Source organism: Centruroides vittatus, unplaced genomic scaffold, assembly GCF_030686945.1.
Source record: "Centruroides vittatus isolate TY-2023 unplaced genomic scaffold, ASM3068694v2 contig_1824, whole genome shotgun sequence".
Lineage (NCBI taxonomy): Eukaryota > Metazoa > Arthropoda > Arachnida > Scorpiones > Buthidae > Centruroides > Centruroides vittatus.
Window position 1 is genome coordinate 111947 of NW_027121123.1, and position 230011 is coordinate 341957.

At 25.6% G+C, this 230011-nt stretch overlaps 1 protein-coding gene across 2 annotated transcripts; it reads left to right on the forward strand.

The window, feature by feature from the left end:
• Positions 1–96619: 96619 nt before the first annotated feature.
• Positions 96620–218459, forward strand: LOC136969842 (zwei Ig domain protein zig-8-like). Of its 2 annotated transcripts, XM_067264124.1 has the most exons (6): positions 96620–96942; positions 165332–165537; positions 213743–213953; positions 214928–215221; positions 216078–216158; positions 217440–218459. In XM_067264124.1, the coding sequence occupies exons 1-6, from the start codon at positions 96846–96848 to the stop codon at positions 217565–217567; spliced, it is 1017 nt and encodes a 338-aa protein (XP_067120225.1). In that variant the 5' UTR covers positions 96620–96845; the 3' UTR covers positions 217568–218459. The 2 variants fall into 2 exon arrangements, with proteins under 2 accessions (XP_067120225.1, XP_067120226.1); XM_067264125.1 differs by lacking the exon at positions 216078–216158.
• The last annotated feature ends 11552 nt before the right edge of the window (positions 218460–230011 follow it).

The following is a 230011-nucleotide window of genomic DNA, read 5'->3' on the forward strand; positions in this document are numbered from 1 at the left end:
ATAATTTATTTATTGTCTCTCTATATATTACACGAACCTTTTTAAAATTTTATTCATGTGAATATGAAAAATTTACACCTGGTAGATTTGTTATGATCCTTTCATTCGAAAACTTAATAAGATTTTTTTTAAATCTTGGATAAATTTCCATTAATATTTGAAAAGAAAATATTGTTAAGAAAGATTAATATTTCTAATAGATTTTTATTTATTTTTTTAATTTTATTTTTCTAGAAAATAAAAATAATTTCTTTTAAAAGATTTAAAATCGAATACAATAGAATTTAAAATTGAGATAATTTACTTTATAATCATTTCTATTACATTTTTGAACAGAAGATTTCGCTTGTAAAACACCGAAAGAACATTTATAAAATGTTCCTTCTTTGCTAGAAGATTAAAAGATTTGTAGTTCGTTATCATAAATAATGAAGTCCATTGTTCTTTTTATTTTTTGAAATAGAATAAATTCATTGTGTAATTTATTATTTCAATTGTTCAGCGATGGACAATATAACAAGCAAATTAAGTTTTAATGTTAGTGCATTGTATTCATTTTAAAGCACAGAGATTTTATCCTGATATGCCCGCCATGTGGGTTCTGGCCTCACCAACGAGCTTGGCACGTGAATTTTTCCGTGGTTTCTTTAAGTTTGTAACAACTAAATAGGGGCCGGTTTTATATAAAACACCTTCGGAAGGCATTCCTGCTAAGGATTAGCAAATCGCCCAGTGTCGGAGTTGCCGAATAAATCTATCTTGATATGAGGAAGCATCTTCAAAAAAGGTTACGAGAGATTTGCAACATGAATGCTAAATCCTCCAGAAGTAAGCAGTATTAACTGTAAGACACCATTTTGGAAATACATCTATTATTTTTTCATCAAGATTTGGCTCACTACCATACTGAATAGAGGTTTGTGTTGTGATAGTTTAGTAATAAAAAGCGCGCCCCTTTCCTGAAATTGCGTAGTAACAAGGATTTATATTTTACAGATCACAAACATTTTCTGAACTGGGTTTTAATGTGTTGTTATCTTAGCCCCGAAACTCTTCGGATATTAATACATAAAGATTGTCTCTAGAATTATTTGTCGCCAACAAACAAAACAGAACTAATACAGATGATAATCCACGTCTTGCACTGTGAACTTGATCAAATAATGGTTTCTTCACTAATTGATTCCATGCAACGGAGATGCGCTGCGCTAGTGAAAGCTAAAAGAAAACCAAGTATAAAATGAAGAAATTTACATATAACATTTTTATTAAAATGTTTGATAACTGCATTGTAATTTAATTTTTTTAATAAGAAAGTAAACCACGGCTATTTGACGAGCGGAGTTAAGGTGTAAAGCTAATTAGCAGTAACGTCATTATGTTACGATGAAACGTGGTAGTATCATTGAGCCATGCGACTGCTAGCGAGCGCTACTTTTCTATTAAGATAGAAATATAGAAGAAAATCAAGGAAAATAATTAAGAATATGGTATAAAAAACAGTGCAAGAAAAATACTTTTAATATTAGTATCAATAAATACGTAAGCCTATATCAGATAATTGTAATAAACAATTCTTTAACGTTTGTATATTTGAACGGTTTGAATTGATTGAGACATTCAAAATATACATGATAAATGTAAATACATTGTCTACAATGAGCACACTTCATAAAGTGTGAGTTTTATAATAATAACGTGTTTAGAAAATAGAAATACAGTAGAGAGTCGTAAATCGGCACCCCGGTAATCAGAATCGCCGGTATTCGGCACGATTTTCAGTCGGACTGTATCGTGCTGAATCGAACGTTTTTGATACTAAATTTACTTCTAAAGTATAATTTTCATGTTTTTATATTCTTCAATATATTTATTTTGTTTGTACAAAATGCAGAAATAATTTTTAACGATACGATAGCCTCGATTATTATTATAAAAATTTTCGTTAGGCTTAAAATCGACGAAAATTCAACACGAAGCGACACGCAACGGAGAAAAATTCAACACGAAGCGACATGCAACGGAGAAAAATTCAACACGAAGCGACACGGAACGGAGAAGAATTTGAACATCGGACAGGTTAATATATTTTTTCGTACATAATGGGTAATCGGAACAAATGACTAATCTGAACAACCCCAGTCCCCAATTGATTCCGATTTTCGGTTCTCTACTGTATCCTCTTAGGTAGGTAAATAGCATGTGTTTAACAACCAAATAAATGTTAGTACTAAGTATTACATGGCTTGCATGTAGCGACACCCTCCTTGTGAGACCCGAATTGTCTGGAATTTTCTTTCTCAATGTGCCGAAAGGATATTTGAATAAAATGAGATTTACAAGTCTTTTTTTTTTTTTTTTTCTTTAACTCTTTCCGCCCTGTGGGCACTAAGAGGGCCTCTTTTAGTAGGCCCATTATGGGTTCGGCCAGGCCCACAATGGGGCAACCGGGTGGTGAGGGACGGGGCCCGACATATCCGAACGGACCACCCCCCGAAAAATTCCTGGGGATTATTCGACCCGTTCGGATTCGATCCCGGGTCCCCCAGAGCGGTAGGCTGCCACCTTTACCGCTCGGCCATCCGGCCGCTAGATTTACAAGTCTAGAATTTGTTTAATGAAATTGTAATGCAGTTATCAGGAATTTTAATAAAAATTAAACAGTATGATTCTAATCAGAAAATAGCATTTTATTGTACTACTGAACTGCTAATATTTCTTTGAATACAAGTTTCCTTTTCGAACCCCGGGGTAGTCACGGGTTCGGCCTGGCCAACGGACTGCCCGCGTGGAGTTTACCGGGTTTTTTTCAAATAAAACCTGAATAGAGGCCAGTTTTATATAGAAAGTCCTCCCGGGTGGGATCTCTTTGGCAGATTGCCCATGTGTCGTGTTGCTTTATCCCCTCAATCCACCTCCAATCCATCACTTTTTGAAACGGTAAAAGTAAAAATACCTTAATCTTATTTACGGTAAAGAAAGAGTAATGTTAACTGTATTTCATTATATTGATAAAAATCAAAGTAAGCGTAAAACTTTTGTGTAGTGTTTCGTGATTATTTTATTCATAAAGTAAAATCTCCACTACGGAATGTAAATTTCATGTTATTAATAAATAACTTTTGGCCAGGAATATATTATATATTCATTTCTCTATTCATTTGGAAAAAAAATAAATATTATGTTAAGTTGTATTATATTAGAATACTTACCATGTCCGAAGAAAAAAGCTACGTGGCTCTGGCATCTGATACAAAGGAATTCTCAAAATGCGTATATCTTATATATAAACGTAATGTGAAACCTATATAAATTACAGCTTTTTAACTACAGAAAAAGCTATTTTATTTGATTTTATTCATATATTTTTATAGCTAACCGAAAGATATACAGTATTCGTGACTGGTCCCTGATATTTTACAATATATATTAGCATGGGCATCCGCAGAGGAAGGCAAATGGGGCATTTGTTTGCCCTCCCCTGGAATTGAGTAAATTATAATCGTAACGAAACGTATTCAAACGAAACAAAAGCGCTACGCATTAACAAAGAACATCAAAACATTGATAAGTTGGTATAGTTAATTAACAGTAAAAAGCAAATTAGTTTGAAAACATTGTTATTAATGGCATGTTATAGTGGGAAAAAATCTTCACAGTTATAGTTACAGTATATCATTTACTGCTTGTGTTTTCTTCACTTATGAAAGCTCGAAAAAGACTATTTCACAATAAATATATCTTTATGCATGAAATTTTCTTCAATTTTGAAATTAATTTCGATTATTTCACATTTCTACAGATTTGTACAAAGCCATAATCATGGAACTCGTTTACAAGTATTTCACTAGTTAAGTAACGCTGTATCAGCGTGTAGTCGGAATGAAGCTGCTCGCACCTTTATTTTCTAGATTATGAGGGAAAAAAGAAAGAAAGAATCATTCGTTCTCAACAATATATTTGATTTCTATTGGATCATTTAAAGGTACGAAATATAAGGTCAGAATAAGCCATTAATTAATTGCTATGCCAACGTCTCATGAAATTCTGTCTATCACTATGGGCCTTGGACTTACAGATTGACTCGTAGCGATCTTTATTGTAACTCTTTAAAAATACTGAATCAGTTATTTTTTCACTCGACTCAATGTAACATAGGTAACGTGACCAGACGTCCCGTTTTGAACGGGACTGTTCCTTTTTAGAGTTACGAGTCTCGGTGTCTTCGAAATGAACTCTGGGACGCAAAATTGTCCCGTTTTCTGAAACCGCGGAAAATTTGAGTAGTCGAGCCGGCCGGACGGCCGTCGCGCCGGCGGCCGGACGCGATCAGTGTGCGAGAGCAAACCGCGTCGTCGGTTGACGCGACGATAGCCGAGAGTGGCGAAGACGTCATCGCTCGCGCTTTGTTGACTAATTGTTTGGCAGATTTTTCGTTCGCCCACTTCTCGATATTTGTTTTGTTGTTGTTTGATGCTCGTGTACCTAGTAAATAACTTAAACTTCTTTTGTTTTGGAATCATAAGTTAAAATGCCGAAACGCAAGTGTACGTTCAATGTTAACTTACAAGCAAAATATCCGTTTATCAAGCAAATAAATACTCCCTCAGATGTCAGATGTGAAAAGTGTCGTACAGAATTTAGCGTTTCCCATGGTGGTGCCAGTGATATTGAACAGCATTTAAAGTCTGAAAAACATAAAAATGCCGATCGTACCGCCGCTTCGAGTTCTTCGATGTTAACCTTTTTCAAGAAATCGGACGCACCAACTTTAAAGGATTTGGATATCGCCGCGGCAGAAGGCGTCTGGGCTTATCACACGATACAAGAAAACCACAGTTTTCGCTCTAATGATTGTGCGTCGAAATTAATTCAATCATGTTTTGATCCCAAATTTACATGCGCGCGTACGAAATCAGAAGCTATTGTAGTAAATGTTTTGACGCCTACAGCAGTGAAAGAATTAAAAGATGATCTTGATAAGTCCAATTGTATTACAATACTAAACGACGCTTCAAACCACGGTAACAAGAAAATATACCCTATTCTAGTGCGCTTTTTTCAACCTTATGTAGGTGTGCAAGTAAAAATTTTAGATCTCCAAGACCAACCAGGTGAGACTTCTGACATCATTGTCGATTATTTAAACCAAGTGTTGACAGATAATAATTTGACAGCAAAAGTCGTGGCATTTTGCGGAGACAATGCCAACGTCAATTCCGGAGGTGCGTCTAGGCGAGGAACTAACAATGTGTTAACGAAATTGCAATCATCACTGAAAAAGCCATTGATAGGTATTGGATGTGGAGCCCACGTAATTCACAATGCAATAAAATCTGCTGCAGACAGGCTACCCTTAGATTACGAAAGCATTATTGTGAAGATATATTCATTTTTTTATGTTTACACGATTCGAGTTGAAGCTCTAAAGGAGTTTTGCGCCGAAACTGAAACGGAATATCAACAAATGCTCGGCTATAGCAAAACGAGATGGCTTGCTCTTATGCCTGCCTTGGAAAGGGTTTTAAAAATGTATCGGCCATTAAAAAACTATTTTGAGTATTGAAAAATGTCCCCTGTTGCTAAAAAACTTTTTTGAAGATCCCACATCCGAATTGTGGCTTTATTTTTTACGCGCTCTGTCAGCAAGTTTTCATCAAGCTGTATTGAAACTGGAAGGTCAGACTGTATCGGCAATTGAAGCTGCAAAAGAAATCAATCAACTAGAAGACAATTTGACTCAGAAACAGACTAATCAGTTTCTTCCATTTATGGTCCGTCAATTAATAGTGAAATCGAAAGATAATGTTACTGACATAGATGAAGAGTTTGTGAAAAGGGCGGTTACAGAATTTTATCAAACAAGCCGTGGATATCTGGAGCAGTGGACTTGCTTTCTTACCAAAGAAATGGAGATATTTTATTGGGCAGATTTAAAAAAGGTCCCCGCATGGGAAGACGTTCAAAAATCTCTGGATGTATTAATTGAAAAGGAATATATTGACTGAAATGAAGATGCAGAAGTTTTTGACGAATTTTCGTTAATTTGTAACTACATTACATCGCAGAAAGTAACCGAATGGAATAATCTAAATGTTTCCACGGAAACTCGTTGGGTGGAAGTATTCAAACACTTTCGAGCCAACAATCTTCAGCATGAAAACTTTTCTATTTTAATTGAATATATTTTATGTTTGCCTGCTACAAATGCTCCAGTAGAAAGAGTATTTTCTATGATGAACAAATTGTGGCCATCTGAGAAGACCCAGTTACAAATTTCAGTTCTAAAGGCGATGTTGATAATTAAGGTGAATATAAAAAAAACGTGCCAAGAGTTTCATTCTTACTTAAAATCATCACCAGCTATATTAAAGCAAATTTGTTCCTCTGATAAATATAAATATAACTAAACGTTTCGGTTATATATATTTTTTAATTCGTAACTTTTAAGCTAACTGACTTTTTCTGAATAAATAACTTTATAACTTTAAAAGAGTGTTTTTATTATTGACTACCTGTTAATTAATCTAAATAAACCAATGTCCCGTTTTGAGTCAAAAAATAAATGGTCACGTTAAACATAGGTAAGACAGATAGCTGTCTCTTTTTTCCCTATATCTATTTTGATTTTTGGAAGAGTTGTTTGGAAGACCCTGTGATTTATGTATAGTCATCGAGTATGCTAAGGGGAAACTGTTTACGAGATCGCAATATACTGCCATCGTTCGAAGAGCGTGTTATGGGGATTATTGGAAACAAATTACCGTAGATGAAAGGTCCCCGACAGCTATCGAAGACATTTTTAAAGCTAAATCTGGGGACGCACAAGCATGTAGAGTATGTCCATTAAAAAGTACTGTACAGTACTGTACGTCGATACTTGCTAACGGGATGTCTATGAACGTATTTTTCGACAGCTCAGTGTTCCGCAACCGGCGTGTCATCACAAAGTGAAAGGTGTGAAGTGAACTTTCACATATTCTATTAATTTCAAGTTTTATTTATATATTTTTATCACAGTTGCTGTGTTTCTTATGCCTGTATTTCATTCTCTGCCGCAGCACTGATGAAATAAGATGATGTTAAAGCTATAAACACATATGTCGTGAGTAATGTTCCAAATAACCACTCAGTCGGTTTAACGAAACACAAAGTTTATATTTATAATACAAATGTACTGTACAAAATGATACAAAGTAGCGTTACAATTAATTATGCACAAACACTAGTCCAATCAACAACCGACTATACCCGTACAAGTTCGTCGAAAGAACTCCTTACGATCAAACAGACTTATAATTAACAACACCTCAGAGTCAGGAACAAGTTCGTACTAAACCACTAGAGTTTACTTTCCCCTGATTTCCGTAGCGTCCAACGAGAGAGACAGTTAGAACTTCGGTAACAACGATCCTAATCCGATACGAACCGATACGAACCTCTGTTCCCGCTGAAACTACTGCTTACATAGCGGTCGGCGTTTAAATCCTCCACCAATCAAATTCGAATGCTTCCACAACGTCTGGTCAACGGTCACTTTCCGCCAGCCAATCGTCCGTCTATCGTCGATTTGAAACTCAACGGTTCTTCTAACGGATCTTTCTAACGGTCCTCCTAACGGTTCTTTCGTTACGAAAGTTCGTTATAGTAAAACAGGGCGGAAACCGCTCGCCTAGGCGATTCCATACCCTACACCTCCGCAGCCAAGTATCAAACTGAGCTTAGATCAAGCCTGTTTGATCCAACAACACTCAGCAATTTTACAAACGTCTGTTAGTGCGGACTGACCCTTTTCCTCCGGTACAATCGGGAATGTTCACTAGCACCTACGCACAGAGATGCTTGCGGAACCTGATACGACACGATCAGTTCGATGTCCACGCGCATTTTTACTATGATCTTATGCGTATCTTGATGCGATTTCCCTAGTCCGATCCATGACAAGTATCCTTTAAAACTACTAGCCTGGGCGTCCCATGCCGAGGGTGGGGAACGTGGGGGAAAATCCCCGATTTGTTTGAGTTTCCGGCCGCGATCGTACACCTGACGCGTAGGCAGAGCCATTGCTGTTTTTCTGACGCTCCTGCCCAAGCCAAATTCTATTCTGACCGTACTAGTCTGTATTAGGCAGACTTCTAGTCTGTCCCCATGGCCCAACTGCTTTCTGCCGTTCCCTAACCTTCTTCGGCGGCCACCCTCACATTCTCCCCTTTCCAGCGCGTCGATTTTGTTGACCCGGTACGCTTTCTTGACCAAAATCGTACCACCAAAACTCAGTTCCTCAGCCCCCGCGAGCGTCGTAATGTAAGCTGTCATAATGCGAACCAACGCACTGTTTAGGTACTCGTGCCAACTGTGGCAGTACCACCAGACACCCGTCGCCGTTTCCCAACGGTACGAACCCCGGTGAATGTGACTCGTCACCTTCTGACCGCCTAATTGTTCTTCCTGTGGGGCCTTGTAGGCTAGCCCCAACATCCTTTCCCTCCTTTCCGGGAGTTTTACAGCCTGTTTAAAGGGTTTGCTGCTACCACTATCCTGATCTATGTTGTCTTTGGGGACCGCCGCGTCTTTCTTGCTCCCGGCGTCTTCCGACGGTCGGGGGAGTGACCTATCTTGGACTTGGGTGTCCCGTGGACCCGACTCGTTTTCCTCACTGTCGCTAATCCCGCTGTCTGCCGTCTCCGAAAGACGTTCCGGTTCCTTCTCCTTTTCCTGGGTATCGCTATTCCAGTCCGGCACCTTTCGGTGATCCTCCTCCGAAATCGGTACGTCCGAGGTCTGATTTAACATGTCCGCTACCGCACCGCGACACCAGCCCCGACTCCCGTGATTCTGTGGGACCTTTCTTCCCCAATTCTATCGGGATCGTTACCTTATCAACCCGGTGACCGAAAGGCTCCAACCAGTTGGCTTTTTTCCTTTGTTCCTATCACCGCTTTAGGGACCCATGACTCCCTTAAACCCGACGCTTTCGTTCCCGAAACGTCCTTAGCTGGAGGACCACTTTTGCCGCCTACTATCTCAGTTCCCTTCAGCGACCTCCCGACTTCGGGTTGGATATTGTGAACTGCCTCCTCTCGTCTTGCCGCGACTCCACTAGACTCCCTAATGTCCCGGTCTACCTGTGAGTTGCGCCTACTTTCTACTATTAGCATGGGAACTTTTGCCACACTGACCCCGGAGGTTCCCCTCCTCTATCCGGCTACAGGCATGGGTCTTCCTTCTCCCCGCATTGCCTCGACCCGATCCTTTGCTTCCCTGCTCCCCGGTGTGGCAAGAGAGTTTGGATGTTTTCACCTCCTCCACCACGCGGTCCGCTGCTTTGGGTCGCATGCGTTCAGCCTCGCCGTCTACCAGCCTATTAGGACACCCCCTTTTCTGCCGGTCAGTTTCCCTTGGCCTATCTCATTCCACCCGCGGCTTGTTTCCCAACGAGCTTGTTCTATCCCCAAAGTCGCGGTTCTCCTCGACTTTAAGTCCTTCGAGTCGTGTTTGCCGTTCCTGCCGCCTCGTATCATCTAATTTTCCGGTGATCCCCAGCCGTAACTTACGCCATTCTAACTCTATCTCTGCCCTCCTCATCTCGGACTTGATTTCCACTCTTCTTGTCGCTTCTGCCTCTGCTTTTGCTTTGATTTTCGCGATCTCGAGCTGTATCTTAAGTGCTTCGAGGTCGTTTCCTGGCCCGCTTGTCCTACGCGATGTTCCCTGCTCTTCATCCTCCCAGTCCCTAGCCTCTAGCTGCCACGATTTCGCGCGTCTAGGCATCTCTGTGTGCTAGCGAGAAACCAATAATTTACCTGGGTCTAATTGCTGGTGATGCTCTGTACGTCTGCTTCTCTGTCGTAGCTCAGTTCTTCCGATTCCTTGGAGTGTAATCCAGGATAATTCGACGTAATCCAACGTATCCAAAGTATCCTGTCGACTGCGCCAGTAATGTTCCAAATAACCACTCAGTCGGTTTAACGAAACACAAAGTTTATATTTATAATACAAATGTACAAAATGATACAAAGTAGCGTTACAATTAATTATGCACAAACACTAGTCCAAACAACAACCGACTATACCCGTACAAGTTCGTCGAAAGAACTCCTTACGATCAACAGACTTTAATTCAACACCTCAGAGTCAGGAACAAGTTCGTACTAAACCACTGGAGTTTACTTTCTCCTGATTTCCGTAGCGTCCAACGAGAGAGACAGTTAGAACTTCGGTAACAACGATCCTAATCCGATACGAACCGATACGAACCTCTGTTCCCACTGAAACTACTGCTTACATAGCGGTCGGCGTTTAAATCCTCCACCAATCAAATTCGAATGCTTCCACAACGTCTGGCCAACGGTCACTTTCCGCCAGCCAATCGTCCGTCTATCGTCGATTTGAAACTTAACGGTTCTTCTAACGGATCTTTCTAATGGTCCTCCTAACGGTTTTTCCGTTATGAAAGTTCGTTATAGTAAAACAGGGCGGAAACCGCTCGCCTAGGCGATTCCATACCCTACTCGTGTCAGTATTCACTTATTCTTTTGAAGTTACACATTGGACTCACACAGATCTTGAGCAACTCCTAATGAAAACAAGAAAAACACTTACTAAGCATAAACAACATCATCCTAAATCCGCCACAGAAAGATTAAGCCTTCTACGTAAAGATGGCAGACGTGGCCTGATCGACATACCGTAGTTAACCTCCGCTACAAACAAATACAGACACTGCGAGAGTTTTTCTACAAAAAGCAAGAAACATCACAGTTACATAAAACAGTAACTCTAGCAGACTCAAATAATACACCATTAAATTTACATTTATAACGTATAAATAGCATAGACACCATTAAGCAATCATGGATGCAAAAGACACTCCATGGCAGATATTCCTATAACCTGGCCCAGGAGTTTATTGACAAAACTGCGTCAAACAGCTGGTTAACTCAGGGATGCCTCTTTGGGGAGACGGAAGGATTCATAATTGCCATACAGGATCAGGTCATAAATACTAAAAACTACAGAAAACTATACTCAAAGATACAACAATCACGAACGGCACATGCAGAAAATGTCACATTATGCCAGACCAGAAACCATATACACATCACTTCTGGTTGCAAGCTCTTGGCACAAACAGATAATTTACATAGACACAATCAAGTAGCAAATACATCAAGAGCTTGCAAAGAAACACAAATTATTAAACATCCACAAACCATACTACAAATACATTCAACAAACAGTATTGGAAAACAACACACACAAAATTTACTACGACAGAGCCATAATCGCAGATAAAACAATTTACCACGACAGACCAGGCATCACACTCATTGACAAAGACAATAAAATCACATTCATTATAGACATATCCATTCCAAACACTTAGGCCGCGACTCCACTAGCCGTAAAAGGGCCGTAAAACCCCTCACCGTAAAAGCTTTTAATCACGTGACCATGATATTTTACGCCTGAGCAGGTCGTAAAACCAACGTAAAAGCGAGTTGAGCAGTGTTCAACTCGCTTTTACGTTGGTTTTACGACCTGCTCGGGCGTAAAAGCTTTTACGGTGAGGGGTTTTACGGCCCTTTTACGGCTAGTGGAGTCGCGGCCTTACAATGTACAAAACACATGCACTGAAAAAATCAGCAAGTACACAGAACTCGCCCAGGAAATAAGGCATTTATGGAGAATGGATAGGCCACTATAGAAGGCCACTATATTGAATACATGCCATATTTTTAGGAAATTCCTAAATACAGACAGACACTGACACATTTAATTTTTGTCTTGTTTTGAAGTTACTCTGGTCCGGCATAGTATACAGCCATCGGTGTCAACCGAGTATAACTCACAAAACCCAATATAATAATAGGTTTATGACATTACGAAATTCTATCAATAGTATCATATCATACGTTTTTGAGGGGAATAACATTTTGATGTGCCCTATTGAGTCATGTCGAGTCAGGTGTGCCGCGAGTAGAAAAAGTTTGCGGAACACTGTATTAGCACGCAATACGGAATCTTAGCCAATGATATTGTTATTTTGCACGTGGCCAGTCCGTCCTGGCAAGGAGCAAACCCACGACCGAACTCCCAGTGTTCAGGGAATGAATCCGCTTAGCTACTGGTGGGCTCGGTAGCTAGTGTATGAGGGGCATTGATGCTATTAAATTTTGGTGGTTAAAAGTCGAGTAGGGGATAGAGGGGTCATATGTCATATATCTCGGGTGAGGTCGGACTTAATGACGAATTTATTATCAGAATTTATAATTTCTTATAAAACTTATCTTTACTTTCAAACTTAAGCTTTTTGTTATTTTATAATAATTAATAATATTAAAAATTTTAAAAATAAAATATTATAACAGATGGCGTGACATACAATTAAAATTTTAGAGGAAACTATTTTTCGCGGTAGCTTTCCCAAAGTTAGAATAAACAGACTACACACATAAGAGATATTCGTGACACGAAACTGACCAGGGACCACGTGGCATTAGACTTCATAACAATTGCTGAGGTGATATCTTCTGCAGTTTAACACGAAATCTATGGATCAGCAGGATTGCTGTTATCTGTCTCAATGGAAGGTTCTCCAGACCAGATTTTATACTAATGCTTATCTGTGAACCAATAAATTCCTAAAAAAATATAGTAGATAACAAAAGTTATATCTCTAGTGGAAAATGTGAACGATCGAAAAATACTAAAAGTTGTAAAAAAAGTAGACCAATAACGTGGACAAAAATCTTTAAAATCATAAATTACTTTCAGGATAAATTTAATGTCATATTAAATCCAATACACTCTAATATATTATCTACGCTATTTATTACAGTGAAAAAGTTATTCTGTGATCTGTTATTAATGGCTACGAAAAGGTATCCACAAAAATTAAAATATTTTAATAGACGACTACAAAAATTGTATGAGATACATCTTTTTTAAAATTTCCGTAGATTTGCCAAACACTTACGAAATATCCCTTTTCCTTTTGGCAATTAAAATTCCGTAGATTTAGGAACAAAATCCTAGACTAGGGGACCTGTTTGTTAAATCTTATAGCCTAATACTACGAATTTATTCTGTTAAATATTAGATTATAATATTCTGTAGCATTAAAAATATAAATTTTGGCCAATGTTATTGGTTTGTTGACTGTAATACTATTAGTAAAATCATTTATTAGTTGACAATGGATTTGAAAAATGGTTGATTCAGAACAATAAAATTGGAGCTTTTGTACAACGAACAAGAATTTATACGCATAGATTTTCATATTCTTACATGGAAAACACACATGAATTTAACATTTAAAAAGTTCAGCTTACAACTAAACCCAATACAATGACGCCTTTCTCATGCTTCCAAAAGAAATTATCTACTAACACCACAGCAAAAATTAATAAACAAACTAAAGCAAATAATAAAGTAATGGTCCCTAAAGAATCTTTTAATCTACTAAACACACGTAAATTTTCGATAATAATAGATGAATCAACTGATAAGGAAATGATTTAATAGGTAGATCATTTAATAACGCTGTTGTGAACATTTTTAGAATTATTGCCTGTACCTAGTGGTACAACAGAAGTACTTTTTTATGTCACAATAACAGAGTATTTTCTAAAATATAAAATTGATTATGATAATAATTTAATTGGTTTTGCATCAGATGGTGCAAATGTAATGTCGAGAAAACTTTTGTGTATTTTCTGGGGTGGTAGATCTTGGTATACCTTTTCTTTAAGATGTCCCAGTAAAAAAGTGGTGTTAAATCGAGTAATCTAGTAGGCCAAGAAAATGCATCACCACGTCCTATCCAACGACCATTGTAACGTATAACGTATATGTAATACTTGTCGAGCAGTATGCGAATAATGTGCCTATGCCTAAAAATATAGGTTTTTATTTGAAAAGTTGACCTTTGACACATCGAACACCATTGTCAAAATAAAAAAATACTCGACATTTTGTTTTCGAGGTATGACGAGTGAAAAAGTCACAACTGACTATATGTACAGGAATCAGAATCGTCGATTTTTGGAGATTAATTTCTCCGCCCCAAAATTGGCTCGAAAGATACTTGTTTTCTTAGGTAATGTGCAAAGTTTCGGGTTTTTCTATAAAGGGGTTGCCGAAATAGAAGCAATTGAAAAATGCAAAACTCGCCGAAAAGGCTGCAGTTTTTTCTTTTCTTCATCCGGCACTACAGACGCTCTTACAGAAAAAACTACTGAGTCTAGAAAGTTCAAATTTTAAATTTAAGCCTTTCTCGTTATCAGCGAGGTGTTCACGAAATTTCCAGGTCGATAAGTCAAAGTTCACGGGGTACCCAATAAAGCTATTTTATTTTATAGCTTAATTTAAGGATAAAGTTGCATTAAAATTGAGAACATTGTGACGAAAAATTGCAACGAGATGTCACAGTAAATAATTGCTCGTTTTCCGTTATTTTATTTAATTAATACAGAGATTAATGACTTTTTTCAGATGTCAAACTTGATTAGAATTTAATTTGATGCTAATATCACGAGAAAGCAATCATTATAAGTAATAATTTATTATTGTGTACATGATCTTTTTAATTCTCATTTTAATAGGCTTTAACTTGTTTAATTTAATAAAATTTTAATGTTGCTTAAAGTTGTAGTTGTAAATGTTCTTTAGTCTAATAAGCCTAAATGATTTAAGGCGTTTTTAATGATTGTTTATAACACCTGTAAACGACTAACAGAAAATTAAAACTAACGTGAAATAGAATGTTAAAATGTATTTCATTTTCTTAAGTTGACTTATCATACCGCTTGTTACATTTCTTTATAAGATTTGACATCCTCACATACTTTTCTTTGCATCATTTTTATGATTAAATTACGTTATTAGTCATGTTATAATGTTAATCAATGAAGCTAAACTAGAATGGTAATTGGTCCAGAAAGTGGCACAAATGCGACATAAATTGCTCCGAATTCCAAGAAAATTGTGTTTGCTTCTTTTATACATTGAATAACACTTGGAAACTATTGTATTAGATACTGTTTTACTGTGTTTTACTACTCTTTAGAAAATTAATTGAATTACAACTTTACGTCAACTCTTTTACGATTACATTTTGTTTCCATTTAGGTGAGGCAACAACTTCAAATGAATGTATGAAAATGCATCAGAAAGGTAAGTAAAGATATTTCATTCACAAACCATTGTTAAACAATTAGCATTTTTTTTTATTTTTTGCATTAACCCGATAAACTGCTTTGGTTTCTTAACAACTGGTGAGCAAATTTTTAAAAAAATATTCAACAGGTATTTCAGGTGTAAAGCTAATATCATTTTATCACCATTAAAACTCATTAAATTAAATTTTCTTTGTTTTCCTTTAAAAGGATAAATGAAATATTGTTATAAAAATAATATTAATTGATCAGTTGATGAAATTATTATTTATAAGAATTAGTAAAATCGTTGTAAGCATACATATTATCATTTAATGCTAATTGCTTTATAGTATCAAGTAATATCAATTGATATCAAGTTTTACATGATATAATACATGCATTTATCTGTAAATTGCGTAGTTGCAGTCTTTAATATTGCAGCGAAAACAATAGAAGCAAAATACCTCCGGTAAGATGGCATACAAGTTGCATCAGAGAGAATAGGCGCCTAACACGGAACCGCCGTCTTAATCTAACAAACTACTTTTTACTTTGTTTTGTCTGTTTTGTCACATTTATATGCATCATTGCACATATTTAATCATATTTTAAACGTTTTACTATACTGTATTTATGTTAATGTTTGATGCGTAGATTTTATCCATTTCTGGTATTTCAGATTAGCCATGGGTGAGATGAGAAATGAAAAATGGCATTCCAATTCGGTTAAATTTTGTAGGAAAGAAAACCTAGAATGCAAACATCCAACTATTATATGAGTATTATAATAATTTTTGTCCTTTGTTCCATATCTCTATAAAGGTGTGTTTCCGAAACATATGAAGTTTTACTATTGCAGTGTCCATATTTTTATCCCATATTTTGATGGTTTACTAGAAATATATTGCTTGAAAGGACAAATATTCCTAAAACCAACTAATTGCTCATCGATAGTAACATTTAGTCTATTATATAATTCGGGACAGATTTCTATCCTCTTTTCCCAAATATCTTGAACAGGAGCAAGTTTATTGGTTCGTCTTCTTTCCACTCTTGTAGCTTTATCATCAAGGCGAAGAACACGCAAAGTCATAAAGTTTCAAGTGACATTGTTGCTCTAAATATATTTCGACTAGTTTATCCCACAGGCTTTTCGTAAATTTATTGTGTGAGCGATAAACTCCATCTAGCAGCAGAAAACCAATGTACAGTGTGTTTGAAAAACGACACGAGATTAATCCACTTTTTACTAAAAGTACGTTGATCTTCAATATTTGTCTTTTCAAAATGTGGGTTTAAAAGAAAATTTTATGCCACTGATTTTGGTACAGGTGTATCTTGTTATTTCGAATGATGCTGACTGCTAATAAGTGATAATTTGGCTAGGATAGCTCCAATTTCCACACTATTTTCTGATTTTTTAAAGAAAATAAACTCTGTCAAAAATCAACGCATCCTAATGTGTTCTAACGCTATGGAACTTGACAGATGCAATAGATATGTAACGATAAAGAAACGATTAGATTTTTATTGTAAAAAAACATTCAATTAGAGCTCAGTGGCAACATAACAGTCGCATATTATTACGTAGTAAAACCTCTTCTAGTACAATTGCTTATGTTGGGTATTCAGTGGTAGACATCTTAGAAGACTGGAAATGAAGTCCCGTCTCTTCCAGGCGTTGCCAAATGGTGCCTCAATGTTACAAGCTGCGTAGTAAAAGGTATGTCCCTTGGGATTAAGGATAGGAACACCATCAATATTGTAATGACTTCTCTCCTAATATTGCACGATCTTTTGTGATGGTTTTTTCAAGATCCACCGCTGCCAACATCTTACTGCCGTGTCGCTTCGACCGAGACGGTGACCGATACATAAGCTATACTTGACCTCCTTGCTTTTTTTAATACTGTGATACAACGTCTGTCAAATTCGTTTAGTTGCACATACTTACAGACTACTTAGCGTGATCAAGCAGTAAATCCTGTCAAATCTGTTGGTCAGTATGAACGGTTCTTCTTATATGAATCCAAGAATGTGCTAGTCTGTAGTTCTCTGAATACGCCCATTGCATTTATTGGAAAAGAAATTTTAATCATTTACCTATCTAACCAAATAGCATTTGCACACTAAATTTCGTGGCTGTCCCTCTATTTTCAGAGATGCATCGATTTTTTCAACATCGTGTATTTTGAGCATTCTGATTAGATTCTATGACTATATTACTAGAATTTTCATCTTCAAACGCTTCACTGGTATGATGATCATACCAAGAAACTTTCTCGTCACCATTATAACCTATAAGCTCATCTATTCTGCGCCATTCAAAATAAGGCTTGAGGGAATAATAATGCATTCTTTTTTAAATACTGGAGACGATAGATACGATTAAACCTTGAAATGGAAATCTGCGTAAGTGGAATATCTAATAGCTATAAAACAGGCAAAAACATGTTTTTACAAATAACTAAAACATTAAAACTAGTATCTACTACTTCACGGCATCGAAAATTACTTACAAAAATTCACTTCTCAATTTTAATGGTAAAAATGTCCAAGGAGTCATAATGACCTCAATAGTATTTGCATAATAATTATAAATTTGATAAAATCCAACAAAAAAGTACTTTTAAAATTTGAAAATTTAGAAAATAAAGTAGTGGACAATGATATTCTTGTACTTCTCAAATAATTTTTCTAAAGGAAAATAATAATCTTTTAGGGTTATATCGATTTTTGAACAACAAATTTAGATGTCTGCAGCCCTCATAAAATGCAATATGAAACTCTATCACGAAAGAATCGCGTATGCCAATTTGTGCCACGTCGTGCCAATTCAACTGTCAACAAAATTTTGAGAATCCTATCTTTAAATATTCGATAAATGTATATCTTTTGCAGTTTTGTAATTGAATTCAAGAGCCTTATCTGGCATTTGTCTGAAGTATCAATAGACAGGGTCTTTAATCTCTTTCCTTTACCAGAAAAGTTAAAAAAAAAGGAATTCGCTTCAGCCAGAATCGAACTATTATCCTCCTGAGGATAGTTTAACAGCGCATGTTGACACACTCATTCCAATAAATTATATTTAGTTTAATTAGTTATTGAACAGATATTTTCCAGTAAAACATCATTAAAATTATCTAATCCCGCTGTCAAAATCGGAAACTAATTATAACTTAAAGACTTTTATGAATTTCAACTAGATTGCAACCGGCTAATCGAATCACTCGTAAAGACGATGCCGGTTGATTTGCTAAATATATTTCTTTTTTATTATATTTTAAAATAAATTCTTAGTTGCGAGCCAAGTAATAAATTTGCAATACCTTGAAGGCTTTATGGGAATTTTGAAAAATTCTTGAAAATTGGTATACCAAAAACAATTGATTTCATTTAAGGCATTTACTAGTATCAGTGCTGATTTTTGTATGCATTTATATATAGAAAAATACATTGGTTTACTTAGAAAGATAGTTATATGATTATCTATCAGATATTGGAAATGTATCATACTGGAGACAAGACAGCACCTGTTCAGATTAACTTCCTTCAGTTCACATATAGATGGAACGACATCTTGTTCTTTTCTTTATTAGAGAGTCTTCGATCGTCTGAGTACTCACTAAATAAAAGAACATTATCTACTTTATTTCGTCAAACTATTGCATTACTTTCTGGTATTTCTGGATAATAATTTGAGATGTTTCCTATCCTAAAGCTATTACTAAAGAAAAAAAAAATAATAATAATAAGATAGTTTTCTAAAACTTTTATTTTATTAGTATTAAAATGGATTTTATTAAATGTTAAAATTAATTATTTTTTATTGTAAATTGCTGATATTTATAAAACAAATATTTCTTTAATTTGTAAAATTGACAATAGATAGCGCCACTACGTTTTTGAATTTTACAAAAAAAATTTTAATTTTATTTACTTTATTTACTTATTTTATCTTTATTTAATTATTAGTATTATTGATAAGCTTGAAAATATATGTATTAATATAAGTAATTTTAAACAATTACTGAAAGGTTACATTTTAAATAATTATAAAAATAGACATATAATTTCTTTTTAAGTCTATTATTTTACAATTTATAATCAATATTACTATTTTGAAATTCATATAGAAGCGTAATAAAAGTGTAAAATTTTAATTTAATAAAATATTTTAAAGAAAACTATTTTATATTTTATTCAAAATTTAAAATTATTTTTATTAACTACCGTAAGATGGCAGGATAAGAAAAAAAAAACTTAAAAAATTTTATTTTTTAGATTTATTTCAGTTAAGTTTACTTTTATTAATGTAGTATTTTTTAAAATAATAATTATTATTAATTATTAATTTAAAATATGTTTTTAAGAAAAATATTAAAAACTCTATACCATCGCCATCTAGGGATCGAAAACGTCGTTAATTCTGTAAATTGTAGTAATGATGTGTAACCTATTAAAACCCCCAGATGGCGATAGTTTCAGCGTGAAGGAAAACATGGAGAAGTTAATTAAATTAGAAGCTAATTCATTAATGGAATTAATGGTCACGCAGCTTATCCTAAGCTTAATATTCTTATTCTAAGTAACGGCAAGCGATTAAGCTTAGAAAGGGGTTGATTAACATTATTAAAAATATCAATTTGATGAAGAATTTTGTTTTTGTTTTTTCTTTTTCCTTTTTAAATTCTCTTCTCTCTCTTCCATCTGCTAATTTGCACTTGTTTAAATTTTAATTTGATTAACATCATAAACATTTATTACAGAAATGTGTAATTCGCTTAATTGCTTACTACAGATAATTAATTTTATAATAGAATTTAATAAAGAAATTTAAAAAATAATAATAATAATAATCAAACATTAATTGGTTGGCGTATGTTAAAGGTTGTGTTAAGTTTGTTTATCTGTTAATATTTATATACAATTAAATAATATAAAGGAGTACATTTTAAAATTTATAAAGGGGGAAGAGATGTTTTCATTACACAGCATCCATGAAAGGTTAGATACATTTATCACTGGTTAAAAATTACTCTGAAGCTGTCATTGTTCAGATGCCATTGATCATTGTTTGATTTTTGCTTCGTTATATCCGTTTTGAGATGCCAACTCATGGAAATATAGGGATTGCTGACTTAGTAGTAATGATATTGTGAAGAAAGAATATACAGTATATATATATATATATATATAATGCTTCTCATATCCTCTGTGCATTTTTTTCTTTTATTTTTGCTTTTCTTTTTGGATAAAGAAAGTAAGAAAAAGTTTTATTCTGATTTTCTTATGAATAAAAACCTAGATAAACTGTTTTGAAATAGAAGGCTATTTTGAATTGCAGACATCTACTGGGTGACAAAACATCCATCTGTCTGAATATAAATTTTGAATTTGCTTCAACTTTTTAATCTATCAAACTTTATACTACTTTTCTTGGAAGAATTATCGTTCACCTTAAAGAATTTATTACGAAATTAAAGGGTTAATTTTTAAAAATACAGTATTTTTAATAGTGCAATTTATGTTTTATACTATATTTTAGACTAGGGTATTTTGAAACGTCGAGAAATGCAAAAAAGTTGGGTTTTTTTCTTCTGTATGTATGAATGTATATATGGGATTCAAAGCTTAATAACTCCTGTGCCTTTTGTCGAAAATTTCGAAAATTTTGCAAGGAGGTTTGTGTATTAAGGGCATTGATTCTGTTAAAGTTTGGTCCGTAAAGGTCGAGGAGGTGGAGAGATATAGGAGATCATGTGTCATATCTCGAGTGAGATCGGACTTAATGAAGATTTTACTCGTTTATAATTTTTTATGAAACTCATTTCTACTCTCCAAATTAAAGTTTTTGCCTCTTTTTAGTAATTAATGATATAAAAAATTTTAAAATAAAATCTCATAACAGATGGTGCCACACACAATTTTATCGTTTTTGCCGGGAAAGTTACGCAACTCATTGCTGGATTTTTTTTTTTGTTTTTTTTAGTATAGAGGGTAAATTAATTTTTATAAATTATATATATCCATACCTATACAGTATATATGTTGGAAAACATGTTTGCTTATATAGTCTATATTTAATTTACAGTAAATATATATAAACCAACATGTTTTCTAATATATATATAACTTATAAGCATGGTTATAAGTTATAGAAAACATGACTGTACTTACTCTCTTTTTTTATAAAACACGCTTTTAAACATACCATAAAAATAACTAATAGCATTATATATAATTTAATATAACTTCCTAATTTGATACATTCATAAATATTTTTATACAGATTTTTTATATACAGAGGTATTTTGCAGTTTGTTTGAATGTTTGATATAAAAATTTAATAATTAAACAAAGAAAGAGTTTCAAAATTAATTATTTTACACTTAAATAATTCAAATTTCATGAGAAAAATTATGTAATAAATAATAAAAATTTAATAGTAAAAGTAACAAAAATGATCCATAGTCAAGACGGTGTCTCAGAGGGCACATCACTTACCCTTTTGAGGCCCATTCTATATAAATAAAGTGTTAAGTCTGTATTTTAATTTTTTAAATAATAAAATTTGACGTTTTGTTTCTTAACACATAAATACAATGGAAATGACTAATTTATACCACACGTTTTAAGGGCTTGGCCACTTGGTCCTGCTTCACTCATAGAATTATACATAAAGCAAGATTACGTGGCAAAGCCCTCATATTTTTATAGGCCTCATATTAATATACAGCATTATAAATTAGCATTGTAAACATAGTTTAAAGCATTTATATTTAATTTTTAAAAAAACGTTTAATTTATTGTTTAAATTATGATAAATATTGAAAAGCAATTAATTTGTAATTTCTTATATATATATATATATTTTTTTTATACAAAAAATTTTTCGGGGAAGTAAAATAAAAATAATCGAATTCTTTTTACTTCACGACTATTTTCGAATCACCGGAATTCCAAAACAAAATGGCGATCGTTTGAAAAGATACATGATGCGCGCATACGAAATCAATACAAAAAAAACACGTTGAATGGTTTAAATTATCGAAAAAATAAAAAATAAAATAAAATAAAAATAAAAAATATATATTTTTATCTATAAAATTTATATTTCTTGAAAGAATATTTCTCAGAAAAATCCTGCAAAATATTCTTTTAGAAAATTCGCCATTTTAAAAATAATTTCACAGATAAGATTTAATGTTTTGTAAAAAGAATACGATAGTACATGATAAAAATGTGAGATAATGTATGAAAATAATAAAAATATCAGTTTTAATGTCCTTGAAATCAGAAATTTTCAATCTTTTTTTCTAAAGCTGACAACCTCTTTTAACGTTGAAATTATCCAGCAACGTGTTTAGCAGCACACCATTTTGGCAAACGTTTATTTAAATTGATTATGTTATTTTGTTTATCACAAATAAATTCTTATACAATTATATTATAAAATTACAAAATATAATGACGATAATAATAATACTTTTGTAAAATTTATTCTATAATTAATACAGTATTTTTAATTCTAAAATTCTGTATTTATTAATTATAATTTAAAGTATAATTATTAAAATATTTTTAAAAAAATTGATAAATTATCTATAATAAATTTTCTTTAAATATTTAATAATTAAATTTGTAAGATTTAATTTACATGAATAAATTTTATGATAATAAATATTAATACGAGAATTTTATGTGTTTATAATAAATTTTATAACATTTATTTTAAAAATTAATGATTTTAAATGAAAAGTGTTTCAGATTTTCTCTTTAAAAGAATCCCATATTTATTGTTAAAATTTTAACAATACTTTTAATTTATAAGCTGTTGAATAAACTTACGTTTAAGTACTTACACATATTTTAATTCATGTTCTGTACTTAATTAATTGTATAAGAGCCGTTGATTCGTTATCTTACGGCTCTAGTGTACCCTTAATCGAATCCGGGGGACGAAAAATCATGAAAATTATCGGGGTTTGTCCCGCATACCTTTGGCACCATCCTTCATTACCCGTGTGCCCACTAGTATCTGAGTGATAAAACCATTAAACAATGGTCGCGGGTTCGCACCTAACAAATAGGTCTTAAAGAAAACGTCGGTTTTATAGGAGGACGTGGAATTTTCCATGTTTTCTTCACGTTCTAGGAACCAGTTTCCCATAGGGAAAACCCACTCTATACTTGGCAGATCACATGTCTTGCATTTTAGGATTATACCATTAATCCTAAAAAATCCTTACTACCTGGCAGTCCCATTGTGGGCCTGGCTGAACCCACGATAAGCCTGATTTAAAAAAAAAAAAAAATTCTCTTAGGGCCCACAGGATGGAAGAGGGGGGAAAAAGTATAAGATTCTTTATTATATTCTCATAATCAAAGCTTTTATAATATAATATCGAATTTTTTAATACGATATTTACTAATAAAACGCGTAACAAGATCGATTTCTGTTAATTTTTAAAGAAATAAATTAACGTTTAATGAAAGAAGCGAAAGAAAATAGAAAAAAAGAAAAGAAAGAAGCATTAAGCTGTTTTGATTAAGCTTGAAATTTATCAACCAATTTTTATTGTTATAAAATAGATTTTTTGTGTATTTAATTTTTTATAAATATAAAATTCAATGTCGTGAACCATATGTTATCAAAGAAAGAAAAAAAAGGGAAAAAATTGTTGAAGAATTTCAAAATTTCCTAACTTCAGTTAAAAATCGATAATATATATATATATATATATATATAAATTTCTTTTTAGTTTGAAATTAATCTGTCAAATAGAATGAAAGAAAAATTCAAAATTTTTAAAGATTACAAGGAAAAAATACGAACACACATACACACGCACGCATATATATATATAAGAATTTCATAACTAGAAAATACTTTAAAGGATTTAACAATTTTTAAATTTGTAAGATTAAATATTAATATATATAAGAAAAATTAATTTTTAATAATAAACAGACTACACATTTTCAAAATTACTTTTTAAAATATATATATATATATATATAATCATTTTTAAATTATTTTCTTCGAGTTATTAAAAATTCATTTTTTACTCTTTATTACACTCGTCAATTTTTTATTTTTCTCATTTTAAAACAAAATAATTAATTTTATATAAAAGCGTAAGTATAATTTGAAGATAATTTCATCAATATTTTCAAGTAATTAATATATATACAGTATATTATATATATATAGGCCTATGTATGTGTGTGTTGTTTTATTTTTTAATGATAGTTTTAAGATTTAAAATAATTAACTCTGCCAAAAGACTTATCGGTAATATATCAACATTTTAATTTAAATTTTGCCTTGAACTATGTCATTAATTTTGATGAGTATTTATTAGAAATGTTGGTCTCTCAAGGCAAGACAATGGTGACAGCCATAACAAAGAGGCTCTGACTTTCTGAAATGGTATTAAAATATATTTTATTAATAGATTTATATACATTTTTTTTCGTTCTGTACAACATAAATGCATTGTTAAGGAGTACTGCATAATAAAATTTTATCAATGATTATAAAAATGAAAAGTATGGACGAAGAAGATTTTAAAATTGTTTTTTAATGTTATTAAAATAATAATAATATAATAATAATAATAAAATTTAATAAAATGAACAGAAGTTTTTTAAAGTAAAATCTTATTTAAAAACGGGTTGCATAGATTTCTCGGCAAAAAAGTTAAAACTGTGTGCTGGCGCCATCTGTTATGAGACTTTTTATATTATTAATTATTATAAAATGGCAAAAAGCTTAATTTTGAAGGTAGAGATTAGTTTTATAAAAAGAATTATAAATACTAATAACAAGTAAAATCATCATTAAGTCCGATCCTACACGAGATATGACACATGATCCTTTCTATCTCTCCACCTCCTACGACCTTTAACCTCCAAAATTTAATAGTATCAATACTTCAATACACAAATCTCCTTAAAAAATTTCAGACGTTTATGACAAAAAATACATGAGTTATTAAGCTTCAAATGGGTCAACAAATCTAGAAAAGCATGTTATAAAATCCAGCGACGAGTTGCTTAACTTTCCCGACAACGTTTGGTGGCGCCATCTGTTATCATATTTTATTTAAATTTTTAAATATTTTTAACTTATAAAATGCCAAAAAGCTTAATTTTGAGAGTAGGGATGGATTTTACAAGAAATTGTAAATGCTAATAATGAGTAAAATCGCCATTAATACCGACCCTACTGGAGATACATACAGCCCCCTTTATCTCCCTACCCCATCGACGTTTAATCAATAAAATTTAATAGCATCAATCCCTCTAATAAATAAACCTCTCTGCAAATTTTCAGAAATTTTGGACTAAAAGCACAGGTGTTATTAAGCTTCAAACAGGATGAACAAAATCGTGCCCCCTCATACACACTAACATTTATACATACAAAAATTATAATAATTATAATTTAATATTAAATAATTGGATTTGAGTGTATTATATTTATTTTTTTACTTTTGTTTTTCAATTTAAGAAATATGAAAAATTCAATTTTTAACATATGAAATTTCAATTTTTAAGTTCTGAGGATTTATATATTTATTAATATACTTGTATAAATAAATAAATAATATATATATATATATATATATTATTATTAATTAATGATGTAGACCTTAGAGAATTAGTTATAACTTGTCATCTATTGTGTTTAGTTGATATCCCACGATAGTTTGTGTGATATTGATATGAATATGTAACACGCGAACATTGCCAAAAATCCTGTAAATTAAAATACTATTCGTTATCTACAAGTCATAAGGGAGAACACGAAGCTAAATAGAAGAAATTAGAGAGGCACGCACCAATTACGAGTAAAACGAGGGAAAAATAAAGGTGGAAAAATGTTATTTTTGTCGTTACAAATCATAAATTTTACTTTAAATTGATCTAAATCATCTTATGACGCTGTAAAAATAATTTATAAGGTAAGAAATATCACGGTTATTGATGTCTGCTTCATACATTTTGAAAGAAAATTGAAAGTTATATTATACGTAAGGTAAAAAGATTAAAGAAAATAACTTATAATGAGCTGTTTTATTTATAATAATAATAATGACGATTTAACACTTTAATTTAAAGAATTTCATCGATTAAAGAAAAATGGTATTACATCTATTAAAATTTTCAAAATGTCATAAGAGGGGTATTAACAAAATTGTGTTAAGTTAGTCTAATCATCATTCGAAGCCAAGTTTCTAATGTAGGGACAACGTTGTTGGAGATTACACCTGACATCTTTTTCTTTGCAGTTTGAAAAGCAGAGTTCAAAATTACACCTTCACTTCTATTGATAACACAAGTGGGGAGTGTGAACATCAGAGACGAAGCACCTGCTGTAATTAGGTAGGTGATTTGAGTAAATTGGATTTCTTTTCTTGTCTTTCTCTCCCTTTCCTTTTTTCTTCTTTTTGTTATTTTTTTATTCTGAAGTCCCCTTTCTCATTTGCACCTCTCCTCTATATTTTTTTCCCTCTAAAACTACTATTTGAATCGTGCTTCCATCTGTGGAGTGTGACAGCAATTAAAGACAATCAATCGTAATTTATAGAAAATTAAAATATATGAATTTAATTATAGAATAATCCCCTGTGTATTGGAATAAATTATACATTCCCCCTTTTGTTATTCAATTAAGATAAAAGCATATATGTAAAATGATACGATGAACTGTAATAAGAAAAATAAGCTGCTATGTTAATGAAAGTGAAAGAGATGAAGAAGATGGTGTTTTAATCTACTTGATTTACGAATTGTTGGATGATAATGGTAAAGAACTATGTCACACGTGACAGTGAGACACATTCAGTAATCAGTGTTTAATTGATATTACATGAGTGGCATGTTCAATGCTGTAGCTAATAGTGATAAGTGGACTACTTGTCAAATGCTGCAGCTACTGGGTGGGTTTTAGACCACTACTTCCTTCTCAATATAATTTACGATAATAGGTTGGTGTAAATTATTTGCTTGTTAAATGCTAGAGGTGATCTTTCACTAGTGTAACTGTGTAAAAATTTCTTCATAATCTCAATTGATTAATTTTTTAATAGGGTTGGTTAAGTAGGTAGGAAAATACATGAAATCTTCAAACGAGTAGTTTTCCAGACAGCATAATTCGTATGTAAATATAAAAGAAGAAACACGTAATATATATATTATTTTTAATTAAAATGAAATAAACAAAAATAAAATTAATAATAAACGTTTTATAATAGTCTATTTAAGAATATTAAAAGTTCGGTTGTGATCTAACAAAACTCATTTGGGAAAATTCTTATCTTCACTAAATTTTTCATTGTATGGATTGGGTACTTTTTCGTTAAGATAAGTCAACATACCATGAGTTCTTTTTTTAATTAAGGTAAGTAAAATTTTTATTATCTGATAAAAGCCTGTAGGGAAATACAGAAAAGTAGATACTTTTTAACAGTAAAGATAATTCGTAATGTTGAATTTAATAACAACTTTAAAAAAAAAATTATTTTTTTGAATTGATTTTAGAATAAAAGAACAAAACATTTTGAAAAATATTTATTAAATATATCATCTAAATGTTAAAGTTTAAAAGGCAAAGAAGCGATTTTCGTGGAGTAATATTTAAAAAAAAAGGGGGAAGACATATGTTGGCATGCGTGATTGTGCCATATAAGGTTAAAAGTCTGCAATAATAAGAGATTTTTGGGTCATTGATATTCTATCACTGTTTAAGTGCAGACTGTGATATATATGCTTGGAATTCTGAATAGAACCACTCAACCCGGGACGTAGAGCAAGCCAATTTTCTCTTAGATCATATATAGGCATTTCAATATAAAGTTTTATCACTTTCGATTGATAATAAAACGATTTTTACGCGATAATTAGGGCTTAAAAATCATTTATACTCATTTAACAGGTTATCAAACATCGATTTGGAAACGATGATTTAGTATATTTATACGATTTGTCATTTAAAGTAAACACACTGCACATATGCCAAATATAGAAAAGAATTCTGTCTTCAATCAAGCTTATTTTTTTAAAAAATAACTATTTTTATCCATGCTTAAAAACTAAGTATGCAAAATATATAACTGGCATTTGTCCAACACAAGTCTCTTCCTGATGAAATATGACTGAAGACTTGTCTGTCTTTCATCTACACGAAAAATTTTTTTGAAATTTATATATATATTTCATAAATGTATCAAATAATTTTTCTATTGCAAACGTTTGATACACGCATATAAATATATATATATATATATATCAATATTTACACACAAAACATGACTAGTATATTTTACATGAATTCTATGAAATTTATAGAAAAAATTTATTGGAAATAAAACTTTATAGACTTTTTCAGATTTTTTAAAAGATTAAAACAAAAAAAATTGCTATTACATTATGTTCGTCGGTATGTCGGTCTGTATTTCGATGAATATATTTTAAACAATTTTAAATGGAATTTCTAGATTGATTTGAGAGGCTTAATACCACTCAATTTGGCCATAAATGGATCAATAAATTACTACAAAAATATCGGCCTATATATATTTTAAATTGGAAGACTGTTTAAATCTTTTCAAACAATTACTTTACGTGTTTTAAACGTCATCGTAAACAAATTTTTGTATTATTCTTGAATTGTATTTATCCTATGGGCAAAAAGGGGCAATTGCCTGGGGTCTCCACCAACCGGAGACCTCACAAACCAATTTTTCATAAGAAAATATTTTTCCAAAAGTTTCTTCTAAGAAAAATGTCTGAAGTCAACACTGTACATGGGGCCCTTTAATTCGAATTCGACCACGGCCCATAAAACTATAAGGCGTGGTTTTATATTATTGGGAAAAGGAAATCCTTTGTTTGTGTGACATTTTCTAGTGCATTAATTAAAATAAATAAATTTACTTTGTATAGAGAAATAAAGAAATAAAATACATTTAATTTATGTTTAAAAATATATTGACATTTAAAGTTATATCCATGCAAATTTTGAAGAATTTCAAATAGAGTTAGATAAACATAGTAAATTTGTGAGAGAGTGAGTAAACAAAATTCAACAAATTTTACTTCTTTCGCTAGTATAAAACCTTGTTTAAACTTCTTCACTGAAGCAGAATTAACATTTTAACTTATATCTTGCGAAATTTTTTTATTTAAGAATAAATTACTTTATTAAAACTTGAATTTTTATACATATAAAAGAGAAAATTATTTAGTTACCTTATAACTAATTAATAAAAAATTATTTTAGATTTCATTTACTGGAAAATTTTAACTTTGAATATTAAAAAGTTTTAAAATTAATTTTAAAAATAATTCTTCTGAAATTAACTCGATTTAATTTTAGAAAATATTAAAAGTTTTACCAGTTACTTACTGAATAACATGTAATTATTAGCTAGATATACAGATCTAGGCATGGAAATTAAGGTTTAATAGCAGATGGACAGGATGTGTATGGTCCCAATTATCTCGGTATTTTCCTTGACCATTACATGAAATGAATGGACAAAAGATTTATCTCGAAGTACCTACTTTTAGCTGGAAAAAAATACTTTGAACAGTAAATTTTATTAAATTAGTAATAATAATAGGAAATTCGGACGTTATCTATTATTTTCTGTACCACAGAATAAGGAAAAAAAGTTATTTTTATTAAGATACTTTTTAATATTTTCTTGTAAAATGATTTATTTCAGGCTGCGATTAATATCCTTTTTATTAATATAAAAATAAAGGAAGAAATTTATGATTTTTATAATTTTTGAAAAAAGCAGGCCTTACGAGAGGGGGTGCGCTCCTGGACCCATAAGTTTTAAGGGGCCCGTCAGAAAGGAAAAAATTGTCCGTATTCTAATTAATTTTTCCAAATAATGAAAAACTTTCGCCATGGATTTATACTAATTTTATACTTGAAGTCATTATATTATTTGCTATTTGCTATTTGTATTGTATTTGCTATATGTCTTCGAAAGAGATGCCCAAAATAATCGACAGCTCTCCATTCTTTCGGAGTTCTCTAAAAATGTATGAGAATTATTAAATCAATTTAAACATTTAATTAAATTGTTTTAAAATATTTAAAACTTTAAAAAGTTTTAATACTACCTTCTGAACAACGGCCACTTCTGTCGGTGTCCGTTGTTCGGAGGGTATTTTTGTTCAAAAAACAAGTTCCTGGAGAAATGGTTCCACTAAAAATTTACATAAATTGCAAACATTGCCGATATTAAAGTTTGTATTTTATTTACGTAATAAAAATGCCAATATTAAAAGTTATTTATTACTTTAACACTTACTCTAGATCAAATAGACACCAGTATGGTGTGATAAACCCGTATGTATATGTGTCTATTTGATCTAGACTAAGTGTTAAACAATATTAAGGGCTAAAAGCAATAGATTATTCCATTATTTATTACTTTAAATACTAGAATTAAATTGGAATTAATTCATTTTTTCCCCCCAGAGATTTAGAATTTAAAACATTATTAAGTTGCAATAAAAACAAATAATTTTTTAAACGTAGTACAAATCTGAAAAAATGCTTGAGTGAGATGTCACTTAAGCTTCAATTCATAATACATACCAAGTTGATAAAATGCGGGGTAAGAAAGTCCCAATTGAAAGTGAATTAATGATTTTCTCATTAACGGTGCACATTATAAATTAACCTTAGATGTCATCTAATTAGTTGTTTTCCCCCTCTCTATAAGTTCAATCATATTCATTGGTTTTTCCTCCCTTCTCTTTCAATGTATTTCTGGAATTTCAACTTTATTTTCGATCGTTTACAGGCTGAACTCTTAGTTACATATAAATTGCTCTATTGTATATTTTATTTTTTGTATTAAGTAGGCTTGTGCTACTTTGTTTTATATAAATTATACGGAAATTTATATTATATAATATGCAAATTATTGTCGTTCATTTGGATGAAAATGCTTAGTGACATTTCGGATCAAAGAAAAAAATTTTGTGTAGTAAATTAATAATTTAAATTCTTAGTAAATTAATAATTTAAATTCTTAATTCTTAATTATTTATATGCCACAAACCTTAATTTATATCTATATTAGTTTTTTATGAAATAATAAACTCTAACTCAATTATAAGACGTGAAGTAATTTACTTGTACGTTTTTCCTCTTATACTCCGATTTATCCCATGAAAAAATCAGTAAATAAATGAGAAAACATTCAACTAAATGCAAAAAAATCTTTCTCTATATATTTTAACTCATAATTAATTTATAATTTACGATATCATAGGACTTCTCAATCTCTTCACGTTATGACTTGCCCCTTTAGTATACTAAGAATATAACGGGACTCGCGATCGACTAGTTGGGAATAGATTAGACTCTTAGAGGTTACCAAAAATCGTAAACAAATATGAAATTGTAGATTATAAAATTATATATTCCATACAACAATAAAGTTATATTTTATTTAAAATTATTAATAAAATTTTATTATGCATTGCAGGCATATATTTTATGCTGTACGAAAACCATAATGCCAATAGATAATATATTTTATCATTAATTAAATATAAATTTAATAGTATAAAAGAAATATATAGAAATAATCACAGTAGGTCACTTTTCATTGCCTCTTATATATTAAAAGTTGTATTGCATTTCTGACATGTAAGAGCAATATTTCACAATTGTAACGTATCTACAAAAGATTCTTTTCCATTTTTGTTGATTTACTACACGAAATATATCATTTTGTGACCAGAAAAATATTTTTAATAGATTATTTTTCCCAGTTTCTTATTATATAATTTTACAAATTATTGTGTTACGCATTGTAGAATAGAAAATAAATTCTAGAATTACATTGAATAGAATTTTTTTCACTTTAGGAATTTTTTATATAAAAATGAAAATTTTGTAGAGAAAATATTCAATTTTTTTAAATTAAATTAAATTAATTATTCATTTATAAATTAATTTTCTAATTTTATATAATAATCATAATAATGCTGCATAGAGAATTCGAAATTTAGGTTTCTATTATTCGATAGCGTTAAGAAGAATATGATTTCAATTAATTAATAAATACTTTCCGACTTTAAAATTAAAAATAATTTAATTCAATTTAATATCTAATGAAATTGTATTATGAATTATTAATTTTATTATTTATATTTATTTAACTTTAAGTGTATTTAAACTAGCGAAGTATTATTCTGATTAAAATTGTATTTTTAATTCGAAATTAATTTGATGTTTATTCGTTTAACTAGATTTATGTTGTTACGAATCTTTGATAAATAAAACAATTTGTTATTTATATCAGATTTAAAAAATACTTACAGAATAAAGCTAAATAAATGTGTATAAATATCAGACTAATTACGAGTTAAAATATGATTTTAATTAGAAGAATATTGATGTATGTTTAATATTTATGTATAAAATGAAAATTTTGCTTGTTTATTCGAATCCGTGTTATTAAAAATCACCAGGTAATTTTTAGGGGTCACAGACCCCACCCTTTACCATCTGACCCCATTGTGGGCCTAGCAGAACACCCGATGTATATGGAAAAAAGGGCCCTTTTAACGCTTACAAAATGGAAAGATTCGAAAAATTTTTAAAAATTAGCTTAAATAAAAAAATTTTATTAGTCACTTAAACATTTTAAAGTAATTTTAAATCCGTATTTTAATTATAATTATAATTGTAAGTTTTGAGCAGCCACGTTATATTTAATAATTTAAAAATATGAAAATTTCTTCGTTTTTAATTTTTTTTAATACTAAAATTATTGAATGGATAGAGCAATATTGTCGAATAGGGGAGGGATTCGCACGACTTGGTATTTTGTTGGTATGCGAAGGATTCTTATCCAGTTCGGATAATGAGAAACTGGTAGAGGAGAGTTGAAGTACCTACTTGTCGATGGTAGTACTCATATATCATCACCTAGAGGCTGTTATGAAAAACAAGCATGTAAAAACAAGAGTTATATGCCTTTCATTATTTTTGATTAATTATAAAATAAAATGAAGCTTTAGCTTTTAAATATAACGATTTTTATACAAAAACCTTCCTTTCAATGTCTCGCATATCTCAATCTTACGAGGTGATGAAGTTTCGTTTATGCTGCTTCTTAAGCACTTTTGCACATCAAATGTCTTCATAAATTGTCAGCGGATGTTATGATAATACTTTTAATATTGGATTGGAGGAAAGAAAGTTATGTATCCTTAACAAAAATTATCATTTTAATCATATCTTCTTCTATTTTTTCTCCTCTCTTCTTATCCTCTAACTTTGTTTTACTTTGAAAGATACGCGGTTGATTGAAGATGCTGTTTATGTAATACAGATAGGGAATTTTGTTTGATGCCTAAAGTAATGTTAGTGTCTGAAACTTTTAAATTTCAACTTTTACATACCTTTAGGCTCGATCTGAAAGTTTTTAAAATCGTATTTTTTCTTATTAAGATTTTTAACTTGACGTAATGAGAATATAGTATATGAAAGATGAAAGTAAATGTTTATAATATTCTCTTCTAAGTGAAATAAAAGTCGAATAAATAATTCGAAATTACAGATAATAAACGAAATATTTTTAACTGAAAAAAACTATTTTAATAAAATGTTAAAAAGCAAGAAAAATACTGTTGCTACTAGCTTTAAGAATTTACAAATTATAACTTTATTTTTTTTATTATTAGTAATAATATTACTTAAATTGTTATCATTATTATTAAAGTTAATTTACCTTACTAAAGTTATTTTAAGAAGCATTTGGAGAAAATAAGATTTACTTTATTTTCTCTTGCAGAAATTAAAACAACTTTAGTTTTGGTAAATTTAACGCACCATTAACTCGATCGCAAATGTTCGCATGATAATAAAACTGCTCAGAATATCCAAAAATACAATAGAATGCGAACAATCAGTGAAAATGCCACTCTACATATTTTGTAAGTAAAAAAATAAAACATAAAAAAAATTATGGAATTTTTATACTTTTCCTTTTGAGGTAATCATCTTGCAGGTAAATGAGGCCGAAGTGAAATGTTGCAATATGTTTTGTGATGGTACGAACCAAGTGACAAATTCTAGGATGAAATAAGTGGTGCTTACATCACTGCACGCCATTGATTGCTCCTCCTTTGTCGTTGGAATAATGGCTTATCTATACGGCTACCAAAAAGATATTAAAGCCTGAAGGCAAATGCCTACAGGCTATACTACTTACTTTATTCACGGGACATATATTATTAATATTATTTCAACCCTGACATTAAATGAATGACCTCGATTATAATGTTATGACACAGCAATAAAATCATTAAAAATGTAATAAAAATTTTTAAAACATTCTTTTATCTCGTCTTATCATTAAATTTTTTTTATTTCTGAAAAATGCAAATGCTTAAATATAGAAGGAATTAATAAAATGTCAAATTTCTTCGTAATTAGGTACTCAATTCGGTCGATTTTTTTTCTTTGCGTAAGTTCTGTATTTATAATAAATGAACACATTATACGAAAAGGACAAAAGTTTTTCGTTAACGCCCTGTGTAAAAAATAAACATAATATATACAGAAACAGTTAAAAAAATGATTTTCTCCACAACACGCAATTCCTTTTATTCACGAAACATTTCGGAAGGAAATACGGAAAAAAATCCAACATACCAAAGAATGTAATACAGTTTTTTCTTTCTTTATATTGACACAAAGTTTAGTTTTGTACCAAAAAGTCCAAGTAAAGCCCGAAAAAAAGGAAACCCCTTTTGCAATATGAACGTAAAATGACAAGCCATCTATCAATCATCCACTTAGTGCCGTATAAAAGGAAGCTGGAAGTTTTCAATCATATTTTCCAAGTCCTACCACCTATAAGATTGTTGGTGTAAACATTAGATGTAATTTAGAAGTCCAATGCTTTGACTTAACTGACAGAAAGTCTGATGGAAGTAATTTTTTTTTTTTTTAAACCGTTGACACGTTGATTTATTAATGGTTTCAAATTGAATTTTCCTTTGGTATCAAATGAAACATTAATTAATTTCTCTAGAGCAAGATATATTTCTTCTTCAATTTAATCAGTTTAATTTTATTTTCACGACATTCGATTTTTAGATATATTTAATTCGGTTTTTAAATCGTTATTAACCTATTACAATTCATTGGTTTCTGTTACTGTTAAAGCGGCGTGAACGCATAAAAAATAAAAATAAAAATAGAGGGGAAAAAATCTAAGGCAATGACTAAACACTATTTCTGTCGTTGACATTTTCTTTAAAATTTTGCACACAGCCATGAAACAGCCCAGTTGCTACTGATTGGAGTGATGGATGGTACCAACCATGAAGATTACAACCAAAACCTATCCAGACGAGAAAAACTTTACAGAATAAAAAAACCACTCCAAGAATCATACAGTTTGCTACTATAAAAAGCGAACAATAGTTAATGGCATTTATTTAAAAGTTAAATTTAAATTTCGAAAAATAAAAAGTGCACAGAACCGTATACTTATATATATAAACACGTATATAATATGGACAATTATATAAATTTCCGAAAGTTCTGTTATGAATATTAAAAAGAAGTTTGATTGAAGAAAAGAAAGAGAATATATATATATATATATATAATTTTGTGGTAAGGATTGAGAATGGATAGTCTGGTGATTTGGCCTTCAGTTCTATCTCTACAATAATGTAAAGAAGATGATAAATGGATGCACTGTCATTTTGTTATCAATCAAATAACACATTTATCAGTATTTTTGTTTTTATTTTTAACGATAACCGATTGATGTGTAAATCGAAATGACATAAAAGAGAAAATACAATGGACAACCTTAACGATTTAGAAGGGTGAGAACCCAATACTTAGATATTATCTTTAAGTGTTTGTTAATAGATGAATAACAACTTATCTTAATAAATTAAAATTATAAAAAAAAGAAAAAAACGATTTTAAAAATAATTAATTTTATAATATTTAAAACTTCTTTTATAATTAATTTATTATTTTTTTCTCTTCGTTTATTATTACCCAATTTTATTATCGAATTTTATTAAATTTTGATTAAGGAGAATGGAATGTGTATAGAGAGCTTATTAAATATATTTAAGTTAAACATAAACGATAGATAATTCAGTTACTGATTGACTTAATTAATAGTTTCATTAAACGTTCCATTTATTGCTTTAAAGTAAATTTAATTAAACCATAAATCTAAGTTAAAAACGAATTAATTATAAATTGTGGGAATTATAAATTGTGGGATTGAAAAATAAGTGGAAAAAAGAAATAAAGAAAAATAAAAAATGGTAACTGGAATAATTAAAAGTATGGTTTGGTAATTTTTTTATTTTTAAATGGAGGTATAATGAATGAGATACAGAAAATCTGGGATTGAAAAATGCAAGAAAAGATATTAAGATATCTTCAATCAATCTAAAATAAATAAATACTTGAAAATTTCAACCTTTCTAAAAATAATCTCAAAAATTATTACGGGAATTAAATTATAAAAAGTAACATTAAAATTCAACTAGAAACATTTATTATTTCGCTTGTGGATTAAAATGGCTAATAATAAACAATTGAAGTGGATAAATTTTGCAAAAGTTTAATCCTAAAAGACGTGAAGAACATTCATAAAACCGCAGAAGCATAAGAAGTTTTCGAGTTGTTCAAAGGACTAAAAAGATACTTGTACTTATTCTCATCTCTCTTAACTGAAAAATTAACCTGACATTTGGTAATTAAAGACTCAAAACTATTTTTCGATGAGAACATGTTTTTAACTTCATTATCCAATAACAAACATTTTAAGTATCTAGTAAGATTTAAGTAAATACCATCCTTTTGGTATTTATTCAAACTTTTTTTTTTTTTTAATTTACTTATTTAAACATGTATCAGGATGTTAATGATTCAATTTACAAAATTATTATCACTACATCGTAAATTCAAATCTGAATAACACACAATCTTAAGATAAAGTTGTAAAATGTATCGAGAGAGGTCGCCACTTTTTTCTCAAAAATGGCGACCATTTGTTATATGTGTCTGTTAATTGTTTCCTCCTTTGTATACAGTTTTTTAAAAAAAATAAATAATAAATATAAAAAAAAATTGTCATTAGGGAATTAGATTAAAAAACTTTCTACTTTGAATGACAACAGAATAAATTTTGTATTAATAATAATATCTTTTTTTTTAAAATTTAATTTTTTCCCTTCGTTAACTATATCAGATAAAATTAATGCTTAAGGAAAGAACAATGAGATCTCCATATTTTCCACAGCATTTACTTTCACTTTTGTTGGAACGGATTCAAATAAAGAAAAATATAAAAATCATTACAAAACAGTAACTTTATTCACTTTGTTTTCTTGGATAGTTACTTATCGCTCACCAATTTATTCATTCAAAGTTCTGATATAATTTGCTAAAAAGCCAAACAATTAGAAGAACAATGAATGCATTCATTGCTAGTTTGTATCTTATTATAAAGACAATGAAAAATTCTATTTTTTTTATATATATAAATATATATATATCAGCTTTTAAAATGATCGAATTTTAATTAAAGAATTTTTTCTTTATTTTACAATACTTTTTCTTCCTCAGCAGAATAAATTTAATGGATTTAGTAATCTGTTATATGTTAGAATTGTTAAAGATTATTTTTTAATGTTAAATTGTTTTATTAATTTAATTTTTTTAAAGTTAATATTTGATAAGAATTATATTTATTTATAGATAGATTTTTATTTTTATTTTTATTTTTAAAATGGAAAATTGGATAAAATTTCATCAAAAATTCTATTTTTATATTGATATTGTAATATAGTAATTTTGTACTTATCCGAAAAGATTGACAGAATTTTTTTTTTTTTTTAAAGAAAATTTTTTTTTTTTTTTTTAAAGAAAATGGAGGAGGGAAAATATATATTTTTATAAAAGAAATTTTCTCTATTTTCGAACTGCTGAAGTGCATTTTGATACGAAAATTGATTTTAGTGCAGAATTCTCTAGAAAATTCAACACCAATGCGGTCATAATCGCGTAAAAACATGAAAAATTCACTCATATGTATACCCGTTTATTATTATTATGCAATGGGATATGCGGGTTAAAAAATGATCGTGCATTTTTATATTTATTATTATTATTCTTTTATGGAATATAAAAATAAGGAGAACCAACACGTTCATTTATGAAAATTATTTTCTTGTGTGTTATGAGTAAAAGTTGTTATTAATAAAGCTGCTGTGTATTACTTTAACGAAACTCTAAAAACAATCTCGAGTCACGTGTAAAAAGCAAAAATATCCACTTTTCTAAAAGTAGAAAATTAATTATAGAAAGACGGATGAGTAAAAGAAAAAAAAGGGAAAAAAATGTAGTGTTTCTTATTATGAAATCATGCACGAGGAAATTTTCTGTAATAAATTCGTATACCTGTTTCTCGTAAAAATAGTTGCTTACTCCAAAATATACTATTATTATTATTCACTAAAATGTTAAAAATAAATAAATATATTTTTAAAATTATTTGAATACGAATTTAAAATATATATATATCATATTTAAAATATTTTTAAACAAATAAGATATGTAATTTAAATTAACTTAATAAAATATTTTAAAATAAATGTAGACAGTTACTTGCGATATATGTAAGATGTTGTGTAAAAATTTTTAAATACATTTCTATTTCATTTCATTGTTAAATAAATAATTCAATCAGTTTCAAATAAATAATTAATTTAAATTCTTTTGATTTTTTGTTTTTATTGAATTCGTTACTCATTTGACTTTATTCAATGTGACTAACTCTCTTACCTCCAAGTCATTAATTCAAATAAATTGTTATTAATTGAATTTAAGTTATTATGTGTTGTTGGTAACTGTTTTAGATACTTTAATTTACAAATAAATAGATTCTAAAATTTATTTCATAATATTTTAGTCTCAAATGAAGACATCAGAGTGTAAACATTTTCGTGTGTACTCTCTTTGAAGGTGGAGCGTTTACGATGTAAACGGATGCCTTAGAGGTATATATGGTTATTATATATATACAAATTAATAGCATGCTTTTATATATCTATTAAATATGACAGAGCAATACATGTTGTTAATTGATTATATATAATTAATTTATGTGTAATTGTCAAATTTTATATGTAATTATACTATTAAAGATATAACTTTGTTTACGGAATTTACATATTAATAATGTATTTCAATATCATGCCTGAGTTATTTAGAAACTCTGTATTATATAGAGTTAAGTTTTTTTTTAATTTTTTTTATTTTGCTACTGACTAGGCTTAGAAAGAAAATTGACGTAAAAATTTAATACAATTTTTGATCAATATTGACGGTTCCCCGCAATATACGTAAACTATAAGATTTTTTGTAAAAAAATAAAGATTGATTAGAATTATTAACTTTCATTGGTTGGTTCAGAAAGTAAATGATTTGAAATTCATAAATTATGTTACTTTCTCTAAATAATTCTTAACACCATGGAAGATTTATATTACAGGGTGATCATAATTACAATGTAGGTGTTCAGAGTTCTTTGTATTGGGTAAATCACAACCAAATTTGGTATATAGGTTATAGTGTCCTAGTATGCGGTTTCAATTTTCGGAAAAATTTTACTCTAAAATTCAGCCTCTAGGGCAAAATTTGGTGTTGCTGTCTTCTATGCTGCTGTTGCCTGTGTTTTCTAACAAATTTCAGGAGTTAAAAAGCAAAGTGTAATCATTTTATTTAATTGCTAATTATTTCATATTGACGATGGGACACATCAAGCCATCAAAGATAAGGCTTGATGTGTCCTATGTAAAATGAGCACCATGACTGTCGAAGAAGTGTGAAGAGCGTTTTGCGACTCATTTTATACGGAAAATTCGTTGAAAAATAAACGCAATACGCATATTAAGGTGACAGCAACGCCAAATTTCGTCCTAGCGATTGAATTTTAAAGTAAAATTTTTTCGAATATCGAAACGGCTACTCAAGACAGTATGTGTATCAGATTTGGTTGAGATTTGCCGAAGTTCTTTCTGCAAAGAGCTCTGAACACCTCCTACTCATTAATTATGATCACTCTATATAATCTAAAGCTATAGCTGGAGGTTTTTCTCCACGAGAGTACAGTATAAGGCCTCACTATTTTAAATTCACTATTATTCTATAAACGGGTAAAGTCATCATATAATCCAGCCCTGCTTAAGATAACATCTTTAATTAATAGCTGATAATTCTAAGATTTTTTTTTATTCAATTTTCTCATTTATTCGCCCATTTTACATTATAAAATTTCATATACTGTAGTTCGTTCTTTCCTATTAAAGTATTGTTTCTATTTAAATATGTGTTACTTTATTTTAAAATTGTTTTTTAAATATAAAATTACAATTATTTTTATAAAAAAGCTACAATTAATTTTTCCAATAATCTATTAAACTTTTAATGACAATAATTTTTATCGGAATCATTTTTTAAGATGAAAGAGAAAGATTTACTTATTTGAGAAACGGGGGGAAAGGAAACAAAAGAAAAACTGATAGAAGTTAAAAGGTACCAACAATACAAACCTGATTGTTATTTTTCAGTTCATTTTGGCTATCATTTATCATCATTCGATGAGAAAACGCTCGAATGAACATCCAAAGAAATCAAACGTCTACACGCAAAGAAAAAGTTTCCAAATTTAAAAGAAATCTTTTCATTTACCATCAGAGGATCATTACTTTTATTAAAGGGAAATTTATCTCTGTGTATTCATTCTTTCTCTAAGAGTATCTTAATAGAAGGAGAAGGGAAGAAAAAAAATCGAAGAGAAGAAAAAAAGAGAGCACAATTTGTCTGAGACAGCTGTTCGAATTTTGTGGTTTCAAATTAATTCCTATAAAATCATTTAATATGACTGACAAATAAAAATTGTTTCTCATTAATTAGATCTTAGTGTTAGAAATATCTTTTTCTTAATATACATATTTATTATTATCCTTTTTTTTTAAAGAAACTTTTCTGTTTAATAAGTTTGAAGTTTGAAGATGCAAACGTCAACACCACATGCTATTTTTAAATTGAAAAAGGATTGTTACAATTTAAAATCATGTATGTATATAAATATATATACTGTATATAATGACATGGAAATCATTTATTATAATCAAAAAATCTTAATTCATAAAAGATAGAATTGTATTAATGTAATAGTAGAATGGTTTTCATGATAGAAATTCAAATTTATGATATTTATCTGATGTACAGAATGATCTGTCCTTTATAGAATACTTCTACCGTGTGAAAAATGGCCATCTGGGGATTTGGTAAAATTCTCCAAAGACGGTTTATAAATAGATAAGTACTTCAGATAGTCTCTTTTTCTATCTCTCTCTTCTTTGCATATTACTAGTAATGTCCCACCTTTTTTTCAAATAAATCTTGATTCGAACAGAATACAGTTATGATAATTATTTAGATAAGATATATTTGCGATTAAATTGCATTTATATACACGTAAAAAATATTTTTCCTTCGATAATTTATCATTTTAAATATCAAAAGTTGACGTAAATGTTGCGCAGTTGTTAATTCTGCTAGTTTCTTTTAAAATTAATACACGAATCTTTTTATAGAAATTAAATGAAAATAATGATGATATATCTTGTATATAAATATAAAATATTTATATAAATAATATCGTATTTCGAAATGTTTAAATTTTTAAAAGTTTTAAAATGTTGGGTAGCAAAAATATTTTCAACACCTGGGAAATTTTGGAAAATTGATTCATTGATTTTGCGTTTACAGAAGAAAACTGCAGAGATGGGCGATAATATGTTGCAGTATATTTTCCAACTAAAATATTCCAGTAAACACACACGTGCATACAGAATAATAAAATATGTATAAAGAAAATATGAATAACAAACAAATACACACACATATTAATATATAAATATTTATTTTCAATGAAAGTAAAATAATATACATATATATATATATATATATATATATTGTATATTTTATATGAATATAACGTAATAAATAAATTATTTAATATAGAATTTGCATATACTAAAAAGTAATTTTAAATTTTATACACAATTAACATATCTCCACCCACTGCTTTCTCACTAGCCAATCATTGTTTAAATGATATATTTCAAATCAAACGTCATTAAAATCTTTTATACGTAATATCTTACGTATATTACTGATGACGATACATATTTGTCGAAGTCTTTTTTTGCCTAATTTTTGCCGGTTTTATAAAATTTAGAAAAAATAAATAAACAAAACTCTTTTAAGCACTGTTTGAAAATAATTTAATAAATGTTTTAAAAAATGATGAAATGGTGTAAAGAATTAATTTATATACAAAATCGATGTTCGTTTTACCGTGTTTTTTTATTTTATTATTATATTATATACGGTATATACAGATTTTTCTTTTGTATGTATATATATTCAGAAACGTCATTAATCAAGATTCGATTAATCGCAGATCCAATCAGCTTGGTAAATGAATTTGTAGATTATATACAAATGAATCTTAAACCGTTTTGTAGAACAGGATAAGAAATTGCAGTCATTATGGATCACAGAAGGAAAACATGTACTGTACTTTCGTCCTTCTCACGTTTCAATTTCAGTTTCGTTTTCCTTAGAAAGGATAGCTACTAAATGGAAACGTGTCGTATTATCCTTAGAAGAAAAAATATTTATAATCAATTATACAATGGATAAAGGTGAAATTATTAAAAACAACTTTCTGTTCAATTCGTGTTGTTAAATAAACGAAAATACACTACTATAAATGCAAAATCTATTATCCGTGTTTTCGATTATCCGGTCGTACTCTTTCTCATCCTTACCCTCATGAATGAATTTTCTGTTGTATTATATATACAACAGATATATATATATATATATATATACTGTTGTATGTATATAAAAATAAAATTTAAGCAAGATAAAATCAATAAATAGAAGATTGAAAAATATTTTTAAAGTTAAAATACATATGCATAGACTATGTAAACATGTTCTTTAAATATATAATGTAATAATCTATAAATATTATATATTTAAAGAACATGTTTACTTAGTGTGTGTACTGTACGTGTATTTTGACTTTAAAAATAATAAAAAACGGGTTTTCTATTCCTTTTATAAATTGTTCTAAAAGTTACAATATTAAATTATTTATTTCTCCACAACCTGTAGTGATTTTCAAATATTTTTCGACGAAGAGAAAGAACAAGAAATAAAAAAGAAAGATATAAAAAAACGTGAGATATATAAAATTGTTACAAATACGTGAAGTGTAGAACAATTTAGACAACATTTCCTTGTTATATAAAGCTAATAAAAATTCAAATTTCCATTTAACTTGGAAAAGTTATATACAATATATGGCCCGAAGTTTATCTTATAAAGAACGAAAACTAAATGAATTGAAGAAACGAGTGTGACAGGAAGATATTCGACGATCTGTAAAATCTTATTCTAGAGATATCTACCGAGTATACAGTAAAAATTTTACTGCTCAGCACTCCACAAAAATCTATCGTTGGAATACAGTCTGGGTAAAGCAACCGAAGCAATTTTACGTTGCGTGAATTAGGTTCTTTTGAATAATAGTCGACATTTTGAACTATACCTTAGGCTCGGTTGAACTCAATGATCACAAAAGGAAATAAAATGGAATAAAAAAAGGAGAGAATTTTATAACCTATCTTAACTCTACTTATTGTTGATCTGTACTCATATAGATTTTGATGGTTATATCAATAAACGACCGAAATCATTTTATACTCAATTTAAACAAAATGAATGAATCTACCCCTTCTTTATCCTCTTTTTAAAGAAACCTTAAAATTAAGCTGGGATATACGAGATACGAATTAATCCTGGATTTTTAAAGTTCAAGAAACTCTGCTAGTAACCGAAATTGATGGAAACGATTGAAATTATTTTATAAATATAAACAAAAGAAGTAGATCCTTTTCCATCTTTTTATTTATTTTCTTTTTATTATTCAATTCCGGGTATCTCCGAGATTATTGCGGGATATAGAAGATAGAAATTAATTCTTCCTGTTTTGAGACGTATTCAAATATCATTCTAAACACGAAAAGAGTTACTTAAAAACATTTAATATTCAGTTTAAACAAAATGAGTTCAATTTTTTTTCGTTGTATGCTTTATGAATTTCTGTAAAATAATACAGAGTAATACGAGGAATAAACTAATCTTCCAATTTAAAGTTGTCTTTAAATATCTCGTTATATAAAGAATGATCGACGAATGAATGGAAACATTTAATACTCGATTTAAGTGAGTGGATCTTTATTCTTTTCCTTTTTTATTTCTTAAGCTTCTTAGAATTATGCCAGAAAATACTAAAGATAAAAATTCCCGAATGTGGCGATTTTTATAAGTGCCGGATATCTAAAACAAAATTATTAGTGGGACGTCTTAAATACTTTAATGTACATAAATAACGTCTAGTCTATAAAAAATCAAAATTTGTGGGAGGATAATTGATTTTGGAATATGGAGATGCTTCTAAATAGTTTATCATTATGTAAAGAAGAATGTAAGCTTTGGAATGTTCTGAATTACGTTTAAACAAACAGATCTTATTTAAAAATATATCAAAATCTGCTTTATACTCTAAAGAAGGAAAGCATAAAACACGAACTTTGAAGGGACAAGTGATTTCAAAACTGAACGCTACAGCTTCCTTGAGGATGATAGAAGACTCGTGATGTTGAAGACAAAGAGTGGTAGGAATGTTATACACAAGGAAACAAAAATTTATTTTGAAATAATATATATATATATAATTTCATTTATAATATATATATATATATAATATTATCTCATTTATTATATATATATATATATATATATATATATATATATATATATGCACTAAAAATTTGGAAACACTGACTTAGATGCTTTAAGTACTCAGCATACGGTTCATATAAGATGCTTCAAGTATAGGATTTAAAGAAAGAATTGAAATCGCTGCGTACAATTTAGCAAAATTAAATGCTAACAGTACACTTTCTAAGCAAAAAATGAAATAAATTTCGAAGCTTGGAATAATTTCCGTACTCGAAAGTAGAAAAAGAAATTTTATCATCTTTCCGGTATTTCGACATACTTCCGATCATATTTCGTGGCACGATTTTTAACTAGATAATTCAATGTTCATTTATAATATAATAAGTTGAAACTTATTAAATCGTGTTGTTTGATAAAAATCCTTAAAGAGTGTGTACAAGAAAAAGGAGTTCTCTTTTCTTTGTTACAAAATAAACAACTTTATTAGAAAGAGATGTTAGAAGAAGACAAAATAAAGATCGATAATTTATGTTTTTCTCCTTTCTACTTCTTATAAGTCAATGACCTCTGAAGGTTCATTTTGTGTACGTTTGACGTAATTGATTTTGTAAAACTCGTTATTGAGTAATCGTTGAGGCTTTGTTATAATCTCTAACAAGATGATCGGAATTGAAATCATTCAGACGAGATCACCAAACTTCGATTGGTTGTCCTATCTAAATTTAATAGTTAATTTAATGCTGGAATGTGTATAACTCGATTTTAACGACTTAAAAATTTTTTTTCTCTCTTAATATAGAATCTAAGGTGATGAGTTATTAGAGGTAAAGTATTATTTATGGGAGCTTCTTTGTTTGGAACTAAAAGTGAAAGAAGAGTTGAAACCTGGTCATCTGCCCAATTCGACATCTGTCCTCTTTTGCTTGGTTGCATAACTGTGTCTTTTGTCTCTGAGAATGTCCAATCATTCTTCTAGATATATCTGTTATCTAAGTCACTGTATTGTCGGTGGGTGGACGTCTTTCCTCATATGAAAAATTCTCATTAGAAAGTAATGATGTATCGGTATAACGAGTGTCGGAAGATTTACACAGGGAACATAGAAAACATTTTATCCACATTTCCTAATTCTAAAATATCGATTTGTGCAGGTTTTTTTCTCCTACTTAGACGTTCGTGATTCGCATTCTTGAGAACGAATTTTCTGTAAAGATTTTTCTCTTTTAAAAACATTTTCCACGTTTTATTTTCAAACCTATCTCTACGTGAAAAAGAAATTAATAAGAACATGGTCGCACGATCCAGCATAGAATTTTAAAATCTGGAAAATATTGTTCTGTAGCTGTCCAAACGGTTCCTTAGTATATTTTTGCTTTTTTTATTCCCCCTTTAATATCTATTTTTCTAAATTTCAAAGTTTTATTTATGATGATTAATTCTGAATATTTTAAAAGTAACAACTATCATTAATCATTTATCTATATGTACTAATCCTTAAAGAGAACAATGGAGTTTTATCATCATTTATATCTTAGAATATTTTTAAATTTAAAATTTTTTATTTTAACATTAATTTTTTTGTATCTAGGTAACGAATTTAAATAAAATAACGTTTAAAAATTTGTCACAAGTCGTCTTTGTCATAGAATATTAACATTAAAAATAGAAATTTTGAGGAGGCAAACATACATTCGATTAACCAACGTTTCAAGTAATTCAATGAAAGGTGTATTTTCCATTCGTTTAGCGATATATCGGAGGATTTTAGCCAAGTAAATCAGGTAGTTTCACTAAGCTAAAAAAGGGAATTTAAATTTTCTTTTTGCTATCTGTTTGTCCACTATAGCAGTTCGTGACTCGAAGAAGTTTTTTTCGGTCCTAATCATGCACTAGCTAATCTTAATACTGCACACTCCGAGTTCATTGCCTCCTTTCCACAAGTTATAAATATGTAAAGAGTATTTTCGTAAGTTAAGTCGGAAAGAGGAGAATAAAATTGCTCCTAGGAGAAAGTCTGACAGATATTTCGCTTCTTTTTCAGTTTATCATCAGCGAAATGCAGTATACATCATTGGCAGGTGAGATTTGTATTTTCTTATTTTATAGATAAAATTTAACATTATCTGCCGCAACTGTTTAGAAAATTGAAGTTTTATTAATATATTCTCAAATCAAAATAAATGGCTGGATACATAAACAAGTAGAAGAGTATAATAAGAACTTAATTTATCATTGCGTTAGCGTATATTTGCATTATAATAGATTAGATAAGTGAATTAATATGATTTATAGTTGTTTTGGAGTACAGTTTGTTTACAGAAACTCGTATCAGTGCTTCAAGCTCAAAAACTAAACCAAAGATGATATTTTTGATGATAAATGCCTTATCCGTGTTTGCAGAATAATATCAAATGAACGTTGACTCTGAAAAACAATAGGTGGAGATAAACGGTTTTATATCATCAACTTAACACGCTGTATATCGATAAAGCATTACGGACATTAACTTGAGACTTTACTCAACGTTTTAGTTTAAAAACTAGAACTCAATTTACTTTCAAGTAAGAAAAGCGATTACTTGATCGACAAACTTTATTTTATTCTATTGAATTCCGTTGTATCATTTGTCAACATAACAAATAAGTTCAGATTTTCAGCACTCTGTTCTTTAACAGATGAAGACGATGTTGTACCTTTTAGTAAATTATGCAATGATGAAGAGAAAAATGAAGTAATTCAGCCATAAATGAATCATTCGAAGTTGAAATTCATCCAGCGTGTCATGACCGAAAGAGTTCGAGGATATTGATGGGAGAAGACAATTAAAACGACACGGAGTGCAATTTGCCAAGCGATTTGGAAGGATTCCATAGGATTAGGTTGCGTGAACTGCACTTAAGACGATGCTGTGGCGATCTACAGCTCTGTTCTCTCGCCCCCCATTCGGATCGATTGAAGTGGCATGTGCGTGCTGTCCACCCCAAGAAGTCAAGTTATGTGGGCTTTTATCCTTTCCGTAGACGACCAATACTGGTAGCCAAATATCAAGGGTTTCTAGAAGAGCAGTAAAAGAACATATTACCGCTATCTTGGGAGCTAGACCAAACAAGGACTCTTTTAAGCCGTATCGAAATGACAAAAGTCCACTGCGGGTGGAAGAAATACTTCTAAACGCACCAAGATGGAGATAAGAAGAATTGTTCCTTAGTTTCATTTTAGATGTATTTTATGACTCCTAGAGCTTTATAGTGACAAGATGCGGTATTAAACAGTTATTCGATTGTCTACTGATTTTTTGGATCTCGGCGATAAGGCAATTGTGTGGATTAAATTGAGTGTACTCCAAATCTTCCAGATACAATCTTTCTAACAATATTTAGTGAATGATTCTATAATGAAGGGATTAAAGTTTATTAACGTCAATATAATTTTTTTTAATGCATCGGAAGCGATTAATTTTTCTTCATTTTTGTACAAGAATATCTATTGAGCATCAAATGGTCTTTATAAGTAAATTATATTTAATTAAAAATTAAAGAATGAACGATTTAACAGAGAAGAAAATTTTTCCTGTTAATCTGATATAATTTCTCATCAACTATGCTAATTGCTGAATTCATTAACAGCTATAATTCGTAGAATTTTTACAGTGATTGAAAGGATATTAATGATCTAATTTAAGATATAGAAGACTTCAACGTTTCATCTGAACAATTATTCTCTGAAATGAACGAAATAAGAAAAAATAATTTTTTTACTTTTATTCAACTCGTTTATATCGATACGTGTAACTACAAATAATTGTTTGTTACCCTCTTTAAGTTCTTTAAGTTGAAAACTTAGTAAATGTTTATTTTACCTCATTAGTTGCCTGCCATTAACTACGTGTTTTGCTTTCGTTGATAATAACTGCATGCATAATTAATATAGGAATTTATCTGCATCCGTGAACATTGTATTGCTGGGTCATTGCTTATTGCATTTAGGAGGGAATATCTTAAGTTTTATTTATAGTTATATAAGATAATTAAATATACCGAGTATGAATATCATAAGTTGAACCATGTGTTTTTGAATCTTCATTTATTTCTTGATATCTCATAAAGAATTGATTTATAGATATAATTTACGTTTTTCTAATTTGTTTTTTATGCATAATTTCATACAAAACATAATTCGAAGGCGATTTATTTAATTTAAGAGTTTAGCGTAAAGAGCATTTCATTTGTTACTAGGCGTGTTGCATTTGTCTACATTTATATCAAATGATAGCTTATTTATATAAGCATTTTCATATAAAAATAAACCTTAAAGTGTAAAATTAGCTACTTTTTTACTAATCTCGTTCTTGACACAGTAAATCTCTAAGAGCCATCATTCTTGTCCAAACAGATTTACTTTGAAATCCTCCTATTACAGTTGACAGGGTGGTTTCGCTTATCACCACAATTTTTGTGTAATTCTAGCTCTTATATAAATCTGCCTGACTTGTTTTGATTTTATGACTTCTTGTATAAAAATTCTAACACCAAAAAAAAAAAACACTAAATAAATAAACGGAATTCAAATAGACGAACTGGAAGTCCGTGTGATTTCAATGGCTTGTTTATCACGCTTCTTTGTGTATTGATGATATAAAGTGAAAATTTTGCTAATGAAGTCTTTTATAATTATTCTTTTTTCTTATTATTTATTTATTAATATAGAAAATATTACGAAGACAATAATTGCTAACAGATAATTACATTTTAAACCCGAATAAACACCCAAAAATTAACACTACACACAGAGAGAGAAAAAATAAATAAATAAAGATTAAAATATTTTATAAACAAAATACAAGTCAACTATACTTGAATATAATATGATTAATTCTTTATATCAATAAATGAAAAGGTTTCAACAATTTTATAGCATCTCTTTACGTGATTTAAAAAAACTTTAAATGATTTTATTTTGTATATTTTTTACTCCTCGTTATTTTTTTATTACTGAAGTTAATCAATAAAATTTTAATTTTCTTAAAATTTCAACGCGTTATATTAACTTCAAACGATGTTATCTCGACATAAAATTACCTGAATAGGAAGAGAGTCTCACTATCATGGTTTTCGCTTGATTAAATCAAGACTAGCAGTTTGTAGTTGAGTTAGACTTAGTGGCCTTCATGGTTGTCCAACCTTCTGTGACATCTTCCTCTGGGGATATTCACTACCTATATTGCTATCTCGCATGAAAGTACAAATAAAAAAATCACCAAACTTTGTCCTGTACATATCCGGAAAACACACACACACACATATATATATACATATATATATATATTATTTATAAATACAGAAAATAAAGAATAAAAAAAAATTAAAGAAAGAAAAGAATTCTTAATTGTTCTTTCTAGCTGTGATAGATTCTCCGTTCTCATCGCTTTTGGTTCTCATGTTTTATCACATTACCGATAATAGCTAGAAAGTGTTATGTTTTCCCAGGATAGCATTTTCCTATCCTCAGGCATTAATATTCATTAAAGAGAGATCCAGAACTTAAAACAAAACTGGACCATTTTAATGTGTAAATTGATCTAGCCGTGATAAAGGGGATCGAAAAAATTTTCCTCTTAACTCGTTGTTGTCTCGTCATTTCGTGATTTATAATGTTGCGATGGTAGCAAAGCGTATGACGTTCGCCAATTGACAGTATGGAAAAGGAAAGTTTAAAAAAAATAGAAGCGGCAATAAAAAAAAGAAGATAGTGTTTAAGAAATGAGAAATTCTATGAAAGTTCTTTTTTTTATTTTTATTTTTTTGAACTATAAACATTTTTCGCTGCTCGATCTGCTTTTTACCGTTTGTGGTATCATTGTCGAAAGTTCTCTGTAAGAAAATGAAGATGAATAGACTTTGAGGTGCTGATTGTACCATCTGCTTCTAAAGACAATTCCGATCTTCTTTTAAAGTTTTTTTTACCCCCTTTTCTATTTTTTTATCAGCCAATCAATTGCAGTTGAATGATAATGACATTACAGTTTGAAGGATTCACTTTAAAAATCGCTTAAAAATCAAATATTTTATAGCAGTTTTTTTTATTGAAAAAGTAAAATATTTTCCTAAGATAAATAGACATATTTTAAACTCTATAGAAAACAATTCTTTTGAAAGTATATGAAAAATTCAGTAGTATTTTTATACGTTATTTATTCTGCTTTGAGTTATAGGAAAATAAAATGATGCAACTTTATTAATTATTTAATGGGGTTTGTGATTACTGAATAGGAAAATTTATCATTCGTTTAGCATATTTAAATTATTAATTTTAATAATAATTTATTAATCATTTTAATATTAATATTAATTAATTAACAGATTTAAGAGAATAATTTTTTAATTTATCAATGAAATTATATTTAATATAATTTGCAATATTAAGAGCATAAATTATATTTATTATTATAATAAAATTTGTATAGCTCTAGCAATATATTTAAATAATTTTTGCTTCAATAGATATATTTTAAAATAATTATTATACCGATAATTCTTGGTTTAATTGATAAAACATTGGTTATAATAGTAATTAATTGATAACAGTAACTAGGTGCTATTATTTTCAGCTGACAGAATAACTTACGATTGATTTACAGCAAAAATATATTAAATAAAGTATTTTAAAACAGAAAAAACGAGTATGAACTCGAGAGAAAATGAAATAAATCTTTTAGTATTTTTAATAATCTGAGAGTTTTATAACTCTTTATAAGTATTAGTATACAGAATCGAGTTTTACAGTTAGGAAGGTGTAAATTTATCATTAAATCTTTCAAGAAAAATATCGATTTTAGAAAAAAGGTACAAGAGGACGTTGCAAAGAAGCTCAAGCGTGCTTAGATGCAGCCAAGTAACACAAACCCTACGCTACTTATTTTTCACCGATTTCGCCACAAGATTAAATTCCAATCGGATCTTTTCCATTTGTGCTGTCTCAGCTTCAGGAGAAAATAAGGAAAAAAAAGAATAAAAAATAATAAAATAAAAAATAAAAAATGGTAGAAAGAAATTCCAACTTTATTTCAAAATCACAGTTTCTACTTCCGTTGAAAATAGGATTAAGAGTTTTAATTGAACAGAACTTGAATGATTTTTCTTTTTCTACAAATCTACTATTTTTCGAAAGTCTTAGTACAAAAGATTTAATTAATTAATTTTGTTGTCGAATATTCAAAACAAACGAAGATCTTTGTAAAAGTATTTTTGTTTTCTCTGTTGTTGAATATTTTTTTCGTTATTTTATTTTATTATTATTTTTTCTTAGTAGGAAACGAGTTAATGCTTATGGAATATTCAGCTTTCTTGTTTTAATACGATTTTGTTATGAGAAAATAAATTTTCTTGTCTTGACAGAAATAAAGTTTAAGGGAAGATATCTAATCATTGTAGACATGTAGACGAAGAGACAAACAATAGCACTTAAAGCCTTTAACAGTTAGGGGTAATTTGTAAAAAAAAGAAAAAAATCCTTAATGCAATACACGTGAAATTTAATTGAAACTTGACTGAGCAAGTATCACATGCACATTGTCATCATTCGTTAGAAAAGTCATTTGAAATTGTCTTTGTTACTATCAATGATGATTTCTTGTAAAAGAAACGATCCAGAACGAAATCAAGAAGAAAATGGCAAGAGTAAAAAAATAAGAAAAAAATCCTTAAAAGAGTTTTGGCGTTTGCTGTAATAAGAACGAGCCATAAAACGTAATGTTGTAATTTTCTAAACTGCCTAAATAAGAAAGAATAGTGAACACAGAACGTAAGACTGAAGGTTTGCCTTAATCTACAGCAGTACAGAAAACTATCCAGTATGTACAGTAGTTAGTGAAATTAACTTGTACTAAAAGAAAAAGAAAATTAATGTATTCTAATAGTTTAGCAGTTAAATTTTCTTAACTGGGATGTAAAATATTATCTTAATTTTATGTTATTTACTTCATATTACTTTAATTTATATTAATTGTTAATAATACAAAAATTTCTCCTCTTATCGATAATATATATTTTTATTAATTTAGATAAATTCATTACTTCAAGGTTGATGTATATAATTACTATTAAGTTGTTACAGAGTATTTGATTAATGCTATAAATTTATTTATAATAAAATCATTTTCTAGATAATTTGATTTACTACAGTATTAAAATATTATATATACATAAAGCAGAAAGTTCCGAGTCTTTTCATAATTTCACTTCATTGAAACTTGAATAAATACGTATTCATTAGAAGAATTCTCTTTCCTAATGTAAGCCATGTATTTATTTACATAACTTAGAAAATGTAAAGGAAAAAAAATAGAATTTTTGTATATTTTACTACAAATATTATAAAATAAGTTTGTTCAAACTCTAGCTAACATCTATCTGAGAAAGTATTGAGAAAAATCCAATATTTTTCCTTCAGGAGGGAATTTAATGCATTGCATAAAAATAAGACGTACTATGCTCTTGCAAATTTTATATGTATTCGGTAGTTTCTGTTGTACAAACTTCGAAAAAACACGATCTTAATATCTTAATGTACAGTAAAAAACAACGGATTCTGAACTAGATTAATGATATATATATATATATATATATATATATATATATGTGTGTGTGTGTGTGTGTGTGTGTGTGTGTGTGTGTGTGTGTGTGTGTGTGTGTATTAAATATGTGATACGTAAATGAATAATTTAATTATTTTAATTATTTTTTGCCATTTATTCTTTATAAAATATAAAATTTATTTTGTTTTTCTTACAAAAATATAATTACTGGATAATGAATTGTATTGGAATTGTGTACTGGAGCTTGAATATTCAGGTCACATTATCAAGAAATGGGGATAGGTATAGTTTCATTTCCCCTTTAAGAACGATAACATCTTGCTGACAGATAGCTACTGGAGTCAAGACTAGGAAAGAAAAAAAAATAACAGTGGATGACAATGAAGTCGAGAATATGTTTTTGGAGAGATTTTTATCTCCGATCCAGGATGGATCATATATCTTCCAGAAATGGCCCAACAAGACGCAAATGTCCAACCAGAAACCAAAGAAAAATTAAAGAACGAATACAATGGTTAGACAGTAACAGAAAAGAAAATCTATTGTTGGTTTGACGGATGTAGTATCCCTGGACAGTCCTAAAAGTGGCAAAATGACGTCAGTAAGTTGATGTAGAGAAATCAAAGATTTGAAAGGTGAAGATCGTTCAGCCAATCAAAATAGCTGACTACTATAAAAATAAAAATAATAAAAAAAAATATTCCTTAAAATATGGTTAGAATGAAGAAAGTCTTTTTTACTCTTTTATGACAATTGTTTGCTGGGAGAATGTTTTCGTATAATACTATTAAGAACATTTTATGATGTTCATAAAATATTTGAAAAAATATTGCTTTATATATATATAGAATGTATTGTCTCTCATTCATTCTTTGATAGCGAACCATGCACAGTTGAACACAATATTCGCTTGAATAGATTTATGATTTAAGATTCATACAAAGCCAAAATATTTTTAATATAGTTCCGGATATATAAATAAGCTTGTAATATTATTAAAAAATATATATTATAGTAATGTTTTTAATTAAAAATTTTATTGTAACATATATTTTAGATATTGTATTTTTATTTTCTTTATTTTTTTCGTCATGAGTTAAACAATTCTTTTAGTTTATACGATTGACAAGCACCTTTTCCCCTCCCTTCAAAGTCGGTTATATGAAATATTTTTCAAACATTGAATAAATGCAGATCGAAAGGATGTTTCATATATTAACTTAGTTAACTGAATAGAAAAATAAATTGAAAAATGACAGAATTGTTTAGTGAAAGCGAACCATTTTCTATTTTCTTATAGTTCCAACTTTAATAGAGATTTCTTTTCGTTCGTTTTTTTAATAGAGAAAGAAAAGATATATATATATATATATATATATATTCTTTTCCGTCTCCTATCTTTTCTAGCATTGGACAGGCTGTTATTCATTTGTAGAACTGCATTTGATAGGAAAGCATAGATCGATATTAGCCATGGATGTCTGAATATCGATTATTACGTATCATTTATCTATAACTTTATTCCATTCCTTTTTCTGCTTGTTATAGTGTAAAAGGATGGATAACATTTGGCAAACAACTCACATTTTCTATCATTTTTACATTTGAAAAATTTTCCTTATTTTCTTCATTGGTGTAACCGTAGAAACCTTCAGAATCATTCATCTTTAAACTGTAATTTCTCATCCTAGCAAAGATTATTTTTATATTATTTTAAGAAAATTTTCAAATATAATTTCGATAAAATCGAAATAAAGGATTATATATTTTATATAAAAAGATCGAATAAAACAATTGTAGATTGTTCTAAACGCTAAATTTCGCACTTATATTTTCATAAAGTAAATAACCTCCCATTATGCATACTTTAGCGAACAGCAATGAATAACAACATTCTTTCTTCATTGTTAGTCATGAAACTCCTATAGTATTGCACCAATAACTGTTTCCGAGAATAAAGGAGACTATAGTTTACTTATTCAACCATGACATTCTGAAACATATCATCAAGCAGAGCCAAGATTCAAGGAAAAGTCTGCTTAAGAACAAGCACACTATCGCATAAATGTATAAAAGATTCCTCTAAGTACTTACCCATTTCTATACTAAACTTTTCATGTTGACTAAAGAAAGCGACAGAAAAATATACACACAACATTGACACTATTTATTATATATTTATATATATACATACATACATACAAAAAAAACCATATACACAGACAACAAAGCAAACTCTATCAAGCAGTTGTGAATTTTATTATTATTATTTTTTGTGTCACGTCAACTTTCTTCAAATTATGTAAATATCTTGGATGTAAAACAGAAATTTTGTTACTAGGCTACTAACTCACGTCAAAGGAAAAAAAAAATATATAATATATATATATATAAAAAACAATTGCTCAAGATGTTAGAACTCCACAGTTTCCAGTTCAATTGACAAACTGAGATATTTGTTTATTCGGTTAACACTATTGAAAGAAATCCTAGGATTGCAGTCGAAATGGGAAAAAAATGTTATTCTGAATATAAGAGGAGGAGGGTCTGCATGACAGTTTTGCCAGATAAAAAAAATAAAATACTTTTTTAACAATTTTTTCCTTATGCGATTGATCTAAAGACAAAATACTCTCAGTATAAAGTGTTAGCATATTATTAAGAAGAGATAAAAACTCAATAAATACTCTCTGTTTATATATTAAATTGTTGACAAAATTTTCAGTTTAAATAATGTTTTTAAATTTTAAAAGAATTTTTTTAATATATAAAATTTGTAATAATAAGAACATTTATAAAATAAAAATCGATTCAAAGATTAAAAAAGAAAAAAGAAAAAAAGGATTTTTAAATGTATTAAAAATCAATTTATGTTATTTAATAGTATTAAAAATCAATTTGAAAACATTAAAATGTTTTAAAATAAGATTAAAATGGCTTCTAAGAATTAATTAGAATGGATTGTTATCATGAAAAATATATGTTATTCACGATATGTTAATGCATCAGGAAATCAAATCGCTGTTATGCAATTATCGAATCCATCCAATCGGTATTAATGATGCTAATTTAATATTTTCCATGACAAACACCAAATCATTGCAATTACTGCTGAAATTGCTTAAACCATGATTACTAGAAAGCTCAAGTCAAGAGGTAACGAACGAAAGGTGATTATGGAGTCATGATTTACATTAAAACTTTCGAGTTAAGCTATAAAAAAATATTATATGATGATAAATAAGGAGACGTTTAATGTTCATAAATAAGGCGTGACCAATTATAAGAACTATTTTCTCTTTACGGAGATTGCCACATTATTTTATCAATCAGTCATAAAGAATGTTAAAGAATAAAGTAAATGGCTGACATTTTAAATTATTTTCTTTCGATTAGATTGCTTCCAAACGTTTTATAGTTGTTAAATAAGTAAAAATTCATCTTAATTCAATAAGAAGTCGATTTTCAATCATAGTTGATTCTTTAAACCTTTCACAAATTGAAGAGGAATGACTCTTAATAGACGTTGTAGGGAATTGATAGAAATTTTTTTTTTAATTTTTCCTTTCTTATATCCGTCTCTATTTTCATTATAACTAAGAGTGAAAGCCAGTTCGATAGAAAATGTCATAAATTCGAAAACTTTCCGTCAATTTTTATATTTCTTTTGTTCTATTTTACTTGTCGTAAAAATATATCTGTGTTATTTTTTCTATTCCTTATTGTTTATAGCAGCTTTTCTGTAATACATTTTTTCTCCCTTCATTTTATTTAGGAATTTTAGACGTGACACAACAACCATTGTTTAATAAAGTTATGTTTTGTTTTCAAAACTCGTATTTCTCGTATAATTGTATTTTTATATACAGTATATATATATCTTAAGACGTATATATAAAATAGAGAAATAGATTTTTATCTTTCAATTCTTTTTTTCCGCTTAATTGTAACTCTATATAGAGTTATACAATCGATAGATAAAGAGAAGTGGAAAATTAATTTGTTATAAGTTTGTAACGTTTGATTTAATTATTAAAGTTTTTCTATGAAAGAAATAGTTTATGTTTACTTTTATAGTTGTAAGGAAAGCGAGCAAACAATCTTTTTTGAAGATACAACTTCAGTAAATCTTTAAACACATCCTTTGTACAGTATGAACACCAGTCACGACCTTACTTAATAGCTATCCTGTCGAGCGAATTTTCCAATCACACATAGTAGAGAGTATTGTTACAATCGAGCATTGGTATGCCTCTAATGCACTTGAAGAGAACGAATTGCTTGTATTGCAACATTAACAATAAGATTTATACATGTTTCTATCTCTAGTTGATTTATAACTGTAACCATCTACTTCACTTGTACCATTTCCTATAATTTAAAAGGTCAGAGACAACTATCGAAATGGAAATGATACGGACAGTTTTTTACCCTACGTTTTTACATATATTTTTTACAGTAATAAATTTTTTCTATAAGTTACATTATCGAAATGATGTAATGCCTCATATACGTGATACGATTCTTAAATTCATTCTTGTTATAGTATACGGTTTCCTACCTCTCTAGCTTTACTAATATTACATAATGGTTGATATCAATTTTCCTATAATATATAATTTAATATCGAAGTGAAAATCATAAAAATTACAAGTATTTTTATTAAATTTTTCAATAATTTCGGCGATTTCTCTAGAGGTAAGATGTTAAAATCGATTTCTCTTCTAGTGATCCGCTTTACCCCTTTCAATTTGATACTCTTATGAATTTAAGTTTAGAAACTTAAGAACGTTTACGTTATCACAAAAGTTTGAAATGAGATAAAATCTGATTTATATGATTCTCTCCTTGAAAAGATTTAGAATTTGATAATATCCTGATTTTATTATATCAGATCCCAAATCCTTCAAAAAGAACAGCAAGAGAAATTGATCAATTTAATGTATCCTGAATTATTAACAAGTTGATGAATTATTAAACGAAACAGGATCCAAAATTTCATTCCAAAATTAAAAATGATTTGTTTTTTATGTTGAAAATCATTTTAAATGGTAAATTTCAATTGAAATCATTTAAAAGATTGAAATATAAAAATGAAACTGGCATTTTCGAAATTAAATTCTGTGTACAGTACATCTTCTTTATCTATAATATTAATTCTTTATTCATATTATCATCAGTAGAAAACATTAAAAATAAAACGATAATGTATCCAACAATCAGTTATAATTTACATTGAAATTTTCATTGTTTGTCACTTATCTGTTAATAATTAAAACAAAATAATTAATATTTATAAATACGTTTAAAATATATAATTATCGTGTTATAATTATTATACTTAATGTAAATTATCTAATTATGGTCTATTCGTAAGAAAAGACGAGAAAAATGAGGAGAAGAATGAAAATTAACCATTTATCGGCAATTGTAAATGTGTTAATGATGATTAAAGAGATTATTTGGAGAGAAAAGGAAACTATTTGTACTTAAAATTAAATTAACTTTATATACATTTTTTCGTTTTATGCAAATTTTTAATTAAATTTTAAGTAAAATTTTTAATTCTACATTAAAAATTGATGTCTTTAGCCGCTTATTGAATGATTTAAATAATCGAAAAAACGTTATTTAATATACTTTTTACTATTTTTAATTAATACTCTTCATAGTATAAACGTAAATGATAAATGAAATTTTCTATTTTATCTCAACATCTATATAATTGTAATTAATTTAAAATAATTAACGTAACGTAAATAAATTACTAGAATTACAAAATTCTGTGTTTTAAAAATCTTAATTAATTCGTTTTTGATTTATGAGAATTCTTTGTAGTTGAGAAGTATTTAAATTAATGTTTTCAAATCTATTTTATCATTATAATTATAATTTAATTTTCTCTAAGTTTATGTCACAAATAATTAGAAATTTTATATAATTTATAAATATTCTTTAAAGAAGTTACTTTAATGTAGAAAAAAGAAATTGTTAATATGTCAACAAAATCAAATTTTATAAAAATATTTTTGAAAATTTTAAAAGAATATATCTATATATTTTTATTTATAGAAAAGTTTTAAAATTTTCTAACATATTATTTAAAAAAATAATAGTAGTAGTAGTCATTACATCTGCAATTTTATTCATTCTTCTTCCTTTTCTTCTGCTTGTAAATGATGTCAATTTTACTCAGAGTGAAGTTTTCAGTTCTGACTTACTTTTACGACTAAGCCAATTGAATGGATACAAGGGAAGGCAAGAAGAAAAAAACTATAGGATAGAAAAAGCACATACATAGTTCGTGTTTGGAATACTATGTCTATTGTGTTTAAAAAATGACAGCAATATTGACGCTGTCTTACGATAAGGCAGTAGAAGGAATATCCGATGAATGCTGTGATGCATTGACATTTATGTCACAACTAGACATTGTTTGGTCTGTAATAAGTTGTGCAAATTTTGCTACTTCTTTCAATGATTTAATCTCATATACAATCAGATAAAATCGTAAAGTAACTAAAATAACTCTAAGAATTGTTATTTATTATTATACACCACGTTTAAAAAGTTTTCATTTCGAATTCTGCAAATTTTATCGATCGTTTTTATAAGATTTTTAAAAATATTTTTAAACTGTAAAATTGTAAAAATATAAATTAAATAATTATAGTTGTATTTATAACAGGACAACGTTCTTAGAGGATATCCAAAATCTTCAAAAATGGCACATTTTTATAGTGTTTTCTTAGGGTTTTTATTATATATATAAATATATATATATATATTAACAACAAACGGAACATTCTTAAAAAAGCTCGAACAGGATTCGTTTTCACTCAATCTGCTATCCCTCTTTGGACAATCCGCTTATTCTACTCTACTTCTTTTCTTTTCCATTCAGCATTTGCTCTTTTCCAACCTACAGACACACGGACACCAATAGCCTGCAGCATCGCCGGTTTACCATCTAAACCATTTCTCTTTTGGGGGTAAATTATTCTCACCAATCTTGCATTAGATCGATTGAAAGTGGCAGACAGAAGGCTGGACTCATCGCCACAGGCGTTCATACCTAGCTGCCCAGTGCAGGATGCGAAGTACTGAGATAAACACGCTAAGGAGGACTTATCGGCAAGTGTCATGGTCACCCTGCTGAGGAAATACTGCCAAGGAAGAAGAAAATTTCACAGATAAGAAAAGAGAAGTGAAAAGATGTCCACTTTTCTTCTTATTTTTTTTTAAATGTTTTCTCTGGCGCCCACGCTTTGCTCTTCTCAAAATTCGCTTCATAAAATATGTCGATATATATACACAATCGCAATATTATTTTTTTTATTTAAAATATATCTTGTTTAATTACTTTAAATTTAAATTTAAGCGAACAAATCAGAATTTAACTTAGAGGAACGAATAAACAATTTCCTATTGAAACCATTCTGTCTTGTGTCAGCAGAACAAGACATATTTTCTAATTTTACAGATGCTGTAGACATTGATAAAAGTACTAATTATCTAAAATACTTTTAAATCGAAATAAATGTGGCATTATTATACTTTAAAACTCTTACGTGACAAAAGGAATTGTTTACACTTTATTGAGCGAGAATACTTGAATTGATTTAACAGAATTTCATTCTGTATAAATTATGCATACATATAAACACACAGACATAAATATATTTTTTAAATTAATTGTTATTATCCGATTTTCATTTAAATTAATGCAATTATCTATTTAATAAAAGATTGAACTTTATCAAGTTTTAACTCTTTTAACAATTTACAAACGGTTTATTTTCAAAGTTTAAAGCTTAAACGAAGAATATGTAATTACAAAAGAGTCATCATGCTTAAAATTTGTTTCGCCTTGTTTATTTTTGTAATTAAATAAATCGATTTAAAATTATATTATTAACATATAAATAAGATTTCATTACATTTATATAATAGTTTAATGAAGTAGAAAAGTAATTAGTTGTATTCGTTTTTATTTTAAATATTAATTAACTTAATTTATAATTATTAACGATTTTAGGAAGTTTATTAATGAATAAAATATATATAATTTTTTTAATTTTATGGGATAATAATAATAATAATAATTACTATTCTTATTAAACTTTAAAGTTATTATTTTGTAATATTTATTTTTTTAGTTAAAAGAAAGTAATTATATTATACCAGAATATAATATTAATAGGCTAACTATATAATATTATATAGACCTATATATATTATTAATAATTAATAGAATAAAGAATTTTTAAAATAAACTATATGTATAATATTATCAATAAATAATGATAAAAATAACGTAAATTTGTAGAAAATTTCTATATTTATTATATAATATATTTAAAAGAATAAATAGAAAGGTATAATAACTTATATATTTTTTTTAAACTTTAATTTTATTATATATTGTTTATAAATATTGTATTATGTTTTTATTTATATAGAGAGGTGCAAAAGTAGGTGATATACAGTTATTATTATGAAAAAAGCATTTATTTTATGCATACATTAAATCACAAATAAGAAATACAAAATAATAAAATACAATAATTGTAATAATGAAAACCAAACATCTGTATCTCTCAGATTCACAATTGTATACATACTTTTGCACCCTCAAATAAATACAATGATGTTATTCTGTTATAAATATTTACTTTATTTTTCAAAATAGAATAGCTTTAAATAAAAAAATAATAATCTTAAAAATTCTAATTTATTAATTTGTATAGATTTTTCAATAGGCAAATTAATTTATAAACAAAAGATAAACACCTTTAACCCTTTAATGACAAAAATATAAGAATAATAATTGTTTCATCGATAAATATTTAAATATATATATATATATATATATACGGTATAGAAAGTTTTAAGATAAAAAAAAATTAGTAAATCGTTTCTTTCTTTCTAACTCTCACGGGATAAAGAAGTATTAGAATCAAAAGACTTCTTCTATAGAAGATTTCCTCTAATATTTTCCATTCAATATTTCCCCATCAACATTAGCCTGCAAAGTGGAATCCATTCATGGCATTCATTACCAATTCATTGTCGACACCAACTTTTTATCTGGATGTCACTCGAGATCATAGATATATTTATTCATACAAAGTTATCAAGCCTATTTCTGACATGTCAAGCGATTTTCTTTATTTTAAAATTGTTCTTCGCTTCTTGTTCTCTTACCTTGTAGATGATACTGGATGGATTCTTAGACGAAAGAAATGAAATCCGTTTGATATCACTTACCACCTGCATTGCTCTCAAGATTTAACAACTCTGCAGTTCGTTTTCTTCGTCTCTGTCTGATCTCTTACCCCAGAAATCTATTGATTTGTGAGTACTGTGTGGTTGTAGATAAGAAGACTAGAAGGGGATAAAAAATTCTCATTTTTCCCATATTTATAAGTGGACGTTAGGAGATGGGCTCAATGCCTTTCTCCAAATCGATTCGACGATCAGCTTCTACTTTTACGGAATGGCAGAGGACAATTCCTTCTTTCGTCACTTGCGTAAATTTTGTATTTTTTGATATTTTTTTTTATCAATAAAAATTCAAAATGTTTGAAACGTTCCTTCTGAGTAGGAAAAAATAAAATATAAAACCGGGAGATGATTATTGTGTACGTTGTATGTTGAATACACAAGAGTATTTTCTCTCAAGAGAAGGGTTTACCGTTAAATAATGGAACGATAAATCACAATTCTGTAAGTAATTATAAAAAATCGACTGTTTTTTTAAATAGAATATTTGAACGTAATACTATAATTTCCATTATTATAATTGATATAATTTATAAAAATTATAATTACGTTAGAAGAATAAATTATAATATAGCATTTAATAATTGATGCTCTACTTTTTGATTTTTAATGGGTTTTTTTCTGTTTTATAAAATAAAAATACAATCTATTTTTCTGTGGTAATGTGATGTGTATACTGAATTCTGATTTATGGAGCTGTGTATCAAGTAATTTGTTCATTCTCTCTTTAACTATTTTTTAGAATTTATGTAAATTTGTAAGAATGTAACTGTTGAATGAATAGTTTAAAAATAGTGTACTGACTACAAATAATGTTCCTTTTTAAAAATAAACTTGCAAAGATTTACTGTTAGCATCATTTGTATACATTAGGATAAAGAGGTTTTTGTGTTATATCTCTATTTCTTCTATTTATAGTTAAGTATATATATATGTGTGTGTGTGTGTGTTTTTAAACGTCAAAACTCACCACAAAATATAATATAATATTAATTATAGATTTAATGACAAATTTATTAATTTTCAAAGTATTTATTATTGAAAACTATTATTATATAATTTTATTTCCAATAACAAATTATATCTTGACATATATCGAGTTGAAGAATGGTAAAACAGAATAATCTTTCTCGTGTAATAATATTACGAAGCAGCTGTGCACTCATTCAGATGATTGACATTCAAGAAAATTGGAAATTTGTCATCTGATGAATGATGTTTGCTGATTTAATAAACTTTGATAAGTGAATGTTAATAACCGTTTAATTTGAAACTCTATTTATATTTTACGCTTTTAAGGTTATAATGATATATTGTATCGATTATTTTCTCATATACACGAAGCTTAAGAGGAAGGTTAGAGTAGTTAAACAGCGTGGGCAAGCTAATTTTATTTTAGTTTTTCTTCTGTTATGGTAAGGTTTACTGTATATAGTAGTAGACAATCGTCTGTCAAAACACCATCTTCATAAATAACAGTATCATACGACGACATTAGAACAGTCTTTACGTACAAAGTGAAAGAAGACTTTGTGACACGGTGCCGTTGGTGACAAAGGTGTTGGACTTTGTGCAATTTGTCACAATGTATCATGTTTCTGATCTGTGTCTCAAGACTCAGCTGTCACTGCCAAAAGTGCACCCACATTCAATCTAGATTTCCTCCTTAGCTAGTCATTAATCATTAAATATTTTACTTTAAAACATTATCTTACTAATGAACGAAAGATTTTTATAACATATTAATTACAATATTAACATAATAATAACTTTTAGAATTAAAAAAATATATATCATCTTAATCATAATATTTATAAAAGTAAATGATTATATATATATATATATTTTTTTTTTTTTCTAGCAGAGAATATAAATCATTGACTCTGATATAAGAAAAGAAAAAGCCGACATCTTAAAGAATTTTTAAACTGATAGAAAATAAATGTCAGAGAAGTACATATGACTTTACAGAGAAAAATAATGGTAGGATAGAATAATGTATATGCTGTAGATGTGACGGGTCTCTTTGGAATTCTTTAATTAAAATATTTAAATATGTAACATTTACGTGATTTTAAGTAGCGATCTGAATTCTCTGAAATGTTTTGATATAAAGTAGACTTCATTATTTTATAAAATAATCTCTTAACAGCTGTATAATTAACCTGAATAATTTTATTAAAGAACTCTTCTCTGTTGACATATTATTAACTATATAATATAATTAATATAGAGGTAAATTCTATGTAGAGTTTAATGAATCAAAATGAAATGTTTTCCAGTATCAACTATTAAAAGAATGCAGAAAATTTCAAATATAAAAGAACTTATAAAAACAGAAATATTTAATAAATAATAACAACAATTATCAAGATTAATGGATAAAATATATATATTATTTTTTAATTAATATATATTAATATTTATATATAAAAATATTAATATATTTTTTAAAGTAAATATATTTTAGTTATACAGACTACCTCTCTTGTATTGAGTAATTTTCTGGATGGATATTTACAGGAATTTTAATGAATATATTTAAAAGTTTAATTAAATTTATAATAGAATAATAACTACTCGAATATATATTAATATAAAAAAATTTATATGTTATTAAAAAGAACTTCTATAGTGTTCGTCTATACGTATACACACATTATTAGAAATTTAATATGATGTTGACTTTCCAGTTACATTATATTGAACATAGACATTCAATACACATTTATATATATAACCATAAATAGCTTTTCAATATCTATTAGTCTACAGCAAGATACAATAATATATATATCTGAAGATGTCCAAAAATAACAATTTGTTTCATAAGATTTACACAAGAGAATAATTTATTCATAAATATGTATTAAAACGAGATGAGGATTTATGTAATGAAATAGTTGAGACAGGCAAGAAAAATTAGTATATAAAAAATATTCACAAAAATTTAGATATTTTCACAATTATTTTAAGCTCATACGGTTATGTAAACATAGATTTAATTTTAATCATAAATTAATTAGCTCATAGATTTATTGTTTCCACTTAAATCATAATTACAAAATATATTAATATTGATAATTGAGAAATATTAATATACTAAAGATCTTTTACACTATACTTCATAAATTTACAGATGGAAGTTTGCGTAGAAGTATTTCACAGAGGAGATAACGTTATCCTTCTTAATTTCTCACAGTGGATTAAATGAGAAATCGATCTAGAGAAACAAATTTTGTAAAAGTAGGAAATAAATCATTATTTACTTTGATATTTAATTTTTCCAAACATTTAGAAATCAAGAAACTTTTAATATGCGAATTTAAATATACCATGAATGTGATTAGATAAATTTGTTCTTTCTCTGGTTCCACTTTTACGGATCAGAACTAATTTAAACAATCTAAGAATAAAAGGAAAAAAAGAAACAAATTCTAACTTTCTGCATGAATAAAAATTTAAGGACGTTTCGACTTAAAAGAATTTAAGGCAAAATTAAAATTAGTAGAAATTGAAAGAGTTTCTTCAAAAGTTTAAACAACATCTTATTGTGATTGTTAAAATATATGCAAAATAATAAACTTTTTAAAGTTTTTTCTTGCTAAAAACATAATTTATTTTATTTAAAAATGTTTATTACGTAAAGGAAATATCGATATATTTTATTTCTTGATGATTTGATGGTATATATTATCAATATTTGACATAGATGCTGCGCCTTAGAAAAAAAACCAACGAACATTTAGTATATGTTAAATCAATTGTTATGAACGCAAAAACACATTGTTATCTGCATTGTGAAGACCATTATATATTTTCTTCTCAAATACTAAGCTATCATCTATTGTAGAAACGAGAGACTCCGAAAGATCTCTTGCGAAGATAAGAAAGAGGAGATGATCTAAAAGGATCACTCTGCGGAATGCCAAATTCGATTTCAAAATAATCTGAATATATATACATATTTTTAGCTATATTTATATCAAAATCTAATCTTAAAATTTTAAAATTAATCAGGAAAAGTATATACTCGCTTAATGTTTGATTCAAAAGTTACAAAAATTAATTATTTATACGCATCACTTCAAGAATATATATATGAATTAAGTTAGAATTTTTTTCCAGTCGATTCACTAACAGAAATTCCTAAACCTGTCAAAATAGAATTATATAAATTTAAAATGGAATATTTATTATACTAGAGATGATGAAATATTTATTATATTATGAAATTATTTTTTTGAATTATCGCATAATGACAGATAAAAGTGTCTTTGGAAATATACGATTCAAAATTTTTATGTGATTAGAAAAAAAAAAAACAGTTTTCAAAAATGGAGAATTCTATTTATAGATCCAAACAATCGACCAACATCGAAATTCTTCATAAATACGAGATCGATGTAGAAAACTCGACATTGTTGATACATTTTATGTTATTGCTATGTTATATCGATTGACAATATTATGATTCCGTCTGATTGAATTCTCAACAGTCCTTGGAATGTTTGTATAGGAAGATCGAAAGAATTGTTATCATCTTGATATCGATCACAAGCTATTTTCGTTTAGGAATGTATTCAATATTACACTCACTATTTTGATATTGATCTTAAAATTATATTAGTTTAGAAAATTTATTAGAAAATTTAATATTTGACATTTGTTTAAGAGTAAACACAATAGGACAAAGTCTGTTAATAAACTCACTTTTAGAAATTTTAGGAATGAACTCAGAAGAGATTTGAATTTATACAGAATACAAACAAAATAGGCGTAACTTTTATGCATAACAAGTTGGAATAGTCATTAATCAGAATGTCAGATGTTGCCATATCATAACAACACGATTTGAGAAAAGCTGGAAAGGAAATTAGCAAAGATAGAATATAATTCTAGAAGGGGATTAAATGTGAAATCCAATTATTTTAATATTCTAATCTGCTTATAAAATATGACATGTATATGTATAAATGATACTTTTTACTGTACAATTTATTCCTGTGTTTAATCATTTATTTTTCGTTGATTTATAATTACATACGTATAATTATTCTTTAACTTTATACGAGTTAGGTCATATGTAACACTAATTCCATTTTTTTTTTTTACTCCTTGTAATTCTACAAATAAATAGTAAATGAATGGATAATTATATGAAAAAACCAATTAATTCTGGCTTATAACTAATTCTATACTAATTCTGGCTCATTAACTAGTTCTAAATTAACTAATTTCAGCTTGGTAATCCGCTTCTCCTACATTTGATTTTGGTTCATTATATGTAAGTGTATCAGCCAGAAGGAGATTTTGGAGAAAGATGACGTTCATTTTGTATATAAAAATTCAAATTAACATTGAATTCTTATTTAATTATCCTGTTATTTCATGTTGTTACAAAATATAAAGTAAATATAAAAGTGTACTTATATTAATTCTTAATTTATTCTGTTCTATTTCTAATAGGAAGATATAATGACAAACCAATGGACGACGAAAAAAAAAACGCATCAATATCGAGAATTAATGTTATCATCACCACTTTTTAAAGACTTTTATGTACTTTTAGTTAGATTAAAAGCAGAAGAACCAATCTAATAGCCCCATAATATATATAATTATTTTTTATTTTTTTATTTTTTGCAGATAATAATAAATTCCTATAAATAAAATCTTTTAAAATTATCTAATAAATTATTTTACTATTTATCTTTAATAAAAATTTAATACGGTGAACTTTACAAATTTGTAAAAAGGACCTCACACTGCAAGGGTGTTCATACATTTTATCCATTATTATTTGAAAGGCCTCTTGTATGTTGTAGTGTAGGATCACAACAAGTCTAGTTCTATTACTGAACATATTACATGAACGAAGACCGTTGTAATTTATATTTTAGGGCTTATCACACAAATCTAATCATATAATTTTTTTAAAAAAGGATTGACTTAATGCACGTGCAATTAGATATTTTGAACATAATTACATGAACAATTCCATACAAAAAAATAATTAATTTTATAATTAAATTTTACATCTAAAGTTCAAATATTTACAAATACATAACTTACATTTTAAAATTGAAAAATTTTAAAAGGTCCCCCAATGAAAAACTCCAAGAAAAGGGAAAGACTTGATAATTACATTTTTTTTGTTTTAAAATTAAATATTTTCTATATAAAACACAGAAAATAACTTAAAATACTCATATATATGGATTTATACATATTAAATGCTAAAAAAACTTTTTAAATATACGTAATTTTGAATATAAATGATGAAAATAAATCTTATAAAACTTCATCCTTTTTTTTTAATCTTCGAAATAAAAGGAAAATATTTTTAAAAAAGTATATCTATTTTCATTACGTTTACTTTGCGTGTACGAAATATATTTTGTAATATTTAAGAATATATTTTTTAATCCTAAGATTAAATAAAAAATAAATATAAAGTAAATATTCATTTGAAATATATAAAATTTTATGCAAATAACTGTCGTAGGTATCATGAAACTAAACAAAATCATTCAATTATAGAATAATTTAAGAAAGAAAATTTTCTAGTAAATTTATTATTATTGTTTTTTTTTCTTTATCGCAATACAAACACATTACTTATATTTATTATATCAATTTTAAAACTATAAATTCTTTTAAATCTTTTAAGTATACAGAAAGAACGATTAGTCATTAGAAATAATTATAGACTTCAAAGACTTAACTTTCATTTATTGGTTAAGAATTATCAAATTAATATTTATATTTTTAAAAAAGCTGGAAACGTAGTTACTAGTCTTTCTCGGCATGTTTTGTTTGTTTTCATTCCTAATAATTACTACCATTACCTTGAAGTCTTCAGATTGGTTCGAGAGATATTAAGGGGGTGGGTCACAACACCCGAAGAAATAGTCCGATTTTTCTGAAAATTTCTACAAACATTTTTTCATAATACGCATACCTTCCTGCAAAATTTCAGAAAATTACAACAAAACGCACAGGAGTTATTAAGCTTTAAAGTGGGTAAACAAAATCGTGCCCCTACACACTAACATCCATATATAGAGGAAAAAACCTCAACTTTTTAGCATTTCTTGACATTCGAAGGTCTCGAGTCGAAAAATGTAAAAATCTTGGAGGGTCATTTTTTGACCGATCGCCCTACTTTCTCTGTACTTCTGCTATATAACAGCCGGAAAATTTAAAATTCATAATATAAATTAAATAGATGAGCAAACATTATTGTGACATCGTCACAATACCAGGCTACAATTTTTAATCATATTTTTAATTTAATTTGAAATATATGCTCTCCACCTCAAATTAGTAGTGTCATGCCCCTGTAAATCATACTTTTCCTGATAACAACGGAGTGATGCCGGTCATCTGTCTAACACCATTCTTGAGATTAAAAAACGACAAACGGACGGATGGATGTTTACAATGGAAATTTATAGGTCTGCAGATTTTTCAAACTGCTGCCCAGTTAGTTATTCTGAGATCCAAATATGTTAAAATTTAATATTTTTAAACGTCAATTATCTTTAATTAGCATTGTTTAAAATATCAACAGAGTTGCTTGTCAGAATATATTTTTATAGTTTTTTTTTCTGTTTTCTTGCAATTTTGAAACAAAGCATCACTCTTAAAAATTAAAAAAATAAAGTAAAAAATATCCTAAAATTCTCATTTTAATATACGGTAATTGTCAAGTGCATTACATTAATTGGAGAAAATTTGGCAAAAGTCATTTTGGAAGCCTCTCAAGAAATCTTTCATTTTAATACTATCAATCGCTTTAAAAAATTCTATTAATATTCTTGAATTATAATAGAGGAAATTAAAAATAAAAAAAGTAACAGATAACTGATATTAGCAATCTTTTCCTTTTATTTTATTTTTTAATCATGTGATGAAGATGAAAGAATAATTAGAAATGACTTACGTTAGGGAAAAATGTAATTTGTGGTTTTCTAATAAAAATATTCGTAAAATAATACCAAATCTTAATTATTATTATTTTTTTCCTTTTCAATATATTTATTTAAAAAAATTAATTATAAAATTTATTTACTTTAAAAAAATTAATATTTAAAATAAATCATTAAAAATTGGGGACGGATGAAATTTATTAAATAAATATTTAAATTCGAATTTAATTTATATTTTAAAATGTATTTAACTAGTTAATTTTATTAAAAATAAATATATTAGTGAATGTATTTTTTTAAAGATTGTTATATTTATATATTTTTAATAATAAAAATTATATGTATATATGTATAGAAGAATTTTGTTCAGCTAGAGTTATTATGGATAAGAGTAACTTTATTAAAATCAACCATCATTGAACATTGTAGAGAACTTTACGGTTTCTGAAACAAATTATCTTATGCAAATCTCATCTTGCAGAATATCTCATCAACACTGCACGATGCGATAGAATGTCATCTGATTTATGACTAAGAACTAGATGGAGTCCTTTTAACCGTGAGAAACTAATCAATAAGCACAATTACGTTAGAGAACGGTGGAAGTTTTAGAAGACGTTCCGGACTATACCAGGGACATAATAGCTTGAAGGTTAGCTGCAGGCATACCTCATTAGATCTATTGTTCTGAGTTTGGTTGTGTCGAAATGAGTGTCAAAAGATACTTTACTATAACCACCTATTTTATAAGCGGTCGTATAATTCTTTTCTCTCTTCATTCAAAGAAATTGTATATTGTAAGAGATTTTGAATAGATTTTGGCTATGAAAAGGATTTTACTCGGTTGATAAAAGAGAAATTACAACAAAACTCCATCCTTCTACTAAAATTAAAAGTTGTTTATATGTTGTTTCGTACGTATACGTATTGATATAAATATTCAAGATGGATACTGGATATTAATAGAGTTTCCTAGATTGTTAATTAGAAAGATGAACTAGAAATTCTAATATATATATATATATATATAAAGATGTTTTCTATTTAAAAGACAACTTTTAATTAATTCTCGAACAATCTATTGTTTTCGTTCTTAAAGAATGTTGTCATTAATCTGTTGGATTTAATATGAATGTTCTTCTAGTAAAAGATTTTCTCTGTTTATGGAAATATTTAATTTATGCTTATATGTAAAAATTTAAATTAAAAAAAATAGATATTTTAAAAATATTTTAAGTATAATAAATTTAAATTCGTTTGGACGAAATCCAACTTTTATTTATTTAAAAATTATAATACAGCAGTTGAATTTTCAGGTAATTTATAGTTAAAATGTTTATTTTCTTTCTTTGAAAATTTATTTTAAATAATTATATTTATTAATTTTTTTAATAAGATGTAAATTGATTTATTTTTAATGAATCTACAATGATATCATTAACAAGTTAAAAATAATAAATAACATTATCGTAATTTGTATTGATCATATGAGAGCATTTCAAATTATGCTACTTTTCATAAATTTATAGCATTTTACAGAATCATAAGCGAATTTCTCATAGATTCAATCTTCAGTTTGACTGTATAGTTACAGGATAATTTGTAGTAATATCCATATATATATAACAAAATTCTGTCTGTTGATGTGTCTGCTCGTCTGTCTGTTCTCTATACACTTCTAAACCTTTATCAATCTACTTCAAATTTTTTATAGTTACTCTCTAGGATTCTACAGAAAATATGGATTACCACAGAACCTCGACACTCCACTTCTCCTCTTAACTCGTCAACTCAAACTCTTTAACAGACAGGAACCAAGATTTTCAGAACTACTCACTAGGACTATCATGAAAATATAGGCTACTAAAAAAACGGAAAACCTCACTTTTTCTATGATTTTATTCCCTTGATTTTAGTGATAAACGTAACAATGATAAGCTACAATACGTGCAGTGCATATCTGCTAGTTACTCAAAATGATCATAGATGTAATTTGTTTCTATCGCTTAAGAATATTACATAATTATGTAATTTCTCATAAGATTTATGTCAAATCTGTTATAAATTTATAAAATATAACAGAAACGTAGTCTAATTTATAAAATTTTCTCATAGAATGATTCTTTGACTCAAATATATATTTATAGATAATTTTAGAAGTAATTAATGTTCCAAAAATTATTAACATAGATATACTCAAAGAATTATCATAATATCATAAATTTTTAAATAAAATTATTACTGCAGACACATTATTTTATTAATCGTAGAGTTATAAATCATTAATGGATAAAATTCTTTAATTTTTATTAAATGTAATTATTAATTTTATTCAAAATATGAAAACAATTTTAATTTTTATTATTGAATTAGATATTATGAGAGATTCATTAAGAGATAAAATAATGATCCTTATAAACTATTCGAGAAATTATATGATTTATGAGTTTATACTCTACAAAGAAAGTAAATTTTGTACAAACGTAGAATACACAGGGCCAAGTTTACCTTCCGTACAGATAGAGAAAGAAGTTTATTAAAGAAAACTAGTATCCATATTTTAAAGACTAGTTTGGATAATGTTGTTTAAATCGAAATACATAGGAAAATCTTCCAATGTTCCGGTCTGGTGATATCAACATACAAACTGTAGTCATATCCAGTCTCTTTACTAATATTCTGCTTCTTGAAGCAACTATATTGTTCTCTTAAAAACTTTTCTTTCTTTAAATTGAGGTTCTCATCCGTTTCAGAAAGTAATATCTTTCCCTTTTTTTATCCATCCGTCTTTCTAAAATACTGTTCTGGAATGTAATGTATTCAAATTGAAAGCGGGTCTTAGAAAATGCTGCAGGGATTGGATTTCGAAGCATGAGTGACTTGGGGCACAGTCTCTTAACCTGTCAATCATCGTACAAGTGGTTTCCCAGTTATAAAAAAGAAGGTTGCTAGACAGTCACAACTGTCATTCGTCCCACTTTCTCTAGAAATTTCTGTCAGGGGAGTAACAGCCGAATAATAGCTTCCTTCATCCGTCCAAATAGCAGTAATAAGATTGTCTTCCTTTATAGCAAACATATTTCCCCTTCTTAGATGGATAAAGTCAGATAAAGATGTCTTCCACCTTCACTTGATTCGAAAACCTGAAATTTTCTAGGTTGGTAGTCTCCATGTTAACTGCTTAAGTTATAGACATTAGCATACTATTTTTACACATAAATCATCAAAATCGTGTTTTAGGAATTCTTCTTAGTCTCGAATAATGAGTTTTTTCATACATTTAAGCAAGTATTATGGCAGTACGTTGAAAGTGAAGCAGTTTTAAATATTGATATATAACGTCTTATATATAAATGATACACAACTCAGACAAATTCTCTTCAAATATACTATATTGGTTTATATATTTTAAACTAAATAACATCTTAAAACACTATTTTTTATATATATAAACTATTTATAAGCTTTATATATAATTGAAAATACAAGAAATAAGTTTTATAAATCTAATGATTTATACATTATTATTGCTTCTAATAATTAAGAATTTAGTAAAATAAATTTAAAAATTTTACATCTACAACTTCTAATCAGTGTTTATATATAATTTAGATTTTTCTAAATAATTATTTATTTACGTTCGCTAAGCAATGATATTTAGCATGGGATTACTGTCATCAACATAACAATTCATTCGTCTCGTATAAACATAAATAACAATAAATTATTTGTAGAATAAACAATGTTAGGCCAAATAATTCGTCAGCAGATATATATATATATATATATATATATATATACATATTTAAAATTTATGTAAAGAAAGGAAAAAAAAATTGTTTCAGATGAAAGAACACTCACAGCAGATGGAAAGTCTCTTATTTTATGAAGACTCCTGTTCCGGTAGATATATCTAGAACCCAACAGTTGTAATAGAATGTGTCCTATTGTATTATATGTTGTGATGTAAGGATATCACTAGCCATGCATAAAGGTATTTGAAATCACGACGAAGAATGGAAAGAAAATTCATTGATTTTCAATAACTGACTTTCGTTTAGCTACCTACGTTATGCATTGCGGGGATCAACGTATAAGGTTGAAATTCTAAAGAAAGTCTTGGAACGAAGATCAATTCTATTTTATTACCTTTCAAGATATCAAACAGAATAGCTACCGTACATTCGAAATTTGTAAGTATGGAGGACCCGTAAATTCAAAGAGGATCACATTGGTCCTGATTACTCTTGTCTCGAAAGATATTGAATGATTTGATGCAACGTTTTCGAATATTTTGTACGAGTTTCGAAAAAATATTTTGTAAATAAAATATTTTTAAACTTTAAAACGTTTTAAAAGAATTTTAAAATACATTTTACTTAATAAAATTTTTCATAAACGATGCGGAAGGAAATAACTAACACGTAAATCAATAATTCTTTTAACGTTACTTTTAAATGAAAATATAGAAAAAATATATAGATATATATATATATATTTTTAAAAATTTAAACAAAATTTATGAGTTTATATTTTTAATAATAAAATACATTATTTATCACTGAGAAAGTAAGACGTGTGATAGAAAGGTTTTATACATTTCTATCACACGTCTGTCTATCTATATATACATTATTAATAAATTGAATGATAAATTGTTCCAAATATTATTTTAACAAATTTAAATAATCTAAAAATATATATATATTTTAAGCATTTTAAAAAATGTAATTACTTTATAAGAAATTTTTTGATAAACAGAAAAAATATGTTTGGATAGATCTGTACGAGGAGTGCTGAAGATATGAATTATATCATATCACATAACAGATATATACCGAAATGGAGATGGACACTAAAATTTGCAAAATATATATATGATAAGTTAGAGTATAGTAAAGATATATTGAAATAGTTTAGAGATCTGAGAACAATTTATGATATTTTAGACTCGAACGTTTGTAAGAATTTAAAAGATATGTGCTAGAAGTATCGACTTTACCTAACACTCTACTTCAATAAAGTTAATTTTGAAAATTTAAAAAAAAAATATTTAAAAAGAAATTTTTAAAAATTATAATAAAACTTTCGATATATTATCAAAGAGATTAAAAAAAAATTTATAAAATAATTATAGTGATATTTCTCTGTTGGGCGAAAGTCTTGATCATCAAGAAGATTTTTCTTCTTCTTCTTTTTTAGCTAAAAGGGAAGTTAGTTTTTTACATATTCTTTTTATTTTCTTAATGCAAAGAAAAAAATATTAAGTACTTCGCTTCCTTTCAATGAGTTTCATTCATTCTGTGTTTGTGTGCGAGAGAGATTTTTAAATCCATTAAAAGTTGAGTGACTAGCAATAGAAAAATTGTTATTTTGTATCATAAAAAAACATTTTTGATATTTTAGGTGATGATGATACGTTTATCAAAATTGCTGGATAAAATTGAAATATTTTTAGATAATTTTTTTTTGTATGCCTGCTTAAATTTTATTTCATTAACATAAAAATTAAGTTTGATCAATTTTCTATAAAATTCTTTTGTTAGTGGTGAAATGCGATAGGCTAATTTGAAAGGTTTTCTTCTTCGTTTTATAATGAAAATTGATACATTAAATAACCGAAGAATTAAAATTTAAATATATATTTATAAAATTTTTTTTATGAATTTCTTATTAAATTATAACAGATTACATTATACTCCTGGATAAGTAAAGAATGGTAAAATATTTTTGTATGCGCATATAGTTATAAAATATATTTTCTTTAATTAATTTTCTCATTAATTAATTAATTACTAAAATGGAACTCGCCGAAAATTTATTCAAACAATGAATTTTAATACAATAACTTATTAAAGAGCATTACAAACGCTTTCTGATGGAATAAATGTAGATAGTGATTTTAAACAGGCTCGAAATGTCAAAGATGAATGGAGAGAAGGAGAAGTCCTGGACACTATCAACTTGTGGATACAATGCTACCACCGAGATTCACCATCAGTTGTCATTAAGTCTAGAGTGTAAGGATCTAGCACACTTTTAACTAGGTCGTACATAGCTTGAATGTTTGGCAACAATGGCCTATCGAATTACCTAAATCACTTCAAACAATGACTTTTAGCAGGGTTAAATATTTTCACTCATTCCTAAGGGAGTCATTGCTTTAGACATTTACTCACGGTTCTTTAACAGTGATGTGCCATTAGCTGATACTTTGCCAATAGAGACGGAACGAATTAAGTAATGTTATGCTTACTCACGAAAGCTTACTTGCTATCCATTATGGTCTGTGGCTAAAGATTTAAAAATATAGCATTTTATTCTGCTTTGTTTAATTTTCATTTATGCAAATGACTTTATCTTATTTTTTTCCTTCTTCTCAACGCAACATTTCGATGCTTAGTTAATGGGTTCAAAATTGTAATTGTAGTCTAGAGGATACTTATTTTAAAAGGCATTTCACTTAGGGAAAAATATATTTATACATGTTTTTAATATTAAATAAGTAAAATTATTTATAAAGCTTAATGAAATGAAAATTTCTTTATTTTTATTGTAGTTTTCTTGCTTTAAAACGCATTAAATCATTCCCATTGGAGTAAATTAAATATATTTATAAATTTTAGACTGGAATATTTAATACTTAAGTAGACTCTCTCAAAACAACTTTAGAAGAATTAGATGTGAAAAATTATGGCATTTAAAAGTTATTTATAAGAATTACAACTATTGAAATAAATTTTCGTAAGCATCACAGACTCTACTGAACTTCCATTTAAAAATTTTTTATTGTTTTTAGATATGCTGTTAGAATTCTAAGAAATATAGGTCGAAAGTCGTAAGAAAAATCTTAGAAAATGTATGCTATAAATCTAAAATAATAACTGCACAAAAATATCATAAATATTTTGATAATTTATGATTAACAGGGCATTTTAACTTGTCCAAAATTACAATAGATTCTACTTAAAAAATTGCTTTAAAAGTAATTTAAAGTTATTTTAATAAACATTTATCTAAATAATTTAAAACGTGACGTTTTTATCTTTTTATAATTTTTTAAAAATTAATTTTACGCGTTACTGTTTAAAACATTGAGATCATGGCTTACGAGGTCGAATTCTGTATCTAGTAAGATGATTATTATGAGTAACAATTCGAATATACCAGCGAGACTAGAATAAGATAATTACTAGTAAGACCCTACTTAATGGAACTATAGTAGGACAATGATGCTTATTCGTTAGTGAGATCTCATTCTGACTTATACAGAACAGGTTTTAGTAAGATTTAAGTGATTACATAGTAGGAATTGTCTCTAACGATTGAGTAATAAGAACATAGTAAGACATTTGTAATGACTCTATAATAAGAATAGAATAATTTACCATCGCTGTTAGATATAAGGAAAATGTTGCGTGTTTCGCTACTAAAAATGTAATTGTTAATGCAAAATACAATAAATTAATAATTAGTAGAAAATTGTATTTGATTAACAAGCAAAAATTATTGTAACATCGTTACAATGCCGAGCTGCAATTTTTAGTCATATTTTTAATTTATTTAATTTAAAATATATGCTCTCGATCCCAAATTAGTAGTGTCTTGTCCCTGTACATCACACTTTTCTGATAACAATAGAGTCATGCTAATCATCTATGTAACTCCGTTTTGAGGAAAATTTTTGAATTGAAATCACGTGACTTTTGGTCTAGACCGGAAGTTCGTAAATAGTTAATCGTGTTCTGCTAGCCTCGACTTTCATCTATTTAATATCGTTCTCGATATTATGGAAGAACAGACAAACATCAGACGGATGACAATGGGAATTCATAGGTTTATTTATAAATATTTATAAATAGAGTCGTAGCAACAACTAATGGACTTATAGATAAAAAGACAATATCTAATACGATGATAATAAAGCTGCAATAGTAATATACCTACTTAGAATTAAACTAAAAGCAACGTAGTAGACGTTAAATTATATTTAATGACTCCATAACAAATCTCAACATAAGTTCAGTGAGACGTATCTAATAAGCACAGCACACAACTCAGAAAGACTTTAATAAGGTAACATATAATAAAAATAACAAGATTACATCAAGTAATATCACAGCAACACATAAAATATAAAGTTTACATCTAAAGAAGAACTTAAAACAGATTTGTTGCCATTAAAGAAGAAGGCAGAATGAATAACCATAAACAGTTCATTCAGTTTTGCATTTCTTAACGTACTCCTAACCTGACAGATTGATTTTCAGTGGTAGTGCCCACCTGATATAGCAAGCATGATCTGGGTAGACATCTGTTTTCCAAACCAATAGGCGTGAAAGTAGTAACTGTATTACTATTTTGTCTACAACAATTTTCTAACTCTAGACATCGTTTTATTACTGTTCTACTGTCCGATACATCATCGTTTCTATCGGATAAACGATAAATGCATATGGACAGGATATATATGTTTTAGGGTATAACGAGGTCATATATCAAATAGATTTCTTAAATTTTTCGTTAAGAATATAGCCGAAGTAATTTTATTAAGTTAAGTGAAGTATCTTCCTTTAACTCCTAGTAAATTAAATTAATTATTAATACACATCTTTCTAATTAAAATACTAAATCAATCTAGCTCTTGTTTTGTAAACGCAATTATTAGAGTTATTATTAAAATATTTTGTATCCAGAGTAAATTAAATAATCGATAAAATTAATCGAACTTTAACAAAATGGCTGAATGATAAATTAGTTTATTGACTTAAGATTAGTAAAAATTATAATTTCTAAATATAAACTTCGTTATAATGTGTTAATAAGTAGATTTTATTATAGGAATTTATTTAATTATAAGTAATGATGTATGAAAGATTTTAATTTATTATAAAGTAAAAACTCAAAAATAAAAATTTTTATATACATTTTTGAATTATTAAATTGAGAAAATCTGGTAGAGAGGTTGATGAGCATTACTCTAGTTAGTTTCTTCGATTGCAAGAATCCATCTTTATCTAAGTCAAAATCAAACTTTGCAATTCGTGACAATTAGATGTCTTTCTAAGTTTGCGATAACTTAATGTCAATCATGTCTCAATTTGTTAAACAACCTTTTAGATATGATGACTGATTAATTCTTTCTTGTGAAGAGAGTTTAAGTGATGTTGAATCTTCCCATTACTTAAACAAATAGTATTATAGATCAGAAGATCTGTTTATCTTAAGTGAATTGCAGTAAACAAGTCTCATGGAAGAGATATCTATAAACAGCAGCAAAAAATGCCACGCAAGTCGATATATCTTATACATAAAGGAAGTTTTCATATGAAATCCTTACTTAGTTTAGCGTGTTGTATTTTTATAAAATATCCTACTTACTGTTTATTATTATTTTAATATACCTTAAAAGGATGTATATATAAAATAGAAAAGTAATGATATAACTAATTAACTAGAATATTAAACACAAATTGACAAGAGCTATTTAATAAGCAAGAGAAATAACAGATAATTAGTCATACTATTGACACATTAATGGCTATCTTTCTAAACAGGCTAATTAATGCTGTCATGAATCCTTTATCATTAGACTTTGATGATCAAAGACTACATATATATACACTCAAATTATATATTTATAATTTTAATTATGTACTTTTTTAATTTTAATTTTTGTGAAAAGTAAAAACATATAATCTATATCTTATAATAGTGTCTCAACTTATCAGTTTTGTATGGAGTTTCGTATATGTCATGAAACTAGAGTTAATTAACTTTAAGTATAAAATGTTTAGTGATAAATGGAATGATGAAACGACCCATATAATGTGAAGAATACATAATATACAAAGCCAGATGTATGAATACAGTATATACTTATAGATAATTGCGAGTAAGAAAAAATTATACATTTGCACGAAAACAGATTATGAATTTCACATTATTACATAGTATTATATGTTGTAATGTCGATCTAATGAATTATACATGTATATAAGATATAAATAATTTTCTCTGACAGATAAATTTACATAATTTCTAAGTAAAAATACATTAAATTTAAATTTTATTTTTAAAATCAGAATTTAATTTTAATAATTTCAATTAAAATTTAAAATATTTTGCTTGAAAATCTATAGAATTGATACAAATTTATGTATAGAAATTATCTTCCAGAAGATTAAAATCAATCTCATTCTAAGAGAATTTTATTAATTCTGTCATATTTTTAGTTTATTTAAATTAGTTGGAAACTAATTTATAATGAATTTTCTATTAAATATATTCAACTTTACTTCCTTCTTGTATTCTCAGGAGAGAAAGGAAATGCTGCAATACTTTGCACCTCAGGCATTGAATGGTATATTGATGGCAATGCCCTTATTGGTTTTCGGATCATCTCTATATCTGGAAGAATCTCTTACATTTACTCAGAGAATTTACTCAACAGAGAAACTCATACAGAGCTTCTTGAAAGGAGGATCTACTAAACTGTGATTTAAATTATCGAATAAGTTAAGTAAATGAAAAATTTGTTTATAAATAATTATTAAGTTTATGAAAGATAAATACTAATAAATTATATATATATATAATTATTAGTTATATATATAAAATCTATATATATATATATAGATTTTAAACAATATTTTTACCTCAATTTTTTTATAGTTTCGTTACCTTTTATAATTATAAATAATTATGTGTTCATGGTACATGTATATTGAAACGTGATAGGAAAATGAGGGACAGTCTGAAGGAGAAGATATGAAATTTTTTAGGGTATTGTTGAAATTTAGATTGGATAGTATTGGAAATATTGCAAGTGGATAAAAAAAATTGAAAGGGAGACGTATATTACGAAAGGAGGAATATTGAATAAGAAGTTTTTTTACAGATTTAAATGAATATTTTCATGCAAAATTAACATATTTATTCGAAGTACTGATATAAAAATTGTCTCGTAGGAAGGGTTAAAAATTAATATTTTCTCGAAAAAAAAAAAAATAAAATTTAAAGATTATTTTCATTCGAAATTTTTGGTTATAAAATTTTGAAGGTTATAAAATTAAGAGATTACTCGAGTATCCACTTGTAGTTCTTGTGTTTTGCTAATTAAATTTGACAAAGGATTGAAGTTAATAATGATTAATGGTGTTAAATTATTGCTTCATTTTTTACAGTGATTATATATATAATATATCTTAAGATGAGGTTGTATATCATAAAAGTATATAAAATTTTAGAAAAAAAATATATATATACATTTATAAATTGCTTGCGTTAAATTTAAAATTAAAAATTTATGATGCATTTCATGTTGAAAAGATGATGACATCTAGAAGGTTAAATTAAATCATTAAAAACTAAAACATTATTTATTAAATTCAGGAATCATTCTGCATATAAAAATTTAATTATCGTCCATGTTTATAATGTACAGAAGAAAACTAAATAAATCATTCCCGCTGCTGTAAAAATAGTTAAGAATTCTCTGAAGAGAAATGTTTATATTATTTATTAAATATTATATTTAATATAATTAATTAACAAAAATACTATTAAATTTTAAAATCATCATTGAAACAAACTGTATATCAATTATTTATATGAAGTAACTATATAAACAAGAGTACGTCTATAAACATCTCTTTTTAATAAGAAGAAAATAAAAACTTTGAGAAATTCAAACATTTTTAACATACATTTAAAATTTTTACACTCTCTTAAACGTAATATTTTAAAATAATTTATATGAAATTAACTTTATAACACACACTATTAAATATTAAGCATTATATGCAATATAAACAGTTATATATAATTTATATTTTAAAATGTTTTAAATAAAATTATAAGCAATAAATTACGAATAAAATTTACAATTTTAAATAAATATTCAATATATAGAATTAAAAATAATAATAATCTAAATATTTATAACTGGCTCCTTTACACTTGAAGTTTCGTGATTCCCTCTTTCATCACCATCATCTTCTTCTTCTCCAATTTATATGGAAGTGATGCCTCATCCTCTGAATGATTTTCCTTATCTTATTGTGCTACATTATAATTATATGTCACTAAATATTTTGAAATTCTTTAACAGTTTGAAGATATTACTAATTTAATTCTATTCCTAATTAGTATATTATTGAATTTTCTCAATGAAATTACAACTTTTAATCAGTTTTATGACGTAGTTAATTAATATATTCATATTAAATTCTGTTGAAATGATGTTAAAATTTTTAATAAACATCCTTTCATAACATTGCCTAAGATACTTTTATGTATAGAAATCAACATTACAAATTTTGCAGCCAGGAAAAAAATAAATAAAATAATAAATAAATAAATTCAATTTATCTCAACGTTGTTTAAATGCTCGCATTTTGTATAAATGAAAAATGAACTTAATTCTTTAAAATTTACCTACGTGTATGTGTGTGTCTTTTCTTTTCTGTTTAATATATTTATATATATTTTGTAAATATAAGATTTGAATAATGAAGCAATTTTATAGATTAATTTCTAATGATGTTTATCTGCTTTTACACAAAAGATAATTTTTAAAAAGGTTCTAGACCCTTTATCAAGTTTCAAAATGTTAAAACTTCTTATTAATAGCTTCACTCATCATCCTTAATGCTACTTAAAAAGATGAAAAATATAAATATTTAATTAACTTTATACTTCGTTACGAAAGAAAACTTGTTCAGGATGTAAAATTCAAGTAAAAAATTCAGAGAAAAAGTTTTAGAAATAAAAATTTTAATATAATTTTTTAGTATATGTAACCAAAAAAAAGGGGTGATCAATATTACAACCATATTTGTAACATTAAATATGTATTTCACTTTGATCAAGAGAAATTTTTCATTAATATATCTACAAGACTAAAAGCATTCTTTCGTTATGACTACTTTGATTCAATTTATTTCTACACATTGAAAACTAAAAGCATATTTATACATCTTCAACATTACATAAAAAGTATCCTTGCTATTTTCTAGTTTCATATTGTAGAAATATATCTTCTGAAAGACGAGAAAAAAATACATTTTCAAGAAACTTTTCAAGAGATATTTTTTTTAATTATATTTTTAAAAACATTTTTCTTCTGATAACAATTTGTAGCCTTCCTTCCTAAAGGCTAAATCCTCTAGTTAATAAAGAATTTACTTATTTTTCCTAGTATAAAATATCTGGATGTTAGAGTATGATTTTTTTTTATATTTTAATATAATTTATAACATGCTTTAAACTTGGTAATATAAATTTTTTATAACTTTTTTTACATTAAATTTTTATATAATTTTTAATGACAAAAATTCGGTTTTAAAATATAAAAAACTGTGTATAAATTTCTTTTAATTTAATAATTTTTCTTATTTTAATCTTTAAAACCTTTTTTAATGCATTTAATTCTGTTAAAATTATTAAAAATTGTTAAATTTTATGGTGAAACTTTACATCACAACCTTATTTATTTTGTATTATTTTTTAAATTTTGATAAGTCATTAAATTTATTTACAGAGATTTTATATTTATTTATTTTCGATAACTTTTATTTTTCAACATTTATTAAGATAAATTACAAATTTATAATAAACAAAATAAATAAATAAATAAATAACAATTTATTAAAAATTAAAAGATGCAATAAATATTTACCTTTCTATATAATTTATTTAATGTATACTTGTATAATGTATATTTTTTAAATTAAATTAATTACAATATATTTTCTTTACACTCATTAATTAAAATAAATATAATTTTTTTAAATTTAAATTTTCGCTTAAATATGTTTTAAAAGTAATTTTTAAAATAAATGTTATTATAATTAGTAATAACACATTTATTAAAATTACATTTTTATTCCATTGTTTACTTTAATTAAGGATACTTTTTTTTACTTAAAATTTAACTTAAACACATTAAATATTTAAAAATTAAATTAAAAAAATTTTTTAAATACTATTAAAACAAGTTTTTTTTTAAAAAAGTTAAGAAAAAGTACTCTTTATAATTTAATTATTTTCTGTTATAAAATTCATATTTTAAGAAGAAAAATTGCTTAAGATTTTACATAAAATTTATATATTTTCATTAAAAAAATTATTTTTAATAGTAAAATTCGCGCGTGGAATTATATTAAATTATAAAAAAACACGTCGTTTGGAGAATTAGTTAATCCAGTATAATCCCTAATGTGTTTATAGATTTAAACAAAGCTTACTAATTTATTATTAAGTTTTACAACTTGAACAATGTCATTAGACAATGAAGGCGAAGAAAAGACTGTTTATTGCTCGGTACATTGAAGACAATATAGATTGCTGTGTAATTTGACGGTGATAGAGACTTTGCCGTTAATGTCAGAAGCTCAGACCACAAATTTTGTTACCCACACTTTCGATCCGTCTGGTTAGTGTAACGATGTGAAAGGAATGCTTTTATTCAGCATTTATTCTGTCACACCTATCTAAATAGACAGTTGTCCGGTAAGAACATAATTTATGAGTTAGAATGGAAGGGATAGGGAAAAAATATTTCTCTATTGTTGAGAAATTTATATATTATATCGATAAGGAAGAAAAGGGAAAGGGAAAGCAAGATTTTTGTGTGTCTGCAGTTGTAAAGAAAACCTTTCGTTATGTTTTACCAGTTGAGAAGGAAGATTATGGGTTGAACAGTGAAGAAAATGCAGGATTATTTGTAAAAACTTCTATTAAAGTCAACTGAAATTGTTTCGGTAACGATTATAAATTCTATGAAATTACAATCGAAAATGTTTTAATAGTTAAATTTTCTTTATAGATTTAATATTTTAACTTTGTAATTATGTGTTTTATTATCTGTGTTTAATTCAATTCGATCAAATTTTTATTTTATAATGATTAATTTCCCGTTACATTTTAAGAAAAGTTTATATAACAATTATTCGTTTTATAACAGTATTATTACGTCAGTTTCTCATATACTTTCTGTATATAATAATATGACTGCATTAGTCTTATACAATACAATTTTAGTTATCCATTTACTTAATTTATCAGTTATAATAAGGAACAATTTCTCCCATTACCTGAGGGATAGGATACAAGGTTTACATAACAATTGTTAATTCTGTATCGTTTCAAACATATAACAGACTAGAGATTTTACTATCAATATACATCTTAAAAAATAAGTATATATTTAGTATAATTACAGAATTGACTCTGTTGTTAAAGAAAAAGTATGATGTACAGCGGCAAGACACTGTGAATTTGAGATCGAGAGCATATATTTTAAATTAGATAATTTAAAATATGATTGCAGCTCGGCATTATAACGGTGTCAATAATTTTTGCTCGTATCTAGTGTTAAAGACAAAAGAGATCAATATATTTTATAAATTCTGCGGAAAAATTACGAATAGCAAAAATTACAAGCACACATTTAATAAATTCGTTAAAAAATGATTAAAATATCTGTAATGATTACAAATAATCTCATTATTTTGGAATATTTCTTAACATTCTAACAAGATATTTAATTATTTAGTCTTAAATAACTCACATATTTTATTGCAATAAAGGGAAATAATTCTGAGATATTATCATCAATTTAACCATAATTTTTTATTTATAATTTAAATATAGAATACATTGTACATGAAAAGATAAATTTATGTTTAATGTTAGATTTGTCTCTTATCTGCTCTTAAGAGGAAATTTATGATTATAAACTATAAATTAATGGATATATAGCATGTTAGAGAGCTATTCATTGTTAATAGAGGTATAGCATGTTGGAATCAATCGCATATTACTATGAAAATTGTTAAATAGGCTTTCCACATTTTGTTAAATTGCTAAAGTTTTATTTAATAAAAACAAGGAACTGATCTTTGTGTAAATTATTTTTTACAAGAACATAAAGTACATAAGTTAGTATTATAAAATATTATATAAAATGTAATGCGTTAAATTTGTAAATATTGCAAGAAAGATTAAATTCATACATGCAAATTTTATTAATATAACAAGAAAAGAAGTGTAACTTTGCAATTTTTCACCATTTTTCCCAGTTTTCTTTAATTTAAGAAGGAAAAAATAAAATAAAAATAAAATTTATATATTGTACAGTTAATTTGCTTTCTTAGTAAGATTTTCAATAACATTATTTAACAGTAATTATTCACAAAAAAAATATTTTTTATTTTTTTTCCTCTTGAATTTAACAAGCTGTTTCCACCAAAACAAAGACTGAAAAAATTTATTTTATGAAAAAAACCACAAGTTGAAAAAAAAAAGAAATGTAAGATTAAATGCACGTGAAGCTATATAAGAATTGTAAGAACTGATAAATTTTTCTTTTACAATAGAAGTTCAGTAACAGTCTCAAATAATGACTTTCAAATTGAAACTGGACACTTACTGATTAAAAGTAATGTGTGGCAGTTTTTCTCCGAATTCGAGAGAGAGCTTGCATCCAGAATACCTTTCGAAACAGCTTAAGCAAGAAGTGAGAAAATTATCATACATCTTTGTCAGTACTTTCAAGCTGGCATTTCTACCCCCTTTACCATTGTTGACCCCCCTCTTAGTTTGTCTGTCTCCCTACAGTTTTCTTGAAAGGATTTCAAGCGTGAAATTAACGAGTTACCTTTTTGGAATCGTTTGAATTCAAAATTTGACGGATGGTCGTAATATACCTGAAGCTCGTTTCTTCTATTTTTCTATCTAATGTTTACTGCTTTAATTTATATATATATAATTTTTTAAAAAAACTTAATTACTATAATATATTTATGAGTTAGATACATAAATTCAATTCATTTATTACTTGTATTTATGGATTTGTAATTTCTTATGCTTGAGTTCATTAAATCGAGAGTTTAATTTACTAAAATTTAATTTATTAATATTTAACTGAATTTTTTAAAGTTTAATTTATTTAAAAATAAGGAAGATATATTCAGGATCTTATATGTAAATCTAATATGGACCTAATAAAAAATTAATTCGTTTCAATAATATTATAAATTCTTATTTATAAAACTTTGATTTTCGTATTTTATATTTATATATTCATATTTTTAGGAAAAATTTTCCATATTTTTTAAAAATTTTAATACTAACTTATGCATATATAATTAAATATATTTATTTATAAATTGAAAATATATCCTTTAATTTTATAATCCTAATAAATATAATGAAATCAAGAGGGAAAATTTTATTATGAAAAGAAAACTAATTGATAATAAAATTAAAGAAATAAAACTTTAAAATTTTCTTATTTTATATTAAAAATTAAAAAAGAATTAAATATGTATAATTAAAAAAATTAAATTAAGAATTAATTTATTTTAATATAATTTACATTATATTAATTATAAAGTTCAATTATAATTCTATTATAATTCAATTATATAATTAGGTTTAACTTTTATAATCTAATTTATACAGAATAGAGTTTATATCGTATTATAGATACATTCTATATAAATTATTTTATACAAAATGTTTGAAATGTATTAATAAATTATTAACATTCCGATAGTCTGTAAAATGATTTCTATTTTTTTAAAAAATGTATTTTTAGAAAAACATTTTAAAATATTAAATAACAAAGTTAATGCTACTACACGACGTTTCTTAATTAATAATGACATCTTCAAACTATCAACAACAGATTCTTGGTTAGTTTCTTTGGTGTATCAACAGAACGTATCCATTTTCGATCGTTTTATATACAACCCGAGCATGAGGATGCATTTAAGGACTTCATTAACTAAACTACAGACGAAAATGATCTTTAAATACATTTTAATATGAGAAAATTACCAGTTCGAAAAGCGAAAGATAATCTGCCTCGAGTAGAATAGTGTTAAACAACATAGGAATCCCTATAATGGATGATAATCTATGTCGATTCAGCACGACCCTTAAGGCATCCACTCCACTTTGCTGTACGTGACTTAACATAGAAAATTTCAAACCGGTATCACTAGATAAATATACTGCAAATAAAAGGACTATGATATTAAAGGACATTGTTGGAGAAACATTGACCGCTCCAAGTTGGCCTGAGAGCTATGATCCATGATTTGTTTTATCCGTTGTCAAAAAAGACGTGATTTCGTCTTATCATCAGCTTTCTTTCAGTTCTTAGCTAAAAGGAATCAAGGGATTTTATGTGCTATTCAAGCGACACATGTTTATAAAATATTCAGCACATATATTCTCACATCTATCATTGTGGCAGTAGCCAGATTTTTCCCCTATTTTTGATCTAAATTCTTATTTCTTTATGTCTTTAAAATATAAAATTGAAAAAAATTGATTGTTTTCTTTATATATTTTTTTTCTTCTTTTCTTATCTTTAAAGAAGAAAAAAATTGAATTTTATACGTAACTTCAGCTTATTAAATTCATCCAGATGAACAATGTATATAAACCATTCACGATCGATATTTGTAAATTAAAAATTCTTTAAAAATTTAAATTAGTTGATGTTTTAAATATAATTAACATGCATTCTCATTAACGTGGCCAACTTAATGAGAATTTTAAGTATCCCTGATCTTGATTTTATCTTTTACAAGAATTTCTACTGCATTAAATAATTTACACTTCAACAAAAAACATTATATACATATATATATATATATATATATATATATGCGCGCATATATATTTATTATTTTAATAGCCCTTATAATATTGTAATTAATTAAATTTTACATTTAAATTTATTCGAAGAGGATTAAATATTTGATTTTTAAATTAAAAAATATATGTGTTTACGTCACGAAAATTAAATACTGTTGGATTTTCTTCATTATATTAGGATAAGAAATAGGATACGTTTAGAGTTCCCTCATCCGAGCATAAACAGGATAGCAAAGAAGATTGAAGCATTCCATCTTCTTCGACCTTGTCTAATGACCACTGCTAAAAGCTTCATTGCCTTCATTGGCGCCATATTGTCCGCTATCTTCGCAATAAAACAATCATTTCTATCATGCTATATCACAATTAATTGTTAATTTATTATAGAGGAGTTAATCATTATCAACTCTCTCCTATATCCTACTTCATTTTGAATAATAATAATTATAATATTAATAAATCTTCGTGATTAAAATTAATATTATCAAAATTTAAATTTACTTTTTCTTCCAGTTTTAATGATGTTTTATGAGTGTTAAATACTATAAAAATAACAATTTAAGTCATTTATAGGGAGTATAATGTACAGTTTTTACGAGATGTAACAAAAGCTTTATATAAATTTTATAGGGAAACGGTTGTATAGAAAATAAAGAAAATTAAATCAGAAATGTCGTGGATCTTTGGAAAATAAAATGGAGTTCAAGTATATGGAAATTTAAAATATAAAATAAGATAAAATAACACGATTTGGTAGAGAGATTTTCCAATGGAGAAAAGACAATTTGATGCTGATGGTAAAATATGCAAGAATTTGTAAAAGATTTTAGAGTAATTTTATGTAGAAGATTTAAGAAGTGGAAATGAAAATGTAAAAGATTTTATAATTTATTTAATTACATTTACAACAAATAAATAAATTTACTTTTTAAAATTTTTATACGCGTTAAATCCCATTAGGAATTTACTATTTTAATTGTTTTGTTAATTATACTACTAATTACCTTTTATATTTGTTTTATAATTTAAATAAATAGATAGAATAATAGAAAATTATATATAAACTTTATAATTTATTTCTATTATTTAATTAGTTTTGTATATAAAGAAAAATGTAAAAATTAATAAAATTCATTTCAAAATCTTCAATTTATAATGAGTAACTTCATTCGAAGTGTCCACATAAAGATTATAATTAAAGAACTTATATTAAATTTTTAATTATAAAACAATATAGATAAAGAATTTGTACTAAATTTGTTTTTTTTTCTTAAATTTATTTTTATTTTAATTTAAAGAATCAAGAGAAAATTTATGTAAACTTTATATTAATTTCTCTATAAGGAAAACATAACGTAAAGAAACATATATAATAAAAACGATCAAAAATGTAAAAAAGACCGTACATAAACCACTTTGATAATAGAAAAACTTTAAATGAATCATTCAAAATGCAGAGGAAATATTCTTATGAAGCATTCAGCATGCAGAAAAATTCTTACATGAGCTATTCAAATATAGAGAAAATCATATACGAACCAATGAAGATGCAAAAGAAAAAAAAAATGTTTTAAATGTAAATCAAGTCTACAAAATACAGATTTAGCACTATATATATATAATAATAATAAAAATAAATTCAGTTAAAAAAACTTAATTCAATAAATTACAAGAATAAAAAATAATATATATATTATATACCTGTAAAGTGCCATATATCATGTTCTGAATGCAAATTCAAAGAAATCAAGAAATTTCTAAATATAGCGATTGAATTTTCGATAACATTTTTATCAGATAACATATATAATAGTGGAATACATCGTTCAAAAGCGCTTCTAAAAATGTTTCAGATTTTTGATGAATCAGCTAAAAGTAGAAAATACGGATAACAAACATCGATATCGATAATGTAGCGATTCTATATTTTTCATTAATAACGAAATATTAAAAATAAATAAATAAATAAATGCTGACAAATTAATAAATTAATATTAATTAACGACCAGACCAATACTTTTTCCCCCTCTCTTAATTATCTCGATAAGTTACGCTGTAGTTGCGAAATTAATAAAGATTTTTCTTATTATAAAATAAAAATTCTTAAGTAGGAAATAGTTCTTGATGGAATTTAAATAAAAGCTAGTGCATTTTCTGATTTTGTTTATGTTGTAGCATTCATAGCCAGAGGAAAGTTTATAAATATCTTTACTTCCTGTAAGTGATAAGTACAACATTTCGTAGATCGAAAAACACAACGACTCATAATACTCTTTAAATAATTATACCTCTTACCATTACTGTTTATTTTTAGTTTTTAGCGAGAGAGAGAGCCTTTGGGAGAAAATATAAATAAAAGATTCACTTTTTTTACTTACAAAAAATATGTATTACAAATGAAGTTAATCGTGCAAAGGACGTTTATTTGCACTTTAAAGTAAACGTGCCTTTCGTAAAGTTATTTAAAAACTAATTTAGAATGATATTATGGATTAAAAACAAATATATTAAACGAATTTTAAAAATAAATAGAAAGAAATGCTTCCAGCAAAATTCGTTGTTAGAAAATATTGAATAGAAAATTTAATATATAAAACTTTTCATAAAGCTTATATCGTAGGTGTGTGTGTGTGTGTGTTCAGATCTGAAGATTAAGATTCGATTATCATATCTTAACAAAATTTTCTTTCTTGATATTTAGTCGAAAGTAAATTATAGATAAGAATATATTTTAAAAGATAATTTTTAAAAAAATTCGTTGTAAAAAATACTTAATTAATTTGTTTCACGTCTTTATCATTTAATTTTTAACAGCATCACTGGAATATTCATCATCTTTCTCCACAGCATCTCTTACGTTAAAAAATAAATAAGTATATTTTTTTAATATTTATCGATCGGTAATAAATTGTACAAAAATCTAATATTTTAAATAAATATATTTATATGTATTAATTATATTTTTAAATGTTTATTAGTAATAAATTTTCAATTAAAGTTTAAAAATAGAAAAATTATCAACAATTTAATTTAAAGAAAAAAGTTATAAGAAAAATTTCCGAACAGGAAATTTCTTGGCATAAATTTCATCAAAATCTAAAATATAGTATCTAATTTTCAGTCTACCTGAGGCCAAATAGTTTTTGTATAACATTTTAATTGATGACTTAATACTAGTCATTTTTCATGTGTCTGTATCTTTAGGAAACTAGCTTTATCCGAAGCAATCTCCAGCCTAATTGCACTATTTTTTACTCGTTGCATCGCCTTAAATCCAACGTTGACAACAACATAAGGTAAAGAAATAAAAACGTTGCAGTAATTTTCTGATAGATTTTTAATACTGAAAACAAATATGTTTACATATACGATGAAAAGAATTCAAGTCGTGTAAAAATTGATTTAAAAGAAGATAAAGTTAAATAAAAAAACAATATAATAAAATAAAACAAGAATATATATTTGCGTAATCTTTAGAAGAATTTTTTTAATGTTTACATTTTCATATTTTTAGTATCAAATTATCGCTGTAAAAGCTATCTCTACAGTTGTGAAACATCTCGTTCTAGCTCGATAACGTCCATATGTAACCCGGTTTGAAGTGATTATATACGAATTTGTCTTCTATACAGTCAATCTCACTTGCTTATCCGAAGTCAATCAAGTTTTCCTAACACGTGTCTTTTCTTTATGTGTTTCTCCTACTGGGGGATATGTTCATACTTGTCGCACCGTCCTCCGGAGAGCCATCAGGTGAAGTGTTGGCTTGGTTTTACTGCTACACAAAATAACAGCTACTGTCCTGACGGGAATACTGATTGGTGATATATACGTTCAGCTGTCGTACTCTGTCATGGTGAGGTGCTAACAGCTGTAGCTCCAGACATTTCATACTTTCTGATCTTCTCCACAGCATTCGTAACTGTCTTCTTAATGGTATCACCTACTTCACTGTCATCTTTACGCAGAATAATAAATGACTTCTTTACACATACTGAAAGGTATTGTGAATGTTTGGTTAAACTAAAATATCTCTGTATAGCTCGCAAATTGTGTTTTGACAGTTAAGAGCTGCATAAAATGAGAGAGCAATATCGTTTTTTTTCCTATTTTAATAACGTGAATGCACAATTAAGCTCTCTACTTATTTTTGCGATTATTTTTTAAAATAAAATTAAGCTTTTTATTCGGTAATTTAACAACATAATACATAAATTAATAATATTTAACATTTAAAAGTAAAAAAATTTGATAGTGATTTTGTTTCTCCATGTGTAAATCGATTATATAATCATTTTTACATTTTATAAAATAAATATATATCCGGATATGTTCATAGAATTTATATGGAGCAAATCTAATATACTTATCTTAATTTATAACAAGTTAATGACTTGATGGGCATATATATGAAACAGATTATGAGATAATATAGGTCTTCATGTAGTTTTAGCGTTAGCTTTCGGCAATATTTTCAATCCTCATCCATCTATTGGATATTACGTTTAAGTTACCAAAATCTGGAAACCATAATTGAAAACTCTAGGCTATGTCCGTCACACGAATGTGGATCAGTTAAGTTATTGGAAAATGCCAACTTTTCGATCGCTTTCGACTCCCTGAGGGTATTACTAAAGTATTGCCGCCTGTAAAGCTTTCTTTCCCTCTTTACCGCAATGTTAAGCAGAGAAACGTACTCTGCAGTGAAGTGTAACTTCAAAATCGCATTAGTAATTCTTTCGTTTCTATTTTTTTTACCTGAGGGATTTTTCTTAATTAAAAGCAAATCCAGATTAAAATAAAGGTATTAAATGTTTATATAATTCAAAATAATTTAATATAGAAACAATAACAAAATAACTTAAGCCTGCATTCCAGTTCGTGTCAAAGTACATTAAGTAAAGAATCAAACAACGTGGTTCTCTTTCTAGAAAAGAATATATTTTAATAATTTCTAATGGATTGTAGCCATAAATACAACAAATAGAATTTTAACATTCAAATCAATTATACTTAAAGCTTTTAAATGATTAATTACAAAGGAAAAATTATAAAAATATCTTTGAGAGATAATTTTTCAGAATTTACATGTTAAAAAATAATCATTTTGTGACTTTTTTAAAGTTAAAAAAGATCATTTTAGCTATCAAAACGCGAAAATATTGCATTCATAAGTATATAAATAATTATTCTAATGACATTTGTAATTTTTATTAATAGCCGGAAAGATTTTTTGTTAAAAATATCAAATTTAAGTTTATTTTTGATATATTGTAGAGAAAAATTGATTACGAGTTTAGTAGGAAACTCTTTCATCATATTAGAAAACCCGCAAACAATAGAACTAGATATGTATAGAGCTAATAACACAATATCAATAGGCGAAGCAACGAGAATCCAATGGGGATGAGTAATATATAGTAGTTCATTGTTATGAATAACGTTAAAAGATAGTGTTATCAGTAACGAATGAGAACAGGTATGCCCGAGGTGGGTGGCTAGTAGGACAATAAAGAAAAGATTGTTACAGCACAATTCAACAATTGCATCTATTTCTTTACCGGGAGGTAAGCACAAACAACGATAGAGTAGAAGAGGGGGGAAAAACTTTACGATGTCTTCTAGTTAGTGGAACAAGGACTTTATGTTGCAACCCAGCTCCAGTAGGCGTATAAGAAAGGTGCTGTAATTTTGGGACCTAGCAGAAGACTATAAAAGATCTGAAGGTGAAGAAGTTTGGAAAATGAAGTTTTCTCGCAAGATATTTGTCTCGAAAACCGTACAGATGATAAATTTAAGGATCTAATTCTACTTCATTGCATTTTAGTTTTATTAAAAAAGTACACAAAATATGTGGGAGAGAGATAAGATTAGATTAGATAAAAAATAAATAAAATAAGGATAGAGGAGGAAGATAAAAATAGCGGATATTCATTCCCCTTGAAGGAATTATCTAGTTTGATCTATAAATGTTTAGAGTAGTTTATGCTATTTGGAACAGTTTATGTTATCATGGGAAGATTCTTTAGGGTAGGATGACGACCTCTTGTTTTTACTCATGTTAGAGGTTTATTAGTGAACAGGGAATGTGCATTACTAAGTAGAAACTGAATGAAATTCAACTCGAGAGATCGGTTTTTCTATCTACGAAAAGTAGCTTGAAGATGGGAACTGCATTACGTATCATTGGATATGATTGATAGAACTTATCTAATCCTGTTTATCTGAATAGTTTGCGACGAAACTTGATATATCCTACAGCTGGATGCTGCAGGAATTTTATTATGTAGCTACGACTTTGTTATTGCTTCTTCTATTAGTGCAACGTTGGTTTTCTTTATATATTAGCGTATAATCTATAAATTTATACGAAGAAAACATTCATTCATACGCATATTTTTTTCATTTTCTTGATATACAGAAATAATAATAATAAAAAAATATTTTCAACATAAAAATAAATAAATATATTTTTAAAATTCATGAACTTTTTATTGAATATATATATATTTTTTATTATTTATAATCTCCGGAATGTAAAAATAATATATTACGAAAATATATAATAAAATTATATTTATTTGTAAATATTTATAGAACAAAATTCAATTATCAAAATAATTTTAAAAAAAATAAATTTAATTTTTAATTATTTTTATCAAGAAATAAAAATAAAATATTTATTTATATTTTAATTCTCTTTAAATTTATATTAAAATTAACTTTATATTATTATTACGAAAAAGTATATTCGAGTACAATTTTATTGTTTATTTATTAAAACTCACTATAAAAATTTTATATATTTAAAGAGTTAAATTAACAAAGTTTTTAAGAAAGAAAAGACAAAAATATAATGAAATTCTATTGTTATTTTTCGAATTGAAGAAGTGCATGAAGTTTTAATGTCCAGTTTAACATAGCTGACCGCCATAATTCTGTAGACATCACGTGTTGGGTGATGACGGCCTGACACATCTAGACGTAAAGACGAGAGCGCCTGCGTATGTCTGCTCCATCTAGTGGGAATCAAGCTATCCAGACGAAGCTGCCGTTAACACACAACCTGCTCTCCATCCCAGTCTGAGAGTTGTACATGATCGAATAAGATTCTTTAACATATAGTGGAATATTCTTAAAAGTGTTCGTTCACATAATTAATCGTACACAAAGACGTTTGTGTCTTCGACATATAGGACTTCGTATATCCTATTTATAAACCTCATGCCCTGTGTTACTAGTCAGCTGATTTGGTCTATGACACCATGAGAACGATTTTAAGTTCTCTTTCTCCTGGACTTATTCTCTTAACCTTTAGATGGATGTGTCTTGTGGCTGAAAATATCAGCACACCTCTCGAAGGTAAGATTTAATTCTGTGGTTGTTTAATCAATAAATATTCTGACATTAAATGAATCTGAAGAGTCGTATCTAATTTCACGTTTAACTATCAGAAAAATTGTATGGATATATACGCAATTTATTTATCACTCGGCATCAATTTCTTTGTTAATTTATTATGACGTTTAATTTATAGGGCCCTGTGTTTACTTGTTGACTTTTATCGTTTCGACAATATAATAACGCCACTAAACTCACTTATAAAAGTAATTTTAACACCTCACTCGAAAATTTCAACAATATTTCAAATGTATATTTTAGCGTATAGATGATGATAAGTAAGGGAAAATTTATCATATTTTTCAAAGACATTTTCATATATAAAATTCGAAAACATTTCTATATTATACTCATATTCAGAGTGGTTATCCATGCAGCATCTCTTGTATAAGAAGATGACAGTTTTTCATCTTCAGATATTTTTGCAGACAGCATTTTATCTTAGCCAGTTTTCAACTGTAAGTAGTACTTAAGTTGAAAGTATGTGGGAAACATGAATCTTCATTTAAAAAGGTGAGAAAAGTGCTTGAAGCAAATTGCATTCAAAGCAATTTTTACAGTATCGAAATGTGTTTAGAAAATTGCTTTTGATGTTGCTTTCTAATGATTTCGTGTGATTTATATATATTTTTCTAGTAGTCGAATGTTTTAAATGGTTGTTTAATCGATTTTACAATATATATATAAATTTTTAAATTTTTGTTTTTATCAGGAAACATCCCCAAACTCAGTCTAATGGAAGAGAGTTTTTATAGCATGAAATTAGTAAAATAAAAATTCCAACAAAGATAAATAATTAAAATTAAATTATAGAACGTTTTCCAATAAAGCTGTTGTAATTTGTGTGAAGTTTAAGACAGTAATTTGGCTTCCAACATCAGATTTACTGTCATTTGGATTGTGTCCGATAGACATTGAAGTACTTTAGATGCTTCAATCTATAGCAAATTTTTATTTGTTTTTCAATAGTTTTGGGAGAGAAAAAGCCGTACAAAATCCCGTTTAATTATAAGTAGCTAGTGGAAATTATTAATTTTTCTTTGTTTTAGTTACACTTAATTGGATACAGGAAACGTTATGATAGCTACGATAGTTTATTCATATCAATCATGTCTTCGGGATCTAAGGAAGGAAAAAAAAAGGATTGATGGTCACATAGGAAGCTTTAACATCCCTAATAAGTGAGGCTAAATATTTATAAGAGAACATATGGATGAAATCATCGCGAGTTACTATAAAAAACCAACACTAAATTATAGGAAAACTGGAAAAACGTGAATTGTAGTCACACGTAAAGTTTTGCTGTTTTTAATTTTAAAAATATCAAAATCTTTATAACCAAATTATTTAAAATAATTCATATAATTTATTGTAAAAATGTATAATAATCTAAATTTTCTTACGAGAAATATAACTTATGAAAATTCAGCATCCCCTAACGAGCGATGTTTAATCTTTATATGAGTTTCTGGAGCATATAAATTTAATTTATTAATAAAAAAATGTATATATATATATATATTATATATATATTCGAATTAATATATATGCAAAACTTGAAAATAAATATAAAATTTTTTTCTTACCTTTTAACTTACTCCAATCTTTGAAATTTATATGATAATTATATACTAAACCGACGATAATCAATATAAAATATGAATGAGCCAAAATTATACCATAACGAGCATTAATACTACAATAATATTAAATTTATGACGAACATATTAAATATCGTAGTAAGACAGTAATGAATTCAGCCTTCCAGAAAGTCATTTTTCATTTTTAAAATTATTAAACTAAGAATTAAGATATTTTGAATATTTTGGAATTAAATTCTCTGTAAACTGATTAACAAAATGAATTCTACTTTTCTTGTTATAAATTTTAAGGATATTTCTATTTAGAAATCCTCTAGTGATTGTATTACATAAGTTATCTAGAAAATTCAAAACGTTAAGTTCTTTCTAACAATATAATTCTTCGAATATTTTGAAAACTTGCCAATTCATTAACCCCAATTCATATTCAGGTTTTAGATTTTAATGTAAAACTTGTTGAGAATATAAGCAGAATACAATATAATTTATCCATTCTTAAAAATTCTTTCGAACCAATTAGATTTAATACATTTTTTAAAATAAATAAATAAATAAATAAAATTCGTTTTATTAGTTTTCATCAAATAAAGATAATTATACAATAATACGATTAACATTTTAAAGTATTTTCTATAATTTATAAGCTTGTTATTAATTAGTGAATATTTTTAGAATTTATGTATGGTTTAAATAAATATGTATATAATTTATAATAATATTTGTAATTTAAAAATTTATTTTTTTTAATATTTAAATTTATATAAACTTACAATTATATTAATCTCGTAGAGTCTAACTATATCTTAATTTTGAGTTTACTTTAAAAAAAATGCTAAAAAACTATTTAATAAACATGAAATTTGACAAATGAAATTAAATTTTTAAACAAAACTAATAATTTTATTACAGTTAATATGATTAAAAATACACTATAAGAAGTAATATATTTTCTAAGTATAATGTTTAGAGTATTTTCAACATTTTCCAAATCAAAATATTTGTATAATTTTATAAATATTTATTTAAAATGATCTCTAAATTCAATATTATCTATATTATCTTAAATATTTTATATTATATACCATTAAACCGAAGATATTACGGTTGATGTCTCAGTTTAATTCAATAGAAAACATTAAGTCGAATTTATAAACATAAGAAATTATGTAATTATTCTATATATAAATAATTTAAAAATAAGTTATATAAATATTTAAATAATAATTTTTTAATATAAATTTATTAAAATAGGTATTTAGACAATAGGTTTGTAGATATTTGTTATGAAACTGGAGATAAGAAACTAAACTAATGTATAGATATGAGTCTATTTTTAAACAGAAACTTTTACAAAATGCTTAACTCCTTTAGAAAATTAATTAAATTAAAGATTAAGACTTTTGTACATTTAAATTATTATAATGTTATAAATATTAAATTATGTATTAAATATTCATTACTAAGCACATACTTTTAATTGATATCTTTCTCTTATAAATTATTCTCAGAATAATGAAAGAAGAAAATGTTACATTTATTCTCAGTTATATAATGTGTACATAGGCCTATACGTGTCTTGAAATACTATAGATTCATTATAGAAGTTATGATTATTATATTTAACAGATAGACGAATTTAACTTAATGGAATATTTACAAATTTTTCTAAGGAAAACTTGTTTTATTTTAGATCAGTTATATTGTATAATATAGGCCTGTTACAGAAGTTCGTTTATTTGTCTGTCTGTAAATTATAAGAGAATTAGCAAAATATAATAGAAACTTGCTTTATTATATTGTAGATTCATTACATAAGCTACAGTTTGTCTGTTTGTAAAACAGAATTAAAAATTAGATCTAAATTAACGAAATATTTGTAAAATTTTTTTTATTACGAAATTATTTCAATTAATATTTTTAAAAAAAATTAATTCTATATATATTAAAAAGTATAAAGTTTTTTTTTAATAATTAAAGCATTTATAACATTTAATAATAAGTAACAAAACATACCAGAGTCATAAAACTTTTTTTTGTATAATAATTAAATTCAAACACGATGAACATTTTAATTACTGGATGAAATTGAGAAAAAATTTGCATAATAGTAATAAAATGAGGTCATTTATTGTTAAAAATAACATCATATTTGTAAAATTTCGAAAGTAATCTTTAAAATTTAAGCAAGAAAAAATTAATTAATTCAGCAGTTTTTTTCCTTTCATATCTTCAATAAAAAGAAAATTTTAAAATAACTTTTTTTAATTAAATCTGGATATATATATACATACACGCATACACACACATACATAAAATTATTTTAATGCTTGTTAATTTAAAATAAACTAAGATAATGTTTAATACAACATAATTGACTAAAATTTTTCATAGATTCAATTATCAACTTACAAACTGAAATTGTATGTTGTAGACAATTTATTTATTACTTTTTTTAAATAAAAAAAGAAGAAATAAAATTCAACATGTAATTTATTTTTTTAATAAAAAATACTCTTTAAATAATTTAAAAAATATATACATATATAATAATCTAATAATGGAAAGATATTGAGAAAAATTGTAATAATTCTCCTATTAAAAAAACAATTACAGAATTTAATTTCTGCATTTTTTTAAAATTCTATAATTAAAAAAAATGGTATTTTCAATATTTATTTTAGTAATAAATATGTACTTAATAAAATATTTAAAAATTTTAAATTAAATTTTTGGTGCATTGTCTTCCTGTTCTTCTCTGTTTCCTGATCATTTTCTTCCTTTTTTAACTATAATATTTATTTAATAATAATAATAAAAAAATAGATTTGCTCTCGATGTTCATCTTAAATTTTTCAATGATTTATTATATCCTATACTTAGTTTCTTTAATATATTTTATAGTTTTCTATGTATCTTTATCATCTAACCGACGATGTATTTATTATTAATATATATTTATATATATAATATATAAATCAGTTTGCAGGTTGTATCTCTTTAACTTCTTGAACTAAGGTGAAATGTTTTTATTGGGGTGTATGGAGACGAAAATTGCGCTGCTATAAAACGTCAAAATGTATTTTCTGGCACCTAGCACATATTTTTCTTCACTCTAGTCAACCCATTAGCTATAAAAAGCAGCAGTAGACAAAGTTTGAAGGAAAACTAACTAGAAGCTATATTAAGATTGTGCTTCGGGCTGTTAATATTTAGCATCCGGTGTGGAAAACATATTTCTTATCTTTGAACCAATTATAAAAAATATATATTAACCTAGTAGTATAGCGAAAATGTCTCTTAAAATATTGAATTTATATATTAATACTTCCTCACTACAATGCATTATGTATATATATATATACATATAAAATTAAAAGTTACAGATGTTTGTGGAAGAGGAAACTGCACAAAATCGTTGCTAGGAAGAGTGAAGTATCATTTGTCAATCGAGAAAATTACATAATATAATGATTATTCAGATTGACTGATCATTTTTCATTGATGGAAAAGTAGTAGTTTGCTGTACAGAGTAAAGGAAAATGATACATACGTATGACATACAAAATATAATTTCGATAATACTAACATTAATTTTTGAAAGGCGACAAACATCAAATTTTGTCTTTTGTTATTATTATATTTTTTTTTAAAACAAAACTTAGTGCATTTGTCAGATTAAATGAACGATAAGAGTAAGAGTTTAGTAAAGCTGCATCAACGGTTTTACTAGAATACCTGTCAGCAACCGAGTGTCAAAATGATTTAGAACAGGTGATGTTGCAAACAATGAAATTCATTGTGTCGTTTTATCTATTGGACTAGTTATGTTGTCCGCTTTTATCAACTAATGTGTTGTGTGTGTATGTGTGTGGTATATAAGTCTAAGCAGAAATGTAACGACATGTTTGCTATTTTAGGTTAGAAACATAAAAAAATGAAAACTGATCTATGATGGTTATATATATAGAAAGGAGAATTCGGGCGGTTTAAGCTAGTTTAGATGCATGGAAACTTAACTTTTAACTTTACATTTTCCTCAAATGCCAAAATAAATTTTTAAAAAGTAATTTTTTTTAATTTCTAATTTAATAAACCTTTAACCTAATTAACTTTACTGTTCGAGTTTTTTTATAATTAATGTAATTGATCTGCAAAGTTTCTTTATAGTAGGAGCGCTTGTTTAATGTGATTAATGATATTTTTCCGATTTTGATACGAGATGAAATCTCATCCGACGTTAGATCTATGCCAGTAATAGCAATTAGTCTCGACACAGGGACCCTCGTTAATCCAGCAAAACCCTTTTAGTTCTCATAGACTCCCCTTATCGATTGTTAGATCCTAGTGTCTAGCTATTGTCCGCAGACATCTTGACTAATAGCAGCGGAATAAAGGCGTCAATCCCTTAATCGCCTACATATGTTGTATCCTTTTATTCATGCAGTATGTAGGCTAATTTTATAAAAATGTGAGCCTACAAAAATCAAACAAAAAACTTTAAAAAAAATTTCCTAAAAATTACCCTTAAGGTATTCCATCCTACCACTTAACAATGATAAAATTTACGTTTTATGGATTATATAAATGCTTTTAATTATTAATGAAATTATTTATTACGTAGCTTCGGGTTACTTTTTTATTTTTTAATAAATATTTTTTAAGGATATTTTTGTTTATTAATATATTTACAAGCGAGATTTACGACTTTAGGTTATATTTTTCGGGGGAAAAAATAAATAAGATTTTTATTTAATTTTGTGGGAGTATTAAAATAAACAATAAGAAAACAAAATTTTTTACGAGCAATGAAGCTTTGTGCTGTATAACCATCTGTTATTGAACTGAGATATTCCTCTAATGGTTGTAAGGTAGTTAAGGTGGGACAAAGGGATTTGTCGCTTACCCTAACTGCAATTTAACCTTAAAATTTACAGCTGGAATTTGTCGACGTTGAAAAATAGTAGTGTGATCTTCGAAGAGAAAGAAGAAGGAGAAAATATATATATATAAAAGAATAAAGTACAATTGTAAGACGTGTATCGGAATAAAACGATTTGACTTTCAGCTTGACTTATGGCTGAGAAAAACCTGCTGTTCAGAAAGACAATTGCTACACACTTCTATAATGTGTTGAGACAAGAGATATTTACTGATGCATCCCATGTTGTTTCACTAACTTTTCACACTACAACAGAATTTTTCTACACTTCAGTAATTTTAATTTTCAAATTTATCGATTTTTCCACCCATTAAAATTATAAATTTACTCTTTTAATACTCCTCCTCTTCTTCTTAATAAATGATACACTAGCGATTTATATAATATATATTTGTTGCTTTTTTTATTAACGTGATTTTTTTTCTCCGCCTAAGAAAACGTGAATCTATGAGTTATAAGGGAACTTAGCTATCTTTCTAATCGAACTCTATGGCTCCAGTTTCTTCACGGTGTCTGGATGTTTGACGTTCTTAATTCGATTGCTATTCTTATAGTATAGCTTGAGCAGGTGTTGGATGTCTTGACGTGAAGTTAGCGTTTTGTATCTCAACTTTGTTATTTTTCAACCTTTATTCGATCAAAGAATTTGATAACAAGAAAGCGATGAAAAATTGTTCAACTCTTTCACGTCAGATAATCCTAGAAAAAAAGTAACTATGAAATATAATCTTTCATACATAAATTATGTATTTTCAATATTTTATTATTATTATTATTATTACTATAATTTAAATAGATTTAAAAATATATAAAAAGTTTAGAAAGAAAATTATACAATTAAAAAAAGTATTTTTTGCATTTTTTAAAATCATTTTTCAAAGCCATTCATCCGCGAGTGATGTTAAATTTCGTACACAAAAAAAATAAATTAATTAACGATAAGCGTGATTAATTATTCGAAAAGACAAATAATAAAAATTTAAGTATTTTTTTCCGCAATATAAATAATTATAATAGTTTTTTTAAACTCGAAACATTTTTTGTGGCTAAAATATTTTCTGCAAACATATTTTTTGAGCGCAGATACATTATAAATTAGCAGCAATTCTTCTAACTTTAAACTAAAAATAATCTTGAATTTATATTCTTACATTAAGTTAATATATTATATATATTATAAAAATATTCTTAAATATTTTAAAAGACAGTATAAAATTAAAGAAACACAATATTGTAATTTAGAAACTTAGCTTTAACATTTTAAAGAAGATTGTATTGTTTCTACTGCAAATGTTAGTCGCAATTCTTTTTAAAAATAGTTAAAGTTGTCAGGAAAATGTGGCAATTATCAGAAATTTAAGTTAATTTTAAAAATAAAATTGTCAATTTGGTTAGAAATGCCAAACAAATGTATGAGAAAGGGAAAGAAGTTTGATGGCATCGTTTACCTTACTCCATTATCAAACACAAACATTAACTATTGTAGACAATCGATACTCAGTAAAATGCTTAAAAATTATGTAGGTAGACGATAGGAAATGCTATTATTCGACTGAAGATGACCATCTAAGAGACAATGGCAAGACTTATCACCACGTTCACATATATCTAACGGTTTTTAGATGAGCTCTGTAATAGTGTTGTTCTTTGCTTCTATTCATTCTTTTTTCACAATTCGCTGGGGATGCATTAAGTATTGGGTATTTTTCTAAGATAGTGCGAATGCAACTAACAGTATTGACAACAGGAAATCGCATTTCGAAGCTTTAGTGAACAATTACATTCTCGTGGGAAAAGAGATGAGTGTAAAGAGAGTTAAATAGTGATTTCTAAAATAGTTTTCCTTACCAGAGAAAATTGTGACCCTTCTGTTAGTTGAATGATTATCTGTAAAATGCTATATATACGAGAATAATGATGTAACAACAGTCTCCAGTGATATATATATATATATGGATAATGTTAAACGTATATTTAAATGGTTTTCAAATTATATTCTTTAATGATTCTACTTTAATGAATGCTTCCATGTTTATAAATGTATAAATAAATTATAACTTACTTATTAACTTTATTAATTTAAATAATTTTTAATAGATATGTTAAAAATTTTTTAACATTATTCTGCCTTCGAATTTTAAGAAAATTGCGATTTCTTTCGCGAAATATATATTTTATCAGCATAAATTTCTATATATGTATATTCTTTTTTAGAATTTAAGTCGTTCTAATAGTAAGTTTTAGATTCTGAATTTTTTATATAAAAATTTTTCAAGTTAAATGGGAAAAATTTTATAGTTGATATGCCGAAAAGAAAGTTGTGAGATAGATAACTAGTGGGCCTACTTAATGTCTGATAAAATATTCGAATATTTAGTTTAAATCTTTAGAGGCTTGAATATTTTAGCTTATTTTACTATTAAGATTCATCAAAACTTTATACATTCTTTGAACTTTTATTTTGGATTTCGAATTTAATGAAAAACACCTTCGGGTATACATATTCTGAAGATGTTTTTTAAGAATTGATGATACTTATCATTATATACCTATACAGTATATAATAACAAGTATCTTTAACTCTCGATAGAATTTGTAGTAATATAAAGTAAATTATGCACTTATGTAAATATACATTAACGCAAAGACCGATTTCATTTCCTAATTTATTGCCTTAGTAAATCGATACTTTAAAAATATATAAATATGAAGCTAGTGTTTAAACAGTACTTTAAAAAACAAGTAGGAAAATAATAAAAAATAGATTCTTTTAGTTTTCCCAATTTGTTTCCTATGTGTATTAATGTTTACAGAAACAGAATTCAATAGGTATGATATATTTTACATGATAAGTGATGAAGTATTTTTCAATAATTGAAACAATGCTATTGTATAAAGTCACTTCTTATAGTTAAAAACAAGAAAAATCATTTTATATAAGTTAAAAATGTTCTGTTTGATCAATGTTGCAGCCGCTGGCTGCAACATTGATCAAACAGAATCCTGTATGTAGGGGTTGGGTATGAGTAATGTCGAGACCTCTTTGTAGCATGCGTAGACCTGTTATATTTTTAGGTCTATTTTCGATGTGAAAACTTTTTATAAATGAACAACCTAACACTTTTTGCACGTTAAAGTAAAGTAAATTCAATTATACAGAGCGTTATCTGATTAATAGCGTAACAAATCGGATAATACAGAATTATCTTCCTTACATGCTTTGATAACAAAATATATATTCTAGAACAAGATAAATCATCGTAGGCCTAAATTATCTTGTATAAAAAAAAGATAAAACACAAGAAAAAATTAGCCAAATATTAAGTAAAATGAGTGGAATATGTTGACGTACTGTACTGTACATCCGTCGAATTTGAGTTGTTTACAAAAATAAAAAATATTTTAAATTTATTTCGAAAAAACATTTATAAATATTAAATTATCGAATAAACATCGTTCTTTAAATCTTTGAAAACAAAGTCAAAAGAATTTCAACTTATACATTAGTTGTAACGGAATAAAAAATCAATTAACTGAACAATTTTATTATTTGAAAATAAGAAAAAAAATCTTTAATGTAATATTCTTTCATTACACGCTTTTATATTTTCTTTAATTTCTTTTATTTATAAAAGCAAAAATAATAAAACCAAAAAAAATCACCTTTAAGTAGAATAAATTTAAGTAATCGGAAGTAATTGTAGTTTAATTTTTTAGTAGTTTAAGAAGAAAGAAAAAACAGAGGAATAATTTTTCCGTTCAGAATCTTACGATATCACTAATTTAAGTAAGAGATACATTATATAGTTTCTTCGGTAGCAATTAACTAAGGAGGAAATCTTTAAAAGAATCGAGCTGTTTGAATACAAAGTCTTTGGAAAACCGTTCAAAAGTCAATTGTTTTTCCTTCTTCCATTAAAAGCGTCGAAATTGTTACAATTCCCAAGAGTTAAATTACCTTAGACGTACAGGAATATAAACAAAGTTAGTTTTATTAAAGGGACAAGTTACTGTTAAAAGCTGACATCGGATATCGTTAAGTATGCAGCCAGTGTCTTATCTCATAAATTAACGCTTCTATTTTCAACGATGGAGAAAAATTTAGTACAGCTTGAACTACATTCAGTTGTACGCTTATTTCTAACTAGATTTTTTTAGTATATTTTTTTCTCCCCTCCTTTTTTTTAATTTTCCTTGTTTAATTTACGTGTTGTTATCTCAAGAGAAACAAATGTGATTCTCACAATGCCGTCCTGTAAATTATTCAAAAACGTATTTAATGATCTTCCAAATGCAATTTTTAACATGCGACAATTGTTTTACAAATATATCTAAACGATAAATAAATAAATTAAAATTTCCAGTTTTATATCATAAAAAAATCGATTTTTAAATTTTAATATTTTTTACAATTAAGAAAACAATTTATTTTTGTTTTTTAAATCTGTAATATATTTTTTTAAATTAAAATCACAAATTATATAAATGAAACTAGACTGAAAAATTAATTTTAAAACAGGAAAAATATATAGAAATGACTGAAAATATGTATAAAATATGACACGATATCGTGAATTGATTATATTCGCTATCCATTAAATTGAGGTAGTTTGAATGAGGGGCGTTAAACTTAAATTTACTTATATATATTACTTATATATGCATAAGTTGAAAGAGGGGAGAGGAAAAAAATTTATTTCAAACACTATCATTATTTTCCAATCGTTAATCACTTCAAAAAATGAAATTTTACGACAAACGACACGCTTACGGTTTTCTCATTCAAGTCAAAAGCTCCCCCCTTTAAAGGTAACGTGATGTTCTTACAGAACAAGTAAAGTAACCCCGTACTCATTTGGTGAGTAAATTCACCTGGAAAAGCATTTAATTGCATATTCATGCATTTTCGATAGGATGGATGTCGTTTCTTTGATGTTAGCCAGACCACATGGATATCTATCTAACTTTCTGCATACAAATTAGAAGGGATGTTACTAGATATCGTCCTTTGCACAATAATCACAAACTTAAGAAAGAATGAAGTAAAAGGAGGGGGGATCGTTTCAACAACTTTTGTGATAGCCAAAGTAGGGAAACATGTCGTTGTTAGATATCTGTGACTGGATGTTGTTGAATCTAATGGAACTATCTGGTAACTTAGCACTGAGTGACAACACTGATTTAGGACTTTCTAATGAAAAACTTTATACATTTAAACTACAAACTAGTACATGTTTACAACTTAACTTACTTTATAAAAATTTCAAATTACATAATAACGAAAAATAAAAATCATTTTAAAACGTGAGAAATTCATTATTTCTTAACAAAAAAAAATAAATAAATATAAATTACATATAATGTGTAGAAAATAATTATTTTTGTAACAATAAAATTAATTGATTAATCAGATTTAAATTTTAATGTATGTATAAAACAGGAAGAACACGATTTTAAAATTAATCCGGAAAAATATAAAATGTTATTAAATTAATTTCTACAGTTAATTTTTATTTTCTTGTAAAAATTTAAGAGAGAGGGAAAAAGAGGGGGAAAAAACCACCTTACCTTTGCATCGTATAAAGTTCAATTTGTATCAAAAGGTAAACCTCAAGAGCATTCAATTAAAACATAGTAAATCCATGTTAGCCTCTTGAGGGATGTAGGACTCGTCCAGCCACAACATAGTGTTCTTGGTGGTAAGAAAGATCAATACTAGAATAGAAACAGTTTAAATTTTACTAAGCGGAGAGAGTTTCGAGTGGCATTGCCTTACGTTAGAGGAAAAGAGACGTTTTGAAATTCGATAGCAGGTGTCACTCTAGAAAAATTCAGTGACAGTTAAGAAGATGGTGGTTTATAAAGAACCATCGATATTCAATATATCTTTTGTACATGCTGTAAAAATGCCTCATCTTATATTCCACAATGCCATTCTTAATTTACAACATTTATATTTAAATAAGATACGTTACCAGACAAGAAAATATATATAGAAATTTAATATTAAATAATTTATAACTTTAATAACTATATTTCGTATGTAAAGAGAGGGAGAGAGGGAGAGAGAGAGGAAAGAGATATCATTTTATAATTTACATACAAAGAAAAATGTAAAATATTTGTTAGTCTATAATTATTATAATGGAAATCACTGAAGCGTATCTTTATAAACAAGGTTTTCCTATTATTAATTTAACAATATATATACATACATATAATGTTGTAAATCTTATACATTATATCAAAACATATTCAAAGTAAATTGAAATATTATTAATAATTACTCACGTTATTCATATACAGAATTTATTGATGTAATTCGTTAAAATGTTAGTAAACTCATATTGCTTTAAGGACTGTTGACAGATGTACAATGCCAGATGTTGCAAGATATGTCCCACACTTTACTACGTTACGATCAACTGTAATGAATGTATCCCCATTAAAACTTTATTATAATCATACCTGCTTAGATAACCAATAAATATTTTAATGTTTATAACGAAAAAAATTGTTTAAAATATTGAAAAAAACTTTAATTTTTGTTTCAAATTATATTCTAAATTAAAAATTCTTTTGCTTCTAATGAACATTAACTTATAAAATTAGAAACGTGGTCTATCTTTCTAATGTTACAAGTTAATTCTTATAATTCTAATTACGTTAAAACTATATTCTAATGAACGAATTAAAATGTTAATTGTAAATGGGTATAATTGAACATGTTTATTGTTCAAATATTAGATAAAATTGCATGTTATAAAATTTAATTTATAAAATTATAATATCTAAATTTTTATAAATCTATAATTATCTGCTTTTAAATATTATATAATCAAACAATTTTATATAACTTAATTTATTATTTTAAAAAAGTATAAACTCATATATAGCAATTACACAAGAATCTATGGGTTTATTTCAAATAAATATAATTAAAATAAAATATTTTTTTATAATTTTCTCTAATTTTTTAGCTATTAAATAAATCAGATAACGTTCGTCTGTTTGTCTATACTTCAGAGTTATTTGGAATCAAAAAAATTAGACTGATAGTTTTCGATATGAGGAAATCAATAAATTCCATTAGTTATATAAATAAAATTTATATAGCTGGATATAAGTGAAATTATAATTTTAATCACATAAAATTTAAAAAATTACATTAATTATAGGCAATTTACATACATATATATGCATTTTACTTAATATTAAATCTGAAATTAATTTATACTGATATAAATTATTTTAATTTTATTTTATTAAACATAAAAATATTTTTTTTCCTTTCTTGTTTAAAAATTATATGATTAATTTTAAAAAAATAAAAATAATTATTTTACATTCATAATAATGAATTTGTTAAGTAATTAGCGTCATTATTTTTAAAATTAAATTTAGAAAAAAACATTGAAATTGTTTTAAATTTAAAATAATTACCAACAATAAAAAAATTTAGCTAAAGTTTTAGTGATTTATGTTAAATTAAATAATTTTTTAGAAAAATTCGAGGTGAAAAACTTACAATCTTCATTAAGTAGCTTGTTATTTTCGGATTTAAAGCATTTAAAAATTAGAATTAAAAAATATATTTACTAACTTCATTTATTAATATTTAAAATTATTTTATAATTAAAACATAAAATTTCTATCAAACTATTTAAATCTTTAAGCGAAACAATAATGATCATTACTGATGTTAAAGATAAGAAAATTTTAATGTTTATTAAAATTACCAATAATAAATAATAATAATATCGTATAAAATCTTATTATAATTTAATTTAAGAAAGTAATTTTTTTATTTTTTATTTATTTATTTAATTTTCTATAGGAAAAAACTAAAGTTTTCTTTGAAAATATCACTAATATTGTTACGGCTTCAGCGATGGTTTTTATTTATAAAATATTTATTTTTTAAACGTTAAAACTATAAGAAAAATAATAATAATAAAAGATTTATTTGTTGAAAAATATTATTTATTTTCTTAAAAAAAATTATTTTATAAATCATTTTGATAGACTCAAGTTGTCACTTAAGTACTCTGTTATGAGCGTTATTATTATTATTATTATTGCAAACTCAGATCTTATTTATAAAAATTCGAAATCAAATAAGGATGATATAATTATTCGGTTTATTATTTGTTCAATGTAGGAGTATATTGGAACTCTTCATAGAAAGCTGCAGTAGGAAATTAAATTCCTGCAATGCGTTCTCTGTGATAAATTGAATAACACCACTCAAACCAGTAGGTACCTCAACTGACTTTCCTAATATCCTGACTTCCACTTTCCCAACACCTACAGGCGGATTTAGACGATAATTTATCCTGTCATATAGGGAGAAAAGATTTCTAGTGTACTTCTTGTCAAATCTTCTCGGTACATAATTGCGTGTGCATCCGTTGAGGTGTAGTCTTTTCTCGAGGCGAGTTTAACAGACAAGTTGAACCATTAAGGAACATATTTCTCTATTAGTTACTAGTAACCACTGATTTAAAGAAGCCCTTCTGGGTATTATGATTTAAGAGAAAAGCCCAACTCATTAGAATCTTTAGAAATTATAGAGATGCATGGAAGAGAGGAGGAGGAGAAAAAATTTGATGATGATTTTGTGAGGGTTGTAAGAATGTCATTCAAATATACAGATTTGTGAGTGATTGCACTGACAATGGCAGGCTCATCGTACCAATTAACAGGTAGACGAAGACGTTTTGTCATATCCTCTAGGGACATGTCCTTGTCATGTACAGGCAAGAAACGACACACTAGGAGGCATTGGTGATTTTAACGTTGCAAAGCCTCTACTAGTTTCCTGACCTCGTTACTGCGGTGCCTCCAACCAGGATACATGGCTAGACTCCTTCGTTCCTAATGACGCAGATCGATAATAAACTATAGGTCGTGTTTCACTGATGACATAGCTTTCCTCTTCCTCTTTCCGTTTTCGGATCTTATTCTCTGATAAGTTAACGCTGTTCCTCAATATCGTTGTTAAAATGTGCATCTTCATTTGCGGAAGTAAGCATTGCCCCAGTGAAGACTCTCTCTTTATTCTTCGATGTGAGACGTCAGGTTGGAAATTTATTCAGGAAATTGATAAAAATACATTCAATTTTTTCCTCCCTCTACATTTTTTTCAAAGATCCATTTTAAAGGAGCCTTAAAAATAACTTGTAAGAATTTGAAATAACATTTATGTAAAAATAACGCATTTTAAATCAACGTGTCGAAATTTGTAACTTTTTGAAAATAAAAAATACATAAAATTCAAATCGAAATTAAAAACTTTTTTTTATAAAAAAGACAATACTTTAACACTTTTTATATTTATATAGAGTTGCAAAATATATTTAAAAAATTTTTTTAGATATGTTCCCGTAGGTTAAACTATAGTTTTAGATAGGAAAGGAATAAAATAAAACAGGGGGAGGTGGGAAAGAAAAGGTGTTTACTATTGACTACAATCGTCTTTCCTGAACACAGTTTCATTCAGCAATAAAAGAACGAGACATGGAATCCCAAAAGACGTTGTTTTCTTAGGTAAACCTTTTCTATTTTTTTGTAAATTCTATAACGAAAAAAAATTGGTGTCTAGAGATAAAGAAATTTATCAAGTTTGGCATTTATTTATTTTTTTTAATTTTTGTATGTTAATAATGAATTTCGAAGATAATTGAAAAATTTCTAAACGTTCTAGATTTTTCTAGATCACTACTTTTCTTTTTTTGTTTTATTATTACTATTATTTCTTTTACCAAAAATTTTTTATTTTGATCTGTAAGTTTGAGAGTTTGTAAGCTATTTCATTATTGGGAGAACATATAAATTGTTTTTATTAAAACAAACAATCAGAAAAAATCATGAAATTTTTTCGTGTTTGTAATAAAATATTCCAATTTTTTTTTGTTTTTTAAATTTTGTTAAATAAAAGAATTTTTTTTAAGACAAAAATTTCAAATAAGCTGGTTAAGATTCCTATCATAGAGAAGTTTTGTGTATTAGTGAAAAGGATATTTTAAAATGGCAAAGGATAGAATTGCTGAATAGTAATGCTGAAAAGTATACTCATTTTATTAGTCATACAGAAGGATTGAAAGAGATAAGAATTGAAAGAATGATAGTCAAACGTTGAACTTTAAAATACCAAAATTAATGATGATTGCTTCTACGAAAAAACAAAAAAATCGTTTTACAGAAAACTTTGGTTATATTTTTCTAAAAATAATAATAATAATAATATATATATATATTATTATTTTTTAAATAAATGTATTACTTTCTGCTTCTTTATTTTAACACGACTTTTTTAAATAAAAACATGCGTACACACATAAAACAAATATTAAATTATTAATCATTTCTTCAAAATTTAAAATTAAAAAGTTATTATTTTTTAAAAATAAAATTTTGTTTATTAATAAATCCGATTACTTTTGTAAAAATTAATAAATTTGTTTTTAAATTTTAAATATTTAATTTTATTGTTTTCTTTTTTTATTATATTTTTTATTTAAGTAACTTTTTAATTTATTTTATAAAATATTTTTGTTTGTGTTTTATTTTAATCCTTTTATTATGTAATTTGAGATGTTTGCATTATATAAGCTGCATTAATCAATCTAAAAATAAATAATTATTTTAAGTGCTATTAATTGAATAATAATAATCATCATCATCATCATTATTATTATTACATAAAAGTTTTATATAAGTTATTATTTAACATATAAACAAATGAACAAATAAATAAAAAAGTTAAGACTAAAATTTACACGAGAATAAAATATATAATTTTTTATTGCCTTTTAAGGAAAATTTAAAAAATAATTTTTAATTTTTTTAGCAATTTTTTATCAGAATTTTGGGCAATTTTTAATTTTCTTAAGAAACTTTATTAATTATTTATTATTATACATTTATTGACTACTTTAATGTTTTTAAAAGACACAAAAATTTCAATATTTATCCAAAAAATAAACATGAATTTACTACTTTTTTTTTAAAAAAATTTACTTTTAGAACTATAGTTAAAGATAATAAATAACCATAAAATATAAAGGGTGCTCTTTATCTAAAGGATAAAATCAGAAAAAATACCTATATTTCAATAACCCTCAGCTCATTTATCATGCAACTTCTCACATTCCATACTTTATCCATAAAAAAATATATAGATATATTTGAAATTTTCAAAGCTTTGTAAAGAAGAATAAACAAAAGTTATATTAAATATTTTTTCAAAAATTTTAAATTACTTTTTTATATATTTTAATATTAAAAATTTAAAAGAAAAATTTTCCTTCTAAATAATCGTTAATAGTTTTACATTGTGTTAAAATTTATCTAGAATTAATTATATTATTTATAATCTTAGAAAAAAAAAATTAAAGAAGAATTTTAATAATGTTTCTATTTATAATTTAAAATTTGAATATTTTTAAATAGCGGTCATCAATAATAATTAAATAGTAGTTTAACATGTAAAAATAACAATAATAGAAGAATTTTTTAGTAATGTCGGTAGAATTTTATATTTAAAATAAATACTTTATAATTATAGTAAAAGTTTTGAATTTATTGTTGATAAATGGCACCAATTCTTCATAAGTATCTAGAGGGAAATAAGGGAGAGAGAAAGAGAGAGAGAGAGAGAGGGGGAGCAAGAATAGAAGATGATAACAAGAATGAACAAATAGCAGATGAATCTAACCATTTCCGAGATGAGTTAGAGTGGCAAAACTTTGTATTCTAGGTTTTTTGGATCAGTGAGTTGAGAAAATTCGATTTTTGAAATCTGACGTCATCCTTAAGATCAAATGCCAAAGGCGTTGTATATAGGATAGCTAAAGGCAAGCTTGCTTTTAGTGTACCTCTCCCTACAAGAGGAGTCTCTGCATTAAACTAGTATTATATAAATTTTTTGCCTTTATTCAATTGAACTATAAGTTTAAGAGGATTTCAAATTCAAACTGGAGTAAGTAATGGAAACCTTCTTTTCGACAGAATGTTGAATTTCGAATGTTCCACATTGACCAGGAAAACTGAGCATCTCTTTTTTCCTCTCCTATCTCTAACTATATTGAATGCAACATAGCGTTTGTAGTGTATTGAAGTAGCAACTATTCATTACTTTTGTAAAAAAAAAAAAATTAGAATTTTAGAAGTTTGTAGCGAAGAAATCTTTTTAAAATAATAATAAATGGTAGATAAAAGTTAGCTATTAAATAAAATCCTAGATAAAATATTTACAAGAATAAGAAGAGAAGACGAAGAAGAAGAAAAAAATTACATTAATAATAATGCAAATCGTGGATTTTAATATGGAAAAACATTTTAATAAATTGAAAAATAATATTTAAATCAATATCAATATGACAGGAAAATATAAAAGAGATGTATTTCTTCTCACATATTGCAAACAGGCAGTTTTGAACATTTTCAGATCAGAATTTGACACCCAAAATAATGATTTCATGTCAGTGACGAAATACATATTGCTTCTATATTGTTCACAAATGTAAAGGCTTCCAGTTACAGAAAGGATGAAAAAATAGAATCTTTTTTTTTTCTTTTATTCTTTAACATTTTTTCTTCGCGTTAAATCAGTTATTTTTGTCTCCAGAATAGCTACACCAACCAATTTTTTATAAATATTTTTTTTTATTTACTAATTCTAATTGCCTCTTTCTAAAGCATTAAATGGATATAATAGAGACTAACATAAAATTCTGTAAAGATTTATACCTTACTAAATTAGCATTTTTTTTACTTTAAAAAAATCTCTACGAAGTAATTTCTATGCAGGTAATGTTAGATTTAGTATAATAACACTGCATAAATATATTTAAATACGTTATATATCGGCGTTGAATGAATATAGATGTTGACATAGAGGTGCTATAAAATGGGAAAGTCAAACCAAAATCTCTAAATTGAAGCAAAAGTTTATAACTACTTAGTTATGTCAATACTTAATGATAGAAGGACTTTAACGTAAACATGTAAAGCTAATAAGATAATACGTGGAATTGTCTGAACTATTCAACTGTATGGTTACATTGATTACATTTGCTGTAACGCAGAGAAAAGAAGGAAAAAAGATTTATAAACAAGGTACAAAGAATAAAAATTAGCAATTAAAATATGAAACAAATTCACCAATTTTTAGATTTATTTATTTATTTATTTATTTAATAGCTTTATATTCTATTAATGGGGATATATATATATATTCCCATTTTATTATTCAAAACGGTTTTAAAAGTTTTCATTGGAATTATATTTTAATTCAGAAAGCTTAAAATATTTAAATGTGACTTTGAGAAGATTCAAAAATTACACCGTTTAGTATTGATTCTCAACAAATTGCATCCATGAAAATGTAAAACAGATTAGAATGATTAAAATAATCTTTCCATTTTAATGAATTATTTAAACAATATTAGAGATTTATCTTTATTTTTATTATTTTTTTTTCAAAATAAAGATAAAAAATAATAATATTTATTAAATTTTCCAAACGTGATTTACTTAAGATTTAGAAAGTTTAATATTTTTTTAGTGAAATTTAATGTATGTTCTACTTAACAGCTACGCATTCTTATCTTATTTTGTATAAAAAATAATATAAATTATGCGATATAATATTTATATAATTATTATAAATGATGGAAAAAATTAAGGATTATGTAAATAGTTTTCGAGGATGATGATTGTGATGAAAATATTAAAATGTAAGAAAAATTTAGGAAAATTTATTATGTTGTCATTATCTTCTTTAATAATGATAAAGACGATGAATGTATACATTATTACTATTTCATATGACGATAATGTTATTTTTATATACATAAAATGGATGTAACACATGAATGATGTTTTATCATCATCATTCATCATCATTTTATCGATTTTATCACTTTATTGAGTTTTAATACTCATCATCCTATAACAATAATGATTATTTTCACTTAATGATAACGTTAATGATAAATATAATCACAAGAAGTGTAAAAATATTACATTAAGTCATAATCTTCTAAATTAAAACAATAAATACGAACATATTTATAACTATATTTTCCATTTTTTATAATTAATAAACTTCATGATTTGAGGAAAAAAATTACGTTTTTTTATTATATAATTAAATAAAATACGAAAGAGTTTTCTGAACTCCTTCTTCATTCGTTAAAATAATTTCCCAAATATGTTCCAACGGCATATACATAAAGAAGAATGAAAAGAAAATAAAGTAAATATAGATGAATACATTTATTATATTTTATTTAATATGTAAATATTGGAATAAATTAATTTTTGAATAAACGTTAAGATATATTATCAAAGACTCCAATAAACTAAGATAATTAAGAAATCAATACGAGTAAGTAGATTTACAACTGAAACTAATTAAAAACTTTACACTTATTAAGTAATATAACAAGATATATTATTTCTAGTTATACTTATATAGCAAAGTTTTAAAAATATTTTCTACCTGGTGACAATTTTGAACATTTGTGCTTATGATTTACAAAGTCAGCCAGTTTGTCTGTGACAGCTTTATAGTTAGTTTAACGGTCACACATTGCATTCTCTAGAAATTTTATATAGATGAAAACAAGAGCAAAATTCTCTGTAGTTAATATCCGAACAGTGATGTTGTTAGTCCAAGCAATTATTATTTTCCCTGTTGTATTTTTTACGTTGTAAGAAAGAAGCAACGTTTCTTAATTTAATATGGAAAGTCTTTAATCCCTGTTGCTTTATCGCAAATTTTCAGTTTAGCTCATGAAACTGTAAGGTTTTGACACCTAAAAAGATTACAAACTTGTGCAAATTTGTAAGTATGCTTCATTACTTTGCTTTCATGCAGAAATTGTTGATTGCTTTATATGTAAAAGAGATGTCTTTAGTCGTTCATTGGCTTTAACAAGATCCTTTTCTTAAAGTAATATAAAATTGCAAATTGCATATATATATATATATACATATAATTTTTTTCCTCTTCCTCCTCCTTCCTCCTCCTCTTCCTCCTCCTTCTCCTCTTCTTCTTCTCGCAACTTTCGATAATAAATGTCAAAATATTTCTTAATGTTTTCTGAAAGGGTACTGGGTTCGCTAATAAACTTCATGGCTGTTCCTTAATGTTTTCATTTTTCGGGAACGACTGTAATTAACCTTCTTTTACAAGTACTCAGAAAATTCAATGTTGCTTTTTGTGAGTTTTTAGTAGAGTAGAAGTGGAATCTATTCCGGATACTTAAAAAAAATTAGAAAAAAGGCTATTGTAATCAGACGATTGACATTCCTCAAAGAAAAATAGCATTTCGTTAAAAACATTTTACAATTTTGGTTTTTTTTAAAATAGTAGTAGCTGGAATGACACAACCTTTTTTTTTTTCTCAATAGCACGTAAATTCTTCCACTCTCTCAACTAGATTGAAATTAATAAAATTAGGAAAAAATTAATCTCTTCAGATATTTTAATTATTTTTCTTCTGATACGTAAAAAATTGTCTTTTATGATCATTATCGCTTTTAATAATATAGAAATACCAATTTTTTAAATTAATTAAACCCATTGTAAAAATTCTACTTTCATAAATAGAAATCAGGCAGGGGAATAGAAGAAAAATTAAAGTTTTGTAAAACAATTTTTTCGTGTGTTTTTTTCTCTCCTTCTCCTCTTCCTCTTCCTCTTCTTTTTTTAAAATAGGAAATCAAAGATCTTGTTACTAAAAGAAAATAAAAGCTTTGAAATCCTTCTTTATAAGAAATTAGATAGGTATGTTTCCTTTCTTTGTTAATGTGATAAGAGAAAAAGTAAATCTTTTTTCAACTTCTTTCTTCAGGCTTTGTCATTTCTGTTTTACATTCAACCTTCACAATTAGTGTTTGTTTGTCTGTGTTCAGTTCGTTAGGCAGAATGCTTCGTAGACAGCCTTAGGATTCAATTAGGACAACGTGGCTTTGGTTACAATCTGGAACTCCTCTGTTCTGACATGAAGCGACGAAATTGGTTGTAGTTGAAGAGTGCAATTTGTTCAATCTTCTATTTTTGTTCTATTTTTGTGCCATACATGATTAAGAACATAATGTACTTTCAATTTTCTTCTCGCCGAATATGATGTTTGTTTGAACAATAATCCTTTCTAATGACTAATCATACTTTTACTTTTTTTATTTTTGTTTGATTTACTTTCCTATTTTTACAAATATATCTGTTAAGTAAATTCCAATTCTTGTGTAAACACAAATGAATTTTAAATCGGGATAACTTTATATAAATGGCAAAAGTAACTTTTGTCTGTTGATATAAACACATAAATATGGCAATTTTTAACAAATAAATTGATTTAAAATATATTATTACATATTTTAATTAATTAAATTTAAGTTTAATTTTACATGCTAACTGAATTATAATTAATTTTTAGTACAATCTGCATATATATGACTTATGTAGAAAGCTATATGTAAATCTATATGAGTATCAGGAAATTTAACGATTTCTACTGTTTCTATTTTAATTAAATGTTATAAATCAGTCATAATTTAATGTATAAATTTGCTGAAATTTAATATTTTTTAAGATAAAATGAAGATAATTTTATTAAGAGTCATGTTATGTTTGGTTAAGATTTAAAAATTTTAACCTTTTTTAAAGAGAAGAACATCCTTACGTGAATAAGAACCTTTATTTTTTTATACCTGTACATATTTTAGACCATTTATACATAAATTAAGCAGATTTTACGTAGAAAAATTCTTGTAAAAATCATTCTCTGCGGCTATTTTCTTAATGAATTCAACTTCTTCAGCTGAAAATTTCTACAAGGGAAAAAAAGAAAGGAGACATTCTCAGCTATTAAAATGCTTTATTTTTTAAAACTAATTATGCTTTTGAATCTTTATACTTTTTTAATGTGTAAGTTTTTTTAATCTATTGATTTATTGTTTAATAAATTAAAAGGATATATAAATTTTACCCAGTAGAAGAAATTGTAGCATCATAAAAAATTAAAATATCCAATTTTTCTTTCTTAAAGCTAATAAAAAGTTACGACCAAGTGAAAAGAACTGTAAAATAGAATAAGGTAAAGTATTAACTTCGGTTAATTTAATTAGAAGGTTACAAATTAGAGAAAAAGAAGAACACATAATAATTTAATAAACAAGAAGAAAGATAAAAATATTTATATATATACATATATAAATTAAAGATAAGCAAAGTTTTATCAATTATAGATCCTGCTTAGTAAAATGAGGAAATTTCAGTGGATGTGGTAAAGGAAAACACACTGATATCCGGATTAAAGTGAAGCATTTAATATTTTCTGCACAGTCTGATGATTACTAGACATATCGCAGAAATCTTAATAATCTTTGTATTTAACGTTATTAGACTTAAATTACCGGTAATCATGGCATAATATATAGAGATAAATGAGTTTTAGACACGATGTGATTACTATTATCCCTTTGACAAACACTTTGTCATAATGTTTGCAAATCGTGTATTTGAACAACGAAGAGCGCTGATAACTGATAGAAAATCCTCTTCTGCTCTTTGCTTGCTCCTTCTTTTCGGTTATATACTTATATAAATATATTATTTTTAATGATATTAAGTATTAAATTCATTTAATCTTTAATTTGAATTAATATTTATTAAGTTTTTATTGAAAGAAGTGGAAATTTTAAGGATGTTGAAGATGTTGGATGAGAAAAAGTTGTTTGGTGTTTATAATTGTTTCGTTAATGGCTATTTTATTATTATTATTATAAAATTTTGTAAAGAAAGATAAAATGTACAGTAAAACAGAAAAATTAGCAATTTTTTATGTAATAATTTATTTTATATGAACTTTTTAACGATGTTTTTAATTTACAAATGTTAATAATATGCTACCTTATCCAGAATATTTAGAGAAATTTTAAAAATCAATTATGATTCATAATATTATTATTTTTAAAATTTTTTGAATCAAGACAGTTTTAATACATAAATTACTAAGGCAAAGTCTTTAAAATCATTTTTTTTAAAGTTAAATTTTATTTTCCACGCAACAAATTAATCATATTATTATAAAAGTTTTTTTATTAAAAACGATGTAAATACATAGAGAAACCTGAAAAAATTTCGCAAATTTAATGTAAAAATCAGCGTAGAAAATTTCAAAAACATCAAAAATAAATTCAAAATATGATTTTTTAATGAAAAATATTAGTTTTTATAATGACATTATCCTCCCACACTTTCTATTAATACAAACTTCACAGACCAACAGAAGCATTAAAAACTTCCCGCATCATTTAAAAATAAAAACACCCCAAAAATTCAAGTAAATAATCAACCTAGATTTAAGAAAATTTCAAAAGCATGTAAACATTTTAATTCGAATTTCTAACTTTAATTACAAGAGTTACTTCACACACACACACAACAAACATGGATACCTTTAAAGCCTTGTACTAATATTGAAGTAAGTTAATAAAGTTGTTAATAGTTAATATATATTTTTTTAAAAGTAATCAGAAAGTTATCCAAGTGAAACCAAAGAAGCAACTTTGGTATCAAACGACTTAATTACTATCGAAAGTTGTTTAAAAGCTTTCACCATCTTTTGTCAATAGCTTCCAAACATTTTCCAATTGACACATCAAGTAGATTCGATGGATCTGGCTCACTGCCAAAATCAGAGAGGTTAGCAGCATACTCTATCTATTTTCCTTGTCCACATACATTGCCGTCGCAACTCAGCCAGCATCTTCAACTTTTTGCCATGCGTCCTCACACATTGAACAATCCTTCAATGTATAAATCATGATGCGAAGTGAAGCGTGCATGACGGTTAGCGACTTTTAAAGGGGATTCTACTGTACTCATGGTTAGTACGGTGTGAACGGAAATGATAACAAGGATGATCTTCAGGTATAGAAGACCAATACATTTTTTAAGATCCCTTAATGTATATAAGGCTGAATTATTGAATATAAACACAGTAATCTGAATGAAAATAAGTTGTCAATGCTCCAAGAAGCGCTAAAGAGAATTTCTGGTTTTTTTAAGTATATTTTTTAATATATATATATATATATATATATATATATATTTATTTATTTATTTATTTATTTAAATTGACTTTCTTATCTTTAAAGTTGAGTTTTATTTATAAAACTGGAATAGAGTTGCGTGAATATATTTTTTTCCAATAAATTTTATAAATTTATTTTAAAATGTTCTTGATAAATTAAGTAGATATAAATTTCTACTTAATTTTAGTAAAATTAAATAGAATAAGGTTGTTTTAATAAAAAAACTAAGCAAATTTCGATGATTTTTATGAAGGTAAATTGATAAAAATTTAATAGAATTTTATAAAAATATTAATGTAAATTCGAAGCTTTTAAAATTTTTATAAAAATTAAAAGATTTATCATTATAATAAACAATTATTTTTACAATTTACAAAAGATTTTACAGGAAGAAAAATATTTACTTGGAAACAAAAATCTTTAAGTGGCAATAACCATTTTCTAGACGAATATCTAATTATGTTAGAAACCGATAAAATTTGCATAATTATTATCGACATTCGGAAAGTTTTCTAATCATAAATTAATACGAGATAAATTATATTTATATATACATATATAAACATCAAAAAGAGTAATTTCATTATGATTTTCTTTAGATAAAAATGCATAGATTGAATAGAATGATAACAGAAAAGTGCATTACTCCTAACAATTTAATGGAGCAAAAATAAACTACTCTTTCTTGGTTAGTGACATAAACATGATTCTAACACAAGGAAGAGTACTTCAGCAAGTAAAAAGGACCCTCGAGAAAATCACCTACCAAACCTCTGATGTGACAAAGGTATATAGAATGGACAGATCGATGCTTTGGGCATTTAGACAGGAAATACGACTAAAAGCAGTCTTCTATTGCTTTTCTTATTCTGTCTTGGCTTTATTAATGGTATCTTAAAAGCTATAAGGTACAGTGATTAACTATAGCTATTTTTGTTCCGTTTGCTGCTATCTCTTTGTAAACTCATCACTATTATAGAGAAATCAAAAGAATCTTATTACAAAAAAAAATAAAACCAGACAAAGATCATTTATTGTATAAATATATACCCTATTCTGGTTCCTTCAATTAGGAAAATAATTAAGTTAAAAATAATCTGTGGAAATCTACGCTTAATCTATATCTCGATACGGTATATAATTAGATTGTCATAGATTGTAATTAGATATATTTATATTAGATATTGATATCTTATATAGATATACAGATTCGTACAGATATATGCATAAATCTGTATGTATCTACGTATTGATCTTTTGTTTCTATGCATACAGATTTATAGATTTATACATAGAATTGAACAATCAATGGCGGATGAACAGTGATTAGAATGTCAATTGTTCTCTGTCATTGAAATTATGCTTGGAAATCTAAAGCAGAATTTATAGCAAAGCGTATTATTTAGTTGGTAAGTACAGCAATTTTAAAGTTAAACGCGTATTGGGTTTTATACTATAAATGTGTATAATCTCAAGCTCTTGATATTATTTTCATTTATCCGGGAGTTAAGATAATAAATCTCTTTCTTCTATATTTTAAAATAAACCGAACAATTTTTAATCACATTTTAAATTTATTTAATTTAAAATATATGCTCTCAATCAAGAATCCTAGCCCCTGTACTGTACATTACACTTTTCCCGTAGAGTCATGTCTATCATCTACGTAACTTCGTTCTGAGGAAAATTTTTGAATTGAAATCACGCGACTTTCGATCTAGTCCGAAAATTCATATATAGTTAATCGGGGCCTCCTACCCATAAAATTTCCATATCTGGTCTCGACTGTCATCTGTCTATCACTGTTCCGAGAATAAGGAAGGACAGACAGACAGTAGGAATTTATAGGTCTGCAATTTTGTAAAAAAATAAGTGAAAAAATGCATAAAAATGTATACAATTAAAATAAAATAAGCAAAAAATAGACAAAAAATAAGAAAAATTACAACTTTATTCGATAATAAGTAATGCTAATTGGAATTTAAATATATATATATATATCCTATATATATACACTTTTAAAAATCATTATTGCAAGCTAATAACACTTCTATTTTTAATAACATGAAATTTTTTAAAGTTGTAAAGAACTTTTTAAAGCAACTTGATCTGTAGATTTGGTTGAAATATTGAACTGGCAAAGCAACATTTCGCTAATGGGATAGTTCTTATGGAGATTCTCTTTTCTATACATCAAATCGTAATGCCATTTATTCAGAAGGGGGATGAGAATAAAAGGGAAAAAAGAATTAAAAAAAACTAAATTAAAAGAACGAATGGAAGAAACCAATATCAAATATATCAGAAGACACGAGGAGTATTGTTCAAATTCTATTACCGAATCGTGATTAAGATTCAATAGTTGGAGAAGATATGAAAAGAGAGAAAGAATGCTTAGAGCTATAAAGGAGGAGAAGACGTAGAAAATAGTCATTAGTAGTTTTAATAGTCTAAAAGACTGAAATATATTTACCAGGTTGGATTATTACACATTTATAATACTCTTAGAAAACTAAAACTCTGAAATGTAATTGCCAAGAATGAAGTTTGTATCCTATTTAAATACAATAATCCTTAGATTGTACTTCGAGTATCTCATTTACTGACTCAATAAGTTTTCTCTAGTCACAGATTTAGATGCAATATTCCCTAATGGGTAGACAGGTAATGAAGTAGAATCGAATCTCTTGACTACTTCTAGAGTATTTATAAATAATTCTATAATTATTACGTTAATATAATTACATTCATTTTATAGATGAAAGATTAAATTCCATCGTTTTAAAGTATTTTTCTTCGTTAAGTAATTTCGAATCTATAATTCTTTTGATGTGATAATTATAAATGGTGCTTTGTTAGCGGTGATTAAAAATATGTTTTGTACAAAATTAAATCGATCGTTTATTAGAGTTTTAAGAATTATTAATAGAAAATATTATTTAAATAAATATACATATATAAATTAAATTTTATAATCCAATTTTAATATAGAATAAGAAAATATTGTATATGTATATAGGTAACTAAACAAAGATGTTAAAAATGATGGAAATGTGGAAATGATTTATTTATCAAGAAATATATTGAAAATTTAAAAGAAAAATTCGAAAATTGAACTTAGATTTAGTTAAAAATAGGAATAGTTTTGACATTGCTGCATCAGTGGATTCAAAAACCATTAAATCTGAAGCTCTAAAAACTGCTATTTTCTCTCTCTGTTGTTGGTTTGCTTGCTGTTGAGGATTTGGTGAACTTATCTATTTTACTGTTTTAAAATTAGAAAAAAATATATATATATAATAAAGTTCAAACCAGATACAGTACATAACTAATCATCACTGGATTCTAACAGATGTATTGGTTGAATTTAAAATATAATTAAAATCACCAGAAGAAATTAGATTATACATTAGCAAAAAAACTTATGATTATTTTAGACTATTTTTAATATATAGCTGCATGTTTTGAAGCATAGACAGACATATATTTGATTATATTCAGATTTGAAAACCATTTTTATGTAAAGCTTCGAGAGCTTCCTAAGACGACATTATCTAGGATTTGTGAAGTAGCACAGTCATATTTTGGTGAATTGATCCATTCCGTCCATTGCATGATGTAACCGCATCTTCCATGTTAGGTTTTATGCGGTTTAAGATGGTCCAAAGGCATCTTGGAGGGTCAAATTCTGCCAATGCATCTGTTGGATTATTCATGGTGAATCTTGTGGTATATGTTGAATAACGTGGCTGTTTTCCATCCATCTAAGATGCTGAAAGACGTGTATTTTGGGTTAGGTTGCAGTTTTACAAGCTGAATGTATGTGTGATTGAAAGGGTGGCTACGAATAAAAACATTCGTTCTGTTCGCACTACTTGATACAAACTAATCAAGACACGTAAAACAATCTTAAATCTGAGGGATTTTTTCAGAGTTAGGAATTGTATAAAGAAAAAAGTGTAAAAGTTAAGATGAATTTTATTTTAAAACTTAAAAATTTTAACTTAAATAATGAAAAAAAGCATGTAAATTACACGATTTTTCAAAGGTACAATTGTCTGTAAAGCCTTAAATTTCTCATTTAATTTTACATTTTATTTTATGACTTTCTATTTAAATATAGTTATTAGTGGCAGATAAATCATGTACAAACTATGCTTGTATCCATCTTATAGAAGGAAAAGAATGCCAATCATCTACATTCATTTGCCAAAATTAATATTAAAAAATATATTTAAACTTAAAAAAAACTTAAATATATTTTTCTTTAAAATTAAATTCTCGTGAAGATAAATAAATCAAGAAAAAAAATAAATTGAATATTGTAATTAACATTTTAATTTCATATAATTTTCTTCTAGAAAAGCATCATCATTCATGATAAATTTATCGAATTTTCCGTCAAATTAAAAATTGATTCAGCTTATAAGTTACAAAAATAATATTTTTATATAAAGAACAATAACAATAACTCAGTAAGTTTAATTGAACAACATTTTTTATAGTTCTACTTTAATGAAAATGATAGTTTATAATGGCGAGTGTTATTGCTCTTGGTCTCTGCGCACTTTATCAATATCGATATATTGATTACGACATTTAAAAACGAAAAATTCTCATTATATTAACATTTTAACCATAAAAATATATGTGATATTTAGAATTTTATAAAATATATTAACCAACGAAGTGTAACATTAACATTTGTATTAATAGTATCATTTATTTGTATTTAATTATTAAAATATAAAATATTAACGATATTATACGAATTTATCGATAATTTTAAGGATAAAACGATACAACTGCGTGTTTAAATAAGCAATTTATTAAAAAGAAATAGAAGTATACGTTAAATCAGTCGGAACGAGACAGAAGATGAATATCTGGTGAAAACAAATTAGTCTAGAAGGATGAAGATATCAAAGGAATATTCATGCACATAATCACGATACTTTCTTCCATTTTCATTTTTCTTATGTATAAACTAAGCAAAAATATATCAAAGTAAATCACATATCGCTGAAGTTAATTCATAAAAAGATTTTTGCAGCTCAAATGTGAAAGATGATGCTTGAGGTATCATTTATAAACTGCGTAAAGCGTAGTTTTATGCAAAGGAAATCAATTACAAGTTGGGGAAAACAATGGAAGTTTTTATACAAAATGCGTTAGACATTATTGCCATACTGATGGATACATTATTTTCGAATGATGATGACGAGCAATATGCTTTAAGGCATTAGAAAAATCTCATTACTCATATTCTGATAATGATCCACGCTCTTGGTTCTTTGAAGAAGCTGTTATAAAATATATATATATATTTATGTTTATAGATTGAAAAATATTAAAGTAATGGATAAAAGTAATTTGTTTCTAGAATTATTTTAAACTATTTTACATAATATTTGTTGAGATCTTATTAAAATTCAAAAATAAAAAAATTTTGAAGATTTCCCATCTTTTTAAAAATTTAAAAGAATATTTAAATAAAAAATGGTTTTTACACTTCTATGAATTCAATTTTGTTATAAGCGCTTTCTTTTATGTTAAAAAATGTTTTTTAGATAATTTTATTGCATTTTTGACTGTAAAAAAGAGAATTTTTTGCTGATTTCTGTTTTATTCCAGGAAATTTTTAAAGTAAATTGTGTTAAATTTTAAAATAATAAATTATTGTAAAGCTTAAAACATTTTTAAATAATACTGTAATTTTAAAAAATTTACGAAAATATAAAAGTTTATATAAAAGCTAGAAATTTATTAATTAATGTAAGTTTAAAATTTAAGATAAAAAAATTCCTAAAGTTTTTCTGATAAATTATTAAATATTTAAACTATTCGTCAAAATTATTAATTAATTAAGGGTATTTTAGATTTAATTAAATGTTTAGGAATGCATAGGAATTGCTGATAACGTAGGAAAATTCTTTTTCCTACATTCATTGGGATGTAGAAATGCAGGGATGATGTTGCATGCAAAACAATCATGTTAGAAGGTAGGAAATAGCTAAATGTTAATCCCCGAGTCGTTTATCGAATGCGGAGACAGCTGTTAGAATACTATCACTAGAAGATCAAGACGAAATACCACAGGGACTCGTACCCAGTTACCAGCTATCTACAATTTTTAGCTTAGTATCAGAGGACCTTTACATCAGAAGAACGTGTTTCAGATACATTTAAGAAGGGAATTTCGTGAATGTATTCTGTATGCCACAATCTCAATGATTTATATAACACTTAACCTGTAAGGGAGGTAATCATCTAAGTTGAAGTGGAAAGGATTTGATAGCATATGGGATCAATAGTAACTGATATTCTCTTACAGATAAATCTATAAGAGAATTTAATTTTATATATATTGAGCTAAAATTTTCTACTTAATTTCATTTATAAAACGTTGAAAGAGACCGTAATATAACTTAATTTATATGGAAATGTTGATGTATTCACGAATGTATGTCTGTGTGTCTGTGTGTGTCTGTCTGTGTCTGTGTGCTTTTATTATAAATCGAATGATGTTGATATTGATAAAATTACCATAGTAAGTGAAGCAGATAATACTTTTTATTCATTGATAAAGCCTGTTCTATGTAAAAAGCAATAAATCTTTTCTATTTATAGAATATTTATGAATAAAATTTATTCTTTATAAAATACTTTTTATTTGGTATATTGAAATTATCCATCACATAAGCTTTATAATGCATAGAAAATGTAAACGTATATGAAGAATTCTTTGAAATTTAATACTTATGAGCATTAAAAAACGATATTATTTCCATTAAAATTTTATTTTTTATTCGTAAATAAACAATAAATTTATTTCATTTAATTTCAAAGCTTTAAAAAAGAAAAATAATAAAAGAACAAAATTGTTTAATATATAAATTTTCTATTATATCTTGTGTAAATTAAATGGTTTATATAAATGCAAGACATTTTTATAATAAAAATTCAATAATAAAAATTTATGGAAATAAATTGTTAGAAAGAAAGATTAAATATTTAATTTGCTATTAGAACCTTTTTCTGAGTGTAAAATAAAAGATTTTAACAGAATTATTTCTAAATAAAAATAAAAAATGCAGTAAAATCCAATAAATTTTTAATGATATTGAGTGAAAATAAATTATTTAATAATCAAACAGTGGAAAGAAATTTGAAGGAAACACCAAAAATAAATTTTCTTATACAAATAATTTGAAAAAAATAGGAAAATTTTATTAGTGAATTGCATTTTAGAAACGTTTTTAAACGTGTAAAAAATTGCCATTTAACTTCATATTTGAAAGATTCATTTGAAAGAGGCATCATCTCAAAAATGTACTGATCAAGATGAAAAATTTCTTAATAACATCCAGCAAAGTAAAAGCAAATTTCTGACTACCGTCCTTAATTGTGTCCCAATTTATCTCTTGTCACGAAGAAGTTAAAGATCCTAACAGCATTTTAACATTATACACATTATAAATTATGACCATGACGAACCACACGTTGCTGAATATTTGATAGTTTGATGTTATGAATCTGGAAAAAGGAGGAATAATAAAAGGTATTTTCCATAGATATATTATTTTCTTAATTGAATGTTCACAATTTATATGGATACCAATTTTATATATAATAAAAGGAAATAAATATATTTTAAAGTTTTATAATTATAAAATTCTTTATGAAGAGAACACATGTATACTTGTATAAACACAACAACACAGAAACACAGACATGTAAGTACGTACTCTACTGTACTGTACATATAAAAGCCTATATACATTAAAACCTTCTTAAAAATAATTTAGTATGATTTAAATAAAGAATGATGTACTTTGTTTCCAGAAAATTAAATTTCTTTTTATTTTTCCATTCCATCTACTACTCTATTCTTGAATAACTTATCGAGTAAGCAATAAGAAAAAAAGAGTTAGTTTATTATCTTATTCATGAAAGATCGTAAAATATTTGTATAATTTATGCGGCATCACAGAGATCTACATTTGACATATCCATTTTATTGTCCTCAAGAAACCATAACTTAAGTTTATGTTTGACAAAGAGAATAACTTTCTTCAATTCGTCGACTGTCACGTACTATTGCAACCTGTATACCATCAAAATAAGAGGAGGAAGAAGAAGAAGAAGAATGAGAAGAAGAAATATCATTTATTAAATGTTTTTATATGATTAAATTTATAAGTTTTTAAATTAGAATTCAATAAAATACAATTATCTTCATCATAAAGGTTTGCATTTTTTTCTGAAGATTACAGTTAAGATATCCGCTTTTATTCATTGATTAGATAGTATTGTATATTTAAATTACCATCGAACGAACGGAGAAGTCGGTTCTTTCTTTACAGAAAAGTCATTTATTTACTTGCCGTCTTGTTTGAGAGAAAATGCTCCTGTAGCATCATTTGTTATTACACCAAACGCCATGTTTTTTTGCCTTTTTATCAAGCAATGGATTGTTTTAACTTGTTGCTATGGTTAGAAAGTTGTACATTAAAACCACTATTTACGTTATAAATAAACCTAAATAATAATAATAATAAAATACATACAATTATATATAATTTTTTTTAATCATTTATTTTTTAAAGATAGCGTAGATATAATTTTAATAATTTAAATTTATTATTTAGAAGTATAATGCCAGGATTATAGTGTTAATTCGTAAGTCTTTTCTATGTGTATTGGAGCTTTGTTGACGATGAAAGAAAACGGCAAAGCTCTTGTTTTCAGTTAAAATTACTAGGAAATTCTTTAAAAATTCATATATTTTTTTAATGTATATATTCTGAAGTTCTCGAGATGACAATGTCATTGAAGATCCTTTAGATTTAAATGTTTTTGCATGATAAATGACACACTTCTTATCCTGAATGCTATTTAAGTAGAATTTTGTTATTTTAACAACTCTCAAATTTAAATTAGGATCTAAATGAGAATATGATTGAAGCAAAAAAGAAAATAAATAAAAAAATAAATATGTTGCAAAGGTTTAAAACTAAAAAAATAAATTGTAAAGTGTTGCATTTGTTTAAAAAATTCAAGTTAGTATATATACAATATAAATATATTATTTGAATTTTTATAAACTTGTTAATTAAGTTTGAAAGTTAATAACATTTTTAAAATATTTATTATTATTATCATTATTTTTTATATTTTTATTAAATAAAAATGCGTGAAGAGGACGATGACTTATTAAACTGACATTGCATGAAAGTTTAAATTTAGATAACTTTTTGTTAATTTAAATTATTTATTTATTGTTTTTATTTAAATTAAATTCGATTTTTATGTGGGTTTTTAATTATTGTATACTAATTAATATATCCATCTTACTTAATTTTTAGTCTTATTTTTCAATGCAAACATCAAAAGTGTCGAAGAGGCGTGTTATACGTAGAGTATGTGTTTACTTTATAAAGTAAAATAAAAATAATTATTTTTATTTTTAATCTTGTTTATATGATATATTTTAATTAGTGCTTTTGAAATTTTAATTATTTTATATTAATTAATGCCATTCTTTCATTTAAATTTTCCCCCCCCGTCTTTTCTAATATAAACATAGGAATAATTGAAGCTTAGGTAAATTATTTCGATTATATGATAAGAATATAATTTTTTTCTAGAATTAAAAAAATATATTATTTTAATTATTACATTCTGGTTATTCTTTTTTAAATTTTGAGATTTCTTAGATTAATTATTATGATTTTTAACTGACTAAATATGATTTTAAGTTATTATTTATTTAAATTATATAAACTTTTATGATAAAAATATTAAAATACTTAAAATTTTATTGCATTAAATTATTCAGAATGTAAATAAAATGTAGAATTCAATTAAATCTTTACAGTAAATTTTAATAATGAAATACGGTAAAAATAACATTTTATTACTATAATTTATTAATAAAAAAATTTTAATTGATTTTTTAACGCACATAATGTTGTTTTATATTTATTCCTGTTACTATTTTAAATATGTCTGTACTTATTTCCCGTTACCCAATAAAAAATGAAGAATACTTAGAATAAAATCTATAAAAAATAATTTTTTTAAAAAGTTTTATTTAAAATTCTATATATTTTATATATAAAGAAGCATTTTTCATATGTATAAATATAAACGTAATTTTAATTATACGTTAATTAAAGTTACAATATAGTATTATTTATAAAGTATATTTGGGTATTCCTCAAGGTTTATGCATTGTATAACCTTATATACAGAATTTTACATGGAATGAAGGTAATTCTTTCCAATATAATCTCCTTTACGACGTATTTTTTCATTTATATTTTATACCAAATATCAAAGTGGTGAAAAATATTTTGAAATTGTTCAAAAAATGCAGTGATAACTGTCGAAAATATTTTTATAAATCTCACGCAAATGTTGAATAAAATGTTTTAGAATGATTTAGTTTCAAAATAGATTTTTGAAAATAACAAACGTATATATATATATATATATATAAATTCTCCTCTCTATCTCCTCTCTTTATACATAGAATATATTTATATATATCTAAGGACATGACAGAATGTGCTTTACTTATATGGTAGGTGGGGTTTAGAAGAGGATAATTAATCTTAAATAATACTTATGAACCATCAAATTACGTATGAAGCACGCAATAGATGAATTTTCAATATGGCGCCTATCATTTACTTACTTCGAAAATGGATCAGGCTATAATTTAATAATAATAAATTCTCATATCAGAATAAATTTTATTATTTAAAAAGTCAATTCTTATCTAAATTTATATCTTACGATAAATATAAAATTTAACAAAAATTACAGCGATTTATATCTTATATACACAAGTAAATGGAATTTAATAATTTTTGGTAATTTAACAAGAAAATTTAAAATTGAATTTTTAAAAATGTAATTTAAAAAATAATTGAATTTAAATTTTCTTTAATTTTATTTTATATTTATTGGTATTTATAAATTTCTATAATTTTCTAAAATGCGATTGTTAAAGTTTTCATCTAAATTCGATAATATAAAAGTTGAATCCATTTAATGGTAGAATTAAACATCTTTTTAAGAGTAATGAAAGTTTTCTTAATGTATCTACATGTAGCTATCACTTTAACTAAACTGTCTAATGCCACGAAACATAATTACAATACTTTCTTTAGAAGTTGAATAACGTACAATGATCTAACATTAAGGGATAGGATGAGGTCCGACAAGACAAAGAGGTGTTCCTTAGCATCCTAACGACCAACTTTCTTCAGATGGACGAATGAGGTCATCTTCTAACGTGGAAATGGCAAGTTGAGAGTGAACTGTGCCACTTTTTTTTTCCTTCCTTCTTTCCCTGTCTTTCTTCCTCTTCTGCAACCTTCTTCTTAGACATGTATTATTGAGAAGCGTTACTTAATTACAACATTGCGTGCCTTGCAATTCATCAGTCTAATGTGTATATATCCGTGAAAAAGATTGCTCTAAATAGACTTTACTAAATCAGCAAGTAAACTCTCCTTTTCTTAGAGTAATATTCCGGAATTTTACAAGTGTTTCGCACACTTTAACTGTGTGCTTTGACACTATACGCGCTCACACACACTTTCTCTATCTTATCAGAATTTTGGGTGTGTGCAAAGATTACCTGACTGAAGACTCGGAGACTCGGAGACAGAGCGGTCAACTGAGGTGATTGGGGACTGATTTTCGAATTTATCACTGTCAATACTGGAAAAGAAGGCGGGATGTCACGTGACAATATGTCCCTGAGGCTGATTAAGTTATGTTCGATGATGTAGTAGATATATACCAGCACGGAATGTAGAAGTGGCGCATTTTCTAGTAATTACCTAGTAATCTCTAGAGAGAAAGACAAGTTGAAGAGCTGTTATCTTCACTGATATTTCGGTTCAAGGAGAGGTTGGATTGATAGATGAGTTGTTCTAATGTCATACATAATGATGTGATACCGAACTCAATTCTTAAAATCTATCTTCATTGTACGGTTTACATCTCACTAAATTTAACTTTACGAAAAGATGATAAATATTCATTATACAAATTAAATTTTAAATTTTTTTTTTTATACATTAAAAAAAGTTTTTTAAACTTTTATAAACGTTATTATTATTATTTTTTAATGCTAAAATTTATGTCAGAAAATTAACCTTTTAAGTAGTATTGTAAACATTACTAAGATGATTTTAAACAATTTTTTCTCGGTTTAATCTTAAAATAAACTATTTTAAATTTTAAAAAAAGAAAGAAATTTTTGTTAAAGTTTAGCTGTTAGCAAATTACTTTTTACTGGATTATAATTGAAAACGATTTTTAATCAGCCACACCTTGACTTCATTTTCTACCAGACAATTATATTCTCCATCACTTTTTCAATTTTAACAATTATTTTTTACGTTTTCCCTATTTAATATAAATCAATAAACAGGAAAAAATTATATATTTTTTTATATTAACCTCCCATTATCTAATTTTAACAAGAGGAAGACAAAATTTACTTTAAAAATTAAATTTAATCTTCTTTTAAAATACCAAACTTTAAAAAAAAATTATCTTTTAAATAGATAAAAATTGACTCATTAAGATAAATTTAATTAATAAAAGATTAAAAAAATGATAATGTTTATATTAAATCACAATTTAATTAAATTTAAATTCAGTATTAAAGGGTGTATATAAATATATATAAATTTGTTTTTTTGTGTGTGTGTGTATGTGTGTGTTGTGTGTGAGGAAGAAAGAACTTTATAATAATTAAAACGTAAAATAATTTATTCGGAAGTGAAGCAGTGTACAGAAAAAAATAATTATATAATAAAATATGGACTGTTAATTACTGAAAAGCTCTGAAAATTAATGTTAGTTAATATTATCCACGACACTCAATATCAATAATGTGATAGGACTAACAGATGATAAGCAATTCGATAATAGATAGGAAGACAGATAAACAGTTTGGCCTCGTTTTATCTTACTTTTTTTCTAATTAAGTAATTTGTCAAGTTTAAAATTTGACTTTGAAAAAAAATAAATAAAGAAAGAAAAAAGGAGGAAAGTTTTGATAAAGAACATGAGTATAACAAATTAAGCTTGTCTTTAAGAAACAATTTTGTTATCAAAATAAATTTAGTATCCTTATATAATAATTATTTTTTAAGTATTTTTATTGTCTTTTATATTAAGCACAACAGGCATTTTTTTCTTTTATTATTTAAAAAAAATTAAATGATCGTTCTTATCTTAATCACATCAGAAAATATTCACTCTCTCTTATATTTTAATCTGAAGATTTTTTTTAACTTCTTTTTTTATTTTATAATTATTTTTCTAAGCGGTAAAAACCTTCGTTTGATTATATTTTTAATGTAATTTTTAAAAAGCTAATTAATGTTTTTTAAGGTAATTTTTTTAAAAGGGTGAAATTTAAAAGTTATCATCTGACATAATTTTTTGATGAAACTATATTAATATTATAAATCGCATAAGAAGCACTTAATTAGTAAGTTATTTATTTATTTTTTTTCTGTGAAACTCCTGTAAAACGTTATCTTCCTGTAGTTTTATATCATCAAAACTTTATATAATATTCGTTATACATTAAATTGTTCATATGATGGAATTTCTTAGAGAAATTATCGAGTAATCATCCAATCTTTCTTAATTTCTATTTTAATTGATTGTGTTTTTTAAACTGTACTAATTAAATTTTATATAAAAGTTATACAGGAATGACCTTTTAAGAAGGTTATCTGATATAATTTTTATAAAAAATGTAAACACATTTCATAATATTTGTCTTGAAGCATCTTGACACAAACTCTTTATATTTCAAGTGGCCAATTTTATCAATTCGTCATCGTTTAACTTCATTTTAAAGTATTTAATTTATCTTAAAGTGTTTTAATTGCAATTTTAGTGCGATTAATGCAATTAATTATTTTTTTACGTTTAAATGACTTAATTATTTATTTTAATAAAGTGAATTTCAAAACTTTTCTTGTTTACTGAATTCACTTGGTGATTTTATTCACGCTTCTTCAATAACATGTTAAATCCACGCAAAATTTATATGACAAAAATAATTTTTTGCCATATAAATATCATCAATTGACTGTTTTTATATGACAAAAACAATATAATTTATATAATTGTTACTTGAAACTCTTGATATATGTATATACGACTAAGAATTTTCAACATTCTTCAAGCTCACACGAAATTTATCTTCGTATATTATTAAATATATTCAGTTACAGTTATGTTTTTAATATAAAAAATTATATTTTACAATTATAAATTTTAAAATAATCATTGGACACAAGTTTTTTGCTGTAACTACTGATAAATCACACTATGAGTCGTTCACTTAGTCAATTCTTAATACATGAGATTTTTCTAATAAATCATTTTGAGTTTGGAAGGCGATTATCATAAAGATGCAATCTGTTTAAAACGTTCTCCCTCCTCCCAATTCGGTATACAACAGATTTTCATACGATAAATTATGTAGAGATCCATTTATAATTTTAGGGAGATGGATTTTCTTAGAATTTTAGATGACTATCACATACTTTGGTCCCAGATGTATTAAGAATTGACCCGATCACCTAACAGAACACGTCTGGTAATTGTGACAAATGGAACTTCTAAGAAGAAACATCCGGACTCTATAGATTAGGATTTCAATCTGGAATCCACGTTGACGTCTTTTGATGGTAGTTGGTAACTTTTCTTAACTTTTATTATTAAAGTTGAACGAATTGGATTTCTGATATCATGACTGTTCTGTACTGATAGTTCCTCTTTCTCTCTCTCCCTCTTTCTTACTTCTTCTCTCTCTTTTTATTTTATAACTAAATTAAAGATCCGATTTATATTTAATAGTCGAAACGTTATTGGTAGTTTTTATAGAGAAAAATCTTTCATCTGTTTTCATCTTATTAAATTAGATTACCTAGTTTGAGTGTAAATGCTCATGTTTAGTTTCACTTTAATGTTTTCAAGCAATAATTTTTTGAATTATTTACTTATTTTTTTATAGAATAAATTGTTAAATTTTGAACTTTTATCCTTACCCTAGCGTATATTAACTGAATATTTACACTATAAAAACATTTTATATAATAATAAATAAGCAAACGTTTACTGCAGTTTTTGTCTGTTAAGAATATATATAAAAACATGAATAAGCCACACATGGCCCGGGCTTGTAGTAAATATAATTATATTAATTCTAAATTATGTATATTATGTATACAGATCTTTATATTAATAGAATTAAGCATTCTAATGTACGCATAATTGAGCTCTTGTCTTACTGTGACTTTACTACAACCTATATACTGTTTTATACAATGTTTATATTATACAAATAACAAGATAATATACTATAAATTAAGAATTTTCAAACTATAATCACAATATAAAAGAAACTTGCACAAAATATAAGTCTGAAAGTACAGAAGAATTGTTAAAATGTACAGAGAAATAACACAAGTCTTGGTTAACCTTCACATTAATTAAATTAAATTAATTATCAGCTAATTATAAAATGGAAAAAATTTAGAATCATGTTTATCAATTAAGTCTATCACGGATCTCTGAGGTTGCAAACAATTCGGATAATGTAATCGTGTAGTATATATATTAACATAGATGCTCCAATTACATTAACTGAGCATATAAATGTATGAATAGGCCTTTACAACTGTATAACTTTACGGTTAAATAGTGTTAATATAATATATTATAGTCCTATATACGTTAAGTATTTTATGACTTATGAATATAGGCCTAATTAATTTATATAAAATATTACATATTTGAATAATTGGATATAAATGCATAATTTAATACCTTAAATGTATACATTTATGGATAGATATTGATATTTTATTCATGTTTACATACATAAAAATTAATTTAAAAAATTAAATACCAGGACTAATATATGATTTTTTGTTTATAATATATTTTGAGAACTTTTTATTAAACATTTACAGAGCATCCACTCTCTTAAACATCCTGGTTTCTGTAAACAAAGTGACTAGATCACGCATTGCATTACTAATAAGGTTTGCAGGAAAAAAGTATATAGTAAGCCTACTAAAGAAAAAATATATATATATTTTATATAAAAGAAAGCAATATGTTGTCGAGATCACAAACAAAATAACTTTATAAATAAACATAATGTTGTGCAGGAAAAATTCGTATAAGCAAATTTAAATTCACAAACCAATCAGATGCTATTGTAAATTTGATTGAAAGTGAACATGTTTTGGTATATCTAAATTTTAGATGTTTTCTGAGGATCATATTCTTCAGCAAACACAATCAAAACAATTCATCTACAACATCACTACTATTGCTACATACAGAACATCAATTCTTGTATTCTCCAGTCGAATTTTTGCTTCAATTCTAATCTGTTAGGATTAGAATTGAAGCAAAAATTTCAGAAGAAGAAGGAGAGGAAAAAAAAAGCATTGTTAAGTACTACCTTGAAAGCCAAAATGAAAGAGAAAAACTGGTCAAAAAACATAAAAAGCTGAACAAGTTAACAATAAAAAAAACGTAATATTTTCAGATGAAACTAGATTTTCTCCAGATAACAGTAGACCAGAATTTCCACCAAAGAAAAAGTAAAAAAAATAAAAAAACGATGCCAGAATGCTAAGCTGTGAACCATGAAACATACAGATTTCTGTTATTATTTGCACTAGTTTTGTTATTTTATTTTATATGCTTATTTTTTCCCTTTTCTATACACACTGCAGATGTATTTTCTGATATCCTTAATGTACGATAATGCATCCAGCATTAGTTTCACGATATGGAAATTCAACGGAGAGGAACTATGACAAAAATAACTACTATTTGGTTAAATATGAACATATTTATTTTACTAAAATAAGGAAATATGCTTCTATAAATATAAATTTAATGATACTTTAGTATGAACTATCTGCTTAATGAAATTATCTCAGTTACTAGCTTCTTAAATCAACATTATACATATTAATGTTGTGTCGATGTAATACAGTTATTATTATCCTAATTTTTGCTTTTGACGTCGAAATACGTAAAGGATATTTTACTGTAAATCAATTAAAATTAAAATTAATTAAAATTTAAGCATTAATACGCATTTAGAGTCTTTAAAATGGACTCTTTTTTGTTGTTATAGAACACGGAGATTATTGATACACGATACTTTTCTACTATAAAAATTCCAAGAAAAAACACTTAATAATTATTTCTGTTATAAAATATTTATATCAGATGATGTAGTTTATACAGAGAATCTAGAAAATATAAATTGATATTATTTTACTTTTATATAAAGCTAAAATCATACAGCCCATTCAATGGTTTATGATGATAATTTCCTACAGGATAAAAAGTTAAGCATTATCTCTAGATAATAAAATTTAAGCATTATTCCTAAATAATACTTAAGTTTTGGTTGAAATATAAATAAAAATAAGCATTTTATACTCATGGAATTGTATAAACCAAGAATTTTATTCCATAGAAAATTATTACTATTTAGAGATAAAATTTTAGGATGTTTATAGGTACTTCTACGAACTCCATGGGATTTATTATCATGTGGTTCATGAAAATATAAGCATAAAATCTTAGGATATATGTAGTCATTTATAAAAATGGAATATAGAGATTAAACTCGTTTCATCTGGAGTAATGAGGAAAATTCTTGAGATAAATTAGGCATCACCAGATATGACTTGAAGTCATCAGTTGTTACTTGGAAGTAATAGAAAGTAAGATAAATCTAAAATTGACTCGTTTTGAGATGAATTTTCTGCTTAATTATAGATGTATACTAGTTGCTTATACGAAGGAATCATATATTACTTTAGTAAGATGAAAGAATTTTTTGGTTTAAAAGGTTAAAAGAGAAAAAAAAGTTTAAATTTTATATTGTATTTTTTTTTAGTTTTTTAAGGCTACTTCATTTAACTTTAATTTAAATTGATAAAATTATCATTTAAATCAGTATTCTTCAAGCCATTTGCTAGCTTTATCTATATTTTAATATACATTAATGACTATAAAATTATAAGACGAAGAGAATAACATAATAATGTCAAAAAGTTTGTCAAAAAAGTTTATATATATATATTTTAACATTACAAAAACTTTACACAGAATAATTTTCGAACTTTCTCTTATGTGCATGAATTTTTAATTTTCCTTTTTTTGCTCCTTCTCTTAAATGTTTGCATAAATTTTAAATATTTTTCATTCTATTTTCCATCTTTTATGAATAACAGATAATTTCAAAAAAGGAAGAAAAAAATTGGCAATTCCTGTTTTGGTTCTTTAAATTGCAAATGAATTTTGTGTTAAATTAATATAATTCTAAAGCAGGTAGATAATTATTCAGCTAATCAATTAACTTAGATAAATTCTGAATATATATACAATTTAAATAAAAAAATTCTTTCCTGTATTAAAAAATCAATAAGAAGTAGTTTGAATAATTATCTGTTGCCAGTTTTCTTTATCTACTGCCTTTTTATTTAATAGAATAAAAAAAGTGAGATAAACTGTATAGTAGTTTATTTATTTTCCTACCTTTGTAAAAATTATACATTATTCTTAGAATTTAAAAGTTGAAAGAGAATCCAAAGCAAATGTAAATATTCTAATAGAACTGACAGATATTTTCTATAATTTAAAACCGCTAAGGGCATAAAACATCAACAGTTGACATCAGAAAACTTTGAAGAGGGAAAAAAATTCCTTCTTGATTCTCTGCACGACATAGGAAAATTAAATATCTGTTTAAACTTGCCTAAAGGGAGATAAGCTTACTGTACGTTTACCAACCTTTCGAACCATTCCAGTACTTGGTATGGTTAAATCTCAGCAGACAATACCTATTCAGCATTTTAAATGAATTCATTTTGAAGTTAAGGAGTGCTGTTTTGTTTTCTAGAAGTTTTTAAGCAGAAGAGAGGAGAAAAAAATCCTCCTCTCTCTTCTCTCTTCTTCTCTCTCTCTCTTTCTCTTCTTCTCTGCTTTCTCTTAAAGTCTATTTTGCATAAACGTACATAGAACAAATAAATGAATGAGAAAGAACGGCTAATGTGGTTAGTTTATCGAAGTCAGTAATCCAATTTATCTTCTGGAATCAATAATTGTATTCTTTAAAAAATTTCTTAAAAATATTCAAAAATTTCTTTTAATATATACGTATATTAATCAATACACATTGTATATTTATATTATGAATTGATCAGTTTGTTTATAAATATATAATATGCTGATTAATTTATTCATTACGATACTCTTTTCGATATTTTTTTTAATGCAAAAGGCAAATTTTTAAGTAACACTTCTTTCCTTGCTGCAAGAACAAAGATTTGATTTATTCAGAAAATTTAAATATACATAAAATTCTTTCGTTTTTTTACTGATTTTTATTTAAAACATTAATTTATCTTCAAAAGAAACTATATATACACATATATAATAATGGCTTAATGAATCAAAGAAAAAATCCCCCGAGGAGGGATAGATAAACAAAAGAATTTCATCAAAAATCCCAGGAGGAGGGGGTACATAAACAAAAGAATTTCACTATAAATTTTGTTTTTATTTTTTATGACAGTAGAAAGGTAAGATAGCAACCAGTTCGTTTCCCTTTTCTTTACGTTATTACATATATATATATATATCCCTTTAGATTTATTCCTGTATAAGGAATGCTGTGAAATCTGTGAATCTCTTACATAGGGATGCTGTGAATAAATCTACCTTTTCTCTTAATTAATTCAATTATTTCAATCTTTTCATAATTTTTAATTATATTTTTATATATTTATCAATATTTTTATGTAAGCCTTAAGTTAATCCCTGGCATCAAGTTTTCCTCTTTCTTAATTACATCTTTCAATTTTATATTACCAAACCATTTTTATTTTTCTCTTACGAACGACCAATACAAAAATATCAAATTTACTACAAAGAGTATTATTTATAAATCTTCGTAGAAATATACGATAAGTTTTAAACTATTTCAAAGAAAATCATAATTTAGTTATAGTATATTTGTTATCCATCTTATCATGATATCGCGTATGATATAATACACATTTCATACTTTAAAATGCATTTATATAATGATAAAATATCCAATCATTTACGAAAGAATAAACAAAAAAGGACTTTGTGTAGATGTATTTTGTTGTCTTTTTTTTATATCCATATATAAGAAAAATGAACTCCTTGTTATCTGTTGTATCCTATTACTTATATATCCCTTACTTTTATCCCTTGCATGCCTTATTTATGTATTCCTAGCTCAATTTTTTCTCTCTTTTATCTAGCTTAAGTAAGCCTTATACCTATCCTTTGAATTCATTTTTAACTAATCCTTATATCTATTCTTTAAATCTCTTTTTAAATAATCCTTAAACCTATTTTTGAGCTTCGGTTTTTTTTTCTTGTTCAACTTGTATACATTATATATATATATATAAAATAAAATATTTATACTTTTAATTTCTAAAAAGGTAAATATACGTATACATCGTCTCCTTTCATATTTATTATTATTATTTTTTATTAAATTATGTAATTAAATATTAATCATGATAAAAAATAATATAAAGTTAATTGAGTATATAAAAATTTTATTAAGTTAATAAAATGTTGTAAAAATTACATTTTATTAAAAATTTTTAAAATATTTAAATATATACAAAGAATTTTTGATGTTTAAGATTATATAACCTATTTAAAATTATAATAAGAGCTTTATATCTTTACAACAATTCTTTTTGTTAAATCCATAATTTATTACTTTCGATAAAAAATAAGACAAAAAATAAATATAAAAATGTAAATTTATATTATAACCACATATTTTCTATGAGAGAAAAATAATATAAAAATATTAATGAATACAATTTTATAACATTCTTATTTTTAATTACACATGTGTTATAATTGAAGTAGCTAATGAAGATTTCAAGCTATTGTAGTTAATAATCAACTATTTTAGAAGTTTAAATGTAAACAGAGCTTGAATTAGGAATGAAATGAAGAGTTTTAACGTATCCGAAAATAGTTTACATTACGAACTTTATTTGCTAGAGGCTACAAATTTTCAATGTAAGTGAATAAGAAAACAACACACAATGCTCAATAGCATTAACCTTTAGGCAATTAAAATACCCTTTGTTTAAAGAAACTTAAATGAATATCCCATGAATTACAAATGTTTTCCATTTAATATAAAAGTCCGAATCTTATATTGATTAAAAATAAGTAATATTAACTTGACTTTGTTTTAAACTTTTAATATTCTTTGACGTTATCACTCAATTATGAAGTGTTTATTTTATCCAATAACCTCGCTAGCGCCTGATGTTATACTTTACTTTATTTTATTATTTTTATTTTTCCTTTCTTCTCTTGGCTTTATTGTCGGCTCCTTTAAAAGGCTCTTATTGATAGGAAGGCTTCCATTTGTATACAAGAGATAGTCAAATATTACAACAAAGATGGCTAGTGCATGGTTGGAAGAATATTCTCTATCCGTGTCCTATGGTTTCCCTGGACGTGGGACGACACTCATCAATCAATTTTTGGCAGATCTGTCAATAATGTTGGATGGTAGAGAATGCTCCTAGCTAATCTACCATCTGAACTCAAGACGGAAATTAGTTTTACATTTCTAACTGTTGTCTAGAAATTTTACTTGTAGCTGAATTACGCCCAAAAATATTCCGAAATTATAAATATTAATATAATGTTATTGCAAATATCTTTACGTTTTATAAAGTAACATAATGAAGTAAAGTTTTTCATTTCTTTTTTTTTTTTGCTTCTTTGCAAACACCTAAGGCGAAAGATTTTTTTAATCTAGAAGACTTAATTACTTTCTCCCTCTTCTTGTTAATTATCTAATTATGTGTTACATTTGTTTTCATGTTTAAATTGCATCCTTGTATGTTTTCATCGCTAATAATTTTTTCCCCTTTTAAAATCTTCAAAAAATACCTTTTCCCTAAATAAAATAGCAGATTTTTCGAGCGTGTTTAATTACATATTTTTGAAGATTTTTTTAATAAAAAAAGGCATCGATATATATAAAATTTTAATTGAAAAGTTTCAATATAGAAGCTCTATTCAGTTTTTTTCCAAAGAAATAATTTAACTTTCAAAAAAATTGAAAGAGAGGAAAAAACACTGAAAGGTTAAGTTCTAATTTAATTTTTAATGTATAAAGTAAGCCATAATCTTTTATTTTTGTAAACTAAATCCATTTTAAACCTAAAATTGCCCTGAAATAACGTAATTAAGTTGAGTTTATCTAAAAGGTATCTATAGAAGAAATTTAGCTTTATATATCGAATTTCGTGGTATTTGACCATGTTCAACCAACTTTGACATCTTATCCACAGTCCAAGTACCACACAGATAGAGTGAGTACAATACCATTCGATCTTTCCCTGTGACGAAACTTTATGACTCATTCCATCTTGTGTGTGACGTATGTTATTAGCATTTGATTAATCATGTTGGATGGTATGTCTACTTTCTTGCACAGGCACGGATAATAAATTAGTTCTTTCCGTTTGACGCCAAGAGCCATTCTTCGGGACTAACATAGGAATGCCACTGGGGACGTTGAATATAGCGCTTATATATATTTAGTCTGTGGAAAGTAGATGGAATTCCTGGTGGAAATATTTTAAAGATGATTAAACTTGGTTTCACTCGTTTTTGATCCTTCTCGTGCAGCAAGTAACCTTTACAAATTCGATCCATCAATTGCATTCATTCCTCTTCTTCTTCTTCTATTTTTTTTTCTTCCAACCTCAGCTAGTTAATGTTTGAGTTTGAAATTCGATCCATGACATAAATATTTTCATCATTATCATAAGAACTTCTCATATATTTTCCCTATTTATTTTTACGCAAAAACACGACGATAATTACACTTAATTATAATTATCTCGATCAAATAATACGTGCATAAACTAATTTTTAAACTGAATTAAGTGTGAAAACATTTAAATCGATATTAATTATCTAATTATTAAGATTTTTATGTAATTATCTAATTTGTTGTATGCGTAGCCCACATATTAAAAAATTCATCAATAAATTATATAAGATTTAAATTTTTATTTATTTCTTTAATTACTTATTTCAGGCTTCTTATACATAATTTTTTTTTTAAATTTTATTTTTCTAAGATCTTTTAATAATTAAACTTTTTATTCCTTAATTTGTTCAGTCGAGCGCATAAATTTGCAGCTGTTTAGAAAACGAAGAAAATTTAATCAAGTTTATTCAAGCAAATAATAAATTAGCATAAAATTCGCTAATATATATATATACCTTATATACATTTTTTCATATCTTTGATATAAAAACAAGGTTTTTTTTAATGTTAAAAATTAGTTATTAACATTTAAAAAAGTTATATACATATATATATAATTCATTCGTAGCTATTTTTATATATGTTATGCATGAATTTTATTTTCAAATTTATATTTTGGATAGGAATTTGTAGATTGCCAAGTATAAAAATTGAAGAAAAAAAACCTCCATAAAGTTTGGAAATAAATACATAATGGAGATTCTTTACTGATATAGCTGCCAAGTTTAACGCCTTGCTGAAAGAAAAACAAAGAAACGTTTTGAGATGATATATGGTAGATCGTCGAGTACTGCTTGCAAGGCTACACTTTTGACATAACGTTTCCATGTTATTCTTTGCACTTTGAACCGATACTTGCCACAGAAAACACCTTCTTAAACAAAAGGCATTAACTTAAATCTATAGTCGATGTCAGTTTTCATATTTACAAGCTTTAATTATTTTTCCTGAAACTTTAAGTTTACAACGTTAATAACAAATGGCTTAAATTACATGATTTACTTCTAGTTTAATATATAACTTATGAATTTATTCCTATACGTTACTTTGTTTTCTTCTTATAAATCTTCTCTCGAGTAAATATTATTGTTATTATATATGAATTATTTATTATATTATTCAGTTATAGTTTTATTTAGATAATGAGGTGATGAATGATATTTACTTTATTAAATACTAATATCTTTATATAGATTTACGAGTATAAAATTATACAATGTAGGTCAGAGAGAGTAGAAAAAAGAGGAATCACTTGGGATAGAAAAGTATCAGAAAAAAAAAATATATATATATATATATATATTCTTTTAATGAATAAAATCACAGAAAAGGATGAAAAAGCTATAAAGATTTCTAAAAAAGAATTAGAAGCATTTATGAAAAAAGAAACTGTAGAAAAGGAAGAAAAAAATTGTTATCACATCATCTGAACTTTAAGAATCTTTCAGTAAAAGAACAAAATGAGAAAGTAGTTAATGATGAGTTACATAAAGGGCATAACCAATAATGAATTTATGTAAGAAATTTTCTTTTATATCTTTAATAAGACAAATAAATTCCTTTTTTATTTAATTTATTATACTTTATGTTTAAATAATTACATTTAAAAAATATTTTTAAAAAGTGAAATTTTTGAAAACGTCGCTTTTAATAGTCTAAAAGCTTCGCTAGAATCAGTTTTAATTATTAAAATCTCACTTGTATAAATAATTTATCTAATTTTACATGCAAGGAAAGTGAATTCAATAGTCAATTCTCGTTATCAAACAGACTTGATTGACACAAGCGTTTTGCCGTTGACAATGTAAGATAACATGTAATTTTCACGTGTTAATATATGTTTACATACAAGAATGTCTTGCTAAAATGTATCTTAAACAGTACAACATCTCGGTAAATATTTTCTAATAACATATTCAGATTACAAAATAATATATTGATTTATGTATTAATTAAATTTTATCAAGCATGCTAGAAAGCTTTACTATCTCATCTCCCATAAAAATATCTTATTTAATTTATAGAATATGACATTTGTAAACGATATAACTTATGTAAATCTGCTTATTATAATATATAATTATTCTAAATATATCCACCTTATATATCGAGCTATATATATACTTGAAATGGTTAAAATCAAATAATAGAATAATTAAATCTTACTAACTAGATACGAAAACTTGGATAAACGGTCCAGAAATGAAGAGGAAAGCCAAGCTTTGACTAATTACATTTGTTGCCAACATTTATGTGTTAATTTTCCGCGTTTCAGGAAGGAACTAACATTTACTAACAATTTCCTTCAATGCACAAACATACACCTCATTCCAGTTGATGCGCTTCAAAGCCTTTACAAATCTTGTAGCAGTAAGTAATTTAAACTCATCTGTTTGCGATATGTCCACGATTCATTTCCCTTAATTTCCTTTAGTTAATTTTTATGCTCTACTGAACCATTATACTTATAATGTTACGTATAGTCTTCTATTATAGTCGACGACTGCGGTTTGCTAGATGAACTTCCTACTCTAAGTGACTTAGCCTGTCCATTTATTGTTTCATCGTCTGCCGATCACCACAATGACCGTACTAATCAAGGGAATGCAATTCGGAGGCCCGAATCTCAATGTCCCAAGCACTCTCTTCAGTTCCTTGGCCATTTAGAGTTTCCGTTCTCTTTGACTTCGTTCTTCCTGGTGACATTATCGCATCTATCTTCTCTTGACTGTCTTTCTATGGGAATGATTGTCTAGGCCATGAATCCGCTCCAACTCTACTGCTCTCTCTTCTCTTACGAACTAACAAATGACCCATCCTTCACACACCTATTTCTCATTTGCTCCTTACCTCACGCTGTGCTCCTTTAAGTACTACTTAATGAAATGATACTGATTTAACCAATGAACTTAAATCAACTTAAAATACTTTCTCCCAATAAAAAAACAACAAGAAACTAACGATTAAAACCTACTTCAATTTAACTTGGTAACTAATATTAATAATAATAATAATTTAAAATAAACATAATTAAATTATTTTAAACTTTTTGGTCTATCTTTAGCATATATTTCATTCATTCTTTGCTATTTGGAAAGAAACATTTTGCTTGTAAATGTTATTACAGATAAGATATGGCAAAAATGTAATTAAGGATTCTTGTCAACATTTCCAGAAAAACAAAATTGTTACAGATTGGTGTTAACGAGAAATTTAAGCTAATTATTTAAATGCAGAAAAATTAGCCTCATTAGCAAAATTGGTAAAGAGTTACTAATGGATAATGTTTGATGATAAAATAAAAATTTATATATATATATTTACATTTGTATGTGTGTTTGTGGAAGAATATATACACGAACCTACCTACACAAGTTAGTTAAATTATAAATTTTCTTTAAAAATTTCTCAGAAAAATCAATTATACACACAAATATATATTATTAGTCTGTCCGTTTGTCTGCAGTAATTTTCCTAAAGTAACTTCCTGTGGGGGTGCACTGAACCTTTTAGATTGAGATGCATTAGGCTTCTGCCCCTCACTTGTTTAATCTATAAATCTACAATATGCATGAATTCTCTCGTCTATTCTCTTGCTAGAATACGAGAAATATTACATTTTTATATATTATAATTAGTTTCCTTATGAAACTTTATCTCAAACTGAATCATTTTTTAATTGGAGATAGGCCATTTTAGTTTGATACGTAACATATATAGATTATACGTAAGCATATACTAAATAAATTTACCTTAAATTAATTAATTTTGTTATAATTAAGCAATAAAATGATTAATAAAAATTTATAATTTAATCTAGCTTTAATATTTTCAGAACTATTTAAAACTAGTTAAATGGAGTTTTAAACACATTTGAACATAATTTTAGCTATGTCTTCTTATTATTTATAACGTAAATTGATAAAATACAAGTTAATTTTTAGAACTACATTATAATTTTATTTTTTAATATTTATTTCTGTTTCCTACAATCACATATATTAATTAAATATTAGAAGATACGACGTATAGTACATTAGCGCAAAATAATTGATTTTACTGGTGTATAAGGAGCATAAAAAATGGTTCTTTTTATATTTTAACAAGTTATTTTTATATTTTCTTCTTTCAAAATCTTTACATTATTATTAACATTGCTGAATATTTCTCTTTCAGAAAGTTTTCTACGTTTTTCTTTTCCATTTTTTCCCCCTCAAAAACTTCCTCTTAAATTTTAAAACTCGAGTATAAAAAGTTAGCAGAAACTTGTAGAAAAAAGAGGACAATTTAATTTGAAGTTTTAAGATTACCTTTACCATTTTACAGTAGAATAATTAGAAAAAAAATTTAAATTAATTTTTTTTAATTTTAAAAATGAACTAATTAATAGATTTTCACAGATAAGGAGAATGGAAAATATTTTTAAAGTTACCTGTCAAATAATAAGTTGATTTTTATCTAAACATCTTAATTTTCCATTATCGTTTATCTTTAATCTTTCTTACCATAATTTTTTTCCTTCCTCTTTAATTCTATAAAACGACATCATAATTACACTGTCGATAAAAATTTTCATCTATTACCCTTAAAGTATAAAATTTAAGATCTTCATTTTCTTAAAATTCACTTAATGAACATTTTCAGAAAAATGATTTAACATCGATTTTTTCATTCTAATTTTTGTAATAATTAAAAAAATTTGATAAGTTGTTATTAATAAATTACAAAAGAAATTATTTATATATAATTTATATAAATATTCTTAATTTATTTAATTTAAAATATATGCTCTCGATCTCGAATTACTAGTGTCTTGCCCCTGTAAATCACACTTTTCCTGATAACAATAGATTCATGCCGGTCATTTATTTAACTTCGTTCTCAAGATTAATGATCGACAGACAGACAGACGGACGACAGTGGGAATTTACAGGTCTACAATTTTTCAAATTGCAGTCCAAAAAATTTGCAAAAAATAATTTTCCTTCGTTAGTATTAAAATATTCATGTTTCTGGTGGAAGTAAAAGAGATTTTGATAAATAAATCATGCAATATGTTATTTTAATTATTTTTTTTCCTATTGTAACGAATTATCGAATCATCAATCCCTCTTGGATATAAACTTAATCAGCTATTTGGTCTTTTGCATTAAGTATAATTAAAGTTCTATATTATCATTCTTGATTTTGTAAACAGTCACCTTGGGAAAACTTGATTGGAATGGTCGAACATAAAAATATAATTGGTTATCATAACTAAATATTTTTCCGTCTAAGCATTAACGAGAAGGATAAAGAGATATGGCCACTTGGGATACCATTTTTAATCTTGTATTATACAAATTAGTAATACGATCGTGTGTTTAAAAACAATTTTTTAATAATAGTTGATTAATTTTGGGTATTTATATAAATTAAAATTGATCAAACCTTTCTAAATATATAATTGTAAGTTAAATTAAATGTTTACGTCGTATTAACTCGAATTTTATTATTATTTTTTGTGTTTCCGAATTTAAAATTTGAAATGAAATTCGATTTTGTATTTTTTTGTTATTTATTTATTTCTAGTGGATTTTTTCTATATTGCAAGGTTTTAAAAAAATGTAATTGTATCGGTACGGATGAAGTTACAGCTATTTCTTTCAAAGGAATTTTTAAGTTAAGAACATGTTTTTTGCCACTCTTCAAAAGTTTGTAGTCGATAAAAATTTTATAAAATTTCTACCTTAATTAAAATACATGTTAAATACATCTTTTACTCTTAAATAAGTTATTTTAAATTATATTTATCCAAATTTTTTCGCGAAAATTCCTGTATAAAAGTCGGGATACGTCTTAAATTCCTCATTTCTTTGTTAAGGATCGATCCCTTTTTTTAGTTTTTTAAAGTTCGCTTGCAACTAAGATAAAAAGTGTCTAAAATTTCATTATTATCTAACATTTTCACATATTAATAAAATAAAATATATCGCATTATTGTTACAATATTCCAAAAAGGATAGAATCTTTTCGATACTTCATAAAAAATGTGCATAAATTAGTTTTTGAATATTTCTCGTGTAAAAATAAAATAAAATATTTTAGAATAAATGAAGGCGAAAAAAGTTAATATAACTTATGAATAGAAAAGAGTTTTCAGACAATAAATTTGAAACTATCATAAATCATCCAATAATAAAATACATTTACTCCTAAATGCTTTTATTAATCGCTTGGCACAAACTATTTTCTGTTCTTCTTAATAGCAAAATCAAATTTCTTTCAATGGAATCATTTTTAAATCTTTCATGCAGAAAATAGATAACACGGTTTGCAAACCATTCACTAAATCGATATTCCAGATTAAGATACGATACTTTAGATGAAGAGACATGCGCCTGTGAAGAATATCTTCTTCTTCCTCCTCCTCCACCCCTTTTTCTTTCTTTTTATTATTTGACTATTTGTGATCTTCCCTGCCATATATACACTTCAAAGAATTTGTGAGATTTTTAATTTTCTTTCCAAACCGTTCTTTTCTAGTCGAATTTCCATCCTTTTTCACGTGGTGCAGAAAACGTGTGGAAATTCGCTCACTTCCTTTACTAGCTTCTTGGATGAAACGATTTTTCACATAAGGGAAAAAGCCAGAAAGAAATCTCACTTGGATATGCACTACTTTAACTCTGCTGTTTGGTACACCCTCCTCCTTTTTCCGGGTTTTCCGGATTGCTGCTACTTTCCGGACACGACTCGTCCATTCCGTCTAGAATCGATATAAAGTGGAGATTAAATGCTCCATTTGTTTTCTCCTTTCCATGCTAGGAGAACCGCATATCGTCACATCTTCATAACGTGTTTAGTTATAAAACCTCATGACAAACATCTGTTATTATCTTCTCATTTATATTATATAACTGTTCGGGAGACGATTTTTTTTAAAGATTTAATAAATTTCCTTTAAAAAAAATACGAAGAAGATTAGCCATTTTCAATACGTTCGATAAATTTAACGGAGAATTCATTTGTAATTATTCAGTTTAAAGTAGATATTAATTGAGTTCGATTAAACTTATTCTTCTTAAAAATAAATTGAAAGGATCCACAAGTAGGAGAATGGTAAAAAATAACTCTATCCTACTAACGGTTAACCATTGACGTGTCAGATAGCTACACTAATACTGTTTGGTTAGTTTAGGTCTATATCGTGTTCTATTAAGTTAAATTGTGTTAAAATAGATTATATTAAGCTACGTTAGTCCAATTCGATCTCCATGTTCCGTACATCTATCATTATTTTATCATCTATGTTAGAAAATTATTTGAAAACATTTCTCATTCGCCCTTTTTCTTAAAAATAAAAATAAAAGAAACCAATGGAATCAAGCAGAATAACAAACTTAATAATAGCAATTTAGTATAAATTGTATGTAATATTTTAAAAATAAAGTTCTCAGTTGCTATTTATTTGTTAGCCAATTTTTTTTGTTTATAAAGAACATTAATTTGAATTAGATCAAATAAAACTGTTCTAGTAAATCTATATTCAATATTTTACGAGATAAAACTATTTAAAATGTTAAATGTAAAATTAAATTAAAATAATATAATATAATAAATTACAAAAACAAGTTAATTCTAATATGGAAAGTGAATTTTTAAATATTTTAACAATTATAATATAAATTAAATATATTATTTCTAGATAATACATGAAACATTTTAGTTTTTTAAATACATATTTTTAAAATTAATAGAGGCGTTAATAAACTGCTTACAGTTGCACATTGTTTTATTATAGCTTAGTTTAAGTTTGACAATAAATCTTTCTTACGAAGTATTATTTTTTATGTACAGTACATTGCAGTAATTTTAAGAGAGAGGGTTTATTTTTCTTTCTAACAATTTTCTAAATAATAATAAAAAAAAGAAAACCAATGAATAATACGAAGCATAGGAAAATGGCCTAATGACAGAGGTTAGCATTTTTAGTGTAAATCGTTTGTAATATTTTATAAGGTAAACTTAGGCAGTAATAACAGTTAGTAATACCTTACTGATGCACAATAATATCCAGGAAAATGTTTTATACTTGTCGTAAAGAGCACAATCTTTCTTTCTTTCTTCCAGTAAAAGTGACTTTGACATTATCATTGCTCGTTATTTTATAGTTTCCAGTGATTTTTAATTACATTAGAAGGAACACTGTCCCATTTTTTATTACTTTCATAAAAGGTTAGAATATACTTATCAATTGGTGGTTTTAAAATATAGATAATTTTAATTATCTTACTTTTCTCCGCTTTAAAAAAGCAAAGTATCTTTAATTTATATAATATTTAAAGGAAATTTTAAAAGACAAAAGTTTGCCTCTCTATCTCTTCATATCATGAATTAGTTATGATGTCATTAAAATTTCGTTTTACTCAACCGATAATTACACATTTTTATGGAAGTTAACGTGAGAATGCATTTTAAGAGCTTATTAAAACAACTTTTAAACAAGAAAATAAAACATATAATATATATAATAACAATATTATACTATTGAGATAATAGAGTCTGTGATATGTAATATCCGATAGTGGATGGAATATTAATACTTATATCAATTTAATATTAACGTTTTTAATTATATTTTATTATCTAAAATGTATTAAAAATATAATTTTTACATTCTTATCGTAAATAAAAATACATACCGCATACATTATTACAGTTTTATTTAATGTTAAAAGAGTGCGCGTTATACACGGAAAAATAAGAATTTCGTGTTTTAAATAATTAATTTAAGCAATAATTGCATTTTTAAAAATTTGCGTAATTAATTAGATTTAAAATTAAATTTATTAAAACATATTTGCTTTTTTTATTGGTTAAATTTGATTTTAATGACATTAAAAATAATCAAAAGAAAAAATTGAAGATGACAGAGTACTTGCTTCCCACTTAAAATGTTTCTATATTTGTAAATGGAATGACACGTGAAGAAGTATGAATGAACAGTTGTACAACTTCAATACAAAATTAGAAGCGCTTTCGATCTCAAAATAACCGAAATTTAAAGATATTTTGTTATTTAATTATCAATTATTTACATGTAATAAACAATTAATATATTCCTTAAATAATATATTGTTACAATGAATGCGTTAATTATATTAAAGGAAAAAATGACATTCCTAATGTATTAATTCTAAAAATAATAAGATAAGTATGCATGTTGCACATTATCAATCTTTCCTATTTCGTAAATTAAGAAAGAATAAGTAAAGAATTTAGACTAATCTGAAGCTACATACTTAACAGCTAATCAATCTTGATCTGAAATTCCTAAAGGAAGTTTCCTATAAAAAAAAAATATACATCAATACACAACCACATTGCATATTTAAGAGCACATTAAAGTAATTATTTCTCCCTAAAAATAGAAAACCCATATCAATTTTATCATTAATTTTTTTCCTTAATTTATGTAGGATTAAGTACTTTTTTTTCTTTACTTTATTAAATTAATTTCAAATCATATAATTTAATTATTATATTAAACGTCTTTAATTATATTTTTAAAATTAATTTAAAAAAAATTTAATTTATATCTATATTTATTTATTATTTGATAATTAAATAAAGGTTAAGAGAAAATGTTTTCCTCAATTTTAGATTTTATTTTTATTCTTATTATTTTCTTCTTTTATTTAAAATAAAATAAAAAAGTAAACTATGTTTTTCTAAAATAAGCTTACATAAAGCCGAAAAACCAATCATTTTAATCTTATCTTCAAATTTACACATTAAATATAAATAATGTTTTTACATTGATACTCTATTTGCATATGGAATTCGTTGTTGATATTAAAACTTGTGATAAATCTAAGATTTTCATGAATTGTGGAGTAGAAAATATATATTTTTTCGTTTAGACTCTCATTCAAGTGTTTTTTTTTTCTTATTTTATCCTTGAACGTAATCGTTTATCTCGATAGTTGTCTTGGCCTTTGCCCTATTTTCAGGTCTAACGCCATTCTAAGAACCAATACTTTTATATATATAGTTTGTTAGCCGTAATTCCACTGTAAAAATATTGTTTACTGAGTGAATAGAATATAATATTTTTAGTTTCTTATATTAAAATTACGTTTTAATTATATCTCTAGTTATACTGTAACACTTTATTATGTGAATTTATACGCATTAATTTTTGTTTCAAAATTTATTATTCGAAGAAAAAAAATTTATTATTTCGAAGAATTAAATTGAAGAAAGAATATTTCTTCAATTTTTAAATACATTTTTCTATATCTAATTAACTTACATTTCTCTTATAAAGTTTGTATTTATTAATTCAACTTGCGGTTATTATTTTAGAATTAACCTTTCTAAATAAAAAAACATTAAATAATTATTAAAATATATTAAAACATTTTATTTTTAAAGTAAAAATATTTTGAAATTTGATAATTGTTATTTTAATTATTATATCATTTTACAAACTTCTCCACTCTTCAAAACAATTAATAACAACTGAGAGACCTTCTTTTCTCTTTCTCAACTCTCTCTTCCTATCCATCATTATATTCCTTATTTTTAAATAAACATTAATTTTAAATAATAAAAAAGAGTATGAATTTATAAATATTTTATTTATAGTTACAATACTATTATTAATTTATCATATAATATTCTTTCAGAAATATGGATGAGAAAATAGACAGTGGATTAAAAACTTAAATTAATATCTGGACTCACAAGCCTAGACCTTCAGTAGACTCTATAAGCCATAATATTAATAACTAATATATATATATTTTTAATAAAATATTTCCTTTCTTTTGATCATACACAAACATCTCTCATACACACGCATGCACACATAGATATATATATTTGTATATAATCAAAAGTAAGAAGTTTTATATAGTTTATTACAAAAGTTATCGAGATAAAGTCTCACAAATTTACCATTTATATATTTCTTTCCCATCTTTTATATGATTTTATCTTTTTACTCGACTAACTCAAATTTTCCCTTATCATAAATCATATCTAAAATATTTCATCGCTATAGTTTTGATTGTTATTGTATTCTTTTCTTTTAAAGTATATATAAAAATGAATTTTTTTTCCCTAGAAAACTATAAACTATAAATAACAAAGAGTATCACTTAAATATCGCTTGACTGAAATCACTAGTTTACGAATTTCTAAAAGTCTACATAAGAAATTCTTTATTTCTGACATTTCTTTTTATTTTATAACAGTACAGAAAAATTTCTCATACTTTTTTATCTATTTTTAAAAATGCATTTATATCCTAAAAAGAATTTTAAAAAAAATCAATATGTAAACATCTTTAAAGTAACATGTAATATGTTTTGTAACATGACTTTTTAATAAAGAAAAAATAAAATAAATGTCTGTTATATAGAAATATATATAATGTATTTATTACAGAGTTATATAATACAGAAAAATATAAAAGAGGAACGTTCCAAGACTTTTTCTAAAATAATTTATTAAATGTTTTTATTAACATATGAACAATTTTAAGAAAGTAACTGTGCTGATTATTTATTTTATATACTACTTTCTTCTAGATAATTATTTTTATCTTCATACTTTTTATTCATTTATATAACTATTTTTTAAAAACATATTTCTAACTTTTTATATAAATATTATATAAGGTTAATCGTTTTTGTATAATTAATCACAGAAGTAATTGTAATTCTTTCCACCTCAACTAATTTAATATATATTTCTCTGTTCGTGGTAATTATTTTCCTATCCATATCTTATTTATTTATTTATATAAATATTTTACTTTTCCGGCTGTTAAAAGACAGCGAAAGTATTTTACATTTTTGGACTCAAGGGACCTTCAAACGTCGAGAAATGCAAAAAAGAGATTTCTCTGTATGTTTGTGTGTAGGAAGATGATTTTTTCACCCATTTTGAAGCTTAATAAATCCTGAAATTTTGCAGAAAGATATGTGTATCAGGGATAAATGTTTCTAAAAATTTTCAAGAAAATCGGACCATTAGTTCAGGAGGTATGGCCCCACTTCTTTAATATCTCCCGAAAAAAATTGAAGACTTAAAGGTAATGGTAACAATTATAAGGGACGAAAACAAATAAAAAAGTCGCAACAACATTACAGCTGTTTTTTTAAACATATTTCTAACATTTTTTATATAAATATTACATAAAATTAAACATTTATTTATAGAATATTTAAATTTAAATTATTTTAAAGGCGAGCTATATGAAATTTCGTGTCTAACTTTTCCCTAATTTTTGTTTGTTTTTTTAAAAAATAATTTTAGAAGAAATATAAAATACATTAAATGGGTTCTAAATTTTGTTAGCCTAATCTAATCTTTGTTTCTGATGTTTTAAGTTGTTTGAAAAGTTTGATGATCAATATTTGCTCCGTGATTACAGGATGAAGTGATAACTCACTTCTTATTTTTCACAATGTTTAAAATAATTTTTAAGCTGATTTTATCCAATTATATACTTAAATGAAATTTCATCATCTGTAGCTATTAGAAGCTCAAAAGTGATTATTGGAAAGATAGATTTTTATTGTTTTCTACAGGGAAATGTCTTGGAAATCCTATCTTTTATCATTATGCGTTGTCATTTAATTAAAAGAGAATACTGTTTAAGTGTACACTATTTTTACTTTCAGTACTTTAATCTTAATTTAGTTTGTACAAAAATACGGTCGATAAGCTTAGAAATATGATCTAAATTATATTATATTTTTTTACACGTTTATAATATTAATTAAAGCACAGTATCAACAAATCGTCAAAAATTCTGCTGAATCGAATTTTTTAATAAAATTTTCCACTTCAAAATATAGTAAAAATAATAATTTTTTATTGTTTACTACACAAAAGTTTAATTTTATATAGAAAAAATGATAATTTTATAAGTTTTCTATGATATAAATAATTTATTTTAAGGTTAAAAATTCTTATATTATATTTTTAGCCTAAACATTTTTTTAAAATATTGGGAAAAAATGTTATATATAATTTTTTTATCCTGAAAATTATGTATTAGTTGATTAAATTATACTGAGATATATTTAGTATATATCTCAGTATATATACTTTAATAAATAAATTTAAATATAGGAAAAAGCAAATTTAAGCATTATAACTCAAACAAATTTTAAAATATTTCTTAAATAATGTAAATTTATGCTTTAAAATTAAAAAGAAAAGCTGTATAACAGAAAAAATATAAGAAAAAGTAACATGAAAATTAAGTTTGGTTTATCAAGATAATTTTTCTTAGATATTTTTCAAATAAATATAATATATTTATCCTTAGAATACAGAATAATACTATATAAAATTTTCTACGCATATATTTTCTAAAATAGAATTATAATTCCGAATTTATTTACAAAAATATTATAAAAACATTTATAATTTAATAGAAATACATATATACTAATATATTATAGGGGAAAAACAAGTATTTTTCTTAAAAACTTCAATATTTTTTTCTTATTTAACAACGAAAAAAATAATTAAAATAAAAATGTAACAAAAAAATAATAAAACGATTTAATTAAATTTTATAAAATTAATTTAAATATTTAATTAAATAAAAAATAACTTTTTCCTGGTTAAAAAATTTATATATCTATTTCGGTATATAAGAATTTTTTTTATATATAAAGTAAATAGTTTTAACTGTATTATAAAAGGAAAAAACTGAATTATCCATGTTATATAAACAATAAGTCGATTCCAGTACTGTTTTGAGGGATCAAAAATATCTAGAATGTTGGAAAATTCCTGTATCAAAATAAAATAAAAATAAAAAAAATAAAATAAAGAAATTTTTTGTATTTTTTTCCCTTGTATAAAATAACAATCGCTACATTTCTACTGTTTCGAAATAGGAAAATGCTTTCTCTACAGATTCTATACAAGTCATTCATCCAAATAGTAATTGCTTTTTACTGGTCAATCTCTTTACCTTGTTCACCCTATTCAAATATAGACTTTTCGATTATTTTAAAACTTAATTGCTTCGAGGAAAGATTTATAAGTTAACAAATTTTATAAAAAAACCAGATGTTATTTTAAGAAATATATGTATGTATATATATATATATATATATATGATATTTCAGTTAATAAAATTATTCTACAAATATTTAAAGGAATTTAATAAGAAAAAGAAGAAAGTAAACAGACCATTTTCTTTATTATTATTATTTTTTACTTTAATCTGTTCCTTCGATTCTTATTTTAATAATATTCTGTTAAAATAAGTTTAAACTTTCTTTTTTTATTTGCAATTCTTCGTTTCCTAAATTTATTTTTAAATTCGAGATACCTTCTTGCATGAAAAACAAATGCATCTATTTAAGCAAAGTGGAAACAATACTTAGCTATTTTCCTCTGAACTTTTACTGTAGAAAATTGTTATGCAGATGCGTTTACAAATGATTGTTGCAAACATGCAAATTTTCCAAAACAAAAATAAAAAAAACAAATAATAATAATAAAAAAAGCTACTTTTATCGTTTTTAAAAATATAAGATAGTTTAAAGGTTTAAAAGCCATTCATCATTTTTTTAAAGATCTTTGTTTTCTTCCTCCCTTTCTTTTATAAAATGCTACTTAATAATCATTTAAATTTTACTCAATAAAAAAAGTATATAAAATGAATTAGATATACTTGATTTTCTCTTGATCTATACTTTAGCTTTTATCTTAATACCTAAATTTCAATATTAAAATATACTTTTATCAATAAAAAAAAGTATAGGAGGAGTAGATCTATATGTATATAAGCTTATATGATTTTCTTAAGTAAGGAAAATTCTTTAAAATATCCATTACAACATTTATTTTATTTTATTTCTTTGAAAGAAATCATTTTATAACGTTAAAAGTAGTGAAAATTGTTTCTTTAATGCGAATCATTGAATCTAAAATTGATCAGATTGTTTCAAAGTATATAAAAGTATGTTGGATAAAAGTTGTAAGAAATACTAAAATACTTCAAATTCCATTAGAAATATTTATTCGTGGTACAGATATAATAGATTTTAAACTATTTATTTTATGTTTTTTAAATTAATTTAAATGAGTAGAAAAATTTAAAAAATAATTGTAAAGATTGGCTCTTTGTCACATTCTTGATTATATAGGAATTTAATAATCCAACATTTTGAAAACGTTGATTTATTAAATTCCAATAAGAGAAAAATAAAGTTAGCATAGATTCATAAATTGAATTTAAATGTATTAATTCTTTTAATAATATATTGAAATTTAATTTTAAACAATTTTATTTTGTTTTATCAAATTTATTTTCTTATTGAATTATTAAATATTTGAGAATTTACTTATTTAATATAATTGAAAAGGTGAAAAATATTATAAATTTATTTATTTTATGACTAGTCGCATTGAAAAATGAAAGAATTTTTGTAAAATTAGCTTGAATTTTTATGTAGAAATCATAAGAAGAAACTTTTAAATAATGTCTTTTATATATAAATAAATAATTGTAATAATATAATATATTTTAAGAAACAAAATATAAATTAAACCTAAATAAAAAATAATAAAAATGTTTAATTCTCTTGGAAAATTTTATAATTGAAAGCTGTTTTTCTTTTCTTAATACGTTTATATGCATATATTAAACCTTTCACTTATATATATAACAATTTTTTTTTCAATTGCAGATGGCATATAAAGAGTTAAAAACGAAATTATTATTTTAATTTTATAGAATTTTAATATATCTTTAAAATATTTTAAAAATTTCGTTTGAAAATATTAAAAACATACAAAATTCCCGATTATATAAAATAATTAATTTAGTTAATAATTCTAAAATATTCAACATTTAAAGAGTTAGATATACATGCAACTTGACTAATTTAATTTATTAATTTTTTAGAAAAATTATATTATAAACATTTTTAAAACAGATATAGTATTTTTCATCCTATCTTCTTTCTCATCTTCTAATCCTCTTCCTTTCTTTAGTCTAGTTCCTCAAGTAGGGGGTCTACCCCCTAATAATAATAATAACAGTAATAATATCATTATTATTAAGCTGTTTATTTTTATATGCCAACTTCTATTCATAATTTCTGTTAGAATAGAATGATATATAAGACATAAAAGAGCATACGTTATGTATACACATATATAACTGATAAACTTGAAATCTTCAAAGTAAATATCATATAAAAATATAATTTTGCATAAAAAATTAAGTCAAGTCTCGATATAGCGCCTTTTAAATAATGCTACCCTCATAAAACGACAATGAATGCTTTTAAACGGATCTTTTTCATAAATATTAAATAGAGAAGCTTTCTCAATGTCTGTGAATTACTAAACACATGATTTTGCATTGCAAATTACATTATTATCGTTGAATCGTGTGATTCAAACTCTCAAACTTTACGTGTAGATCCATTACTACATATTGTCGTTATTGCTTGAGATGCTTCAATTTAACGCCAACCTCGATTTAATGAGAATGCTAAAAGCAAACAAATGATGTGATAAATTGAAGTTTAATTGTGTATAAAAAATAATAAATATATACATATAATATAATCTACAGATACATAAATAAAAAATAAATTTTAAAATGCATTTATTTAAAATATTTCAACGTGTGAAGAATAATTATCAAGAAAATTATTAATAAATGCAAATATATTTTATTCAATTAAAGTAAAATATAAATAAAAGTAATTTTATTTTGTATAATAAACTGTTATATAAGACATTCTCAGAATTATTTTTAAAAAGTGTATTTTAAAATTGATTAAATAAATATCTTGTAATTTACATAATACTAGAATTAATAAATAAAATATATATTCACCGCATTTATTTTATTTATTAATTCATGTATTAATGTAAATGTAATTTTTTTTAACAAAAAGGCAATAAATTAAAATATATGTAAATCGATCGAAATATTTTACTTATTTTAATTATTTTTACCAGAAATCCCAACCTAGCGACCTTTGGAGACGGTGATTCTATTCATCTAGGGGTCGATAAATTTCTAGGGGTCGGTGGATATTGAGATATTGAAGAAAGACAAAAGCCCGTTCAGAGATTCAGGGCGATAGGGAAGGGGGTGGAAGCGAAGGGAAAGGGGAAGAAGGTGGGAGAGGAGAAGAGAAAGGGGGCGAAGGAAAGAGAAGAGGAAAGAGGAGGAAAGAAGAGAAAGGAGAAGGAGAAAAGGAATATTAAAGCAAGAAGGAAGCACCAGGGGGTGACCTGGTCAGATAAGAATGGACATGGGATCAATATATAAATTTATATTCATTATATTTTAAAATATAATAACTTATATATCTTTAAATTTTATAAAGTAAAACACAAGACTTTAAATTTTGACTTATATTTAATAAAATAATATTAATTCCAACAAAATTTCATCTTATTTATAATTTTTTCTTATTTTGTATCAGCATATAAGGGGTTAGCGAATTGAATCTAATTTTACAAAGAGTTCAATTAGCATAAAGGTTGAGAAAAGAATCTGATCTAAAGTCAATCTATGTATAATTTTTATATTAATATATAAAAATTATAGTTGTTTGTACGAGTTTTAACTTCGCAAAATATATTAATACGGTGGAAAGTAATTTATAACGATAATATAAAATATGGAAAACTATTTTGTAAAACTTCCAAGCCGAGAAAGAATGAAAAGGTAAAGATAGTAATTTTACTGTCAGTAATCTCCCAAGTTTTGAAATAATTTATAATAATTCCGAACGTAATCAACGTGTATTACTAACGTAAGACTGAGTTATGATTATTTTCTAAGTTTTGCTATGATGTAGGTAATTAACGAGGACGAATACAAAATTCAATTTTTAATATTATACAGAATCTAAAGTAACTCTCTCATTTTTAAATATTCTTTAATAATATATCAATTTTTTTATTTTTATTTTTATTAAATAAAAATTTAATGTTGAAAATTTCGATTAGTTTTCTTTCTGCTAAATCGAATTAAGACAAATTATAAATTTGGATCAAATTAAATTATATATAAATGTATAATTTCTTATATTTAATTTAATTTTTACTCATTTAATGCTTGATCTTTGAACTGAATTTCTAACTAGAATAGATATATATTTAAAATTTATAACATATAAATATGAAAATTTTGTTCTATTACTTTGAAATTATTTATAAAATTTTAATATATTTAGTCTTGTAGGCTTATAAAAAAATGTAAAATTCAATTACTTCTTCAATTTAATGACATAATTTTGTGAAAATAAAACTTTTGGTGGAGTTTAAAATCATTATCTTTTATTTTTTTTCTAAAAGTTGTTTATTTAAAATTATTTTCTATCAGATTTAGATCAACAATATCTTGGTTAAAGCTTAAACATTTTCCTTTATCCCACCGGACTGGATAGGTGTTGTTTATACAATATTTAAACTATGTTTAGCCGTTCCCACGTAAAGTTTAGCCAATATTCTATATATTGAATTTTAAAATCAAATTTCTAATTTTAAAAGTAAAAAATACAGACATTTTAGAAAATATTTTTCTAAAGTTTGCTTACATTTTTAATTATTTTATTTATCAGAATTATTGTGAAGTGCATAATCAGTATTTCGATATCGCATATTTAAAATAGTGTTTTAGCTCTTCGATAATTAATAATAATGTTAATTATTATGTTAAATACTATAGTAAATAACTAAATATATATATATATTTAGTTATTTACTATAGAAAATAACTAAATATATATATATATTTAGTTATTTACTATAGTATTTAACATAATAATTAACATTATTATTAATTATCGAAGAGCTAAAACACTATTTTAAATATGCGATATCGAAATATTGATTATGCACTTCACAATAATTCTGATAAATAAAATAATTAAAATGTAAGCAAACTTTAGAAAAATATTTTCTAAAATGTCTGTATTTTTTACTTTTAAAATTAGAAATCTTAATCTTCTATATATATATATATATATTATATATATAGAAGATTAAGATAATGTTGTTTTATGAATGTACAGATGTACTGTACTGTACAATGTGTGTGTGTGTGTGTGTGTGTGTGTGTTCATAAAGAAAAAACTGTTAAATTAATCTTGTATCTATCTAGTGGCCTCTTTTTGTGTGAATAAGATTAGTTACAATGTGGAATAGAAATTTTTTCTTGGGGAAAAAATATATAAAAATAAATGGAACTACAGAGATCAGATGAAGAGAAAAGAACTCAGATCATTAATATCTAAGAAGTAGGAGGAGATGTAATTTTATACAAGAGACACTAAAGAGATTTTGTTTAAGATAGGCCAATTCGCAAAGGGCTGTTTTCAATTACTATCTTGAGGTCAATATACCTGATTGACCAACTCATTCTATTTATAAACGTTATATTGACTTACGTCACATTTAATATTTTTCTCTCACATATTTCTATTTTCTGATAAAAAAAAAGGTTAGAAGAGTTATCTATTTAAAAAACATTTATATTTTCTAATTACTAATTTATTTACATGATAAAATTCTTATAAATAATATAACTTAATTTTCAATGGCTGTTTATATATATATATATATATATTTTATGCCGTTAATGAATGTATTTGTACTTATTTTAAATATAATTAGACCAATTTAATTATATACATATTTTAAAAATTCTTTTTGGATTAATTGATTATTTACTTGTTTATACAGGAATAGAATTTAGTTCAGAAATATTTACTAGAACTGAAAGGAGTTTTGGTGGTTCTAAAGTGGAACCACCTTCGAGACCAAATTCTTATTGGGATGATCCACATTATCGTCCTTCATTCGACAATACTACAGAAAGGAACGTTACAGCTCAACTAGGAAAAACTGCATATTTACATTGTCGTATACGCCAACTTGGAGATAGAACAGTAAGTAAAATATAAATAAATAAAGTTTAAAAATATACATACTTTCGCCCACGAGATAATTACTCAGTAGAAGTGTGGATAGCTAAAGATTATAAATAGAAATTTTAAAATTGCACGCGATATTTTTTTTAAGAAAAAAGAGTATAATTTATGTAAATTATGTAAACGTGTTAAAATAATTCGAGAACAGTTTAAATTAAAATCGATATAATTGCTTAATTTATTCGTTGAAAGTGGTCAGCAAGGTCGAAAATGTCAACGCGTCATTTTACGCGATATGAATAAGTCATTAGACGAATTAAATGGGTTAATACTCCTCCAGTGAATTCTCTACCAATCTTCAATTGGCTTGGAATGCATCAAAACTCTATTAAAATTATTTAATAACGAAATATTCGTATCTATAAGCATTATCCTCTTATGGAAAATTTAATCTATATTTTTCTACTCATCCAGAAAAGTGTAGGTATTAAAAGTAGATAAAAAATATAAACAGGAAAAGAATTTAATAATTATCGATAATGATAACGTTATTATAAAAATATAGAAGCCGATAATAAAAAAATGGTCGAATCCGAGAGAAGAAACTGAAATACACTTCAGTGATCTTCAAAATATCCATCTTGAGAGAAAAACATTGAAGGAAGGATTTTGATCTTTTCCTTTCGCTTCAGGTAGCCGTAGTTCATTTAATAAAGATACAAAATACGGAATATTTATTTTCTTTACTTACTGAACTCTTTAGAACAAAGAAAAAACAAAAGACGTTAGATTGCTTTTCAAGAGGTTTGAACTCTAAAATACACTTTGATCTCTCTGGATCAGAGAAAGTTATTCTTTCTGATATATACTTCTCTAAATATTTTTTATCTCCTTTATAAGCTAAAAGAATTATTTACTATTTTAGTTTGACTATTTTTTTTATACATATTTACATTATACTCTTTCCTTCTAAAGTAAAGAAAGATATAGAAAAGTATACACACATACACACACACACGAATATATGTATGTATATCTTGTTCAATCTGAAGATATATAGTTGAAATTTCTGTTATAAGAATCAAGAATTTTTAGGAAAATAAAAAATGAAAAATCAAGGTTGGTAAACAAAGAATCTATTCTTGGTTGAGTTATATAATTTCTCTTGCTTTAGATCTATTCTAGATAAAATTGCATTTATGTTTGTTTTAGTTTAAGATAGTAAAAAAGACTGATGTTTGGTCGTTTCTCACGCAGTCTTGATTTTTAATGAAGGATATTCTTGGAAACATTTTGAATAACGTAGCGTATAAGAGATAGGAAAAGTAGATATTTTCTCTTAAAAGCGATCTTACCAGAACTTATTTGTATGATATATAATCTTATCGTAATAAATATTGATAGCAGGAAAATAAATTTCAAGATGTTATTTTACTGTCTAATTAATAGTTACGCCATTAGAAAATTCGTAAATCATTTTACTACCTCTAACAACCATTTACTGCTACAAAATAAAGTTATAAATTCACTAAAAAGATATAAAAATCATTAATATATACACCAAGAAAATAAATCTAATTAAATTGTAACGTGGAATAGATCGAATTTTACAACATTAAATATTAATTATACACGAAAATAGATACGTTTAATACATTATAAAATAACTCAAATATTAATTATTAAAGAGCTATTTTTATTAATTAAAAATTATGTTAAATTTAATGTATAACCAGGCATCAATCTCGTTAAAGTAAATAGCATTATAAAATTAATTATTAGAAGTTCTTATAATAATAATAACTAAAATGTTTTCGTAAGATAAAAAATATATGATTTATTAAGAATTTATTTTTCCAGAAAGATTAAAATTCTTATATCTAATCTTTTAATGGAAAGATATCTTCCTACAGAATAAAAAATGATATATTTGTATTTGATGGATATATATTGTATATATATATAAACATAGAATTATTTATTTGTTTGTTGTTTAATAAATCATGGATTATGGAATGTTTTAGAATTTATCTTGTAAAATTAAAAATATAATAGATCAATAGACTTAATTTATTTTAAAAAAATGACATTTTTCTTACGTATCTTACATTTAACTTTATTTTTTACGTTGTAAAACTTTATAAGTAAATAAATATAAATCAAAACTAAATTTAAAAAACATGTATAGAATTGTATATAAAGTTTTCCTTACTAAAAATTAATTATGCAGATTTATATATATATATATTAAAAAGTTTTCGGAGATAGTATGAGAGAGACGATGCATGGTTGCGAGTTAAATTTCTCAATTAATCATTAAAAAACATAGAAAATAAGAAAGATAGAGTAAAAAATTTGTCAGCTTAACCTAACATTCGATCAGTTCTATCAATTTTAATTACTTTTTTCTTTTATTTTAAATTATTTCAATCTAATTTTTAATATCAAATCTGCGTAATTAACCTATTGATATACTGATTAAGGATTTTTTCGAGTGGAGTAATTAATCATTAAGTATTTTTTTTTAAATATAATTATAACGAAAATTTCTAACACGCTTTTTCTCTGTAGAATATTCATTACAGTGTGTACATACAATAAAAATCATTAGAAAATTAAATATTAATTTTTAACAGCTTTTTTTCCCTCGGTGTAAAAGTCATTATCATCGGTTTGTTAAGGAAAGAAGTAACTGGTTTGTATATAAATCTATATATTGAATATGAACAAAGGCTTGTAGTTGGAATGATGCTGTTTACTCAACACATAGCCACTAAAGTGATTATGGATATGACAATGCTGAAGTTGATGTTTACATTAACTCAAACACTCATTCCTTGTCTTTTGATGCGTTGGAATGAGATGACCAATTAAACTTTACAAATGTGCCAAAAGCACTATTCGTTATGATGAATACATCCCACTTTATGGTTATTATGTTTACAAAATGCATTTATCGACATTTAAAATTCAATAATAAATTAATATAATAAACTCAAATTAAATCATAAAAACATATATTTTTAAAAAAGAAAATTATTATTATAAATATTATTGTAAAAATTTAATTTAAAAAATTTTCTTTAGTGGCACGTCGATTGATTTTCGTTTAAAATAAAATTTTCTAGTAAATTTTGTTTTTTACTTTTCTCTCATTATTATTTTTATTATCATCATTATCATTTTTTCGGATTCAAAATCGAAAAATTGGATTATATATATATATATATTAAATCCAATTTTTCGATTACATATTTAAAATTAGATATATATATATATATATATATATAATTTTTATTTATAATTAATTTAATTTAATTAATATATATATATATATATATATATACGAGAAGGAATAGAAAATTGCACAGTTTTTATATAATTTAGAATACAACATGGAATCGAAATTTAAGAAGAATTGTTACTAGGATATTGAATGTCGATTCAGCGATAAATAAGACAAAAATTGAAGTAGACTGTCTTCTACGATGCCTTCAAGTCCAAACAATCCGAATGAATACTTTACTTTCAAACATAAAATACTAAAGGTTGATAGATTGTATAGAGTTACCGATATAAATACAGATGTCACATACTTGGACGATGAAATCTTTCAAGTTTCATTCCTTTGATGATTTGGTGCTTAGCTGCTTTCAATCTTTTCACGAAAAATTTTTGGATTCTGCTTGTTGCTAAGGTCAAGATTAAATTCTTTGACAGATCTATTCATCTAAAGTCTCAAAAAGTCCATTCGTCTTTTCCATATACTTTGATGATAGTCATGTATACAGTTGTAGCATTTCTTTACCGTATTAGTTATCAATATGACATTTTTTCCCCTTTAATCTTTTTTTATATTATAAAAAATAAATGTATCTTCCTCTCTATTATGTAATATTGATGACTTTTAAGCAAAATTAATTCTTTTTTGCCATAAAAGATTGATTTTTATGAATATTTTTATGTTCAAAACGCATGTCTTCATTAGTTTAGGTCACGTTAAATTGATTAAAATGGGAATTAAAAAAAGTAGAGGATATCTGGATTAAAATAAAACAATGTAATAAATCTACAGAGGTTTAAATTTTTATAATTCTTTACTTAGAAAAATAATTAAACCGGCACTTAGGAAAGAAAAAAAATTAAAAGAATTCTTTTAAGAACTTTATACACAAAGGTTACTAGAAATTTAAAAAAATAAAAGATAATTACTTGAGATATATAATTTTTTCCTCTTTCTATTTCGAGTAAACGACTAAGAAGCCTCCTTCAAACGAGGAAAAAAAATTATTGAGTACTATTAAAGTAATCATAATTTTTAATTAACGTTATTTAAAGCAATTTTAAGTTTGAAAAACAATTATTTTTAATGCTTTCTTCATCAAGTTCTTAGTAACTTTTATTATTTTACGATTTAATTTAGTTTCGTTTTATTCCTCGTTAATATTTAAAAGAGAAAACAATACAAAAACTTAAAGAAAAACAGGAATATATATATATATAAGCCATTTAATTTGATCTAATAGCTAAATTTTTATAGCAGAGAAAAAGTTAAAATTAAATTAATAAGCAAATTTAAATGCTTGAAAGTTGATCCTAATAAGATAGATATGTTTTTTTATTATTTTTTTTCAAAAATGTATATATTTTAAGGAAAAATGTCTGGAAAATGATCAATTTCATGCAAAAATGGGTTTTTTTTAATATTAAAATGATATTTGAACTGTCTTCATTATAAAAATAACAAATAACTTGATGTTTATTTTAAGTATAGAATTATTATCTAAATAATAGATTTTTGTTCTTTCTTTTAAATGTATTGAAATACGGATCTTATCTTAAACGAAAAAATAAGAAAGAAATAGAGAAATAAAAAAAAGAAAAAGAAATTTTATTTTTGTAACGAATCAAATTTCCCACCATTTTCTTTTCAAAAATAAAGGTCAAAACTTTCTTGATTTGGAGTATTTTACCCTTAACTTTTTTCTTAACTCTATCCCTAGGACATTCTACGTTTTTGTTCTGACTTTACTTGATAACAGTGATACCCCTAGAGGGACTTGGAAAACACGATTCTTCAACTAAGCTCAATGGATACCAGCAACATAACGAGTATCGGAATCAGCACTAAATAAATCTGCCTTTACCCGCTGAGATTTCGGCAAAGATTGATCCCATCTCTCAAGAGAACCACTGAGACGATTTTTAAGACCAACATCTCCGTCGGTACAGAGTAGAGGGTTTGATAGGAACAACTTTCATTCTTCAAACTATTTCTCACTAAGTGAAAAAACATAGACAGTTAAAGTGCCATAACTTTAGTTCAGATGTACCAAGAGTAATTTACAACACTGTCTCTATATTTATCTGAATGGTTGTTGCGACACAACAATGAACAATGAAAACTGTATCTGAAAGAAAATAATGGTTATTGTTAGCTATTTTGATTGAACATTACACTACACAATACTATTGCTCGCCATTACAGATAAATAAAAAATTCGCTTAAAATAATTGTATTTTTCAAAAATAATGTATTAAAATTGAATAAATATTATTAATTATATAATGAGCAAAAATTATTGTGACATCATCATCGTTTTTAATCATATTTTTACTTTATTTAATATAAAATATATGCTCTCCATCTCAAATTAGTAGTGTCTTGCCCCTGTAAATCATACTTTTCGTGATAACAACAGAGGCATGCCGGTCATCTATCTAACTCCGCTCTGGAGAAAATTTTTGAATTAAAATCACGTGACTTCCAGTCTATACTGGAAGTTTGTATATATTTAATCGGAGCCTCCTGCTTTTAAGATTTCCATATCTAGTCTCGATTTTTATCTATCTAACACCAATCTTGATATTAAAAAAAACAGACAACAAATAGACAACAGACGGACCAGCGGGAATTTATAGGTCTACAATTTTTTTCAAATTGCAGTTCAATTAATTAATACAGAAAAATACGGAAAAAAGAAAATGAATATCCGCATCACTTTCCCTCTCTCGCGGAATGCTAACTTGTAAGCTTTGTTTTAATTATATAGAAGATGGCTTGTTCGTAAAGGAAAAAAATTTCTACGCATAATTTATGTAAAGATGATAGAATAATCAAGATTTCTTCATAAGAATTGCATCTGTATAACTAAAAAAAAGCTACTTTTGCATAATATATCATCGAATCATTTTCATGAGTGCTATTTTGAATAATAAAACGAAACGTATAAAAGTCGCAAAGATACTCATGAAAGCAATAAGTTATGCAAAAAATAACTTAATTATATATTAAATTTATAGTAAAATATCATAATTTAGGAAAGTTAAGATAATTCTTAGTGTTATGTCATTTTTCTACCCGTAAATCAAGATGAAAAGTCAGGAAAAATGACATAATATTCAATATAAAAATTGTTTTGTTTTATAAATTTCATAAATTATAGAAAAAAATTTAAAAATAAATTTTGTAATTTTGCAAGAGCAAAAATTTCTGTCTCTATATGTGGTACAAAGAAATAAAAATTAACAGAATCATAGTAACTTCTGAAACATTTAACATTTAAAACGATCTTTACGAGTAAAAAAAAATAATAAAAACATTTTGAAAATATCATAAAAATCTCAATTTATAACTTAAATTATAAGTTAAACAATTATAATAAGCAATTTTGTATCTACTACTACTTCGGGCCATTCAACTATCATTAAAGTTAAATTAAGATAGTATTACTATTTTTTTAATTTAACTGTAGCAACGAAAAAGAATTTTATTGTGAAAAACCCCCGAAAAACTTAAGTTACAAGAAAATTTTCAATTTATTTCTATTGTACGAGATAGAAATAATCTCAAAGTAGCTATTGAAATAAACTTTCCGAGCATCTATACTTGTCTTAAGTAGTGTGGTCGTTTCATATATCTTAAATCTTTCTAGAATTGTTACCGAGATACACTTTTTGTATCATAGAAAACTCGGGAAATATTTTTATATCTCTCGAAATCTTGTAATAAAATGTCATTATACGTTTCTCGCCATAAAATATTTATAAGTTTATCTTTATAACGGCCTAAGAACGTAGAGGAATAAGCATTACAACGTAAAAATATTATTCCATCAACATAACAGAATGATCTACATGTAAGAAACGGTAATTGTACAATTTTGTGTCTAGATAAGTCTATTATCCTCACCTAACACGTCTACGAGAAGAGAATTCACTTAATTATCTCAATTATGTTTAAATTTTACAAGGAAAAATTTTTAAAATTACTTGAAATTAGTTGCTTAGATAATAAACTTTGACAATATTTATAAGAATTTCTATCATCTTACAATAAAGAGTCTTATTTACTAGAGAAACTTTAAAGGATAACTCAATAGGATTTTTATCGATTCAGTTTCTGATACTCTCTCTCTCTCTATATATATATATATAAAGAAAATGGTCTAAAAATAGTACCATAAAAATTGTTTAACGCTGAAGTAATTTTTAAGGAAAATTTAAGAAGAGGAATTTATCTCGAAGAGCTTTGTTGGTTTAATCCAATTTATAAGACGCGTATACAGTAAATCCACCTTTAGCTATCTTTTACTAACAAAGAACTGTAAACAGAACTGCCTCAAGCAATTGAAGTTGAAACGGTATCAATTCATTAGAACTAGCCAATTATCTACCAATAGTCGAAAATCCGACTGTAGAAGACAGCTACCTATAATTGCAAGGGCAGGAGGAAATCCTGTGTACGTGATGTACCAACTTGATCTGACAGCACCATAGGATAGTAGACCGAGTAAAAACGTGCTTAAGCAGCTTTTCATGGTATTTCTCTGCTATGGTAGTTTCAATGTAGTAAGAGGGTGGAAGTAAAAACCCGTCACAACTGGATCAATTTGGCTTCTAGCTTGATACCACAGTATTTTCTACTTGTATCCTCTTACTGGATAGAGAAAAATTTAAATTTTCGAGATTATAGTAGTACAAATGGTATATATATATTTATTGACATATGACTAATGCTACAGCACATATTAATAAGGTAAGAATTAAATTTCTCGGTAGAATGACGAGTAGTAGGGGGAGGATTTCTTTTTTTATTCTTTGAATTTATTTCTTCTTTGAAATTAATCTTGAACTGTCCTTCGTTAGGCAAAGATCAATAAATTCTTTAATTTGTCCAAAAGCATTATTATTTAAAAGAGAAAAACTTAAATATGATTATTCAACTAATCGATAATAAAATCGATAGAATGTTTTCCAATTTTGTTGAAAAGTATAGAAATCCTGTTGCCCTACTTTTTACGCGATATTAATTCTTCTTCAAAGATAATTTGGTTTGACATTTTTGGATATAAAAAGAAGAACTTTTTCCATTGTTAAAAATGTTTTATTTTATGGCTACAATAGTAACAAATAATTTTTTATGTACATACATATTCAGAAAATCCGTAATTTTACAAGTTGATAAATCGAATATTGCTTGAAGCACTTCTCCTGGAACGTGTTGCTTTCCAGCATTACACAATCTCATTTCTTATCCTATTTTCTTTCAATTTATTTAAATTTATCTCTCCTTTTTTTACAATTTAAATAATTTTAAAAAAAGCTTTAAAAGCTTAAATTTACTAAAATATTTCAAATATAATAATAAAAATTATAAATAACAAATAAATATATTTATGTAACATTCCAAATCTCTCCAGTAAATTACTCTATTCGATTTACTTTATTTTAAGATAAAATAAAGGTTATACCGAAAATTTTTGTAAAATCTATTATTTAAATTCTATAATTGCATATTATTTATATAAAAACACTTTAATGCATTTTTAAAGCCGTTTGATCGATATTTTCTAGCATCATAAAAAGATAATGCATCTGACTGTTACTTGTTTATTTTCTACATAAATTATACAATTATCTGGTTATAAATTAACTATTTAAAAAGAAGAAATTATATAAGGTAAGAAAACAGCAATTATGCCATGAATTTCTTCCATATTAGGACTATTTCTGATAGTCGACTGCAGCTCGATATACTGCATGTCCTTCAAGTGTCCTTCATCACTAAGTCGCCAGCTGCGTGAATATTTAGATTATCATGCATTCATCTACAAAAATATTTAGTTTCTTCATCATATGAACTAAACTTTTGTGTTTTAAATATTTTAAAAAGGATTAAAATACATATTTATCGTAAATCTAGGTTATAAAGGTTGATAAAAATAATTCTGCTGAGTAAGGAATATCTAGTTAGAATTTTTATGCATTTTTACTTTAAAAGTTTTGCCTTAAATTGTAATTATTTACATTATTTTCTACACTAAAATTAATAATATTTTATTATTTTATTTAAATAAAATTTATAATCAAGTTTCTAATATTTTTTGCTTAATTTTGTATCACTATTTTTAATTTTATATATTAAAAACTATTTCAAGATGAAGCAGAAATATGAGATTTTTTAATCTTAATTTTTCAGTAAAATTAATTATAATAATTTGCATATGTAATGCAATTGTAACATAGAATTATAATTATTTCAAAATAAATTTGGATGGTTTAAATGAGTTATTTTTATCTTCAGCAATGTTTACTGTTTAACAAAGATAATTTTCTTATTAAAGAAAAAAAAAGTATCCATCCTTATAATTTTTTAAAAATTTAAATATATATTTAATGGTTAGTTTTAAAGGAGTTGATATTTTAAAATTCAATTAGTTTGTATAAAAAGCAAAAACTTCTCTTGAAAAATTCTATTAATTACGACAGTTTGCATTTGGTTTTCTGATGTAAAAAATAAAACAAGAATAAATTTCATTATTAACTATTTAAATTTTATTTTTCAAAACAATTTTAATAAATACATTAAATAATAATTGTTCATTGATTATTTTGAATATTCGTTATCGTCACGAACTCCGGTTTAGAATCTGCTCTTGATGCTGATAATGATGATGATGATGATGATGATGATGATGCTAATTCTACTAAAGATAAACTCTATGCTCACTGTATAACACTATAGAGAGCATCATTCAGGGCTTATCTTCCATTTTATATTATTTAATGTTTCGCTGTTTACAACATATGAAACTAAGTTTAATTATGAAAATTAACTTTTTTCAGTAATTCATTAAATTGACAGATATATTTTAATAATTAATTAGTTTTATTTAAACAGTATCCAGAACAATTACTTCGATGTAATTGCTTATGAATGTAAGTTGATAATAAGATTTTTGGAAGAAAATTAATTTTAGTCAAGATCAAACATTTGATAATGATTAATACAGGATTTTAATTAATATATATCGCTTAAATTTATTGATTTAAAACGATAATTCTTACGCTATTCACCTTACAACTTGGAATATTATAACATTTCATTTCGTTGAATATCATTGTTATTAAAGCAACTGTGCGTAACATTTATATACTGCATACCAAACTGTTTTAATTACACATAAATTACGTCCAGTAGAATGTAGGTTGCGATGCAACATACATTAAACAGGACAGAAACTCTTGCAGGACTAGTCCATCCTTCTGTTTAATGATGATCAGTGTGTAAGCGGGAAACCCAACATCCGAGAAGCTTTGTAACGAGGAATTACGCAAATTGTCACTTAATTATAACCAGGATGAATGGTAGGTTAAATTTGGAAAGGAATATATAATCCAAGATTTGGTGTCAATGTCAGATGACTGTAGACTAGTCGAGAATGATCTCATGATGGAGGCATCAATACTCTGATAGAAGGTACGGTTCACAAATCTGGATGGGTGATATCAGATAAGTTATAAATCACTTTCTCTAACTATCAGTTCGCTAGAATGATTCCATTAACGAGACTTGAAAGTTTTGCGATTTCTCAAACCAAACTTAAACGTATTACTTATACCGAGATATATTTTTCTACGATTTTTTTACATTATGTATTCCAGCAGAAATAACTCTTAATGGACATCTTGTTGTTAAAATAAGAATATTTTTCGATACGTTTCAGTTGTACATTTTCAGATGAGTTCCATCTCGTTATTAAAAAAAGTAGAAAAAATATTTCTTAAACTTGTAAGATGAAGCAGATAACTAATCTTTAAAATGAGAATTTCATAAAGAAATGTAAAAAGATAACTCTTAAAGGCTAGATTTATTCATTTTACAAATGGTAAAATATTAAAATACTGCAAAACAATAATTTAATTATTCAATAAAATTTACAATATTCTAATTTAATTAATTTTAAACGATGTATTCACTAGTTTTAATAAGTTATCTTTATAAATAAAAATTCTCAAACTTAAATTTATATGATTTTTATTTAATAATTTAATAAACTTTATATATTATTCATATATTCTAAAACATTTCTATTAAAAAAAAATTAAAAAAATAAATAAATTATAATTTTCTGGATAAGATTTGGTGTTGAAGGTGTGAGTGGTTTACAATGTTAGAGAGAATTTTATTTATTGGGTTCGTATATATTTTAAATGCTCTTTGCTCTATCTCTATGGATATATGACAGCTTTAGACACTTCATGCCTTGTCTAGTGTGTGATGATGTAATTATATCGTTGTTGGAAGGCATTTTAAACAAGGACACTATCAATCACTCACTGACATCAATGTGCCATCCAGTAACACATCATCCTTGTCGTCAAAATCATCCCATCTTATGCAATTTGCTTACATGTTCGTACGTTTTATAAATCTGGATAAGGTGGAAAAATAGAATATTTATCATAAATAATATAACGAAAATGAATGAGAAGGGATAGACGAAGGGAGGAAAAAAATAAATTACTTTACTAAATGAGTTAACTGGCAGTTTCTTTTTAACATGATTTTAATGTTCTCTGTAAGTATCACACTGGGATCATTCAATTCAACTTTATGGATGTCTACTATTATCAATTCACCTTTGTTTATAAATCATTAAGGCGTATGGAAATTGGCGAAATCCCCAGGAAAGAGGTAGAACTAATCACAGATATAAATATAAGAATCACGAAAGAAACGAGACATATCACACCGGTGGGTATTATAAAATTGTTGACAACCGAGATATTACTTGAATCTTTTATATATTTTTCGATAGGAAACCGATTTCAATCTGAATAGCTTTAAGCAAATTCCTTAAAGTTATGATGAAAAATTTCTTATCCAGAAATATTCCCGATCATGAATGAGTAAAATTCCAGAAAATTTAATTATTTTATGTTCTATTCGAAAGGACTATATTGACTTTTTCCTTTTTTCCCTCTTTTTTTCTTCATCTCTTTGTTGGAGTCGAATATATATAAGATTATTTTTTCAAACAAGTTTTTTAATTCTATTAATACACAATATTGAAACTGAAAATTCTATCTTTTCTTTTGTTAGACTATTGATTAAATTTCAGGATAGATATAACTTTTTATTATTTCTTTTAATAAAAGTGTTTTTTTCTAGTTTTAGTTTTAACTTTCAAATATTTGATATTTTCCCTCTTCAATATCTACTTTGTATAGTATTTAACTGTTCAAACTTATGGTGGACTGTTTCATAAAATTTCTATATTATTTTTTTAAAGTTTATATTAGAGATGAATATCGTAAAAAATTCCTGGGATCTTTAAAAATAAAATGAAAAAAAATAAAAATTCTGTTAATCAAATGACTTTACTCGAAAGTCATATCGCGTGATTAATGCGAGTTTTCTAGTGAAAATAAAAGTGAACGTAAAAAAGTAATGATTCTTGAGAAAGTTATATATCTACTGAAGTTAGACTTATGTCAACACCATTCTTTGTTTAAACGCGAATTGAATATACGTATATAATGAGAAAGAAAGAAATATCTAAGACAGTAATCCTTGCTTAAGTCTAAGTAATGACTGAAACAACCAATGTTGTAGACAATATGAGCACATCTACCGATACTTTGAAGGGACAGGGGCCGAAAAAGATAAAAACAATTATTCATTCGGTAATCTTCCCATTTTAATAGCATTCTTTCGTGTCCAAACTCCGTTCTTCAATCTTTTTGTGATGTCAACCTTACTTCGTGAAGTGATGCAATTTAGAAAAGATTTGGTAGATTTTCGTGCACTAAACCTTTACCTTGATTGCCTGGAATTTTTTAATAAGTGTACATAATGCATAAACATGATAAATAAATGAAAATTATTACATACTTGGCATATTAAATTTTAAAATATTGCTATTAATCTATACACATATACGTATGTTCTTCTAATTAATATTTATCTTTCCAATAAATTAAGGCTTCCTTAAGAAAAATTTATAAATTTTGTTGGCATTAATATGGTTTTAAATCGATTTAAATATAATCTAATTTAATTATATTACCATGAAACTACCTAAAAATTATAAAGTAAAATTTTCTTTACAAGTTTTAAGGATCACTACATAAGAATTTAATTTATCTTGCAAAAGAAGACAAACAAATCTTTAGTTACAAGTTATGTAACGAGATAAATGAATATTTAGCAGCAATATATTCATAACTTTCACAACTATTTAGTTATAATTATTTTAAAAATAATTAATTAATACATAATTCGAGAAAATAATTTATAAGTCAATTAATTAGCATACAATTTTTAAAAATACTTAATTAATTTAAAACCCATGCCCTTAATTAAAAGTAAAAATCTATTTTAAACTAAACGAGTAAATTAAAATAGCTACTTCACGAATAATCAAATTATGAAAATATATTTAAATTATTATTAAAATTAAAATTATTTTCTAAAAGAAAAAAAATAGTCGGTTTAAAGTTATAAAATTTAAGTAAAAATGTATAATATATTTATATATATATTTTTTCTTATTATTTTTTAAAGACAATAAATTGACATTTCATAGAAGAATAATGTGATACTATTACAAATAATGATGTTATTCATTTTGTAATCTTGATTGTGAAAGAAGGAAGTCATAACATTTTATGACTTTTAACAAATCTGATGAGGTTTTCTTTGTTATACATCAGTTTAATTAAATTAAAAAAAGAGTTTAAGTCACAGTTGCACCGTTTATCATTAAATTCCCTTATCTAATTATTTATCAACAAAAATGATAGTCGAATTTATCAATAGATAAGTTTAAAAAATTTTTTTTCCCCTCAGATAAAAATTCAGATTGTTTTATCAGATGTCTTATCGAAATTTAAAGAAGATAATATATATAAATTTTATTCTAATTTTAAATACATTTAAATTGTACTTTGATTTTAACAAAATGTTTAATGATAATAAAGAAAAAATTTATTATCAGATTTTTAATCATTTGTAAAGTTTCTATCGCGTTGTTTAGCTATTAATTTTATTAAAGTATCAAAATTTATTTTGAAATTTATTAGTCTATATTTTTCTCAGGATCCCAGAAGACAAGTATGAACAAGTTTAGTACAGATTAGGCAGAGGGTTTAGGAATTAATCGGGGGGAAATCAAGAGAAAAGTGGGGTATCCAGTAAATAAATTTTGCATCTTTTCTACATTAAAATAAACTAAAATTACATATTAATTTTTAAAATCATTAATTCACAAGATTTATTATACATCCTACTAATTCGAGACTATATTAAGCTTTATTAAATCAGAAATAATTTAAACAAAAACCATGTTTTTATTAGTCTTTTTTAATCACTTATAGAATTTTTTAATCTTGATTTATTCTTATTTATGTTATAAATTTTCTTCCAAAAATTATTAATATATTTTAAAATAAGCTTTGCAATTTTTTTTCTGAGTTAAAAATCAACCTAGAATTTATTTTTATTTTTTAAATCATCAGTAAATGGAAGCATTAATGATCATAATCATTAATCAACAAGATTTAGTGCACTAATTTGAACTTATATTAAAGTTTATTAAGCCAAAAATAAATTTTAAATTTCTAAATATTTAAAACGAAATAACAAATTAATTAAGATTGATTTATTTATTTTCGTTTATAAGATTCGATTTTATATTTTAAAACTGAATTGAAAGAAAAATTTATGGCATCTTTTAATATTATTAGTTATAATTTATAATAATTCAGACAAATAAACAATGGCTATTTGCATATTTTGATAACATTTTGTCATCTGTAAAAGTTTAGAAAACTTTAATTAATAATAATTTAGAGAATAACAGAGATTAGCAGATTGCTAGTGAATTGTAAATTAAATTTGACACCTTTAAGCTTACGATTGGAATAATTGAAACTTAATGTTTGTATCAGCAGAAAAGAGGAATATAATTGGAAAAATTGTTTTGTACGTTTGAAAGAATTAATTTTTTTAACGTAGAAATTCTTATTTTCGATTATTTTTTTCCCGTCTAAGTTTTTAATAGATAGCAAATTTTATCAATTTACCTTTAAGAATCTATAAATTTAGTTATTATATTTGAGTTAAGGAAATATTGTGATTCATAGTTTAGTTGCATTTATTATTATGTCAATAAATCTTGTTAAATTTGTTACATAAAACTCTAAAGAACTTTAAGAGTAATAGGGATTCATAATGATGGAGATAATTGAAGGCTTCAATTTTTAAGAAAATTATATGTTAAAACTGAAAAAGTATAACTTTATTTTATTAATTATTCTAATTTCGATCTGTAAAAGATTATTATAAAGTATGTCAGTGTATAGAAATTCTCATTTTAAATGGTATTAAATTTCTACTATATTATAATTTTTATATATATTTAAAGTGTTATCTCCTATCTCATAATAGATAAAAAATAATTTTATTTTGTTAAATATGTTACATTAATGCATTTATTAATTATTAATTACATTCCCCTTCCATATTACAATAATATGTTATATTACTACTACTAAAATTACTAAATTAAATATTTTTACAATTAAATTAGGCTCAAAGGTAAATAAAATCATTTTTAAATATTTATTTTATAATGGATCCATCGATGAATGGAATAATTTTGCTAAATAGCTGAAGAGAAAATTAATCAAACAGTTCTTTATAGATATAGGCGGCCCTCAACACTTCAAGTAAGATTATAATTAACTCATGTTAATTATAACGATGATTTGTTGATAATATTCAAAAATCATTACGTATACATCTACTCTTGTCCATTTCAACCAATCATCTTTAAGATCCATTTTAATTGATATCGTTCGTAAAGTGACAAGTACTGCCTATGTTTACAGATAAATTTTTAATTAATTTTTGCATTTTGCTATTTTCTATCGTTATTATATTAATTATTGGGTTATTTTATATGTATAAAAAGGAATTATATGTAAATAAATAAATATATATATATGTCATTAAATCTGTTTAGTCCTCTGCAACTTCATTAAAAGATTATTGCAGTTATAAAATTAATTTGTATTTCAAGCTTAACACTTTTACATCTGTAATATAAATTTATTTAAAGTAAATTCAACTACATATTTCATAATTTATAATATATAAAACGCATATTATAAATTTTTAAATTTTATTACTATTTTTTCTAGATGTTTATTATATTTTCTTTTAAATCTAATTCTTTCAGATATTATTAAAACATTATCAGATTGAATTGGAGATATTATTTAATTAATTTCCATAAAAGATAATTTTCAAAAATAGCTTAAAATTAGAAAAATAAGATATCAAAAGGATTTATTAATTTTCAATTTTTTTATTAATTAAATGAGGATTAAATCATTGTTATTGTTATCCTTACTTTATTATATTTTAATCACGTAAAATTAATTTTTATATTTCAATCAAATAAATCATTTTATCTTTTACAAATTTTAATTGAATTATAAAAGTTTTGATGTAATTTTTTAAAATAAAAATTGGCATATCTTTATTGATTAAAGAATAAAAAATGAAAAATCTGATGTAATTGTTTATTTTAAAACATAATTTTATGTATTTTTTTCAAGTTTTATCTTAAAAATGTTTCTGTTTTACAATTTTTATGACTTAAATATAGCTTTAACTATAAGTAAAATGTTCTAATTGATAAAGATTTTTGTAATTTTTAATCTTGTTTAGAATATAAATGTACAGTACGTATATATATATATATATATATATATATATAACTTACTTTCTTAAAGAAGCAAGACTTATAAATTTTTTAAAAACGTATTAATGTGATAAAAAAGTATTATAAAAGATTATATTGTAAGATAACAATATGATGCTTTTTAATGCTTTTTATATCATAAATATACTTCATGGTTGAAATATTTTTTATATCATTTTATATAGTTTCTTTCTTCTTTCGGACCGTAATACTTTTAAAAATCTTTTTGGATTTATTTTTCCAGTATCTTGGATAAAATGTTTAAAATTTTTCAATGTTTAAGATAACCTATAAGTCTGTTATTTCACCAGAATAATTTTTTTTTCTTCCCCTTTTCCTTCAACTACGCTTATTTGTTTTTATGATTCCACCCCCTTCGATATTATAAAACTAATTTAACATTTTAGAGAAAATATTTATTATTTAACTTTAATTGGGCTGCAATTTAAAAGACTGTAGACATAAATTCCCACTGTCATTCGTCTGATGTCTGTCTGTCCTTCCTTAATCTCGAGAATGATACGATGAAAGTCGAGGACAGATTAAAAACGCTTAGGGGCGGCAGGCCCCGATTAACTATATATGAACTTCCGGTCTAGACCGGAAGATGATATGATCTCAATTCAAAAATTTTCCCAGAATGGAGTTACATAGATGACCGACATGACTCTATTGTTAACAGGAAAAGTAATGTCTTGTACAGGGGCAAGACATTACTAATTTGAGATCGTGAGCGTATCTTGTAATATAATAAATTCTAAATACAATATAATGAAAAATTTCAGCATTACGATGTTACAATAATTTTTACTCGTCTAAATATGAATTTTAAACCTTAATAAATTTTAATTAAAGAAATAAAAAAGAAATAAGAAAAATGTTTGTAGATATAAAATAATGTTGTTTATTATCAGAAAGTTGAATGAGTGCAGCACAGATGGACTATTTACTAAGTTGCTTAACCAGCACTTGCTAATCCCATGAGAAAAGCAGAGATCAATATGGAAGTCAGTCATGAAGTATTGAGAATATTATAACAACATCGAAAATATCTAGTAAACACAATAAAGAGGATTATTAGATATTCTAATAATAGATATATAACTAATTTTATCTTTTACCAAACACATCTTGGTAATATCAACAAGAGAGAAGAGAAAGTAAAGTTGTTTTATTTTTTCTCCATTCTCTGACAAAATGGTATTGAACTGACTTCTGCTCTTAGGATATATTTTTTCTCCTTATAAGAAGAAATACAGGTTGGAGTTTGGAACCATAAAGACAAGGTGGCACTAATAACAAAACATTATCCGAGAGTATAACATTTTTATAATATTTTATTGAGAAAAAACTTGAAGGTTTTTAATAAAATTTTATTTAAAAAATAATAAAAAAATATATTTATTTATTTTCTTATTGCAATATTTTAACTTTTTCAATTTTATTAAAATTTTATTTCTATTATTAGATATTCAAAAACACATTTTATTATTATTATTTTTTCTTTCTTTTGTAGAATTTTTATACCTAATTAATTAGCATACTTATTATAGTTAACTACATAATTTATTTATCTTTATTTTTTGATAAATTAAAAAAATTATTAGCTATTTTTTTCATTTCAAAATTTTGATTGGACTTTTTAAAATATTTTTCCTATATATAATAATTATTTAAAAATAAAATTTTGTATATTATATAATTAAATAAATTTTACATAAAAATTTGAATAATTTATTATATTTTACACGCTTATGGTTTTTTTTAAATTAGTGAATATAAAAATTTATTATTTAAAAAATGTACAATAAACTCTCGTCATTGAATTTTTATTGAATAAAATTTATACTTATAAAATATATATAAATTTTATTTAATATAATCGATAGAGTTCATTCTAAAGATCTAAAATGAAGTAATTACATTAACAAACTTAATTTCCTTTACATGAGAATAAACATATTCTCTTAACATGTAATTATACAATCATAAAATTATGTAAGTATAATAAGATATAATTCTGTTATGAAATCCATCAGAAAGCAGAAATCTAAGAGAAAAGATCAATAACTCTTTCAACCAAGTTAAGTTGTAATTTATATCTGAGTTCACTATATCGGTTCTAGTACATTAATCGTTATAGCACTTCTACAGATTTGTTTATTCCGTTTAATACGAAAAATATTATTAAAAAATCTTTTTCCTCTTCCTCTATAATATTTTATATGAGAAAGTATAACTTCAGTAAAATAAATTTCACTTAAAATAAGATTTTCAGAAAACTATAAAAGTAAGAAAGATGTGCAGACACACCCATGATATTTTCAAAAATCATAAATCATATTATCGCAACGAATCAATATTTTGACTTTGAATCCACACTAAAAAATTCCTTTCTATCTTGGAAATATTTATTGAGAATCGATATTCAGACTGATATATTACGATTGATACTTTTCATAAAGATATTTTTCAAACTGGAAAAAAAGTACTTATTGAAGTTTGCATTTTTTGGTGTAATTATATATACATATATAAAAATATGGTTTAAAAATGGAAAAAAATATATATAAGGCAAAATAAAAAGATTTATCTAAACATATTGGGTATATTTAATTTCCTTCTGTGGAAATTTGTTTACTCTCTTCTTAAGATATCTATTAACTTGTCTTAACTTACCAAATTTAGTTACTTTATCTTGTTGTTTGTAGTTGTTATGCCAAACAAATAATGAACTTAATAGGCAGAAATGCAATTTAGAATGGCTTTTGACGTTATACAAAGTGTCAAGAAACTTTATTACTTAATAGAAAAGTAGTAGATAATTATATTTATTTATACTGTTTGATATATTGTTATGGGATTTACTGTTAAAGAATAATTTTCTCAAACGTCTTTAGATAACAAGTTCTGGGATTTTACTCAAAAACTAGTAGTAATAATTAACTTGAAATTCATAAATAATGTGGTTAAATAATTGAAATTTTATTTATTATTAATAATAAATAAATGTTTATTGTAATAAAGGCAAACCTTGTTACAGCTTACAACTTATCTCCTTTTTAATTCAACTTATCTGATTTAAATTCAACTTAACTGATTTAATTCAATTTAGACCAGAAGTCACGTGATTCAATTCAAAGTTTTTCCCCTAATGGAGATACATAAATGACTGGCACGACTCTGTTGTCATCAGAAAAAGTATGATGTACAGCACAGGGGCAAGCCACTAGTAATTTGAGATCGAGAGCATATATTTTGAAATAAATACATTTAAGCCAGTATTGTGATAATAATAAATAATTCTTTATTTATTAAAATATTATCTAAATTATAAAACAGGAATTTTTTTAAAATATTTCTCGGATATATTAAACTTTTATTTTTATCAATTTTTTAAAATTAAAAATATATTTTCCGGGTTAAATATATCAATATAATTATTCATCTGCCTATTCTTAACTTAATTGAAGTAAGGATTTCTAATTTTTAGAATATATTCTAATTAGTAAACATCATTAAGAATTATATTGCTCGAGGACAGAAGAGGGCCGACAGGGACATCTATAAGTATAGGAAAGTAAGTACAGGTTTCAGAGCAAATCCCAAGATACTATCACATCATCACTTAGCTAAATCCCAGATATAGAAAGACCTTTAAAATTTGATATTTTATATAAAAGCATGATATAAAGTTACAAATTAAAATTTTCTTTTATTTTTTCTTGATTTTATTCATATATTTTTATACAGTTTGAAGGAAATGAGCACCTCTCTGAATGACTAGTCTGAGCCTAATTTCACTTCTCTAAAATAATTTATGTAGGATGTAGGATATAAACACATATATTTATTTATTTGTAAGAATTATAGCTATATATACAGTATATATTACGTTATTACTTTAATTGTTATATAAATTAATTTAATTTATATTTATAAACAGTTAAGTATCGCATCTTCTGTAAATAATTTAAAACTTGTTTCAAACATCATCTTGTTTTAAAATGATGATTTACGTTAGTATAAATTCAAGAATTTTCAAGATATTCCAATTAAACTTTGACTTTGTATATAACTCATTTCGGGAAATATTTTAAAATATTTCTATAATGAAACATTCATTTCATTGTTTAAGTTTTTTGCTTAACAGCTTAATTTTTTTTATTTACTAACAAAAATTTTACATTCTTGAAAGGGTTTCGAGAAAATTTTAGGAGTTTTACCAAGTGGTGGATCGTTTATCATAAAAATTTTTGTTGTAGTACAGTAAAAATTGATGGAATCTTAATTATTTTATAACTTTTACAAAATTTAATTAATTTTAAAATATTGCAATTGACACACATATTTTCTCCTACAATCAATTCTATACTAGATTAATAGTAGAAATGTAATAAAAATAGTTTATTGAAAACTGAAAAACAATTTCTTATTTTAATTTTTAAAAATCTATAATTGAATTTAGATATAAAAAATAATTTTTAATTTTATGATTGCAGATGGATTTATATAAATATTCTTTAATAAAAGATATAAATTTTTTATTTAATGAATGACTTCAGAAGCCATTTTTTAATATAAAGCATTACCATGTAAAGGATTTATGTGAGAATAGGAAACAAAATTAAAACTGTAAATTCTTTATATTCTTTTTCTTTGTTTTATGAGGCGGAAATATATGCTTGAAAAACACGCGATTCTCGTGGAATGTTCAAGTATTCGAAAATTTTGTACAAAAAAATTTAATAAAAATTTTAAAAATTATTGAAAACAATTAGTTGTTGATACTTTCTACTAATAGTAACATAAATTATAAATTATATAATAGCTTTGTTCGATATTCCAATTCTAAATTTGGAATAATAGCCATTAATTCTAAATTTGTAATCTGATCTGTAGAACTTGTATTTGAACAGTTGCTTATGTTTTGATCTGCTAAGTTTGAGGAAAGTTGACAAATATGAAACAACAAAATGATTAAAATGTGATATTTTTAAACAAAGTTACATAAATTTATTTCAAGTTTTTAATCAAAATTTTGTTAATATTGATGTTAATTCATTATACTTGTCTCCAAAATTCAGTCAGAATTGACTGACTTTTTATGTCTCGGTTAACTAATTTTTGAATCACCTTGTATACAAATAATATGGGCTATGACATTTGCCAATAAGAAATTATTTAAGTTTTTCCCACTGTTATATATATTTTTATATTCAATTTCTTTTTCAATTATTAAAGATATGATTCAATGCAATATAAAATAGGAGCTTTACATTTTCCTGTATAAAATTCAAGAATTATATTTTAATAATTAAAACACTGATATTAATTGCTATTCGGATTAAATGCTTAAAAATTACTTCTGATACATCTATATAATTAAGAATAAAGTATATAATGAAGATAATGTAATCAATGATGCGAATATATCCAAATAATATCCTTTTTAAAATAATATAAAATATTCATTTAGTAAATATCTTTAGAGATAAATGATTGAAACAATTTACAGATAATTACAGTTTATAATTTGAAACGAAATTGCCACCATAAATAAGTAAAAATTTATTATAGTAAATCTCAGTGAATGATTTAAGAGAGTCAGACACACAATTAATTTCGTTTTAAGTTTCAGAACGAACTGAAAACAAGTAAAAGAGTAATCTTTAGTTAACAACTCACCCTTATTAAGATAATAAGATGAGATTAATTCGCCTTCAATTTAACTTTCTCTACATGAAATTATTTTAATAATAAATATTAAAACCTTATAGCCTTGAACATGATTTTAATTAATGTATATAATTAATGTCATCAAAGTTTTAATTCTAGAAATAATAAATCTCTGGTAGAAGATTTTCTATTCTTTTATTTTATTTATTTTTTTATTTCTAACTTATTTTTATAACTGGAATCAGTATTATTGAAAAGTAATATTTCTTCCCCTTCTAGTTTCAAATCATTTTTATTTTAGATAAAAGAACTTTGTTAGAAAAAAAGTAATCGATTGACACAGTCTGTCTAGGATCTGTAATCAAATTCTGATTTCGATTCTTTGTCAGAATGTCTTAGGATAGAAACAATATGTATTTTCTAATAAAAAAAACGAAATAAAAAAATCCCCACTACAAAATGTTCAGGTGAAAGTAATATCTCCTTTCACCTGAACGCTAAATTTATCTAACCTGGAAAGTATTTGAAAATTTAAGCTTTAAGCATAACTTAATAATAACTTGTATGGATATAAAAGGGCTTAAAGCAAATTTTATCTGAATATCTTTTCTACCTTCCAACCCAAAAAAGTATATGATCTATATACTACTGTATAGCCAATTTCTCATAAAAATGACGTTCAATATTTGACGACTAGTGCAGTCAGGCAACGTTATTTCACACTTTTCTTCTGAACGTGTCATAAATATAGAAAATTTGACGATTGTAGGAAAACTGGACGATATGATCATTTACTGGCCAATAAAGATCAGTAATGAATTCTGTTCCACATAGCTGTCTTTCACTAGATTCCTTTATGGTTTTGGCCACTCTATCATTTCTCTGCTTAGAACTAATGTTTATTGCTTAGATACTAAACTGCTGACGTATGTCATCTTAACTTATTAATAGTGTAAGTTTACAATGCTTTTATCCTCAGCTTAGTTTTGTATGTATTTACTGTGTCCACCTGTCATCGTTAAGAGTATGATAAGAAAGATAGGGAAGTGTTTACATCTATTAACAGAACATTTAAGTTATAATAGCTGTTTTGATAGTATAGTTTAGTATATTATGACATCGATATAATAATTTCGGATAATACTGTATACTTGTAATGAGTATACGCAGTGAGACTTCATAAATTCTAGAATATAATGAAGTGATGTGGTGCTATAAATGAAATATCAATTTCCTGTTTAAATATATAATAAAATATTTATTTTGACGTTATAACTAATATTATTTAGCCTAGAAAATGTGTAATTTATCAAAAATTCTCTTTTAAATATGCAAATATAAGACGTAAATTATCTAAAATATTAAGTCAAATAGAAGTAATTGAATCTTTTAAATTTTAAGGCTTTAAATTAAAATATTTTATTAAATAATAAACGTTAGAAAGATTGACAGTTATTACTTTTATTGAATCAAAAACAATATTTGTAAGTAGCATCGTTACTTCAAAAAAATACCTTTTTTTCCCTCTTTAAGTTAATTGTAATGTGACATAGAAGTTCAAAGCATCAAAGTCAATCTATAGAAGGATAGAACAAATTCCGGTCATAAGGTTTTATTACCTTACAGACGATTGTTAGCACAGTAGATTCGTGGCCATGTCTCGCTAGTCTTTGTTAGCACGTCATTTGTCCCTACGCCCCTTAAATTCGGTTATTTTCCAAGTACGAGAGTTCTAACTGATCTCTATTGATTCCTATGGTTAGCTAGCAGAACAAAGAAAGGTTGAACAAATCGAACTCTTGATTAGAAAAAAGCTATAAATAGGTTATAGTTAGGAATACTTCATCCATGTGCTGTGACTTAAAATAAAAGTCTGTGATAAACACAAACGAGACTTGAATAATATAAAAAAGAAAATCTTGTATAAACACCAAAAAATTAATTTTAAGTTATAAATTTTTACTGTATATAAATTTTTTATATAAAATATTGGAAAATAAATTTTTATTCAATGTAATAATATTGGAAAAACTCTAGAAAAAAGTAAAATAAATAATATTTACAGGAAATTCTTTCGTTCTTGAACTCTTTTTCCTCTTCTTTTACTTTATTTCTATAAAGAAAAAACAAAATAAATAAAACTTTCAGCTATAAATTACATTTTAAATGATTTAATGAATAAATATACTTAGTTTTAATAACGTTTAATAACCTTTTTAGTAAATTATTTTAATGAAAACGATATTTAAGTAATTAAATATAAACATTAATTTTTTCGTTATGCTAATTAAATTACTTTAAATTTACAACTTAAATTCTAGTCAATTATACACAATAAAAATTAATAAAATTAAAATAATAAATAATAATGTTTCCAGTTTCCAGTTTAGTCATTTTTTTAACATTAAAAAATATAGTTAATCAATTTTACGGATTGAATATACAGAAAAGAAAATATTTATAATGACTTTATAGTTTGTTTTGGCTTAGTTTGACATAAAATAAAAAATTTATAGCATAAAATCCGACATAAAAATGATATTTAAGTAATTAAATAAAATTAATTTATTTTCCCCCTCGAAAATTATTAAATTATTTGAAATTTAGAAACTTTTGTTCCAGTAAATTAATTATTTTAAAAAAATATATAAACATAAAAATGTTTCAATTTTCTTTTAAATTCCTTAAATAAATAAAATATATCGTCCTTTAATAAATTTTAAACGATTTAATATGCATAATTTTAATTTAAAATAGAAAATTTATCATTTAATTTTATATAGAAATGACGTTTAACTAATTAGACAAAGTTTTATCGCTTAAAAGATCAACAACAAGAACAAACAAACAAACAAAAAAAAAAGATTTTTAATTGTATTTTTTAAATATTTTTTATGTTAATTTTAATGTATTAATTATTATAATTATTTTCTTTTTAAATGATATCGAAATAATTTCACAAGTAGCAGAAAACATTAATTACCTAATCTTGTAGAAAAATGGATGTTCTTCTGTATTTATTTATAAAGTAATTTAAGATATTATGTTAAAAAAAGAAGGGGTAAAGGCAGTAATTAAGTGCAAAACATATACAATTAGTTAGAGATAAAGTAACCCCAGTTTTTGTTCCTTTTTATTCTATACTAATTTAATTTCTGCAACCAAGAGATTCGTTCCCTCTAGTATTCATTTATATTACTTTCCTAATGAAGTAGTTAATGAAGAGTAGAAAAGACAAATTACTATCATGCAAACAAGCGATATATTTTTATGTATCGTGGGAATTCATAAGAAATTTCTTTAGTTTTTTTTAATACTGTTTTTCAAGTTTTGTAAGCTTTCAAACTAAAAATATAAGCAAATACAAAAGGGAGACAATTTTTCTGAAAGTGCATTTACTAACATTTTAAAAAGAGAAACAGAAGTATATAAATTAATTACATTAATAAAAGAGGGAGAAAATTGATGTATTAACGTGATAATTTATCTAATACGAGTAAATGGTTGTTGAGGTAATATAACAAACATTAATATAGGAAACTAAATAATATTAACATTCTAACCTGGAGCTAAAGAGTAGGAGGAGAAGATAAATAAGGAAAGAATTCTAGGAATATCATAAACATTTATATGTATTTATTTTAGTGAGAGAAAAATAATGTTTTTTTTATTTTTAAAGCTTGTTTTTTTAGTTTATTCTAATTATAATTAAATAAACAAGCTTCGTAAATTATAATATTAAGATTGAACGAGGGATATTACGTATCGAGATCAGAAAAACATAGATGAATAATATTTCCGCGATAGTATTTTCGTATAAATTTTTGATGATTTTATCTACATAGTTCAACAGATAATTTGTTATGAAGGTTTGACTTGAGCTATAATCATTCAAACACTCCCTTTAAGGGACTCTTGAGAGATTTCTATGTTTATGAGCTATTTTATGATAAGGTGAGGACATCACTCTATTAAAGCAATTTCTCTCCCCTATGTTTAATATATATATAACAAAAACACATTTAATTAAATTTCTTTAAAGTTTTAAATCAATTTAATTATTATAAAATTAAATAATTTAACTAGTGACAACAGCTATCTTTTAACGTATTAGCAAGCAAGTAAATAATTAGAAAGAATATTCAGTGAGAAAAATTACACGACAAAAGCAAAATTGGACAATTTAGTACAACAAAGTAAGTCCATTACTAACTTCTTCACCATAAAATTTTGATATGAATTCCATAAATATTTTAGAGCACCAATTTAGAAACGAAATTATGTTGTTTGCACCTTCAAGAATTTCTAAGGGATCATTTCCGAGGTGATCCCTTGGGGATATTTTAAAGTGGAGAGAGAGAGAACGTTTATCATGTAGCTACCAGTTTTACCAGAGTGGATAGAATCAAGCGAACATTCATCCAACTAAATATCAGAATACCCTTCTCAGAAAGGATTTAATTAGTATTTGAATTTCTAATCTTTCTTAAGATTTATTTAAGTACTTTATAATTTAAATCTCTATGTATACTTGTTCTTTCCGAGCTGATAAGTTCATTATACACGATAACATCAATAAAATAATAATACATTCATCACTAGTTTAGAGAAGTTTAAAATGCGATATATTAAATTAATTTTAATTAATTTCTTATACTTAAGAAGAAGGAAAATAAAATCTTATAAGAAAAAAATAATCATAATTAAAGTAAAATTGTTAATTATCTTTTAAATCATGTTTATCTTCATTTTAAATTAATTACAGATTATTTTAGATCTGTGAAATTATTTTGTTATTTTGTTACATTAGATAACAATTTGTAAAAGCAATTAATTGTGTTTCAAATTAACACATGTATAATGATATACATCATATATTATCTTTACAGTTAAGATAACATTTGTATATAATAATTAGTGTTTATTACTATAGTTTAATCTACTAAAACTGGCAGCAATAATTATTAAAATGGATCATTGCTTAACTACCAATTCAAAATTAGGTAATAAAAATAATAATAATTATTATTACTATAATAATAATAATAATTATTAAAATTCATTTTATCTATAACAAATATATTAATTAATTTTTTTATAAAGAAAAATTAATTTTATATTTTAATGAATTTTTTATATATAATTATAATTTATTAAATTGCTTTTTTTGGATTAAAAACTTTAATATTTTAGCTCTATTTAATAGGTTATAATATACATTTAATATTATTATTATAAGTAAAATAAAAAACAAATTTTTAATTTATTATTTTAATTAATTAATTAACTTTGTTTTAATAATTCTTCCATAATTTAAATAAGTTTAAAAATGTAAAGATAGTAATTAAATTAGATAATTAAAAGTAATATAATATAAATTTTTATACCATTTATGTAATTACATTAATTAAATTTTTATAATAAACATTTTATTTTAATGGATAATGTATAATTATAATTTTTTAATTGTATTTTGTAATTAATTAATATTAATTTTCTTCTCTATTGTTTTAATTCTTAAATAGCATATATTTAGTATTGTGAATTTTCTTGTCTGTTTGTTTGTCTGTCAGTATAAATCCTTAGAAATTAGAATTAGATTAATGAGTTTTGTTGATGAACTTATGGCAAATAATAATAATAAATTAAAATGATATTCTTATATTTGTTTAACTTCATTTAAAATAAACTAAAATGTAAAAACAATAGAATTAAAAGCAATGTAGTATAAATAATATAAATTTTAATGGTAATAATTACTTATTATTAAAATTAATTGTTATGTTTAATTATAATCACTCAAGTTGCTTTTATTAAGTAAAAAATGTATATTTTTTAAAACTTTTTAATTAAATAAATAAAATATATTTAATATTGTAATTTTATTATTCCTTTATATGTCTATAAGTTAGATTAATAATGTTTATTAACCAATTTATAAGAATTTTTAATCTATTATTAAATTTATTATACATTTATTATTTTTTATACATTTTTTATTTAAATAATTATTACAAAAATAAATTTTAATTTATTATTTAAATCAATAAAAAAAGTGGGGAATTAATCATATTTATACATCATTTTAACAATGTTCAAACGAATTTAAACAAATTGTTAATGTGCAAAGATGATAATTAAATAATACATTTAAAAGCAATAAGTCAATTTTTATTAATAAATTTTTCAATATTTTAATTTAATATAATTTATTTATTTTCATAGTAAATTTAATAACAAATCTTATCATTTCTAATATAAATATTTGCTTTAGTTTATTCTAGAACGATCTAAAATGTATATTAATTTACTCTACAATGTGCCTAAATTATATTTATACAAGTTAAACTAGGATTATATTTAATGATTCGAATTTAGAAATATTTTAATTAGCGACGAAATTATTATTATTATTATTACTAAATATTGATAACATTTCAATTAGAATTTTACTTATTTTGATAATTAAAATTTAATTATTATTATATGAAAGCTTATAATGAATTCACTTACACAGGAAGTTTCCCTTGTCTATTATCAATTTAATTACTCAGTTTTTAGTAATTAAAATTCTTTGTTTGTCCGATTGTCTGTACGTCAAAATTACTTAGAAATTAGAGTTAAAGTAATGATTTTTATTTTATATTTTCTTAAACTTGGAGCAATTGAAAACTTTGAATTTATTCAAAGTTTTAAATTGCTCAATTTTTAATGATTGAAATCTTTCGTTCATTTGATTGTCTGCACGGAAAATGATTTTCAAACTAAAAAGTTAAACATTATTATTATTATTATTTTGTCTATCTCGTATTTGTTTACTTATAAAACTTGATAGAATACCCTTGCCTGTTTTGTTTTCCTGTCTGTATAATTTCATAGAAATTAAAGTTAAATGAATACAATTTATTGATAAAATTATAAAAAATAATTATTAAATTACTTGTATAAATATAAAATTATAATAAATTTAGTCGTAATTTTAAAAAGATAATTTTTAATTTAACGAACAAGCTACACAATATTTAATAATTTTAATTAATGGTGTGCTAAATTAATAATTATAATTATCTAAAATTAATAAAAACAATACTTGTATATTAATAATAATTATTATAATTTAATTCTTAAGAATGAAATGCTAAATTGTCATTTTTAATAATAATAATAATAATAATGAGCAAACAATTTCATTACTTTTTATCCAATCTCAAAGGGGAATTTTGTTTGTTGTTAGAAATATTACACATTTACAATAGATAGCTGATGAAGTCCTAATGAAATGTCGATATCTACAAAGAAAACTTTTCCCTAAGGGTTTTATTATATGTAAGGATGAAGTACATAGAATTCAGTTTCGTTTAAGCTGAATAACTCAACTTTCTTTTCTTTTTAATAATTTTTTTTATGTCCAGTTCAGTATTTTTCGACTATCACCTAAGGAAATTTATTTTACAGCTTTTATGTAAAAATTTGTCACGAGATAAGAAGTTTTATATATTCATTTACTCTTTTACATAAAAAAATGTAAGTGTTATAATATATTCGTGTTTTTAACAGGTGCTTAATTTAAAATCATTAACATTTTTTAAATGGCAAATCCATTTTTGTATGGTGTTACATCTGTAGAGAGAAGAATTGTTTGGGTCTTTATGTATAAAATTGATAGTATATCCGTTACGATAGTATATACATACGAGAGATATAAACAATGTAAAGGGGATTTAATAATATGATCAACATTTGAACAATATTAGATACTTAGAGCTTTAACATTGGAGTGTTTAGATGAATAACTGGCACTTATCACGCGATGTTACATGTGACGATTTATAAAGAGTCGTGTTAACTTATGGAAATTTTGCACGTTATATTTAAATGTAAATATCTTACGTTGTTTAAAATATCAGAATTTTTGCTTCTGTATAGATTTATATTACAAAATTTCGTGTGGTAAATTAATTTAATTATTCATTAATTAAAGCTTTCTTTTTTCTTGAGAAGCTTTTAAATATCGAGAAAGATGAGCAGATTTAGGATAGTAAAAAATTATTCTGTAAATTCTCTACGCATATAAAATAAGCAATAAAGTAAATTGCTTGTTACTGATGGACATTTATATTAAAATTATTGAAAAAATTGCTTTTCTGACTAGTTATATTATTCGATTCGTGATTATCTTTACATACAAGATGAATTTAAAAAGAAATAACTTGAATTAAATTGCAAGATATGAATTTGGATTTGGATAGGATATTTTGTTACAAATGGAACAAGTCAGTATTTTCAATTTGCATTATGCAAAAATGTTTTCCATTATACACAAAATATATTGAAAAATGAGTAGAAACTTATTCAATATCTTAACCGCCTCCTTCTGTTCTTCTCTTTATCATTCTGTCAACTGCAGAAACATTCAACGTCAGTTTGGCAGATGCCAAACAAACCTGCTAGGTAGATTCTCTCACAGTAAATTTTCCTCAACATTCTATGATCCCACCTTTTGTCTGTAGACCGATGGGACATGACAGAAAGCAGCTTCTAGCAATAAGAAAGCTCTGAGATTCATTAATACTTTAGAAAAAGAGAATGTGGCGAGGACTAGGATCAGAATGTCACTTGACATCAGTGAAAAACTGTTCGTTAATTCCAAACTGTAGTCTTTTGTCCTCTCTTCAGACAAATATTGATTGCTGTTACTAAGGATATATCTCACAAAAGAAGGTCTCTTTAAAGTTACAATTTAATGTATAGATTTTACTTGCTAGATTATTTATGTTTTGACGTCCTTTGTCATTGATAAAAATTTCAATAGTTAAATTTCGTTTTGAAGTTTTAATGATTGAAAAAAATTGAAGAGTGCTCATTTAAAAATATAGACGTCGTCGAGCTTTCTTATCTATTTACAGTACAACAAATAAAAATGCTGTTAAAAAAGAGCAACAGACTAATAATTTAGAGCTATCTACCTACTCGAAAAATAATATTTTAAAATAAAACACGTCAAACTTTGAGGTAAAGAAATGGATGGATATATTTTTCGAGAAAATGTAGAGAGGAAAAAGAAGCGCAAAACGATTCTGAAACTTAGATTCAGCAAATTTCTTTTATCTGAAAGTACGTAAATTTCACATATCCTAAAGAAGAACGATATTCTCAATGTGTAAAAGTAAAGACACAACTCAGTGAAGACAAACCTTCAAGATGCTGATGTTAGGATAGTCTAATGTTAGAGAAACTCCTATGTCAGCATCCAGTCTGAAGAAAGCTCCTAGAGATTCAAGTGAAAATGTGATTTAAAGAAACAAATTTAAGAATAACAACGATACAATTCTAGTATACTATAGGATGTAAAGTTCTTTCTACACACAACGAACTTACGCTTTAAAAAATAAAACAAGTCATAAGTTTGGATTACGATAACCCACGTGTAGAAAAAGAAGTAGAAGAAAAAAGTAGAAAGGAGAAAAAAGAAAAAAGGGGAAAAACAGAAAATGTCCTTAGTTTAGGAAGATTTGTCACTATATATTTTATATTCTTCTACTGAAAAAACATGCCAATTCAGTAGGGATACATTGTAAAATAGCAAATTTAGTATTTTGTTTTCTTGAAATCCTACCACTTTACATGACACTATCACAAAAATACATCTTTTAAAATAGGGAAGAAAATAATGAGTTTAGTATTATAAAGGGATGAAAAATCCTTAATTTTTTCCTTTCAATTTAGAATAAAAGACACTTTAAATTGTCAGTCAATTTGGAAAGGATTTTTCTAATAATAAAAATATATTGCGATAGTTTCAACATAATGAAAAGTAAGATAGTTGACGTTTGTATTAGCATTCATATTTAAATTTCTTCGATGAATTTGTCAGCTTTCATCTTACGTGAAAGACAGGTGCAATTATCGAATATATGTTTCTTATTAGGAGAAAATTAAAATGTAATTCCATATTAATTTATCGAAGACGAACTGACGTGTATAATTCAAAATTTTGTAAATGAAAAAGAATCGTCATAGATCGATAATTTCTTGCAAAGACTTAATTAGAAATTAATAATTTCGAATAATGTTATTGAACTGATCCGAAAAATACAATTTTTAATTCCATTTTTAACACATTACATTAAGGAAAAATCGTGTATATATACCGCGCAACTAGAAACTTCAAACAGGGGGCAAAAATTTTTGCTGATTTTTTAAAATTATTTTTTAAATAATGCTATTTAAGCATTATAAAACAGTAAGTTTTATAATGTTTTCTTTCCATGTTCTGAAATTTAGCAATTATTTTATTTTTTAATTTTCTGTTGGGGAGCACTCTCTCCCTTTTCCTTCCCCTAATTGCGCCACTGCTATACACACACAGTTACACAGTTTTACACAACACTGCTATATATATATATATATAGCACTAAGTTTAATAGTAGAATTGTGCAGAATTAATGTGTAAAGTACAATGAATAATTTATCATATATTAAAGAATTAAAGAAAGAGTCCATGTGCCGGTACGTACAGTACAGTACATAGTATATACAGTGTAGACTTATATAGGCTTTATTTTTCTCTTTAATTTTTATATTTTATTTAATTTAAAAAAATATATACTATATATATATATTTGTATGTATTGTGTGTTTGTGTGTATACACACGTAAATATGTGTATTAATACTGTATATATATATAATATATAATATGTCTACATATGTTATACATATATGTATAAAATTTATTCTTTTAAATATACATAATAAATTAGATTAAAATTTGTTTATAATTTTAAATTTATTTATATATGTAATGAAGAAAAAAATAAAAATAAAAAGTTTATTTTAAAAATATATTTAAAAATTTATATCTTATTAAATAAAGAATAAATATTACATGTTTACGTTAAAATTTATATAAAAGGTAAAAAGTTTATATTTACATATTAATAAATTACATATTTGTTTACAGATGACATTTTCTTTGTGTTAATAAATAATAAAGTACAAATTTAAATCAGATTTTATATAAAAATTATATTTAAAAATTAAAATATTCAATTTAATAGAATACTATAAATTAAAATTTAGATTAATTATATATTTTTATAACTTATTGAAAATTAAAATAATAATATTATTTAATTGAATATTAATAATTTATATTTAAAATTTATATATTTTTATATCTAATAATATTTTATAAAGATTTAAAATAATTAAAATTATTCCTAAGGGATAATTGTACGAGTTACATTGGAGATGTATATAATCTATCTTCTTTAAAATTCATTTCTGATAAATCAAATTTATTCTTTTAGAAAAAAATTATATGAAACACTGTTATTTTTTCTAAGGGGTGGAATGATAATAAACATATTAAAATAAGAAATAAAGGAAGAAAACAATTCATTTCTTAAGTCGTTTTCTGTGTTCCAAGTTAAAATACGATTATATCTTTTAAAATAAAACCTGCGGGTGTAAATGACAGAAGCATTTAGAACTAGCTATTTGGACAGAGTATCGTCCAGTTATCAAAAGTATTTGCATGAAAATGAATAATGTATGCAGGTTGGAATGAGTAGAGAAGACTTGAAGAAACCCTTAAATGCTAGAGATGCTATAAATCATTTTAATGGGGTTATGTCTCCCTAGGGTAAGGTGTCTAATACAGTCATAATGATGATCGAAACTATTTCGAACATATTTCTTTAAGTTTTATTACTCATAGAATTGATAAACAGATTTAAACGCCTACGTTCAATGTTTCTTTTCAATTCAACTATCGTAAACTGTTCTAAAATTTTACATATTTTCTCAATTTTTAATCTAATCTCTTAAGAAATATTTTTATAATCTATAGAAAAAAATTTTAATATTTATTATCATATATTTATATTCATATCGTCTTCATCCAGCGAATTATTATTATTTTTTCTTTAAAGAAGAGATTTAATAAAATAAATATTTAAAAAAACATTTATAATATATATTTCTTTATTTTTAAACTTAAATTTTCAAGATATAAATAGTATAGATTATGCTTAATGTTTATACCCTGAAGGATTCCATTAAAAAATTGTTGACATTAAGGTAAGGGTTTTGCAAACTTCAAGAAGATAACGAATACGACCAGGACTATTTGAACACTGGATGTTCGTTACACCGATTCGAACGTATGCCCCGGGCCATAACTGCGAAACGTCTATAAGAATCTTGCACTTGTACTCCGAATCGATGCTCCAATTCGTTCATACAGTTATCTGTAGACTAAGACGACAAGATGTACCATCTGAAAAAAAATGACAAGAAGAAAAAATACACACACATACACATATATAAAAGAACTTATTTCACTTACATGCAGTGAAAAGATGCTGTTGGACTTTACATCCTACACTTGGGAGTATTAGTGAGAGAAATAAGTCCCAAAGTGCAATTAAGGATAGAAAAACGGTAATAACTTTGCTATCTGTCTCAGAAAGTCACTGACCTCGTATATTCGAACAAGACCAAACGTCTGTCGTATTTCACTTTACTTCTGCCAATGTCACACCCAAAGTCGACAACTGTAGGACCTTTTCTAATAGATTGAAAGAAGGATTTTCTTTATTGCTCTATATACTTGTACATAAATTAACGATATCTCAAGTTAAACAGAGTTTTTAAACTGTATACATCAATTTAATTTTAAGTATTAGACTGTAAAAACACGAGCAAAAATTAGTGTGACATCATCACAATAACGGGCTGCAATTTTCAATCACCATAATTTAATTTATTTAATCTAAAATATACGCACTCGATTTTAGTGTCGTACCCCTGTACATCATACTTTTCCTGATAACAACAGAGCCATGCCGATCATCTATGTAACATCATTCTGGGGAAATGTTTGAATTGAAATCACGGGACTTTTGATCTAGACCGAAAGTTATTATATAGTTAATCGGAGCTTTCTGTCCTTACGCTTTCCACATCTGTTTTCGTCTTTTATCTATCTAACACCGTTCTCGAGATTAAGGAAGGACAGACAGTGGGAATTTTTAGGTCTACAATTTTTTTCAAATTGCAGTCCAATTAACAATTTAAAGATATTTTATAACTTTAAATATATGAAAATTTTTACACAAGTTTAAGAAAATTCTTATTTTTTTAAGTGCAAAGAAACGTGATAGAGCAGTAATTACATATGCATGAAAAATTTAAGTAAAAATAGTAAAGTAGGTAAAATATTCGTAAATGAACAAATTTAACAACCCCTTTTTTCTTTTTCTATTCCTATCATGAAGTGTATAAATTGTACAGAAGTTTAAGCTTAGGATATGCTAAAGAAAATTGAATCTAGCGGAAGATGTTCAGTTCCTAAATCTTGTTATTTCCGAAGAGTACTGTTCCAATTAAAAAAGTTTGATGACAAAATATCTATTGTTGGAGTATTCTTTCCGTCTCCTTTCTTTACATTCGACAAAGTTTTGCAGACCTCCAGATCCTGGCAGAGATACGAGTGGAATAAACAGATCTGGTTTCAAAGCAAACAGTTCAAAACCCATCGGAGTATCTACGTGATCCGCATTTATTTTATCAAAAAATATTCTTTTGGAAACCTCTTCGGATTATTTGTTACTTCAATGATAGTTCGTTTTATTCGTTGACTTCTAGCAATATTTTCCTTTCTTTTGTTTGCTAGTTAGCAAGCAAATATTTTAAATCAGAAATTGTTTTATTTTGGTAAAAAAATTTTTTTGGAAGGGAATTTCTAGAGCCAAGACATTATTAATCTTATGCGATATCTTTTAGTTAAAAATTTCCATCTAGTTCGAAACTGACCTGTAAGGAGAGAAGGAAATTTTTTTGAAATATTCTATATATTTGGTTTTTAAAATGAAAGGAATTTTTAGGATATAAAACCATCTTTCACCATATCTTTGGCAGGAAGCAACATTTTTTTTCCTCTCTCAGAGTTGATAAGAATTTAATCATTATTGACAGCTAATCTTCCGAAAAATCATTAAAATCCTAACTTAAATTTATAGTTTTTAGATTATGTCATTGGTGATGAGCGAAAACCATTACTTGGGATATCAGAAAAGAAATTTATCACTTTTTTTCAAGTTTCGTTACGTCTCCTGAAATGTATTGTGACAGAGAAATACTATCTGTGAAGATAGCATCGTTCAGCAGTAGTTTATCACAGAAACTTGTTAAAGATCTTTGAAAAATTCATTTTAAAATAAGCATAATTTATAATTTTACGATGAGTGAAGGTAAAGGAGAAGAAGAAGAAAAAAATGTAAGAGAAAAGGCGTTAAAAAATAAAATTCTCATTACTTACCCAGCTAAAAAATAATCAAAATATTACATAAAGTGCAACGTTCATTTATCACATGTAATTGCTAAAATATAAATTTTCAATTCTTAACTTCTAAGTTTTATCATAAATATGTGTGTGTGTGTGTGTGTGCATATATATATATATATATTATTATTTTCGAGAAAATAATTCAGTATAACGTTCACGTACGATGTAATCTAACAGATGACGTTAAAGACAGAAACATTTGCTATAGAAATGAATGAACACCTTGATAATTAAGTTTAGACAAAATTGAAGATTCCTTAGTTAAGAAGATATGTAAATGAATTATCGGAAATAAAAATAACTAAAAAGATTAAAGGAAATGTCTACGTTTTTTATTTAATCGAATTTCTATATCTGTTGTAGCTACCTCCAAACTAACAACAAGGAAGAAGGGAAAAAAAGGAGGAAGTAAATCATGTAGGAATCAATAAGGAATCAATAAAAGGCGTCTACTCATTTTCTATTGTGTACAATGTGGAAAAAATATTTTCGATCGTACATAAATAATTTACTTGATACACTAACGAAAACTATATTAAAAAGTATACAATACTTCTTCCAGTTTCTATAAAAGCAAGATAACAAACAACATCAGTAGCATCCTAGTAACTTGAAGCCTCTTCATTTTTACCGACACGAAAGTGGCAAAGTATAAGATAAAAATATAATTTTAAAAAGTAATTGTTGATAATTTACTAATATTAGTTAACAAAATACTCGAGATGTAATGTTTTATAACAAGGAGAATTGATAAATTAATTTATATAGAGAGGGTTTTCAGGATCTTCAATAAACCAATTCAGGATGTTCAATAAGGAATTAAGAGATAATAAGTAGGTCATCTATACTGTATTTTTTAATCTAGTAAAAGGAATATGCGTTTGCAATATAGAAACAGACGTAACCTAGGCGGTTGCAACATGGATGTCTTCAGAGCAATCAATAAAACCAATCAATTCTCATAACACCGGTTCATGTACTGTAAGGTTAAAACCGGACTCTTATACCTTCGATTAGTTTCAAGTGACAGAGAGCTCTGTATATACTTCTAACACTTCTGTTGCTTAACTTTGAATAATCATTATAGGTAATTATCGAGTAGTGAACTGTAATTCATCCTGTTTGATGATGAATGGTATGCTAGAATATTTCACTACGAGTTCATAAAGCTTTAGATAACTTACGACAGCGAATGTATTTCATTAATGTTTCGAATCTTGTTCCATCTTCCTACACATGTATAATAAAAATAAATAATTTTTTTATAAAATTCTCGATTTTCTAACTTATTTTATTTATAAATAATTTGGAAAGGATAAGTCGATTTTTCTATTTAACTTTATTACAAAGTTAAAAATTGTATAGATATAGTATATATAAATTCATTCGACTGTATGCTAAATTTAATAACAAATTAATGAAGAGTAACACGTGTTAAAACCTTTGAATATGCAGCTGTTGAAGACACGAAATAATCCAAGTGAAAATCAGATTTTTAATATTTTACTTTGAAAATAAAATGAAAATAAATAAATAAAAAACAGTAAAGAAATGAATTTTATCTTCTATACTTCAGGATTTATTTTTATTTACTTGAGACTAGATGTAATTTAATGTTTTTTACTTTAAAAATTTACAGGAATGTCTCTCTCTGCTTAAGGAGTAAATAAACATAATAATAAAATTTTAAATATATATTTTAAATTTTTAAAACAAGATTTTTAATTTAATAGTAATTTAGTAGTTTTTTAAGGAATTAAGTTAAAAAATCTCATTTTTTAGGGTTTAAGTACAACGTAATTAAATTTATATTCTTCTAATATTAGAAAACGATTTTATTTTCGGATCTTTATTTAAAAATATCAAAAATTTTAAATAATTTTTTCTCTTTAATTCAAAGTCGATCATTTCAACATTGCATTAAATCTTAATGTTGCAGATGGAAAAATTAATTTGGTATCCTAAATGATAATTAAGTTTAATAAAGTTAATTAAACTTTAACGTATGATTTTGTAATTATTCTTAATTATTTTTTCAAATTAATTGTTTTATTTCGAAATACTATTATTAATTAGTTAAAGACATACACGTTGATGAATCACATATCTAAAAAAATATTTTATGCATATATATAAAAAATTTCGAAAGAATTTTTGGAGTAAGAGGGAGAAAAAAGAGTAACTAATTAGGATGAAAATATTTACGTTTCTATGTCTGTTTCAATTTAATTAAGTTAAGATCGACGTTACAAATTTTTAATTAGGTTTTTTCCCCTTGTTTAATTATAATAATTACACTAAAGTAAAATTTTTTGAATGAAAAGATTTTTACTTATGCAAAATAAATAACAAAATCAAAAATCTGATGTTCGCTGTTTGATATTCGTCTCAGATTCTTTTACAGAAAAGAAAGGAGAGAGATTTTCTTGTTTCTTTTTATTTTCTTTTAGACTTTCTTTCATAAAAATCGGCGAAATGTTGTTCGTGGTATGTATTTCTAAGTATGCTTGGCGCCATATTCCTGTAGAATGCAAGTCTCGTATGCCCATGAAGCATTCTACTACTTTATTACAATATTGCAACAAAGTTTTGTATTCACTACTTGTGATAAAAACTTCTTGAAATTGTCAATGTGTTGAAAAGAATATGGGTGATGCCAGTAGACTATCGTGTTACTTCATCCGTAAGTTTTATTCACCACTCTGCATGCCAGACATTGTCATTTGCTTGATGTTAGCTTGACCTTTCACCGTCCTGTATTATAATACAGGCTTTTAAATCTATTTTTCCCCGTCTTTCTTAAATTACGTAAACACTAGGGTTAGAATGTTCTGTGGACTGAAGCGAATAATGTACGAAATTTCTGCAGAACGAGAAAAAATATAGAAATATAGCTATTATGCTTCATTAAATCCTACAGCATTTTCCAGGTCTAGAAGCATTTTCGACCCACGTTTTTCAGTTGTATGTGATAATAATCTTAAACTTATCGATATTTGAATTCTCTTTACGGCATGCAGTTATGAAGCCAAAGGTTAACCGTGTCTATCGTAATTTATATATCACAGATTTAATAACCCTATTAGTGATTAAAGAGCAGAATATGTAGCGTATCGAACGTGCTGTCTTAAACAGAATTGCAAAACTTTGACGATCAATAAGATGGCGACAAGTTCTCTGCTTGATTGACCATCTACTTCCTTTGCTAGATTGAAGAATGGTTGAATGAAAGTATAAGACGTGATATTTTGGGCTAAGAATGGAAATTGTACAAACAATAACAGTACCGAATAATCACTTAGAAAGACAATATTATCCTTTCCAGTCTCGATTTTATTGAAGATTAACGATATTTATACGTTGATGAAAATTGCAACAAATCTCTTATCTCCCTCTACATAGCTCAAAATAGCAGTTTATTATTAAAGAAATGCCTTGCTAAAGTTTATATTTATCTATAAGAATTAATAATTAATTTTTTGAAAAAATAACTGCGATATTTTAAATCATAATTTCAATTTTGTTTTTTAGAAATATTTTTCTCGAGGAAATAAAAAAATAAAATAAAATCTGTACTGGATATCTTTAGAAAAAAATTAGTCTATTGACAAATGTATCTGGACATGGAGGACATTCAATTGATTTGGTGTCGACATGTTCTGATGGTCAAGAAATAATACAAAATGTGGTAAAAATCAACTGATAATCCTAGAGTGTATCACGACGAAATATGACCGGTATTTTGCTATGACATGATCCTTATGCACTGAAGGCTTTAAAAGGAATGCTTTCGATAGATCATCTCACAACAAGGATTACTGTGCTTGGTCTTCTCTGTAAGGGTCAGTGCATTCATATATCATGCCTACCTATTATAAAGAAACCGTTATTCTCTTTCAACTACTAATATAAAGTATATTTATATATCTAAGTAACCTCTTACAGTTTTCTATCTAAAATCATACGAAGCAGAAAATTTATTTCAAAAATGTCAAGTATAGAAATTGAAAAACTAATAAAATAATAATAATACTTAATTACACAAAGTTAAAATTAAGTGTATGGTCGTAAAATTCCTGCTTAATGCTTACTGTATAGGTAAGATCAATGCATGTATACGGATGGCATCATTTAAGTGGTATACCCATAAACAGCAACCTAATGATGACAGCAAAAGAGATCTTAACGATCTTCTATCGTAACATGGGATGTAGAAATTAATTTTCGAAGGAAGAGAACGTATTCAAACTACGCGTAAATTATCTTAAGTAATTTTAATCGTTGTAGCAATTAACAATGTCCTACCTTTGTCTCAATGGTCATTTATCTTCGCGATTTACTTTTACTTTTCGTTTATTTTTACAACCCGTATCATTGAGAAAATTCGATTTTTCATTAGAACTTTTTTTCGTTTTTTTAAATGAAAATTTATATAAAAATAATTATAATAAAAAATTATATTAATTTTATATCAATAATAAACTTGATATTGTTATCATTTTTAAAAATATACCCAGAAAAAAAAGTATAAAAATAAAAATCACTATAATCTTAGATCAAATTTCGCATATTAATTAATCGATAAAATTAATAATTATTTTAAATATATTTTATTAAGTATTTATATAATGTTTATTTTATAAAATTCTTATACAAATAAACCGAGGAACGTATGTAATTACGAAGAAAATTAGGATTATAATTAAGTTTAAGAAACAAAAATTGCTAGATAATTGCAGATTTAAAGAAAAGTTTAACTTAAAAGAAATCCCTAAAGGATGTTATATACACGAAAGACTATATAAAAGGCAAGTTTAAGTCGACAAAAGACAAACAGCAGTGGCGTATTTTGAAAATAGGGAAAACGATCCTCATCGTAGACCACAATTGCACCGGTGGCAACCCACGATAAGAGAAGAAAAACAAAGAGACTATCAAGAAACAACGAGTTTACCATGATATATGTTTATAATATTTTAGAATCATCTAAAGGTCATCCAAAGTATATTTTGTTCTATTCATTCCTCCATAAATCCGGATTTACTGTAACGATTCAGAAAGAAGTTTGAAAGTACCAAATAAAAATGACCAAACGGCCATTACTCAGAATTGCCTGGTACAATCTTCCGTGCTTAAGTTTCGCATCGCACGATTCTGATAAGGGAAAGAGTCTTTTCCCTTCTACTCTAAAAGAATTTTTGAAACTTGTCATTGTATAGAAATTATCAGACATGCATGGTTTACAACTGAAAACAAGAAAGAAAAGAGAACCCCCGTTGGGGTTCAAGCTGTTTTCTTTGATCTGTGAAAACAATTGTAATGCCAGAAAGATTTTGTTTGAAGTCAAGCAAATTGAATTTATTTCCTACTAAATAAAATATTTCATTGTATAAATAAACGTCATTTCGTCTGAACTGAACATGACATTCCTATAGGAAATTGCCATTGTTTAATCACATTAAAATTAAAGGAAAAAAATATATTTGATTTATTTGATAACAACCTTTCAAAAAGAAACAAAAAAAGAAAAAATACGATGGAAACAATGAATGTTTTATGAACTCGACATGTTTATAGGGCATAAAGATTTAAATGAAGTTACACGTAATATAAAAAATATTCTAGAAAAATAGAGTTATTCTATTTAATTATTCTCCAATAATTGTATTAAGATTGTTAAGCTAATTGAATCATATAAAATATATTTTAGATATAATTATTTTATTATTTAATAAATATTGTTACGTAAAATATACATTATAACTAATTTTGCCTCTGTTAATCCTTCATCTTTAATTTTTAACGTTTGCACAGGCATTATTTTTTTCTTAAATAATTCAAAAAATATCTTATGAAAGTCCAGAAACATTTTTAATTTAAATGATTTCTCTATATTTGCCATTAAATATTCTTTTAATAAAAATTTGATGCGTCTTTCATTCAAATTTTTAAGATTCTTTCAATGTAGAATATAGCTTTAAATTTATCAAAGTTATACTTTTAAAGTTAAAATAGGAGAAGGAGAGGGGGAAAAATTGTATTTTTTGTAAAGAAATCTTAAAATTGATGTTAGCCATATGACAATATTTCTAACAAATTACTTTCTCAAAGTTAAAAAAAAATTATATAATCTAATATGCTAAAAAAGTCGAACTCTGAAGTCCTATCAATCATAACATTGTCTGAAATTAGGTGTATAATACATTACCTGATTCACTATTCTTTTATACTTTTTTAATACGTTATATAACATTCTTTCATTGAAAGAGTTTTGTTTTTAACACAGTTCGTTTATCGAATATCATAGACATTAATCCCTAATTTTTCTGTTGTAGAAGGAATGTTGAATATTGTCAAGAGAAATAACAGCTGACATGAATAGCACTTAGAAAACGTTGCACTTAGAAAACAAGGGCAGAATAAGAAGTGATCAAAGAACACGACGAAAGTAAAGGGATAAGGGAGGAGCAAGAAGTCTTGTTTAACTATAAAGGCGGAATTTTTGGTCATGTTTGTGACCTAGTGTAATTTCTGGCCTTGGCCTTGATAAATATATAATAAAAACATGGATTCATTCCTGTTTCCTGTTACGGTTCAATCCCCAGTAGTGACACGAACGTTTTAAGCAAATTGGTTGACATTGAATTCTATCGATTTTTGTGTATATATTTTCCTTTTCCTTGACAAAATGACTGTACGAGAAGATATGTGGAGATGTCAATAATAGCTTTCCATTGCAGGCGTTGTCCCAAGGCAGTATGACTAAGTAGAAACTCCAAAGTTATTTTGCTTTCATGATTTATAGACGTACAAACAGTGGATTTAAAACTATCGTTGTTTCAGTTCATAAAATTCGTTCTGCTTTGACTTTAGAAAGTTTTTGAATGGCTTTTGTTTATCGTATATTTGTATAGAAAGAATGTTGTCAGTAAACTGTTAACAAGAAATGAAAAATTGTTCAAAACATCTTTAGAGATAATTTCAACGCATTGTTTTATTTTTAATGTTGAATTCATTTCCTTATTTTATTTAATTCGAATTTCTTTTTTAAAAAATCTGTAAACAATTATTGCTATTATTCAAGAATTGTAATCGATATTGTTTTGGACATAGAGAAGACATTATTCAGGATATTATCACAAAGACACGTCTTGTCTCACTGAATCCAGATGTTTCCAAATTAACGAGAATACAAATACATTTGGGGTAGGCCACAAGTCACCCTTCTGACAGAAGAGTTGATATACAGTTCTAGCTAAAATCAATGACATAGATATCTGTAAATCAATGGATATGTTTCTGTAAGCTTATACTCCTCCCTTTTAATTGACATTGCTCAAATTTTATCTAGATGTACGTTAATTCATAAAGCAATTACATGTAAATGCATGTATTTAAATTAAATATTATCGTTTAACAATTCCGATTATTTCAAATATCTTTAAAATGGTAATATCTTTATTTAATTTTGTTTTTAAATGATATTTTTAATGTTGTTTAAGTATATTTTGATATACTCAAACAGCATTATTTGCTTAAAAATTATGCATTTAAATCGATTTAAATTAAGTGAAATTTAGTTATTTTTAGTAATTTATTAAATATGCTTAAAAATAATAAATGTAGCTTATATAAAATATATATTTTTAAATCGAGTATTTTCTACTTAAATGATCTTTTTTAAGCAGGAATTTATCATTTATAAATATTTTAAATTGAGAAAAACAAGATAAATACTTCTAAAGGAGCTTAAAATATAGAATATATTTTAAAAAGTCTATAAACTTTTTTCAAGACATTCCATCCCTTAATCTGAATACTTTATTGTATATACACTTGCTCTTAGTATCTGTCATTCAGAACGTATTTATATTAATAATGGCAATCAATAATTAATGTTTTCTTATAAAAGGATAATCAATATTTTCTTTGATACATATTTTTTTCTGTTCTTCCTTATTCATCTTCCTCCTCATTTACTTATAATTTATCCTTTATTTATTATCCTAATGTTTAAATTTCAAACCTTTAAAATTTACTGTGTTGCTTTATCTTTGATTGATAAGCTCATTATGGCATTTAAATTATTATTTTGTAATTAATAGACATAAATTATATGTTTAGTTATTAATTATTATATTTTTAAACGTATTCTGACATATTTTTAGCTTCGGAAGGGAGTAAATTTAACGTATAATAGAGTTAAACTTGACGCACTATTAGCTTTTTAATGGGTATTTTAGAATGTAAAATTTTATTATATATTTTTTTTCCAAATATTATTGAAGTTTCTGATGCTGAAAAATTTATAAATGATAGGTTTGCTACATCTCAAAAATATAATTAATTGTTTCCTCTAAAGATACGATAATCAATAACATTTGATAGATTATGTTTTTGTTCCATTCTTCCATTTTTCTTTGAATTGTCTTATTTGTATTCATTATATTATATTTTTAGATATTTTTTAAAGAATATTTTAAAGATATTTTATTTTAAAAAATATTTTTAGTAAGGGCATAAAAGTGTCTAGGCTATTTTTATTTTACTAAATCGGATTTTTTTAAAAATATTAATTCACCTAAATTAGCATTGCTTATGTATTATTTTTATATTTACCATGAAAATTTTGTTGTGTAAAAGTTTTATTAAGCTCATAAATTCGAACTAATTTGAAAAATTACAAAAGTTTGTAGTTCTGTTTTCTTTTTATCAACAAAATAATAGATATTAGCAATAAAGAAACGTTGAGAAAGAACTCTGGGTGAGGATTAATGGGAACATGGCAATGCTATCGTCCTCTGTATACGTTGGTTTAGGAGCTACATCTATCAAGAATCATTGACAGGTGACTAGCAACTTCAAAGCTACCCACGGTGACTGACGACAGATCCAAAAAAGAGAGAAAAGATGGTATAGTAGCAAAGTCGGTGAATGATACTAGCTATTAAGTTCTAGAAACTTGGTAAGATATAAAAGATGCCTTGCACACTGTTGTTCCGCTTGTGCAAGTTTTCGCCTATTCTAGTTGGCCAGACATCATTCCCATAGCCTCATATATCCAGAAAATTGGGCTCAATATCGCTTCACTAAATTGGTCGCTACTTGGTGCGGAACTTCCACAGGTGAAACAGCTAACTTAGCAGAAAAACATCGAAAGAAGAAGATTAAGATATAAATCTTACCATGAGATTATTAGTTCTTATATTCAAGTTAGTATAGGGCTTTAGGAATATTCAGAGAAGTAGTATCCTCCAAGAAGATGAAAGAGTAGGAGAGGAGAGGGGAAAAAAACAAAGATTTTGTTTTATATTGCTTACCTATTTAAAATATAGTAGTTTTTTATATTTTAAAACGAAACTAATTTAGAATAGAAAAAAATATTTGCCTAATATTGCCATAAAAAACATAACTACTGGAAAAAATAAAGGAGAGCATCAAGATGAGAATAGACCATCCAAATTAGTATTCTTTAAAAATAAATAGCATCATTTAAGTGTTCATAAGAGAAATAAATATTTCTTGATGTTTTCGTCTTTTAAAAGCATTATCTTTTTGTTTTTTTATTTAAATTTTTCACATATTTTTTCTTAAAAAAAACTTATATAAAATGCTTAATTTTCTTTTGTTTTCCTTGTTTATTTTACTCATAAAAATATAATAGATAATTTAATAATATTTCTTCATATTATATCATTAAAAATTTTAAAAATAGACAGAGTAATAAATTTTTTCCGTAAAAAATTGTTGTTATTTTAATATAATGCTTAACATAAATAAAATTATTAAAGAAATGATTTTCTTTTTTAAATTTTAAATAAGCATAGTACATAAAATTAACGAGCATTTTCTTTCGCTTATTTTTATTTTAAATAAATTTAAATTATTTAAAAAGAGCAATATTTTAAATTAAAAGAAATTTATTGTAAAAATATTTACATTATAAAGCTGAATAGACGAATATATATACATATTTTTAATATTTGAAGCAATGATAATGTATTTAAAATTATACAAACAGATTATGTGAAGTGTATTTATTTAATATACGATAAATAGAGGTTTTATATATTTTTACTTTTTTAGCCCTTATACATAACAATGTACACCAATCACTTACATTATTACACATTCGGAAGAAAAATTGAATATAGGCCATTTCTATAACAGAGCACAACAATAGCTTTATATCTTCTTGCATTCAATTACGTTAAAGCATTGTACTGTTGAAGAATGCATTTATTTCGATATCGGTTATAAGGGCGGAAATTTGGCTGTTTCTATTCTGTAAGTCGTAAAGGCAGCATCGTATTGATTGGAAATACTATTGGCGGATAGAGGAAGAAAAACGGAAAAAGACGTCCGACAAAACAAAGTTTCAGGTATATATTTACATCGACCTTGATACTCGTACTATGGTAATGATACCGAAGAGAAAAGTTAGAAAAATAGTAAACTTCGGAAGAAGTCTTTGATAACTTTTGAAATCTTGTACAGATTACTAAACGCCAACAGTGGTATAAACGTGACGTGAAAGCTAAAACCCAGAGGCAAAAGAACCGAAATGGGACATTTAGCAGCGCAAAGATTCTCTTGTGACGAGAAGATTCTACAATGTTTTCTCTTGGGGACATTGCACCACTTGGGGCTATAGTCTCAGACGGCGACGTATCTCATCGCATCATGCTATAAAATAACAGAAGACTCCAGGGAATGACGAAGGAAGTGTCTTCACCGTAAACAAAAGAAGACATTCAGTTTCGGATGGTCATAGATGGAACCGTTCGACCATAGAAACAAGCTACTGGCAACTATCTATGTCGACAATGGTGGAATCTCAAGTTTCACGTGTTGTAATGCAATCATATAATTGCCATCGATTGGCTTTCCACTACCAATCAACTTTAGTGTTTCTGGCCACTAATACAGATGCGATTAGATGGGAGTAAACTGATCATTTCTCCATACAAATTTTTTCTTAAGAAATTGAGAGAAATATAACACGATGTGAAAACATAACTCGGTTAAAGAATAATCTTTATTGACTTCCTACAAATTTGATACTTGAAAAGTAAAGTTTTTCCTGATAATTTTTATATCTATATATAACTTAAGTTTTTTTTTCCTGATTACAGGTATCCTGGGTAAGACAGAGAGATCTTCACATTCTTACAGTTGGACGTTATACATATACGAGTGATCAAAGATTTACATCACTTCATATGGATGACTCCGAAGATTGGACATTGGAAATAAGATTTGCACAAAAAAAGGATGCTGGTGTTTATGAATGCCAAATAAGCACAGAACCAAAAATGAGTCTCAGTATAACTCTAAATGTCGTAGGTAAGTCAAATATTTTCTTTTAAAATTAATAATTTAATAAGAAAAATCTCAACAGAACACTTAAAAACATAAACATTCGATTATATATATATTTAAAAAATATAATTCGAGATGAATTTTTTCATTATTAAAACTAATTTTATTCACGATTTTGTAAATTTTTTTTGCTTCGTTGAATGCTTTACATTATGCAAATGAAAATTAAATATATTCGCAGCATGAATTTTGTGTTTTTTTTTTACTTTGGATTTTATTGTTTAATTGAATTTAATTTATTTTCTGTTTTGCAAATAACTTTAATAATAATAATAATCATCATAATAATGAGATTATTTGTGTTATGAAAAGGCATATATTCAATTGTTTTTTTTCAGTTAGTGTTTTTTTATGTTGTAATTGCTATTCTTATTTTCTGTTTGCAGCATTCCTTATCCGAACAACAGAATAAGGCAAAGCAACTAAATTAGAACAAGGTTGTTTTATTTTTTTAAATAAAAAAATTCTATATTTTTAGCTTCCCAATATAAATTTCTATTCTTTTATTTTTTTTTATTTTCATCGCTTGCTTCTCTGCAATTATACTAATACATAACACATAAACATCTTCCTACATTAATTATAATTAACACGTACATTCTAATGTATATATAATACATAATTACACGTTTCTAATTTTAATTACGTTATCATTAATCAGCAATTAATGAATAAATCATTACATAATTTATGTATTTTTTATGTAATAATGAGGAGATTGCTCTATTAGATTACTGAATTATATATATATTTACGTCTGTATTTAATTAAAAATATAATATAATGGATCTTTATACGCTGTAACCTAATTTTGTTCATGTATTAATAATAATTACAATATCATTTAACACGTAAAATTTACGAAATTTTATATTAAAAATAATTGAAAATTAAATTAGAGATTAATAATTTATCTATGTACATAAAATTGATTACAGTGGCTAAAGCAACAATTCCAGAAGGGCCACATTTATATATACAAAGTGGCAATACCATAAACTTAACCTGCATTATTACTGAAAGTACATCACCGCCAGTCTATGTTTTCTGGTACCATGACGATAAAGTAATTAATTACGATTCTACAAGAGGAATACGTGTAGCTACAGAAAAAGGTCCTACAACAATCAGCAGACTTCAGATACACAATGCTCATCCATCTGATTCTGGAAATTACTCCTGTGTACCTTCGTACGCAGATCCAGCTAACATCACTGTGCATGTCCTGAATGGTATGTATTTATATTAATTAATTAATAAAATATAAAATTTATAAATTAATTTTCTTAAAATATTTAATTTTAAGCATTTTACATAAATACAGGGTAGCCCACAAGTCAGTTAAATTGTTGCCTTATGTAAATATTTAAGTACTTAATTTAATTTTAAATTATGTTTTCATTAATGTTTTAATAGGAGATTATTCTAACCTCAATTCACGATTCACAAGTTTAAAAAAAACACACAGTAAAACGACTTTGGGCCATCCTTTATACCTTTATATATATATATTATATATATATATATATATATAAAGGTATAAAGGTATAAATATATATATATAAAGGTATAAAGGTATAAATATTTTATATATATATAAAATTAATTTTAAAAAAATTTAAAATAACATATATTTTGTAGAATATTTTAATATATTTTAGTAAGTAAATGATTAAAATTATTCTTTACAAATGTTTCTCTATACACTAGAAATTTATATTCAAGAATATTTTCATTTATACAAATTCAAACAGAGTAAAAATTATAATAAACTTAACAGTGACAGACAACAATAATAAAAAAAGAAAAGAGATATCGTTTGTCTAGCATATGTTGTTGACAGAATTCCAATTTATGTATTTTTCCAGTTGAAAATTTATCTCAATGTTACAATTCTTTATAATAGAACAAAACAAAAAAAAGGTATAATTTTTGAAGGGGAAAATTTATGTTTTCTAATCCCTATCCAACCAACTTTATAGAATTTTTTTAAAAAAATAATGATATATTTTATTTTATTTATTTATTCATTCTTTTTAAAGTGTTTTTTATGTATTCTAATACCTATACCTGACATTAATTGTGTAGGTAAGACTGAAAAACGAGACGCGACTCAAGGGACTCTTGGATTTAAGAACATTACTACTAGTGGTCCTATTATGTCAGAAGGTTAGTTTTGGAATGATTTCTTACAAAAAAAAGAAAAAAAAGAGAGAAGGGATTGAAAAAATAGTGAATTATATAGGTCAACGTATAGTTTCATTAACTTAGGTTTTCACAATTTAGTTTTTTGTTTTCCCCATTTTGATTTTTTAATTACAATTTTTTAGATATTTTTTTATTTATTTATTTATGTAGATTTTTAGAAAAATGGATTAAAGAAGTTGTAATTCTGTTTAAAATTCATAAAATATTCAAGAAATTGTTGAGTGTTTATGTACTTTTTCAAGTTAAGATTGTATACATGATTGTTTATTAAAATAATAGAAGAAAATAGACATAAACAGAATAAATTTAAGAGAAAACAATTGTATCTGAATATATATAAATATAAATATATATATATATATAATTCAATATTCATGATATTATTTTTTCTAGTTATTGATATATTAATAAATTTGATGAATAAATTATTTTTATTTTTTTTCTTACAAATTAAAAAAGTTTTTTAATATAAATATGATTTAAAAAGTTATTAATAATAATAATAATAAATGGTTATAAGTACTTTTGAATTGCTGCTAACGTTGGTAATTTCGTGACATTTAAAGATTTTTATCTTATAAAGGAAAAAACTTCTATACAACATTTTACAGTTGAACATTTTTTATTGTTAGAAAAAAATGTTTTTTTGAGTATTTTGACTTTAGTAAGTGCATTCGAGACAGGTTGGATATCTACTTGTCAGATCAATAGTTCATATCCACTAAAACTAGTCTCTGTAGAATTTGCCATCAAACTTTTTTCGGTTTATAAAACTTTTAAAAGATCGACAACTAACAACTTGTAAGACAAAAAAATTTCATTCCATTCTTTGCTCCTTTTTTTTAAAGAACAGATGTCGCGAAACTTTCAAGTATTTATCTTTTACCTGCTCAAATGGGTCGAGGTTTCTTTGGTTGAAAATCGTAATGCTTCTGCAAACACTTTTGTGCCGTGCAACACTTGTCTGATGGATGCTTTTTTATATTTTTGTCAGTGGAGCAATTCCCAATACAGCGTTAGGAATCAACGATAATGGAATTTCCGACCAAAAAATAAAATAAAATGAACTTATAGTATATAACAATAACGATTTTTCAAGAATTACTTTAGGTACAATACGACTTTTAATAACCAATTGTAGGAGTATTTTGATGTGGAAAAATCGAGTAATATATATGTATTTATTCTAGTTTTCTATTAGTTTATTTATTATAAAAAAGAAAATTACTTTTTTTTCCCCAGGAGAAAAACCAGCAGCCATGCAACATGGTCGCCAGAATAACTCAGGTGAAAGGTTACATCCATCCTTCCTTCTCCTTCCATTGCTGTGCTGCCTGCACTTTAGACTTTTATCCATTGTGCACAGATAGCCGTAGTATCCCATATGTCAGACAGATATCACTTACTAGGACTGTGACTTCCTAGAATCACATGGGACTGTAAATCAGTTGCGACGCGTTACAGAACTTTCTGAAGATCCCATGTGATTAACAACGACATTCATTCTGGAAAGTTGGACAACAATGACGAAATCAAAGAAAAAAAAGAAGATAAAAGTTGGAAAAGGATTTCTGACATAATCTGAATCACCCAGAAGAGGGGGAAAATATAGAAGGAAAAAAATGGCTGAAGAAGAAAATGTGAAGAAGTTAACCACTGACAATGTGAAGCATATTGGTGTTAAAAAAATGAGTTTTAAAAAAACAGATCTTTGTGAACGTGTTCGTTATTACATCGTTGTAAATGATATCATTCAAGAAAAAAGAAATCCTTTAGTTTTGCCAAATTAATGCTGAATTTAGATTATAGTATACAACAAAGAAAAAAGAAGGTAATCACTTAATGTATTGTGTTCTTTAAAAATTCATCAAAAAACTGCATTTATGTTGTTAAAATTATCCTTTTTTGAAAAAAATAATTAAATATATAGTATTTAGAGATTGCGCGGGGTTTATTAATTTAGAAATAAAAGATGATAACGCTACGTTACTGCCAAAAAGAAAATAATAACGACATAAAAGATTCGATATAATGAAGATGATGTATTATATGAGGTAATGAAAGAAAGATTTCATTTTTTGTATGTATTATATTATCCATATCGTATATATTTGTTTTATAATATGCTACGTATGACGTAACAAAAGTTGTTTTGTTCAAGAAATTTTTGTACGATTTATCATTTATTATGTAAATAATTATAATTATTACTGAATAGGTTTAAAAAAAGGAAAAAAAAGAACATATCGAGATCCTTCTCCTCATTGGCAATAACTTTTCTTTACTTTAATCATACTATATACAGTATATATTATACATATATTATATATAAATTATAATGAATCATTCTAAAAAATGGAAAAATATATATAATTTATTTTTAATAAGAGCGAATATATGAACTGTTTGCATTTTTTAAAATTAAATTTTTTAATTTCTTTTCATTTTATTTACGGTAAACTATAAATATATATATTAAAATAATAAAAAATTTTTAAGATATTTTATCAGTTTATTACTTGTGAATTGAAGATTAAAATAAACAACACGTGAATGATCAAATGTATAAAAAGTAAAATAAATTTAAAAAAATAATAAATAAATAAACAGAAAGGATGTAGTTATACTGGAATATGTAATATTGTGTATAAATTATCAGTACACATATTCTAAAGTATGATTATAATATGTTCAGTGCCAATTTGTTTAGAAAATTATGTCAAGTTCAAGTGTTAAGTCAGATTTACAGAAGTGTACTTATAGACAGTTTTGTAATAAAAATAAAATTGTGTGAAGACTTCTTTTTACTATTATTAAATTTCAAATTTAAATAAATAAAAATAATAGTAATAATAACACTATTTTTAATAAGTATATGTTTTTCTAAACACTCAAAAAAGTTTATAATTAAATTTGGAGTTTTAGAACTCTGTTATTATTATTATTTTCTTTTCTGACATGAATTGAGGGATATATTTAATAAGTATATGTCTCTCATATTCTTTTATAATATATCTAGAAATATCATCATCAGATTATTCTCAGAGGAATCAGAATTCAAGAGAATTATTTGAAGATATGTCATGGTAAACAAGGTACTTGTTGGTAACTGGATTCTGAAAGACGATTGATGTTGACAGAACGAAAATACGGTATCTGATGAAAAGATTTTTGTGCATTCTTTAGATAAATTGAACTAGTTGAGTCAATTTTCTGTTATAAAAAATAACCTTAGATTTATGTTCTTAAACTTCTCGAACGGTCAAAGTTTTCTTTGTTTTACAAAATTGAAAGGGGAAATCTTTAGTTTTTTGAAAATAAATATATTACACTAATATGTTAAGATATTTATTTATATAAAGTAATTTATGATAATTCGGAAATCATTACTTTTATATAACCTTAAACATAAATATTTTATAGCAATATAATTTATATAAGGAAGAGATGATTCATCATTCTTTGTTTGTGTTATTTTCTATCTGGAAAGTCATTTATATTTTATAAAATAAATATATACTATGTATTATCAATACAGTACATATGTATACTGCTCTAAGGAAAGGAACAATCTTAGATAAAATATTTATTTAAAAAATCTCTTTTCTTAATATCTTAACGGAAATTTATTATATATTTGTTACATATTATTTGATGTTTACATTAGAAAATGATAAATTCAGAATAAACATATTTATGATTTTTAAACGAAGAAGAAAATTTATAAATATGATTAGTGCAAATATATAATGAAATTTTTAGAATTTTTTAATGAAATTAACAAAATGTATTATTTATTTACCTACGGAATCTGTATATATAAATAGATAGTTAAACAGTTAACAAAGATAAAACGAATAAAAGACAAATACGTGTATTTACGTGATTACACATGTATCAATTTAATACAGAACAATGCTATAGCATTGGAACATGGAAAAAATACCTATTATGTAAATATTTAACATTTACATTTTATATACACATGTAGAAATGCACCCATTTGTAATTGCACATTAAATATTTATTGCTTTTTTTATATGTATATTTATACACCCTATACATCTACACCCTAAACACTTTCATATAGCTACATCCTATTCATCCTTATACCTACATATTTACTCTACTCTACTCTTTAAACCTATACACATTTTAATATAGCTTCATCCTACGCATCTATATACTTATATATCCACACTCACACGCTACATATACACACTCTTTACATCTATCTATACATCTATACCTTCTACACACACCACTGCCTCTATATAACATTTGCATCCACATACTTATACATCTACACTGCAATACTTCTTCACTAACACATTTGCATACGCATCAGTATATTAAACATAAATTCAATCTTAATAATCACACGAATGAATAGTCCAAAAATTAAAAAATCGAAATAAGAAAACGCTTGAAAGAATATAGCAAAAAATTGCTTCTAAATTAAAAAAAAATAAGAAAAAAAAGAGATTTATTTGTAATCACGAATCGTTATTTATTATTTGTCTCCTTGCTAGTTGATAATATGTAATACATTTTGATATTTCAGACAATAAATATTTGAGTTATCTCAATCTGGAATCTAAAGTGGCCATTTTCAAAGTAATTTACATATATATATCTAGCAAGAGCGATCAATTTATATTATTTAAAATTCATATCAGGCTATTTCTTTATCACGTAGAAAATATTAATTAGGTGATAACATGTTTATGACTGATAATTATTAAATTTCTTCACGTTTTTCAAGAAGCTGTGAGAGAATTTTTTTTATATCAAATTGCAACAAATTTGAATAATGAGGATAATTATAAAACCAATTTTCTGTTTTTTTTTTAAATTTTGTTTAATATGAAGAATATAAAGAAGAGAAAGTATACTTTATTTTTATATATATTTATTTATATATTAAATCTTTACGTGTAGAAAATAGCAAAAACATTTTCTCTCATGTCAAAATATCTTTATATATATATATATATACACTTTAAATTTCAGTATAAAAACAATATAAGAATATAGAAACACGAAAGAAACCCAAAGAAATCATTCAGATTTTATGGGAAAGAATATTTTTGTTTGGACAGTTGTTTATATGATGTCATCGGATTTTCACAATTCAATGTAACATTTTTTTTGTTTTATTTTGTTTATGTCAAGTGGGTCTCTGAATACTTATATTCGACACAAGCAAAAAAATGCTTACTTGTAAACATAACTTTATTTTATTCATAACTGTTGATCTTATTACAGATATAAAAATATATTTTCTTGGATATTTTACAATATTAACATACATTTAATTAATTAATTTTTATTTTTATCTAATAATTGACGTACAGGACTGTACATTGTAATAAGGGGTGGGGATATCGATACATAAGCTGCAGGGATGTAAACAAATAAATAAATAAAGGGTATAATGTTAGATAAATACGTCAAAATTAAAAATGATATGCTATAATTGCTGTAAATATTATTTTCTTTCTTTAATACGCTGTATATATTATTGTATGTATAGCATTTTGTGTTAGAATTTAATAATTTTGCATTCTTTTAAGTAAATTACTTTTTAAAATTGCCTTTAGTTTACATATACTATCCAATCAAATCCCGATTTAGCGCATTTCTTTGCCTCTGAAATTGGCATTAAATCGAGAGTGGCGTTAAACCGAAGCGCTTTATAGTTATGGGATCTATGCGCAAGCTTTAATTTTAAAGTGTGATGTCATGCGATTTGGACAGGGTGGCCAAATCACGTGACAAAATTTCAAATTGACGTCATTTAGGAATGCGCTACATCGGGGTTTATTGTGTGTAGATGTGAAACTGCATAAAAATCGATCAAACGATAAATTCGTAAATTACATAAATATTTAATTTTTTTAAAAACAATTTTTATTGATTATTTGATAAATATTCCGTTTCAAAACAGTTTTTATCGTAAAATCGATACATGTTTTTTATACGATTTTCCATACGTTTTCTGGAATAAAATACATTATAAGTACCTATATAAAACAGAACGTCTGTTTGTCTGTCCTCTATAAACTTCTAAATCCTTTGACCAATTTGCACCATATTTTTTATACTTACTCTCTAGGACCCCGCAGAAAATATATGCTACCATTAAATCCGGTCATTCCACTCTTTTCCCTTATTTCATCTACTTGACACTTCATGATAAACATGACAATAATCGTCTTATTATTATTTAATTAATTTTTATTATTTATTATTCAATGTATTATTTAACCTGTTTACTAGCATCGAGAGATCGTTTCTACATGATATTATCACTTGATATATTTTACTTTTATCTAGACACTTAGCAAATTCAATATAAGCCAAACTAGTTCCTTTTTTATGTATATTTTATTCATTTTTACTCTGAGATAAACAGAAATTACGCTTATATTCTTCGAACACCTATCATATATATTACTTGACTCTGTTTTATTCAATATTTACTATAACAAGTACCATTGGGGAAGACTAAGATCAGATTCAACTTTTCTAAATTATTCTACAATATCATAAATCTATTAAGAAATTTATATAAAAATTTTTCTTTACACAAACAATTTTTTATAGTATTTTTTGGCAAATTTATGCTTTTAAAAACACGAAAAACACTTTAAATATTTAAATTTAATATTCTATCATAGCATAAACAGTAAATAAAAACAGGTCATTTTTAAAGTAAATTCAACCTCTTTTTAAAGTTATAACTCCCCGTTTATAATGTATATTCTCAAATTTACGTTAGTTATAGTTGGTGCGTTATCACATTTCCTCTAAAACTCGAGCTACAACGTTTATAATTATATTATAAAGCTGACAATTGTATATAAACATAGTTTAATATATTATTTGGATGATATAACAATAGATCTATCTATTGCTATACTTAATTTATAAAATATTAAGTACGAGCCATTAATATAATTACGAACTAAATTATAAAAATGCATTGAAAGGGGGTGGAAGGGAAAAAAAGTGGTTCAGACAGAGACAGAGAGAGTGACTATGAAAGAAAAACTCTTCTTCTTAGTTATAAATAATGGTTGTTCCTTTTTTCCTCTGACAAATTCTATCATTCAACCATTTAATGATAAATCATCTTGTTTGCCCATTACTCACCAACTTATTGGCACTGAATGTTCGTTCATATGATAATTTAATAAAGAATTATGGCTATGGATTAAAGAATTAAGTCTCGTCTTTATATAGAATTAACTATAAATTTATATAGTTTCAAAAGTTATTTTATTCAATATTATAATTAATAATTTGATAATATATTAAAGCTTGCATATTTTGTATTTCCTTTTCTTACGAAAGAGTGCATCTGTCTGTCTGCACTGTCTGCATTAATTTAATGTATTTGCCATAAGTAAAAAGAAAAAATGAAAAAAAAAATGATTTAATGTAGAAAATGATTTTTAGTGTCAAAAAATTCATTATTTTCACACGGTTTATTTTGAAGAATGATATAAAACCGGAAACGGAAGTTATTAAGATTTCTGGTTATCGAGGATAGAAAGGTGACATGCCTTTTTATAATAAACTATATACATTATCATAAAGTGGTGTATCGACTCTTAGATTATTATTATTTTTATTTATTTAACAAAATATTTTTGAAGTTTCTTGCATCAAATTCCTATTGTTAATATTGCTATATGCAAGGCGTAGACCAAAACATTCCACCTGACTTCTCTGCATGGCTTCGAGCGCTCGAGCAGCTTTTTGTGTGTCCAACCTCCCCCCTTTTGAGTATTTTAACTGGGTAAAAACGTTTTATACTAATTATTAGACGTTCTACGACATTTAATTTAAACTGTGCGGCCATCTTTCATGAGAAAAGGAATCGGAGGTACAGTACATGACGACTATCCTATGGAATAGCCCACTACCAATTACCTATACTCTCGTGCAGTTGTATTGAATAAAAGGGCACGAGGGTATAGGTAATCGGTGCGTAAATACAAATGCACGCGAGTTTAGGTACTCACGTGCATTTGTATTTACGTAACAGAAGCAAGACAAAGCCTGGTTTAATGTTTTTGTTTACACCTGTACAAGCTTTCATATAACTTTATTGAAATTTCTGAGTATTCAATATAAAATTTCAGATTCTTTACCTCAATTTTGTGAAGAAATTATATTAATTTTATTGGGGTTTTATTGAAAAATTTAAATTAAAATCGAATTTTATATATATATTACCGATATCGATTATGTACAGTACACGTACACGTATATAAGGGTCTCAAAAGTGTACTTTTTAAATTATATAGCTTATATTTTAGCAAAAGTATTTAAAAATTTAAAGACATTTTATATTAAGAACAAATATATATATTTTTAAATGTAATTAACATTTTATATTAGTTTAGGTAAATAAACAGATTTTTCTTTAAAATATTTAACAATGATTTTAAAATTTATTCAAATAAATTTCCTTTTCTATAATGGAATATTCACTCGTAGCATCTTCAGTTCTTTTAATTATCGTCAATTAAGTCTTATAAATATATATTTAATACCAATAAAATTGTAATTTATATTTAAAATTTCCTTAAAGTAATAATAAAATTGTATATAAAGTAATACAGCACAGATATAACGTTATTAGAAATTATTAGCTTCATCAAGATTAAGCTTAATGATGTATTAATTTATAAAGCTAATGTAAAAAAATAAAATAAAAATGAATGAATATTTATTAGGAAAATTATATATTTTATATAAAAAAGTTGCATAATGAATATTATTTTATATACGGAGCTTAAGGTCAAATAATAAATATTTATGTTATTTTTTCATGAATAATTTATGAAGCATATACGCCAAGAAGATAATAAAAATTTTAATTTTATATTTAAAATTATGTTTAATTTTTAAAAAATTCTAAAATATTTGTTCATCATCATCATACTCAGATTCTTCTTACAGTATTTTAATCATATGTTTTATTTATTCATACATCAAAATTTTACTTAATTATTGAAGTAATATACCGAAAAATATAGAAAAAATTCTATTTTATTAAAAAAAGAAATGTTACATCACATCATTATTGTGAATATTACATAAAATACGGCGTAAAAGTTAACATACGAAGCGTGACTATAAAAATGTACTACTTCGATCCTCATCACCCGTAGTGACAGTGCAGTTGTCAATCGGTACAATACTAGACGTGACGCCATTTGTTGTAACACAGGCTCAACCCGAAGGAAAGCTTGTTCAACAGTGGAACGTAACAAACGGGGGCGATATTTCTCACGTGTTTTGTGATGCTAGGTGAGGAATGTCGCCACCATACATATTGTCCTCTAGATAACTTTACAATGGAAAGTTCTAGGGAACGAGATCGGACGATCGAACGTTCACGCAGTTGGAAATGACCTTTTGCTATCACAGCACAGTTAGAGCGTGTCGTAGTGCTTCTGTCACTCTCTAACGAATTTCGTCTTTCAATTAATTAATCTGTGTTTTTAAATCTAAATCTAGTTTTACACGTAATATCCAAGCCACAATTTTTCTCCTGATGTCAATTATAGAAACATTTTTCTCAACGATATAAAATTAGAAGATTCTGATTTATATTAGAGCCATTATTAATATCCTTTATAAGTGTATAAGTTATATATAAATGAATTTATATATTAAGTTTACATATGCAGAATATTCGAAAATTTTTTACTTTACTAACAATATATTTTTACATACGTAAATAGGTGTTGTAAATAATAGTAATTAAGGCGTATATTTAGGAAATAAGTAGTTTATATATTTTATAAAATATATATTAATAAGTTTAATTTATTTTTATACTTATAGTAAATATAATTTTTATTTATCCACGTTCGCATCTTTTTCTCTTCTTCTTCCTCTTCCTCCTCCTCTTCTTCTTCTTCCTCCCCCTTTTTTTTTAAAAAAATAGTTTATTTTTCTTTAGAAATGCCATCACATAATTAGATTTTTAAAAGTTGTTCTTACAATCTGTGCAACATTTCATTAAAATAATAAAAACGAAACGGCAAACCGTCTTGTTTTTTTCCACTTGAATTATAGATGTAAAGAGAATTGACAAAACAATAGCTTTAGGTAATTCTCCTTAAAATAAAATATGAAAAAATATATAAAACACTTTAATATAATTAAGAAATATTTTTTCCTTTGCATTTTAAGACAATGTCAAAATTTAATTAATAATAAAGTTTATTACGAAAAAGAATTATGATCTTTAAAAAAAAAAGTAAAAGAACGTGAAAATTAATAAAAAGTAATTTTATTTAAAAATATTTTTTTCTTTATATATGTGTACTTGCTGCTGTTGATTTTTCTAAATTTAATTTAGAAAAATAAAATATAAAACAAAATTTTTTCCCCTTTACCGATCGCGAGTGTTACACGATTTTCTAACGAATTAAGTTTAAATTTATTCATAGGAAATTCGAATTTTAATAAATTTATTCTTCACAATACAGTAAACAACTTTGCATATAATCAACCACTCGACTCGTAGACTCAGGTTAAGAACATCTACCACTTTGTCCATCAGTTTCCCCGTTGACAATATTTACTTTGTGCAACTTCCTTTGTAGTCTTCAGAAATTGTTGAGTGGGTTGATAGAAGGACAACATCAGTAAAGGATGTGAAGTGCTGAACAGTTAGTTATTCAACATTATTCATTTAATGAAAGATTTAGAAATTGCCTTTAAAGTAATTAGAAAATAAACTTTTATGCAAATAATTCTATTTACTTATCTAGAAAATAACGTATTACTAAAACTTTTATCTTTAGTTTATTATTATTTTTTATATATCAATATATATATTTATTTATTAGAGAGATAAATTTATATGTATTTATATACGTATAAACTGCAGAACATTAATCAAAATTTACAAATGTAAAATCGATACGTGAATGTTACACGTTTTTAAAAAAGTTTTTAATTGATTCCAAGTTTTAAAAGCGATATTAATATTTAATTAAAATTCCTACAACAAATTTTATTGATGTAAATTAATCTGTAATTTGTTAAAATTTAAATGAATATATGGTTTTAAACATTTTCGAATTTATCAGATAAGAAGATTAAGGTTTTATGGTTTATATACTGTGTTTTAATACGTAATTAAGGTTAATTTTGTTTAAAAAATTAAGAATAATTTGTTTTATAGTTTAATTTGCAATAAAACTATTAAAAAGATCTCTTTTAATGCCATAATTTAAACATCTTTTACGTATAGTTATGTATGAGATGCAACTTATACTTATGGATAATTTGTTTTAAGAAGATAGCTTGTACGAATTCCTGTTTTACAACATATGAATATTTAATTAGTGTAGAAAACATCTCTTTCTAATTATAAAAAGTTTTTAAAAATTGAATTTTTAAGCATAAAACACGATACTCAGCACTCGAGAACATAAGAATTCATTTAAATATGAGAGAAACTAAGCAGAATTTAACACCGAAGAATGAAAAAAATGCATATAATTTCTGGTTTTGTAGATAATGCTGTAAACATTTAATTAAAAAATTTTTACCATCGTATTTTTCATAAATAACAACTAAGATATCGTAATTTATGTGCATAGTGTGTATGGAGTGGTAAGGATGCTGAAGAGCAGTTTTGTTATGACGACGGAGAAAAAATAAAGAAAAGAGATCAGTAGAAAATTCATTAAATTTATATGAACTAAAACTTTTGCTTAATTACGAAGAACAATTATTAGCATATTAATTAGAGAATAACAGACAAATTACGAGATTTGAAAATCGGATTAATGTTTCACGGAAGAAGAGAAATGAATAATTTTAATTAATAGGACAAATTTACTTATATGACAAAAATTTTAAAAAAATATATAAAAATGTATATTTTTAAAATTTTTTACATTTAAAATAATAAAAATAAATATTTTTTTTCTGCATTTAAAACGCAAATATTATAAAATAAAATAAAAGTTTTGAAAAAGTATCTACGGATATCCGTCCAAGCGAATCTTTAATGTCAAAAAATGAAACATGATCAAACTTAAAATACGAAATCAATAGTAGCGCATGATAACCTCTGTTTGATTAATGTATTTTGCCATTTGCTATTCTCAAATTGCTGTTGTCTTATCGAAATAGTTATATTTTATCTTTACCTATCGTCTCTGAATTTCATCCAAACGTTCTATTAAAGGAATTTCTAATGATCCCTAAGCGAAGAATCTTCATTCCCTGTTGCTTTAGATTATTGTTTACTATTTTTATTCCAAACTCTTTATCTTTAAAATAAATTTACTATTTATTCTGTAAGTTCGAAGAAAGAAAAAAATATGTTTTATACTGTTTTAAAGTTATATACTGTATCTATAATAAGATAAATGTTTTTAAAAGATATTAAGTTTGAATAACAAATTTAAATGTTTTCTTTGTATTAATAAATTTATAACTTTAATATTTTTATAAATTTTTAAGAAAATTTGTATTTAGCATAATAAAGGAACACATTTTTCTTCTTTCTTCTTTATTATCATCATTAGGATTTTCTTAAAAATAGTTATTTTACTTCTAAATATTTATTTTTAACTTAAATTCCCACTTAATTATCGTTAGTTTTTAACGATTTTAAACAAAATTAACAGTAAATTATGCTCTAAAAATGATTTTTTATATACGTTTTTTTAATAACCTTCCGACAATTTGCTTCTGTGTGAAAATTGTATAAATTTAACAGGATTTGTTTCATAATGCTGTGTTAAAATATCATTATTTCTTTGTGAAAAGTAAATAGAGTAAATTTTATATAATCAGTTAATTATATAAAATGTTGATCATTATTTTAAAATGTAATATAATTAACTCCTACAAGTAAGGGTTTTTTTATTACTGAAAACAACTTTAAATTCCTGTAGGAATTAATTACATTAATAAATATAGATAACATTAAATAAATATTTATCTTCTAACATTTCAATTTATATTTAATATTTTTAAATCAATAAAATTAAAAATATTGTTATTAAAAATTCCATTAAAATAAACTCTAACATTACACAAGATTTAATTAAAAATAGAATAAAATATTATATATTTTTTACTGTAAAAATATTTAAAAATTTAAAAGCGAAATAAAGGAAAACGAACTATTTTTCATTTCCAATCGATATTTTTAAATTAGAAAAATAAATAAAATTTAATTTAAATTAATAAATTAATAATAAATGAATACATTTTAATAAATTTTTATATATATATATATATATATATTAATTAAATTTGTAAAAGTTGAATTATTTTTACATATGGATAAATCCAACATAATAAAGCGTTGCATTATTTGGGATCGTAAGTTTATATAATCCTTTTTAAGTTGAATTTTATCGTCATCATTGGCATCGTTAGCCAGAAAGGATGAACAAATCCTGAATTTATTTCATCAGAAAATAAAAGCAACTTGCTGATGAATTTCTCATTTGTAATAGCCAATTAAGAAGTTAGAGTTTGTCAATTAAATAAATGAAGAAGAAAAACTTGTTTCATACATTAAATGAAACATAAATTAAATACAAGTAAATAAATAATTTTATTTATTAATCGTTTATTTATTTAAATAAACCCATTTTTTACATAACGTTAAAAACACGAAAGAAGGGCGATTGTTTTATAATATTTTATAAATTTAAAATATGCAAATAATCAGTTTGAAAATTTTTTATTGAAATAATGCAATTATTAAGTATTTATTCATGTATAAATATTTAGTTACAGCTTAATATTAA

Excerpts from the sequence above, each read along its gene's own strand:
- LOC136969842 (XM_067264124.1), top strand. The coding sequence starts at position 96,846 with ATGAGAACGATTTTAAGTTCTCTTTCTCCTGGACTTATTCTCTTAACC. Across the intron at positions 96,943-165,331 it reads TATCAGCACACCTCTCGAAG|GAATAGAATTTAGTTCAGAA; the intron begins GTAAGATTTAAT and ends TTGTTTATACAG. Across the intron at positions 215,222-216,077 it reads CACTGTGCATGTCCTGAATG|GTAAGACTGAAAAACGAGAC; the intron begins GTATGTATTTAT and ends TTAATTGTGTAG.